General features: G+C 34.7%; 4 protein-coding genes and 3 pseudogenes across 6 annotated transcripts; 6 read left to right on the forward strand and 1 right to left on the reverse strand.

Moving 5' to 3' along the window:
* Positions 1-14,310: 14,310 nt before the first annotated feature.
* Positions 14,311-18,292, forward strand: LOC149561284 (cytochrome P450 716B1-like; annotated as a pseudogene).
* A 4,659-nt stretch (positions 18,293-22,951) lies between these two features.
* LOC149561285 (cytochrome P450 716B1-like) lies at positions 22,952-23,685 on the forward strand (annotated as a pseudogene).
* A 4,313-nt stretch (positions 23,686-27,998) lies between these two features.
* On the forward strand, positions 27,999-28,876 carry LOC149561286 (cytochrome P450 716B2-like; annotated as a pseudogene).
* Positions 28,877-31,765: 2,889 nt separating this feature from the next.
* On the forward strand, positions 31,766-33,750 carry LOC149561287 (beta-amyrin 28-monooxygenase-like). The gene is made up of 3 exons (XM_089825052.1): positions 31,766-32,925; positions 33,013-33,200; positions 33,279-33,750. The coding sequence occupies exons 1-3, from the start codon at positions 31,929-31,931 to the stop codon at positions 33,570-33,572; spliced, it is 1,479 nt and encodes a 492-aa protein (XP_089681178.1). The 5' UTR covers positions 31,766-31,928; the 3' UTR covers positions 33,573-33,750.
* Positions 33,751-69,123: 35,373 nt separating this feature from the next.
* Positions 69,124-154,525, reverse strand: LOC149561288 (GDSL esterase/lipase At5g62930-like). Of its 3 annotated transcripts, XM_089825056.1 has the most exons (7): positions 154,385-154,525; positions 154,230-154,307; positions 133,390-133,530; positions 70,117-70,193; positions 69,635-69,799; positions 69,472-69,545; positions 69,124-69,263 (listed from the first exon to the last, which is right to left on the reverse strand). In XM_089825056.1, exons 1-7 carry the CDS (start codon positions 154,481-154,483, stop codon positions 69,235-69,237), a joined length of 663 nt encoding a protein of 220 aa, XP_089681182.1. In that variant the 5' UTR covers positions 154,484-154,525; the 3' UTR covers positions 69,124-69,234. The 3 variants fall into 3 exon arrangements, with proteins under 3 accessions (XP_089681182.1, XP_089681181.1, XP_089681180.1); XM_089825055.1 differs by having other exon boundaries at positions 69,124-69,545; positions 133,423-133,530; XM_089825054.1 differs by having other exon boundaries at positions 69,124-69,545.
* A 101,655-nt stretch (positions 154,526-256,180) lies between these two features.
* On the forward strand, positions 256,181-259,835 carry LOC149561289 (GDSL esterase/lipase LIP-4-like). Its single transcript, XM_089825057.1, has 5 exons — positions 256,181-256,576; positions 256,671-256,856; positions 257,002-257,174; positions 258,723-258,993; positions 259,230-259,835. The coding sequence occupies exons 1-5, from the start codon at positions 256,333-256,335 to the stop codon at positions 259,487-259,489; spliced, it is 1,134 nt and encodes a 377-aa protein (XP_089681183.1). The 5' UTR covers positions 256,181-256,332; the 3' UTR covers positions 259,490-259,835.
* A 7,313-nt stretch (positions 259,836-267,148) lies between these two features.
* On the forward strand, positions 267,149-270,887 carry LOC149561290 (GDSL esterase/lipase At1g09390-like). The gene is made up of 5 exons (XM_089825058.1): positions 267,149-267,775; positions 267,870-268,055; positions 268,201-268,373; positions 269,938-270,058; positions 270,295-270,887. The coding sequence occupies exons 1-4, from the start codon at positions 267,532-267,534 to the stop codon at positions 270,040-270,042; spliced, it is 708 nt and encodes a 235-aa protein (XP_089681184.1). The 5' UTR covers positions 267,149-267,531; the 3' UTR covers positions 270,043-270,058; positions 270,295-270,887.
* Positions 270,888-288,358: the final 17,471 nt, after the last annotated feature.

The following is a 288,358-nucleotide window of genomic DNA, read 5'->3' on the forward strand; positions in this document are numbered from 1 at the left end:
GCATGTGCCTACACCATCGTGCTCTCCCTTTCTATGACTGGCCTCTATGAAATTCCACATATATTGAATTCTACACAACTTGTGCATCATGCTCAACCAATAGAACATCTATACATTCTTGAATTGAGATGTGCAATTGTCTGATCAAATAATTTGTTGACAATATGTTATGCCCCAATTAGCCAAATCTCTATAAAATAGTTGAAAACAACCATGTACAAACTCCATAGAATGTGATCGATCATTGTTGATGTAAAAATGGTACTCCGTCAAAATCTTCCTGTCATTCTCTGTACTTGTAGGTGAATGCATGAATGTTATGTGAAAAAATATGGTTCAACCTGTTGAGAAGTATAATACTTTTCTTGCACCTCATTTTATGGTTGTAGTGTGTAGTTCTCTAGGAAGTCTACAACCAAAACAATGGTATCCAGTGGAAATGTATCCTTGCACAACTTGAATTGCAAATCTAGCCATTGAGACCTATGTATATGCCTTGCATACTCATAAATAATCATTTTAGAAAAAAAATCTTCATGAACTCATACATTGGAATCTTTTCAATTACTAAATCACATCTTTTACCCTATTTTCCATCATTTAGAGCATATGTCATTGTCTTGATTTTTTCATAATCTACTATTTCATTTCCAATTGCATGTGTACTATCCATATGTTCACAAGTTGATAAAAGTTGCAAAGAACCACAAAATAAGCATGTACCATCCAAGCATGATGTCTTATAAAATTGTTGGTCATCCTCTATTTCACATAAAATGTTGGCTATGAATTCCCTTGAAGATCTTGGTGGCTCATTCATGTCACAATCTTACAAAAAAAACTTAGAATGCAAAAACACACATATATGACTAAAAAAATCAAAATGGTTAGAAAATTCAATATGTATCCTATAACAACAAGTTTTGCATATGTAATTTATCTTCACATAAAAAGGTTTACCCATCTCAAAAAATCTTTGACTTATTTGAATTTGAGGATACATACCAATAAATTTTGCAAAAAATTGTGTCTGAGTTGAGTCCAAAAAATGTTTCACATGTGAGTCGTAATTTTGGCTACCAATCCTCCTTCTTACAACATCTCTTCGATTAGGGGAAACATGTGTGTTAATTTTTCAAACCTCTTCGATCAATGATTTCAAAGCTTCACTAATTTTTTTATCCTTTCGCGATAGTCTACCACTAAATGTCCATAACTCATTTTTTGTTGGATCTTCTAATATCTCATGCCTTAGCATGGCTCTCCTTAGAGTACCTCTACCAATTTTTTATTTTTTTTATTGTCTTTCTCATGAGTCAATCTTTCTTCATTTGGGTACTTACTATTGTTGATGTAAGTACTCATCTTGTGATATTACTATCTTTGGTGCATGATTTAGAACCCAATTTGTCATAAGCACTCATTAGATTCTTTACAATGTTTTTCTCATTTGAATCATCCATCATTCTTAGCCCAAGAATTTTTATGATAGGCCTAAATTTCAAATTCCTCATCATTTCAAAAAATAATTGGCATTGACCTATAATATTTAATTCTTCAAAGAATAATCTCCACATACGATTATCTTTTCTTTGAAAAGTATGCTTACTAATCTTGTAAGGCATTGATTTCAAAATGTTAGTATTAATATAAATCAATTATTTTTGTCTTCTAAAAAAAATTCTAAAAGGTGTTATAATCTCTTTCATTCCCTCAAAATTTTGAACATCAACATAAGGTTCAGTGTTTTGCATACCTTGAACCGAAGATGATGTGCCTTGGCAATAAAATGCAAAAGATAGAATATCACCTACTTGATATTTTGATGTTGTGCCTTCAACATGACATGATGGATTGTGTACATCATCGGATCTACAAGTTAGTGTCTCTTCAACATGAGAGGATGATATGACTCCAATATTGGAAGATGGTGTAGCTTCACAATTCAATTGTCTTCTTGAGCATAATAGTCTCATTCATTCTCTTTGTCATTCCAATTCTTCCTCTTTGTTTCTTTGTATTAGTGGTTCTTGTTCCTCTTTGAAAGTCAATTCTTCATTATTGCTTTGCAATTTTCTTTGTTCAAGTAGTAGTTTCATTTTATCTCTTTAGATTGCCAAATTTGCCTCCCTCTCTTCCTTTGTTTGAGTTTTTGGTTTCTTCCTTGGCATGATGATGATTTCTATATGTCAAATTATTCAAACATCTAAATTACCTAAAATTTTTACATTAAAAATCATTCAAATACATATAAAAATTACAATTATTTCAATGAATACACTATATATATCAAACAACTTGCCAAATTTCTAACCATTTGCAAATAACAATTCATTCAAAACATACAAATTTTAATGAATTTATTATATATTAAACATGTCAAATTATAATCAAATTTGTCTCTATATGTCAACAAACAATATTTAAGGACTGCAAGTTAACCTTTTCTATAGAAAGAATATTCAAAAAGCCTTCAAATAGTGTATCCAATGATTGAATTTGGTGTTTGTTAGCTTCAAAAAGTCTTTAAATAGTGTTTGCTAACTTCCAACAACTTCAAACCCGTGTTTTCTATTAGAGCAACAGAATGCACAATAGACAAAAAGTAGAATATGGATCAAAAGGGACCCAAACTTGCCTTATGACCATTTTTTGGTGATTTCACATAGTTCGTACACACTATAAAGCATATATGCGCTATAGTACATATGCAATATGTGAAAATAAATCTCTCCCTATCCCACCATCCCCCATCCCCTACTCTCTCTCTCTCCTTACTCTCTCTCTCCTCTCCCATCCCTTACTCTCTCTCTCACTCTCCCTCTCCTACTCCCTCTCCCATTGCCTACTCTCTCTCTCACTCTCTCTCTCTCTCATCCCCTACTCTGTCACTCTCTATTCTCTCCCCCCCTACTCTCTCTCGCTCTCTCTCTCCTCTCCCATCCCATACTCTCTCTCTCTCTCACTCTCTCTCCTCTCCCATCCCCTACTCTCTCTCTCCCCTCTCCCATCCTCTACTCTCTCACTCTCCCTCTCCCATTGACTACTCTCTCTCCCATCACCTACTCTCTCTCACCCTCTCTCCTCTCCCATACCCTACTCTCTCTTTCTCACACTCCCATCCCCCCTCTCTCTCCCTCTCCCACTACCTACTCTCTCTCTCATCCCCTACTCTCTCTCTCTCTCCCTCTCCTACTCCCTCTCCCACTGCCTGCTCACTCTCTCTTGCATTCCCTACTCTCTCTTAGGTCTCCCATCCCCTACTCTCTCTCACTCTCTCTCTCCTCTCCCATCCCCTACTCTCTCTCTTGCTCTCTCTCTCCTCTTGCATCCCTTACTCTCTCTCTCTCTCGCTCTCTCTCTCCTACTCCCTCTCTCACCACCTACTCTCTCTCCCATCCCCTACTCTCTCTCCCTCAAGCTACTCTCTCTCCCCCCCTTCTCCCATCCCCTACTCTATCTCTCACTTACACACTCTCATCCTCCTCTGTGTCTCTCTCTTGCTCTCCCTCTCCCACTACCTAATCTCTCTCTCTCCCATCCCCTACTCTTACTCTCTCTCATCCCATTCTCTGTCTCTACCACCCCCTACTCTCTCTCTTACACACACTCCCATCTCCCTTTCTCTCTCTTTCTCTCCCACTCCCTCTCCCACCACCTACTCTCTCTCTCTCTCTTACTACTCTCTCTCTCCCCTCTCCCATCCCCTAGTCTCTCTCTTTCACAAACACACACTCCCATCTCCCCTCTCTCTCTCCTCTCCCATCCCCTACTCTCTAGATCTCTCACACACACTCCCACCCCCCTCTCTCTCTCCCTCTCCCACTCCCTCTCCCATTGCCTTCTCTCCCTCTCTCTCTCTCGCCCATCCTATTCTCTCTCTTCCAGCCCCTACTCTCTCTCACACTCTCACACTCTCTCTCATCCCCTACTCTCTCTCTTACACACACTCCCACCTCCCTCTCTCCCTCTCCCACTCCCTCTCCCACCACCTACTCTCTCTCTCCCATCTGCTACTCTCTCTCTCTCTCTCTCTCTCTCTCTCTCTCTCTCTCTCTCTCTCTCTCTCTCTCTCTCTCTCTCGCGGGATACTCTCCTCTCCCATCCCCTACACTCTCTCTTTCACAGACACACTCCCATCCCCCCTCTCTCTCTCCTCTCCCATCCCCTACTCTCTAGATATATCACACGCACTCTCATCCCCCTCTCTCTCCCTCTCCCACTCCCTCTTCCACTACCTCCTATCTCACTCTCTCTTTCCCTCTCTACGCTTTCTCTCCCATCCCCTACTCTCACTCTCTCTCTCCCATCTCGTAGTCTCTCTCTACCACACCCTACTCTCTCTCACTCTCACACTCTCTCCCATCCCCTACTCTCTCTCTCTCCCACTCCCTCTCTCATCGCCTACTCTCTCTCCCATCCCCTACTCTCTCTCTCTCTCTCTCTCTCTCTCTCTCTCTCTCTCTCTCTCTCTCTCTCTCTCTCCCTCTCTACTCTCTCTCTCCCATCCCCTACTCTCACTCTCTTTCTCCCATCCCCTACTCTCTCTGCCACCCCTACCCTCTCTCACACTCTCACACTCTATCCCATCCCTTACTCTCTCTCTTACACACACTCCCATCCCCCCTCTCTCTCCCTCTCACACTCCATCTCCCACCACCTACTCTCTCTCTCCCCTATCCCCTACTCTCTCTATCTCTATCTCCCCTCTCCCATTCCCTACTCTCTCTATTTCACACACACACCTATTCCCCCCCACTCTCTCTCTATCTCTCTTTCTCTCCCCTCTCTCATCCCCTACTCTATCTCTCAGTCCCTCTCCCTCTCCCACTCCCTCTCCCACCACCTACTCTTTCTCACTCTCACTCTCTCCCTCTCTACCCTCTCTCTGCCACCCCCTACTCCCTCTCACATTTTCACACTCTCTCTCATCCCCTACTCTCTCTCTCTTACACACATTTCCATCCCCCTCTCTCTCCCTCTCCCACTCCATTTCCTAGTACTTACTCTCTCTCTGATCCTCGACTCTCTCTCTAGCTACTCTCTCTCTCTCCCCCCTCTCCCATCCTCTAATCTCTCTCTTTCACACACACACTCCCATCCCCCCTCTCTCTCCTCTCCCATCTCCTACTCTATCTCCCCTCTCCCATCCCTTACTCTCTCTCGCTGTCTCACTTGCACACTCTCATCCTCCTCTCTCTCTCTCTCTCCTTCCACCTACTCTCTCCCCCATCCCCTACTATCTCTTTGGCACCCCCTACTCTCTCTCACTCTCACACTCTCTCCCATCCCCTACTCTCTCTCTTACACACACTCCCATCCCCCCTCTCTCTCCCTCTCCCACTCCCTCTCCCACCACCTACTCTCTCTCTCGCTATCCCTCTCCCATCCATTACTCTCTCTTTCATAGGAACACACTCCTATCCCCCCTCTCTCTAGATCTCTCACGCACACTCCCATCGCCCCCTCTCTCCCTCTCCCACTCTCTCACACCACCTACTCTCTCTCTCCCTCTTTACTCTCTCTCTCTCTCTCTTTGTGCCACCCCTATTCTCTCTCACACACACTCTCATGCCCTACTCTCTCTCCCTCTCTACTCTCTCTCTCTCTCTTTGTGCCACCCCTATTCTCTCTCACACACACTCTCATGCCCTACTCTCTCTCTTACACACAATCCCATCTCCTCTCTCTCCCTCTCCCACTCCCTCTCCTACTGCCTACTCTTTCTCTCTCAAGATACTCTCTCTCTCCCCTCTCCCATCCCCTACTCTCTCTCTTTCACACACATACTCACATCCCCCCCTCTCTCTCCCCTCTCCCATACCCTACTCTCTCTCACACACATGCACTCCCATCCTCCTCTCTCTCTCGCTCTCCCTCCCACTCTGTCTCCCACTGCCTACTCTCTCTCTCCCCCATCCCATACTCTCAATCTCTCTCTCCCATCTTGTACTCTCTCTACCACCCCTACTCTCTCTCTCACTTCCTCTCTCTCCCATCCCATAATCTCTCTCCCCTGTCTCATCCCCTACTTTCTCTCTATCACCCCTACTCTCTCTCACACTCTCTCCCATGCCCTACTCTCTCTCTCTCTCTCTCTCTCTCTCTCTCTCTCTCTCTCTCTCTCTCTCTCTCTCTCTCTCTCTCTCTCACACACACACACACACTCCCATCCTCCTCTCTCTCTCCCTCTCTCGCTCCCTCTTCCACTGGCTACTCTCTCTCTCTCTCTCTCTCTCTCTCTCTCTCTCTCTCTCTCTCTCTCACACACACACACACACACACCCATCCCCCCTCTCTCGCTCTTGCTTTGCCTCTCTTCTTCCCTCTTTATGCACTATTTAGGTCTCAATAGTGCATGTGTACTAAAGTGCACATGTGCTATTAAGATTCAAATTTAAAAAGCTCTAAATAGCATGTGCATGCTATAGGGCACATGCACTGTTCAAACCTTTGTATTCTACCAAGCCTAAGGCTTGGTTTTGCCTTGGGGATCCAAACCAAAGGTTTGTGGTCTGTAAACTAGTTTGAGACATGTTTTACTGCAAACATACAAAAAATGATTGATTTTTCTTGTGTGATCTCCTTCAAGATTCCTCATGGTTGAGCATCAATAAGATCAGGTTACATGACATTATAGGTCTCTTTGTTAGCTATATAACCATATAATTTTTATTTTTATATGAACTATTTCAAGCCTTTCATTTATAATTTCTTTTGAACGTATGTCTATTTTTTGTCAAAAACCAACATGTACTAATTAGGTTGTAGATTTTAGCTCATTCATCAAATTTTGCAACAACTTAGTTTTTAAGAAACTAGACTCCATTCTACACACTTTGAAAAAAGGAAGTCTTGATTTTATATTAGTTTTCAATCATTTCTAGGGGGAGCACACAGATATTTCACATTTTTGGGATGTGTTTAGTTAAAAAAATCATATTAAAAAAAGTAAACATTATAAAATTACCTGAAAAATCTGGGATAAACTACATAGTCTTAAGTAACTTTTGACCAAAGCGATTAAAGAATTTCAAAAAAAAAATTAAAATTTTAGGGGGGCCACACTTTGTACTATGTTCTTTTTTTTGGAATAAACTGTACCACTTTTTGTGGTCCCCTTTTTTGAGGACCTAAAACTAAACCATTTTGAAAAAAAATAGTTTAGAAACTAGATTCAAAGGACTACTACTTTTGCTTTTGTCATATCTTAAAATTTTGAACATAACTATCTTCAAATTCTTGTTGAAGTTTAGAAATTGTTGGTTTCAGAAAAAAGGTGTCCACTTATACCCCCCTTTTAGCACCACAACTTGGTGCACTTACCCATATATATTGTCAACATGAAGTAATATAATCTAATTACAAGATTTCTACTGCAATCTTACATATATAGAGCACAACTTCTTTACATAGCTTGCACGAAAATAATGTTTTCTTTCTTTCTTAGACTTTAAATCATATATAAAATCACTTCCTATTTTTCTCAAACTCACAAACTTAGAAATATTTTTTAAGGAATAAAAAAAATATGTTGTTAAATATCCAACTTAATTTTTTTTAAAGCATCTCCACCTTCCAAGTTACATAAATACCAAAAATCAACACTTCATCTTAGAGGGGAAGGTGTTCTGCACAACACCCAACTTATTCTCTAAAGAATACATATTTATTCAACACTAAAATATTATCAATATATTTGCTATTTTGTTTGTCAATAGAAAAGTGTTGTAGTTTCGCTATCCAATTTGCCACTCAATCTCTAATAACGAAAACCTATAACTACACCTTCTATCTAACTTCATGAGCAATACCATATTATAAGATTGCTACAGTAGTCATACATAAATAACTTGAGCTTCACAATCCTCTCTCTACTAAGAAAATCATTGAAGGTGCACACCATATGTCATGGAACTTTCTTGCTCTCAATTATTTCTAAGAAAACTCTGCCTTCCTCTTTATATCTCAAGGAAATCTCTTCCTTCAAACATATCTAGGAAATCTCTTCCTTTTGACATATCTAGGAAATATCTTCCTCTCAATATATATAGGAAATGTCTTCCTCTTGATATATCAAGCAACTCTCTTCCTCTAGGAAATGACTTCTTCAATGTCTCTAGGGAATCTCTTCCACTCAATATTTGTAAATACATCAAGGAAATTTCTTAGTGTCTCAACAAAACCCATCCTTTCTCCTTGGATCTGGATCATGCAAAACCTATGCTAGGATGATCGACATATCCACCCCACAACCTATCTTTACTCAATCACTAATTGACATAGGCATAAAAGAAATTAGAGATAAAAAAATTCTTCTAAAATCTGGGTCACAAATCTTGGGTTTGTATTAAGAGCTTAGAACTCTGATACCATGTTAAATTTCTCATAACCCAACTAAGTTGATTAATTACACAATAAATTCATAGATAGAAACTCCATTTGGTTTATAATAATTGAATTAAAATAATAAAAGCCAAAGACACAAAAGAAATAGCATGAATATACCCAAAAACCCCATTCTAGAAAAAACCTGGAACTATTGGATCTTCAATTCACCCTAACATTATACTTTCTATCAAAGTCTAATGGAATACAATTACAAGTTTTCTACCTCTATCTTACACATAAAGAGCACACCTTTTTGGAAGAATAAAATGTCTTCCTTCTTTCTTAGGCTTTAAATCATATATAAAATTACTTCCCATTTTTCTCAAACTCCCAAATTTATAAATGTTATTTTAAAAATATCAAACTTAAGTTGCTTTAAAGCAACTCTATGGAAAATAAAATTCAACAGCAATGAAGGTCAACAAGGACAAGAAAGATCCTTGCAATAAACATTATTTTTATTTAAGGTTCTACACAATAATATAGTGGAAAATGAGTCTATTGAAAGTTGGAACAAAATTATAATTTTTTCTACCATCTCCCTTCATATTTAGATAGTTGTGTTGCTCTCAAAAATTGACAACCAATGAAAATAAAATACGATTCATTTTTTTATAATAAATGTTTAAAGTTTATTTTACATGTAACTCTTAGGATGTTGGCTAAGTTTCAACAAAAGAAAAACAAAAAGTCAAATTTATTTATTCCAAATTTAGCAAAACATAATCTCAAAAAAAAAAATTGTTGTACTTTTACTAAGATACATTTTAATTGTTTTCATAATCAAAAAAATATTTTAATATGTATTAATAATATATATATATATATAAATTTATATTCCATTAAAGATCTTATAAATTTATATATCATAATAACAAATCATAATAAAAATACTATAGTTTATTATAGTAAAAGGAAGAAAATATAATAGGCAAGAGCCTACAACATAATGGTCAATTATGAGCCTCTTAATTTGGGAGGTCTTGGGTTTGAACCTACTTAAGATTAATTAATAAGTGAAATAATCAATCATAATAAATAATAATGACTAGCCTTGGCTTTGGTCTCTTACCAACACACACACACACACACACACACACACACACACACACACACACACACACACACATTTTTATTTTTTTTATGAATAACACACACACACACATTTTTTTATTTTTTTTATGAATAGGTTATAATTCTGGCTTTGGCCGTGTGAACTCTCATGGGGTGATCTTATATCCCTAGCCCTTTCTTGTGAATTGTAATCTTAGTATATTAATTATTAATAGAAAAGGACTATTCATCAAAAAAAAAATCTAATATTTCTCAAAAAAATGTTGTTCTTCATTTTAATTGTTTTCATAATTAAAAAATACTTTAATATGTATTAATAATAATATAGAATTCAATTTTCATTAAAGATATTATAAATTTATATATCATAATAACAAATCATAACAAAAATATTATAGTTTATTATAGTAAATAGATTAATGCAACTTTTTTAATTCATGATTTTGACCACAGTAAAAATATTTTCAAATATACTTAGTCTTTGAATAATCCATTACAATATGAAGAATTCAAATCTAAAAATATTAAATAAAAAATAATTTTCTTATAAATTATAAAATATTATTTCTAATATAACACATAAATTCTATTCAAAATCATATTTTATTTGTACTATCGGATGTTCACTAGTTTTAAAACATTTCATATTCAAGAGCATAAAGACTATTATTCTATTAAAAATGTGCTTGTTGATGTTTAAGCCCTAAAAAAAACCTAACATTGGCCTAAAATAAAATGTTTGTTTTCTCACACCAAGAAAGATATTGCTATAGTATATCAAATTCGTTCTAAAATGTCAGATAGCTTGTGACTCATGACAGCAATAATCATGTTCCAATTATTGATGTTTATTAATTAGATTCAAAAACTAGAAAACAATGATTCATTAATTCTCAATTTAATTAATAATTAGGTAAAAAATGGAAGTTACACAATACCAAATCGACGGAAAGTGGGTTTTTATTCTTATTTAAGTGATGGAAAGTGGGTTTTTATTCTTATTTATTTATTTTTTATTTTATTTGTGGAGAAGAAGATAAGAGTTCTTATCACTTTGTGATATAAAACTTATCACTTGCAGGTTCATTACTCTATCAGACAAACATGCAACAGAGGGGATTACTTTGACAGCCCAAAGAAGTTTGCTCCAGATCGCTTCAGTGATTGTAATAAGTCATTTTATAACATCCCTTTTGGACAAGGAAATCAGATATGCCTAGGCAATAAATTTGCAAAGATATTAATGGAAGTATTTATCTACCATTTAGGGCCTGTTTGGTTCATAGAATTTTAAAAACTTGGATTTCTACAAACCTTGGTTTAGCCAAATCAAGGTTTTGTATATCTTCAACTGATTTTTGGGATTTTATTGTAATCGTTTATTTCACTTGGAAGATGCGTGTGAAGACACATTTTTATGCATAAGCTTGGAGTTGAAGGAAATTTTCAAAAAGTAGTCCAATCTATTGTTTTTACACTCCTTAAAAAACAAAACCAGGTTTTGATTTTCAATTCCTACTTTTAGTAGGAAGTTGGAAAACCTGGTTTTGAGGCAAAATTGGAAGTCTCGTATGCTAATTCTATTTTGCAAAATTTGAAACAAACGCACAAATTTTTTAATTTGGGTTTTGAAAAAGCTAATTCCTATCATCTTCCAAGAACCAAACAGACCCTTAGTGTTGAGATATAATTGGGATTTGATGGAAGCCGATGAACCCATTACCATCTTCTTAAATCCTCAAACAAAACTTGGTTTGTCTTTGATGCTTAAACCAGTAGCCTAGACAAGTAGATGTCTATGGGAGTACATAAAATAGCCATTATTATTTTATTGTTTTATGAATAGCCTAAACAAGTTGACATGTACAAGACAAAATAATATTGTCATCAACATATTGTTTTATGGTGCCCATTTCACTTTATTGATTATCCTCATATATTATTATTATGATTAAGAATTGTCTTTTTCCAACATAGAAACAATAGTTAGGTTTTGTGTTATTTCTTGTTTTCAAATGTTGATGCTATGTACTATTTCCAAAATAAGAGACTTCAAAGGGGGAAAGTTAGGACTTCTGATATAAGAGATAAAGATAGTGAAGAATACATAGATAGAGGGAAGATAAAAGTCATACTTAGTCAATTAATTGGTTGATCAAAGAAGGATAATTATATAATTTTATACTACAAATGTAATTAAAATAGTGATGAATAATGATTTACTACATAATTTAGTCAAATATTGTTAATTGTCATTTTATAGTAAATTGTAAAATGTTAAATGAATATTACTTGTGAGAGGTTCTATATTGTTTGATATCTTTATTGGTCTTTATGTCATGATCATTCTATTTGAGTTAGAAATTAGAAACATGATTTAGATACATCTTAGGTTAACAAGTTTCTCAATATAATAGAATATATATTAAAATCATGTATAACTAATAATAAGTAATATAAAACAAAATATATATAAAATATAAATAAATTATCTTCTATAGTAATAATAAATATAAATGTCATTTATTAAAATTATAATTCTTATATTGAAACATGTAAATAAAATAAGTTTTAAAAAAGAACAATTTATATTTGTCATTTTTATAATTATAAAAATTTATATAATAATTAATAATAAAATATATATTACGCAAGAGCTTACAACACAATAGTAAATGGTGAGCTTCTTAATTGGGAGGTTTTGGGTTCAAATTTACTTGAGATTAATTAATAATTGAGATAATTAATCACAATATATAATAATAATGATTAACCTTGGCTTCGGCTTCTATTATATTTATATTTATAACATTTATATTATTTATTTTAATGATTTATAAATATGATATAATTATTAGAATAAAAATTATTAAATAAACTTAACTTTAAAGTAAAAATAAAACTATCAAATAAATATCTAAACAAATATTAATTATAACTTTTTGTGATTAAAAATAGGTTTAAAAATATTTTGAATGTAATATATAGGACTTTCTCTTTTATGAATTATAAAACAAATGCTATTATATTAAAATAAATGTCATTATATTATAAACAATATTATATATATATATATATAAAATTAAAAATCAAATCAAATTATAAAAATTCATCTTAAAATTTTATTTTTTTAATTGGATGCATTTATTTGACTGCATAGACATTGTCGAGTATGTCATATCTGCTCTAGTTGGCACTGCCACAATTTGTACGATTGTTAAGTGATGCCGACAGGGGTGAAGTACCGAGACTTCCTAGGAGGTAACCCATCCCAGTACTATTCTAGCCTGAGTGCACTTAAGTACAAAGTTTCCTCCGTGATTAAACCCAAAGCTTACAACCCCATTTGCAAATCTTTCACCAAGTTTTGTGCCTTATGAACCATTCATTAGAAAGCCCCTTAAGCTCATCAATTGATAATTATCTCCTAATTATCAATTGTATGACTGTGTTTTTTATTTATATAAAAATATCAGGTTTAGATATTATTTGGTTTAGATATTATTTGTGATAATAATTAATTTTTAGTGTTTAAAAATGCAACGGAGGCACCTAATCATTTCTCATACATAATTAAGTCATTTGAACCCTTGTTTTTTCTTTTAATCAAAACATTCAGCCATTGCATTAAAGGAAATGTTTCTTTTCGTAGTGGTTGATTTTTTTTATGGGTTCAAAGGTTGGGGAAGAGTTAGAGAGCTTTGGATGAAATTTTCATGATTTTGGTGTGAGGCTTATTTCTCATCGCCTCTTAGTGGTTCTGCCCCTAGTTGGCCATCTGCTGCTAGTGTTTCTTCTGCTCCAATTACTTCAAGATGGCCAGGTTCTACCACAGATTCCAGTTGGCCTTCTTGTTTCAAATGGTTATTTCTACCCATTTCTCTAATTAGAAAGCAAAATGAGGAAGAAGAAGAAACAATTGATAATTGGTCCTTTGTGAACTCTAATTCTGATCCTACTAGTGATGTATAGGGGAAAAGGATGACCTTGATGCACCCCCATTTGATACTACACATTAGTAATATAGTGTTTTTGTCTTGAGATTTTGCCCATATTTTCAATTGTTTTAATTTCTTGGTATCTCTATGTCATCTTTGGAACATGTGTAGAGCTTGATCACCATGATTAAGGGAACGAGTGATTAGTGGGTATAAATGTTATTTTTATTTCATAGTAAAATATGATATAAAAATATGACTCTCAATGTTGATCTTAAGATTGGCAAATGGACAAAGAATGCTATATTGAAAATAAAAATAACATTTATTATTTTATTAATTGTACTACTATTGAAATAAAGACACAAAATAAAATTCAATAATACAATTTATTTTATTAAAAAAATAGAATATAATATTTTTAAAATAAAATTTAAATACTTTTCAATTGTAAAATTATTGAAATCATATTTTGAAATTAATCTCTTTTACTTACAAAAGTTTATTCTAAAAACATTTCTTCTTTATTAATAACATTTACAATTCAAAATTTGAAATTTGAAATATAAAATATAAAATAATTTTTCTTTTATAAACTGCAGAGTGCTTGAGGTAGCAAACTTTATCAACTAATAATATATCGCTCATTAACAAGGGACAAAAATCATTCCTATGTATTATGCTACGATTTGAGGATTTGGCACGCCTGACATGCCCGTCCTATCACTGTGAACTTTGAAAGTTGGCACGACTATGGACGGTGCATAGCCGGTGCCGATGCGGGACTATTATTTCGAACCTTTCCGTAATTATGTTTGATCTTTCTTGAGAAAAGAACGAAAATGTCATTTCAATTTTCTTTTCTGCATGTGCAAAACAATAACCCATAACGGACGACCCACTGACAGGCGTGATAATTGGAGTTAAATCCTAACACGTATCATCGCCGTCTTCGTTGAGTGCCCTCCACTCATCCACGCAAAGTGTAGGGTTGAACACGGCTGATATCTCTTGCAGACTGTAAAATTCCCCCAACCAAAGCTAGCCGTATTTCTCTAACGTTTCAGCTAAAAATTGAGCATAGCGTTGTGGAAGATGTCTGTGCTGTGGGATCCAATATACAACTGCAGCTGGATCTCCATGGGAGCAGCTGCATTAGTTTCCTGTATCGTTGTTGGCATAGCATATCCATGTGCCATTTAGGATGCTCCAATTATCTGGGCGGCCATAAGACTGAAGGCTACAAGAAATATGCCCCCCTTACCTCCAGGAAGGACTGGTATTCCTTACTTGGGAGAATCCCTCGATTATCTGAGGTCATGGGGTAACCTGCTCGATCTGGACGCGTGGTACGACACACGGTATGCTAAACACGGGTGGATTTTCACGACACGTATCCTGGGTAGCCCTACTGCTGTCGTGTTGGGAGCGCAGGCGAACAAGTTCGCCCTGATCAACGAAAACAAGCTGTTCAGAAAGAGCTGGTCCAAATCTATGAGCGTTCTCATCGGAGACAACTCCATGCTTACTTCCCAGGGCGCCGACCACAAAAGGATGCGACGCATCATACACTCCATGCTCTGGATCGAAACACTAAATGTCATGCCCAAAAATGCGAGGCAAAAACACATACAAATTTATTTTTATTTTTTTTAAGTTAATAATTAAAATTTATTAAGTGTTTGTGATCACAGCTAAAGTAAAGGTTGTCTACATTTCATCTTAAGTTTATAATCTTGTGGAGGAATACATTGTTAAGATTTGAACTCTCGTTATAAATCTGATATCGATATTTGTTTCGTTATTTCATTACTAATATACATTATATTTAAAGAAGTATAGAAAAATCAATACAAATGAATACTGTTCTAAACACTAAAACTAACTATTAATAACACTAAATAATAATTTAAACTTTCTTAAATTTTTAAGGAAACTTTACATTAATAAAACATATTAAACTTAATAGTTACAAACATCTAAATGACAAACATCAAATATCTGAAAATAACATCACACAGCATGAAATAATATAATATGTTCAAAGCATCAGATAATGTCTCAGCATCTCGAGTCGTGAGTATCAAAATGATAATAAGGTATCACTATGCTACGATGAGTCGGGGCAAGGCATTACATCCTCCCCCACTTAGGCATGAACTTCCTCATGGAGTTCATCAAAAGATAAGGGTATTGAGATCGTGTCCGAGCTGCATCCTCCCAAGAAATCGTGACCTCATCGTAACATTCCTACTAGACCCTAACTTGGTCCAGCTCTTGACCTCGAGGAGCTAGGGTCTGTCGAGCAATAATATGGATAGGCTCTAGCACTAACTGGCCGACCAACTCCACCCGTAGCCTCAATAACTATAGACTGATGCTCAGTCTGGCGGTTGTCAACCGCTGTGAAAACTTTGTGGGACCTGCCTATGTCTCCAACTATCGGCTCTGAAAAAGCCCCTCTCTGACCATTGGATGTCTGTCCCTATGGACATTCTCTAGCTATGTGACACATGCCACCACAAGTGTAGCATGGTCCTCGGGTATAAGATCGTGCATCCTGTGATCCAAACTATTGTGGGCCTCCTGACCTGCTAGACCCACTGTATCCACCCCTGGAAGACTGCTAAGTCTGCACTAACTGTGACTGTGGGGTATGTACTTTCTGATCCTGCTGTGACTGCCACTACCTGGGCTTAGAGCCCTGATAACCCTGTGAGGGTTCCTGTTATTTTTGCTCAGACTGTTGGCCCTTAAAGGACCCTAGTGTATAGTTCTGATTCCCTTTCCAAGGGGGTTTCTATCGGGTAGAGTTTCGGTTCTAAGACCGATGCCATGATTCCTGTCTACCTCGAGTATCCTCTACCACCAGTGCTATCTCCACTACCTGTCTGAAGGTGGTAGGGAAGGCCATTCGAACTGGACCGTGAAGTGAGAAATTCAAACCCATGATAAAGCGATGTACCCGTAGTTTCTCATCCTTCATGTATTCCACATAAGGAAGGAGCTCGAGAAACCTGCTCTCGTACTAAGCCACTATAAGACCTCTCTGATAAAGAGAATGAAACTCCTCTATCTATTTCTGTCAAAAATGCTCTGACAAGTACCTCTCTTAAAATCTTTCTAGAAAAGACTCCCATGTGAGGGTATCCATCCTCACTCCACCTATGATCTCCTCCTGATGCCACCAATTGGAGGCATCTCCTCTCAACTGATGAACTACTAAGCGTGCCTTTAGATTACTCCCATAAGGGCACAACCCAAAGCACTATTGTAGGCTCTGTAACCATGCCTCTGTTACTGTTCCCTCAATGAAATCGGTAAATAATGGTGGCCCAAGTCGAATCAATTCCCTGATATCATCTCCTACATGTCTAGGAGGTCTGTCAAGTGGGGGTCATCTCTAGTGTATTGACTCTTCCTCGTGCTCACCCTGACCCTCTATCTGTCTTGGTGGGGGACTCCTAGTCCTCTCTCTGACTCCGGGTCTGCCTCCTCCGAGTCCCTCTACTTCCACTACTGGAAACTGTTGAACTGGCTGAACTACAGGTACTACTCTCTGCTGAACTACACCAATCAAAATTTGAAGTGCATCTATAATGTCCTGGTTCGGGTTTGGTGGTGGTGGAGGTGGAGATGGTGGTGGAGGTGGTCTATCCTCCTGTCCCGCTCTACCACCTCTTGCCCTACGACCTCTGCCTCGGCGGTTGGTTCGAGTAACAGGAGGCATCCTACACAATTTAATGTTTAGTTTTAAGTTTCAGAAGCATAATGGTCTAAGGTTCCTAGTGTTGAAACACGGGCTCTGATACCAAAATGTCATGCCCAAACTATGAGGGCTAAAACACACAATTTTTTTTTTTAATTAATAATTAGAATGCTCAAGTTCGATATGTTTGCGATCACAGTTTCAGTAAAATTTTTCCTAAATTACATATAAAGTTTATAAATTCTTGTGGAGGAATACATTGTTAAGATTTGAACTCTCGTTATAAATCTGATATCGATATTTGTTTTGTTATTTCATTACTAATATACATTATATTTAAAGAAGTATAGAAAAATCAATACAAATGAATACGGTTCTAAACACTAGAACTAACTATTAATAACACTAAATAATAATTTAAACTTTCTTAATTTTTTAAGGAAACTTTACATTAATAAAACATGTTAAACTTAATAGTTACAAACATCTAAATGACAAACATCAAATATCTGAAAATAACATCACACAGCATGAAATAATATAATATGTTCAAAGCATTAGATAATGTCTCAGCATCTCGAGTCATGAGTATCAAAATGATAATAAGGTATCACTATGCTACGATGGGTCGGGGCGAGGCCTCACATTAAAAAAGTCCGTTGGGAGGTTTGAAAGGCTTGTGCTGCACCATCACTCATGGCCAAGTCATTCACGCCCATTGCAAATTGAGCGAAATGACTTTGTGTATGTCGGCAGAGTATTTTATGGGGTTGAAAGCTGGGGAAGAAGAGTTGGAGATCTTTAGGTGTCACTTTCATGATTTCAACGCTAGCCTTCTTTCTTACCCTCTCGATCTTCTCTAGACTGCCTTTGGCAAGGCTAAGCACGTTCGCGCGGCCCTCGTTGCTCAGATTGCTCAGTTGATTTGTTTGCGCAAAACCAGTTTGAGAAAGACTGAAGAAAATGAAGAAAACATTCTAGACATGGTTTTGAGGATGCAAGAGGCTGCGGGGAGCGAGTGTTGCTTGAGCGACGAGGAGTTTGCAACAACTTGATGGGTTTTTCCACTAGCAATTATGATAACACTGCCTTTGCTTTGGCCACCATTCTCAAGAAAATCTCCCTCTGCCCACACGTCTTACAACGCCTTTGCAAAGGTACTTGTATGCATGAAAAATAATTCTATAGTGTAAAGAAAGATTTTACATTCTTATGTTTCCAATAAAATTATTAAATATAATTCTATTGAAAAAATCTATGTAATATGCAAGTCTATTTTTAAAAATTCATGTAAGATGCAGATATATTTGTAATCTTGAAGTGTGAAGTGTAAATGAAGTTGCACAGTTACTATGCATTGATGTAAACTAGAAGTATAAAGAAGACAACCTAAATAGGTTAAAAAATATTTTGAATGTAATATATAGACTGTTTGTCCCTTATGAATTGTAAAAAAAATGCTATTATATTATAAATGTATAATCATTAAAATTAAAAATCAAATCAGATTATAAAAATTCATTCTAAAACTTTTAATTTTTTAATCAAGTGCATTTATTCAACTACATAGATGTTGTTGAAGTTGTTGAATGTATCCCTCCTAATCAATATTTCCCACTGCATCTTATATTCCTAGAAATGGACAAAATGTCAGGAGGCATGGATGTGAAATTATTTGCTCTCGTTGGCTTACCATGGAGAAAAAACATATTTATAATTACATTCATTGTATTCAACTTAAATTCAAAAAGCACTGCCACAACTTCTATGACTATGTTTTTTATTTATATAAAAATATTGGGATTTGATATTATTCATGATAATAATTGATTTTTAATGTTTAAAAATGCAATGGACCCAATCATTTCTCATACATAATTAATATTTGACCAGTTAATTATTTGACTAAGCAACTCTGTCAACACACTTTACTAAGCAATTATGTCTCCACACTTTATTAGTCATTAACTCAAATGTAAATCTTACCAAAGGGAAAGGGAGTTTTAAATAATAATAATAATAAAATAAGTGTCTCCCTTGGTAAGATTTTCTAGTTTTGCAAGGTGGGTGTAATGGTATTATTTTACTCTCTTTACTTGTATCATATTTATCACTTATTAGTCCTTGCCTTTATAGCCAGGAGACTATAGTTTTCACTGCTCTTTTTTGTATTAAGTGGAATGTTGCAAAATTGATAAATTGGTGAAAACCTATAGTTATTCAATATTTTACATTTTCACACATTTCTTAAATTGAAATTTTAATTTTCTGATTGGCTTAATAGTATTCTATAAGCAATCTTTTCTTTTTTTTCATGCAAATTTTACAAAAATTAAAAAAACTACATTTGGCATCTGGCATGGGCAAAGTGTCTCACATGCATTACATGCAAATGTAATACCTATTGATTTTGAAAGAGAAGAAGAAATTTGATGCATGGAAATGTGTGCTTATTTCCTAAATTTACACAGTACACTATTAATGGTCAGCCCTATGTTCTATGTAGGACATTCTCTCCTGGAGACAGTGTGTTGGGAGTTCCAATAGCTGAGAGAGATTGGTGCCAAATTTTGTGACTAAAGATATATTTTTTCCCTTCCTAAACTATTACGATCCTTTGCAATTTAGGGGATTTTTTCTTTCATAATTTTTATTTATCTCAGGTGGTAGCAGAAAAATCTAAGCCAAAGAGGAGGGGAAAACAAGTACATCTTGTGAAGCATCTATTATACTCATGCCATCAATTTGAGGTGAGATTTTTATCATTCCCTCTCTTCACTAAACTAGGGTAAATTAGAGGCCTCTATGAGTGATGCCACTTAGATTCTAAACTAAAAAAAACTTAATTGTTCAAATAAGATCATTTTGATCCAACTTTGCCTGTTTGTTGCACACACTAAGTTTATTTCTCTATATACTACAATGAAATAGGGTGTTTGGCTTACAATTAAAAGAAATTGAAATAAATATGCAAAGCAATTAATTGCTAAATAGTGAGAAACTCCCTCATTTGGCTAAAATGACTACAAGGGTTGAGACGTGTACTAATTGTTTTTGATGACATAGATAATACTGTGCAAGTTATAAAAAAAAATTGTTTTTGAAATGGAGATAGTAGTATAATTTTGGTGACATCTACCACTATTTTTTTATCAATTGTGATATAGAATTATGCAATATTAAATTATCTTCTTTTATATTTGCTACATAGACTATCTATCTCTGATCAAGGGGCATGCTCAATGGCCCACGAAGGGTCATGTGGAGATTTCTATATACCATTTATGGTATAAAGATAGGGTCCATGTAGGTAGAGCATGGAAAATTAGGGCTCTCTAAGGAAACTACAGGGCTACCGATTACTATAGTCGGCCATAAATCAAATTTACATAATATTGATTAGACTAGATAGTGGACAAAAGCTAAACAAATTGATAGCTTGATAAAAGAGGGCATACTTGCATCCATATGAAGTGAATGGGGTAAATATTTTACCTTAAATACCTGGAATGGCTATTGATAGCCAAGCTTATTTTTATTTTCCATTCAATCATCATCTAGCAGTTGATCTACATCTATGGTTGCATGTCCCTTACTAGAAAATTCATCTAACAAATTTTTCTCTTCTCCCATAAAATAATAATTTTGGATGCCTAACTTCTTGAATTGAGACAATAACATCTGGTATTCTAACCAAGCTACAAAGGAATATTCTCTTTTTCTCATGAAAAAATGATTAAAATGTTTCTAATTCATCAAGCCTTTTCACAAGTCCACGTACAAGCACTATCTAAAAGCATAAATCATACCACTTGATAAATAGGTGAATATACAAGATATTGCTTGAATTAATTTATTGAGAATCAAGCCAAACCATCTTAGCATAGTTCACACAAGCCCAAGAATCCACCAATGCTAATACTATAACATTATGGAGCACACCTCTCTCCTACTATAGAAGCCAATCTCTCCAATTTTTGGCAAATTGTGGGTCTTCTGGTGCATGCAGCTCTTCTTCTTCAAGAATTCACTTTGCATAGAAGACTCTACACATATACATGATTCACGATAGATTAATGATATATAGATCTATGATGTGTGTCTATTCTTGAATTATTTCTCTACAAATTCTAATGTATTTTGTGCTCACATTTGCTTGTAGAGATCTGCAGTTTTGTTGCAAGACAATTCTTTTTTTTCTTCTTAAGGCTAGTTTGGCTACTTGAAAGTTCAGCAGCAGTGTTAAAGAGTTTCATGTCAATTGGTTCTAACCTTTTTTTAGCTTTTAATAAATGTTTGCCTCAACCCCCAAAAAACTCCCAAAATGAGATGAAAGTGCTAAACACCAAATCTTGCTGAGTGTTTTTAAATTGGATAGAAAAACACTTTATTCTATGACAAAATAGTTTTATGGTTTACAAAGTTGTCTGTAGATGGAGTGTTCTCTATACCGATTGTGCAATCTCAACGTTGACTTTGATAAATTCATTTATTTCCATTTGTAGTGGACATTCTATGTTGATTGAGTTTGAAAATCTCTACTTTTACTCTTTGATAACTATCAATACTGTGTTACAAATCTCGCATTTGGGCACAAGCAAAAAGGGTAGACTTTGACTCTATAGATGGTAGTTGTATTTGCTTAAAATTTTGTGAGACTTTTGAGAAGTGCATTTTGTGGATATTTTACAGTGCATGACGACATTCTAGGTCACATCTCTTTGAGACATACTATTAAATAGTTCTCTGCAACTAATATATGAAACACACACATACTTCATTTTGTATAGATGTTGAACCAATAGAAGATAAAAATATTGTTAGTGATGTTGGCTGGGGATGTATGCTTTTGAGTGGGTAGATGCTAGTAGCTTAGGTGCATCTCATTAATGTCTGAAATATAGTGCTCTTAAATTTTTTAAGCTTGATCACACAGCTAGTTAAGGCTAAAGAATTGATGACTTTCACCGCATTTGAGAAGTTTCAAAACATTGTAAAATCTGCAACATTATAGATATTTCTAGTTTATCATGAAGTTGATAGTTTTTTTAAGTTCTTTTTATATATTTATAAGGCTTGAAAAAAAATTGTTATTATATTTTAGAGATAAAAACCATTGTTTGGTCTCTAAGTTAGCTCCAAAATTGGCCTAGCTTGTTTGGATGTGAATCGACATATGCTCATTTCCCTTTGTTTTCAAAGTTATCAATTTGTGTGTGGGGAATGAGGATGGTGATGCAATGAGGATGGGTGATGCAATGAGGATGGTGATGCAATTTGCTGTAAATTATGGTTATGATTTCAATACTCAGTACTTTATTCTTGATGATTTTTAAAAATTAATTTTCTGATTGCGTTCTTTCTATTCCAAATTTCTTATGGAAAAGAATGCTGCTAGTTGTTGTGACTATAGGTTTTCCTTCTAACAATTGACTTAGTGATTAACAATTAATAGTGTACTTCTAAACTAAGAATTTAATAGATTTAAAATCACTTTATTTCTAGTTGATCAAATGAATTCTTAAAATGTTTTCCCATTATTCAAATGAATTAAAGAAATATTATAAGATTACAACATATGATACTTATCTAATGTAGAATCACTCATTAAAATCTTGGTTAATTTTTTTACAACATTAACAATAATAACTTGTATCTAAATATTGAGTTCATACCAATGTTAAAACATCATTACCATGTAAATATTGAGTTCATACCAACATCAAAACATCATTACCACTGGTCACTAAAAGTAGGGATTGATGCTCGCACAGAGCTCTTGTTTTTCATATAAGTCAGTCGAGCCCTTGTTTATTTCTTTTAATCAAAACATTCAACCATGGTGTTGTGAGAGATGTCTATTGTAACTATAGCATCTACATGTGCTATTTTCTATGTTCCATATGATGGAAACTTGATTTGTATGGAATTAGCTTTCATTTCCTGTGTTGTGGCAGGCATAGCATCTGCATCTACTATCTTTTATAGTCCTCTTGTCTGGGAAGCTAAAGGAAATATGCTCACTTGATTATCTGAGTAGAATCATGTACTAGGGAGAATCACTTGATTATCTGAGCTCATGGAATGATAAGCTCAACCTCGACATCTGGTATGACATGTGAAAGGCTAAGCATAGTGAAAATTTTAAGACCCATATTCTAGGTAACCCTATAGTGGTCATGTTGGGTGCACAGGCAAACAAGTTCATTCTTACTAATAAAAATAGGTTGTTCAGGAATAGCTAGCCAAAGTCCTTGAATGTTCTTATTGGGAAGCATGCTTTGATTAATGCCCAGGATGAAGCAGATAACACATTCAGGTTTGGGGATGGAAACCCTAAAGAAATCAGTCATAAGGTTTGAAATGTTTGTGCTGCACCACCTCGACTCGAACTAGTGTTCTAGAAAAGTTGTGCTCACCCACCACAAGTTGAAGGAAATGTTTCTTACTATAGCTATTGATTTTTTTATGGGTTAAAAGGCTAGGGAAGAGTTAGAGAGCTTTAGATGAAATTTTCATGATTTCAGTGAGGGGAAGAGTCACAATAGGTTGTTTCTTGGATGTCCAAGATAATGCACCTATTCCAAAATGAAATACATAACCTAATGTACTTTTTCTATCATCAATGCTACTTGCACAATCACTATCAGTGTACACTATGAGTTTGAAATCATCCAAACGTGAATAGTGAATTCCATAATTTCTTGTTCCATTCACATATCTCAAAATTATTTTCCCCGCTTGCCAATGAGAGTCTTTTGGAGACTCCATGAACCTTGAAATGAGACTCACATTATATATTATATTTGGCCCCGTGGAAGTTAGATAGATTAGACTACCAACAAGTCTTTTGTGCAATGTTGGATCTATATTGGATCCCTTATCATCCTTGCTTAGCTTCAGACCTGTCATAATTGGTGTTGGTGTTGATTTGCTACTGATCATATTGAACCTTTTCAATATATCACTAACATATTTGGCTTGTGAGATGAATATACCATTCTCATCTTGCTTCACCTCAATGCCAAGAAAGTACTTCGTAAGACCTAGATTAGTCATTTCAAATTCCTTCTTCATAGCTTCTTTGAACATGTCAACGAATAGGTCACTTGTAAATATCAAATCATCAACATACAAACATACAATAATAATTTTACCTTATCCATTCATCTTTGTGTATAACATAGGCTCATTGTTGCACATACTGAATCCAACCTATATGAGATCAGAATTAGTTTTGCTATACCATGCTCTAGGAGCTTGTTTGAGGCCATAAAGTGCTTTCTTGAGTCTATAGACCTTACTACATGCCCTATAACTTCATATACTTATGGTTTCTTCACATATACCTCTTCTTCTAGAAAACCATTTAAAAATATAGATTTGACATCCATTTTATATACTAACCACTTGTTTTGAGCTGCAATTGCCAATATTGACCACACTTGTCTAGACAAGCCACTAGAGAAAATGTTTCATTGTAGTCAACTCTAGGTTGTTGTGAGTATCCTTTTACCACAAGTCTTGCCTTATGCCTTTTTATATCCCCATCTACATTTACCTTAGTCTTATAAACTCACTTTACTTCTATCACATCTTTTCATAAAAGAATATTTACTAAGTCCAATGTATGATTCTTTTCAATAGCGTAAATTTCCTCATCCATAGCATGTTTCCATTTTTCATCATTGATTACATCCTCAAAATAAATTGGATCTTCTACTTGAGAAAATAATGCAAAAGGAGAAAGCATATCAGCATTATTCTCACCTTCATTTTGATCATAGATGTCCCTTAAGCTTCTTGTTCTTGGGCTCCTTGGGACTGATAATTTCTCACTAGGAGTAGATCCTGAATGATGTAGGCTTGATGGTCCTCAACCAAGAGTTCTTATTGGATGTGCACCACTTTGCTAAGTTTGAGTGGGTACAAAAGGAGTTTCTATGGGAGAACTTATTAGAATTGTAACTCCACTATCCTCTTGCAAAAAATATACTAAAACATTAACAATTTTCTCCATGCTTCCTTCCCAAGCTTCTTCTTCTATGAATTGTACATTTCTACTTATTTGTCACTTTTCTAGTTATAGGATTATACAACTTATGAGCTTTTGTATCCTAGCTATAACCAACAAATATGCATTTTTCTCCCTTATTATCCAATTTATTTCTTAACTCATTTGGGACATGAGCATATCCTACACATCCAAATACTTTGAAATGAGAAACATTAGACTTTCTTCCATTCCATGCTTCCTCTAGAGCCATATTCATAACAATTTTGGTCGGGCATCTATCATTATTTAGATTGCACATGCTACAACTTTTTCCCAATACTCATTTGACATATTCTTAGCCTTCAACACACTCCTGGCCATGTCCATAATAATTCTATTCTTTGTATCTGTAACAACATTTTGTTGTGGAGTGTACTTGGCAATAAATTTCTTTTGTATTGCATGATCCTTACAAAATTTGAGAAACACATTTGAGATGTATCGACCACCTCAGTCAGTTCTTAAAACTTTGATATAATATCCACTTTTCTTCTCAACTAAAGACTTGAATTGACAAAATATATCAAAAAAACTAGACTTATTCTTTAAGAAATAAACCCATGTCTTTCTAGAGTAGTCATCAATAAATGTCAAGAAATAAACACTTCCACTAATTGAGGGTGTCTACATTGCTCCACACAAATCAAAGTGAACTATCTCTTAGGGTGCCTTTGCTCTAACTAACTTGCTAATGGGAAATGTCTCTCTATGTTGCTCTCCCAAAATAAAACCCTCATATACTTTATCTAGTTTTTCTATCAATGGAAAACCTTTTACCATATTCTTTTTATGTAACAAACTTAGGCCACTAAAATTGAAGTGTCCAAATCTTAAATGTCAAAGCCGGTTCTCATCTTTTATTTCTAATTGAAAAGCTACTTGTGATAAATCTCAAGTGATTTCTTGTGCAAATTTAACCCTTACATCTAGTGTTATTGTTAAGGGAAACATTAGATATTATTCATCATTTGAACTTTTGCTATTAACTGATTTTGGGAGTTGATCCAAGATTATACATTCATTTTTTTTGAAAGAAACTCTATATCCCTTTTGAATAAGTTGTCCAATTCTCATCAAATTATGTTTTAATCCAGGAATAAACTAAACATCAAAATAATCTTTTTTCTACCCCTGTTTAGTTAGAATGTTGACATTTCCTTTTCTCATTATTGACACTTTATTATCATTTCCCAGAGTTACATCTGATTTTATAGACTTATCCAAACTTGAAAACATTTTTGAATTCCCTATCGTATGATTACTACGACCTAAATTTAGAAACCAGACATCTTTTAGACTTTCTTGTGCAACATTACATGCTAGAAACATATAGCCTTGATTTTGATTTTCTCTAGAAAAAATTGCACTTTTTTTATTAGAATCAAATTGTCTTTTTCTGCATTCACTTGCATAATGACCATATTTTTTATAATAGTGACATTAAACTTGAGATTTTTCCTACCTTTGACTTTGAAATTGATTTTGACTCAAATTTTGATTGTTGCCTCTTCCACTTGGATTGGTTGGGATGGTTCTTCCACTTCTATATGAATTTCTTCATTTGCCTCTGAAGCTAGATCTTCCTCTACTACCACAAGAAATTGTGACTTGTGACTTAAAAGCATGCTTCAAGGAAGAGTTAGAAGAATGACTAATTCCATGCTCACAAGAAATTAGAGAGACATGAAGCTTATCAATGGAGTATTGAGAAAGATTTATTGTTTCTTCTATAGTCACAACAATAGATTCAAACTTTGTAGGTAAACTTCTTAAAATATTTTCAACTATTGAAGATTCAAATTCTTTCATATAAATTGTTTCAAAATCTCTTCTTAACATTTGTAGTTTTGCAAATTTCACTTTATCCATACCTTGGTATGTAGTTTGAAGAATATCTCATGCTTGTTTTGATTTTGTTTCTACTACAACTCTAGGAAAAATGCTCTCATGTATTGCCTGGAAAATGTAAAAAAGAGCTTTAGAATCCTTCTTTCTATTATCCTCCAAAAAATTTGTAGCTTCCTAGGGCAATGCTCCATATGTTGTTTCATCTGCAAGTTCAACATATCCATTCTCTACAACACTCCAAATATCTTGAGAGCTAAACAAAACTCTCATTATAATTGACCAATATTCATAATTATTTCCATTAAACTAGGAATCTAGGGATTTGACAGGCTTGTACTAGAAGAGATGACATTAACATGGCTCTAATACTAGATGAAGGAAATAGGAGTGAAATGAATATAGCAAATATAAAATATCAACCACATAGATCCATACTATGTTGATTAATATGGAGACTTAGCTCTTTTCATTCTATGAGACACATAGATCAATCAAGACACATAGATCAATCAATTCAAACAAGTATGTTTAGAAAGAACATCTTAACTCATTCTATCACATAAGAAAATTACTCAACCATAAGCTTCAATATTTATTAATAATGTAGAACTCTTTCTCTTACAAGTCAAACTACATTTCTAGATATTTGAATTGCTACTCATACAATAGATAGAAAAATAAAATAAACTCTAACTTGTTAAAACTAGAAAATGAGTTGCTACTCTCACATTAAGGCAAAGTTGTTGTTTGCTTCTTCAATATGATTTCTACATTGCCCAAGGCTTATATTTATAATAAATGTTCTTATCTAAACATTTAGGAACTTCTCTATTATTTCACATGCATTCTTGACATTATAATAACTCTTATTTTGCAGTCCAATAAATATTTAACATGATAAGCCTTGAAGAAATCAAATAAGGATAAGGACCATTAAATATTTGTTGAAGTTTTCAATTCTATAAATTGTAGATCTCTGACAATGCATGTATGTGTCTCGGTTATTGTGATTACAACTTCCAATAAAGTAGAAGACAACTTTATTAGTATGGTGTTAAGGGTGAAGGAGGAAGGGAGTGGCATTAGGCTGAGCAATGGGGAGATTGCAGAAAATTTGATGGGTTTTTTCACTAGTGAATATGATACCATTGCCTCCACTTTGGCCACCATTCTTAAGCACCTCTCCCTTTCACCAGACATTTTACACGAACTTGCTAAAGGTACCATTTTACCCTCATTGTTCAAGAAGAGGATGATATGTTTTTTATTTTAATTGTTTGTTCTAGATAAAATAGTGATCTTGTGACAATTTAGATTACCAAACAATCAAAGATAAGGTGAGAGAAAAGTACCCCACTTGGAATGAGATTAAATGTATGGATTATTTACATAATGCATCATGGCCTCTATTAACAGAGTATTTAAGAAAGCAAAAGAAAATGTAGTATAAGGAGGCTATTCCCAAGGGGTGGAAGGTAAATATCTAAACATTTTCTATACTTTTTATAAAGATGGTATTTGTTATAATATTCCTCATTCGAATGTGACAATATATATTAATTGTAGCTTCATTTCTCCATTAGACAAGCAAATAAAAAAGAGGAATACTTTAAAAGTCTAGAGATACTAGATCCAAATTGCTTCAATGAGAAATATGATCCATTTTCTTATACTCCTTTTGGGCAAGGTAATCAAATGTACCCTGAAAATGAATTTGTAGAGATAGAGATGAAAGTGTTTCTCTATCATTTAGTGTTGAGATGTGATTTGAAATTGATGGACATAGATGAACCTAAAAACATGTACTTCATGCCTCATCCCATGCATAGATTACCTATATTGCTTAAGCCAGTTGCTTGAGAAGATTCATGTTTATGACATGACAATAAATGATGTAACTAGTCCTTAATTTACATACTTTCTAGATTCTATTATGATTCCTAATATAAGTCTTCAATCCCTTGGATTTCACTGGTCAATCATTAGCTTCATCACCTATTAGTGGTTCTGACCCCAATTGGTCATCTATTGGTGGTGTTTCTTCTACTCCAATTACTTCAGGATGGCATGGTTCTAGCAAAGATTCCGGTTGGCCTTCCTATTTCAAATGGTTCTTTCTACCCATTTCTCTAGTTAGAAAGCAAAATGAGGAAGAAGAAGAAACAATTGATGATTGGTCCTTTGTGAACTCTAATTCCAATCCTACTAGTAATGTATAGGGAAAAAGGATGATCTTGATGCACCCCCATCTGATAATACACATTAGTAACATAGTGTTTTTTTCTTGAGATTCTACCCATATTTTCAATTGTTTTAATTTCTTAGTGTCTATCTGAAATTCTGGAAGTAATTTAATATCTTCTAAACTTTAATTTTTATTTATTTTTAATTATATAGTAAATCCTTTTATTAATGGTGTTGGTTAATTTCTAGACAAAAAAAAGTCAAACATGATTCTTTTTCATCATGAAAATAAGTGAAATTCTTTCAAAATTTTGTTATTTTTTATCACAAAATATACAGATCATGAAGATCAAATGCTGAAATTTTCAAAAAAGATTATTATATTTTTCGTAATTTTGAAATTTAGTCAATGGAGGGGGGGAAAAAAAAATTCCTATCAAATTTCAGGGTAGCTATAATTTTCTTTTGATCGATAGTGATAGATTTTTATTGATAAAATAAAGTTGATACATATTAAATGATATGCCAAAGGATAAAATTTACCATTATTTGGAACAATGTCTCCACAATACGCTCTACATTAGAAGAGAAATTGTCCACAGAAGCCTTGTTTAATGTAGTCAGCAAAAAACAATTTTAAATCTAAGTTGGACATTGACCATATTAGTGATTGGAAGTGTATCACAATTACAACTTCAAATATGATTGCAGCAACCAACTTTTTCAGAAAATAAAGCTTTACAAAATGAACACAATGTAATTATTGATGAGGAAGTTGCTTGAGAATATTATTTCAAATTAGTAAACATTCTTAATAATAAGTGTCTGGTATCATACACTAAGACGTGATTTATTTTTAATTATATAGTAAATCCTTTTATTAATGGTGTTGGTTAATTTCTAGACAAAAAAAAGTCAAACATGATTCTTTTTCATCATGAAAATAAGTGAAATTCTTTCAAAATTTTGTTATTTTTTATCACAAAATATACAGATCATGAAGATCAAATGCTGAAATTTTCAAAAAAGATTATTATATTTTTCGTAATTTTGAAATTTAGTCAATGGAGGGGGGAAAAAAAAAATTCCTATCAAATTTCAGGATAGCTATAATTTTCTTTTGATCGATAGTGATAGATTTTTATTGATAAAATAAAGTTGATACATATTAAATGATATGCCAAAGGATAAAATTTACCATTATTTGGAACAATGTCTCCACAATACGCTCTACATTAGAAGAGAAATTGTCCACAGAAGCCTTTTTTAATGTAGTCAGCAAAAAACAATTTTAAATCTAAGTTGGACATTGACCATATTAGTGATTGGAAGTGTATCACAATTACAACTTCAAATATGATTGCAGCAACCAACTTTTTCAGAAAATAAAGCTTTACAAAATGAACACAATGTAATTATTGATGAGGAAGTTGCTTGAGAATATTATTTCAAATTAGTAAACATTCTTAATAATAAGTGTCTGGTATCATACACTAAGACGTGATTTCTAAACTAAAAGTGTTAAATAATATAAAATTTTTGATTACTTTATAAGACGGATGACCTTTAATTTCTATTTGGAAAAATCAAAGAAATGACATTTCAATTTTCCCTCCTGCAAGCGATTGGTTTAGTTAGGCTCTAACATGTATCTTCATTGCAAAGTATAGGGATCCAACAACCCTCATTGTAATTCTCATCTTTTTATTCTTTTACCTTCGACAACCCTCATTGTCGCGACCGAAAAAGGAGGAGGTCTCTACATCTATCTGATAAGCTAGCAACACAGATGGGTCGCATTAGAATTCTTTCAAATAAAAACTTACTTCTTTGTCAAGAGAGATGGTGCTATGATGTTGGTTACTTGTTGCTTTCATGGTCAATTTTCTCAGAGATTGTTTTTTCCAATGGCTGATTTCCTCTTATGAATGATAATGAAAGGGATGTCAAGGAGAAAGGAAGGAAGCAGGACGGCGACAACGACAGGGCGGCGTCCTTGACAAGCATGGATTTTGACATTTATTTCCAAGATGACAAATAAGGTTGACGGGTCTAGGTAAAAATGAAAATGCTGACACACAATCCACCAGTTTTTCACTGCAACATCACTATCAGTTGTGCGGCACAGCTAGCCTGAATATTACACTAAATTTGAATTTCACTATCAACCGTGTTTTTTTAGAGAGTTTCAATCCATATCGTAAGCGATAGGTTTGCCAAAGAGATTTAACATAATTTGAATTTGTATGAGATGTTTTAATCTTATCTTTGAGAAACCGACCAAAACATCATTTCAGCCAACATTTTTCTTCAATAGTTATCCCATTTTTTAGTTGAAGCAATCGAATGACACTTGGAAAAGTTAATCCTAATACAGCTCATTATATTCTCGGTTCATATGAGTTGTCTTCCATCTATTCAGGATAATTTTTTAAAATAAAGCTTGTAAACTATCAGTCTCGATGATGGGACAAATTCAATGATAATTTTTTGTAAACGGCCATCACATCCGTAATCAGAAATTATGAGCCACTAAGTCATCCGATCGAAACTGGATAAATTCAGAGAACCAAATTTAGAAACATCAACCTCAACGACTTCATGACCATCTAATTTAACTATGAAGGTACCATACAAACACCCTTAAGAAAGTTAAAATTCAAAAAACTATAGCTCAATAGTTATCATCATGTTCCCAAGAGAAATCTGCATCGTAGTATTGTGAAAGATGTCTGTGCCTGCATGGATCTCCATCATCGCAGCTGCAGTAGCCTATATTGCAGTTGGGATAGCAACTGCATCTGCCCTTTTTTATGCCCAAATTATCTGGACTTCCATAAGACTGAAAATCAGAGGAAATATGCCACCTTTACCTCCAGGAAGGATTGGAATCCCCTATTTGGGAGAATCCCTGGACTATATGAGGAATTGGAGTGACTTACACAAGCTTGACTTGTGGTATGATAGACGAAAAGCTAAGCACGGGGATATTTTCAAGACCCATATTTTGGGCAAACCCACAGTGGTGATGTTGGGCGCGGAGGCCAACAAATTCATCCTCACCAACGAAGACACGTTGTTCAGAAACCTGTGGCCCAAATCACTGAGAGCCCTTATCGGGAAGCATTCCATGACTAGTTACCAGGGTGCCCAACACAAAAGGGTTAGGCGGATAATACATTCTTTTCTGGGGACAGAAACATTGAAGAAATCAGTTGGGAGGTTTGAAAGGCTTGTGGTTCGGTATCTGGATTCTGACTGGCTTTATGGCCACGTCATCCACGCCCATGCCAAAGTGAAGGAGATGGCGTTGTGTGTGGCGGCAGAGTATTTTATGGGGTTAAAAGCTGAAGAACAAGAGTTGGAGATCTTTAGGCGGCGCTATTATGATTTGAACAAGGGTATTCTTTCTCACCCGCTTGATCTTCCGTGGACGGTCTTCGGCAAGGCCATGCGCGCTCGTGAAGCCGTTGTTGCCCAAATTGCTAAGCAGAGCGAGCTTCGTAAAAAATGTTTGAGAAAAAGTGGGGAGGAGGAAGAGAACTTTTTGGACATGGTGTTGAGGGCCCAAAAGGAAGGGGGCGAGTTTTGCTTGAGCGACGAGGAGATTATAGACAACTTGTTGGGGTTTTTAATTGGAGGGTTCGATACTACTGCTTCCGCTTTGGCCACAATTCTTAAGCATCTCAGTCTCTCGCCACACGTCTTACAACGCCTTCGTAAAGGTACTTGAATCATGCAATTTCACTCATCCAAAATTTTACGTTCCATTTTTGTAAAGGCGTGTACATTTTTATGTTGAGTTAATGCAGCTTGCGAAGAGCTAAGAGACAGCAAGGAGGTAGGAGAACCTCTAACCTGGAACGAAATTAAAAGTGTGAAATACTTGAGAAATGTAATAGCAGAAGGGCTGCGCATTGTGCCACCGATATATGGAGGATTTAAAGAAGCAAAAATTGATATTCCGTATGGCGGTTATACCATTCCAAAGGGATGGAAGGTGGGTATTTGTGTTAATTTGTAGGAGTAGAGTTTTAAGTTTTTATGCTCTAAATTTGAGAATGGATATAAGTTGCAGGTTCATTTTTCTATGAGAGAAACTAGCAACAAAGAGGAGTACTTTGCAAGTCCAGAGAAGTTTTTCCCAGATCGCTTCAATGAGCAGCAAGAGCCATTTTGCTACATTCCTTTTGGACAAGGAAATCGAATGTGCCCTGGTTATGAATATGCGAAGTTAGAAATGGAAATATTTCTCTATCATCTAGTGCTAAGATACGATTGGGAGTTGATGGAGATCGATGAACCCATTAGTATCTCCTTTACTACTCAACCCACACATGGTTTACCTTTGAGGGTTAGATCAGTAGCATGAACAAATTGGTGAGTACAGGAGAAAATGATATGGCTATCAGTATATTATTATATGCCTCCCATTTCACATCTTATAATGTTCAGGTCTTCATATTAGATTTTTATATAAGAACTTTGTTGTATAACATAGCGGAACTTCAACTAGCTATAGTGAAATCGGTGGGCCATTAAAAAGGCAATGTTTTGGTGCATGATCATGGTTTACTTTTAGTCTTTTATATTTTCAGGCGGTTAAATATTAGGAAGTATTTTATCTTATATTTTTTATTGTCGTATAAGATATATTTCTTTATAAATTATGTAATAAGATGGAAAGAATACTAGATATAAATTAATTGTGAAAAAAAACTAAAGTTAATAATACAAATTCATGATTTTACTTGACTGCATATTGTGTGGTTTGTTATTGTAGTTCCAAAAATGTATGCAATTTTGTCTTTAACTTATTTGTAGATATTCATTTTTTCTCTGTTATATACATCCTTAATTATTTACTTCATTGATTTGTTTATTTACTTCATTGATTTGTTGAAGTATACTATCTCTACGCATTTAAAACCTTTTTCAAATTTAGTATTTATAAAAATTTAGAATAATTAATAATGCTAGCTATTTTTAACAAAATAATTATATTGGTAAAAGTTGACATTTATAGAGCAATGAGCAGGAGAGCGAGTGACAAAGGGGCTAGGGTTTCTAGCTCGAATGCTTCCGATGGTGAGGGCGAGGAGTCTGAAGTAGACGAGGATGATGGATGGGGAGTCTCCCCTTTGTGTCGGTTCCCTCTAGCTTTGTTGGGTGTTGTCATGTTTTGTGAGTGGATCTCATTGGTGCACAGTGGAGTGCTTTTTTGCTATTCAATGGGTGTTTGTTGCTGAAGGATGATTTTCTTCCAATGGCTCTTCTCCACACTCCAAAGGGGTTTGGCACTTATGGGTGGTGTTTGGAGATGTAAGGTCCCACGTTGGTGCTTGGGGTGTTGTTGGGTTGTGCACTAGTTGGACCGCTATAAGGGGTTCGAGTTTGTGGGTGGAGGTGTGTTTTGTTGGAACCCTCTTCCCCACTTTGGGTTTTGGATGTATGGGGTCTTTTGCCCCAAGAGCGTTGTTTGTCTTTGTCTTCGGTGGGTTCTCTTCTATTTGTAGTTTCTTGGAGATGAGGATATAGATGGGTTTGGTTTGGAGGGCTATGTTCAGTGGATTCATCCGTAGTTCTTTCCCTTGGGACCTCCTGTTATGGCTCGTGGGGCCCATGTGAACCCTAGGGTTTGTAGGGGCTTGGACATTGATGGTCTAGTTTACAGGGGAAATGTGGTCCATGTCCTTGGTGCTAGTTCTATTGACGGGGGTGTTTTCCCTAGATGGGTTTTCATTTTCAGGGGTTTTACTATTGATAGCTCCCCTTGGTTGGGAATTTGTGTCCATCATTTGGGGACTCTCTTGCCCCTTCGTGTTTGTTGCTTTGGGGATTCCTTTAGATGCTCATGCTCTGAGGTGAATGCTTCCTCTATTTGGGACTCGGATCTGGTTAAGGTCATCATTTCAAAGCCTTGGATGTATGTGTGGTGGAGGTTTCTTCTATCCTGTTCTTTCACTTTCCTACTTCCTATTGAGGTGGACTCTATTGAGGTGGAGGCAAAGCTTATGGAGGTAGCAGGTTGCTGGAGGAAAGTGGTTGTGAATGTGTTCAACGGGTACTCTCCCATTGTTTGTATCTCTTTCCTATTGGTAGAGATTTGGTTGGTGAGAGCATGTATGGACGATGTACTTCAAGTGGTGAACAAAGGATGACTCCATAGATAAACACTTTGGTGCGAAGATGTGTGTTACATCCTATAGAGATGGCCTCGGTCTTACTCTTAGCTTCTAAGTTTGTTGCTCCTATCGAGGTGGATCAATCTCTTATTGAGGTGGAGATCATAATTGGGTGTTGGGAAGAAGAGGAGACTCCTATTGAGATACTAAATACTTGTGCTACTTTTAGTAGTGTTGTTACTGGAGGAAGGGGGAGTTGCTCTTACCTCTCGGGCTTGGTCTTCCTCCTCTCTGCTCCTCTTAGTGTGGTGTTTTGGGAGTTTGTGAGGGATTAGAAGACTTTTGACTACGTTTGCCAAGGTTGGAACTTTGCCTAGACATATGGTTGGATGATATGCATTATTTTTGCCAACGCTAGAGGTGTAGTCTTATTTAGTCCTATTTGTTTGCTTACTATTCTGACTAACGTTGATGGCCTAAGTTTGTTCACTTGTTTCTTATGGTTATTTATTGTCTTAGTTTCTCTTGTGATCGAGTGATTGTTGGAAGTTTTAAAGGGCACACTTTGGTCCTTTGTTGTTGTTTTTGGTTTAAGTCTGTAGCTATTATGGGGGCTTATCCCAAGTCTTTCATTGACTTCATTGACCATGGTTTGCATATCAGTCACTTGTGGACCTTTGTCTTTGACAGAGGGAGATCTAGCTTGTATGGATCTTTCTAGTGTTCTATTTGTACTTCAGGTCAGCACCCGTTAATTGTTTATTTTCTTAATTAAAAAGAAAAATAATTATATTCCTATATTATACTTAAATATTTTTCTTTTGTGACATATATTTCAAAGAACATCATGGTTAGTTATGACTTGTATATTTTAAATTATCTATAGAGAAAAATTATCTTCAATGATTCATATTTAGTATACATCCAAATAATGACACAAAATTTCATTAAAGAGATGTAACATAATTAAAATCTATTAGATATATGATAATAACCAATGTATACAATGCTAAGGTTCATAAATGTGCATTTTATTTTGATATATAAAATTCCTAAGTTTCAACTAATCTAGATACTCATAAAACTATTTAGCTCAATGTCTTAGTGTAAGTTCACATATTATGTTATAGGTTTTTTGTTTATCATGCTATGTGAGTATATAGTTCAAATAATATTATTTGTAGCTATTATTTAAACATGCTAAAGAAGATTGCTAGCAAGAGAACATGCAATGATAGGGAAAGCATACCAAACCAATGAGAGTATGTTGTAGATTGAGAAGGAACCCACAATGGATTTAATATGAAAACTATGATGAATCTATTTGTGGATGTAATCTCAAGTGCTACACAATGTGTGGAAGTAGGTAGGAATAGATCTGTGATTTATTTTTATTAATAACACATTTCGGGTTCCATGTTCTTGTTTATCAAACCCCAAATAAAATATATTGTAGATTTAATATTTTTTTTGAATTGAGCTTGGTATCTTCTGATAAAGTGGACTCCAACTTAAGTGCACTTCTTAGTTTGTACTAGTGCTTGCACCTTTAAAGGGTTCAAGGGTTAAGCTGATAGTGGTGTATACTTTTTATGATGTTCATGAATAGTTATTAGTAAACTCTCCCTATCTAACTCCCTAACTCCATCTTTATATTTTCTTATTCACACACATGGATGCTCTTTTATCCCTTATTTTCCCTATCTTATTGTACCCTTATTTTCCTTTTGCTCCTTTATATCTATATCCTAATTCCTTCGTTTCTCTTTGATCTACTCTATCTATCTATCCATCCACTATCTATCTATCACCTCATATAACTTTATTATTCTCTCTCTTTACCTCCCTTATCTCCTCTTCTTATTTCTTGATGCAGGGGTGTCCTTGCTCTATAGGAAATCTTGCATCACCCAAAAAATATATTAGTTACTTTATGTTTTATAGATCCATGTCTGAAAATTTATATTGGCAAACACGTGTTTATTATTTCCAAATTAAACGAGCTTGACTTCATAGTTTGCAAATATCATGGATCGTCACCCTAAGTATGCATAATCATATGTTACATCTGGTGGAAGTTATGATTCATTTTCTTGTGTTTTATTTTCCTATGTTATTTATATTAAAAAGTAGCCAAAATGGGAGCTGACCCAAGTACAAAAAAATAAGATTGAATATCAGTCAAAAGTCATTACCCTATGATTAACCAACCCTCTTTCTAAATGTTAGAAACCCCTAAACTAACATATTTCTATAATTAAATCTATTACGATTGGGTAAGTGCACAAAGATGAGTCTCAATTTTGTGGAAGTCCATTTCGCAAAATGAGACTTCTTCAGAATTAGACACCCAAATTTAAAGAATCGGGTACCCATTGTAGTTTGGAAGCCTGATCCATTTTCAAAAATAGGGTGCCCTATTTTTTAATATGAATCGGCCTCCCGAACCATAATGTGCACGTGATTTTAAAATTTGGGTGCCTGATTTTAAACAAATCAAGTGCCCCATTTGTAAAAACTTAAATCCTATTTTTTTGGGTTTTTTTTGTCATTTGCATTGGTGATAGTGACTTTTGAATCTACAGGAGCCTGATTTTAGATATCCTATTCACTCTTCCAAGTATTTTAATTTTTTAATACTTTTATTTTATTGTTTTTAGTTTTTTGCTTTAAAATTTTGTCAATTTATTATTTTTATGTTTACGATTAATAGTTTTATATCTATAATTCTATATTTGTATTGTATTTACTTTAAATATTGTTTTCTTTGAAAAATTGGTATATAAAACGTAGAATAGATAAACTATAAACAAAAACTTAAATCATAGTTTGAACTGATACTAAAAACATAAACTATAGGTTCAATTTCAATTTAAAAACATAAAATTTAAGTAGAAAACATAAATATTAGTGTTAGGTAAAGTGTAATAAAAATATAACACTATTAAAAAATTAGACAAATAAATTTTTAAAAAACTTCATCACACAAAAGAATTCTAAATTTGAAAAATCATAAACTTAGAAAATTAAAAAAACATAAAAATTTGTGTTCATATCCTATTGTCCTCGAGCTCCTTGGCATTAGTTTAAACCCTCAAGACTTTAAGTTGATGTAAACCTATGCCCTAAACTTAACCCTACTCCATTTAAACCCCAACTAAATAAAATATCATTCCAAAATAGTAAAGAATGATTGTAAATGTAAACAATTGATCCTAACTCTAAATGTCAAACCATAGTTGTCAACAACAAACATAATCCTATCCCTAATTACAAATGCTCAAATTATATTTTAAATGTTGAACCATAACCCCAATACTAAATTCTAGATCATAATATTAAATGTAAGCCTAACCCTTATCCTAAATACTAAATTGTAACCTTAATTCTAAGTGGCAAAACTTTAATCAAAAATATTAAATCCTAAATCTTAACCAACATATATTAATGCTCAATCTAGTAAAACCTAATTTTATAAATGTTAAGTTCCATAATTTTAAAGCTTAACCCTAAAATTAAATTCCAACCCTAAATTATAATCCTAATTTTAAAAAATTAATCTTAAATGTTAATCCACCATCTTAATCGTAATCTTAAATACTGGCCCTAATTATCATTTAATGGTTTAGGATTAAGGTTTAGTGTTTAACATTTAGGATTAGGGTTTAACATTTAGTATCATGGATTGTATTCAATTTTATATTATAATTACCTAGGCTTGGGATTTAGGGATAGGGTTAGGATTAGGATTTTAAAAGATCGAGATTAGAGTTTAACATTTAGTATTAAAGGGTTAGGGTTTTGCATGTAAGATTATAAGGGTTTAACATTTATGATTAAGGTTACAATTATGATTTAGCATTTACAATCAGAGTTCATGTTTAACATTTCTAATTAGGGTTCATCATTTAGGATTTTTTACTCGATAAGATTTAGTGTTTACTAGATTCAGATTTAGTATTTAGGACTATTGGTTAGAAAATTGGGATTCAACATTTAGGATTGAGATATTTCATTTAAACCCTAACTAAAAATCTAATCCATATATGAAGTATAACTATAACCCAAAATATAACATAAACCCTAACACTTAAGAGCCAAAAGTCTAAGCACAGCCATAACACTATGTTGCTAACTCAAATCATAAACTTAACTGTTATCCTAATCATAACCTAAACCTTGACCCTAGCACTAAACATAAGTATTTATATGAGCTAAGACAGAATTTGAATTTGATACAATGGTTTACTACAATATTTTTAAGGGGTTTTAAGTGATGTACTTGAGTTATTTATATTTCTAGCGTTAGATAATTTTGTGTTCACTTTGTTGATTTAGAGTTATCATTCAAATTTTTTAGTTTATTTGGAGTTTTGGATATCCTTATAAAACTTATTTTTACCTTAATCCAAAAAATAATGTCTATTATTAATTATTTATAGTCATTGTCATCATCAAATGCTATAATACATATTGTAAGCTTTAAGGTTGACATCAATGGAAACACATAACAGTAACCAAAATATCATATCACGGTTTGTTTCTATAGCCATATGCATGCATATCCAAAACCTCAATGGTCAAAAGTTCACATCCATGAGCTTATCAAAAGTCATAATATGTACTATTTGTGGTGAATCTCTCATCCATTGTGGATGATATACCCACAATATTAGGTTTAACTAAACATATAAAATTTACAAGGTTGATAGAATCTTGATCGTAATTTGAATTGTGTAAATGCAATTTTGACATGCTAATTATTAATGTTTATTTAAATATCAATTAATTTATTTTATTAATTAAATATCTCCTAAACCACTAGTGCAATCATTTTGATATTTTTAAAAATTCAATACTTTATGAAACATTTACATAAAGAATGTTGAGATAATGGGTGTTGCACACATTGCATAATATTGTTATATTTTATTTTGTTATGTAATGTTGTGCCTAGATGGACGTGCAACATGTAAAGATTCCCATGGAATATTCTTAATGAGTTGTATTGTAACATTGTGATAATATTTCATGTAATTATTTAATATTGGGGAAAAAAGAATTAAATGCCCAATATTAAATGTGGGGTCAGTGGGTTAGGTAGCACATGGTTTATGTAATACCACTTGGTGGTTTTGTGGGAATTGCTACTATATAAGCAGCCACAAGGGTAGTTGTTGTAGAGAGAGTGACAAGGAGAAGACAAAAGGCAAGAGTCAAGCGGGACAAGGCTTGACAGGTTAGCCAAGGGAGCATTTGTGAAGGTTGAAAACATGGCATGGGATGTGTGGATTCATGCTTGTTCACATAGTTTTCTCAGTTGTGGATATGGCCATGAAGGCTTCCATGGTTGTATGGCAATGGTATTTTTGCTGAATAATACATGATAATGGATGCTTTTGGAGGCTGGGTTTTTCCCTCAATGAGGGTTTCCTAGGGTATATCTTGTGTCACAATTTTGTGGGTATGTTTTCTATTCTCTTGCATGTGGATTTTAATTCCGTGTTTATTTCAGATGTATTATGGGTTATGTGGAAACGGTTATATTCTTTGTTGCCAAGTTTCCTTACAAAGAAAAGAAGAATTTGTGCAAATAAAGTGAAAACATAATATAAACACATAAAATTAAAATATAATATATAGACCCTAACACTTTAGAACCAAAATTCTAAGCATAATCATAACACCAACTATAATGCTAACTTGAATCATAAATTTAACTGTTAAACCCTAATCATAACCTAAACCCTAACCCTAGCACTAAGAATTAGTACCAACCTAGATAAAAAGAATAGGTTTCCATTACATAATCGCAAACCCTTACCCTAACTATGACATGTATTTTAATATGTTTGAATAGTCTTAAAGATATGTAATTAGATTTATATGTTTTAGATTTTTTAATAAAATAGTAATTTTGTGAATTTTAATGTTGTATACATATATGTAGATTATATTTCATGGACGACATATTTGGTGAGGACCCACCCCCACACCACCCCCACCCCCTCCATCTCTACCTCCACCCCCACCCCCACCTCCACGACCACCTAGTTCTCCTCCACCACCTACCCCAGAGGAGTTGTGAAAGAGCATGAGGTGCAACCTCCATGACCTCATGTGAGACATATAGACTCTTAGGTGTGAGACCCATCCCCCCTAGCTACTTCAGCTTGCAAATAGAATGCAAAGCTTCATACAATCTACAGAGCACTTAGACTATGGCATAGATAACTTTAGAACATAGAGGCAAAACATGCATGCCTTATATTCTAATGGCTTGTCTTATAGATAGGTCCATGAACTAAAAACAAATAAAGGACATTTACAAAGATATTTTAAGAAATCAAAGATGAGTGAAGAGATAAGATACAAGAAGTCTCATGTCTCTATTCGATGGTGTGCACACCCCTGCATATCAAAGCATTTTTGGGAGCGGTGGTGGATGGTATTTGACCATCCACCACATGCTAATCATGAGGTGCCCATGTACTTTCTTATAAAATTATGGGTAAAGTTTGAATTGGCTTTAAAACCTAATTATTTGATATAAAACAATTTTAGGGGGTCAGTGGAGGGATGCTTCGAGATAGGCCCAGGACAAAGCTCAATGATAATAGAAGGAGTCACTAACATCCTCAGCCTCTTGTTCCTCTTCCTACACTAGTTGTTCTAGTGTCTCTATATCATCGAGAAGTGTCATCTACCCTTAGTTCATTGAGTGCTCTTTCGAGTAATTTAGTACAATAGTGGATGCAGGCGAGGGATATTCATCCCCTCGGACACATTTGTACTAGTTGTGGGGATATGGATATATGCAGAGGCCCCTAGAGTGATGTAGATATAGCACAGGATGCCCATGATGTCGAGGGTGGTGATTTTGATGACGAGGCATATGTTGCTCATGGTGGTGCTAGTGATGATATTGATGTGTCATCATTTGTTGACCTTCTTTATGGGGAGGGAGATAATCATGAGAAATAGGTAAAAATTTAATTAGAATTTATAAATTACATTATTATTTACTTTCTACATATGCATAATTGTATTAACCATATTAATGTATGTTGATTTTCAATTAACAAAGGATGGATGATTGATGCAAGTTCCCAAGGAGAAATAGGGATGAATCCCTATTTTTGATTTTCTAAACTCTCCAAGTAGAGTTTTCCTTGAGTTCTTACAACTTCAATGATGTGTCTCCAATCCTTTATTCATCCTTCTAACTAGAAGTGGTTGAATTTGTTATCTTAATGGGTCAACCCTTAAGGACAATACATGTGGTGTAGGAGCATCTAACCCTTCTCTCACCAAGGCATCTACATGATCAACTCTTAATGAGTTATCTCAAGGACATTCATGCCCAAGAGACATGTATAGGGTAGTCAAAGTCATCTTTAGATGCAATAAGCCAATTTTGTAAGGCCAAGTCCCTATTTGGTGATTTATAAACCATGGGTTTTGACTTTGGTCAAAGCGTATATTTGGGTCTTAGCATAGTATAGGAGTTATTTATGCATTCCTAGTATTTTTTAGGCCTCTAGGGGACTTACCTAAGGTATTAGTTTAATCAGATTGCAAATATTGCATGAAATGCAAAAGGTTGCACTTTTGCATAAAAAGTTGCTTGACAACTTTTGCAAATAGTTATCAACTTATGTAATTTGACTTCCCAATGGTCCTAACCCTCCAAAATTGGTTGGATCCATTGAAAATTGTCTTCATATAGCCCTTACAGGTGGGTGGAAGACAGAGAGCATGTAATATTGTTTTAAATCAATAGAAGACCTTAATTTCCTTGTAATTTGGCTACAAATCCACGGTGTACGGCTTGGTACAGATTGGTGAACGGAGATGAATGATTGATATAGATTCCTAATTGGGTCTCATGAAAGATCTAAGTGGTTTGAAATTTTGAAGTGACAGGAGCTGTGAGAAATCATCAAACCCTTATCAGGTGCATCAAACCCTTGTTTTCAATGGTAGTTTTTAGGAAAAATGTCCTAACTTGTAAACCCACCATAGGAATTCCTATTTTCTCTAAGGAATTCAAGTTAGGACCATGTATTATATGTTTCCAAAATCTTGGGACATGGGGAGTTTCCCTAGGTCAAACATTTCTATGTGTTTGATAGTGCTAAGAGAAATTTGAAGTGACACAACACTTTGAGGGTGGATAAACCCAAACCAATTGGTGGTCCTAGTATTAAATTGATCCTTTTTCATGTTCCATTAAGTTTGCAAGTATAATCAACCCTTTGGTTAAGATATCCTTCTTTAAACCTACTAATTAGGCCTAATTAGGTCTATTGCAACATTGGTCTTGCAAAGAAAACCCTAAGGCTTCAAAACCTAAAACTTAGGAATTAGTGGAGTTATGACAAGGCACAAATTATTCTATAATTATATTGGTAGGTCATTTGAGAAATTCTTTGTTAAGTCCAAATTCCTTGTTTTTTGGGCTACTAGGACGTCTAGGCCTAAAAACCAGGATTGTGCAAACAACCTCTAAAACCTATTGGATCAAGTTTATCAGCATTATATGAGACTAGTGAGTTGTAAGGGACCTTCCCAACCCCTCTATAAATGTGTAGCCTCCCAATAAGGGAAAATCCTTATTTTGATGTTTTGGGCAAATACACCTAGTAAAGCAACTTTGGGTGCCTAGGATATTTTGTCAAGTTACCTTATTACAAAGGTTTAGAGACCTCTTTTAACTCTACATTAGGGTCCTAGGAAGTTATTCAAGGCCACACCACAAGAAGTTGCTTATTTAAGGGACAACTATGCATCACCTTGGTTCTTAGACCCCTTACTAGGCAATTTTGGTTCATCACCCAACCAAGGCCCTAAGGCTTGAATCATAATCAACCTTGATTATATTGGGTGTTTTTAGGATCATATGTGACCCAAGAACTCACTTTCACAAACTGGTTACACATATGGAGGGTACTTCCCATGTAAAGCAAAAACTATGCTAGTAGCCTTTTGAAAACTAAAAAGTGGCCTTACATTTTGAAAACCCTTAATGACCAATCAAACCAATTTTTAATTTTATTACCCTTTTATGGGGTACACATTAGCCTCAGAGGGTTTGGACTAACTCCAAAACCTAATCACAAAACTCTAGGTTTTTGCTCTAGGCTAGAGGGCTAATTAGGCCTCCATTTACAAAGGAAGTTCCCAATCAAGATTAGTTCCCTTCCCCAAACCACTTGGAACATCTAGGGGATCATGAGAAATTGTTAAATTTAGGATGTCATCCTTAGTGGATTGATCAATGAAAATTTATGCACTTGGTTGCATAAAGATAAATGGTGCATACATAGAGATATACACCTAGGGCTCATTGATTCTCCTATCACCCTATAAGTACATGAAAATTAAGAACATAATATGGAAGGTAATATATGAATCTAGCATTCCACCAATGGTATGTTAAGAGGGAGATTGTTGAAAAAAGATTGATACAAGTATGACAAATTTGTTTCAATCATTGTTTTGTCACTAATGTCAAACTTACTATTTTGTTGGTAAGACAACTGCTTATATGATTTAAGTACTGTCACTTATTTGATTGATGAAGAGGATTTGATCAAATGATGTAATAATAGAACTTAGAGGAAAGGTTGAGTTATAATATGAAAAGAAGTACAAGAATCAGCTAAGATAGTGATATCACAGTGCATTGATAATCTACTTAAGGTTGCAAAGGTTTCTTACACTAAGTAAGTCCAGAAGAACAAGTTAAACAATTTTTTTCTGCCAAGCTTGACCGAATGGGTAGTGGGTGCCAAGAAAAGTCAGTGTAAGCCAAGCAGAAAATCAGTTGGAGCTGAGTAAAAGTTTATTCTAGTGTATGTCGAGTAAAACAGTTGATGCCAAGTAAAGCATAGTTGATGCCAAGCACCAATAAACTTTAGTTTGTGCCGAGTGATTTTTTAGAGGATGTCAAGCAATGCAATTGATGTCAAGCATCAAAAGCAAGTTAATTTTGAGTGTCAAAATTATTAGAAAGATCGTGAATTCAATGGATCTGAGTTGACAAGTTTGTTTTCTTGGATTGTATGAACTAGGTGGAAGATAAGATTGATGAGCTAGTGGCACAAAATTCATGGTAAACCATTTTGAGGCGAATTCAAAGAGGAATGAAGGAGAAGTTTCTAGAAATAAAATGAAATGAGGGGTAGATTCATTGAATCCTACCTAATCTATCCTAACCCTAAATTGGACAATGGAGAATGAGTGACAAAATATCTTAATTCTCTATTTATAGTAATGGGTGGTCAAAAGTAAGGGTTGTCATGTGTGAGAACCTAAGGAAGACAAAGAGTCTAGAGTATTGCTTCATTCAGTGACCTAAGTGAAGAGTTTGCATTGGCAAGTTAAGTAAGAAGGCTTAAGGGTATAGATGCTTGAAGGGTGAACAAGCTATTAGAGCTAAAATGTGTGAAATCCAAGCAGAATGGAGGACTGAAATAAAGATTTGTAATCTGCAAATGGAGTTGTAAGTTTTTATCAGATCAAGCATTACTATTACTCTCTAATAATTGTATCAATCTAGGGTAAATCCTTTGGATTAAGGTTGACTTAACAGCCATTTGTAAATCCTTTAACCAGCTGACATTCCAAGTGAATGGTCTAAAGTCCTCTAACAAGACTCACTGCTAATAGGGTTATTGAAATCCTTTAACAAGGTCACATTTAATAGTGCGCATTGTAACCTTTAATAGTGTTGGCCTTTCATAGGCCATCACTTCATAAGAGTGAGAAAGAGTAACATGTTACTAGTGGTTTTTCCCAAATTGGTTTTCCATTTAAACCATTGTGTTAAGTGTGTTTTGGAATCTGTTATGTTTCATGTTTACATTTCTACAAATTGATTTGACAGTAACCTACAAGTTTTAAGTGATTGCATAATCTTATGGATGCATGCATAATGATAAATGTTTTATGGGTTCACTAAGTTATGAAAAGTTTTATTTGTACATTTGGACCTTGAATAATTGATTCACCACACCTCCCTCCCCCCCCCCCCCCACCCACCCCCCCTTCCCCTTCAATTATTCTAAAGAATTCCAACAATTGGTATCAAAGCCATCTTCTTAAAAGGACTAATTTGAAGGTACTAGAAGCACAAAGATCAAGATGTCAAAAAGGAAAGTACCCAAGCTTAATAGAGATAAATTTTCTACATGGAAAAGTCTGATGAAGCTACACCTTGGAGGACTTGGAGATCATGCACAATCTATCATTACTACTGAGCATGTTGATCCCACTAGAGCCCTAACTGTTGAGGATCTGAAAGAAAAAGAAAAAAAAAAAAAACACAACCAAGCAATGTTGGAGATTGCCTCTTCCCTAAGCTATCCTAATTTTGATGATATCAAAAGTCTTGATAGTGCAAAGAAAATGTGGGATGCTTTACACACCATCTATGGAGGAGACAAGAATTTTATAAGAGCCAAATCTGAGAGTCTCAAAGGTAAGTTTGATGATATGAGAATGCAAGAAGCTGAAAATATTGCTCAATATTGCTCAAGGATAAAAGATGTTATTAATGCAATAAGAGGAGCTACCGATAAAATAGATGATGATATTGTACTAAGAAAAGTTTTAAGAACACTACTACCTATATATGCTATTAGATTTTTTGCAATTCAAGAACTGAGATGCATACCAGGGAATGATCTAACACTTGAAGGTCTTGTTGGTAGATTCACTGCTTTTGAGCTATCTAACTTTGATAATTACAAACCTAAAAATATTGAATTTTCCTTCAAAGCTAAGTTGTCATTGAAAGAACCTAGTGTGAAGAAGAAAAAGACAAAATATGTTTCTAGTGATAGTGATACAAATGAGGAAGATGTAGATCGACTTGAAGCACTACTGGAAAGGAGATTTCACAGAAGTAAAGGCAAGTTTAAAGGTAAACTACCTATCATTTGTTTCAATTGCAATGAGATTGGTCATATTGTTACTAGATGTCCAAAGAAGAAGAACTACAAAGGTGGTGACAAGTATAAAAGTAGAAGAGATGAAGACAACAAATATTACAAAGACAAATGCAAGAAGACTTGCTATATTGTTGAAGAGGAAACAAGAGATGAATCTAATGAATATGATGATGAAGTGGTGTATGTTGCAATGAAGGATGAATATAATGAAGATGAGGCAATTGCACTTGTGTCTTGTCTGAACAAGAATGATAAATGGATCATTGATAGTGGGTGTTCACATCACATGACAAGAGATAAAAGTAAGTTCATTACCTTGAATTTTTATGATGGAAATAGTGTAAGATTTGGTAATGATTCACCATGTTTGATAAAAGGAAAAGGTTCTATCAAACTCATAGAAAATATTTTATGTAAAAATGCTTACTATGTTGAAGAACTTAACTATAATATGTTCAGTGTCTCACAATTGAATAATTCAGAATGTAATCTTGAGTTTGAAAACAAGATTACTAAGATATATGATAATGATGGAAAATTGATTGGAAAGGATGATCAAACTAGGAGTAATCTATTCTACCTTGGTATAGAGGATGCTACTTGTTTAATTGTAAAATTTAATGATGTATGGCTATGGCACAAGAGGTTATGTCATGTTAATTTTGATAACTTGGTCAGTATCAGTAACATGAGAAAAGTTAGAAGTTTTCTTAAGTTGAAGAAGCCTGATAATATAATGTTCAAACAATCTCAGTTAGGCAAAATGAAAAAGTCAAGTTTTAAGAGTAAAACTTGTACCTCTAAAAGAATACTAGAGATTGTTCATACTAACTTGTGTGGACCAACTAAAGTGCAAAGCTACAAAGGAGATAAGTACATTATGCTACTTCTTGATGATTATTCTAGAATGGTGATAATTATGTTTCTAAAATAGAAATTTGATGCTTTTCAAATGTTTAAGTGGTACCTAGCAAGAGTTGAGAAGGAAATAGGTAAAAGTATAAAATGTTTGAGATCTGACAGAGGAGGAGAATTTACATCAAAAGAGTGTAAGATGTTCTATAATGATAGAGGAATCAAAAGACAGACATCTGCTACTAGAACCCCTCCACAAAATGAAATTGTTGAAAAGAGGAATAGGTCTATAATGGACTATACTAAGACACTCATGATAGAGAATAATGTTGCTTTAAAATAGTAGAGATAAGTTGTAAGTACAATTGTCTATACCTTGAACCGTGTACAAGTCAAGAAAGAATGTAAAATATTTTAAGGTATCTGGAAGCAAATGCTTTATTCTCAAAGATTTCAAGAATGGTAAACTAGATGCAAAAAGTGAAGAAGATATATTCCTAGGTTATTCCACAAGAAGTAAAGCCTATAAGTGTTTAAATACTAATACTAGCAAAGTTGTGGAAAGTGAAAATGTGAAATTTGATGAATATATAGAAGTATATGAGGCTAAACCTATGAAGGAACCAGAAGAATATAAATCATTTGTATACTTTTATGAAAGTATGTCTACTGAAGAAGATGTTGTAAATCAAGTTACAAACCAACATCAAGTTTCAGTGACTGTCGAGTCACATACTATGAATGTTGAGTTGCATTCAAGACCCAAGCTACATTTAGGTGTCGAGTTATGGAATAAAGTTTATGCTCATTTTGATTCTAAGATTAGTGTACATGAGAGAGATGTTGAACTACCTAACAAAGATGTACATAACGACTTTGAAGTTGAAAGGCCAAATGAAGAAACTACAGTTGAACAAAGGTTGTCTAAATATGTCAAGAGACATCATCCTACTGCACAAATTATTGGAGATAAAGATGCTAGACCAATGACAAGGAATAATTTGAGAAATGATACATGTTTATTGAGCATGAAAGAACCCAAAATAGTGAAATCTTCCTTAGAAGATGTGGACTAAAGTAAAGCAATGAAAGAAGAGATTGAACAAATTGAGAAAAACAAGACTAGACTCTAGTTCCTAGTCTAGAAGACAAAAATGTGATTGGCACCAAGTGTGTATACAGAAACAAGCTAGATGAAAATGGTGAAGTCACAAAGAACAAGGAAAAATTAGTATGCAAAGGATGTGCACAAGAAGAAGGAATTGAATATGGAGAAACATTTACTCTTGTTGCTAGATTAGAAGTAGTAAGAACTCGGCTTGCTTATTCTACATGCAAAGGTTCCAAAGTTTATCAAATAGATGTTAAATCTGTATTTTTGAATGGCATATTAGAGGAAGAAGTTTATATAGAACAACCAGAAGGATTTGTTGATGTTAATAACAAGAACATGGTATGTAGACTACACAAAGCTTTATATGGTTTAAAACAAGCACCAAGAGCGTAGTATGAGAGACTTCATAATTAACTTGTGAAGATTGGATTTGAGAGGACTGATGATAACAACAATCTATACTTGAAGACAGAGAAAGGCAGAGGTATTTTTTTATCTAAATTTTTTGTTAATAATATTATATTTGGAGGTCAAGATGTTTTATGCAAAGCTTTTTCAAATGAAATGAAGCAAGAATTCGAGATGTCTATGTTTGGAGAAATCAAGTTCTTTGTAGGTTTGCAAGTACACTATATGAAATATGGTATATACATCACTTAGTCAAAGTATGTCAAGGAGATACTAAAAAACAAAGTGTGTCAAGGAGATACTAAAAAATCTTCAATTGGAGGATTCCAAGCCAGTAAGTACACCTATAGTGACAAAACATAAATTGTCAATGAATGATGATTCAGCTAAGGTGAATAAAACATTATATAGGTCTATGATTGGAAAATTACCATATGTAGTACATAAGAGACCTAATATTGCATTATTTGTAGGGATAGTTACAAGATTCTCTATTAGTCCTAGAGAGAATCATTTGATTGTTGTAAAGAGAATAATGAGATATTTAAAAAGAATAGAGGAATATAGTCTATACTACAAGAAAAATGAGAAATTTGAATTAAGAGCCTATATTGATGTTGATTGGGCTGGAAACATTGATGACACAAAGAGCACCAGTGGAGGAGCATTTTTCTTAGGCAAGAGGCTGGTTACATGAACTAGCAAGAAACAAAACTGCACTTCACAATCTACTATTGAAGCTGTATATGTTGTTGCTGTTGTAAATTGTACAAACATTGTATGGATCAAATAGCTACTCAAAGATATGAAAAGATCATTGAACCAGTGATACTTTATTGTGATAATACAAGTGCTATAAATATATCAAAGAATCTTGTGATGCACACAAAGAATGAGCACATTGCAATCAAGTATCATTACTTGAGAGAATTAGTTCAAGATAAAGAGGTGAAGATGAAATATGTTAACACAAAGGAGCAAATTGTTGATATCTTCACAAAAGCATTATCTAAGGATACTCATGAGTATCTAAGAGGTAAACTAAGGGTTATACCCCTATCAAAGGCTATCTAAGAAACAAGAGGAGTGCCCTACATCAAACAAGTTGATTGACATATGTTACATATTGATGCAGTGGATCTTACTTTAGGGGTTGCCTAAAGTAATCAAAGAGTTGAAACCACAAGCAAGGTGACTAAAAGAGAAATTGAAGAAGTTCATATCTGCATATTAAGATGACAAGTCTTTGGCATTGTTGTCAAAGAGGGAGATAGTAATTGATCAGAAGATATATACAGGATAAGGGAGATTGGAGTTGATCAAAAGAGATATTGAAGATAGACATAAAGGAAATAAACAAAGAGGGAGAAATCCTAACACACAGTATGAGGGAGAAAATCTGGCTGTTGAGAAATTATATCTGTTGATTACATTTGCCTAGTAAGAGGAAGATAATATAGAGGGAGATATAAGAAGTAATTCAGAGGGAGTCATAAGGATGAGTTGATTGTTTGTTGATCAAAACATAACAGAATTTTGTAACCTATTCAGAAGATGAAAGTTGATGATAGAGGGAGAGATTTCAATACAAGAAATTATTTTCTTTTTTGTATTGCGTTGATCTTACTGGCCAAGTCAGTTTGGTTGATCAGTTTGGTTTGCCATCAATGCCAAAGAGGGAGATTGTTGAAAATAGATTGATGCAAGTATGATAAATGTATTTCAATAATTCTTTTGTCACTGATGTCAAACCTGTTATTTTGTTGGTAAGAGAACTACTTATATGATTTAAGTACTATCACTTATTTGATTTATGAAGAGGATTTGATCAAATGATGTAACAATAGCACCTAAATGAAAGGTTGAGTTATGATATGAAAAGAAGTACAAGAATAAGCTAAGACAATGATATCATAGTGCATTGATAATCTACTTAAGCTTGCAAAGGTTGGTAACACTAAGCAAGTTCAGAAGAACAAGTTAAATAAAGTTTGTCTACCAAGCTTGACTGAATGGATAGTAGGTGTCGAGCAAAGTTAATGCAAGCCGAGCAAAAAATTAGTTGGAGCCGAGTAAAAGTCTATTCTAGTGTATGTCGAGTAAAATAGCTAATGCCAAGTAAAGTTTAGTTGATGTCGAGCATTGATAAACTTTAGTTCGTGCCGAGTGATTTTTTAGAGGATGTTGAGCAATGCAATTTGTATCGAGCATCAAAAGCAAGTTAATTCTAAGTGTCAACATTATTAGAAAGATCATAAATTCGATGGATCTGAGCTAACAAGTTTTTTTTCTTGGATTATGTGAACCAGGTGGAAGATAAGATTAATAAGCTGGTGGTATAGAATTCATGGTAAATTTTTTTGAGGAGAATTCAAAGAGGGTTGAAGGAGAAGTTTCTAGAAATGAAATGGAATGAGGGGTATATTCATTGAACCCTACCTAATCTTTCCTAACCCTAAACTAGACGATGGAGAATGAGCGGCAAAATATCTTAATTCTCTATTTATAGGGATGGTTGCTCAGAAGCAAGGGTTGTCATGTGCGAGAACCTAAGGAAAACAAAGAGTTTAGGGTATTGCTTCATTTAGTGACCTAAGTGAAGAGTTTGCATTGGCAAGTTAAGTAAGAAGGCTTAAGGGTATGGATTCTTGAAGGGTGAACAAGCTATCAGAACTTAAATGTGTAAAAGCCTAGCAGAATGGAAGACTGAAATAGAGATTTGTAATCTGCAAATGGAGTTGTAACTTGTTATTAGATCAAGCCTTATTTTTATTCTCTAATAATTGTATCAGTCTAGGTAAATCCTTTGGATTAAGGTTGACGTAATAGTCATTTGTAAATCCTTTAACCAGGTGACATTCCAAGTGAATGGTCTAAAGTCCTCTAACAAAGCTCACTCCTAATAGGGTGATTGAAATCCTTTAATAGGTTCACATTTAACAATGTGCATTGTAACCCTTAACACGATTGGCCTTTCACAGGGGCATCACTTCAGAAGAGTGAGAAAGAGTAGTATATTACTCATGGTTTTTCCCAAATTGGGTTTTCACGTAAATCATTATGTTAAGTGTGTTGTTGAATCTATTATGTTTCATGTTTACATTTCTACAAACTAATTTGACAGTAACCCACAAGTTTTAAGTGATTGTATAATCTTATGGATGCATGCATAATGATAAATGTTTTATGGGTTCACTAAGTTGTGAAAAGTTGTATTTGTCCTTCGATCATAGTTGACCAAGTGGCTTATAAATGTCAAATCCTAGCAGTAGGTCTTACAAAGTGGACCAAAAGGTGTTATTTGACCTACTATCCTAAATGACTTAATGATTTGATCCTTTTGATGTTCCCAAAGGTGTTGTAGCTTGAAAATCAAATGGAAGGTGCTCCTGCACCAATGATATTGCTCCTCCTAGGAGATAATGTAGTGCTTTTTGGAAAACTTCAGACATTGGCATCCCTCATATGTATGGAATTTGAATTATAGTTAAAATAATGTACATTGGAACTTGAACTTAATAACATGTTTTCATATATTCTTTTTGTCTGATTTTTTTTGGGATTGTCATCAGTTACATAGATGCTTCTACAGGTCTTGATCCATCCACCAGTGAGGCAAAACCTCAAATTTACATCTACAATATGAACTTTTCATGAAAATAACTTTTTACTATTTTTATGTACACATTGTTATTAACTTATCTTCAACTTTGATTCATGTATAATAATGTATATTGGTTTTATGAATAGGGGATGAATCATATTATTCCATCTAGGCCTCACTATAGTATGTTTTCGAGTCCTTCATCTTTTGGCCATTTCAAACATGTCAATGCTTCTAGTAGGTGAGGCTCAAATATGTATTGTATGTAGTTTTCCAAGATTTTTTTGTTGCATATGTATGCTTACTAACTTTTATCTACAACTTTGATCCATCATTATCTTGTGTAATTGGAGGCCATTGGAGTACATGATCATCATGGTAGAAGAATATCTCTAGACTCAGTGTGACACTGGCTAGTACTCAAGTATGATATGCTTTTATTTCAAAAAATTGTAGCATGAATTGTGTATTTTTTAATTTATGTACTTTCTAATTCATGAATATATAATTTTGACTCAAGGTTTATGTATCCATGATTTTAGGAGGATGTTTCCATGAGTGTTGGTGGGAGTATAGGACTAAGCCAAATGGAGGTAAAAACATCATTGCTTGAGGTCAATATTGTTATTTATACATAGTTCATTATGATCTTTATCAAAAATTTAAAATTTATGTATTATATTACAGGACTTTACCACTGCCACATTTGGTAGCTATGATGGTGCACCTCCTCTTGTTATAGAGGGACACCTATATCACATGGTAAAATTTTAAATAAGTACTAAAATTAAATTTTATTTGTAGACTAGATTTTAAAACCCATTTCAATTAAGAATTTACATATTGTCTTCTCAAAATGCTACATAAAATGTGACACACGATGCCCAATAAGATTAGACATGTCATGTTGCATAGGATGATCCATCTAAGTCCTCTTCACGTGGAGTAAAGAGGACTGTAGATCTAACATACTAGGTCTTTTGGCACCTTTACATTGTATTTTTATGACATATTTTGTTTATTATGATATATTTTGTATTAGGATAGTTATTTATATTATATTTTTTTGACTCTATAGATCATGTTATCACATATTAGATCATGTTATATATTTTTATGATTTTTTATCATGCTAGTGTATGGTATCTTCTTATGTTATCATGTTGTAAGTATTACTAGCTTTGTTTATTGTGACATGTTTTATTCATGTTATGACACATTTTGTTAGTATATGCTATGAACAATAATTTAAATATTTTTTGATTAAACATAGGAACATTAATTTAAACATTTTTGAACATAAAGTTAATGGAAAAAATAGGTCATTCAAATTTGACAAATAATTTAATATCAAGTGCACGACAATAACTTTCAAATAGAAGTGGACTCGTATATTTTACACAACTAAACTCTTTAAAAAAAAAAAAAAACCAAAGTCATATATTTAAAATTGTAAGAATTTGGTATAGCTCTGATACCATTTAAGAATTTGTCTTAGGGCAAAATAACACCAAGATCAAGAGGCTCAAACACTAGCACAAAAATGGACCAAAGTATGATTGTACAATACATACTAGGAGTGCCTATATATAAAGGCCTCTAAGATGCATCTAGAATGTCTCTAGAATGAGCTAGGAGATAAGCATTACAACTAAGCACACGTTCACCAGAAGTGGATTATCCTCTATTATGTATGAGAGGATAAGTATGACAAGGTGTATCTCGTATAGAGATGTTGTAGACACCATGTGCTTAAATTAGATGCTAACTCTTGTGTTGTAGACACCATGTGCATAAAAGAATTGCTAACTCATGTGTTGTCAACAAGACGACCCAGATGAGTACGCATTCTCCTAAGTGACTAACTAATAAATAATAAAATAATGCATTAACCTAAGTAAACTTAAGTAAAGTGTAATAGTGAATACTTATTTACACCAACACCCCCCCTTAAGCGCAACTTAGGGGAATGCACTTAAGGTTACAAAATGTGTGATGGGTCCCAACTACAAGGCCATGTTAGGTACCCATTTACAAAAGCAATCCTCTATATACAATGTGATGCAATGCAATCTCTCAGCGAAGAAAGAGGGAAAACCTCATGGGAAAAACCCTCCTCCAAAAAGAGAGATAAGTACAATAAAGAAGATGAGAGAGAAGAAGGCCTCAGATGAGGAAAAGATCCCTCCCAAAAGAAAGAAGAGAGAAGTCAAGGGACTCCCCTTTCTTAAACATCTCGCACCCCTAAGAGATTTTGCAAATGAATATACTTGACCTCAATGAAGGGTTTGGTGAAGATATCTATGACCTGCTCTACAGTAGGACAACATTGTAATGCAATGATTTGCTCATGGATTAGCTCTTTGATGTAGTGCATATGAACCTCAATGTGTTTGCTCTACTGATGTTGAACTGGATTTTTTGAGATCTCAATAGTACTTTGATTGTCACAATGTATGATTGTGGGTTTAGGTAGATCAAATCCAAACTCCTTTAAGATTTGTTGTAACCAAATAGCCTCTACAGCTGCATTGACGGCTCCTCGATACTCAGCCTCAGTTGAAGAAAAAGCAATATTATTTTTCTTCTTACTCTACCAACGAATGGGGCTAGAACCAAGGTGAAACATGTAACTTGAAGTAGACTTCTAAGAATCAAGATCCCCTGCATAGTCTAAGTTTGTATATCCAACCAATTGAAGTCTTGTACCTGCTGCATAGTGTATCCCATGTGCATGCATACCATGTATGTAGTGCAAGATGCATTTGACAGCCTTCCAATAAAGCTCATGTGGCACTTGCATGAAGCGAGAAACCATGCCAATTGCAAAATCTATGTTAAGACATGTATGTGTCAAGTAGATGAGACTCCCAACCGTCTATACAATGTAGCATCAACAAGTGGAGTGGTAGACTTGGCCTCTAACTTGGCACCTAAAAGAAAGGGAGAAGGTGCAGGCTTGCAGTCATTCATGTGAAATCGAGAAAGCAAGTCAAGAGCATACTTGGGTTGAGAAAGTGTGATCCCTGCTAAAGACTGTGTGATCTCAATACTAAGGAAACAATATAGTAAGCCCAAGTTTGTCATTGCAAATCTATCCTGCAAAGAGGTCTTGACACTAGCAATGATGGATGAAGTACTTCATGTAATGATCAAGTCATCTACATAAAGCAAGAGTATCAAGTGTGAGTCATCCCTCTAAAGAATGTAGACATTTGAATCAAAATGACACCTGGTAAATCTTGTTGAGAGGAAGAAGGAATCCATCTTGGCATACCAAGCTTGAGGAGCCTTCTTAACACCATAGACAGACTTCATCAATCTGCAAACCATAGTAGAATCCTATATGAACCCCTTTGGTTGCTCCATATAAATCTACTCGTGAAGATCACCATTCAAAAATGCACTCTTCACATCCATCTGAGGTACAACCCAACCATGAGCTGCAGCAATAGCTAGTGTCAAATGAATGGAGTTCATCTTAGCGACTAATGCAAAAGTCTCAGTATAGTCAATATCAGGAACTTGTGAGAAACCTTTGGCAAGTAGTCTGACCTTATGCTTATCCACACTTCCATCTGCTACAAATTTGGTTTGATAGATCCACTTACATCAAACCAACTTTCTTCCCTTAGGAAGGGGAACTAAGTCCCAAGTGTTATTTTTCATCAAAGAGTTGTATTCTTCCTCCATGGCCTTGTCCCATTCAGGAATTCCTAATGTTCCTTTAAATGACTCTGAAGAAATGGTAATATAAGCATGTGGAAATGATTTGTGTTGTGACCTTGTCCTCCTAGTATCTGAAGGGATTACCCACTAATGAACCTACTGAATCAAGGGTTTGTTATGCCCAACGAGGTTTAGTGGAAGAAGAAGGAATGTCCTCAACTGTTTGTGGACCCTATGAAGGTAGTGTCCTACGAGCCAAAGTTGAAGGAATTTCATCTTCCAAGTCACTATCATCACTATTATCACTTCCCATGAAGGAGGAAGAAGGAGAGTTGAAGAAGCCAAACTTGGACAAGTTTCTTCAAAGTGAACACTCCTCTCAAAAAAGATTTCATGTGTCTTTGGATCCATGAGTTTGTATGCCTTAAGATGGTCAGGATATCCAACAAATATACAAGGTTTTCTTTGAGGTTCCAATGCCTTTTGTTTTTGTGGAGGTATCCTTGCCCATGTTGGACAACCAAAAGCTTTAAAATTCTTTACACTTGGTTTTCTGCCACACCAAGCCTCAAAAGGTGTAATTCCATCTAAGGCCTTATGGGGACTTCTGTTTTGGATGTAATCGGCACAACACATGGCTTCTACCCGAAACACTTGATCTAGAGACTTATGTTGAAGCATACAAGTGGTCATTATTTTTCCTTTCAGCAACACCATTCTATTGTGGCATGTATGCAACTGAATGTTGAAGATCAATACCCTCATGAGTGCAAAAGTCTATAAGCCTAGAGTTGGCATATTCCCTGCCATTATATGTTCATAGAATCTTGATGGCTTTTCCTGATTGCTTCTCAGCTTGAGCTTTGAAGGTGATACACTTATCAAATACTTCACTCTTATGAGCAAGAAAGAAGACCCAAGTGTAGTGTGAAAAGTCATCAATAAAGGTGAGAACATAATGAGCCTTGCCAAATGATGGTATTGGAAATGGGCCAGCTACATCACTATGAACCAATTCAAGAACAAAAATAGCTTTCCAAGACTTCCCCTTGTCATATTTCTCTTCAGGATGCTTGCCTGCTTCACAACCTAGACATGCACCCTCTGAATACTTGACTTGAAGTAGACCAATGACCACATCCTTGTTGCTAAGTTGTTGAAGGTAGTGATAATTAAGATGTCCAAATCTCTCATGCCATAGTTTACTTTGTGAATTTGAATGAGTCAACAAGGCAAGCGAAGTGGACTTAGTCACAAAATGAGAAAAAGAATAAAGTTTTGTCTCATGATTAGCCTTTCCAATCGCCACCATAGAATCATCTTTGAGATTTTTCACCACAACTATATCAGGAAGGAACTCCACTTTGTTGCCACATCCATAGTGAGTTATTTGGTAGATGGAAAGAAGGTTGGTGCTAAGGTTAGGAACATGAAGAACATCCTTGAAGATGCCATTGTCCAACTCAACATTCCCTTTCCCTTCAATTTCCACTTGAGTGTCATTTCCCAAATAGATGTAAAGTACATTTGATGGTTTCAAAGAGGGAAAATGTTCCCTTGAAGCACCCATATGATGTGTAGCTCCTAAACCAAGAACCCATTCCTCAGCATTGTTTGTACTTGCTACCAGAGCTTGTCCCTTACCTTTTGAAGTGGTTGAAGATCCCTTATCCTTATAGGCATTTGGTACATCAATTTTGTGTTTCCTCATTAGGTTTACCAATTCATCAATCTGCTTATCCTTACACTCATGTTCATCATGACCATTCTTCTTATAATAGGCACAATTTTTCTTTTCCCTTTTGTTGGAGTTGTTCCCCTTCTGATTATTTTTGGAAAAAGACTTGCCTTGTTGTGAGGAAGATTGTTGAGTGGAAGAAGATTGATGCAAGGGAGATTGTTGTTTAGAGGACGATTGTTGTCTGTCATCTTGTGGTTTAGCCTTCCACTACTTTTGCTTCTTGTTGGAATTTTTACCATTAGAATTCCCTTCATTAGCTACCAAGGCTTTGGTCTTGGAAGACTGGAGAATTCCCATATCCACTAACTTTTCATGTTCTAAGACCAACATTCCTGAAAATGACTCGAATGAGGGCTTAGTGAAGGCACTACCCATTGTTAACTTGTGAGTATTATAATTGGAAACAAAACTTGCATATTCAGGTGGAAGATGAGTCATCACATGTTTGATCAACTTCCCATCCTTGATGGGTTCACCACAATCCTTAAGTTGTGCCCTATACATGTCTACTTGGGTAAGATAATCTTTGATGGTGTCAAAATTCCTAGGATCCAACTTGAGAAGTTTGTCCTCAATGGTGTAGGCCATATCTTCATCTATGGTCCCATACAATGCTTCAAGTTTAGCACAAACTTCTACTGGATTGGTGAGTTTCCTAATGTGATATTTGATGGGATCTAAGATATTCTTTAGCAAGGTTCTTAGGGCCATTTCTTTTTTGGATTCCCAATCTTTTTTTCGAGACTCATCAGCATCAACAGAAGGTTTCTTTGCTACACTAGTTACATAACGTAGTAAACCTTTTTCAACCAATGGTTTCTTTATGTTTTCTTTCCAAGTAGCATAATTATGTGGAGTTGACTCTGAAAAAGAACCCATAATACAAGAGCACAATATCAAGGAGACACAAGAACGCGATACATACACCCCCTTTTCACTCAATCAAAAAAACCCCCCAAATGAAAGATTTTGGCACTTTATACTTAGTGAGTTTACAATAAGCCACTTGTCAAAAATGGACAAAGTGGGCTTCTGCTTTTTTTGTTTACAATCTCCTCTTGGAGTTCAAATCTAGAACTCTATACTGTAGCTCAAAAATACAATAATTTTAAAGCAATACAATACAAAATAGGGCCTATTTCTAAAAGTGGTATTTTTGTCCACACAAGCCTATAATATTATTATAGATCTAGAAAGTAGACAAAAAAAATGCACTTCCAAAAAAAATGGAACCTGAAAATGTATCCAAATGAGCCCGTATGGAGCGTTTGAAGTTGTAAAATGTAGGATTGGACAGGTACAGCCGCCAAAAGACACAATTTATGACAAATCTATGCACCAAAACCAAAAAATAATAGCACCACTAAAAAATTTGAGAAATTCTACCCAAAATAAAAAAAAAATTGCACCTGATTTGGAGCCGGATGATTGAGATATGGCCTCTCAAAGGCGAACTGTCAAATCAAAACTGAATCTAGAGAGGAGTCTGATCAGCAAACTATGAGGTTAAATTTGATGTCCAAACGACCATCGCGGCAGTTCAATATGGCCTGTGAATGATGGTCAAACAGTCATCAAATTTAAGATAGTGAAATGCTTACGTCAACAAAAATTGGCACTCCCTGATGATGTGTCAGTGATGTCGGTTGTACGAACACTAACGTCAATAGTACGGACATTGTCAACATGTCAGGGCTGACTGGGAAAGTACAGATCTAACGTGTCTTTTGTATGGTCGAGTTGGTACTGAGGTGTCAAGCGAACATGTATGCGCTGACGATGCTCGCATGTCGCTGAGTGTGCGGTTGTTGATTGGGTTATGTGGCAGGAAAGTAGATGGTCCACGTGTCTTGCTTCCATTGGCATGGACGGCTCATGGTTGGGTCCAATGTGGACAAGCGGCACCAAAAAATGTGGAAGACAGTGCCAGAAGGACTACAAAGTTGCCAACGAGTTTAATATCCAGTGTTGTGTGTTTTTTGTTGCTGGAGAGGATTTGTCAGGCGCCGAAGATGGGTCCACCAGGGACAAAAGGTCGTCAGTGTGGGGATTATTGATCCCACAAGCAAGCGGTGTGAAAAATAATGTATGTTTAAAAGCAATACATTGTCATGATTAAAGAAAACCAAGATGTCTGTCGGAAGTGTAATGTGATTGCCAGAATTTGGAAGCTCGGACTGTGTGTTGAATTTTGATGTGGAATATGCCAAAATTTCCAAGAATATTCCACCTGCAGAGGCTGAGATTTCACCACCCGATTCCTACAAAAAAAATATTCTCTGCAGGCCTAATGGCCTAAAAAAGATTTCAAAAAAATACTTCAAAAATTGCAATAAATGCAAAGAAAATTAAAATGATAGATCTAAAACAATAAAATTACAAATCTAATTAGATCATATTGAATTTGCAAATCAGGCCTTCGGATGCCGATTTGCAAAAAAAATTGCCTGGGTAGGTGTATTTATAGTCATATTTCACCAAATCGACACTTTGGATGCAATGGCGACATCCGCTTTGGCTCTAGGCGCTCCCAATGTCTATGATACTCTGGATCTTTATCGAGTCCCTTCGAGAGGTGAAGCAACAATGTCTCCAACGGTTATGTGAAGAGAATCTCCCTCGGCTATGAGACCATGTAAGAATTTGGTATAGCTCTGATACCATGTAAGAATTTGTCTTAGGGCCAAATAACACCAAGATCAAGAGGCTCAAACACCAGCACAAAAATGGACCAAAGTATGATCAGCATAACAATAATGAGAATGTTCTTTATTGTACAATACACACTAGGAGTGCCTATATATAAAGGCCTCTAAGATGCATCTAGAATGTCTCTAGAATGAGCTAGGAGAAAAGTATTACAACTGAACACACGTCCACCGAAAGTGGATTATCCTCCATTATGTATGAGAGGATAAGTATGACAAAGTGTATCTCATATAGAGATGTAGACACCATGTGCTTAAATTAGATGTTAACTCCTATGTTGTAGACAACATGTGCATAAAAGAGTTGCTAACTCATGTGTTGTCAACAAGACAACTAAGATGAGTATGCATACTCCTAGGCGACTAACTAATAAAAAATAAAATAATGCATTAACCTAAGTAAACATAAGCAAAGTGTAAATAGTGAATACTTATTTACACCAACAAAAACAAGTGAAGTTGTATATATGTAACACAATATAAAGGTCATAAATAGAAGTGAACTCATATTTTTAAAGGTTTACATGTTTCAATTGAAATTTTAAAAAAATCGTTGAACACATTTTTTCAAATGAGGTCCTACAAAAAAAATTTAAAATACACAAATTGAAATATGTCTAATTGCACAAGATGTTGATGTTGGATCCACCTAAAACATTTAAATTTGCATAAGTTGTACTTGAGATCTAAATAAGAGGTATACAAGTTCTCTAATTTGCTATTGACAACACATACATACATTTAAATTATATACGTACATATATAAAAAGAGCACAATAAAGAAAGAACTTGCATGTGTGTATTTTGTAGTCATCCTACTATAAGATCTTCATCCTCTTTCTTTTGTAATGCATCTATGATTGCCTCGTGGTCTTCCACTGAAATTGTTGATAATACCTTATTATTTGATATTTGTTTCCACAACCAAATGAAAATAATGTAAAATCTTATATTCTGATTGGTAGTCTTCAAACGTTGGTAAACCATTTCTTCTTGTTAGGTATGAATGTAGCCAGGCGCCAACTACAACAAAAAACCCAATTGGACACTCAAAAACATCATCATCTACTTGATGACATTTTTTCTTTGGTTCTACACATCTAGATAACCAATAGTCAATTTGTTCATTGTTATCATTAGGTGCAATAACATCATAAATATGTTCTACAAGATAAGATAAAGTACATAAATAAATATGACGTGTGTACATAAATAAATAATATATTACTAACATGTACTTCATTTATATTAATGACATATACATAGATAAATAATATAAATTGAAGCACAATCACAACAAAAATTAATTAAATTGTGCATACCAAGTTGTATGAGGTCTGAAATACAACCATAGTCTTATGATGCAAATGTAACATTTGGGCCTTCATTTACTATATCATCTTCAATATGTGTGTCAAAAGGTACTAGTGATTTTTGTTTCCAATCTTCAACCCATTCTATATTCTTGCATTCTTCCCATTCACCTACAAGACAAAACTGACAAAAACAAGCAAGCTTTGTAGTAATAAGGGAAAGCAATTTTCTCTAAAGCTTATGTATATTCTCCATCAATAGAGACTAGCACATTGACACCAAGAGCTAGAGTAGGTATGGGTCCAATATGACCTAATTGAAGAGACTTAAATGACATATGAGGATGTGATGCCATTGGTAATTCTTTATCCGCATCTTTTTGTAGGCTTTCAAGAGTAAGCATGTTTCCTATGGCTTAAGATGTAATGCCTCTTGTGTTTTTATTGTGATAGCTTGGATTTGTACTTGGATTAACATATCAATACTTTGATTATCTTGATTTGAGTTGTTCTCATCATATCATTTTGTACTGGCACTAGGTTTGTAAGACATCTTATAGGGTACTTATAATATTCTTATGCTCATATTTATGTTCAGACTATTTGTTTACTTATTTCAATAGTATGCCTTGTCTTATTTCAATAATTTACACACTTTTTTAAATTATTATTTTCTTCTATGTTTCATGTTCAAGAATTGTGCTTTGACTATTATATATGTATGTTGCAAGTACACTTGATTTTGATATTGAGTATGGATGCCTAGCAAATTTCTCCTTTGATTTTTCAGTTTAGGTTATTCCCAGTGGTGGTTATATGGTAGCTGACAAACTAGGCCACCCATTTTTGCCATATAGTCAATGTACTCAATATTAGTACAATATATGTTGTGTTTAATCTAAGCTAACCCACACTTAAATCAAGAATAGTTTCATAATCAATTTATAAAAATTCCACTTAATGCACAATTGAAATGTTTACAATTTTTTTGTGTTTTCTGTAAATAGTTTTCATGAGTTGCATATTTGTATAATTTAATCACTATCCTAATTGTGAAATTTGAATGAGATAGAGTGTTCAATTAAATTCTAAACTATCAAAGGGTGCATTTGGGACAAATAGATAAAAGTAAAATTTAAATTGAATTTGAGAATAATAAAGTATTTTAAAAAGGAAAAAGGGCTCAAAAGAGGGAGTAGAATATGGATCATTTTCTAAAGCATTTTGCTCTTTAAACCCCTCTCCAAACTAAATTTGTCAATTTGAATTATGTTCTTAATTTTGAAAGGAAAGGAGTGGGATTGAATTGGATAAACAAACAATAAGGGAATCACTTGTGTTGCATGAATTCTTCTAATCTCCTTGAGTTTTGCAATCTTTGGGTGTTTGTTTGTATCATCAAAATTGAAAAAGTTATCCTTTTCTTCTCATTTATTCATTCTTTTACATATTTAATGTCATCCCATCCTCAAAGAATCATAAGGCATACCTAATGAATTTTAAATCTTGCATTTTAGTGTAGAATTTATTTATTGTTTGCACTTTTCATTTTTTAACATTTTGTGCCCTTACAATGTTAACTTTTTTTTTAAACCTAAAAATTAAATTGATGAAACAAAATGGAAGGTGTCCCAATTAAGAGTGAAATGCCACTTTTTTTTATTTCAATTTTTTTTTTAAAGTAAAAATTTAAGGTATTTATTGGGTTTCATAAAAATTGTTATTTTTTGGTGTTAAAGAAAATTTTACAATTTTTAAATTTGTGAGTCATTATGATGTCTTGGGATAAAGGAAAAAAATATCTCCATGAATTTTTAGGATAATCCAATTGAGATCGTGTTGAATTAAATATCATTGATTTTCACACTATATCTGATTTTGGAGAATGTGATGAGTGTAGGATGTAGGTGTTAGAGGGTAAAACGGAAGCAGCTTCCAACATTTTCCTTGCCCAAAGTGGACCGATAGATATCTCATTTGGAAGTTTTGTAAATAAGTGATAATTAATGAAGCATGTTGATAATTAAAATTTAGGAAAGATAATGTGACCTATGACATGCTTGGAGTGATCCTAAAGGCTTAGTATGGATGTAAAGATATGCCCACTGGGGGAGTGCTAGGTTCTATGATCGGGTATCCTCATCTCAAGTGACAAGCCTTGGTTGTAATTAGCCCATACATTAGGCTATAGTAATGCCACTTCCTATTCACTCTCTTGGATATGACCTTTTTTAGTATTATGTATTGGCTAAGAGATCTTTTAACTCTCATGATGACATTAATTATTCTTTCATGCTTTGTATTCCACATGTCTGACATTAGTGCAAACCTGCACCCCACCTTACTATGTGAATGTGTTTAAGAGGGTGAACCTAAGAGATTCACATTGTTGGGTAGTATAGAAACCACCACTAGGGACTAAAGGACCACAAGTGTTAACTATTCAAGAGATTTACTTAAGACTGCATATTTATTTTTAAAAATTAATGTGGCACTACTAAGAATAATTTTTTTAACTAATTTCATTTATAGTCTTGTTTCACATTTAAGTAATCAAATTTTTTTTTATAAAGACAAAGTTCATATATTTTATGTGTTAATGTTTGTAGTTGTAGGAGATATTATTACCTGCAATGAACCTATTGCCTTGATGTTTATATTGAAGGATTGATTGTATTTGGTTGCTAACATGGTCAGCCACATGTGTTATTTCAATGATTTTGCATTAATGTATGCCAGTTGTAGAGTAGAATCATTGGTTACACTTATGGCATACACCTTTCTGAGTTGATTATTGGCCTTGATGAAGTTGTTTATTCCTCTCCCTCATTAATTCATTTTCTTCTCCTTCAACGGTTCAAGCCTTTATGAGTGTGTCCTTATGTCCTTACCCTCTTGTTGTATTGTATCATGTGTTGCTTATTGGAGATTATTTATGAGTGTGTCCTTACCCTCTTGTTGTATTGTATCATATGTTGCTTATTGGAGATTATTGTAATGAAGAAAAGTCTCATAGTGCATGTTGATCTTTCTTGACAACGTGATTCCTTTCATCTGGTGTGGGTCGTGATGGTCTTATCGTGCTTAGTTGTTAACCATTTATAATGATCACCACAATTGCATTGATCAACATCGTGTGTAATTGTAACAACAGTCTACTTGCGTTACTCAATGAGGATCTTTCAATTTTGGGGAAGTCATACATATGTGTGTGTGTGTGTGTGTGTGTGTGTGTGTGTGTGCGCGCCCGTGTGTGTGTGCCCACAACAAGAAACACCCACTCTGAATAAAAATTGGTATTCAACACTATTATCAAGGGTGGTATCTATGTCCTATCATTTTCTAGTATTTGATATATGTCTAAGGGCCCGTTTGGCTGTAGAAATAGGAATAGGGGAATAGGAATACGTATTCTAGAATAAAAAATGGGGCTACGTATTCCTCTTCGCTGTTTGGTTCAGCGAATATTTGATGGGAATTCACGGACCCCAAAATTTATGTTTTTTAAAATTTAAAAAAGTGGAATAGGAATACGTATTCCAATAACACCTATTTGGGTGGAATTGCAAAACCCCATTTTTGGGCCAAAATTGGAATACGTATTCCTATTTTACTTCGTATTCCAATTCCATTTTGGTGCATCCAAACAAGGAATTCAAAATCTTTGGAATTTACATATGCTTATTCCGCTTGTATTCCGCTCGCCAAACGAGCCCTAAGAGATAATCTAGAGATAAGCTATAAGAGGATTGGAATCCAAATAAGTGATATTGTTGTATAATCCAAATAAGTGATATTGTTGTATACTCAATTTGGGTATATATAAATTGAAGTTTGTTTAAGTGGTTGTATCTATGAGATACTCCCACATCTTTTGCTTATTATGATTGATCAACATGTGTACAATCAGAAGCAAGAGACTATTGTATCGACTTGAAGATCTCAATAAAGGGGTCTATTTTTCGAGTGTTGTTGGGTATTTCCCTCAAGTAGGAGGGTTTTTTCAAAGATAAGTTTGTGTATTCTTTTCCCGTTTTTTGTATAATGCTATTCTGGTTCTTAAAATTTAACATGGTAGCATAGCCAACTCTAAGGAAACGATCTAAACTAGTATACAACATTTGGATTCTAGAAGAATCATTGTCTAATAGCTGTTGAATACGTTGTTTGATGATTTATTGCAAGTGTTTCAATCTCAACTATTGAGGCTTCTCATGCAATGTTTTGTGCTAGGGTTTGAATTTGCATTCTTTGCTTGCACTATAACTGTGTAATAGTGAAAGATCTATTGGTGTATTTTGACGAAGATTAACCTATAAAGAGATAAGAACTTTCTATTGATCATGGATTTTAAATATTTAATTCAGGCAATAATATTGAAGGTATTGAAACATGTATGCTTCTAGCATTAGTCTATTTAATTCTATTACTAAACTCTACAATGCTTCCAAGATGGATTGAGAAGCATCAAGATGATGTGAGATTGCATGTGAAGTCATGAACATGGGGAAAAGTTGCTTATAGTCATTGGGCTGAATTGGTTAACTTATTAAAAAGGAAGAACCTATTCAAATTATCATTAGAGGAAGAAATGTCATTCAAAGGGAGACTATTAAGCTGCAGAAATCAGATTTAGAGGGAGATTAAAGCTCCCTGTTTGGTCAACTTGGAATCAACTATCCTATTGTGATAATCAAAGCAGTGAGAATGTTGCCCCAGCTGAGAGGGAGCCTCCGTTAAGAGAGAGTCCCAATCACTCTTATACATGTTGTTAATGAGTTTTTTTTTATGAGGGAGAAGTATGAGGTGAAATCCCTTGTTCCAGCCTCTGCAAGTATGCATGGTGGGTGTCATGGATGAAATTCCATGATGTAGCACTTTTATTTATTCACCCTTTGGGAGTAGCTATGGTGATGAATATTGTTATGCTAAGATAACAATTTTATATTGAAAAAATATGTGATGAGATTTTTGTTTCTGACATTTTTGTTGCGGCTTCTTATAATCGTCATGTTGAGATGACAAAACCACATTGAGAGAATCCATGATAAAGTTTGTTGATGACTCATATGGATGTAGCCATTGGGTTTATCATGATGACATGAGAGTCCGAAATGACATCTCTGTGACTGAGAGGAAGTGTAATGTTTGTAGCTGCATGAGATATTATTACCTCTGATGGAGTTGCCTTGATGTTTATATCTTAGGATTGATTGTATTCAGTTGCTGACATGGCCAGCCACATGTTATTTTGATGATTTGGCATTCAAGGATATCGGTTACCATTACAGCATTGCACCTTTCTGAGTTTATTATTGGCCTTGATGAAGTCGTTGATTCCTCTCCCTTGTCGTTTATTTTCTTCTCTTTTGATAGCTCAAGCCTTTACAAGGGTGTCGTTACCCTCGCTTTGTATTGTATCATGTGTTGCTTATTGGAGATTATTGTGATGAAGAGAAGTCTCATACTGCATGTTGATCTTTCTCGGCAACATGACTCTTTCATCTGATCTGGATCGTGATGGTCTTGTGCTTAGCTGTCGACCATTTATAATGATCAGTATTGGATGTAATAGTAATGACAAGTCTACTTGCATTACTCAATGGAGATCTTTCAGTTTCAGCGAAGTCTAATAGTTATTGACCACAGCAAGAAACACCCTCTCTGACTAAATATGTGTATTCAGCATTAGCATCTAGGGTGATATCTGCGTCTTATCATTCTCTGATATTTGATGTATGTCTGAGAGATAAGCTATAAGAAGATTGCATTCAAGAGACGTGACATTGTTGTATACTCCATTGTGTGTGTGTGTGTGTGTGTGTGTCCTTCCGAGTGGTTGTATCTATGATGCTCCTGCATCTGTTGTTTAAACTTTATTCTGATTGATCAACTTGTGTTGAGTACAATCAGAAGCAAGAGACTACTGTATTGATTTGAAGAAGTCGGTAAAGGGATCTATTTTTCGGGTGTGGCTGGAATTTTCCCTCAAGTAAGAATGTTTTCCCAGGATACGTTTGTGTGTTCTTTTTCAATATTTTTTAAGAATGCTATTCTGGTTCTTACAATTTAACATTATGAACTAAGTTCTTTATGCTGAAACTACCTAAACTTTATTCTGATTGATCAGCTTGTGTACAATCAGAAGCAACAGACTACTGTATTGATTTGAAGAACTCAATAAAGGGATCTCTTTTTCGGGTGTGGCTGGATTTTTCCCTTAGGTAAACCGTAAGAGGGTTTTCCCAAGATAGGTTCATGTTTTCTTGTTCAATATTTTGTAGAATGTTGTTTCTTAAGATTTTACATTATGAACTAAGTTGTTTATGCTGAAACTACCTAATATAAGTGCACAATGATAAATAGCCTGAAACAATTCAACCAAGGGTTATACAATTCCACCCATCAAATTTCAATGCATAAAGTAAATTTTGACAGACGGCAAAGAATTCTTTCCACAACAATTTTCAAAACTAACAAGTAAGATTGGCCATGAAAAAGTGATAGCAGTTGGGCAATACAAGACAATGTCTATTGCAATCAATAAACTCTTTTTTGCCATTCACCACCTGCACCACAACTTTCAGTTATATAAGTTAATAGATCAGCACTATAAACAACATTAAAAAAAAATACAGCAATTGAACTTATATTTTCCAGACCAGTGTGCAATTAGAATAGCCTATCATTCTATGCTATCGAATGCTTTTTGTGGATCCCTGGCATCAATAATAGAATGATGCGGGAAATCATCGGGAATGTCACTAAAATTCAAACCTCTTGCATTGAGTATTTTGAGAACCTCTTCAAAGACAATAGCATTACCATCTGGGGTAAGGTGTAAACCATCACTGTAGAAAAAAACAGAATAAAAGATGTTAATAACAGGGTACATATTATTGGTCCATGGAAAGACATTAGTTATAGCATGTTTGTGTACCTTAAATATTTTTGTTGCCATCCTGGGGTTTCTTGCATTCTTGACCATAAGTCAACTACAGGAATGCTAGCCTGCCTTGCAACTTCTAGGCAAGATTTTGCATAGGCTCCTGCAACTTCGTTAGTTCGTTCTGGTAAATCAACAGCATTTTCGCCATAAGTAGCTCTGCAAAAGTGAAAGGAATTGTTACGGCATTAATGAATATACAACCATAATATTGCACCAGATATTTACACACGATACCAGGGGCGTGCATATAATCTTTTGTGACTTGTTTCATGAGTCACTAATCAAAGTTTTGTAGACAACTAGCTCTATATAAAAGTCTATCAGCTCTAATTCAAAATTGAGATCAACCTGGCAAGAGATGTTGAATCTATGGTCCTCTTAGGGAGTTATTTCCATCATAGCCAATTTTTTGCTCTAAATTTCGAGAAATCAAACAGACATACAAAAGCCTAGGATGAGCCAAAACAAGTGACCTTGCATACTGCTTGCGCCCCTTTTCGTCAACAGGGGGAGGAGTGATTAGCACTATCAGCACCGAAATTGAACATTTCTGCATCAAGAATAAAATGGAAAATTAGCATATAATATCAAAACAATAGGATGGTAGTTCTAAGTGATAATAGAGCTAATCTCAAAACAATCTAACCATTTAGCCATTTTTCCAAACAATAGGATGGTAGTTTTAAGTGATAATAGAGCTAATATCAAAACAAACTAACCATTTATTTGGTAATTAAGAAGTTAAAGTGAAACTTGAGAATTTATTGAATTACTTTGTATGCTATAAAATAAGAGATGTCCTCTTTAGAGCTTAACATAGATGTTATTTTTAGTCTATAACAACATTCTGTAAATCAAATGGAGATGACCCAAGAAGACACTTTCACAATTATTTTTCCCAAATCTCGTTGATTTTAGTTAACCATTGCAATCACAGTTACAATCACCTTCGCACCTCCACAAGAATTAGGATACACAAAACAATACTAAAATATATTTTTGTTTCAAGTGTATAAAGTTGAAATTAACATATGTAACCCAGAAATGTTTGTAGATATATACCCATGAAAAGATGTAACTATTTAGAGATATTTGTATATACATGGACGTGCATGCTTAAGCATGATTGAAGGATAGAAATGTGTATGGTTAAATTATATGTATACGTAAAAAAGGGTTCTATGCTCTCCATTCCTGAAAAGCCATAAAAAGGGAGTCTCTCCATCATTATTCCATGATATTAGCAAGTCTTTTATTGCAGGCGTTCAGTACTTTTCTCATCAGTCATCCTGATTCTTTCTTCAAAAGAGTATTCTCTATCAAACCTTTTGGCATAAATTGTTTTGCAGCAGAGCATTCACAATCCTGTCACAGAAAATTTGCTCTTCAAAAGGTTCAGGTGAAATCAACATTAAGAGACAGATTTGAAGAGTCTCCAAGCATTGTCATATCAAAACCCTTGTCATCTTTTCAGAAAATTAGAGAGGTTCAGTCATTATCAGCAAGCATTTTCATATACACATAAAGATTGAATAGACTTAAACACAACAATAAACGCTGTGGTAGATCGAATCATACTATACAAACACACTGAGTCACAAATAACTCACAGAATTTTTCTCTGAGAAGGTATTCAATGTTAGTGTTGGAGTAAATATGGATTTATAATTTCCTCCTATTTAACATGCTTAAGATTCACTTAGGCAACCAACATAATATTTTAATAGATAATGAGCTGCATATTATTCAACTAAGTTGCCAGTTCAGGTTTGGGTTCAAAGAAACAGTTCGCTGGTACAGCAATATTTTGAAATGAGGTTTGGGTTCATTAGTACAAATATATATATATATATATATATATATATATATATATATATGCCCTTTAGAAGTATGAATTAAGATTAGAATGCCACATAGTACCATCAAAACAACAAAAACACTAAAAAATAGTAATCAAAACATCATATCTATTATCAACATCAATATAGTAAAATAATAATATTGAGTTCAAGTATTCATTGCTTTGACTTTCAACAATTGGAACTTTATACTAAGTTTCAATCATCTAAATCTTCATTTTCTTCTTCATCAAAGGCATTATTTGATTCACAAACTGTGTCAATGCAAATGGGATCAGCTGCGCCAATAACATTCTCGCTTTCCAAGTCCTCCAATGCTTATTACTTTTTCACTATACAAAGAGCTTGTTTGTCTGTATTTAACATCCTACTTGAAAAATGTTATAAAAGAAACTTGCAACTCCCTTCACCTATTAAACATACCATTTAATGTTAAAAATATGATTTATCACCATAAAGCTTCTAATTAATAGGACAGGGGTCATTATTAGCAATTGGAAATAAAAAATTCACTAGAAGATATCTTGAGGGCTACTTTAGTTTGATGTAATAAATATCTGAACTTCAGCAAATTTTGTTTTGTAATGTTAAAGATCTTATTCAAATTCTGCAATAATTGTTTTCTGCACTAAATTATAGAATGTTTCTTCGTGGAACTATACCTGATTCGCACTTAGTTTGCCTGGGCCTGCCCTGATTTGACCTTGGTTTGACCTAGATTCAGCCTGGATGAACAAGCCTGTTTCGATTCGAACCCTGGTTGAACCCACAGGTGAACCAGGACTAGGACCATGGACTGGTTCAAAATTTGTCTGGTCCAGAGGGCCAGAGGGCAAACTGGGTAACTTAGTAATTTAATAATTGTAGTGCATTTATTTTTAGTTGCTGGCAGTTGCACGGTTATTTCTGCCCTTGGCTTTATAATCAAGGAAAATGTACATTATTTCTGCATCTCAATAGCTATCTCATTCTGGTGCAATATCTTTCACTTCTCTCAAACTGTGAAGGTGTGTTTGCAGGTTGGTGCTCCTAGGAGGTGGTTGACACCAACATGGCATCAGAACCTCCAATCTACGACCTCTGGTTTTGAGAGTTTTCCCGAGCTTTTGAGGTCTGAATCTTCAGATTGGTGAGATAAGTATCATTTTATTTGGCACATCTCTATTCTTCCTAATTTTATTTTTTATTATATCGATTTCCATGGTCTGCAGACAAACAGTTTTTTATCAATTATTGGTTGGCAGTTATATTACTATTCAATTTATTGTCACTATTGGAAGGCACTTTGGATTGATCGTTTTTGGTATTTGCCTCATAGCTTGGGATTTGTCAAGTTGACAGGATTTTCATTGGCCAGAACAAGCTGTGTTTCCCTCTTATACTTTGCATCTGATATCAATACATGATCTTTTCTGCTCAACGTCCTGTATTCACCCAACAGTCTCCTTTCGAGCTCATTGTTTTGACGTTGTCCATTACCAGCAGCAAATTGGAGGCTCGCATTGTGTAAAAAGAAGAAGAGTGTACCTCTGTATATTGCAGGTGTGGGAGTTTGTTTCCTTATCTAGTCATCGCCCACATTGTGATTTTACATATTGGAAGGGATCTATTTGAATTCTAACCAGAAGAATATGTCAAAAATTAAAAACAATTAAAATACACACCACAATCAGGTATCCTGGGAAAAACCCTCAGCAAGGGAAAGAACCTAGCCCACAAAAATTCGATCCTTTATTGAAATTCTCAGAAACTGAATCATATACACAATATCAGCTTTTAACCATAGTAGCTCCAATGTGCTTACAGCAAGAGAATTGTTTATGCCAGTATGGTAGAATAATACCAGCAACATATGCAATGTATAAAGCTCCTGATGTTATTACGACAGTTATCTAAGTAATTGAAATAATGCACAGAATGGTAAAATATATCAATATTGATTGTACCAAGCCAAGTTACATACCCGTACCAAAGATAATTCCCAAGAATTATCATACCATCCTATTCCATGGCATACTACATATAGTGCCGGAAGTTGATTAAAATACCAACCGACGCAACTCTTGGTATAACTTCCTAACTATTACTTTAATTACTCATAATGCAATTTACCTACTACATTTTTCCCCCCTCCAAAAAAAAGAGTTGTTTCCACACGACTAATAAGCTCAGGAAGAGGGGTGCGAAGATGTCCCTAGAGCTGAAGCGGAAACTGCTGCTGTTCCTGGAGCAGTGGAAGAGCTGAGGCGGGCAAACTGCTGCTTGAGGAGGTGAACATATCGTTTTGCCGCCAGCTATTTGGTGCATGCAACATGTAGAAGCCTAAGTGCATTCATTTTGTCCTTATCCCCTACTGCCATCTACTCAGCATGGTTGGTTTGTTCACGGTTTAAGGTGGCTTCAAGTTTCTCCACCTGTCATTAAAATTGCTCGGTCTCCTTCAATTTTTGCCACTTCCCAAGTGGCCTTTTGCAAATCATAAAATAGAGCCCAAAAGGATCCCTCCATTTCAGACAGAACTGGAGCCAAGGGTCCACTAGTCTGGGTCACCCATGTTGCCTGCCACTACTGGGCTGAGCCTCCATATCCTCAACCGGCCATCTTTGGTTTGCTAATGTCTTTTGAAAATCCTCCTAGCACCCTGTCCTCATAAACTGCAAGAGAGACTCCACTTGGGAAACAATAGTAGCCATATTAGCTTGGATAGCCCTCTACCTGATTTCCTAGGTGGCTTTAGTAATGATATCCAACTCAGCCAAAATTTGTTGAGTGTGTTCGTTGTATAATGTGGATATGGCTTCTTCCTCATCCAGTCGGCTTTCTATTGTTGCCCTTGTCACCTGAATCTCCATGTCTTCTGTAGGTGGTTGTTGTTGGAGTAGCTGGGTGCTAGTTCCTTCCAGCAAATGCAAGGATGGTGGTGGTCTATCAGTTATTCCCAACTCATATTGGGCGAGTAGGGAATCTGCCTCTGTATCCTATTGTTCTTCAGTGTCCTGTTGCTCCTCTTTTTGTGGTTGTGCGTCCCTACCCAGCTGTGAAGTTGCAACAAAAGTAGAAGGGGGAGCAAGTGTTGGTGTCGCCATCGGCTGCCTTATCTCAATTCCCTGTGAAGTAAACAAGTGCACAGCGTGGTTGCCAGCCTTGGTGCATCGCAGATCTACTACTTTAGCATTTGGCATTCTGGCCTTTGGGACAAGATAAGCCATTTCAGACAGTTTGGCAGGTGCAAAATTGATCCTCTTGGTAGCCCAATTGGCAAAAGTGGGTCCACTGATGGTACCATCATCACCCTCTGTACCCGAACCTGCTCGCCTGCCTGATCCTCTCTTCTAAGGAGTGGCTGATTGAGATGTACGATTGCCTCCATCCTTGTCCGTATGGGTCTAGCTTGTTAGGCCTGCCTTTGTATGGCTAGCATTTGTACAAGTTGTACGGCTAATGTCTGTATAGCCAGTCTCTGTACGGCAGTACGATCTCAATCTGTATGGGTCATACAACCAATGTCCGTACGGCATGCACAGGCCGCATGACTTGTCTCCGTACAGCTTGTGTTGCCCTCCTATGTGCCTTCTACTGCAGTATGAAGTGGTTCTTGCATCAATTCAATCTCTTATGATGTGTCTATCCTTGCCTGCTGTAAAGTCTAATACTCTTCCCGACTAGATTCTTCTTCGGCAAATGTTTCTTCCTCTTCATCCGGAATACTTTCCATCCCAGAATTTTGGGTGACAGAGTCCTCTTGTCTTTCTTTCTTCCTTCGTGGTTCCATAGACTTGGTGCACCCTTTAACTCCTGGGTTACCCATATGCATCCAGTATAGCATTGTTGGCTTATATGGCTCAACTTGGTTTGCGAGCACAAAGGTCCCAATAATGTTTTGGGGCAACCTAGGTGCGCAGTACATCTAGAAACAGCGCTATAGCGTGATGGGGCATGTAGAAAGTTTTGTGTTTCAATAGAAGGAATTCTTTAAGTCTATATGAAAGTAACTGAGCCCAATTGTAAATCTTACCCTCGTACAAGCCTTTCGCCTGTGGAAGCATGAATAGGGCAACGTCAAATGTGTGGCTTCTTCTAGTCAATTTGGTCTTGATCAATTCTACCATGCATCTCCATTCTGCATTCCTTACAAAAGTTTTCTTTATGCCTCGGCTGCTGCTCCATATGCTATCCCACTACTTCTGTGTCAATTTCTCCTTGCATACTAATTCTGCCAGATGGGTTCTTTCTTCAATTGTCATTTTTGGAGTCTTTCCTGCTTGCAGTCCTTTGCTTGGGACCCCAAATACCTTTGTAAAATTTTGTGGTGTCAATGATATTGTCACATTTTGTTGCAAATATTGAATGCTACACTTGTGGCCCCTCGTCATATCCATGCACTAGGGTTCGCATGACTGGCTCAAACTCCTTAAGATCAAAAATAGGCATGAATATGATCTTATCTACCTCAGCTTTCCTCAATGCGGCCTTCAATGGATGTTGGTCACTTGTGCCTTGCCACCAATTCCTGCATTCCATCCCAACAACTCCTTCAAAGTGGATGTTTGCAGCTGAAACTTCTTCCATTCTTCCTTTGTTCTTGTGACTCCTGCTAGCTATGGCCATGGAGTCAATTATCTTCCTCCTCCCTCCTCTTGCTTGTTCACTTTTGCTATCAAATGGGTCTTTGTTAGGTCTATACATGTGCCTCATAATCGTACCTAGCCCCTTTATAACTGTTGTCATGCTCTCCCGTATCCACATGTTTAATCTGTCATACGCAGGGCCCTCTTGTTAATGTTTTAGCATCAGTAGAAGTAAATGATGCTTATCCGATATACTAATTTGTGTTTATGATTTTCAGATAAATTGTTATTGCTGATTCTTATATATATAATATATATTATATATTATGCATTATATATCTTATATATATAATATATATGATATATGTAATATAATATGTATTATATATATTATGCATTATATAGTATTATATAATAATATAATAATATTATATTATATTACATATATAGTTAATCTATTAATATTATATATATGTGAAAGGTGAGTTATACATATAGTTATTTATAAACTAAATGGTGATTAACTATAGAGACATGTATCCTCTCATATTTATATGAGATCCAAATCTGCATTTGGAAATCATCAATTAGAATGGCAATGAAAATACATTTGCAGAAACGATCTTAGTTACTTTAACATGGTATCAGAGAAGAACTCCAAATGTATTGGTTAAGAATTCAAATTATTTGGTGGCCTATACATGAAGGTGGTTTGTCAGCATTATATTGAATCATTACAGACATGAAGCGTTCTTTCGAGTGGTGCAAAAAGATATCGACTTGGGAGAGAATTATTAAGAATATCTATCAATTAATTCATAAACCGCGTGGAATGTATACATGAGAGAACAAGGGAGGTTATAGAAAAGAATTGGAGTCCATAGCGGACAGTATTATGTGGCTCCTACCAATCTTATTTGATGTCGCACAACATACTCAATGAATTATGTGATAGACATACAATATTTAATAGATACAGATGTTTGAATTTATCAACATCTCTCATCTATGTCATCCAAGTGCAGACACTGCCTATAACATTGTTTGTTTCATTAGCCAATGCTATCATTTACATCTGATCAAATCGATTTGAGCATAGATAAGAAACATTGTAGCCAAAGTTTGATCGACATGCATCTCTGACTTGCTTGAATCTTCTCATAAAATGGGAAGGTGTTCAGCGATACAATGTTTGGGGGGAATAATTCATCAGCAGGATCCGCACATAAGAAAAGGACAAAAAGGAAGTTCATATCAAGCATATACTGTCATGTTGGTATGAACGTACCCGAATTGGCCAAACGAATGCATCAACACACAAAATAAGAATTTGTAAGATATCGGTTTTGAGTAAGGAAGAAGTAAAATTGGCAATCACATGAATTGCACATATAGTCGGCACACCCTTACAGAGTACCAAGTTGAATAAAATTTTGATTTGGGTAAGACGTGCCCACCATCCACGTGTGTCCACGAAGAACGCAAATAGGAAATATCCGATCGTAGCAAGGCACATTTGGAATAGTAAAACAAATACATCATTCAATAATTAATCAGGAGAGTTTGAAATAATAAATTCACTGACCCCTCACATGTCATCTAGATGTAACATACGAAGGACATAGGAGATATTGAAGGTGGTGGTGAAAGACAACATTTGGACGAGTAGACTGGCACACAAGTATATAATTTGACAGTATTATTCACGTGTGTTAAAAACGGATGAAGCCTAAGAATTTGATTCTAAAGTATTCATATTGGTATAGATATAACCAGTAAAAAAGTAATTCATTAAGGGCCCGTTTGGTGAGCGGAATAGGAATACGTAGTCTGGCATACATATTCTGGAATAAATATTCTAGAATAGAACGTATTCCTGTTCTCCATTTGGTTCAGCCAATATTTGATGGGAATTCGCGGACCCGAAAATTTATGTTTTCTGAAATTTAAAAAAATGGAATAGGAATACGTATTCCAATACCACCTATTTTGGTGGAATTGTAAAACCCCATTTTTGGGCCAAAAATGGAATATGTATTCCATTTTTGCTTCGTATTCCAATCTCGTTTTGGTGCATCCAAACAAGGAATTCACAATTTTTGGAATACATATTCCAAAATACGTATTCCTATTCCGCTCACCAAACGGGCCCTAAGGATGAACAGAGGATTTGGGAGTAAATTAGGTGATCGGTATAAGAAGAGAGGAGATAACCTCTCGCCCACGCAATCACTAAGGGAAAATAAAAAGAATAGTAATCATGGTCCCATGCATACACGAAGGAGGACACGGAAGGCGATTGAAAAAGGACCAAATCACAGCATAAATAAACGAAGGATTTATGGACCCCACCAACAAGGGCAAATCATTTGAAGCTTGCAGCCTATTCTTGTATAAGAAGAGTTTTTTTAAGTGAGTGAGGCTTCCAAACTGGTAGGGAATATGACCGTGGAGGTTATTCTCACTGAGGTTGAGAACCCTACGAAATGAGAGATAGACATGAAAAGAGGAGATGGTACCTACCAAACCCATGTTGTAGATATCGAGAGAGACAACTCTTTGCTTGCAATTAGAACATGATACACCTTTCCAGCTGCAAAATGAGACGTTGGAATTCCAAGTTAAGAATGAGTCAAATTGATCATACTCGATTGAGGACCCACTGCGGACCCATTGCAAATCAAGTGAGAAGTAAACAAAGCTGATATAGTGTAACCATTGATGTATACGTGGATGGAGAAAGCTAAAATCAGGTATCGTTATACTTGTTTGGTATATATCATTATATTTAATTTAATAAAATTTAGAAATATAGCATTATCATATTCCCTTATGAATATATATGATGAAGAATTTTATATATGTGTGTGTGTGTGTGTGTAATTAGTTAAAAGGACATAATTGTTATTAGAATAATAACATTAATTTTGATTATTATCATTACTATCATTCATTTTTTTATAGTGTGGTGAGATAATATAAACCTAAAATATGTGATCTCTAGTAATGGATATATATGTCTTTTGATTTCATATGTATTTTGATGAGGAATTATGTATATATGGAAAGAAAGAAAATATGTATTTTGATAAGGAAATATGTATATATGGAAAGAAAGAAAATATATGAAAGTGAATCAAGTATTGTCTGTAAGATATTATCCTTTCATTACAAGAGATGATTATTTTTCAATTATTATTGAGAAATATCTTTCTTATATTTCTATACATATAAGCTATGTCCCTTGATCTTTTCCTTCGAGAATGTTATTTCAGGAAAAAGAGGAAGGTTGATAGTTCAAACAACTTTGAAAAAGAGGGAGCAAATAGATGATATGATTCAGTACATCTTTGGTGATCTCGATCATATTGATTCAGAGGGAGTAAAATATGTTGTGACAGAATCTTCAATGATCGATCAATTGTAACAGTAAAGAGGACTATAATCCAATCAACTATGTGATCTTAATGGACCTACCCCTTATGTAACATGATATGAAAGTGCAAGTTGGAACTTAGAAAGAAGTCGTCAAATTTGATGTGATGTGAAAGTGTTCAATAATATAAGAGTGGTAACTTTTTATTGTGGGGGGAATAATAGGCAATGTTTCATTCCCACTTGAACCATCCTTAGAAAAGGAGATATTCCATGACCCTCATGGGTAGATAAGTACTTGTATCTTTTACATTTATCTATTAATTTATTTGTACATACTACTATAAGGGTCATTTGCTTTGATCTTTTCCTTTATGTTTGAGGATATTCTTACAGAAAAGAAGGTACTTCAAATATGCTACCAAATATTGTGCAGACTAAATCTAATGATAGTAGTTCCAAAGACCCTGATGATCAAGATGGATAGAGTGTGGCTCTTGATGCAAGTATCTTTGATGATTGAGATTATGAGATTCTTCTACATTAAGAGGGAGTATGACACTTCTTCGAAGTTCTTCGAAGGCAATGCCAGAGCTTAGAAGATTGATACTCAGAGGGAATCTAGAAATCCATGTCGGTGATTGCATGATGTTGATGGGCTTACTCCTACATATATCATGAGGGAGTGATGGGTTTGACAGGCATGCATGGGAAAAGAGCATTTCTGAGGAAGTAACAAGAGAACCTAACTTCTCAGGATCGATGTTCAGAGGGAGAAATTTTTGAGATGCAATCCTTTGTGGATGATATCGTCTCTATGAGAAGTTCTAAAGAGAAAAATTTGGTATGATTTGTAATTAAAAAATTTCAATTCATGCGAGTTTATGCTTCTATTGTTGTTTAGTCGCATCATATATGTAATGAAAGGTGACGATCTTTCATGGACATATTTATTCAGAAGGTAATTATTTACATGGTGATAATCTTGTAAATAATAGGCCTGTTATCATGGACATCTCTAGACATTACTTCGGGCAATTAGAGATCATGACTAACAAAGTTACCATGGACATCTCTAGACATTGCTTCGAGCAATTAGAGATCATGAGTAACTAATGTTCATGGACATCTCTAGACATTGCTTCGAGCAATTAGAGATCATGAGCATCAAATTTTCATGGACATCTCTAGACATTGCTTCGAGCAATTAAAGATCATGAAATCTTATGTTATTACTATGGACATCTCTAGACATTGCTTCGGGCAATTAGAGATCATAGGTAACATTTCCATTATGTTTACTCTAGATATTGTTTCAAACAATTAGAGATTATAATATACATTATGATAGTGTTCATAACCTGGTGATTTTTGTTCTGACTTATAACTATTTCATTGTGTGAAGATCAGATGAAGCAATCAAGTATTCTATACTAAAATTCTAATGGTGTATTACTTCTGCCTTGCTAAAGAGGGAGTGTTAATGTTTTAGCATCAGAAGAAGTAAATGATGCTTATCTGATATACTAATCTGTGTTTATGATTTTCAAATAAATTGTTATTGCTGATTCTTATATATATAATATATATTATATGTAATATAATATATATTATATGTAATATAATATGTAATATAATATATATTATATATTATTGATTATATATCTTATATATATAATATATATGATATATGTAATATAATATGTATTATATATATTATGCATTATATAGTATTATATAATAATATAATAGTATTATATTATATTACATATATGGTTAATATATTAATATTATATATATGTTAAAGGTGAGTTATTTATAAACTAAATGGTGATTAACTATAGAGACATGTCTCTTCATGTCTCTTGAAGAGACATGTCTCCTTGTCTCATATTTATATGAGATCCAAATCTGCATTTGGAAATCATCAATTACAATGGCAATGAAAATATATTTGCAGAAATGATCTTAGTTACTTTAACACCTCCTTGTCGTACAAGTACGGACGTACGGAGCACTCCTCTCTCCCCCACTCATACGGCTGCGGCTTCCTTACATGTTGCTTGTACATTCTGTACAAGTACAACCTTGAAACTCTTGTACTGTACGGCCTGTACACAAATGGTCTTCTAGTTGTTTTGTCCGTACACGTACAGCCTCCCTGTTGGACTCCCTTTTTGTATGGCTCTTGCTTGTACGGCTCATACAGCTATTCTCCCAAGGATTGGGTTTCCTCTGTCTCTATGCGGGCATGCAAATGATGATTCTTTTGTTCCTTATTCAACTTATAGCCAGTATGCATAATGTTTTTCTCCTTGGAAATGCTTTTTCTTTTTCTAAGTCGTGAACTTCATCTAGGTGGGGCTTGATCAGCTTTATTGGCTTTTTCTTGTTCCATGTTTTTGAACAAAGTTCCCTTGCCGACCTTATTGTAACTTATTGTTCCTTATGTCGTTGTTCTTTGTGATTTCCTTGAGCCTTCTTGATCATACTCGACCCTTCTTTGTATCCCCTTTTCTTCTTGATCCCACAGTTTCACTTCTGAAGTGTATTTCCATACACAAGAGCTTGGAGGTGTTTGATAACACTTGTTTTGATAACACTTGTTCTAAGTATTAGAGGTCAAATATTTTATCTACCAGGGGAGTTGGCCCTATACCTTTATAACTTCCATCTATGTACCTTAATCCGTACTTATGATACCAAGTGGCCTTCTCCCCATCTACTGTTGGCACCTCCCTTGGGTTGGGAAATACCCTCTAGAGTTTATTTGAGTTCCTGTAGTAAGGTGCTTTGCTTCCAATTTTCTCACAACTGTCTGCCATTTCATTGATGTAGTTGTCCCTTGAACAGATAAATATATCCTCCATCTTCACTATCATTCTTAGAGGTGGCCCACTGGCATCGTCCTCATCGTTCCAATTTGTGTCCTTTCCCTCTTCATCATGACCATCTTCTTTCCCGTCTTCTTTCCTTTTGCATCTTCGTCGATTTCATAGGCTACAAAGCCTTCCCTCTAACCTTCGTAAGGCACCCTTATCTGCCAATAGCCATTGATCCTTACCCATAATGTAGGAGGTCCAAACAATGCATTTGTGAGGTATTTGTGCGCTCTTGGGACTACCACCCCTTCTACATGCTTCCTCACCATTCGTTCCTCTAGGTCTATGAGGGGTTTGTTACAGTCAACATTTGGTCCGAAAGGTTCCTTTGTGATAATCAGATCCTCTTCAATTTCGTTACTACATCCCAGTGTCCATCCTCCTTTAGTGGCATAGCCCAACCTATTGATGCCTTGGGTATGTCACTCCTACTACAATCTTAACTTAGACCCGTTCACTGGTTCCTTGATAGGTCGGCCATCTAAGGTTGATAATTTTACTACTCCATTGTTGCCTACCTCTCTTACTTTGAATGGTCCCAACCATTTTACTTTAAGTTTACCAGGTTTGATTTTGTTGCGACGGTTACATTTCAAAATTGTCCTTGCCAGAAATCCATTTTTCGAAGGTGTTTATCATGCCAATACTTTCTCCGACGTTGTGCCACCTCTGTAGCCCATTGTGTTGTCATTCTTCTTTCTTCCAACTTTGAGTTTTTCAAGTCTCTACGTTAAACTTTCGTCTTCCCTCAATCGACTTTCTACCACCACTCTCAGGCTTGGTATCATGAATTCTGCCGGTACTACTGCTTCATCATTGTACATCATGTGGAAGGGTGTGCTTCCAGTTATTTTATACAAGGTTCAATAAGCCCACAAGGTTTCTAGAAGCCTTTCTTCCCAATCGCCTTCCTCGATCCTGCAAGTCTTGTATAATATGGACACCAATATTTTGTTGGTGGATTTTGCTTGTTCGTTGGCCCATGGGTAATATGGGCTTGACAGATTGTGGAAGATGCAAAACTCCCATGTCATATTCTGTATTAGCTAGTTTACAAAATGTACGCCTCTGTCACTTGTGATAGATGTTGGTATCCCAAACCTTGTAACAATTGGTTCATACAGAAACTTAGTTGTACTGAGTGTTGTATTGACCATAAGGGCCCTTGCCTCTGCCCATTTTGTGAGGTATTATGTGGCAACTATGATGTATCGACATTGTCTAGCTACGCTTGTCTTTAGTGGCCCTAAAGAGTCAAGTCCCCATTTCTCAAACAATTCCAGGGGTTGGGATGGGAATAGTGACATGAAGTCCCTCTTCATTGGTTTTCCAATTCGTTGGCATGTCACATCCTGTCACCCATTGTTTGGCATCTGTGTACAATGTCGGCCACCATAGACTGGCTAGAAGTACATTCCTTGTCATGGAATCCGACACCAAGTGCCCACCTGCCAATCTGTCATGAGACTCCCGTAGAACACTTGGAATTTCCTCCATTACGCGTCTTTGGAGTACTTGGTCAAGACCCATTTTATATAGTAACCCTTTTATCAGTTGAAACGTTCTAATTTTCAAGGCAACCTTCCTTCTTTCGCTCACTGCCATGTCGAGAGGAAAGGATGCCATGGATAGGCAACACCCTACTTGTTCATAGCAACGTGGAAGCACTGCAATCTAGAAGAGGTGTGTGACTAGAAAATCCTCCTACAGTCTCCCCTGACCTTATTCTCGAAAGGTGGTCTGCCACGACATGACTTTTTCCTGGTCATACCACAATCTTAAATGTAAATTCTTGGAGGAGCCATTGGCTTACCCTTCCTTGGATAATTGGTTTGTTGACCAAGTAAAGAAGTGCTTGGTAGTTTATAAAGAATGTGAATGGTGTGGCCAAGAGATAATGGAAAAACTTTTGTACTAAGAACACCATACCCAATATTTCTCGTTCAGTCGTACTGTAATTTCTTTCTACTTTTGAGAGCAATCTTCTTGCAAAGTAGACTAGGTGATGCAGTCCTTCTGTTGCTGGCTTGGGCCAATGTTCCCCCAATAGCAAAGTTTGAGGCATCTACGTGTATGTGGAATGACTTACTCCAATCCAGGTATACTAGTATGGGCGCCCCTACCAGCCTTGCCTTGAGTTCCCTCCATGCCTCATTTTGTTCTTCCCTACTTATGAATGGCTCTCCTTTCCGTGTCAACTTCTCCATTGATGGAGAAATTTCGGTGAACCCTTTAATAAATCTTCTATAATAGCCTAAATGTCCCAAAAAATGATTTTAAGCCAGTCACGTCTTGGGGGTTCTCCATCTCTACAATCACTTTAATTTTATCTAGGTCTAGCTTCAATCCCTCCTTACATACAATGTGTCCTAATGGTTTCCCTTGGGGTAGCATAAAATGACATTTCTTGGGACTTAAGGCTAGTCATGCTCTCCTGCACCATTCCATACATTCCCATAGTATTGCTAGGTGAGTTTTCTTTCCACTAAAGACAGACCAGTCACCTAGAAATGCCTTCAAATTACTTGTTGCCATTCTATCAAATATATGGAGTATAATCCTATGGAATGTCGCAAGGGCATTGCATAGTCCAAATGGCATTCTATTGTATGCATATACTTTGTCTTCTACGATGAAGGTAATCTTTAATTTATCCTCCTCTACTATGCTAATTTGGTTATACCAAGAGAATCCATCCATGAACGAGTATATCTCATGTCCAGTTACTTCTTCCAATATGCTATCTGTAAATGGTATAGGAAAGGGATCTTTTATTGTTACTGTGTTCAAGCAGCGGAAGTCCACGCATATTCTGATCTAATTTGCTTCTTTTTTCAACAAGATGACTATCGAGGATACCCATTCGCTATTTTGTACCTTGAAAATAATCCCGGCATCCAGTATTTTGTCAATCCCCTCTTCTACCTTGGCGACATAATTTTTGTTCCTCTAGCTTGGCCACTTCTGTACCGGTCAGGCATTTGGCAGTAGTGGTATTTTGTGTACGCACAAATCTGGTGGGACCCCCTTAAGATCCCTATACATCCAAGCAAAGATGTCTTTGTATTCTACAAATATTTTTAGCGTTGCTCCCTTGAGAACTGGGTCCTGGTCATCTCCCATCATTATAGGTTTTGGTTTCCCAAGTTAAGTTCCACCAACCTAGGCTCTTCGTATTTTATCTTCTCTTCTAATGGGCTAGTTTACCATCTATCCATCTTGTTCCTTCTTTATATTCTTTGTATTCATTTGGGTACATGGCCTCCTCTTCCTCCATCTGGGCAATTTCCAGCGTATTGCAGCTTGGCTCGAACACCTCATACTCCTCCATTTGCCAATGGAACAATCCACTCAGTAAATCTATTTCATCTTCAGAATGATTCCCCAGTCTCAGAATGCCTTCCTCGTCAGTTTCATTCCTCCTTTTTCCTTTTCTTCAAATTTTGAATCAGAAGCCAATTCTTGACTTACCACCTAGTTTTGCAAGTTGATTATATATTTCTTCCCTTCGCTTTCGACAAAGAGTGTAGTCCGCTTCCAATTGTGATTGGCTTTGGCAAGTATGAGTCATTCCCAACACAATAGGGCATCATAACCTTTCTTTTCTAATATAATGACCACAAAATCTAACAGGAATGGCTAGTGACCCATGATTTCAACTTCTACTACCACAGGGGCTCTTCCCATCCCCACAGCAGAGTGTTGGTTCTGACAATGTTTTTTTCTCTTGATACTTGTTCTGTCTTGCTATCCCCTTCTTGGGGGTTATTCTCTGCTTGTGTGATGTACTCTCCTCCTATCTTGGATAATGCCCCTGTACACTGCGGCAAGGTTTCCAGTAAGTCGGTCACCCTAACAAGCACAATAGTTTGCAACATTTGTCTAATTATATTAGTCTCCGACATAGATCAAATGGAGGGCTTTATCTTTACCTGGTGTTGTTCTTCTAGTGTTATTCATGCCTCCTTGAATCATTCTTTCTCTACTTGGGGATCCGAGTAGGAAGCTCTTTTTGCCTATAGGCGGGTCACTGCCATAACTTGTTCTCTTGTCCCCTTGACTTCCAGCATGTTGACTTTTCTCTTCGAACAATCCCCATCTTCATGGTTCCCTGGCCAAAAACATTGACATAGTTTACTCCCCCCACCATTTTGGTAGTCACGAGCGAAGTGTCCCCACTCATTACATCTTTGGCATTGAATAATTGGATGGCCTTTTTTGTCGTACTGAATAGGATTGCGTGGTGTATTGGTATTGCTATTTTCCCCTCGTCTTGTGTTCTAGTATCCTCCTAGAGAAGCATCGAAATTTGTGTTCCTTGGAGTAGTGGGGGTGTAGATTGTTCTCCTATGAGGAGTACTTGTGCGCTTCGTACCTTTAAGTTGTATGGGCATTCCTTCAGAGAGTGTCTTGTTACTTGACAGATGTCATAGAAAAAGTTCTTTGGGCAAGTGGCCTTTGTATGTCCCTCCCCACGACATTTCGTACACCATACTTGTCGCTTTTGACTTCCTTTTCCCCTCTAATTTCCTTCATCATTTGTATCATGTGCTTGCGAAGAGCTTGTATTGTTTTATATTCCCCATCGCTTTCTTCATTGCTACTCGCATCACTATTTCTCTTCTTAATTCTTGATGTTTTATCCTCACTTCCAATATCCCTAGCCCTGTCTCAAGCCTTTTTATAGGTAGATGGAGGAAGCACTTTCATTTTCTTCTGGATGGATGGACTTAATCCCTCCATGACCCACCTTTTCTTCAGTTCGTCTGTTGCTTTGTTCTCCAGTTTCCCTATTAGTTCCTTTAATCTCCTGTGGTATACCCACACGCTTTCATTCTTTCCTTGGTGAGTGTTGTATATTTTGGCTACCACCTCATCATCGTCCTTTAACAATTTGAATTCTGCCCCAAAGGATTTTTTTTTAGAGGTTTTTTCTATATTTGGCAAATCTGTGTACCAATCAATTGCCACCCCCACAAGGTGGCAAGAAAGGCTTTCAACCAATTGTCTTTGCCATCTTGCCCCCTGCCTCCCAAATAGTGATGCATGTCTTACAATGCCTTATGGGATCTTTCGATCCCTCCACTTGAAACTTAGGAAGTTTTTGTTTATCTATGTGTTCGGCATTTTTCTCTTGTTACTTTGTTGCAGAGGTTCCCCCTCTTGGTCTCCTAATGTTCCTTGCTTGCATTCCTCTTCTCCTCTCGGTGTTTGTAGAATTTCCGCATTCCCATGCTCGTTACTTCCTTCGCTTGGGTGGAAATGGGATTCCCACCTTCCTGGGGTTTTTGTTTCGGTATACCCTATGATGGGTGCTTCCGAAATAGCTAATCTTTCAATTCCTCTTACTGTACTCTCAAACAATTTCGCTACTTCACCATCAAAATTTTGCTCCTCATCCTCATCAAGAGTACGTTTTGGTTCCCATACTTGTTGGGCCTAGTCATGTAGTCTATGCCTCCTCTCTTCTTGTTGGTGTACTAACAATGCCTTCCTTATGTCTTCCTCAATGATTTCCAACGAAATGTCCTTCCTGCGTCTCCTATCCTTGTTGGGAAGGAGGGGCATTAAATGTAGAGGTGGTAGTTTCTTTTGTTGCTCCTAGATGTCTCCACCGAGGGTTTGTTCTATGATTATTGGTATCTTTGGGCTCGTCCTCTCTATGAGTTCTTTGATAAAACCGTTGCAATGTCGTTGCCTTCTTTGTTCTCTCAAGTTTGCCTCTCTTTGTTCTTCCACTGCTACCAACCTCCGTGCGAGCAGGCTTGGAATGCTTCCTAGAATATCATACACAGCCTCGTTTACTGTGAGCTCGGCACGTACCATACCAGTGGGGAGAGCCCTCTGCTCTACCTCCTACCATACGTACTCTTCAACCGCTACTTGGACAAGCTCTTGTGTCAATTGATCCTCTCTTGTCATTTCCTCTTCCTCAATGTCACTTTTTGTAATCATTGTCTGTTGGTCAAAACTTTGAACCATTATACATCCATCCTTTTTTTGTCTGTCATACCCAAGGTTCTACTTAGACAACAGCACTAGAAATGTTTTTTTTTTTTTAAATCGGTAAACGGCCAAAGCCTTTCATTATATTATTAAATAAATAAAAGAAATTACAAATCCTCCATTCAAACAGGCACTGGTAGGAAAGAACGAGGAAAGAAAATCTTCAATCTTGCCCGCGACATAGTCCTTTATTATACAGAATTTAAAGGGGCATTCCCCAATTTATTGCTTACAACTTAGAAACAGTGCTAGAAATGTTTATGCCAATATGGTAGAATAATACCAGCAAAATATGCAATGTATAAATCTCCTAATGCTATTATGACATTTATCTAAGTAACCATGATAATCTTTTTTCTTCTATAGAAAATCGACGCTACTTCAAAAACAGTATATCAATCACCACGCGCAAACCACCTGTGAATAATAAATCAAGAACAATGAATAACTCCAAAACATAAAGATGGGAAAGGATGACAATCAAATGAAACAGCCATTGTAGAATCTTTAGCTTCCACGATCATATACATTCATTATCATAATATTTGACAGTAAGTGGAAAAATAGATGCCCGTTGCACTGTTGTCATATAAAAGACAAGTTGGGTAGACACGCTGACTAGGTTAACAATATGCTAGCTACCATGAAGGGCAAATAATTATGCAAGTAGAATATTGATAAAGTCGTCAATGACGAGAAGAGAAGTATCAAACACGGACTCCCACGATAAAGAATACTAGAGTCAAAAGGTCCATGAAGTCTTCTTTATAAAATAACAACTCAGCTTATAATATTGGACTAAACTAGCATAGAGAACTAGGATCAAACAGCAAGACATAGCATTGCAGAACTAAGGTAAGAATGATATATCTCATAGCTACGTCAAAACTTCAACACTCCCTCTTAGCAAGTGAGAGATCTTCAGAGCATCTTCTTATGACAAGGTTGCAATCAATCAACAATGTTAATACATAAAGCATAATCATGAACAATTTGTTTTCTCATCATAACAATAAACTAATTGTTATTTCATAAAAATCATCATAGTTACTTCTAGAGGGTGAGAAACAATGGAAAGACAAAGAGTCACACACATGAATTCCACCATACCTACACACAGAGGGTAGATTCACCATGCCTACACATAGAGGGTGCAAAAAAATGAGGGCTTGCACCTCAATCTTCTCCCAGAGAAGACTACACTTCCACAGTAACTACTCGCAGAGGGTAGATCCATCATGCTTACCCGCAGCGGGTAGGATGAGGACTTCAACCTCAATCTTCTCCCAAAGAAGGCTGTATTTCCATCATGCCCACTTGCAAAGGGTGGAACAATGAATCTCACCCTGGAATCTCTCGCAAAGAACACATTATGAGATGAATCACTGGCACTGAGAGTCTTTCTCAACAAGAGCATCATTCTCCACAATGCCATGTTTATCCCGAAAGTAGCAGAACATCACCCTAGGAAGAGGTTTGGTGAGAATGTCAACAATCTGTTCTTCAGTAGAAATGTATTTAAGCTCAATGATCTTTATTTGGACATATCCCTTAGAAAATGGTATTTGACTTCAACATGTTTAGATTTGTAATGAAAAACAAGATTGACTGAAAGTTTTATACAACTCTGATTATCACACATAATCATAGTAGGATCAACAAGTTGACCAAATAAACCAGCAAGTAATTTGCGAAGCTACACAACTTTCTTTGCATCCATACACGCAACAACATACTCTGCTTCAGCAGTGCTTTGAGCCATACAAATTTGCTTCCTACTACACTAAGAAATCATAGTTGAACCCAAGCTGAAACAACATCCTGAAGTACTCTTTCTAGAAGGTACACACCTTGGCCAATCTGTATCAAAAAAGCCTATTAAAGGTAGTTCAACATTAGATGAGAATTTCAATTTATTGCCCGTTATATCTCAATATATGGTAGGCTGCAACAAGATGATTTTGCCTTGGTTCACACATAAATTGACTCAATGTATTTACTGCATAACAAATATCAAGCCTTGTGTTAACTGCATACATTAATGAACCAATTAGTTGCCTATACATGTTGGGATCAACCAAATCTAAAACAATTGCATCCTCATGTAATTTTTTCAGATTTGCTTCCATACGAGTGACCATGGATTTACAGTCCATCATACCAAATCTTTTTAGTATGTCTATAGCATGTTTACGTTGACTTAGAATGATTTGTCAAATCTCAAGCCCTAGAAAGTAATAGGATAGTCCAAGATCTTTCATTTCAAATTCTAAGGAAAGTTCACTCTTACATTTAACAATTAGATCATCGTCACCAGTTAGAGATAAATCAGCATAGAGTACAAGAATCAACACTTTGTTACCATCTATTTGAAAATACAAATTTGGATCAGCATCATTCTTTTCAAGCCCAACTTAAGAAGATAGTTATCAATTCTTTCAAACCAAGCTCCACGGCCTTGCTTGAGACCATACAAAGTTTTTTTCAGCTTGCATACATATGATTCTTTATCATGAATTAAAAATCCTTCGGGATGTTCAATGAAAACTTCTTCTTCAATGACTATTTAGAAAGGCTATTTAACATTCTAATAGAAGAATAGCGAGCTACAGGTGTAAAGTTTAAACATTTCCTCATAATCTATACCTTCTTTTCGAGAAAAACCTCTAGCAACAAATCTAGCCTTATGTTTCTCTATACTACCATCAGCAGCATGTTTAATTTTTAAAAACCATTTAGAAGAAACCACAGATTTACCTTTTGGTCTTGGAACAACATCCCAAACATCATTCTTAAGAATAGAATGATACTCTTTCATCATTGCATCCTTCCATACTAATTTATTAGAAGTTTCTTCAACACTAGAGGGTTTTGAAGCAATTATGTGACTCATTAATGCAACATAACCAGCAAATTTTTGAGGGCTCTTATTTTCTCTAAATGTACCACAAGTTGCATAGTTTTCAGCTTCTTCCATAATGTTTCTAGCCCATAAGGGCCCTTTCTTATTGGCTGGAGCAGCACTGGGAGTTGCTGTAACATCAATGACATTAGGAGGATAAGATGGGCTAGCATGAAACTCTGAATCTGTAATCTCCCTCTGAATCTCTACAGGTGATACTGGATTAGCTATAACAAAATCTTGAGAATTTTCAACATTTTCCGAATTAGAGTCTTTGGATAATCTGAAAGCTACAACTTCATCAAATGGGGCATCTCTGCTGATTTCAATTTGTTTTTTTCCTAAAACATTAATTCTATATGCCTTTGAAGAATCACTATAGCCAACAAAAACTCCTTTTCTGATGGTTCCAATTTTGAACTTTTCTCTTTAGGAATGTGAATATAAACGGGCAACCAAAAATTCTAAAATAACTAATATCTGGTTTGACACCTAAGAAGGCTTCTTCAAGAGTCATGTTATCAAGAATCTGATGTGGACAACAATTCTGAATGTGAACTGTCGTCCTGCGAGCTTCTGCCTATAGCAAAGTAGGAAGACCTTGATCATGAATCATTGTTTTTTTCTGCCTCAACAATAGTTCTATTCTTTCTTTCAATCCCAGCTTCTACACAAAAATCATGAAAAATTCTAGACACATGCTCTCCACCACTATCTGATCTTAGAATCTTAATACTTTTGTCAGACAGGTTTTCAACAAAAGCTTTTAACTCTTTCAAACAAGAGAGCACTTCATCAAATTCCTTAGACTTAAGAAGACATATCCAATGCTTACGAGAGAGGTTATCAATAAATGAGATATAATACCAATAATCACTAAGAGATGCAACATAGGACCACATAATCCAAATGACTAACATGTAGAATTATTTTAGCTCTAGATTCACTATTATGAGAAATGCTCTTTATATTCTTACCTAGAGCCCATCCCTTGCACACTTCCTCATGATCCTTATTTAGTTTAGGAAGACCAACACTCAACGACAGCTTTCTCCATAGAGGTGAGAGTTTTGAAATTTAAATGTCCGAACCTCTTGTGCCATAATTCACATGAATCAGATGAGCTTAGAGAAAGAGCGTAAAGAGGAAAGGCTAAAAGTTTGTAGACTGTCATGACGAACTCCAATTTCACGAGCTGATTTAAAATCAGAATTCTTTTTGCATGCCAAAACTTTACCATCAGCAAAAGCTACATGATATCCTTTATCTTCTAAGGCTGATACCGAAATCAGATTTCTTTTCATACCAAGAACAAATAACACATCACTTAAATGAAGAGGAATACCAGAATCCAGTTTAATAGAAGTAGAACCAGCACCTTAAACTAAGTAACTAGCATCATCACCAATGATGACTTACAAGTGAGAATGGTTTTCCTTCAAATCAAAGAGATGTTCTTTGAATCCAGTGATGTGACGAGATGCTCCACTGTCAATTAACCATGTATCGTTTTTTGTAGGAATGTTGCTGGAATCTGCAAAAATAAAAATAAAACTTTCAGAATTGATGCAAGACTCCCTTTTGGGGGAGAAGAATTTTCCACATTTGCTACATAGGCACCATGAGAAGGTTTTGGTTTCACATTACAACATCTTGCAAAGTGACCAAACTTATCACACCTAAAACACTAAATTCGAGAGAAAACTCTTTTTCTTTTTCTTGATATTAGAGGCTGATTCAAAACTCTTTATCTCTAAATCTCTTGAGGCTTTCTTTCATTCTCTTGCCTTTTGAAATTTCAGCTACAAAAACGTGATCATCTTCGTGTAGATTTTTCTGACTGTTGCCTCTTGCTTCCAACCTACATTCTTCTTGAATAGAATCAACCCTTAATCTGTCAAACTTTGGAAGTTCATCTCTTCCACTAATGCCTTGAATGAATGATTCCCAAGAATCAGGAAGACCATTCATTGCCAACATAACAAGATCTTTGTCACCAAAAGTTCCAGGAATAGCAGCAAGTTGATCTTTAAGTTCTGAAATTTTCATACAATAGGAGACCACAGATTCTCCTCTTGACATCCTAATATGCAGCAATGGATGTGTTAGAGCAAGAGCTTTACTGGTGCTATTAAATTCATATAGATCTTTCAGAGTGTGAACATTGCTCTAGCAGATTCAAACTTTGAAATTACTGGTATTAATTGATCTTTGACAGAGTCAATCAGGATCTTTTTGGCCATGATTTTATTCTTCTTCCACTGAGCTTTACCAGCATCATCAGATGGTTCTGCGACATCCACTTTTATGTATTCTATAAGATCGTTTTCTTCAAGAGCAATCAAGACTCTAGGCTTCCAAGAAGAAAATTTAGAAGATCCCTCTAACCTGTCCTCAACTTTCAAACTATTCACCATCTTTACACACTGATAGGGGAGAGAATAAAACAATCAAGAAGAGTTAAGATGGAGCTGTTGGTTCAAGATCGAAATGCTTCAAACCCACTCTAATACCATGTTAGATTTTTAACCAGAAGAACATGTTGAAATTTTAAAACAATTAAAATACACAACACAATTAAGTATCCTAGGAAAAACCCTCCTCAGTGAGGGAAATAACCCAGCCCACAAAAATTCGATCCTTTATTAAAGTTCTCAAAAACTGAATCATATACAGAGCCTCAGCTTTTAAACATAATACTCCAATGTGCTTACAGCAAGAGAATATCTCTGACATATATAGCAAAAAAGACTTATGAATGAACGCACTTACTGCAATAAAAAATTCAGTACAGGGTCATGGGCCATAAAGAGCACACTAATGTATTAATATACAAGTAGATCAAATGTACCATCATTAGAAAATAGATAATCTATGTAGTTAATTAAGAATGAACTATTAAAACAATAATATATAAGACACATTATTAATAATACTAGAAGATATATTAAAAGGAGCATAATAGAAATACGAAGGTGAGAGATATAAGGAATAAAATGTGTGTGTGTGTGTGTGTGTAAAAGTGTTTGATTAAAAAAACAGACTATACGTGGAGAATCATTCATATTTGCAGAGCAAAGCATATACGTTAAAAATGACAAAAAAACAAATCCATGGAGAATAAAACAAAGGTACCCCAATTGGAAAAGTTAAGACATAAAGGTTGTTAGTCCCTGCCTTGAATAAGGCAGGGTGCTAATGTTTTCGGTGGTGGTCACCATCAATTTTTTCAACCAAAGCTAATAAATTCCTAAGGTTGAAAACAAAGTTTATTTTTTTATTAATTTTGAACGAGGAATTCTTGTTTTCTGATTGGCTGGTAGCAATTATACTAGAGGTAAAAATGTTTTTTTTACACCAACAATAGGAGAAAAAGTTTCTGGTAACTTCTTTGAATTCCTTTCAACCGAAATTTCATTTTTACAGTCTAACTTTCACACACAGATCACAGATCCAAGAAGCAGAGGATCAACAACTTAAGGACAACATGATCTGAGATCAACAGCCCTGTCTGCCTGCCTGCTGTGCAGAGCTGTTGTGATTCTACATTTTTTTTAATCAGTGAAAAGAAAACAAGTGTCGTCCAATCTAGAAAAGGTAGGAGCTTGAAAGCACTTTCAGCTGGGACAACGCATTGGAGACATTGTGCGGTCATGCCTTCATTGTTTGATTATGCATTCAAGCCTTTCCAATTGCTCCCCAAATTGGAAACTTCCAGATCAAAAATGTAAGTTGGCAGGTGTAAATGAAGACAATTCACAGAATCAGCCCATGCTTATCCAGATTTAAAGAAAATCTGTGCACAGATAGTATGCATAACCCTTGAAACCACACAAAATCTGGGTAAAAACACCATCAATTATGCCCTAAGAACACCGTAACCCTTGTCGCATTTGAGCAGCACAATTTGTGGCACCAAACCCCTCATAAAAAAATGCATGCCCTAGCCTACAGCTCTCTGTCACTGTCTGTTCTCCACTCCTTTTGATTCCACCTTTTGTTTGCAATGCATTCTGTCACATCTTCAACAACAGTTTGCCAGAATCCTCTTCTGCGATTTTCTTTAATGTCTTGCTCCGTTTATTTTTGGCTAACGTTTTTTGTGCTAGGGTTTTGTGGTCAAGTTCATAGCATAATCGCACTAGCATACGGTAAGCCTAAACTGTTCATACTTAGCCAAGAATAAGAAACATTACAGAAAGGACTTAAAATGGCAAAACATCCCAGACCCACGTTCTTGAGAAACTTAGAAGAAGGCGTAAAAGATGCAGAGCTTTCATGAACATGACTTGGGCTTACAACCACTTACACATCCCTTATGTCAAGACCTTTCCCATCATCAAAACCCCTGCAAAGACCATCAATTTATTGCTGGTACTGGTCAATGCCCCAATTTCTACAGAAGACAATTCAATGTCCATGTGTAAACCTTGCACAGCCAAAATTCCAAATGCCCCTTTTCTCTTTTTCAAACTTATGAACCAAAGATCACAGTGTCCATTTCACCTTGTATCCATTGATATTCATAGCTTCCACAGACCAAACCTAAAAGGGAAAATTTGTGCATTATGGTGAATTGGTACCCTGAACGCTAGTCATCAATCATGCTAAAAAATGCACAATACTGTGTAACCCCACCAAAAGCATATTTCCAAATCAATGCATTCACACAGTGATTCCACTAAGTGGAACTAAGATACTAAGCAATAATGAAAATTTGCAGAGCATTCACATTTAGATATAGGATATGAAAATATCAATGAGAGGCTTCAGCAACAGAACAAGTCCTTATTTACCTCCTCTGTAATGTGCCACGTTCACACAAGTTTACAAAATATTGTACAGGCATATGGATCATAAGCTATCTGGTATTTGAAACAGTGCCACAGATGATTTTTTTTTGTGTGTCCTTGAGTGCGTATAATTTAAATTGACTGGGTCTATAATCTTATGTAAATTTATAGTTATTTTTGAAGTTAAATTACAATCATGTATTAAAGTTGTTAATCATAATTTAGAATTTTATTTGAAACAATAGCTGTAGAATTATTGTTATAATTATATATTTATATATATTTGTATTTAAAATAATATTTAAATTATATTAATATATTTATATTCTATAGTAATAATTATTTAGATAATCTAATTTCTAAACATAAATATTATAACCTTTTAATTCTAGATATATTCAAAATGTAATTTTTATTAAAAAAATTCTGATGAATATTGATTGGTTGATTTAATGTATTGAGTTGTTAGGACCACTATTTTATAATATAGAGAATAATATGTTTTAAGGTGTTATTAAAATATATATGATATTATTTTAGGTGCTAAATTTATATTTTGATATGTAATAAAATATTAATATTTTGAAAAAAGTGAAAGAGTTGTAAAAATGGATTGGGATTAAGATTATATATAAGACGAGAAAATAAATGTTTGAGTTTACAATGTTAAATGATTATTGTTCAATAGTATCTTTCTAGTAAGATTTATATGCAATGGTAAATATAACACAGACTACATATCAATTATTTGACTAAGTAATTTTTTTTTTGTATATATATGCATGTAATATGGAGCATAGAAAGCATTCAAATTGTTTGACAAGATTTCTTAATACAAAGAATGTAATTTGGAAGGACAATATGCCTACAAAGTGTGGATGCATTGAAAAAACATGTGGGCTCAAGTATGATGGATATAATAATTCCATTGCACCTCATTTGGTGAAGCACTAGTATTTAATATGAAAAAAATTATTCTATTATGCTACATTATATTTTGTATAATTTAAATGAACATGCACCAATGTCTTGGCATATTCTAACTTTGTGGACTAATGGGTCAGACTGCTACAACATAAAGCCTCCAATGGAAAACCAACACTCCTCGAATTTGGCAATTTGCCTTCCATGATTTACCTATCTCTTAGACTCTTCTATTTTGTCACACCTTCTGAACTATGCCTTGACAGACACATACCACATCATTTTCTAGAATTTAGATAGAAGTTTCGAGTTCGAGAATCACTACACATGGCGGCGATGGTAGTGGTGAAGGTTCATGTTCCCCCTTTCACATTCAATCACTACGTTGTAACCAAGGAAATGAAAATCAATCTTCTTCTTCTTACAAAAGGCAAGAACTCTAGATCTTTCAGAGCTCTTGTTATATTTATTATTTCAAAATAAATGGAATCCCCATAGTTGCAAAGTTAAGATAAAAAGAGAAATGGGCAGCAACTTGTGAGGTTTTCACATGATCGCCCCAAAAATTTTGGGGACCCCCTTTTTCGGGCAAGCCTTGGCAATTTTCGCAGGTGTTGGGAATTTTTGTTGCCTTGGCAAAATTTGGAGTTGTCCAGAGGTTTTTTAAATTGGCGATTTTACACCTCAGACGCCTTCAGGCCAAGAGGGGATTTGGTTTGTTTTCACCTGGTGCGGAGCTAGATTTTCCGGAACATGTAATTTTATCCTTAAGCCTAGTAGGTTTCAATAGCAACATTTTTTTATAGAAAAAAAATATCTGGCAGGATAAAATTGCAAATTTTGGACTTGGACGGATTTTGAAATTTTGATTTAATTGAACAAGCTTGAACATTTTCAAAATGAATTTTAGATTTAGTCGTTTTGGAAAATCTTGAAATTTTTTCGGTGAAAAGAATTTTGATGGTGAAATTGAATTTAGAATTTGAATTTCGATTGCCAGGAAAAGGATTTATTTTTATAAAAATTGAAATTGTATTGCAAAATTGAAATTGGATTAAATTGCAAAATCTCATTAATTTGGTTGAAATTTTGCCTAGAGGATTTTAGAAGTGTTAAAGGAAATTGGTAATTTGGAATTGAAAATTGATTTTGGCTTTGCTAGATTCGATTTTAATGATATTTTAATTGTCAAAATGTTGTTAAATGAGAATCTTGACATCTCCTAGGCTTATCTTATTTCTATTTTGCAATTCTGGGTCAAACTAGCAATTAAAAGGGTCAATTTCGATATGGGGCTTAGTTATTTTTCATGTTTTATTTAAAATTGGGCCATTTTGAGGGGTCTAACTTAAGTTTTTGTTTCCCTCTAGGTAGGTCGACCCACCCTGGAGGTCAACAAGAGGATATAAGAAGGGGCTTCCCCCCTCTTATTTCATCATTTATTTCCACTCCCTTTACTAGAGGTTGAGCAATTTTCTTCCTAAGGGCGAATTTCTCCTTGGCAGTGGTTTTGGCTTGAGGATTTTCCATCTTTGGGCAGCGATTTTCTTCCTAGAGGATGGGCAATTTCTGCCCTAAGGTGAATTTGGAGGTGAAGATCTGATTTTGCAGAATTGAGCGATTTTTGGAGGTCTGATTTTCCTCCTAGGGCAGTTATTTTTTTCCTTCAACTAGGGCGATTTTATTTGGTGGAGAGATAGGGTGACTTGAGCTCTAATTTTTTTTGCAATTGTGGGTGAATTTAGAAGGGGTAAATTCTGATTTGGAGCAGACTTTTCTGCCCTAGAGCAGCAATTTTCTTTCTAGTTGAGCAATTTTGGCAAGGAGGTCGAAATTTGATGAAAGGAGCCGATTTTTGCAAGTAATCCATTTGCTAGGGCATCACATTTTGTGGGGAAGATTGAAATTTCCGAGATCAGATCCGAATTTGAAGGGGCCCAATTGTTGGTAGAAAGCAAATTTAAGGTAAGATTTTCGTTCATCTTTAGAGGTGAAGATTGGTCTTAAAGAAATATTTTATTCCTTGTTCTTGCTTGGTTCATTTCCCTTATCTTCTTCTTGCACTTTTCATCCACCACTTCATCATCTCCATTGATAGGCTAAAGTTGGGAGATATAAGTGTAGATTCCGAGATAGGACATTTGGAGAGGCAGAAATAAGCGGTAGTCCCACCGCTAGACTAGAGAGGCGATTATAAGTGTAGAGATAGGATTTGGAGAGGCTGAAATAAGCTAGATTCCATCGATACAAAGAAGTTGGGAGATTTATAAGTGTAGTCCATATCATTTAGAATGAAGAGGCAGAAATAAGTGTTTAGGATGGTGGATGTTAGTACAGGCAAAAACCCAAAGGGAACGAATAACAAAAAAGACAAGGAAGACATGATGCCTAATACCACCTTCTTCTCGAAAGTAAGGCGAATAAGTGATACTAATATCGACACGGTGAACATGGTATAGTTGAAGGATAGATTGAAGAAAGGACAATCCCCCATGGCGAAAAAAGAGCTACAAGAGCGGAATTGTACACGCAACGGCTTTCCCTCCTACCTTGCCTTGTCCGAAATTGGTAATGGAGTGTGCATCCCAATTTGATATTGTGACCAAATCCATCGTTTTTGATGAAGGGAAGAGAGTGTTGACTAATGTCAGCAAACAATTGGTCGAAGAAGTATGTGATAATCCCCAGCATAAAGGCATGACAATGGTGATGATGGATCAAACAACCAAGTTCTTTCAAGATAATCAAGATGCCTACTTCATTCATCTAAAGCAGAATTGGTTACACGAAGGCAAGAAAGGAGTTATCAAGTCGGATTTCAAATTAGAGTATGGCAACCTTATTGTGCTTCTCAGCCAAATCATGGGCATAGCTCATGGTATGCAATTCGAGAACTGGATGTACTATTTTATTGATGAAATTGAAAATGAAAAGAGAAAATTTGATTGGGCTAAAATTATAAGTGAAAATTTAGAGTTACAACTAAGGACAATACAAATTCAAAAGCAATTCTACATGGGGTCCTACCTTTTCTATCTGATTGCAAGACTATATGAACATCCTGGACTTAAGGCCTTAGGAGTGATTGGCAATGGGCTAGAGCAATATTTGGTGCATGAGTGCTATCTACAGCTTTATTTGCACAACACCAAAGATTATAAGATGTTTTATGACTCCTTTGTTATGAAGATGGTAAGAATATTACAAGGGACACCTGCTAGGAGGCTCTCATCAAAAGCAGAAGCAAAAGTTAAGAAGTATGGGAGTTGGTTCATCCAATTTCCGCAATTCGCATATATCAGAGTAGCAGAAGTACAGTTTGTCCCAAGAGACTTCCAAGGTATCCATCCGACAGAATAGTTTTGATGGAGTTGGCCAGGCAACTTAAGCATTATGACAAGATGATAAAACTTAAAGGTGAGACAGGGACTACCTTCTCATTTGGAATAGGCAATGATCCTTGCCCCATTCCTGTCACCTTTGCAGTTGTGGAGTTAGAGCGGTATCATCTACAATGGTATAGAGCAAGACAAGGATTCGATCCTAATGGTCTTATTAAGGCATCTCACAAAAACACATTCAAACATATTCCTACTATGGAAGATTTTTGGGCCACTGCACAGGATGACTTTCATGTGAGGAAGCTAGCTTTCTCAAGATTGTCAGTGGGCATGATGAGAGCAATCAGATGGAGAGGCCTTGATATTCCCGATCAGCTAGAAGATGATGAAAATGTGCTAAGAGAAGATTATGATATAGTGAATGGAACAGAAGAGTCCAGTGAATTGGGATGATCATCAAGATCCTTCCTTAGAGGCAGTTACAAAGACAATTGATCTACACACTAAGTCATGATACAATGAGAAGTTAAGCCAATTACAAAGTCGGAAGGTACGCCTTACTAATGAGAGGATGGAACCAGAGAAAGAAGGTCCAGCGGAGTCAGTCAGACAGAAAGGTGGGGGCAATAGCCAGCAAAAAAGAGCATTTAAGAGCAAGAAGAGGAATTTGGAGGTTGAGAAAAGTAAAGAACACCGTCCAAGGAGAGCATAACTGAGGCTAGGAGCCAAGAGGTTAATACAAGTGGACAAAGGATCTCAGTAGAGGTGATCTCTGATTCGGAATCAAGTAGTTACAGTGGCAGTACCGAATACTCTCCTCTCTCGAAAAACTAATATGTAGATGGTATGGCAGTCACTAGTGAAGAAAAGGGTAGGCCAATTGATATTGAGGTAATAAGCCAGGCGCCTGAGGCTGTTGGTGATTCTTCGCTAGTCGAACCAAATCCAGATTTGGGGAGATGCAATGCACCACTATAATTAAGGCAAATGCTTATGCCAAGAGGCGAGGTGGTGACTGTCCGAACAGTTGAAGATATTCAAGGGTTAGTGGAAAAGGAAGATAGTGAGAAATAGAAATAAATTGCAAAAACAGTAGCAAAGGTAATCAGGAGCGATGATGAGGGTCACCGAAAAGTTTAGATCGCTATACCAAAGGTTAGCAAGGTAGTGGATGAGATTGTAGCCCAGAAGTATGAGATAGTAGAGCATAACTTGGGAAGAATCACAGATGACATGGAGTGTGAGGAGATCCAGGAAGGCATGGTTTCAATTAGAGAAAGATTAAGGAAGGCAAATGAGAAGATTCTAAAGTTGGAGGCCGAAAACAAGTATTGCAGAGATTGTCAGCCTATCCAATAGTTGCATCAGGCAGCCCTTCCGCAAGATAGCGGGAGCAACATAAAAGAGATATCAGCTCAACTGCACGAAATCAAAGATTGGATCAGTGATATAATTCAAGATGGGCGAAATTTCTTACCTTCCTTTATCTTAACATTTAGGTCATTGGTGGCTATTAGAGACAAATTCAAAACATTTGAAAGGAAGTGGAAGGATTTCCTTCTAGTCAAAGACTTAGCCATTACCAAGCTACGAGCAATTATTGGGCTACCGGAGAGATATTTGGAGAGAACCAAGTTGGTGGATGAAGAAGGAATGAGTACGGTGGAGTCTTGGTATGTTGCCTTGACCATCAAATTGAGAATACTTGAAGAGATACGGAATGAGATTGCACAACACAGCCCAAGCGTTGACACTTCCATTTCAACCATGATGAGTGATGTTGGGGCTGCACTTGATTTTGAAGATATCAAAGAGGAGAACGTCAATGAGACAGAGTTTGAGTCGAGCTTGGATGAGTTGAGGAAGGTTGTCATCAGGAAGAAGCATTTGGACACCCTTGCGTCCCTCAGTGCCTTTATCGGATATGCGAAAGAATATGAGAAGAATCATTAGAAGACACTGCAAGCAACGAGCAACATGATGAATTCAGCTGAGCTCAAGATGAAGCACACGCCTTGCCCTCCCATGAAGGAAGTCAACGACGGGCTAGCCAAGTTCATTGCCTTGGCTAAGAAGATGAAAGAAAAAGGTAGAATTATATTAGAGGATCAATTGATGTAAGCCCAAGCAGCAAATTCTCCTTTCTTCTTGGGTAGGATAGGTGTCTAATTCTGATTGGTTACCATTTTGGTGCCTTTTCCTTTTTTTCATTGGTCCATTGATGAGGTGGCATCTTCTCATTGGTCGATGGGGTGGAAAACCTAGTTAGGGTTTCTGGGATTTGATCTAGATCGTTGATTTTGCCTCTTAATCTCTACCATTGGTGGTATTTTTGGCCCCTATATAAGGCCATTTGCGCTCATTTATAAAGGGTTGAAGAAAATTGTTGCTTATGTAATATCAAAACTCTTTATCATTGTTGTGTCTTACATGGTGATTAAGAACACTTGGTGTTATTGCATGGTTTCTACTTCCAATAATTAAATTCCATTGAACTTGTTAAAGTAGATTTTATTTCAAGAAAGTTGTTAAGAAAGAGTAGGAATAGATGGATAGTTGTATGGTGATATTAGTGGATGTTTGATAGGGATCCATAAACTAGGCCACTAGCATCCTAGCGGCTTGTTAGGAAGCCTTGCATGGTAATCTAGTATTTTTCCCTTTGAATCATTGCATCTATGGAGGTAGGGTCATTGGTAAGCTTTCATCAAATTTGATCCCCGTCCATCTGCTAATCTTTCCATTCATAGGAGTAGAAGTAAAGCAGCAATTAGTTTAGTAGTTGCAGTTCATTCAAGAAGAAAGTTAGAAAATTTGAGCATTGATAACGCACAGACCCTCTATCATCGCCATCAACATTATTTAGCACTAATATAAGTTGGAAAGCTAGATTTCATCACCATCACAGCAAAAGTGTGATATCCTTGAAAGAACAACATATGCCCACCTACGTGATTAACCAACAAATTACATTAATATAACTGAGTTAGTATCACAGGTGTAAGGAAGCTTGGAGTTTTTTCTCATGTTCTTCATGAGCATTTACTTTTCAAGAGAGGGTTGAGTGTTTGGTATTCTATATCAAGTATTCAATTGCTATATGTTATGTCGTGGTACAAAACTGACATCAACACAACTATACAAGTAAACTTTTTCATATTATTAATTATGCACAAATATTATTGGGAACGAAAATAATTTATATAATTTTGAAAATATGTCTTGTTCATGAAATATATATACGTAAGATATTATAATAAATTTGTGGATGGTAAATTATGAAACAAGTATATAATTTATAGTACATTATTGAGATGATTAATTGTTTACATTGAGAAATAAATATATGTATATTTAGTATATATAATAATTAGAAGAAGAATTTTATATGTTTATTTCATGCATATAAATAATAAATGTGTATGGAAGAAATAAAGGACTCTTATATTATATGTTAACAAAGAAATGAAATAAGGCTTATATAAATGTATGAGAGATAATCAAACGCCAATATAAGATAAATTAGACATTCTCATTGTAGATCAAAGGAATCTATCTCTTATCCCTTACTAAGGCTTCCTAGGTTAGGGAGTTTGTCAAAGGGGAAGGCGGAGAAATTTCGGGCACATGACAGATTATCCCAATACTAGGTTTAGGCCTTGAGTGATGCCGCTTGAAGTTTGTTTCACACTACCTTTGCACACTACTTCTACCATCTTAGGAATAACCTTAGTAGTGGGGAATGCGATGGAATTTCATGAAAGCAATATAATAAAGATCTCTTGAAACATTACAAATACAATCCCTAAGTATGACTCAAACCCTAAAAGGGGAATTTTTGAATAAATCAAACAAGGTCCTAGAAGGGATCATTACATACAGAATGAATGCAAGTTTCTGCAATCACAATTTTCTTTATAATCTGTAGACTAATAGAATGAATACGCTGCAATCATAATTTCCTTTAAAATCTGAAGGCATGTAAAATCAATGCACAGCAACCACAATGATCTGTTTGCTTCTGTAGAAAATAGACGCTGCTTCAAAAATGGTAAGTCAATCACCACATGTGAACCACCCATGAATAATAAATCAAGAACAATGAACAACAAAACATAAAGACAGGAAAGGATGACAATCGAATGAAACTGCCACAGTGGACTCTTTAGCTTCCACGATAGAACGAGGACACTCATTATAATTAAAATTGACGGTAAAAGGGAAATAGATGCCCAGCTGCATTGTTGTATAAGACAAGTTGAGTAGACGCACTGACTAGGTTAATAGCGTGCTGGCTTCCACAAAGGATAAATAATAATGCAAACAGAATATTAATAAAGCTGCCAATGAAAAAGATAAGTATCAAAGACGAACTGCCACAATACAGAAACTGAAGTCAAAAGGTCCACAAAGTCTTCTTTGGAAAATACCAAGTCAGCTTATAATATTGGACTGAACTAGCACAGAGAACTAGGATCGAACAACAAGACATAGGATTGCAGAACTCAGGTAAGAATGATCTATCTCACAGCTACATCAAAACTTCAATAGGTTCAACATGATTGGCCAGTTCAAACTTTGTGCTTATCCACCCATGGTTTTCACATTTGTACAAGGCACTTTATCAGATCTTAGTAAGCTTGCTTTATTCTCAATGCAGGTAGTATCGTGTTTGGTTGTCACATGCCAGACATTCATTGCTTTGCAATCAAGCATATTTTGTGGAGTTGACCACATCTGTTCTGTTCAAACTCTTATCTGCCTGTGTTTCAACCTTGACAGCTATCACTATTTGAATGAGATTATACTTATAGCAGGCAGCTGATTGGGCTTCCCATCTGTGGGTCATTCAACTATTGTCTTGACAGGCCGAAATATTTTAATGGAAGCAGACTCTTATGTTCCTCTAAAGTCTTGATTCAATATTGCATACATTAGGTTTTTTTGTTTTGTCATGAAGAGTTTGGAGGTGGGCCTTGAGATCATTGGGTTTGAGCACTTAGCTTTGGCATATATCCCACATTGGCAGCATAGAACTTTTATTTCTTTATATAGCATAGTGCTCATGGTACAACGGGAGATGTGTGGCTTGGTGCTTGAGGCCATTGGAGAAGTTGGGGTGGTGAGGGTTACTTACGAACTAATCAAACAATCAAGGATTTATTGGCCCCTAGGGCCCCACATTGTTTTTTGCCCAGTGCTCAGACACAGTTGCATGGAGCAAGCAGATGCTGAAAAATCAAGCCCCTTGAGACTCAAGTGCCTAGACCTGGCCTTTTTTTCATTTTTACATAACTTCTACAAACAGAAGCCATTTTCTTCAAACCAAATATCATTGGAAAGGTCTTTTCGTCAAATTCACAGTGGTTGATGTAATTTTCACATATTTTGTTGTTTGACAAAGCTTTTAATCCAATGAAGTTCAATATTGATTTGCTTCACTCTTGTGAACAAAGAGGTTGATTTGTTACATTGCGAAGGAAAATTTTCTGCATTCTCCTGTTTCATCATGGATTTGCCTAAAGTAAAGCTTCTAATACAATACAATTATCATAAAAGGAAATCTGATATGGAGAATCCGTTGTTCAGAGGAAATGGTTTGATAAAAGAAGAGTTCTTGAACTCACCTAGACTCACCCAAATTCAATGAGTTCTAGGTCAGGTGATTGGGCAAGTCCCAAGCAGCTGGACTAGGACTCGGACGAGTGTGGGGGCTGAGTTGGCCAAACTTGTCAGTCAAAGAATTCCAAGGCGACCCAGTGAGCCCCTCTGATGAGACTCAGTTGGCGCAGCAAGGAGCATATGCAATAAAAAAAGAAAATTGTCACTTTTAAGTCATTTTTCTTATTTATTCGGTCTTATTACCCTTTTCCTAATCATGATCACTTCAATTCCCCATCAGGTTTACTTCTAGCAATTTGGAAATATACATGACATTTTATACATACTTTCTATATTATATCATTACATCATCAATACACCTATTATTGTGAAATGAAGAGATTATGAATTTCAAACTTAATCATTGACATATATATATATATATGATTACTTATTGTAATTTAGATACCTATAATACACAATGTCCAAATAATGATTACATAATTACTGTAAAGGTCTACAATTTTCAATGAATTTATAAGTTTGCTGATTTTCACTTGTGTTTTTTTTTTTTTAGTTTGTGGGCGGGGGTGTGTGTAATTGTTTGGATGGGTTTGAGAATGATGAATAACAAACACAAATAAAGCCAAGAATACTACCATTATATTTTCTATTCCCTTATCAGCAAAATTTAATTCAATACAAACATTAAAAATTTCAAATTCGTATTAAAAGAACTGAGAAAAATAAACAGAGTATGAGATTTAATTCACCTCAATCGATCAATACAAGGCATTATTTTGCATACTCAGGTTGCTGCTTTCTGAATGGTAATTGGTAATAGCAGTTCTTGCTTACACGTCCAGCCTTATATCAAAGTTCCAGCTTGGCACAATGGCCAGCAGCTAACTTCAGACTCAAAAAGGCACCCTTTTGACACTCTAGACCTAGCAAGAGCTCTTCCTAGGATTGGTTGGGCCTGGTACGACACTCCTGCCCCTGATACGGCTCAAACACAGTAGAATGGTGGCTGTAAATACATCCAAGTAATCTGCAGGTCAAATTTAGTCTATTCCGCTAATGAAAACCCTGATACGTAACCTGCAAGTGTGGTTCATGATTGATACTCTATTTCTGTTGCAGTTCTAAACCCCCTCCCCCGCCCCCCCCCCACCCCCCCCCCCCCCGGGCTCTTGTAGTAGTTTCCCGTATCTATAAACTCCCAAAACTTGGTGCAGTTCAGTAGCAATGCTTCCAGCTAATAGAGGGAACTAAGAATAGTTAAAATCAATCCTTCCAGCTCTCCAAATCCTCCCCTAGTTAACTGAAACTCTTCCCAAATGAATGAATAGCACAATAACCTTTACCTCAATACTAACACCAAATGTCTTGAAGTTGTATTGTTCAATCCTAGCTGTATCTTTTTGATGCAGGAGCATCTTGGGCTCAAAGCAATCTTGCATCTAACCAAAATACTTATGTTTCTAATTTGTTATTCTCTATCAATTTACACAATCCGGGAGATCGATCGGGCAAGCAATCATCAACTGGTACCAGAGCAATGTGGAATTGTGTTTGCAAATCTGAAGTTGAGATAGCCCTAGTTGATTTGTTGTAGGGTGGCAGAATTAAGACCTAACCTACAATTGCAGAGGGTCGTAGGATGGTTCGTGGAAGAATACATGCAGATCTAGCAGTAATGGATATGTTGAGACAAGCTGCAGCTAGACTTGAAGCTGTGGAAACTGCCCAGAGAAGAGGAAGACATATTGAGGATGTTAGTGATGATGAAGCTGAAGAAGATGTTGGTGAGGGTGAAGAGCTTGTACTTGAGCAAGGAAATAGAAGATTTCTTAGAGCCCTAACCAGTATGAATGTGAAACCTCATTTCAACCCTCCTAAGTATGATGGCAAATTGGATTCCGATGAATTACTTGATTGGATCACTAAGATGGAGAAATATTTCAAATATGAAAGCATCAATGCTGACAAGAAGGTGAAGTATACTAGTAACAAGTTGAAAGAACATGCATCTTGGGAACACTTGCAATTAAAGAGGCAAAATTGGGGGAAGGACAAGATCAAATTGTGGGACAAGATGGTGAATAAATTGAAAGCCAAGTTCTTATCGGGAGATTACCAAGTTGATTTGATGAGAGAATTGCAGAACCTGAAGCAGAAGGAATTTACTATGACGATATATACCAAAGAATTCTATATGTTGGATATCAAATCTAGACATAAGGATGATGAGGTTGAAGGATTACAAGGTACCCAAATGGTTTTAGGATATCTATTCAAGATGAGATTAGTTTAGTAAAAATAGAAAGCATTGAGGAACCATATCAGTTTTCCCTAAAAGCAAAAGAAAAGTTGAACAAGAGGCAGATCATAGATAAAGAGGAGGTGGTGGCAGATTTCGAAGAGGAAGATCGTTTGCTGGTGGAGGAAGGTCCTTTGCAAGAGGAGATAGATCTTATTTATAAAAAAAAAAAGATAAATCAGAATGGAAAGAAGAAAATTCATACTGAAGAAGAGGAGGTGGATATTCATACGAGTAGTAATTGTTGAGAATGTTAGCCTCATAGTAAATTGAAGCAAATATATGATAATATACATAATTGATAATAAATCTAATTATGAAGGTCTGATTGTAATATATATATAAAACTATCATAAGCTTATATTATCAAAATGCTAAAGTGACCGATCATTTGTATCACTCGTAATCTGTTTAACAAGCACTATGTACCAATTACATTTAATATGTATAGGGTGAGTTTATCACCGATTACTTTTAATATGTATTGAGTGTGTTTATTTCCAATTGTATTTGTTATAAAGCGTTGCTATTGTATCAAGCACTATAGATATGTATTGAGGCATGACCATGTAGGGTCATACCCCTACGTGATCATGTCTCAATGCATATATATGTGCATTCTTTACAAACTGCAGAGATATATCAATAACAATGCATATAAATCTCAGTCTGTAAATTCAGAACAATATATATATTTAAATAAAATGAAGTCTGCATCAGTACTGTAGAAGGAAGGTCTGCACACATCAATTAAGAGTTATTATTATCAGTACAAAGATATATATATAAGAAGTAAGTAAACTCATAGTCAGAATAAGAATTGAAGATTGGTTAAGATCTTTACATCAAATTGAAAATACAGTTTACTTAGTCTCCACCAATAATGACCAAATAAAATCTACATGGTATCAAAGCCAAATTAGTAGACTAAATTCTTAAAATAAAAGTGACATCATGACAAACAATGTTGAAGTCGAGAATAGACTTGAAGGATCAACAAACTTCTTCTCATGGAAAATTTGAATTATAAAAAATCCTTGAAGAATTGGAATTAGAATCATTCATTGAATCAGACATTTCAATACCTGAACACGAGGCAGAAAAGGCCACTTGGAAAAGACGAAATAACAAAGCCAGGAAGATCATTGTTGATTCAATAAAAGATCATATTCTTCCTTCCATATCAAACCTCAAGAAAGCATTTGAAGTATTTAAAATAATTTGGGATACATTTGAGATCAACAACTCAAGTAGATTGCTTACTATTGGTGTAAATACATATTTACTATTTACACTTACATAAGTTTACTTAGGTTAATGCATATTTTTTATTATTTATTTATTAGCCACCTAGGAGTATGCGTACTCTTGTGTGTTGTCATATTGACAACACAAGAGTCCGCACTTCTTTTACGCACATGGTGTCTACAATACAGGAGTTAGCACACTAATTAAGCACACGGTGTCTACAACCTTGTCATTCTTATCCACTCATCTAGAATGATGGATAAGGCATGTGCTTAGTTGTCATGATGCTTATCTTATCTCTTGGTTCCTTCTAGAGACATTCTAGGTGCTTCCTGACAGGCCTTTATATACAGGCACTCTTAGTGTGTTTGCATATACTGAACAGAGCAATGTATTAGGACACACTCTGATTAATTGATCATATCCATTTTTGGTCTACAGTTGTGCTTGTGTTTGAGTTCTTAGTTCCTGGGTGAATTTTGTCGTAAGGCAAATTCTTACACTTATATTAAAAAATCAACTTATGAATATAAAAATGAATAAAGGAGAGTCAATCTCATCCTACTTTGGAAGAATTTCCGATATAAAAAATCAGCTATCTTCTATTGGAAACAAAGCAGAAGATCAAGAATTATCCATAATAGCACTTAGACAATTACCTATATCTTGGGAAGCATTCATCCAAGTCATCAGTCGACTGTCAATACCAGTTTTTGATCAACTTAAAAATGATTGCACATCTAAAGAATCAAGACTAATTTCTAGAGAGATCATTTCAAATCAAGGAGAGAATCAAACTCTTTTATTAGTCTATAATAACATAGGGAAGAGGAGAAAATTCAAAGGAAAGAAAAATGATAAACGAAAAGGAAACAATAATTACAAAAGAAATGACTTCTCCAAAGTTCAATGTTACAAGTATGAGAAATTCGGACATACCTTCAGACTTTGTCCAGAAAGGGGAAAAAATTCTAGCCTCCTTAGCCGAAACAAAAAAGGAAGAAAATCTATTATTCTACTCAGCTCTATCAAGTGAGATAAAATCTAACGAAAATGTGTGGATAATAGGCAGTGGTGCATCCCGTCATATAACAGGATTCAGCGATAAGTTTGAAACTTTTGAAAGTTATACCACGGAAGGAGTCACCATTGGAGATAACTCCAACTATCTAGTAAAAGGAATTGGGACCTGTTCTATACAACTAAAACCTAAGGTTACTCTAAACTTGAAAGATGTTTTTTTTGTACCTGGCATAAAAAGGAATCTAGTATCCATCTCTGGACTTGCTGATAAAGGGTATCAAGTTACCTTTAATGAAGATAAAGTTTTGTACCAGTCTAAAAATACTAACCTCAATAATGCTATCACCATAGGGACTAGAGATGGAACCCTATATAAACTGCGTAACATTCAAAAGCAAGCCCTAAGCCACGAAGTAATGAATCCTAATGAAATATGGCATAGAAGGCTCGGACATATTGGATTCAGTACACTACCAAATATAGAAAAAATCACCACTAGAACACCTACCTTAAATTCAAACCATATAGGCATTTGTAAAGGATGGCATCTAGAAAAGAATGTAAAAAGACATTTTCCTCCTAGCGAACACAAGTCTAAATCAGTTATGGAACTAGTCCACACTGATTTATGTGGACCTATGCCAACACTTTCTCTAGGAGGATTCTCATACTACATAATCTTTATTGATGATTTTTCTAGGAAAACCTAGATCTATTTTCTAAAAATCAAAAAATCAAATCAGGTTCTATTAAAGTTTGAAGAGCTCAAAGCAATTGTGGAAAATCAAACGTCAAAAAGAATAAAAACTCTAAAATCAAACAATGGGGGTGAATACCTCTGAAAATTTCAAAGACATCTGCACGTCTGTTGGGATTAAGAGGGAGTATATTGTACCTTATAATCCTCAACAGAATGGTGTGGCAAAAAAGAAAAACAAAACCATTGTTGAAGCAGCAAAAGCCATGCTGCATGATCAAAATTTACATTTCTCATTCTAGGCGGAGGCCACTAATATTGTTGTATATATTCAAAACAAATGCCCACACTCAATACTAGAAAACAGAACTCCTGAAGAAGCCTTTACAGGAATTAAACCTGACCTAAGTTATCTCAAAATATTTGGTTGCCTCGTTTACATTCACATACCTAAAGGAAAAAGAACCAAGTTAGAACCATCCGGGAAGAAAGGAATATTTGTTGGCTACAGTGAAAACACCAAAGGGTATAGAGTCTATATACCTGGGCAGAGATAAGTGAAATTAGTAGAGATGTCAAATTTGAAGAAAATGCCTTAAAACTATCCACTAGTATAGAAGATGAGCCTATCACAGAATTCGATGAAACTTTGCAAACTGATAATAAGAGGGAGAACATATATCAGAAAAGAATGAACTATTACCGAACACTGGAAATAGAGACATCTCTAATATCAAGAAAAGGTCATTATGGGCAAGGAAAATGATTGAAGAAAATAATGTTGAACAAAATGAAATCTCCAGAGAGAGAAAGAATACTAGAAATAAATCGTGTTACACTGCACTAGTAACTGGGCTTACAAAATCTAAACCATCAATTGTTGAAGAAGCCTTATCTTGTCAAGCGTAGAAAGATGCTATGGTCAAAGAATATCAATCCATATTACAAAACGATGTTTGGGATATTATACCTAGGCCAAAAGACAAATCAGTTGTTTCATCAAAGTGGTTATACAAAATCAAGTATGCTTCAGATGGTAGCATTGAAAAACATAAAGCAAGATGTGTTGCTCGAGGCTTCTCTCAAAAGATAGGTATTGATTATGAGAAGACATTTGCTTGGGTTGCTTGATACACTTCAATAAGGACAATTATTGCAATTGCAGCATCCAAAGGATGGAAGATACATCAAATGGATATCAAAACTGCATTCCTGAATGGTGTCATTAATGAAGAAGTATAACATCGAACAACCTGAAGGTTTTGTTATAAAAGATAAGAATCTAAATGTATGTAAAGTAAAGAAAGCTCTTTATGGCCTCAAACAAGCACCACGAGCTTGGTACGAAAGGATAGATAGCTACCTCTCCAAACTAGGATACTCCAAAAATGAAGTTGATCCTAACATATATTTCAAAATATTTAATAGTGACATGTTAATACTTGTTTTATATGTTGATGATCTATTGATAACTGGTGAAGACCACTTAATTGAAAGATGCAAACAAGATCACTGAATTTGAAATGAAGGATCTAGCCCTACTACACTATTTTTTGGGTCTAGAAGTATGTCAAAAAAAAGATCATATTTTTCTAAATCAAGGGAAGTACACGCTTGACATCTTGAATAGATTTGGAATGATGGACAGCAAACCTCTAGCAACTCTAATAGAAACAAATCTACACAAGCTAAAAGAAGAAGTTGTGAATTCAAAGTCTATTGATCCCACTCTCTACAAACAGATAATTGGATCACTTATGTATCTAGTAAATACTAGGCTTGATATCTACTATGCCGCCAATGTTTTAAGCCATTTCATGTGTGAACCAAAGAAGATCCATTTGATGGCTGCTAAACATATCTTGAGATATTTACATGGCACTATTTGTCTTGGTTTAAAGTACAAAAATGCTAAGATTAAACTTGAAGGATATACGGATTCTGATTGGGCTGGTTGTTCTATAAACCGCAAGAGTACTACAGGGTGTTGCTTCAGTCTTGGATCAGCAATGATATCTTGGTTCAATAGAAAACAACCAACAATTGCCTTGAGTTCCGCCGAAGCTGAATATATGGCAGCCTGCATGGGAGCTCGCAAAGCAGTATGGTTGAGAAAACTATTATTTGGACTTTTTGGAAAGCAACTAAGTCCTACGGTGATTCATTGTGATACCAAAGCTGCATCAAATTTTTTGCTAATCCTATCTTCCACAATCGATCAAAGCACACTGAGACTGCATACCATTACATAAGAGACATGGTTGACAGAAATGTTATCAAGCTAATTTATATCAGCACTAATGAGGAAAATGCTAACATTTTTATCAAGCCTCTTGAAAGGTTGAAAATAGAGTACTTCAGAGATAAACTTGGTATGAAAAAATTGTAAATACATTTGTAATTTAATATATTCAAGAATAATTGAAAATTAGATTGTTTGCAAACTTGTGTTATGAAAGGTGACAATCTTTCATATGTGTGAGATCACTATTGTAGGGTGACAACCTTATCAATAGTTGATCTATCTCCTAACACCAAAATGTGTTGGAGCAAGTGTTATCATGGTGCTTCGGGCCGGATTTTGCCAAACACCGTGAAATTAAATTGTTATGGTTCTTCAAGCCAGATCTTGTCAGACACCATAACATAAATCTATCTTAGACCACACTTGGGGTGGTTTTTAATCTTGTATTATATTTGCTTCAATTCCCTAATTGCTAAAGAGAGTGTTGAGAATGTTAGCCTTATAGTAAATTGAAACAAATATAATATATGATAATATACATGATAATAAATCTGATTGTAATACATACATATATATATAAACTATCATAAACATATATTATCAAAATGCCAAGGTGATTGATCATTTGTATCGGGTGCGTTTATCACCGATTACATTTAATATGTATCGGGTGTGTTTATTACTGATTGTATTTGTTATGAAGCGTTGCTATTGTATCGAGCACTATAGATATGTATTGAGGACGTAGGGTCATGCCCCTACGTGATCATGTCTCAATGCACATATATGTGCATTGTTTACAAACTACAAAGATATATCAATAACAAGGCATATAAATTTCAGTCTGTAAATTCAGAACAGTATATATATTTGAATAAAATTAAATATGCATCAGTATTGTAGAAAGAAAGTCTGCACACATCAATTAAGAGTTATTATTATCAGTAAAAAGATATATATATATATATATATATATATATATATATATATATATGAAGTAAGTAAACTCATATTCAGAATAAGAATTGAAGATTGCTCAAGATTTTTACATCAAATTGAAAATACAGTTTAGTTAGTCTCCACCAATAATGATCAAATGAAATCCATAGTAATTACAGAAGAGAGGATAGGAATTGGTTTAAAAGAACTTGTTTCAAGTGTGGAGGTCATAAAGCATTTGAATTTACTCAAGGAAATTCAAGCAAGAAGACGGGTAGCAGTGGTAGAAATGCATTTATAAAGGAAGAGTTACCTAGATCTTTGAATCAACCTGAGAATGGAGAAGCCATAATGGTCAAAAAGCCTTATCTAATGAAGAACTGGATCAAGAACTAGTGATGAGGAAATGTTTGTTTAAAACCAGATGTAAAGTTGCAGGAAAGTTTTGTGGGAGTTTGGGTAACCTAGCATCAGAGGAGTTGGTCACCAAATTACAATTCCCAAGGATGAAGCACCGTAAACTGTATCAAATTGCATGGATCAGGGATGATCATAAAGTTCTAGTAACTAAACAATGTCTTGTGAAATTAAAGATTGGGTCTTATCATGATGAAGTCCTCTGTGATATTGTGTTGATGGATTGTTGTCATTTCTAGTTGGATAGACCATGGCAGTATAATAGACAAGCAATGCATGATGGCACATTGAATAGGTATATACTATAGTACCAAATGGGATGAAGCAAATTCTGTTACCTTTGGTAGAAGATTTTAAGGAAGAGATTTGGTTGAAGGTAGGAAAAACTTGGATAGTTTGAAGGAGAGTATGTGTTATGCTTCGATTCCTAAGAAACCAAATATAGGAACAATGGACGAGAACCTAAGGAAATAAGGGAGTTCCTGATAGAACTTGAGGAAATCATTTCAGATAATGTACCTGATGGAATACACCCTATTAGGAGTATCATTCATTGTATGAATTTAATTCCTAGAGCAAGTTTACCAAATAAGGTACCACATAGAATGACACATGCATAGATTGAAGAACTGAACATGCAAGTGCGCGAATTATTACAGAAGGGTTTGGTCGGAGAGAATTTGAGTCCATGTGTAGTACCTACAGTATTGGCACCTAGGAATAATGGAGAACGGCAAATGTGTACAAATTCCAGAGCTAGTAACAAGATCACAGTAAGTTATAGATTTCTTTCGTCTAGGAGGGATGACATAATGGATTGTTTGAGTGGAGCTAACTACTTTACCAAGATTTATTTGAAGAGTGCCTATCATAAGATCAGAGAAGGGGATGAATGGAAGACTGCTTTCAAGACTAATGAAGAATTGTATGAGAGGTTGGTCATGCCTTTTGGTCTAACTAATGCACCTAGTACTTTCATGAACTAATGAATGAGGTACAAAAGAAATTCTTGGGTGAGGTTGTGATTGTTTTACCTGGACAATATTTTGATTTTCAGTAAAGGATGAGCATTTGATGAACCTAAGACAACTATTGAAGAAGTTAAAGGAAGACAATTTTTGGTTAGCACCAAAAAGTGTACATTCATGCAGGAGGAGATAGTGCATCTTAGATTTGTGCTTTCAGTTGAAGGGCTGAAGATAAACCCCAAGAAAGTTAAAGCAATTGTTTAAAGGTAATTTATCAGGAATTTCAACTCAATTTGTAACCCTATGTATCAAATAAAATGATGCCTCTATATAAACATTTGTCAACCAATGGGAATGAAACACAAATTATTATTCCCCCCCACAATGTAAAATTCCCACTCATTCTATCAACATTGTTAGTGATACTTAGTTCTCATGAGAGATAATTTCGTTCTATGCAATTCATATCTTGAGGAATGTATTTAAGTTCCACTTTCATGAATGATCCATCATTGCTATTTTTCCTCATCATCATCTCCTTGGTGTGAGTATGTAAAGTTCCCTCTATATGGTTGCTTTGATTCTATCTGATTTTCCAATTTCAAGAGGGTCCTCGTAGTTTCCTTGTAGAATATATTCTTTTTTAATAAACAAATTGCATTTCTTGTTCACTGATGGTAATACCCATGTATATTGGATGACAAGTGTACTTCCCTCTTCTCTTGTATGCGTTCACACCTTGATCTTCCACGTAAATTGTGGAACACACATCAAAGGAATTTTTCAAGCATCATATAATAAAGGGTCACGAGTCTTTCCCGATGAATATTGACACTTCTATCCTCGTCGGTCGGCTGTGTGAGTTTTAAGTATTCCTATTTGCATGGTCGACACCATCTTTTATTTCTTTCCACCTTGGCTTTAATCAAATCTGGACTTGCAGATGGAGTGGCATATGTTATACTTTACTTCCAAATTTTCTACTGTAATGTATGACAACATTTGTTGGAGCTGGATTGTCAACAGAGTCACACGCAGGACCATAACCATTCAATGTATCTTTTATGTCGATTATATCTCTCTCCAACAATGTCCACATGGGATGGTTGTGGTCCGATGAATTTGATCATTCTTTGTCTTATCTCTCCCGATGTTATCCACATAGATACATTTTGAAAGGGAATGTGATTTGTTTCAAGGTCAACATATGACTGTATTCCTTTTATAATTGCTTCCAAGTTTTTTCATTAAATCTTGGCAGCCTGTCTCTGACGTTGACCAATTCATACACTAGGAAAACTGTCACATTCTTTTCTCTTCATTGGCAATTTCTATTCTATGCAATCAACATACCTTTCATTCCAGGGGTTGAGTTGGTAGGTGTCACTCCTTTATATGTTTATCTGCCTGTAACAATTCAGGTCTTCTGCTCCATGAATCAAAAAGTATCTTATCCGTGCCTCTAAATATACATTATCTTTGTTGTTTTATGTGTGACTGTGTGACTTCCTTCTGTATGATGACTTAAACTCGGGCAATTTAATAATTACCAAACTGCTAATTGATATTTATCAAAACTTCATGTTTCATCTATCAACACTTGACATGTTATGGAAGGTATACTCTCCTCTCAAAAAATCTCCCTTACTGACAATACAAATTGTATCTTCCTTCCCATGATGTCTCTGACCATAAACGTTGATAACCATTCATCAACAATATAGTTCCTTCTGTGAGATTGCTTGGTCGCTGTATTCCATCCACGTAGTTAGCACTGCTAAACTTTTATCCTAGGCAGGTTTCTTTATTGCCAATACTCTCACCACCAACTATTATCATAGTTACATCAAGTGATATAAACTATGATGATTTCTCTAAACATAGAAGGCCTCTATTTCAGAAAAATCATTTGTGTCAGATTCATATATGTCAGAGAGTACATGACTATGATGATTTCTCTAAACATAGAAGGCCTCTATTTCAGAAAAATCATTTGTGTCAGATTCATATATGTCAAAGAGTACATGAAAATTGTATCATGCATTACTAATAAGTGTGGAATATCATAATTTTCGTTATCTTCTACAGTCTGCATTTGTGGTTTTGTCCACCTTCTTTATGCAATACGGTGAAGTTATCATTGTAATATCTGATCCCTTGACTTACACAACCTTACCACAGTGGAGGTGGTACATTTCATGGATATAATTTGTGTAGTACACACAGGTGGTTCAAAATCGCCTTTCCTAAGTATGCTTGGTGTCTTATTTTCCTTCACAATTTTGATTTGTTCATCTGTCAACCTTTTATTCTCGGTATACATATATAACTTCCTCCATGCACCCAAAAATAGGACTTTGAAATAGGTTGCAGAGATCCATGGATGACACATTGTGTGAATTATCCAATGGATATAATGGGAGATACATTGATGTTCATTCTCTCTAAATTTATTAAAGTGCAAGGAAACTCGAATGACGAATGATTAATGATGTTCATTCCAAGATTGAATTTCAATCAATGTATGACCGCGTAGGATTGAGCATTAAACAATTTTTTTATTGAGGCTTTGTCAAGTCTCCTCAATCATGAACAAAAACAAAAGAGGCATCGATGAAACAAGTCGTCGACTTTATGAGTGGATGCTTATCAATAAAGCTGTAATGTTTTAGTGTCCCATTGAAAAGAAGACCTCTAATGATGAGGTTGATATAAATATATTTTCCTCTTGTCTTATTTATAATAATTATCAGTGAGAACTTAGAAATCCAAGTAATTCATTAGGTGTTGTCTTTGGCTTTGATTAATTCTTATATTTCAAAAATGACGATGAATCACATATTACATATGGTTGCCACATTCCTTAATATAAAATAACAGTGAGCAAAAGCAGATCATGTCCCTAATAATGTAGCAAGAAAGAGAGAAGAAAGTTCTATTGTAAGATATTATTATAAATTGCACTCTTGATAATTCCATTTTTCGATGTGGAAGAAAGGAGCACTTCCTTTCCTAGAAGATAGACAGGGTCATCTCTACAAGAGGAATAACCATATCGAAGCACGCAACGTCATACATAGTGCACCGACTTATACCCCTACACACCCACCATGGACCACGATGATGAAACTCCCTCATTCGATCACAATGAAAACAATTCTAGGGACAACGAGTGGAGTGACGACATGGGAGATCTCTTGAGAGTGATAGAGAACGAAGTTGATTTATACCATTCCTCTTCCGACCACCAAACAGATAATAAGCCCCAAAGTACGCCATACGAGAAGAACCAGAAGTAGCAATACAATCATATAGAAGGAAGACAATTCGGGGATGGCAAAATAACTTTTTTCTTGTCAAATCTCCTGCAGATGCTCATCACAACCAACTCTCCACACATTTATTGTTCAATCCTGATTTATCGTCATTTGCAATTGGCTCTGATACCATGTTAATTTGTAGAGTCGTTGCAAATGTACTAACAACTGTCATTGTATTAATTGTGTTCCAACTGCAAATGAAGGCTTATAAATAATAGAGGAGACATGTCTCATGAAGAGACATGTCTCTACAGTTGGTCATCACTAGTTAACATATTAATATATTAGTAATATAAATAACCAAATATATAATATATTATTATATAATATGTATAAAAATATATATTATATATATATATGTATTATATACAATAATATATATTATTTAACATGGATAAGTATATATAGGAAATAATGATTTACCAATAATTATAAGATATATCAGATCGAATCAATCCGACTGAAGCTATAGCTTTAACAAAGTTAAGCATCATTTAGAAGATATGAATCAAAAGGATAAAGAGAAGGCTAATAAGACTAGGAGACATGAGAATTATCAAGTGGGAGATGAGAGTATGGTTCTTCAAAAGAAAGAGAGATTTCTAGTTGGTACTTATAGCAAATTGAAGATAAGGAAATTCGGATGTTGTAAAATCTTGAAGAAATTTGGTTTTGGAAATGCTTACAAAGTTGAATTACTTCAAGACATGGACATATCACCCATATTCAATGTTGCATAATTGCATGAGAATCATGAAACTGATTTGAGTTTAGAGGATGGTTCAGATATTATCCTAAGAAGCAGTTGGAAAGGATAGAAAGAATCTTGGACAATAGAGTTGGAAGAAGTACTGACGGAAGGGAGTATATGGAGTATTTTGTAAAATGGAAGGATAGACCAATTGAGGATCTTTCGTGGATTTCTCAAGTTGAGTTGGATCGTTTTGATTCTTCTCAAGCATCAAAGTGAGAGAGTCACTTTCTTAACAAACTCGAGAATTTGATATAGGAGCATCTTGGGTTAAGAGCAATCTTGCATCAACGAAAAATAATTTTGTTTCTAGCTTATTCTTGTTTATCAATTTTCACAGTCTGGGAGATCAATCAAGCAAGCAATCATTTGTTCTAGTTAGCATCTACGAACTTGGGATTATTATCAAGACCTAGTCATGGACACCTTCCTAGGATTGCATCTCATTTAGTTCATGGTTTCTCGAGTTATGTTCAATTTATTTTCAGGTATCGTGATTATTCCAGTTCTTGGTCTTGTTCATGGAATTTGAATTTGCGATGGAAATCTTCGATCGGCGATCATCGATGACTCATATCTCTATGTTCTAGTATCATGTGCGGACCTAAATCTCAGACCACAAGTTCTCAAATGGTTTATGTAATTTGGTCCTTATGATTTAGGACCTGCCCTGTCTATTGCAATAGGTTTCTTGTTCTTGGGGAATGTAATTCTTTCTTAGGCTGACCTGTGTGTCGCAATGCTTATATAAACTATGTAATTGATCTCTAGGAGCAGATTCTAATAATTAAAAGCAAGATAGCGGATTCAAGCTGTCTAACCGAAGGTTCCCAAGTAATCAGGTTTGTTTTGACCAGCATGTTTCAAGGCAAGTTGCCAATTGATTGTAATTGACATCCAGTTAATAAAGGGGCGATCTTGCATTGTTCTCCAATTCCTTGCTTTCATTGTGTTTACTCTTGTTGCACGCTTGGACAAATCTCCAAGGTCCCTTCATCCATGACTGCGTCACTTTCAACAGCAAGAAGAATGCCAGCATAGGGAGATTTTCACCTCTAAGCCCTTGAGAGAAAATCTCCAAATAATTCATCAAATTCATATATTTTCATGCATGCCTATAAGATAGTTATTGAATTCCTTTTATAATGCTCTCACAAGAGCTCATATACTCATTTTGCCAATGTGGGATAAATAACATAACACCCTATTTCATCATATGTCTTTGATATGTTATAAAATGATAGGGACCATTTAATTTAGATATTTCCCACAAACTATAGACTATGCATAAATAAAGTTAAATATTTGAAATAAACTTTATGAAATAACTTTATTAATGAACAATAAATTATAATAATGATAGATGAATCCTCCTTTCGGTATTAAACATTTACCACTAACATGTCACTACCACTAGAGGTCCAATCATGCTCGTAATGACTTGCTATAACTAGTAAGCGTTCTCAAAACTGTCTTAAAACACCTCAAAATGATCTACAATTGAAACTCTCTAGGCCAACTAGCCTCTACATCTCTTTAATGTCCTAGTTAGCCTATGGGATCATGGGAAATAGTCTAATCACAACATCATACAATGAATGCTAGAAAGGGGAAATTACAATTACTTCCTATCCAATATTCATATCAAACAACTCCTAGAAATCAATAGATTGAATTTACTCTCTTTCTTGTTTCCTGATTTTCCACATTAACAATGCCCTGTTGAAGGAGTTTGATCTGACTCCTATATCTCTCAAGTTGAAAACATGACAACCTTTGATTTTGATGAATCATGTTGCTGCACCTCTTCATAACAATTGCTAAGCCTTTTATTATGATCGGTGTTTATCTAATTTGTATTATTCGCCATGTTTAGTAAATGATCCATGTGTATCAATTTATTATTAGCACCTCTATTCATTAATGGAACCCTTGGTTTGTTTTACTATCTATTAACAATGCTACATATTATCTTAAGGCAAATATTTTTTGTTGCCTAAGCCAAGATGGGTTTGGATTATAGTCGGCAATATTGTACTTCCACATATCTGCTTCTTACTGGTTACAAATGTTGATCTTACTCAAGGTGTTTGTAAGAAAACTTGCAACAAAGAATATAATTATTTTCACATAACCCATAATAGATCTTAAATAAATATGAAATTAAAATCCATATGCAAGAGAATAGACAACATATCCACAAAAATGTGACACAAGATATACTGTGGGAAACCCTCATTGAGGGAAAAACCCAGCCTCCAAAAGCATCCATCACTATATATTATTCAGCAAAAATACCATTGCAATACAACCATGGAGGCCTTCAAAGCTATAGCCACAACCAAACAATCCATGTGAACAAGCATGAATCCACACATCCCGTGCCATGCTTCTAACCTTCACAAATGCTCCCTTTGCTAACCTGTCAAGCCTTGTCCCACTCGACTCTTGCATTTTTTTTCTTCTATCTTCTCACACAACAACGCTTATATAGTAGCAAGTCTCACAAAGCCACCAAGTGGTATTACATAAACCATGTGCTAAAACCATGTGCTACCTAACCCATTGACCCTACATTTAATATTGAAACTTTAATTATTTTCTCCAATATTAAATAATTACATGAAATATTATCACAATGTTACAATACAACTCATCAAGTATATCTCATAAAAATCTTTACATATTGGACATCCATCTGGATGCTCCTAGATACAACATTACATAATTAAATAATACAATATAACAATATTATGCAATGTGTGCAACATCCATTATCTCAACAATCTCCCACTTGTTGGACATATTGCATTGGGTCAATCTATAGCCACATAAATGAACAAGGGAACAATCTCTCCTAGCACATCCACCATTATGGATCAAAGTACACGAAGTGCTCCATTCTGGTATCCGCAACAAAATCAAAGTATCCAGCATCTCAAAATGAATGATCTCACCTCCTATTATGCTACTGTCACTGAATATACATATAAGCCATCCAAAGAGAAAGCCACCCAACTTGTCGCATTAGAAGATCATAAAATCCTGTACTAACTGAAATGTCAAGCACAAAAACCTGATCTAAAGGTAATCACATGTATTCGTAGTGGTCAAAATATCCATAGCTGAAATAGCACCCACACCAAGTACCAAATCCATCCAATTATCTTTACCTCCAAAAAGTATAGCAAGTGAATCTCACATCATCAATATATCCAATCTGTAACCTGCAATCACAAGCCTCAAGAGCAAAACTTGCCACATATATACCAAGAAGCTCCGACTGCAAAAGATAATGTCAAATCTATAACCAATCCACTCACAACATCTCAAAGAAGTGAATCCATGTAGTCTCAAGGACATCCACAACACATAACCAATAACCCGCAACTCTCATAACAAATCTCCAATAGTCTCCCATGTTCTCCACAACAGACAAAGAAAAGAGATAAAGGAATAACCACTCACATGGCATACATGAGCACGGACCAATGATCAAAATCTCTAACCAATCTCAAATCCAATGTAAGTGAAACTGAACATCTAGGAAGGTAACCAAGACCAAAGAGAAACCATGCAAATCATAACCTGTATCATGTCCTTCTACACACACCTCTATATGTAAACTGTGCAAGTATAATCTCCATAATACCCCAACCAAGAAGCCATAACAACACCCAAATCATATGACCAATCATGGATGTAAGCTTCTCACAAGAAGATCAAACTCATAAACCATTCTTAATCCAAGGGATATGCCCAATATAAAACCATCTCCCAAACTCAACCAGCATAACAACATATGCAAATGGAGATAACCAATGCTAAACCATCTCTCAAATGAACCCTCTAGAACTAACTCATGTACCGTAGCTCAAGAGCCCTATCCATGAAAGATAAACATAAACATAATGCACCTAAGAGAAACAATGGGCTATACCTCTCAAGTAGAAAACCGCCAAGTAGACCAAGAGTGGGGAATGAGAACGCTTATCAAGATATTCAGGTCTCCAACCAAGACTCGTCTAAGAACAACCTCCTCTCAAGTCCATATCAAGTGAATGCCCCTCAGACTTCCTACGGAAATCATCAACTGTCTCAACAAATAATTCTCTAATCCATAAGAAATCAGCATCACCACTGTTTCTAAGTATCCATGAGCACCTATAAATAATCAATCCATGCCAACTCCAAATGCAACATAGTAATATCATAAAGTATCCAACTTATGATCAATGTCCTCAATACCAAGAAACTAAACCAAGATCAATGTCAAAGTTCCAACCATAGCCTCAGGAATATAAACATGACAACATGATCTAAACATCTCAACCAAAGAGATAACATGCTCCATATGAACATATTATAACATGTCACAACTCTAAACGTGTATCAAGAGTATACCATGACATAATAATAAAACCATCCTCGCACCAACTATACCATGTCAAATGAAAGCATAACCCACACCTTTACCAAGAACCCCATAAGTTCTCAATATGCAACCATCTCCACACACCATGAAAAATACCATCTCCACATACTATGAAGAACCATCTCCACACACCATGAAGACAACAAGTGCACCATGCAAATGTCAAAGGCGCTTCTGTAGCAACAGGATCTAAGACAAACCTCCAACATCTGCAAACACTTAATAAGTATATCAATGCCAACAACTCCCACTCAAGCGTGGTATCGAGTCACCTATGGCATCATAAAATCCATCTCCTACATGAAGATCCTCTAAGTCTACATTCACACAACCAAAGTGTCAGCACCAAGTGAAACCAAGATCTCCAAACCAAGAAAATAAAAACCAAACCAGGAACTAATCATGCACTATCACAAGCTCTCACTAAACCGTGTATCCAAGATATCCATGACCTCGTGATGAAAAACTATCCTCTAACCATGAGAATCAACCAAGGCATCAAATCATTAAGGAATTCAAAGTGCACATCATGAGCTCTTCAAAAGAAACCAAATAACCATGATCTTCAATCAAGAAGGTGTACCACCATAACCAAATCAGGAATCCAAACCAATGAACATCAAGGATGTACCAGTATATTCAATTATGTCATGCCAAAATTCATGGCACTATGATCACATCCATGAACCAAGCATCTGGCTCTCAATATGTCCAACCTGTCAGCATAAAATAATCAACCACAATCCTCCACCATGACTATACCTAGTAACATCATCTCATCCTTCTACATGAAGAAAAATCAGCAAATCATGTGACTTAGGGCATAGAAAACTCAAATCCAAGCCACCAATCCGAATATGCATCAGTAATGAAAGATCACTGGGCAAAAACAACCCATAACCAAGAGATAAATGCAACCTATAAACATAGACCGCTTAGAACACTGCACAACTTGTAGACCCAACAAGTAATCATACATATCCAAACCAAAAAAACTGATAACCATATCATCATGAGACCAATCTAAAATATGAACTGAGTATACAATGACATCAAATCTTAAATCTCCAAATATACAATGTCATAAACTCATAATGTTACCATAGTCAATATATACTATAAACTGTTCAGATTAATATATCACCAAATTAACCATGTCAAACCTACACCAAATCTAGACCATGTAGAGTTTTCCGTTGACTACTCGAAGTCCAAAATCAGAATTTGTATGCCCAAGTTATGCCCTAATTTGTGCTCAAAATAAATAACATCTAACTTTTGGGCTATTAAAACATATCCAAACCAAAAAAACTGATAACCATATCATCATGAGACCAATCTAAAATATGAACTGAGTATACAATGACATCAAATCTTAAATCTCCAAACATACAATGTCATAAACTCATAATGTTACCATAGTCAATATATACCATAAACTGTTCAGATTAATATATCACCAAATTAACCATGTCAAACCTACACCAAATCTAGACCATGTAGAGTTTTCCGTTGACTACTGGAAGTCCAAAATCAGAATTTGTATGCCCAAGTTATGCCCTAATTTGTGCTCAAAATAAATAACATCTAACTTTTGGGCTATTAAAACTTGACAAAATGTCAAAATCATAGAACCAAACCTACACCAAGTTGTGGTGCTCTAAATTAGCTTTCCAACACCTGCAAGAAGTTTGAAATCCGATATCCTGAGAGAAAGTTATGGCCGTTTTACTAAGACAGTATTTTTACCATTTTCACTGCGATTTTTTTTTTGTGACGAAAAATTCCGACGGAATTAAATTTGACAGCCATCATGGGCTGAAATTGAAAAATGCTTTTATTTCCTCTGAAAATGGCCAAACTAGGGCATTATATATCAAAATTTATGGAAACATCGACCCAGATCCAATGGTGAGGTTTGTTTTTACCCAAGAGATCATTTCTGCAAGCTCTCCCTAAAACCCTCATTTAAATAAAACATCTGAAAAACCCTTTTGTCCAACAATTTCACATCCCCAAAATCTACCAACATCCCATCATAACAGCAAACCCAAAACCCTCAGATCTGCAATAAACAACTAATATATCTTACCCTTTCTTTTATCCTCTCATGCATTCCCATGGATTCAATCTAGGGTTACAACAATAGAACTAAGCACTGATACCACTTGTAAGGAAACTTGCAACAAAGAATATAACCGTTTCTACATAACTCATAATAGATCTGAAATAAATATGAAATTAAAATCCATATGCAAGAGAATAGACAACATACCCCACAAAAATGTGACACAAGATATACCCTAGGAAACCCTCGTTGAGAGAAAAATCTAGCCTCCAAAAGCATCCATCACCATGTATTATTTAGCAAAAATACCATTGCAATACAACCATGGAAGCCTTCAAAGCCATAGCCACAACTAAGCAATCCATGTGAACAAGCACAAATCCACACATCCCATGCCATGCTTCTAACCTTCACAAATGTTCCCTTGGCTAACTTGTCAAGCCTTGTCCCCCTCGACTCTTGCCTTTTTTTGCCTTTTGTCTTTTCACACAACAACTACCCTTGTGGCTGCTTATATAGTAGCAAATCCCACAAAGCCATCAAGTGGTATTACATAAACCATATGCTAAAACCATGTACTACCTAACCCATTGACCCCACATTTAATATTAGAATTTTAATTATTCCCCAATATTAAATAATTACATGAAATATTATCACAATGTTACAATACAACAAATCAAGTATATCTCGTGAGAATCTTTACATATTGCACATCCATCTAGGTGCTCTTAGATACAACATTACATAATAAATAATACAATATAACAATATTGTGCAATTTGTGCAACACTCATTATCTCAACAGTATTAATTATTTTATTTGTCTTTCTTCAAAATGTAGCTAAGTTTTATGCAGCCATTGCACTCCACGGGTATGCAAATCTTTTCTTGAGTTTCCTTAGAGGACCATGTTAGTGTAAATAGTCTCTACCTCTGCATAACCAATTTCTTTCCAACGTGAATCCTTTTTGTTGTTTTTTTGTTTGAATAACCCAATAGTTCAACTTCCTTATTGGTTGTCTATTGGTGGTGTCACTTTTTGGTGATGTTTCACAATCCATATATATAAAGAATGTGTATGAGAGTATTTTTGTTAATATACATTTACAACTTTGTCTTTTCCAGAGACTTCACAAAATTGTTATGAGAGATAGGAATATCTCAATCAGGATTTTTAAATGGGGAACATGACAACAAGAACATGGTTGCTAGGCAACTTGTGGAGGTTCAAGTGTTCTTTGTGTCAAGAAGAACTCTAGAGAAGCATAAGGCTTCATGGATGGGCAGAAAATCATGTCAACCATGTTCTCATCTCTCAATTGTGGAGGACCCTTGAGGGTTAAAAATGATTGAAGACTTCATATTTATCAATTTTATGTATCATTGCTGAATGATTAACTTTAAGCATATATGTGTTCACATGGCATAATAGCTAGATATACCATTGTATTATGAATATGTGTTTGTACTTGGACCTAGCACAGTGACAATGTAAATGTAATTTTATTATTTATATTATCATGAAAACTACTTCATTTTGTAGATGGTGTATATTTAAGCATTTATTTATTGTGGAAATTGTTTGGTTATTGGGAGACCCTTACATTTCAACACAGTGGGTTCCCCAATTCATATTTTGGTCAACATATACAACTTCAATGAATGGTTGCTAGGAGAGAATGTCTGCGAGAAGTGATTATCCCACATGCATAAAGTTAATAAGCCATTAAGAGAATCCTTTTCCACCCTCCGAGGGAAAAGGCATAGAAGAACAAAAGAATCATATTTTAATTTTCACCAGCAATTTCCAACTTTAAAATTTTCATTTTCAGATTTCTAGTTTGCAGCAGTTTCCAATTTCCAAACTTGCATGGTACTTTCAAGATTTTCAAGTTCAGATTTGAGTTTCAGATCTGGGCTTTAAAGCAGACAAAATTCATAAGGTTTCAGAACATTCATATTTATTATTTTATAGGTTTTAGACCTAAAGTTTCTACTAAGAGTTCGGACCAGCACAGCCAGCTACAGCAACGCTTGTAACATCCACCTACAGCAATTCTGAAAATTTGAGGGCTATGGAGAAATTTCTGTAAACTATCCTAATATTGTCAAGTTCCATTAAAAGTAGAATCAGCTTCTCATCTTTTACATCAAGATATGTGACATGCATTTCTTTCAATACAAAATGAGTTCCGTTGAATCCTGTGATGCCACACATTCATGTACCTAATTCGATTAAGAACTTCATTTATGACATTAGAAATAGAGTCAATTGAATTTTGGCTTCCTTCAAATAATTGCAATTCTACCATAAGCTAAACATTATTCTAACAAGTGTTGCAAATTTGCTGGGAGTCCGGCGAGTCCACGAGCAGAATCAACTTTGCCGAGTTTTGACAGCTCGGTTCGCTGGGTTTTCCCCACCACTCGCCCAACTCGTCAAGTCACATGACTCAAAACTCGGCCGACGGCTGGGAAGGTTTGCAAGCTAAAAACAAAACAAAAAACACAACTATTTTTGTTGTTTTTTTTAAACATTTCTTTTTCTTATAACCTTAAAAGGTCTTCTAATTGCTTGGTATGGGAAGAAGAGAGGAAAAGTGAGAGAGGAACCAAAAAGAGAAGCCATAGGTTTGCAACAAGCAAAGAAGAAGAGCATCAAAGAGACCACAAATCAATTTGGAGAGGCCAAAAGCAACACTTCTCAACTCATTTGCTAAAGGTAAGTGTAAAACTTTGTAGATTTTGTTGATTTTATTTTGTATGTTAATGTATTTTTCAGTGTTTGTTATATTTCTTTGTTTTAATTTCTAAGTCTTGAATGATTTTTATTAAATTGCATAAAAGAAGTAGAATAATAGCAAAGTGCAAAGTGCAAACCCTAAAATTTATTTAGACCAAATTTGCAAGTGTGTATTTACAATTTTTATTCAAGAAAATGTAGGGTTTGCTGCTTTTTTTATTAGTTAATAACTTTGTAAAATTTTGAATTTTCTTATTACAGCAACCTTAATATTCATTTTTTACAATGCCTAAAAAGGATGAGGCTTGGAAATATACAAAGGAATTTCCTGGCAGAAAAAACAATCAAACAAAATATTTTGTTTGTAAAGACATAAATTACAGTGGTATCAATAGATTCCAATGCCATGTTGCTAGCATAATTGGCCATCATATTTGTTAAAATAATCTAACCTTGGATTTAACAGACCTGAAAATGGTTACTGAATATGCTTTTAGTATTTGTGAAAAATCTGAATATATTAACCTGAAATGGCTAGCTTCTTTGAATGTTATAATGGTAATCAACTAGATGCCCTTTGTTATCCATCTGTATCATTGGCAGCCATCGGTCTTGGAATAAATACATGCTTGAGGGTCATGGCCATGAAAGGTCGTGACTTCCCCCGTGGCAAAGGTCACGGGCTTTACTATAATACATGGTGAACTTTGTTTAGTTTATTTTAACTTGGCCGATACATGGATTATATGTGACTAACATGATTATATATATATATATATATATATATATATATATATATATATATATATATATATATATATATATATGTATGTATGTATGTATGTATTATCACAACTTTTAATATAAGCTTCAATATACTAAATCCATATCAATTATGAGGATGCTTCAATCCGAATGAAGCTATATCCTTAACAATATTGTTGTGCGCGATAAACAAATTGTTGAGGCAAAACATCATTGCTATGTCCTCTTAGAAAAACATGAACAAGAAAAGATAAACGGGAAGAGGCAATTGGAAGAATTGAGTCTTATTGGCTCCTATGCTCCCACATCTACATCTGGTTCCGCATATGCAAGTTGTGTTCAAAAGGGTTCTACTAGGTTTCCCTTTCATTCTAGTTCTAGTGCTAGTGCTTCTACTTCTGATAGTGGCACTATTACATTTTGTCCTACAGTGCGGAAATCGAGATTAGATAGTTATTTTGTGTCGCATGCAACCCTAGCATGAGAACATGGGTTGGAACAAGGAAATTCATGATGCAGCCAAAAAAAAAATTTGCAAATTTTAATACTTTTACAATATTTCATTTATTGTCGCCAAGTAATTCTTTTTTATTTGTTTTCTTTAAGTTTAAAATTAAATTTTTTAATTTATAATTTAAATTTGAGACTTTGAAGTTGAAGTCTTCTTTGTCTAATCATAATGATTTATCATCTAATCATAATTTATTTGTGACAAGTCTCCTTATTAGTAAGGTGTGATAGATGTCATAACTATTTGTGGTTTGGGCTTTGAAGCCCCTACTGATGTTGAGTCGAGTGCCCCCTCTTATTAGAAATGGTTGAGGATATGAAACTTGAGCTAAACGACCACCAATAGTTATGGAGACAAAAGGGTTGCACCATCACGACTAATGGTTGGACGAATAGGAGAACTAGAACACTTCTAAATTTTCTTGTTTCCTACGGAGGTGATTGATCGTTCTAATTTCTACTTCCCTACATGCATTGAATAATTTAAATTTTGATTTGATGATTGATCCACGATAATAATTATTTTGCTCTTTTCAAATTTTGTAAGATCCACCATGTTCCTAAAATCTATTGATGCTTCCTTACACGTTAAAAATACCACATACTTATGCAAGGCTATTGAGGAAGTCATACAAGAGGTGGAGAAAGATAATGCGGTGCGGATGGTGACAAATAATGTAGCAAGTTATATTGCTGCAAATATACTTTTCAAGTTCTGAAAATTTGATGGAGAGACATCTATAAATTTATTTGAATTTTTTTTAACATATCTAAATTTCTAATTAATTTAAATTGTTGCAGGTAAACTTTTGATGGAGAGGCACCCCAAAAAAATTCGATTTCCATGTGCAGCCCATTGTCGTGACCTCATGTTAGAGGGAATTGGCAAGCTTGAATGGGTCAAATCATGTGTAGAAAAGGCCAAGAATATCTGCAAGTTTATCTACAATCATGCATTGATCCTTAGCATAATAAGGCAATACACGAAGCAAAAGGAGCTGGCTCGTCCTCAAATTACGAGGTTTGCCTCAAATTTTCTCATACTAAAATCCTTGTTGACGACAAGGTGAGACTCAAAGGGCATGTTTGTTAGGCCGGAATGGACTTCCTCATCCTATGCTATGACCACTGCATGGATAGATGTGGCAAATTGCATTTATGACAAAACAAGGTTTTGGACCCCTTCTCAAAAAAATTTGGAGGCAAATTGATTATAATTTAACATTTAGTATTCACTTGTTTAATAATTTAGTTTAACTTTTAATTTTTTTGCATATTTTTATTTGTTTTACAACTTTACGATTTTTCTTATTTTAAATTAATTTGTGACTTATCTATTGGTTTTTAACATTATATGCAGGTCTAGAGCCCCTCATAGTTTTCCTATGAGTTGTTGGTGGGGAGAAGCCCCCTATGGGTTACATATATGAGGACATGGATAGAGCCAAGAAGGCCATTAGATCTAGGCATGCAAGAGTAGGAGGTATGTATGGCCCCATTTAGGAAATCATTGATAGGAGATGGAAAAACCAGCCTCACAAGCTGATCCATGCAGCAACTTATTACCTCAATCCGGTAATTTGTTTCCATCCTGATTTCACTAAGTGACCTATTTACAATAGTGCAGAAGATGTGTAGTGAGGGCACAACCTCAACTACAACCATTTAGTTGGATAAATATTTAATGAAGGGGTGATTTTCTCAAGCAAGATGTGCACAAATACTGAGACAGAAGTACAGTCAAGTAAAAATATATTCTTAAGTATATGGCTTATACATTTTAATTTTGAGATTTAGCCTTAAAGTTGTACTTGTAAATGACACAAAAAAAATTCTCATATTTCAAATAGATGGTGGCAAATGTTTGGGCCCTCAACCCCAAATCTTCAAAAAATTGTCATTCGTATTTTGAGTTAGTCGGGCAAAGCTTCTAGATGTAAGTGCAATTGGTCCATATTGGAGCACATCCACTCAAAGAGGCGTAATAGGTTGTCTGTGGAGAGGTTGAATGACCTTGTCTTTTCTCTTTACAACCTCTATCTTGGGACCAAACAAATTTTGGACACTGAATCCTCTTTGATCACTCTAGAGGAGATCGACCCAAAGCCTGAGTGGCTCACTGTGGCTATCGATCCAATCTTCATTGAGGAGGACCATGAGTGGGTTGACCAGGCACACATAGAGGTTGATGTTGTGGTTATGGTAGGGAGGAGGATAGAGAACGCTCCGACATATGCGCACACACACACACACACACACACACATGCACTATTGTTGATCATGAGTCCACCTCACAAGCAAAGGTTATAGCTTCTCTGTCCTCCAGGGACTACCTTAGACACCTTTGTAGAAGGCAAACATGATACTCTTAGGTTGAGGCAAAGGTTGAGGCCAAGCTGAGGATGAGGATTAAGCTACAGCCTGAACAAATAGACTTGTTTTTTTTATTTATAGTATTACTATTTACACTTTACAATTACACATATGTGTTTCATCAAACATTTGATGTCATGGGTCCATGGATTTTAGTTTTACATACATTTGACAAAATTTATAATTATATATATCTATGTCATATGATTCTATGTATTATATTTCCTTCAGCTACAATTTAGAGAATTTACATTTTATGTATGTGATGAATTTATCATTTATGTTACTTGTTTATGTATGTGATGAAAAATTAGCTTCTATTTGATGATGTTATGGTGTTTTTTAGTTATATTCAATAAAAGGGTGCATGAAACAAGTTTTAAATTGTTAAAAATCTCTAAATTTCAAGGGTTTTTTCATTTTGTTGAGTCGTTGGTGAGTCCGATCCGAGTCACAAGTTGAGTCGGCCTTGCCGAGTCTAAGCCAAGTCCGGGTCTAGGAACTATGGTTCTAACATATTCATTCAATTAGCTAAATAGTTGAGCAGTAACTCCAGCCATCATGCATTTACACACTTTAGATAAAATTGAAATCTGAAAGAGATGAGGATCACCAATGGTCCTTTTAAACTTAGACTTTAAGACATTCTGCTAAAATCTCCTTCAACCTTCAAATGGGTTATGATTTGGTGAAGATTTGCCTTGTACTCTGTAAGAGGCACATGTTGCCGCTCATTGCTCCTCCCCAGGAGAGCTGCATCATTAGCTCCAAAAAAAACTGTTACCACAGATGGTTGCTTCAAAGACTCCTGCACAAAAGGAAAACACATTACATTACCAAAATGCACCAGAAAATAAAACATAATCATATTCTTCATTTTCTTACTTAAAAGAATCAATATGAATTCCTTTCAAGTTATTACCATGGTGAACATAAATTTTAAAATTTAAGATGCAGCCATGCTCTGATTCCACCAAAATTCCCACATTTCCAAGTTGTACATGTTCAAGATGCTAAAATATGAGAAATAAGGCAGGGAAGTTGGATGTTTGGTGGAGCTGGGTAAGTGAGTCATACTAAGGTCATTTTTACAATGTCAACCAGGATAAAGCATCCAATCTCATACGAGGGAAACAAGAACACACATTATCAAACAACCGATACATGCATACAACCTTTGCCACAAATCAAGGACATCACAAGATCACACTACAACAAATAACATTTTATCATAAACATTGCAAGAAATGGCAATTGAGGCAATTGTAATATGAAAACCTCCCCTGTTATAAATTATAACAGAATAAACATGATAATGACAAGAAATCTCTCGCACTGTTTCCATCAGAATTTGATGACTTGTGGATTCATGCTCTGGTAAGATAAATTCTATTGTGAACAAAGTACACATGAGCTAAATTCACAACCAAATATGCACACAGCACAGATGCATTTGCATTTGTGTGTAAACCAGAAAATTAGGTTCTCATGCTTCTTGGATATTTTTTTGTTCACAATTCATACATACAACAGTGATACACATAGAAATTTGTGTGACACACTAGCAACCTCGGCCAAGACTCTCAAATTTCAATCACAAGTTCCTCAACATCTACATCTTTTGTCTCTGTAGTTAAAAAGCCATTTTTATTTTTCTACTTGTATCTATTTTCGCCACTATATCTCTTTTAAGTGCCTTTACCTATTTCTAATATCTCGTTTACAAAAATAGCATAGTTTTATAGACACTAAATGTATTGGATGATGTGAACTCTCAAGGAAGATTTCATTTGTTGTAATGTCCCCTTTCTGGACGACTCTATATGTTGCCCTAAATTCAGAAAATGAAAAAAACAAAGCATATAATGTAGTAAGGGATACAGTCTTAATTTAGGAATAAGATGTGCTAGGCCTGTTCTGAAACCTGCAGTCAAATTAGGAAATAATGCAGATGCAATTCATGAAATAAATCTATTATTCGAATAGGTAAATCATATATTCATCAATAAGCAGCAATCTGATTGTATGTGAATTTCAGTCATATAAGATATGGAATAAGGAAGCATGGTAGGGTGTCTCAAAGCAGTAATTCCCCCTCCATTCCAACATGGTTAGAGATCTTTGGGTTTGCCAAGAATCGCTCAATTTAGGGGTTGGGAAGGAAATTGCAATTGGGTTCTCTTAGCCATTCTCTCCCTTTCACAGTGCTATAGGGTACCCTAATAGTTGTTCTCCCTACTTGCTAATGTAGCAACTACCCTATTGCTGTTCTCCCTTGGTGTGAATTCCTTCTTTACCCTATTGACGGACTATAACAGAGCTGTGCATATATCTATATGTATGTAGGTATGTATGTATAAAAACTAAGCAATAATCTCTATTTTACCACTACAAATTGGATATTAATAGATGACAGTTTGATCTGATTACTTTCTAAATGTTCAGTATTCTATATTTTCAGTGATTGATGTACTGTTGTGTGTTTCTTTGCTAGATGCAATATCACAGTCGTATCGGTAATCCGATTAAATGCATCTCTCAGATCCCTGTATCTTCAGCTATTTGATCAATGTTATTGCTGAGTAAAAATTTTCTACTACTGAAGATGATGCCTTGGAGTCGATTCCTCAAATGTTTTTATCTCTCCCCTTCTAAGTGGAGAGACATCTTCTCCTACAGTTATGTCTCTTTGGAGAGGGGTGCCTTCTCATTATCATTTTACTTCTTAACTAAATAGATTGTTGGTTGTAAGCATGTAACCAATGGTTGCTTAATGAAATCACCCCTTAACAAATGACTATCTTTATGAGATTGTTCCTTATTGATATCGTTTATATTCCATCTTCAAACACATTGCTGTGGTCTGTTCTCATCGTTGCTTTATTTCTGAGTTTAGTGGGCATTCCATCTATGGGGAACGACTAATTCTTTTAGTTCGATATTGCAGAAAGTTGTTAAGTCTTATTTAATAATACAATTTTCTGGTATATTTTAATATCTTATTCGTCTATTATAGTGGGGACATGACAGGTCACCCTTCCCAAGATTGCTTTTCCTCAAGCAATTTCAGGTTTGGATGATTGAACCATTGAAGATCTCTCTGTTGACGTGAGTTTTGTGACCACCTCAACATGCAGGACGAAACACTAGTTATGAAACACCAAATATCTAATCTTCTCTTGAACAAGGACACTTAAGTGTTAAACAATGTATATGATTGTGTGATCATGTAAAGAAACCTCAAGGTTTCTAGTGCACACATACGACTTTTAATGTTGGATGTAACTCAGTTTTTTAAGACGTTCATTGTTAACCACATGGGGACTCAAGTTATTCACTCAATGGGATATCAACTTTTCTTTCCGAATGATCTAGCAATGCAAGTGTTTGATCCTAATTCTAGCAAGGCTTACAAATAAATTTAAAAGGAGTAAGGGTTTAAAGACCCTATTCTAATCCTAGAATGCAAGAGATAGTGAATGTCTTTATGAACTCTCCTAGACTAGGCTTTTTCACCAACCTTCACTAAGCTAGTGCAAAATCTTCTAAGGTAAGCAATGGATGTTCATATCATTACCCACCACACCAACACCATCAATATGATGCATATCAATGAGCAAGCAATGATTGAAGTTAAGCTTATATTAAAAATTTAAAATTCCAATTGACCACGCAAAGGAATTTGCAATCAGCAAACTACAAGTATTATGAGCGAGTTTCACAAAAGTTCATCCATTAATTCCTTTATCTAACTAAATTACTTAAAGACAATTCTAAACTATGTTTGAAAAATCAAAGAACCACACAAATGCTACAAAATATTAACAATGTCAACCAGCTTCAATGATTGATTTCAATTTTGGCAGCATCAAAATGACAATTCTCCAAAGACTGCCTTTACGAATGAGAAGGGAAGGGTTTATATGGGAGTCTTAAATAGAATGAATGATCCATATTGATTTATAAGCAATGGCAAAGATCATCCCAAGGAAACCTTATGCAATGTTCCCTTTCTAGCCAATGTCTAAGGACGAGTTGTTAGCCCATCATTGCAACCCTCGTTTGCTAATGTTATGGATTTGGGGGCGGGGGGGTTGTGTCTCAGTTGGTTGACTGGTTGACTCAATGGCCAGTTCCTACTCCATTGTTCAGGTATGTTCTGGTTTGAGCTCCATTTGAGTCAGATCGACACACTTACTATTTATATTGTCTATTTTGAGTAAATCAGAGTTTCTATCTTTAGCAGGGCAACTGGACAATTTGCTAGCAGTATGGAGTTGTGGTGACATTGGAGCTTCCAGTTGTGGTCAGAGCTTTGTTTGGCAGAGATAACTGACTCATGGTATACACAGTGATTATCTCATTTGTCAGTTGGCTCAGTTTCAGGAACTTACTATTTATAACAAATTAGTGGATGTTAAGAGAAGCCCTTACTATATTTAGTAAGGCAATTGGATATAATGGTCAACTCCAAGGTTCAGTCAGTAATGAAAAATAATGATTAATGATGAAGCTATAAAATCATAATTATATTAAAGTTATACTTTAATTATTATTGATTGTTAAGAGCATATCAATTATAAGTTAAGTGCATTTTGTTTAAAAAGGGATATAAGTGTTTAATAAAGTATACTTTATAGTGGGCACCAAAAGGAGGGGGGGTATTATAATTGAATTGCAACAAAAGAAAATGGTATCAAAAGCTAAGTAATTTTTAAGTAATATGAAAAGTATTTGGGAAGATATCTCTTGGAGAATTATAAAGAACCCAAAGCAAGAGAAAAGGAATTCATTCATGACTTGGTTTTCTTTTCAGATGTGAAGATAAATTTAGAACAAGGATTTTAAATTTTGAGCTTGAAGAATTGTTAATTCTTCTAAGTGTTTTTGCACTCTGAGCTAGTGAAACTATCCAATGATATTGTGCAATCAGACTGGCTTCATCTAGAGGTCAACTTTAATTATAGTCCCAAAAAGGGACATTACAAGTGGTATGAGAACAATGCTCCTGGCAGCCTGACGAAACATTACATGTTGAAAGATTAATGTTGAAGTTGGATTTCTGCAAATCACATGGAGACAGATAATTTAATGTAATGCAAGTTACAGTGGAAAGTTGCGACATTTTTTTGAGCAATTTTATTGAAGAAGGAAAGAGTGATTGCTAAATTGGGAGACCGAATATTTAAGATTGACCATTCAAGGATTTCAATAATCATATTTTGTCCTGCAGTAAAGTATAGCATGGTAATACTTCATATGATAGGGCCCTAGGGGATTATTCTTCAGCAAATTGTGTGTCCTAGAGAGTATAGTTGGTGCAAATAATAGTGCAGACTATTCTTATCTACTTCCGGAAAATACAGAATTCAGGCATCCTCGGTCGCTGTCCTTGGGTGAAAGAAGTTGAGAGAAGACTGCCTCCGTATCAAAGCTTGCAAAAGAGAAGTATTGAATCAGAGGCCATGTATTATATCTACTAAGTTAATAGGAATGGAAAACATTACGGAGCCACTCTGATGAGTGTGGGAGTATCAATAGAAACATACTGAATGTGAACTTCATGAATGGGCCAGCAGTTTGTTCTTATTTCACTGCCACAACTCTCTTCAGATTTTTGTAAGTTCTTCACTTGCCTGTCATAAGTCAGTGACATTTATTGTGGACAATGTTGCGAGCTATTGCAGAGAAAAGGTTTATGTTGGCATTGTGGGCTTGACCCTTTAAGTTTTGTGGAGTCAAGACTAAAGCTGATGGTGAAGTCAAGACCTGTAAATAATCAATGTGCCAATATTCAAAGGTTATGGTTATGCATACATAATAAAGTATGAATGCACCAAAATCTTATGATAAATGTTTGTCATTAAGGGACCACATTATCATTGGTGATTTATTATTGTGGGAGACGATTCAAGAAGATCAAAGGACCTTGCAAAAGAATATTGATTCGATGAATATGTCAATTAGATGAGGTATTGTGGAGCCTATTGCAACACAAGCAGAAATAAGGACCATTGAAGATTGAAGGTTTATTTGGTTTGAAAAAAACAACTGACAGATTGGTAGTAGTGCTGATACTCTATATTGTGAGATTCAATTCCAAGCAATGTATCTGGTGTAGCTTATATCGTTAGTATTCCTTTGTGGCATGAAAAGAGCACTAATGTGCAGCATGATTTAGAGAAAGACCTGTTTTGCCAGGATCCTCCAATATATTAAGAAGGTTCAAAACTATACATATGGGAGGTTCAAAGCCTAAAGGAAAACATACTGTCTGACAAAATCCCAAGAGAGAAAGATACTATTGGCTCCAATTCCTATGGAACATAAGATCTAAGGTGATGCATATGAAGAGTCTGTCACAGAAATACTATTATAGTATTTCTTATGATGCATATGCTTAAGTCCCTGATTAACATTATAGTATTTCTTATGCATCAGAAACAAAGAACTTACATCAGGTCCATGGCACCAACAGTAGCAATCAACCAAAGGAAATAGTAATAAATCAAAGTTAGCTTTGAAATGAACTTGTTGGATACAAGGAACCCTGTGAATATTCATGTCTTCTATAGACATACCTGCATCCAAGAGACCCCTGGGGTGTTTGTTATTGATTCTGTTAAATATTTGTGACTTGGCTTATTTGAGCCATATTACCATTGGGACGTGCAATGATTTCTCAAAGCGTATAGTATGTGATAAGGGAGGTTGGAACATGAGCTAGGAGGTATACATTTGGCTCAAAGAAAAGGAGAACCGTTAGGCATCTGACCATGAAATAAGTTTTCAAGATTACAAGTAAAAACTATATATTGCTTTTGCATATTGTCCAAGTACTTTGAATCTAAATCAAGATTAAATAAGGAGGAATTACTCATAACATATTTGACAAGAAGACATAAGATATTCTCATTACTGGCATTCACTATTCAGACTTGGTGATAAGGCGTAGCTGCTAGTCGTAACACAATTCATAATAAGGTGGCAGAAAAGAGTGCCACCATAGACCAGTAAAAACTACGGGGAAGGTTCGACTCGGCATTTGAAATATAAGGGAAAAACCGATAAGTTCAGCACTGAGAAAGTGAACTCAAGGTGTCATTCAGAGACCCATAAACGTTGTATAATATATACAGAAAAGGAATACAATCTCGGGTTTACATGTCAAGGCATTACAGCCTATTGAAGACGTCCAATCGGTATGTTCAACCGGCATATCTGAGACAATGGGATTATAATAACTAATGCTATGGAAGGAGCCATGAAAATGATTCTATACAATATGGTGGTTGACTTTAGGCATTAATACTCCATACCAGACAATATGCTATGGAAGGCCTTTGCGGAGAGTACAAAAATTAGAATATCAATACATAATCAAGCAATTATCTTTGAGAAGAACATCCACAGATCCCAAGATATACAGACATATACAGTAGTCATCTGAATCACAGAAAGGATCATTTTCATTGTTAAAGAATTATTCTGCACTGGTCACACAGTTCGACAGATATCAAGAAGCATGAATTAATATTTAAAAGGGAATGAAATGCATTGTTCAGGAAAAAGTGTAATTCATTAGGAATTAGTCGCAAATCTGCATCATTCAAATCATTATTTTAAGGATTGTAAAAGGAAATTGTGCTATGAATCAAGAGACATCCGAATACAAAGAGTAGACAGTCCGTGATTGGAAAATGACAGATTTATATAATGATGTAATACCTAATGAAATACCAAGGGGATCAAATACAAAGAAAAAATAAAGGTGCATGCTTCAATCATATGATAACCAATGAGATCTGTTGATATATGGACGGAATTCTATGTGTATTTTTACTGCATTAGATCATTACCTCACAAGATAAAAAATGGCCTGCGGTGGAATGGATTGTGTTACATCATACATAGGCACTAGGAATGACCTATGGTGGAATGGGCGTGGACTACATCATACAAAGGCACTAGGAATAGCCTGCGGTGGAATGGGCACAGATTACATCATACAAAAGCACTATCTTGCGAGTAATGATTGGAGATAGGTAACAACAATAAGAGGCAATGGTGAGGCCCACTAGGTACACCACTCCATAATATATGGGGCTGAGGAGGATAGAGTATCTGCCCTTGGGCCTAGGGTCAGGTAACAAGGCACCCTATTGTAGTCCTTCCTCCAATCCTAGAAGAAATCTAAGTAGACTGCCTTGGTGGACACCTAACACCTGCCAACAAGGCCAAGAGGGTCAAAGTTACGCTCTTGGGCTTAGATTGAACAATTAAATAGTAAGATTACCATCTAAGTAGACCACCTTGGTGGATGCATAATACCGTCCACCAAGGCCAAGGGGGCCAAAGTTCTGCTCTTGGGGTTAAATTGGGATGAGACAAAGCAAGCATCCTGCTAAGTAAGCCACCTCATATGGATGCCTAACACCTACCACCGAGGCCAAGGGGGTCAAAATTCCGCTCTTGGGCTTAGTATGGAATTAGCTTGGACTAATTTATCATGACACATTTTCTTGGAAACTTACATATACATGTATATAGTAATGATCACTTGTGGCTATAGGATTCGTAATCAAAAGCATATTGAATAAGCAAATTTTGTAAATCATTTCTTGACCCTAGTTCATTGCAAATTGTAAATTATACAACATTAATCAAGAATGCATGTATTATGTGCCTACATCGTGCATGCTTTGTGTCTTTATGCATTCATGTGTCTACTCTGTCTGCTTCATGTCTCCACACATCAATATGTATGCTTTGTGTCTTCCTACATCCAATTGTATGCTTAAATTTTTCATTGTATTTGTTGTTCTACACAAACTGCCATTACTTGAGGATGAGCAATTTTGGGGAAGGGTGGACTGTAATGTCCCTGTTTGAGAATAGGTTTTAGTAATAAATAAGAATTGAAGAATCTAAATCTTGATTATATTATGATAAGGGTAAGTGTGTAGCTGAGTTGGTGTGCAGGCGAGTCGTGAGGCATATTGTTAGGTCAATGATCTCAATGTTATGTATCAACTCCAGTTCAAATCTCACCAAGTTCACCAAAAACCATTTTATACGATAGCACTTAAATTGAGAAAAATGGAGTCGTTGAGAGAAATTACAGCAATACTAGGGCTTTTGAACACCACTATCGGCACTTCTATATAGAGCCAAAGGGAGATTGCCTATGAGGGGAAGGTGGAACTAGAGCAATACGCATCAAAGGGTAAAGGACGGATAATGTTGTCTGTTACAGGAAGAGGGGTCCGATTTGTATGCAAGAAAAAACATCCTCGCTAAGGGATGATAAGGTGTGTACAAGGTTTGCGGCTGGAGTGGCGGCTTCCTCTTCTAGGTCACGTAAGGCTTCTCATAAGGTCTTTGTGAACAAGGTACTAACGATGGGTTTTGGAGAACAGGTAGTTGCTTTAGGTTTTAAAAATGATGCCCCCACTCGTAAGTATTATCGAGCAATGGAATTTTGATCAAGGTAAGTGTGGACAATCAAGGGGTGAATGAGATTTAAATTTGTGATGATCAAGGCAAGAACATGGAATTGTAAAATTCAGATGAAGACTAGATTTGAGCCTTTATATAGTCATTTTGAGAATGTTCAAGATCAAAGTACAAACAAAATCTGAGTTTCTGTCATACCTTCATGGAGTAAGCCTTATTTGGGTCTAGTTTCTACCAAGCATTCATGGAGTGCACTTAATTTGGGTCTGATTTCCACCATCTCTCCTTAGTACATACACTTTATCTACATCTCATTTCCACTCCAAAGCATGGCGATTGCACCCTATTTGCCTGTGATTCCAACTTCCACCAAGTGTTTGCACCTATTTGCCTCTGGCTTCCAACTTGCACCAAGTGCTTGTGCTTGTTTGCCTCTGGTTTCCAACTTGCAACAAATTTTTGGAACCTATTTGGGTGCCATTCCCGCCCTAAGTGTCTGAGATGTAATAACATGACCAAGGCATGAGAATAGAGATTTTCAAGCTTTATAATCAGACTTGAGATAAGTCTAGTATGATTGAGACTTAAGGAATGAGGTTGAAAGTCTTAGGAAATTTGATTTGGAGATGATAAGCTTGGAATGAATGACTTGGACAAACATGAAATTCTAACCTTCAGACTATGACATGAGAAAATCAAGATGGTGGATAAAGTAGAGGAGTGAAGGAGTTTTTAAATTTCAGATCTGGGTTAAACATGATCAATAATTCAACAAAATCTGATCAGAATGCACTGATTTGAGATGAAGAAATGAAATGAAAACACAAGTTCCAAATTGTAACTACAAGGCAAAGCGCAAGTGCCTCATTTGTAGTGTAACACCGGCATGGGGGTACGTCGGGACGAGTTTCCAGGCTAGGAAAAAAGCGCCTCAAATTGGGGACAATGGGACGGATGGGAGAACAAGTGGGGTGATGGGGAGGCTAAGGGTGCATACTATATACATAGAACTTGAAATGCTAGTTATGAAATTATGCTTCAGTATAACATATTAACATACCAAACTGATTCTTGAAATAAGTGAACATAGCAAAATTGCAACACGAACTAGAACCATTGAACATTCAACAGTAACATAGTACATAGTAACATACCCAATACTATAGTAACATTCAAATTATCAGAAAATAGGATTTTCATTTATAATAGTTCTATCAAAGATTCAAATATCAAAAAGATGATTACAATGAGTGGCATGATATGTATCATGATCGGTGCTTGGGAGTCCCCTAGGAGTCTGGGGATGATTGGGAGTCCCCCATCCATCTCGGGACATCTTTGAGTCCCCAGGAACCCAACCGGTGTGGCAAGGCTATAGATGAGAAACGATGGAGCTCAAACGAGGGCAGAGATACTTAGGCACTGGGTGCGCGTCCCCGGATTTCATTACTCATTTGTATGACATTTCCACCCAGCAAGTACCTTATTTGCATCAAATCTCTGCCCTATGTTGTATGCATGTGCTTTATTTGTGTCCTATTTCTGCACTAGGGTGTGATGGTGCCTTATTCGTATGTGATTTCCACTCAAGGCCATAAGAACCTAAGAAAAACGTATAATCTCTAAGTTGGAATGACAATGAAGAGCGCTCAATTAAAGGTTGATTCAAGACTTGACAAAGCAAGGCGAATGCAATGACATGGTGCTGCACCTTATTTACCCCTGATTTCCGCACAATGTAACTGCATTGTGCCTTATTTGCCTTCAAGTTTCGCCATGCCCATTGTAAATTCACATTATTTGCAAGCAATTTTCCCCAATTCTCATGTGCAGTCTGCCTTATTTTACCTCTGATTGCTGCCAACACCTACAAGCTCTCAATTTAAATCGATAATAAGCCAATACGGTTAGCTCTGTGCAGATTGAGCCATTTGAAGATGATGTATAATCACTAATTTGACTCCGAAACATTGTTTTATACAGTTGGCCTGATTATAGACATGAAAGGGTGAGAATTGTATTAATTTAATCTAACTAAGGACAAGTTGGCCTACCTAAGGAGGCACCACCTTCCTTAAACCCAACGCATTTATAAGTTGGGCATTCAAATTATTTCAACAGCCAACTCCAACTTGATCATACAAATATAAGTACATATCAAATTCATTCAACTACTATTGCGGATTGAACTACTTCAGCAAGGCAGAGAATTGGATTGAAACAAATAAGGTTTTGTATGGAACAGCAAAACATTTCAGACTTGGACAACGTTGAAAGTCTAGGCTAATCATTAGCACAAAATCAGATTTCATCATAAGAAATTGGGCCTGCTTAAATTCGCATAACTTCCAAATCTGAGTTTTAGGCTCAGAAATTTATACACTCAGTTTTAGAATTGCTCTTCATTTTTAGGATTGCTCTTCATTTGGTTCAGTTTGGTATGCTTACTATTTATAGTAAGTCAGTGTTTGATAAAAGGAATCCTTACAATTTATAGTAAGGCAGTTGGGTGCAGTTTGGACATAATGGTTAACTCCCAAGCTTAGACAATATAAAGGAATAATGATTATTTGTGGAATTATGTTATTTTAGTTATTAATAAAGTGATTATTTTATTAATTTTTATTTATAAAGTGTAATTATAATGTTCTAATTTCACTTTATGCACAATGAGGCCATGAGCTCAATTAAAATCACTTTAAGTACACTTTATAATTACATGAGTCGAGTGACCATGTTGCAGACATATTAGACAATGTTATTAAAATTCCAAAGTGGATTTCAAATACAAGCTATATACACCATAGGGGTTGACCTCCTTTGTGAGTCAATAAAAGTTTTCAAAAAGAAAATCAAACTCATTCTTGGTGATAAATTGCTTATGATTTTTTGGACTTTGTCACACCCCTTTTATTTGATAGTTTTGTGCTCGTGTCTTTACAATTTGATGCCCTAGATGAATTTTGCTATTTCAATAATGGTTTTGTAAATGTCCCCTAAGCGGGAAAAGATCTAATCTAAACAATGGTTTTGTTGCCCAAAATGGTATTGATTATTACGATACAGTGGTATAATATTTTGTGCCCTAAGCAATATATGCGGACTAATTGTGGTTTTGCAGATTTTGCCCTAGGCGGATTCCAATTTCGGAATTTAAGGTATTGCAAACTTAAAATTCTCAATTTAGTTTTATTCGATTATGCCTTAATTGTAATCAATAATTTTGATTATTAAATGGATTGAACTAAATTTCAATAGCAATATGTTTATATACATGGTAATGTAATTACATGATGAAGAACTTGTTTACTTAAATTGATTATCAAGGTTTAACCACTTGTTTTGATTGGATGCAAGAAGAACACGAATCAAACCGGACGGGGGGAAAAGGTATCACCAGGAAAGGGGATGTTGGATGGTCAAGTTCTAGACAACCTAGAAGGGTAAGATCTAACTAGTTGTACCTAGGTGGCCAAGTGATTTAAGCTCTAGGATTGGTCGACTCTTCCTTCGCAAATTCCATCGATCATTCATCACCAACGACATTCTTCTTGTTGAACTAGACACATGAAGTGCGGATACTAATCTAGTTGATTTTTATTATCTTCAATCCCTCCAAACTTCTTTTAACCTAATGTTGAGTCAAAACCAACTTATGATACTAGAGCAATTTAATATAATAAAAATCAAATCAAACTTAAACTTGGTCTTAGAAGTTACATAACCCTATCTAGAACCACACAGCACCTATATAAGTTGTCATTATAACGATGATCTTCCTTGATAAGTAAGCCTTTATATATCTTGGATAACGGAGAGCCTTATTAATATTAAATTTCGGACTTGATTTTTCATAACTGATCCCTTGAAGGAAATATCACCCCCTCAATCACACACTTTGGCAACTCTCTACAAAATTTATGCAGCGGATTCCTATGTCTGGAAAGGAACTGTGAGTGCGATGCACAATAGGAGAAGGGGGCATTTGGAGGACAACCTTTTCCATCCAATGGTGGAGGATTATATCTACTCTGCCATCAAGGGAAGTGAGGGGAGTTCAGTTGCAGGAGCAATTTAAAACAAAGAACAACTTGTATTCAAAAAAAACCCTCACTGAATAGGAAGAAGCGTAGCAACAAAGAGCCAGCTTCTTGAATCTTAGGAACAGAGTATACCATTCCAAGGGAGCAGCTCAGAGGAAACAAGGAAAGATATAGGGGACGACAGCAAGTAGATTTCAGAATTCTCTGTCAACTAGAAGAACAAGTTAACCTCCAAGCACGTTAAACTCTGAGATCCATCAATCGCTTGAAAGATTAGAATAAACAAAGTCTTTATTTTTCTTGAATGAAGGTTTGCAAGACAAGTTAAGCTTAGCGAACATAATTGTATTGTTACCTCAGTAATTACACGCTGATTCTTTAGTCTAACTATTCATAAAGAACAATATCTTGTCAGACCAGTAGCGTCAGGTTTCTTAAAATGTGTAAGAGGTTTAGTAAACAGAATTAATCCTTTTTCCAGATTTCTTAATACCCAATTATCATTGTAATAAGAAATGCATATTTGTAACCAAGGCAACTTATCATCATGCATTCAGAAACGGTGTATTGAACTTCTCTATGTAGAAGGACTAATTCTGAAGTCTATATACTGCCTGAAAGTTGGCAACGTATAACAGAGATTAAGACAGAGTAGTAAATTTGATTCAATACAGAAGACCTTTCAATCTAAGCTTAGAATACTGACAGTAGCATATAAGCATAGAGTAAATATATTGAAAAGTTATAGTTAGGACAAACTGGCAGATGCTAGACAATAGAAATATGCTCGTTGAGCCAGAATATCGGTCATGCTTTAGCTGCAATAACAACTACTAAATCTGCATCAGCAGATGATGAATATTCCTTCAAGATGATAGACTCTGTAAGGGATGATAGAATTTTTTAAATTACCTCCTGGATGCATTCAGAAACGGTGTACTGAACTTCTCTATGTAGAAGGACTAATTCTGAAGTCTATATACTGCCTGAAAGTTGGCTACGTATAACAGAGATTAAGACAGAGTAGTAAATTTGATTCAATACAGAAGACCTTTCAATCTAAGCTTAGACTACTGACAGTAATGTATAAGCATAGAGTAAATATATTGAAAAGTTATAGTTAGGACAAACTGGCAGATGCTAGACAATAGAAATATGCTTGTTGAGTCAGAATATCGGTCATGCTTTAGTTGCAATAAAAACTACTAAATCTGCATCAGCAGATGATGAATATTCCTTCAAGATGATAGACTCTATAAGGGATAATAGAGTTTTTTAAACTACCTTCTGGATGTTAATTAGCAGAGAACATCAGGAGACCAGTCTAAGCGAACATGTCTGTAAATTCTTATGCATCCTGACAGCTTACAAAGACATTAAATTATTCTTCTTTTGATCATTTAGATGATAGCAATATCCATCCCTAAGAAACACAAGAGGAAAAATAACATATTAGATGAATAAAACATTTGGCATCTTTAAGTGTATTCTGGAATAGAATGAGAAATGCTAAAACCAAATGTGGAAATAGATAGTCTCTAGTGAGACGAAAGCTCAAAAAGATTATGCTGATATAACCCCCTTATAGATGAATCTTAATCTTAAGGGAAATATTGTCATTGATTCACTGTCAAAAATGCAGAATAACATGAAGTTGACACGTCCAGTGAGAATCCAATTGATAAACTTAGAACTTATCAGTAGTTGACTAATGCCTCATATGATTAACCTCATTCAATATTAAATGAACCACCAGGGAGCTGAGATCATATCTGCACCCTCACTATATATGCCTTAGAGAATAACCCTACTCAGAGTCAAGCAAGAAGGTGAGATGTTGACACCAAACAAAAAGAAAATCCTTGGCCAAGGTAAGAGTTATTGGAAGTCAGAATGGGGTCACTGGATAAAATCATGAAAGGTTTCGAACCAAAGTAGCAGAAGGCTACAGGATTTGACCAATCATGCTATAGGTGACTCTAAATCGGATTCCCAGGAGTCTTGACTTCAATGGGAGTGACATATATGTAAGAAGCATTGTTTTGGGAGCTACACAAGAGTGTATTGTCATCTTTTATGGATAGGTGGGCAAGGGGTGAAAGGTTGCAAAAAAATTAAAGCTAAAGAAAAACTTGAGGGCAGTAGGTTGCATGTAGAGGGGGAGTTATTGAAAGCAAGGGGTCCAATAGGTACCACACCCACACCCACATTCGCTCCGACTAGCACTACTAGTGAAGGGAAGGGAAAGGCCAAGAGAGATACCAATGTGGCTAAGTTATTTAACATACAAGCAAAAGAGAGAGCTGAAGAGTCCATTGGCAGATTTCTTTTTGCTCATGGTATACCATTCTATGTCTCTCGTTCCTCATTCTATAAACAACTATGCAAAGATATATATGCTGCTGGTCCCTCATTTGTACCACCAGGAAAGACTAAATTATGCACCACTATCCTTGATAAAAAGTACTCAAAAGTAAACATTTTGATGGAGGATATGAGACAAACATGGATGAATGATGGATGTTCTATCATCATGGATTGGTGGATCAATATCAAAAATCGGCCACTCATTAAATATTGTCACTAGTACAACAAGGGCCTATTTTCTTAGAGCCATTGATTGTTTAGGAATAAGTACGGATGCATCCTTCCAATTTCAGATTTTGAAGGATATTATAGAAGAGGTAGGGGGTTCAAATGTTGTGCAAATAGTGACTAATTCAACCCGGGTGTGTAAATCAGTTGGATTGATAGTAGACTGCACCTATGGACACAGTTTTTGGACCCCATGTTGTGCACATGCATTGAATAACTCCTTGAAGGACTCTAGGAAAATTGATTGGATCAAAAGTTATGGTGTCCGAGGCTAAAGATGTGCAAATGTTTATTTGCAATCATCACACATCTCTTGCACTATTTAGGATTTTCCGAAAAAAGAATTCCTCAAGCCCATGGACACTAGATATGCTAGCTACCTCATTTTGTTGGAGAGGATGCTTGAGGTCCAAGAGACCTTACAATCCATGGTGGTCAATGCAGAGTGGAATAGATGGCATGAATCAAGCACCACAGATGGAAGACTTGTGAAACAAAGAATCTTGAATGAGAACTAGGGGACCACAATAAGGTAAGAAACTTAAATAGTTGACATTATAATTGTTAATTGACATTATAATTGTTATTGCTGATTCAATAAAAATATTTCTGATTTAAGCACTTGCTGATTTTTTAAAATTATGATGTTTCTCACTTAAAATTTTCTTTCATTTGCACATGCATTTGCTCCTTCATTGACCATATTGTCCAGGTCATTACTTATGATGATACTAACTCTCCTAGCCTTGAAGAGATTTATGAGACCTTCGATAGCATGCTTAGGCAGATCAAGCAAGCTATTAAAGATAAAGAACCTACTTTGGAGTTCTATGAGGAGCATCTTGAGCTCTTTGTGATGAAAAGGTGGAACACTCTGAACACCCCACTTCATATGACAGCCTATGCAGTCTATGCAGTCAATCCGAAATGGTATGCCACAAGGCCTAGGAGAGTGCCCCCATCTGTTGATGAGGAGGTGAGTTTAATTTACGTTTATGTTTTAAGTTTCTAAGTTTATAATATGTTTGTAAAATTTTGATTTTATTTGTAAAGTTTCTAAATTTTTGTTTGTTCAATATAGGTGAAGGAGGGCTTCTTCAAGGCCCTTTCAAGAATGTAAAATGCAGAGGATGCTGCAAAAATTCAAGGGCAGTGGCTTGACTTTGCCAATCTTCGTGGTACAACTTTTGGTAGACTAGAGGCGAGAACTGATAGAGCTACATTAGCTCAAAGGGACCCAATTGGATGGTGGACATGGCATGGTAGAGATGCACCTGAGCTGAAAGGTCATGCCATCCGTCTTCTTTCACAGGTTGGCAGTTCCTCTACTACATAGAGGAATTGGTACATATAGCTTTATCCAATCAGTCAAGAGGAACAACCTTACCTCTAGACGATTGAAAAGGCTTGTGGTTGTTCACAGTGTATTTCAACTACAGGAGCAGCAAAGTCTTGAGTATCGACAAACTCCAACACTATGTTGGGATGTTAATCCCGAGGATGAATTATAGATTGATGAGGATGACACACCTACAGGGCTGCTTGGTGTTCCATTGGATAAGGACCCTCTGCCTACCCCTGCTAGTGATTCAGAGGGAGGTTGGCGTTGATTATGATTTAGATATAGATTTAGATTTCTAGAGAACAGCCATATATTTGGCTTTCCACTTTGAGATACTCAGATACATTATTGATTTTGATTATTATGGAGTTTGGACATCTCATTTACACTTCTAGTATTTACTTTGTCATTCTGATTTCATGCATGATAAAGATACATTGACACTTGGAGCCTTTGGATACTAGTGAGAAACTTAAATAATTGACATTATAATTGTTATTGCTGATTTAATAAAAAATATTTTTGATTTAAGCACTTGCTGATTTTTTTAAAATTATGATGTTTCTCACTTAAAATTTTCTTTCATTTGCACATAGATTTGCTCCTTCATTGACCCTATTGTCCAGGTAATTAGATATGTTGATACTAACTCTCCTAGCCTTGGATAGATTTATGAGACCTTCAATAGCATACTTGGGCAGATCAAGCAAACTACTAAAGACAAGGAACCTACTTTAAAGTTCTATGAGGAGCATCTTGAGCTCATTGTAATGAAAAGGTGGAACATTCTAAACACCCCACTTCATATGGCAGCCGATGCAGTCTATGCAGTAAATCCGAAATGTTATGCCCCAAGGCTTGAGAGAGAGCCCCCATCTATTGATGAGGAGGTGAGTTTAATTTACGTTTAAGTTTTAAGTTTTTAAGTTTTTAATATGTTTTTAAAATTTTGATTTTATTTGTAAAGTTTCTAAACTTTTGTTTGTTCAATATAGGTGAAGGAAGGCTTCTTCAAGGCCCTTTCAAAAATGTGAAATGCAGAGGATGCTGCAAAAATTCAGGGGCAATGGCTTGACTTTGCCAATCTTCATGGTCCAACTTTTGGTAGACCAGAGGCAAGAACTGATAGAGCTACATTAGCTCAAAGGGATCCGATTGGATGGTGGACATGGCATGGTAGAGATGCACCTGAGCTGAAAGGTCATATCATCCATCTTCTTTCACAGGTTGGTAGTTCCTCTACTACAGAGAGGAATTGGTTTACATGTAGCTTTATCCAATCAGTCAAGAGGAACAACCTTGCCTCTAGATGATTGGAGAGGCTTGTGGTTGTTCATAGTGTATTTCAACTACAGAAGCAGCATCAGCAGACTCCAACAATACGTTGGGATACTAATCTCGAGGATAATTTGTAGATTGATGAGGATGACACACCTCCAGGGTTGCTTGGTGTTCCATTGGATAAGGACCCTCTGCCTACCCCTGCCAGTGATTCAGAGGAAGAGGTTGGCGCTGATTATGATTTAGATATAGATTTAGATTTCTAGAGGACAGCCAAATATTTGGCTATCTGCTTTGAGATACTCAGAAACATTATTGATTTTGATTATTATGGAGTTTGGACATCTCATTTACACTTCTAGTATTTACTTTGTCATTTTGATTTGATGCATGATAATGATACATTGATACTTGGAGCCTTTGGACATTTTTGCTATATATACGCGATAATTGGATATTCATATATCATATTGTCATTTGAATCTTGATGGTTTCAATTTTAATTTATTGATATTCTAAAATGTCTATGACTCTATGGTGAATGATTTATCAATGTTATGATATGCATATTTGAATTTTGTCTCTAATACTCTATATATGAAAATATCCCCTATGTTTTTAATTGGTGTCCCCTGAGGCCTCGTCCCCTATATTTTGGCTTCGACCCGTACCCGTATCGAAAACACGTCCACGTCCCCTAAAACATTATTGTCCCAAAAACTTCATGAAGACAATAGCATTCAAGCTATCAACCCGAAAATTCAAATTGAAATCAAGAGGTAATTTAGGAAAGCACAGAAGATGCAACTACATGAGGACATATTCAAGGAGACTCAAGAAAGATCAAGTTCACAGGTTCATGAAGATGCAAGTGATTCAAGTCAATTCCATGAGGAAATTTCAAAGTGGGGAGAAAATCTCAAATGTTGAGAGATTTTTGCAATTTTAACAAACATCTTCTCAAGCCAAGACTCCAAGCAGAAGATAAGGATGATAAGGTGGCATTTGTTTGTCTCCGCCAATTAAAAAATTTCAATTTCAAAAAAGTCATCACAACATGCAAAGTGTCCTATTTTCTCGTTGGTTGAAAAAATCATTCTAGTACTGTTTTCTTATTGACCCATGAATTGGTGCCTTCATTTAATTGGTTGTAAATTTGGCAACTCCAATTAAGGTTTGTGGGAAGAGATCTCGGCCCTTGATCTTGAATCAATCTTGGCCCTTCATTGTAATGGGACTACTATAAAAGGCCAAGGCCTTCTCATTTGTAATTAATTAGTTTAGGAGGTGAGATTAGAGAGCCAGAGTAGGGTAGGATAGCTAAGGGAGAGACTTGATCAAATTGTTGCTATGATGCTTTCAAAGTAATGGATAGTTCATTGTTGGTTCTTCATAGTGAATTACTTGTTATTGCTTTCGAGTGTTGCATGGTTTCCTCAATCTTTCACTTGGAGTAGATTTATTTTCTCGTTGAATAAGATTAGTTGAATGGAAGTTGTTGTGGAAGTTTACTTGTTCGACTCGAACAAATCTGGGCCACAAGCCTCTTGTTGATGGTAAGGGTGCCTTGTGTGATAAGCCAATGATTGAATGCACTTAACTTCAATTGATATTAAATCTTTAGTTTGCATCCATTTGATGGGATTGGAGAGGAGGTATTGATTTGAAAATCATTTGAGTATTCCTTACAAGCTTGCACTAGGTGTGTGGAGCAATTGGTGAGATTACATTTTGTAGAGTCCAAGTCATCTATGATTCCTTGCATTTACAGTTACGAGTAGATGTTAGCCAATTCAAGTTTGGGTTGAAGTAGAAAGGTTTGAAGATCAATACTACAATTTCTTTGCACATCGTGAAGCGAAATCTTTAGGAGTGCAACAGTTGATATCCATTGAATGAATAGTGTAAGTCACTTTGTGGTAACCAGCATATCACATCATAAAACTGAATGAAGTCCACAATTAATAAGGAACCTTGAAGTCATTTCATGATCTCTTTGCAAGCTTAGCATGAGAGATGACCTTATATCGAAAGAGGATTGGGTGTTTGGCGTCTCTCTTCGAAACATCAAGTGTTTGATTCTGCATGTCTTAGTCAATTTTATCTAACAAGACGTGACTACAGAAAATGAAAATAAAACTTTGTGATCCTCATCCAAGAAACCTAACTTCATGTCAGATGAGAGAATTCAGAGAAGAAAATGGAACAGCAAAGCTTTCAACTCACTATAGTGAAACAACATCGATTTTTATTTACCGTTAAAACCTCTGACATCCTTTAATTTCAGAGTTTTTCTCGATTCACCTCTTGACTAGGGTCACTTGCTACTCCGACAACTGTGGATATTTCAAGAATATCTACAAGGATACTTATACAATTGACGAACGCTTCTCTTATTTGTTTTCAATACTTTGAATCTTCTTTGAGGCCCCTAATTGTAGGAACCTTGCATCATTAAGGAAAAACTAAGGAGATCATTTAGACACACGGGTATGGATTTCATCTATTTCACGAAAATCCTCTGAGCATTTTCCCTAAATTTCAGCTGAAAGGGAATGATGATATGTCGATCCACAATGACCCTTTCTCCATCCTAGCCCGGATCTTCAAGTAAGTAAAACAGTGAATTTCTTTACGATTTGAAAATACAGAAAGAGACCACCCAATCAACCCCTGTAAAACAATTCCGTTAACAGAAAAGACCTCGAGCTTGGTTGCGTGTCTAATTTAGTGAATTTTGATATGTAAAATGTGGCAGCAGTATAACTACAAAAAGGAAGCGATTCTTACTGGAGAAAAGATGTGAGGGAGCAGGAACAAGGCCCATCGTGTGTTGTAACCACCATAACCGCGCAGAACAACATTAGCCTGTGAATCAAATATCATAAATACCATGGTCTTAATTCATTCATTCAAATGCAATTTGATGGAGAAGTTTACATTACCTTGCGAGAGTATCGTTGGACAAGGGATGCACCCCATCCTCCGGCTTCAAATGAGCGCTCTGTAATTGAATCCCCAAATAATACAAACTGGGGCCTCATAGTCTCTAGCTATTCCTCCGTGTTGTCAAAGACTAATTTGGCAGCGGTCAGTTGGAATTCGTTTGACGTTATATTGCCATTTCATAGGAGAAGAGGTCTGCCTAGTTTAGTTCTTGCAGCAAAATTATAGCGCTTTTTAAATTCAAATAGTTTTCCTTGCAATTTTTTCAGAGGGTCATTGTGTAAGGTGGTTATTTTACTATAGACGTTTATTTAGGGTAAACAAGAGCTCGGAGTCTCTACTTTTGCGCTTAGAATGAAAAAATATTGGAAAATTTTTTTGAGATTGGATGATAGTTGACGGGATTCATACAGAATGGTTTGTTGGTCCAAACCCTAGCTCGTTAACCAATCAGAAATCTACAGTCGAAAATCTAGACACCTCTTATCTCTTGGTCGTGGCTAAGGATAACGGCGAATCGATGCGCCTCAAGGCGGAGGCTAGAAAAACTATTGGAGATCCTTCTGAAGGTGGGGCTTTCTCATCAGTTCAGGGGGACAATGTAAACGCCATCAACAATAACAAGGAAAGTAATGGTACGGGTAACCGGGAGATCTCTGTTATTACAGCAAGTAAAGAGGAAAATGAGCAGGGTAAAGACACCAGCAAGTTGGAAGATCTGATGGAAGCAGGTAAAACCCACCAAGCCAAAGGCGACAAAACTATGGAGGAGCCGACAAATGAAGGTAAAACCCTAGAATATGTACTTCCTAATGATGTGCTCGAATCTATTGAAGATTGCCAGTATAGATCTGTGATTCTATTCTTTTTGAAGGGCATTCCTGCTGAAAGTGATTTCTTTAAATGGGCAAAGTTAAACTAGGAAAGCAAAGGGTGGGAAATTGAAGCCATGACAGGGCTGGGTAAGGGTTACATTTCTTGCAAATTCAAATCTGTTGATGCTGCTCAGGCAGTTCTTCAATATGGGACATGGGTAATATGTGGACAGATTTGTTATTTATAGGCTTGGACATTAGATTTTCATCCCGAAGGCCATTCTAGATCAAAATACCCAATGTGGATTGAGTTACCATTCCTTAATCTAGCCTTCATAGCTTTTTTGAAAAATATAGTGGCACAGCTTGGGAGAGTTATCTGGTGCAAAAATAATGTTGATAAGTTTCCTAGCCTACGAGTACATCCAAGGGCTTGTGTTGAGATAGATTTGAATAACCAGTTGCCAGAAACTATCAAGCTAGTTGGGCCAGGCTTTGAGTTTTCTCAGCCAGTAGTCTACCTTAATAAACCCAATGCCTTTTTTTTTTGTAGACAGGAGGGACACTTGATAAGAGACTGCCTAGCCCGTAAAAGTAGAGTTAGTCTCTCCAAGGCCATAGCTCCAACCTCAAACCCTGAGTTACAATCTTCTCAACCTTTGGTAAGGCCAAATATAACTGCCCAATTAAATCAATCCAATCAGTCTGCTAGTGAACCGGAGAGCCTAAATGACAATGTTACATCACCTACCTATAAAGAGGCCATAATGACAGATAGTTGGAGGATGATTAGGAAAAGAAAAGACCATCTTGGGTCTGCTGCTACACCTAATACAAGGTCTTCACCTTTTCATAATCATTCTTCATCGTCAACCAGAGCCAATGTCAAGAATAAGGAAACAACCCTATCTAGTCCTTCCACAAGGTATAGATCTCCTTCTCCTTCAAAGATAACCAATTCTACTCAATCTGGGAGACATCGATCAAGGTCACCTAGTCCTAAGATTAAGGATCAAGAGTATCCTGAGAAGTCTATTGTGCATGCAAACCATTTTGATGTGTTGCCACAGGAGGATGACTCTTCTACCTCAGTCTAACTATGAATTTTAAAACTGTGTCTTGGAATGTTAGAGGTTTATCCCTCCCGCACCGCAAATTTGAGGTTAAGAAAATCATTGTTAAATGGAAGCTTGATGTTGTATTCTTGCAAGAGGTCAAGTTAAGTGGCCCTCGTCTTGCAGCTTCATTACTCAATGTTTGGAGAGAGGGAATTTTCTTCTATGCATCACATAGTGAAGGTAGGGGGGGGGGGGGGGCGGTGGTCAGTCTTGGGGCTAGCTTCTTCGATCAATAGGTTTGTCATTGATAGAGGGGAGGACCCTGCACATAACTGTGTGTGGGTCCTCTCTTTTATCAATGGCCAACCTATTGGTTTTTGTTCGATTTATGCCCCTAATAGTGCTAAAGAAAGATGTGACTTATGGGATTGGTTGTCTAATAATTTACCTTAGGCTGATTGGGTTTTTGGAGGTGATTTTAATATGGTTGAACATCACTCAGATCGCAGTTGGTTCAACTGTGTAAAACTCAACAATGATGAGTTTGATAAATGGCTTTTTTATCACAACATTGTTGGGGTCATAGATCCAATCAGTAAAAAATACTCCAGTCATCATCAAAATTGGTTTACTTGGACTAACTGCAAGATTGGAGCTAAACGGAAATTTAGCAGATTAGATAGATTTTACATCTTCCCAAACTTGCAACTCGTTGAAGGTCACATGGGTAACTTGGTTACTGTAGATTATTCTACCACACTTTTAGATCACTTTCCTATTGTTTCCATCATTACTAAGGGGAATTTGAAAGTGGCTGAATCACAACTGCCATTTAAACTTAACACCTCCCATCTAAAGATTTCATCCTATGTTGATGCCTTGGTTGGACTGTGGAACTCTTTTCCCAAGCCGAAAGAAGGAGAGTCTTATAGAGTGTGGTGGCATTTAGCTATCTCTAAATGTGTTGAGTTTTTGCGTGCATTTGGCAGAAGATTAGCATGGCAGCGGAAAAGGAAAGAGAAATCTCTACAGGGAAAACTTGAACTACAACGAAAATTGTTGAATTCTAATCCAAGCAATATAGTTATCCAATCTTCCATAACTTCCATTGAAACTCAACTTCGTAAGCTTGACTATTATAGAGGGCAAGGAGCCAAAATCAGAGCTAGATTACATTGGTTTAAAGAAGGCAATACAGGTTCTAAATACTTCTTTCAGTATTTAAATTATAAGCATAAAAAGGAATTCATTGGGCCTATATTCGATGAGGACGGTCAAGTGCATTCTCATCCAACAGACATCCAAAAAGTATTTCAGAGTTTTTATGAAAAACTTTTCAAGGAAGAGAAACATATGCGGGATGTGCATTTAGTTTTAGAAGATATCCTTGAAGATGTTATCCCGAGGAAGGTGGACCCAGATTATGGTCATTATATTGATTGCAACCTTTCTATTGAGGACTTAGAACATGTTGTTTTTTCAATGGCCCGTAACAAGAGTCCTGGGATTGATGGATTATCAATTGAGTTCTATCAAACCTTATGGGAGCATATTAAGGAAGACTTCTATTATGTGTACCTTGAAGATATCAAAGAAGGATCCTTGGGTCTAGAGATTAATAGAGGTTTGATTAAGCTTTTGCCTAAAGGGAAAAATATAGACTTCATATCCGGTTGGCACCCCATCACATTGTTGAACACATCTTACAAAATTATTGCAAAAGCTCTAGCAACTAGGATTAAACCAGTGACCCAAATGATAGTTCGACCTAAACAAACAAGGTTTCTTCGTGGCAGATTCATTTTGGATAATCTTATGTTAGCATGGGAGGCATGTGAATGGGCTTAACAATCAGGACAAAATGCGTTGTTAGTTAAGTTGGACTTTGATAAAGCTTATGACAGAATGCGGTGGGCCTTTATTATAAGGATGTTACAGCTGTTGGGGTTTGGGCCCAATATTTGTAGGCATGTTAAGATGTTAACTAGCGATGCTAATGCTCAGTTAAGGGTCAATAATTCATTGTCTGAGCCATTTCCTTTACAACACTCTATAAGGCAAGGATGTCCATTGTCTCTGTTCTTGTATGTTTTAGCTGTCAATGCTCTTGGATATCTTTTGCATAAATACAACCAAATGGGTCTTATTAAGGGGATATCTATTCCCAATAATTTAGTGGTAATCAATTCTCATTTTGTTGATGACGGCCTATTGTTTATTCAGAACTCTAAATCTGAAATTGAACATGTGATGGAGGTGTTGGACCTGTATTGTTCTGTGTCAGGCTCTCAACTTGCACAACACAAAACAAAGTTCTTGATGATTCAGTCTGATCCTGCACCTCCTTGGATTCCTAATCAATGGAAGATTATTAAACATGGACAAATTACCCGTTATCTTGGTATTCCCTTTGGTTTGGGGGTCACTCTTTATGACATGTGGAGTTGGTTCCTTACTAAATTGAAGAACAAACTCTTTAATTGGGGCAACAAATATCTTTCCTTAGCGGGGAAAATACAGGTGATTAATCGAATCTTTTTAGCTTCACACTGTATTATTCTTCTTGTTGGATGCCATCTAACAAATGTTATGACGATCTTACTAAGCTTATCTGCCAATTCTTGTGGGCTAAGTGGGATGGCAAGGAAGGCTTTAGGGCTACCTCATGGCTTTACTGTATTCAACCTAAACAAAGGTGGATTGGGACTACTAGATCCTAAGACGCAGGAGGTTTGTTTATCTACCAAATGGATAGTTAGAGTTGTTTCAGGTGATGAACCATGGAAGATCCTGGTATGTAATAAAATTGCTCTTTCTAATATGAATAAGAGGTGGCATTCTGTGGGCTGGTTGGATAAAATTCTACTTGCTCCTTTTTTCCGTATCAGAGGTTCTCCGCCTTTGCAATCCATTTGGCAGGCCTGGCAGCTAGTCTGTAGTTGTTTGGAATGGAGAAAAAGCTCCTTACAACATGGTTTTAGCTTTGTTGGTTCCTCAATTTGATGGAATAGGCTTGTTCAATACCATGGACAACCCTTAGCGGTATGTTTTCCTAAGCAAGCTCGATATCTTTTTAGCAAAGGTATTAAACATTTTAGTGATATTTGGGACTTTAATACTCTTGGCTGGGCGGATTGGACAGATATCAAGGTCTACTATGGTTTACTTAACAGGTTTGGAGGATTTTTAATTTTCATCAGGTCGCTAGTGCCCCAAGATCTCTTATAAAGATGTGTACTCCCTTGCAATGTAACGTTCTCAAGGATTGGTGGTGGCTAGAGAAATTTTCGTTTTGCAGCTTCCCCTTAAAAGAACTCTACCTTCAAATTCTCCTAGCCTTAAATTTGAACCCTCGACTCAACAATAAGTGGAGCTGTAAGTTTTCAGAGAAGACATGGATCAACTTAAGTTCACAAATTTGGAAATCCAAAGCAGAGGCAAATGCTCAGATTTTGTCGTGGAAAGTTTTACATCAGAAATTACCAGTTGGTGACAAATTAAGATTCTTGTCCGTGAAAGCCAATTCTTGCCCTTTTTGTCATCAACCTGAAAATTTGAAACATATCTTTTGGACCTGTCCTAGAGTAAGAAAGAAATGGAATGTTATATTTCAGGGTTTTCCTATTATTTTTTATCATACTTTGAAATGGAAGGAGGCAATCTTCGAGATTGGTTTTCATAAGAACATAGTTGCAAATTCTATGCGGCAATGCATTTTGTTACATATATGGAAAAGTAGATGTCGAGCACTTTTTACTAATCATTGTTTGCATCAGGAAATATATATTCTAGTGTTTTACGCAGACATGTTGTTTGAACTAGTTTATCTATGTTCGTAGCTGAAGATTAAGCGTAAAGATGGAGCATGATATCAAAGACAGCTGGATGAGATTAAATATCAGTTTTTGCAGCTACAGGAAGGTGAAATAAAATGTTCCAGGCAGCTTCAACAATTTCTTAGTTTCAGAGTCTAATTGTTCCTTTATGGGACAATTTGGCTGATTATTTGTCTTAGTGAGTCCGTTGTTCTAAGCCTTGTGGCTGGTTAAAATTATGTTGGTTCAACATGTTTTGTCCCAGAGATTCATAACTATAACTATTTATTGTAATTCTTTCAACTTTTTTCAATTAAAAAAAAAAGAATGAAAAAATATTATAGCTTTTTGAAAAGGTATTTAGCAATTAGAGTGTAAATTGTAACTCAACAACATTTTAATACAAGGGGCGCATGCGCCAAAGTTCATGTCTTCATATTTTTATGGTTCACTGAAGTAGTATTGCTTGAAGGGGAAATTAAATTAGTTACAATTTTTAGCAAAAACTTGGTGACGATAAACTTTTTCAGCTACTTTGAGCTTAAAAGCAGAGAGTTGTCAAACAAACACTTGAATCATATAATTAGAGAAGAAGGAAAATATAGATTTATAGATAGAAAGGAAGGAAGATATAGATTTATAGATAAAAAGGAAGTATATGAAGAGAGATAAAAGAGAGAATGATATGTTATTATAAGAACAAGTAAAGGTAGAATAATAGAGAGAGTTGAAAAGAATTTTAAAAATATTAATAATTATATTATTTTAAAAAATATATAAATAACAACAAAAATTATATTGTATGAATAAACTACTTATTTCTATCAATTCAATTATAAGTTGAAATATTTAATTTATAAAAAAAAATTGTTGATTGCTTAAATTAAAGTACCAAAATATATAGTAAGTTTGAGAGGTAGTATTAATGGTATTAAAAAAATTGAGCAAAATTGTAAAATAGTAGTAATAAAACATAGTGTAAACTTTTAAAAAATAACATTTTACAATTGTCAAAAATAAACATCAATGCAAAATTAATAAGAAATATATATAAAATAAGATATAAAAAATATTTAACTCTATATTTGAACTTGGTAAGATAGCTAATAAAATATAGTGTAAACTTAAAGAAATAACATTTTACAAATTAAAAAATGAACATCAAAGCAAAACTAAAAAATTATATTTTTGACGAAAAATTTGTAAGAGAAAATTGAAAATCCTTCCCGTTAATTATTTACCAACCAGTTTTTATCTCCCTCCACTTTTAACACTTATTTTGATATTTATTATTTGTTATCTCCACTTTTAACTATTGTTTTTCTTTTTCGATTTATTAGTTGTGATTTCCACATTAGCTCATGTTGTGATCTATTCAGTTAACTTTTTATTTTTAAAATTGATTTAGATTTTAGTTTTTAAATTATTTAAATTTTATTTTTTATATTAGTTTAATTTTTTTTTAAATATTATTTTTTAGTTTTTATAATTTATTTAGTCAATAGAATATTTACTAGACTTTTTTTTTGTATTTCTCTTATTAATTTTTCATAATAGAATTTTTTTTTTTTTTTTAAATGATTATTTTTTCATATTTTATATATTTTATTTTAAATAAATAATATTTATTAATCTATTTAAAAGATTTTAGTAAATATTATGCTATTTAAATTAAAAATTATTAATAATCTAATTTGTTCACATAAGATTATAATTTAAATATCCACTTTTAACTATTATATTTTTTTTCTTATTTATTTAAAAAATAATTACTTGTGATCTCCACATTAGATTATGTTGTGATCTCCATTTATTAAACTTTTGATTTTTTAAATTGATTTAAGTTTTAGTTTTTAAATTACTTTTAAAAAAAATTATTAGTTTATTTTTTTATTTAAATATTATTTTTTCAGTTTCTATCATTTATTTAGTCAATAAAATATTTGTTTTTTTTTTTTTTTACTCTTTTAATGTGCCGGGTAAATTTTTTAACGTAACTAGAAACGCTAGCGCGACATGCCCACCGGTACCACGGGGACGGGGGAGACTAGAACCCATGACCAACCCCTGCAACAGGGAAGATTTAGCCAACCGAGCTAAGGCGCCCACCCAATCAAATATTTGTTAGAGATGTCTCTATTTTTCTTTTCTTTTTTTGTATTTCTCTTATTAATTTTTCATAATAAATTTTTTGATTTTTTTTTTTTTTAAAAAATCATATTTGATAAATTTAATTTAATTGTAAAATATTGAAATTATTGAACACATTTCTTAAGCAATATTCAAATTTTCTAAGTATTGTAAATTTTATATCTATGTTTTAATCTTCAACTTTTTTATTTTTGTATTTTCATTTTAAAAGAACTTATATTTACATTATTTAATATTCATTCTACATTTTTCTCTTAAATCTCATCTCCTATCGACACACTCATTGCATGTACAAAAGCATGCAGTTGCTAGTAATAAATATATTTAAAATAAGAAATATAAAACATTTAACTCTATATTTGATTAAAATATCTAAATTATACAACTTAAAAAATATTTAACTCTATAAATTCATATGACTTCTTCTTCATAAACTATCTTAAATAATAAATGTATTTAAAATAAGAAATGTAAAACATTTAACTCTATATTTGATTAAAATATCCATATTTGAACTTGGTAAGAAAAATAGATAGTTATAATTAATATTGATTAGACATTCATTTGTGAGGTGGAAGATTTTTTTTAAAAAAATTAAAAAGTTAATCCACTTGTCACAAATGTGGAAAAGATGAAGTTGTAATTAATGCATTCATTAATACATGATAGAGTTGTTAGAAAATATTTGCATTTTTGTTGGAGAAAATTGAATTTTTCATTGCCAAAAATAGAATGGTCCAATAGAATGAATGAAAAATGTGATTTATTAAATAATAAAAAATTAGAAAAAGATATAAACATTTAAAGTTTCTTTTAATCTTTTAGATCATATGAATTGATTGGTCAGTTAAATTAAAAAATTGAATTGAATGAAAACAATAGTATCCTTCAAAGGTAGGAATTAATAATAAAACTAGTGCCACATAGTGGCTAAGTTCTTGCCCTTGTAGCTTTGTAGTAGTAATAGTGATAAAAATTAATATTGTAATATTTTAAATAGGTCATTACAAGAATGTTGGATATTTTACTTTGCAAGATATTAGAAATAGCCCCAATCTTAGAAAACACTAAAAAATGAAAGAAAAAAATACCAAACAATTCAAATGGAAAGATAAGAACCAACCACCAAAGCATTATATACATACAACAAATGAAAAAATCAAATAAGAATAATAATAAATCAATTAATGGCGAAAAAAGTGAAGTTTCGATCGATCACTAAATGCCCCAACTCGAGATTAATTGCATACCAGCAACAGACGAAATTGCTTCCTCCTCTGACGACTACTAACAAATTTGAAGCCCTTTCACTGTGAAATAATGATCAAGGAGGCATCCATAATACAAACAAAAGCAAATTCGAAACATTTGTCAAGCAACACTCCAAACGAAATAAGAAAATCCATGAGAAACAGATTCATAAAAAAGAAGATGGATGGTAGACTGTGCACAAAAGGAGAAAGCAAACTCAAATCCAACAAGATTAAGATAGAATTGAAGCAAAAATTCAAAAACAAAAAGATTTTTACAGCAAAACCAAATATGCGCCGGAACCCAAGTTTAACCCTAGCCCCAAAATGTGCAAAAATTCCTATCAAAAGAAACCAACAAAAAGGCCACGATTCATTTCAGAGGCTAACTCCATCCCTCTAGGGTGGGCTCAGGGAAGAATACCTAATTTCAAATGCACATCTATCCCTCCAAAGCAGAATTGTGACTGCAACCCGCAAATTAAAACCCCATACAAGGAAAAGCAGTCTATATCCCACTGCACCGAAAGACCGATCAAATAGCTACTAAGCAAAAAGTGGCAGGAAACCCTAAGCGAAGTTTCTATGGCAAGATCATAAAATATGAAGAAATAATCATTAGTAATTCACATAGCGAAGGAAAATGGAAGGACTGTGAAGATAAGCGCATCTACATGTATTGGAATGGTCCGTCAAGAAAAAGATCTAGGCTAGTACACATTATCTCTAAGAAATGGGGTGACAAGGTAAGTAACATTAACTCTTTTGCAAAAAAAAATTGGTTTATTCTATACCAAAATACAAAGAGTAAAGAGGATATTCTGAAATCAGATTTCTATTTCTACAAAGGTCATCATATCAAGTTCCTAGCTTGGAAACCAAACTTTAACAAAAACTATATTAAAAATATAGAATCTATCAAATGGATGGAGAGCTTAGAAATTCCATTTGAATTAATGGAGGAAACCACCATTAAGAAAATTGGTAACTCATTAGGAACAGTAATAGGTTTTGAAGATAACTTAAATAAAACAAATAAAATTAGGGTTTTGGTCAAAATTGATCAAAATCATCAATCAACAGAAAGATCATTACGAACAAATCTATCTATTATTTAACTTTTAAGGAATATTCAGGAGAAATCAACAAAATTATAGATCTAAACTTATCAAAATCACATATCAAAAATAACATCAAAGACTACATAACCTTAAAAAGGAGTACAGGCAAAAAGTCAGCAAGGAAGGATGAGGCAATCACAAAATCAAAAGATAACAGTGAAAGTTTGTATTCAGGAAAAGTAGCAAACAATCTTGAAATAAGGATAATAGAAAGCAGTGAAGAACCATTGCATAATGAAAAGGATATGGACAGATCGACGAGAATAGATTGGAAGGACAACATAAGCTATTAGCACTCACTAAACAAATTCAAGAAGTGTATAGATTGCCAGTTGGAGAAAAAGGCCATTGAAGAAATGTATTTGAACATTCTCAAATTAAATAAGCTTCGAAACCCTCTTGATTCAAAATGATCTAATATATCAGAGTTTACTAGGGGAAGAAATTCACAAGGAACATAAAGGGAAAAGGATTAAAGTTATAGAAACAAGGGAGACATTAGGAAATTGCGACATTCAGAATGAAGATCAAAGGTAGGAAAAAGTAAATGATCTTATCGAACCAATAGAAATAAGGCAAATGGATCAAAGGTTTGAAAAAGGAGATGAAGAAAACATAGAAAGTTCATAAGAAGTAGCTACTCAAAAGAAAAAGCCAGAGTAAGAGGTTATCATCCCACCAATAGATTTAGCCCAGTGGAGCAACATAACTATTAGGAAAAAAGGGAAAAAGAAAAGTTACAAGTTCTGGCAAACTCCTAGTAATGGTAAGGATATGTTTGCATCAGATCCAGAGAATATTGAATCAACCCCAAGAGAGCTACTTCACTCCTTAAATATGGAACAAAACTGGTGGAATGAAACAAAGATTAGCCCTAACAAAAAAGATAGCAACAAAGAAGCCGAAGACTCAAGACCTAGCCAATCCATAAGAAGCAAGGATCATCAAATTAATAAACTATTGATCGAAGAAATTATTTTAGAAGAAATCTAGGAAGGTGAGGGGTCAGTAATTGCAAAAAAGGTAATAAAAGAACAAAATCTTGAAAAAATAGGTATAGCAGTGAATCAGGAGGGAATGAAGACACCAATATGTGGGAAATCAAAGCAGAAACATGGCATGCAATCATTAAAAGAACTCAGAGAGGTAGCAAGATAGGTCAAGGAACAAACCAAGATTCTCGATATACTACACAGTGGGAAGGGGAAGCTCCTTCCCATGGAGCAATGAAAATCACAATCTGGAATGCTAGGGGCCTTAATGCCCCTAGTAAAAAATGCTTGTTAAAGTGTAACCTCACCTTATTTGATTCTGATATATCATTATTACAAGAAACTAAATTAAATAAAGAAGAGGGAATAAAGTTGAGTTAGAAATTTGGAAAATGGAAATCAGAATTTTAGCAATCATAGGGAGCATCAGGAGGACTTGGAATAATTTGGAATCCTCAACAAATTAATATTGAATTACTCTCCTCCCAAACCAATTGGATGGGAGTAAGAGTAGTCAACACAAAAACAAATCTGTAGATAATTATAAAAAATGTTTATCGGCCTACACAAATAGTAGACAAACTAGCGGTCTGGAGTGAAATCAACACATTTATTAACTCAAAGTCCCAAGAAATAGTCATAATTGGAGGAGATTTTAATGTGGTTTTAAGCAAGGATGAAAAATAGGGAAGGACCAATCTAGCATGCAAAGCCATGAAAGATTTTATAAATTGGATTTAGAAAGACTCTCTTATGGATATCAAGACAAAGAACAACATTTATACTTGGAAAAATTGAAGGAAAGGATTCTTTTATATAGTAGAATGGCTGGATAGATTTCTTCTAAAAGGAGAACTCGGTATGGACAAACTAGTTAATGTAGAAATATTACCAATGGCCGGATCAGATCACTTCCTAGTGAAATTGGAAATCAAAAAACGGATCAAACCTAGCAGGAATCCCTTCAAATGTGAGAAAATGTGGTTTATGGATAAATCATTCATGGATCAGATCAAAGAATGGTGGCAAGAGGAACAATTTAAGGGCTCGAAGATGTTTTGCTTTGTCTCCAAACTGAAAAGTATAAAAGAAAAAATCTTAAAATGGAACAACTTACATTTAAAAAATATTTTCAAAGAAAAACTAGATATTGAAGAAAAAATGAGTAAATTAAATAATGAAATCATCATGAAAGGAATGAATAATGAAACTTTCCAACTAGAAAAAGAATACCTTCTAAAACATGAAGATATATTAGCTAAAGAAGAGATATTATGGAGACAAAAAACTAGAGAAAAATGGCTCGTAGAAGGTGACCAAAATACCAATTTTTTTCATAACAGCACTATATGTAATAGAAACTATATTAACATTTCAAAAATTAAGAATCCAAAGGGAGAGAAAACTGAAAACCCGGTAGAAATAGCTGACATTTTCATCAAGTACTTCAGCGACACGCTTGATAATTATGACTCATCAAATAGAATTGCCCAAGAGGAGATGCTTAATCACATCCCAAAGCTGATTTCAGAGGAGGATAACAAATTTCTTAATGAACCCTTCACCCTTCTAGAGGTCAAAACAACACTCTTTATTATCAACCTAGATAACTCACTAGGTCCAGATGGCTTTCAAGCTTTCTTCTTCCAACAATGTTGGGACATACTAGGAGAAGAATTATGGAAAGCCTTGGAAGCTTCTTGAAACAGAGGTTCAATATTAATTGAAATTAATCACACCTTTCTTACTCTTATCCCCCAAAAAAATGAAAGTGTAATGCCTTGGGACTTTAGACCTATCACCTTGTGTAATACTATTTACAAGGTGTTTTCAAAATCTTAGCTAACCGTCTTAAGAGATTTCTTCCAAAGCTTATTTCAGAAGAACAAACTGGCTTTGTCCCTAGTAGATCCATTTTAGATGGCATCTCCATTATACAAGAAACTATTCATTTGGCAATTAAAAATAACGAAGCATGTATGCTACTTGAACTAGATATATAAAAAGCATACGACAAAGTAGATTGGAGATTCCTCTACAAAACCTTAAAGGCCTTCGGCTTCTCTAAACAAGGGATCAACATTATTTTTCATTGCATTTCAACCCCCAAAATTTCCATTCTCATTAATGGCACCTCAGAAGGTTTCTTTAATATCACTAGGGATATCAGACAAGGAGACCCGATCTCTCCATCTCTATTCATTAGAATGCAAAATCAAAGGGGTGACAGTCACAAATGGAGTAGAAAACACCACCCATCAACAATTTTTTGATGACACAATACTTGTAGGATTTAGCACCTTACAAGAGGCAGACCAAATGCAACATATCTTAGATACATACACAAAAGTGTCAGGGCAAATGATTAATGCCGAGAAATTAGAAATCTTCTTTTTAAATACTGTCGAAGAAATTGAAGACCAAATCTGTAATAAACTAGGATTCAAAAAAAGCAACTTATCATTCAAATATCTAGGTATATATCTCAATAAGAGTAATCATACCAACCCAAGTTGGGAGCATATTCTCATGAAAATTGATAACCAAACAGAATCATGGAAAGGAAGATGGTTAACAAAGGCTGGGAGAACGATGAAGATCAAAGTAGTCTTATCGGCAATCCCAACCTATCAACTTTCTTATTCACATCTACCCAAAAACATTAATTCTAAATTTGAAAACAAACTGCACAACTTCTTATGGAATAGACTAGCAGATAAGAAAAAAGCAACCTTAATCAGTTGGAGTAAAATCTACAAACCTAAAGAATTTGGGGGTCTAGGAATAAAAAATCTAGAATGGTAGAACGAAGCTCTAGGCATGAAACAAGTATGGAGACTACATCAAGAAAGGGATAGGAAATGGGCCAAAATCCTATTCAATAAATATCTCAACCCCTTAGATAGAACTTCATTATTTAGAATTAAAAACCCACCCAAAGGTTCTGCGCATTGGAATTTCCTTATTAAAAGTTGAAATTTGATCTCAAAGTACCTTACATGGGACATAGGGAAGGGTGATGAAGCTTTGTTCTGGGAAGACTCTGGGAATGGATATCCCCCTCTGATTAGTTTAGATTTTTCTCCAGAATTAATTTCTCACCTCAAAATTACACAGGGGACAAAGGTGATAGATTATTTAGAGGAAACAAACTCAGACATGGGTAAGTTATGGAAATGGAAATCATTATTTGAATGTGGATTTAATTAACCAGATAAGGAGAAATTGGAAAACATTCTGAAGAACCAAACTATTACAATTAAAGACAAGAAGGACAAGTTAATTTGGTTAGCATCAAAAGATGGGATGTATAAAGTTAAAGAAGGATATATAATGATTACAAATTCGCGGAGATAGGAAGCTGACACCCTTCCTATTAATTTATGTTGGGATACAACAAGTCTTCCTAAAGTAGGTATGTTCCTTTGGGCAACCATGCAAATGAGAATTTTAACTGCAAATAGAATCAGGAAAATGGGATTTGAAGCACCTTCAAGATGTATATTATGCAAAGAACATGAGGAAAACGCAAAACACCTCCTATATGCATGTAACTTTTCTCAAGAATGTTGGAGGTGGCTTGAAAACAAATTAAATTGGATTGCCCTACTAGCAAGCAAATGGATAGATCACCTACTAGGCTGGCCTAAAGATACCTCTAAGAGAGTATATGGTAAACTATGGAATATCTCCCCAACAATCGTAATATGGGAAATCTAAAAGGAATGAAATTGTCGTATTTTCCTAAATCAAAGTCTATCTGAGCAAGCCCTCTTTGCAAAAATAGAAGTGGCGATTTCAGAAGTCATGAATAGTGATCTTAGGAAGAGACCAAGAGAAGAAGGATGTTTCTCAAAATGGGATGTAGATGTCAAAAAATTATGGCCATTGTTGATCAACCCTCCCCTCTATTACAAAAAGAAAAATGATATAGCTAGACAAACATGCAAATGGGAACCCCCACCACTGAGATGGAAGAAACTGAATTTCGATGGGGCATCAAGAGGAAATCTAGGTAAAGCTAGAATTGGATGTATCATAAGGGATGAATCAAGTAATTGGCTAGTAAAGAGATCTAAACCTTTGGATATGGCATCAAATAATATTGCAGAACTTGAAGCAGTAGAAGAAGGAATCAAACTCTATATAAAACTAAAAATTAAAAAAATTATGATTGAAGGGGATTCCCAAATTATTATAAACGCTCTCAGGAAGGGAGTAACCCCAAACTGGACATTAAATTCTAAATTAGAAACTATCATCAAATCTCTTTCAGAATTCAAAGAAGTAAGATTCTCGCATATTTATAGAGAAGGCAACAAGGAGACCGACAAACTAGCTAATTTAAGTATTGACAATTTTAATACCTTAACGTTTAATCATAACCTTTAATCCTTTATTGAAATCGATATAATCATTGTCACATTATTTCATTGCATGTGAACTGATTTAACACGAATTGGGCATAGTACCCAAAATCTCACTCTCGAGTGATTTAATCTTTTGTATGATGTTTTCGAGAGGTACCTCAACACTCATTAGGACAACTTCACCATTATTATGCATCTAGAGCCTTCTCCCTTTCCTATTTATTAGTTCATTTTGAGCCCCATTTTCATTTTAACTTTGTTAACAGGTGGTATCAATAAAGCTTTAGGCAGTAGTCTAATTTAGGTTTCCATGGATTCCAATATCTACCTTTTCCATGCTTTTAAAAACCAAACAATGGCCTTTTGTGGGTTGATAAAACAAGAAAGGTGGAACAGGCTTCTTAGGCCAATTGATGAAATGAACCTAGTTGCAGTGAGTCGAGCATTAGGAGAAGGGATTTTTAACTATGAATATTCTTGGACAACCAATAATGATATTATAGGGCTAAGGCTTTTGTTCAATTATTTTTTTGATCAAGAGTACTGCCCTATGCATTTAAGTACCAATATTTCTCTCAAATGAATGAATGAGGGTAGGTTTCTTAGCTAGGGATGGAGTGGAAAAATGGGATATCATCAGGCTGACTCATAATATCTTCGACCCCTATTGGTTGATCGAGCTGGAAACCGTAGTTACCAATATAGATGCAAGGCTCCGAATTCCTCTCCCCGAGGCTTACATGAAGTATGAAGTGAATAGTCCAAAACTTGATAGAAGCTCAAGGTGACCATGTTTGGTAATCAAGGATAATGTTTAGTTTTTCAGAGAGTGGCTGAGAATGGAGTCTAGCATCAACTTCCTATTAAGATGGAGGGGAATCATTGAAGACCCAGATAGGGACTGGCTCACTAATTATCTAAGGGCTTATGACGCGTACATTCACCCGGATGTAGGTTTCTCCAACTTAGAGGAAATGGAATTCTACCTGCCCAATTACAACAAATCTAGTAGGGGAAGATCGACATACGAGTTTCCCCCAGGCTCAAAGGCCACAACTTTGCATGAAGCCTCAAAAATTATTATGGTTTTTAAGAAAACTTAAAAAATGTTTGTAAACATTTGGGTCATTTTGGTGCAATGCAATACAACCACACAACAAAAACACAAGAACAAGAAGAAACAACACAAGATCTGATACCAAATCACAATAATATATTCATAAAATATAATTGATTACATACAATGTGCCGGGCTGTAAGGCCTTCCTAGTTAGGGCCAAATACAAATAGCAAATTACAGAATCAGTTCTACAAGATCCAACATGATCCAACTTACAACCAATCTCAGCTAGTCCAGATACACAACTAGATAAGAACCCCAAAAAGAATCCACACTTGTACCCGTAGGTCCACCAAGAGATCCTCTAGTTCCTAAGCCACAGCTCTAGCTCTTCTCCAAATTTGCTCTTCCAAGATCCTCTACTTCTCCATGATGGATGAATAATTCAAGTATAGACTGCCTCTCATTTAGGGCTCTATCCACACATTCACAACCTCATCACAATCTTGCTATAAATTGCCTCACATTCGGCGCTTTGCTTACAGACTCAGGAAAACTCGCTCTTCCGCTACTTCCCACACCCACTCCTCTTCTGAGTGAATGAATAATGACTGAAGACTTCCCCAAAACCCCTACTTATACCAATCTAAGCCAAAATTTGGCCCAAAACACAAATTAAATACAAATACATAAATTAAATGCCAAAGTCGGCCTCCTACAACAATTAAATTCCCAAAATTGATGTCTTAGTAAAATTGCGATATCTCCTAGCTCCAAATGAATTAGAACTCGAGCTTTGAACTGTAGTTAGAAATCTAGGCCCTCTTCCATTCCTGAAATTTTCATCCTCTAACTCATTATAAAAAATTAGATACACGGCCTAAAACAGACACCAAATTCCCAAACCATGCCAAGTAACCAAAGACCATGCCGAGTGACCAAAGACCATGCCGACTCTCAAAGACCATGCCAAGCAACCATAGACCATGTCGAGAAACCAAGACCATGTCAAGCTGCATAGACCATGTTGAGCTCCCTAGACCATGTCAAGCTCCATAGACCATGCTGAGCTCCCTGGACCATGCCGAGCTCCATAGACCATGCCGAGCTCTCAAGACCATGTCGAGCTCCCAGACCATGCCGAGCTCCATAGACTATGTCGATCTCCCAAGACCATGCCGAGCTCCCAGTGTATGCTGAGCACCAGTCCAAACACCCTCCAAATCAACTACTGAGCCTCCTTCCATGAACTCCAAAGTAGTCACCAAGTAAATCCAAGATACTCCTATATCACGTTTTATATGATATATCGACCCAGTATTATGGTTCTTAGCATTCTGTTATAGGCACGGGTATTCACTTATAGATAGCTCACCTGCCCTATATCTTCGGTCAAATAGTAACATACAGGACACATTTTAAATTTTTTCCTTTTTAATGATAAATAGTATTATATTTTGTTACTGTATATTCTGACCACAATAGTAATGAAAATAGTTTTATAGCTAATCTCAAGCTTCAATATCTGGTTTTGGTTACAGTTTCTAGATTTCGTTATCTTTTCATATTTTTGTTGAGCTAAAGTAAAGTACTGAGTTTTCTGGATTAGTAAAGTACTGAGCTAAAGTAGTTAGAACTTGTAGCTCACCCCAAATTTATCCGGGTATCATGTGATCTGTACATTTATTTTTAGTCACTCACACAAAATAGTGATTATGGAACATGTTTACAGTATGGCTTACCCAACGCTCTAGTTTAATTATTACTTTGACTACATTTAAGACTTTTGTTTACTTCTCTCATTTACCTCTACTATGTCTTGGTTTTCTCTCACCAGATCCCCTTTAGAGTTTTTTTATTAATTCTCTTATTGTTAGCTCATATTATTGACAACTACAATTAAAACTTTATTAACTATCATAAATAATTAAGACTAGAATTTATTTAAAATCCTTATCAATAAATATAAGAAATTAATAGTAATATAACAAACTTTATTAAAACAATTAATATTAAATTATCATAAAATAATATTAATAATATTAACATTCATAAATACATTAATCGTTCAATTCATTAACATCTCTTTATTATATGAAATTATTTGGAATTGGCTACCCCCGGATTCTCGACAAAGATATGATGGATTTATCATTGTCTTCTAACCCTTAACATATTTGTTGGTTGTTTGAGTTTCTCTATGATCAGGGACTCTATAGCCAATTTTTTAAAACATTCCAAGTTGCACCTGAAGGCTATAGACATTGTATTCTGAATTTCATTATGATGTAATAAACTGGGGTATGCCCCTTTTATCAATGTATAATATAAGACTTCGGTCCTACGCAAGACTGGAGGTTTTCTTTACTCGTTCTTTCCTACTAGTGCGCATCAGAACGGTGGACTGCTTGTACTTTTAATTTTAATTAATAAAATTAATCAAGGCTACAACCATTTACCGATAAAAAAAAAAATCAATTAAACTTTATCTATTTATGAAAAATGATTAAAATTATTTAAATAGACTATTACAAGCATGTTGGATATTTTACTTTAAACTTTACTAATGTGAGGCCACATAAATTTTGATATAATCAATTCTCCATATTACATGCCACTTTACTTGAATTTTAATTTTGTTGTGAGGTCTTTTTACCAATACATCATCATTTTTAAGATTTAGTTGTATAATATATTTTTTTATTATATATTCTATGTTTAGAATTTTTATTCTTTTGAATAATAAGAGACATAAAAAATTAATTTTTTTTTATTTAATAAGATTAATTTTTACATAAATAAATTTAAACAAAAAAGTCAAAAAAAAAGAGAATAAAACAAGTTTAAAAATCATTAATAATTAAATATTCTATAATTTTTTTAAATAGATATATTCTTATAGCTAATTTATTTAAAAAGAAAAATTAATATTTTAAATAGTGATAAGGTGAAGATTAATGTTCATCAAATTTAAAAACTAAAAACAAAATATTAGAATTTCATGGGAATATACAACGATTTTGAGATTTCCAATTCTTCTTAGTTGAACATTGAAATCTCATTTAGTTGTTAGGTGCCTAAAATTATGCCACATAGCTGAAAAAACTCCTAGAAAAAAGTTACAAAGATTCACTATATAACAGTCTAACAAATTTATCCAATCAGATGATAAATAAATTGTTTAGAGAAATTACAAACTTAAAAATATTGCATTTAACTTTAGAAAATATAAACTGATTAACAAAATTAACAAGTTGGTATATTCTCATTAGTCTGCATACTTCAATTTAATCACTAGTTAATCTAGTAATTCCAAAATGTGATGCAATAGTACTTAGCCTACTAATAAGTACTAATAAAAGTTATCATGCATATTAGTGAATCATTATAATTACAAGATTTTAGGGGCAGTATAATATTTGTATGAGAATTTGAGAATGCATCTACAATGAGTGCATAATTGTATGAGATAACATTTTATTTCAATAAATTGGTGAATGAAGAATCAATAGATTCATGGTAATTTATTATTGAGAAATTTATGTCAAAGCTTGGATCCATTTTAATCCACTTTTTAGTCTAATTAAATTCGTATTGAATAACTTAGTCAAATAGTTTTTAAATTTCAAATTTTAAGGATCTTTCAAAATAATATAATTAATTTTAAGATCATTCAATTTAGTCATTAAGTTCATATTTTTAAGTTATAATATAATAAATGATAAAGAATTTAAAAATTAAAATATATCATTTTTAAATATAATAGATTTAGCCAATTTCTGAATAATTTGAAATCAATAAAATAATATCTTGACAAATATAAATTATTATAAATTGAAAACTTTGAAAACTTATAATATAACAAGTATTTAGTTTGAAAAGTCTTTAGTCATATAATAGGAACTCTATAAGGAACAAAGACTTAGCATATATTGTAATAGCAAAAATAATGATTATTAATATGTCAATTTCATTATCAAGTTTTAAATAAATTTAATTATTATTTATCTTATAACACACTATTTAAATACAATAATTTCATTCGACTTAAAATTTTAATTGAAAAAATGATTAATAACAATCTTCTATTATTTTTTCCTTATTAATTAAGTTTTATTTAAATAAAATAGACATATACAAACTTTATAAGAAACAAAGATTTAACCATTTTTATATTATAGTAGAGAAAAATAATTATTAATGTCATTTCATCATAAGTTGTAATAAATAAATAAAATTATTAATGAATGATAACAATATGTTGTTTAGTGTTAAAATTCTCCATCTAGAGAAGAAAAACAAGAAATTTCATTTTATATATATATATATATATATATATATATATATATATATATATATATATATATATATATATATATATATATATATATATATATATATATATATATATATATATATATATATATATATATATATATATATATATATATATATATATATATATATATATATTTTATGAACCACGGTGGGCTAATCATTATATACATTGAAATTCCACTAATTTTTCACCATACAAAGATGGGAGGGAGAAAAGTGGTGGCCAAAGCGGAGAGCATAGGCCTTTGGACAACAATGCTCTTCCCTTCCGAATTTTCTAGTTTCTTCTACTTGGGATTTGTTAGTGGTTCCCCACGACCATATCAATCACCTTTCTGCCACTGGCTTCCCCCAAGCTTGATGTAAAATAAATGCATTTATATCATGTTCTATAGTTCTTATTTTTCTTAATATTTATTTTTAAGAAATCAATAAATCCCTAGGAAAAACTATTTCAACCAATCAAAAATTCAAATTTGGCATTGGATAATTATACTTTTTTAATCTAACTTTACAAACTTTAGAATATGATGCTGGCTTAACAAGAAAAAGAAATAAGGAAGGGGGCAAAAGAAAACATTAGTTTCCTGCCTTATACAAGGACTAATAAATTGTAGATTGTCTAGTTATTATTATTGTTCTACCTTCAATTGTCCATATAATAACATATCATTCTCTTTTTTAGCTCTCTTCATATCCTTCCTTTCTACCTATAAATCTCCATTTTCCTTCTTTTCCAATTATGACAGGAACTTTGATGCATTGTGTCTCTTGTTATTATTAGTATTCATTTTTAATAATAAAAAAAGTTATGATTATTCTTATTTTTCATTAGTTGGGATAATAGAAAAAATAAATTCAAATAAAAATACAAAAATATTAACATCATAACAATATAAATATCTAATAGGTTTATAAACAAGTGTCACTTATTGCTATGTATACTATAAAGTTTTTTTTTTTAATAGGTATAAGAAACTAATTAAGCCATTTGATTAATATTTTAATATTATTAAATAGAATTTTTACATAAAAAAATAATTTTCAATTTAAAAAGTTAAGAAAAATAATCATTTAGTTTTTAAAAAAGGAAACAAATATTTAAATATTAGAAAAATGATATTTGTTATTAAAAAGAATTTCAAATTATAATATAAGTATAATATTAGTATAATAAGTTAGTTGTAATATTATATTTTAATTACATTTTTAGACAAATATACATATAATCATTTCAAATAATGATCTTCCTTAAGAATCATTAAATGAATGACTCTACTAGTAAAGGTTTTGATATATAGTTAGTACCATTACTAATTTTAATGATTAATTAATAATTAACTTTTTCTATATAAATTATTATCATAAATGAGTCATGCGTATGACTATTATGAGAAGAACAATTTGAAATATTATTCATTAACCAATGATTTAATTTTTAAACACTATTAAATAAATTTTATGTATTTCACATATAATTTTATATATAAGTCATATGTAAATATAGCCTAACAATCACTGAAAATCCATTCCTATAAGACCCAAAATATACCAGCGTCAAGTTAGAGGAAAATAGTTTTAATCAATTTACAAATTAAAAATGTCACAAATAAACATTTCAAAAATTAAAAGTTAAAATTAGAAACAAAAATACTTAAATCTAATTGTTGATATAGAAAAGATTAATCGTCACTTTAGTTCAAGTGATTACAATAATATTAGCCTGCAACAAATACAATAAGATCTTATAAATTTCCAATTCTCTTGGGGAAGTTCCACACTTCTTTTTGCGAAGGTAATCCCTAACAAGAAACACAAAGCATCAAAGTTCCTTCCATAGTGTGTAATGCATTTAGAATTGAGTTCAGGTGAAATTAGTATATTAGTGTCTAGCTAATTAATGGATTTTATTTCAAACTTAAATAATAGTGCTAAAATTCTATATTTTAGAATTTCATGTATTTGTTAATTGTATAGATCTCTTTGTTAATTGTATAGGTCTCTACAAAACATAAAGTATTAAAAACATTTATTAATATAGATGTCATGTCAGATAGAAGAGCAATGAAATAGTAGTTGCGCTTGCAATAGTAGAACGTTAGTCACCTAGTAGTCTCTAGCAGGCCACCAAATTATATTTTAGGTTAGTATAATTAAATGAAAATAAAGCAAAATATCTAGCATCTAAATATGAAAAAGTAATAGAGGATAAGAATGTTGAAAGAAAATAAATAAAATAAAATAAGGGAGATATATTTTTTTATGAGACAAAAAGATCACAACATTATTCATATGAAATAAATGATTTTAGAATTCTAACTATTTAATAAATTAAATTCATTACAAAAATTCATATTTATTTAAATTTTTTTGCTTTGATTATTTTTTATTTTATTTTCAATAATTTGTGTCCTTTATATAATTAAGTTATTAAAAATATTATCAACCAAAAAATGTGACTCTGCTTATTTTCTAAGGTAGAGCAAATTTTGCCATAGTTTTTGGATTTTGTTATGCCAGATGATGGATTGTGAGGGGTTTTACTGTTTGCGAATAAATTATGTTGTTTCTGTTTTTTAGTTCTGAAATAGCCTTGGCCCTGCTTCAATTGAGGATTGTCTGAAGCAAGATTCATGTCAGAGTTCCATTTTCTACAATTTTGCTTCGTGTTCTTTGATCTTCTACTCGCCACCTTCATGCTTGTCTAATCTTTGAATCCCTTCTACTAGAGCTTCATTGCAATCTTATTTTACATCAAATTGTTTAACAGAATAATAAAGTCACTGATTACACCAGAAATGTAAGAAATAGCTCTGTAATTGGTTATAAATTAAATGCTCAATTACAAGATACTTCAAATTAGTATCCGGGTGAAAGACTCTTTGAATCATAGTTTGCAAACTCTCTGAGTTGCTAAGTAATCTATTCTTTTTCTATGCCATGAGCAAAAATAACGAACACAATAGATTGGGAAAAAAATAAATAAAGAGGCATATCAAAGAAACCAAAGATGACAGCCAAAGAAATTAGGGTTTACAAAAAATTCTAAAGAACCTCCTATTCGAATAGCCAGAAAACCTAGCGACGGACTGGGTAGCGAAAGGAAGGACTCTGATCTCTACCCAGCCTCTACTAAAAATATAGCAAAAATAAACTTTGTTGTTAAAATGTCAAGTCCATTTGCTATCCTAGACGAATCATGCAGATTGGAACATCTAGACAAGCAACAAAACAATCACAGAGCAAAGTCAATCTCAGGAGTAAATCTAATAAACAATGAAGAAAGAGTAGGGCATCAAACATTGAAGACACCAAACGAAAATGCTAGCAATCGATCCAAATGGTGCCCTATCAAGTTCCTTTGGCTCCTTCTTCCCATGTGAAGATTTATTCTATTAAACATTTTCCTACAATTCAAATTACAAATAGAGATCCCCGCTCGATTATCTTCTTAACACTTAGTCTAGATAGACAAATTCATTTTTTCAGCTTCACCAAATCCCCTTGTAGATCCCTATTCCCTTCTCAAGAGTAACCCCTAGAAGATTGAGAACTCTAGCATAAATCCTCCCCCCTCCACCCCTAAATCATATATTTCACCACATAGAAGGATTGTGGACTCCAATCCCCAGCCCCATTCTGCTTTTCTGCCCCTTTCTCCTTTTACCCCTATCCTAGCCAAACTCGAAGAAAAGATCATCATTATCAGCAACTCAGGATAGCGAAAAATGATGGTAGAAGTGCTCAAATGCCGGTGTATTTGCATTCTAGAATGGGTCTAGATCAGAAATGCTCAATCTTATTACTTGGCTTGAAGTTTTCTACAAAGATCAGGTAAGTATTTCTCACCATTCTGACAAATTTCTATACATTCACTATAGGGATGAGTTTTTTTAAAAATATTTCCTCTATGTATCTGATTGCTTCTTCAAAGGATATGTGGTTAGATTCTTTGAGTGGTTTCCATATTATGAGGAAGATAATTTAGATTTCATGATTCTCGCCTAGATCACCCTTCGATCACTCCATCAGAATTAATGCATATAGAAATTATTAGGAAAATAGGTTTTTCAATTGGAGACTTGATTGGTTTAAGTGACTCTTTTAATTTCTGTAATAACATAAAAAAATTAATTAAATGCAAAGTAAACACCTTGGAGATCAATCCCATTAAAGTAATTACCAACAGATCTCTTTATAAACTAAATTTTCAGAGATGGGAAGGCAAAATGTTAGAAATTATCAGAGTAGATGATGAGAGGAAAATAACATTCAAAAAACTTCAATCTACTACAGATCTCACTTCTACCTTCTCCATGATGAATATTAGAAATCAAAGATTACAACAAAAGAAATCCATTATGGAGATTAATAAGATGGAGGTTCATCAGAACACAACAGAGAAAGTAATTTTAGAAAAAGAGTTGGGAGAAGTAAGAGGAGGCAAGCCAACGAAACCAATCCCAGTTTCAAAGGATACCAATTGCCTTCTACACATTGCCAAGAGAGTTTGAGGATTAGATCTTAAGCATTATCAAGAGTACATAAAGGGAAAAACTCAAAATACAGAGGTGGAGAATCCCCCTTTATCAGTTAAGAATATAGGTTCCAGTGATATGGCAGTCTTGAGGGAATCAAAGGACACCAAGCCTAATAAGGAATTTCAACCTAAGCAAGATGAGATAAACTGCAAAGAACCTAGTGGAGGATTCATTGAAACCAACCAAGCTATGGCCAACATAAGAAGATAGTATTCATTAATCAACAGTAAAAAGTGTAAAACTAAATCAAAGTATGCAAAGAAGGATAAAATTCCAAAAGGCCTCAGAAAACAAAAGACATTTTCAGATGCTGAGCTTAGGAGCCATAATACAAAATCCTTCGGCAACAAAACTAATAGCATAGAAGAGATTGAAAATAGTCTATTACTCTTTGCTGGAACCCAGAATAATGAAAAGACCAAATTTATGGAAGGAAACATGAAGACCCAACAAAAGTAGCTAGAAGAATCTATGAAGGACCACAGAATCTTTGATATCAAGGCAATAAAAATGTTTACTAAATTTTGGAAAACTCCTTTTGCAAGGATAGATTCTCCATATCATAACCTATGTGAACGTAAGGTAGAGGATAATGGATAGAGTGAGGCAAAAGGATTATTAACTCAAGATTTTTAGAAATTTTTAAATAAGGATATGGAAAAGATAGAAGATCGGGAAATGGTAGTGTGAAATGAGACAGAGAAGGAATATTTGGAACTTTTATCTAAAGAATCGATCCAGGTATTTAATTTTGAGAATCTAGATAAGAGCAACAAATCATAGAAAGAGAATCTTATGTAGCGAGTGTTAAATCTAGGTGGAGACAACTATACTTTTGAAGATCTAAAAAAGGACTTGAGGTTAATCGAGGGAGAAGGAAAGAATAGTATAACCCTCAAAAGGGAAGAACATATATTACTAACAGAATAGGGAGATGACCCTAATGAGTATAGTCCTACAAAAGTAGAAAACTACGAAATGGATAACCATTTAATCAAGGAAATCTTAGCAGAGGACAATCAGGTAATAGTAGTATCTAAAATTGTAGAAAGAGTAAATAATAATAAAAATTTTGGAAAATTTGGGTTTATCTATGAACCAGGAAGGATTAAAGACTCCAAATTGTGGTAAACTAAAACAAAAATGAGGATGAAAATCATTAAAAGACTTAAGGGAGGTAGCAAGACAAGCAGAGGAACAAACTAAGATCATAGATATTCTACAAGGTGGGAAGGGGAAGAACCTTCCCAAGGAACAATGAAAATCACTACATGGAATGTTAGGGGCCTAAATGCCCCTAGCAAACAATGCTTATTAAAGCGTAATCTAACACTACTTGATACAAAGATTCTATTAATTAAAGAAACTAAATTAAGCAAAGAAGAAGGGCTAAAGTTAGGCCAGAGATTAGGAAATTGGAAATTAGAATTCAAACCATCACAAGGAGCCTTAGGAGGACTGGGTATTATCTAGAACTCATGAAAAGTCAATATAGAAGACATAACCTCCTACACAAACTGGATGTGAAGTAGAGTTTCCAGTACTAAAACCAATCTATAGATGATAATTATTGATGTTTATGGGCCAACACAGATAACAAAAAAAAATCCGGTTTGGAGAGAGATCAACACTTTCCTCAATACACTACAAAATGAGAACACCATTATTGGGGGAGACTTTAATGAAATATTAAATAGAGAGGAAAAAGATAGAGGGATAACAACAATATCTAGAGGTACATACAATGTTTAGAGAATGGACAGAAAGGAATTCTCTCATTGACATTCCAACAAAAAATGAACTATAAAAGATTCCAGTTACATAGCAGAAAAATTGGACAAAATTTTCTTTAAGTGAGATTTAAGAAAACTGAATAGAGAAATCAAGGCAGAAATTCTATCTATTGCAGGATTTGATCACTTCCCAGTTAAAATGGAGATCATGGAATAGACTAAGTCAAGTGGGAATCCTTTCAAATGCAAAAAATGTGGTTTATGGACAAAAACTTTATGAACAATATTCAAAAATGGTGGCAAGAAGAACAATTCAGGGATCCAAGATGTTTTGCTTTGTATCCAAACTAAAAAGCATAAAAGAAAAGATACTAAAATGGAATAATACACAATTAAAAAATATATTTAAAGAAAAGTTAGACATAGAAGAGAAACTGGAAAAATTAAACAAAGAAGTTATCAAAAAAGGAATGAATAATGAAACCTATCAACTAGAAAAAGAATATCTACTAAAATAAGAAGAAATACTAGCTAAAGAAGAGGTATATTGGAGACAAAAATCTAGAGAAAAATGGCTAGCAAAAGGAGATCGCAACACAATTTTTTTCACAATAGCACCCTCCTTCATAGAAATCATAACAACATTTCAAAAATTAAAAATATGCAAGGTAAATCAACAGAAAATCTAGACAATATAACAAAAATCTTCGTGGAATACTTTTAAAATATCCTTAATAATTATGATTCTTCTAATAGATTAGAACAAGAAGAAATGTTGAAAACTATACCTAAGGTAATTTCACCTAATGACAACATAATCCTCAATAAACCATTTATCTTGCAAGAAATTAAAACAACTCTTTTTAATATTAATCGTGATAAATCACCTGGACCAAATAGATTTCAATCTTTCTTCTTCCAAAAATGTTGAGAGATAATAGGAGAAGATTTATGGAAAGCATTGGAAGCATCAAGGAATGAAGGAACTCTATTAGCAAAAATCAACCACACCTTCTTGACTCTCATACCCAAGAAAAACAAGTGTGATGAACCAGGAGATTTCAGACCTATTGCTCTATGCAATGTAATCTATAAAATCTTCTCAAAAACTCTAGGAAATCGTCTAAAAAAACTCCCACCTAAATTAATATCAAAAGAACAAACATGATTTGTTCTTAGGAGATATATCCTAGATGGTATTTCAATCATCCAAGAAACGATTCATTCAACAATAAAAAAACAATGAAGCATGTATGCTACTAAAATTAGATATTCAAAAAGCTTATGACAAAGTAGACTGGAGATTCCTTTGCAAAACTCTCAAAGCTTTCAGTTTTTCAAAACTATGGATTAACATCATCTTTCAATGCATCTCTACCCCAAAAATCTCACTTCTCATCAATGGTACCCCAGAACGTTTCTTTAGTATATCTAGGGGACTCAAACAAGGTGGTCCTATTTCACCAAGTTCCTCTTTATCATCTTGGCAGAATCCTTTGGAAGAGCAATCAAATCTGTGCAACTTCAAGATAAAATTAAAAGAGTAAAGGTCACCAAAAAAGTGGAAAATACCATGCACCAGCAATTCGTTGATGATACGATTTTAGCCAGAGCAAGCACTAAGAAAGAGGCAGATCATTTTGAAACAATCCTAAATAATTATACAAAAGCCTTTGGACAAATAATCAATGCAAAAAAATCAAAAATATTTTTCTTAAATACTCCAGTAGATAGAGAAGACTTTAAATGCAATAAACCAGGATTTAAAAAGGGTATCTTCCCTTTCAAATACTTAGGAATTTATTTAGATTTATGGTAACAAAAACAATCAAGGATGGGAACAAACCTTGGAAAAAATAGATAACCAAAAAAAAGCATGGAAAGGGAAATGGCTAATTAAGGCTGGGAAAATAATAAAAATCAAGGCTGTATTATCAGCTCTACCTATTCATCAACTCTCATTCTTACAACTACCTAAGAACATAAATCTTAAAATCAAAAAGAAATTAAGAGACTTCTTTTAGAATGGCCTAGAAGATAAAAAGAAGGTAGCATTGACTAGTTGAGAAAAAATATGAAGGCCTCAAGAAGTAGGAGGATTAGGCATTAAAAACCTAGAATAGAAAAATGAAGCGTTAGGAGCAAAACAGTTAATGTATCAAGATAGAAATAACAAATGAGCCAGAATTCTATATAATAAATATCTCAATGCAACAGACAACACTTCATTATTTAGAACTAGGAATCCTCTCAAAGGTTTGGCAACATGGAATTTCATAATGAAGTGTCATCCCATCATAACTAAATATACGACATGGGATTTTGGGAAAGGTGATAAAGCATTATTTTGGGAAGATTCTTGGAATGGATACCTGCCCTCGAGTCTGCTATAAACCTTAACACCAAAATTCACTTAAAAACTTTATGGGGCAACAAAGTTAAACATTATATCAAAGAAATCCAAAACATCACGAGAACCTCATGGGAGTGGAAACCCCTAGTCAATTGTGGCCTAAACCAAAAAGATCAAGAATCCCTTGAAAACATTCTAAAAGATCGACCAATCATAGTTAAAAATAGGGAAGATAGGCTCATTTGGGTAGCATCTAAAGATGGAAATTATAAATTAAAAGAAGGATATCAACAAATTACAAACTCACAAAGATGGGAATCATTAAACGTCCTGATGAATCTTTGTTGGGATCCAGCAGGGCTTCCCCAAGCTGGCATCTTCCTATGGGTAGTTACCCAAAATAGAATCCTTACAGTTGACAGAATTAGAAAAATGGGAACTGAAGGCCCATCAAGATGTATTCTCTGCAAGGAAGATTTCGAAACAACAGAGCATCTACTATATCAATGCAAATTTGTGAAGGAATGTTGGATATGGCTCAAATCTAAACTCAATTGGACAACCTCTCTTCCAGAAAAATGGCATGATCACTTAACAGGATGGCCAAAGACCTTAAACAAGAAAGTATATGGAAAACTCTAGAATATCACCCGAACAATACTAGTCTGGGAGATATGGAAAGAGAGAAATGGGTGATTCTTCCAAGATAAAGAACTAAACTTTCTATCGCTCTGCAACAAAACCGAGGCTACTGTAGTGGAGGTAATAAATAGTGACATAAGGAAAAAGATGATAGAAGAAGGATCATTTTTTAGAATGGGATGTAGAAATTAAAAAACACTAGAAACTCCCAAGCAATCCACCCCTCATATATAAGAAGAACAACAATGCAACTAGAAAAGAATACAAATGGGAACCACCACCAAAAGACTAGAAGAAATTGGATTTCAATGGGGCTTCTAGAGGCAACCCTGGCAAGGCAGGAATAGGGTGTATAATTGGGGAAGAATCAGGGAATTGGCTGGCAAAAGTAGCCAAACCTCTATGAATTGTTTCAAATAACATGGCATAACTTGAAGCAATAGAAGAAGGTCTAAAAATTTGTATCAATCTAAAAATCAAGAAAATTATAATCGAAGGTGACTTCTAAATTGTCCTAAATGCACTCAGAAAAGGGGCAATTCCAAACTGGATATTAAACTCCCGATTGGAAGCAACATTAACACTTTTGGAAGAATTGAAGAAATTAGATTCTCTCATATATTTAGAGAAGGCAATGTTGAAGCTGATAATTTAGCCAATAGGAGCACAAATGAAGAGCACTTATTAATTTTCAATCATAACTAATTCATAATTTTATATTAAAGTTTAAATCTCCTTATGTCGTTCCAATCGACACTTGGTTTCATGATTTTCAAAATCTACGCAAATCTTGGATTACAAATTTGCATAATCATAATATCAGCTTCACAATAATAACAGAATTAAAGTACCCCTTTAATTATATTTTTGAGAACCCCTCACCTCGTAATTGTCAATATTTAAAAGTAAAACTACAAAGGGTTGTTGAGGCATATTTGGATCTCTCCATATCTATCACCCAAAATAACTATTAATAGCAAATCAAGTAATAAAATTAAACATCAAAAAAATAAAGAAAAACAGGCACTACTTCACCATATTAAATCATAAGTAGGACAAATACTTAAAGTTTAGCTCGGAGTCAATGCTATAACATTTTAGAGCATTTAGCTAATCCATTGGTAGTTGGGACTTCTCATTTTTTCCTTAGGTTTTGATAGCAACTTTTTCTCTTTTAAATTAATCCTAATTAGTCATTAGCTTTTATCATTCTAATTTTATTTATGCTTAACCCTCTGGGTTGTTAGTTGTTGTTGTTTGTTTACCTTATCAACAGGTTTCTGGTTTTCTCTACATGGTTGGTGCTTTCTCTAGCACACTTGGACCCTCTCTTGATAAGGTTTCCCACTGCTCTGAGCATTATATTAAGATGTACTTCTCTCACTAGGGAATGCCCCTTTTATTATATGTATGATAAAGGACTTTGGTCTCGGGCTAGACTAGAGGTTTTCTTTCTCCGTTCTTTCCTACAAGTGCCCATCAGAATGGAGAATTCTTGTAATTTTTGTAATTTTTTGCTTATCTAATATAATATAAGGCTCCGGTCATTTACTGATAATAAAAAAAGTTATTAAAAATATCATGCTTATTAATATATTTATAAATAAATATACATAAATTATTTTATAAATCTACCTACACATTTTTAATTTTTTATTATTATTGGTAAATGGCCAAGGCCTTGATAATTTTTATTAATAAAAAAAAGAATTTAATTACAATAGCGTACCACCGTTCAAATGGGCACTGGTAGGAAAGACCGGGGAAGAAAACCTCCAGTCTAGCCTGGGACCATGGTCCTTTATTATTAAATCATAAAAGGGGCATACCCCAGTTAGATCATCATTATTGCTATTATTACAATAGGCAGATATTATTACATATGAGTACATATGATCTAGTAATTCGTAATTACAACTAAAACTTATAGAAAACCATTTCGTCCACTTCTCTTGCATCCTTCCATTGCTAAAAGATATGCTCATCCTTGCCTAGATCTAGACAATTGATTGGTTAATATAATTCTGAAAAATCTTTAAAACATAAAGATTGCCTTGATCTGAATAAGTTGTTATACCTCTTGGATATACATTACAATTACCAATTTATCAGTATGGTTGTAATCCTTACTAAAATCATAAAAGATAGATCAATAAAACTATTAGAATTGAATCCCTATTAGAGAATTATATTAATAATAGTAATAGAGAAAGCACTATCTAGAATCAAATCTAATATTCTAGGCAATAATGAAATATTAAGATTCGATACCAATACCTAAAGAAACCAAAAGCAAAAACTAAATCTCAATTAACACAAATGATACTTATGTTGATGGGCCAAGATTGGTATTATATCCTCACAAAACTTAGACATTATATGAGACTATTCTTAACTTTAAGCCTCAAAAAAACAAAAAAGTAATCCTCAAGTTGTGTATATCTCTACAGATAGCCAAAGGAAGAGTTATAGCCAATAATAATATCGAAACAATTAAATGCTCAAAACCACCCATGCTACCAAAAGGACGACAATAAAACCTTTAAAAAAATCAACAAACAAATGAACCAAACTGCCAACCCGAGCATACAATGACAAGTTCTGGTAGCAGGAAAATAGAGTATAACTTTCAAATATAATCTTAAAGAACACCAAGCACTGAGATTAATTTGTAAATTGCACCATTCACACTATGGAGATTACCATTCCTTATATTCTGTATATATGAATCACTTAACTTGCATACTCTCAACAAAAGGAACCACATTTCAAGCATTATTGGAACAAATTTCCTACCTGAAACCAATCATGTATACTGAGAAAGATGAGTCAAGATTGTTGAGAAAATTTTAATAAATTTTTTTTAGATACTAAATGATACTCTTAAGTTATCATAGCAAAAACATCTTCCAATGCTGAGTTAAGGTTAGAAAATTGGTAATCCTTAAAAATTAATTATTGGTAAATTACTCAACTATTTTAGTCGATGCTTTGAAATAACAATCTCCTACCGCTGGTTTATTCCATATGAATAATTAGCCCACCTTCTTTGAAAGAAAAGTTAATACTCAATCCTAACCCAACTAACCTCTGAAAAACCTACAGATATTACATAGATCAACTAAAAACAAGAAGGTGCAAACCAGGAATCAAGACAAACAAAAACAAAATATGTTATGGCTGCATACTAAATAAACAGATCAGATAACCATATATCAAAACAGAGGTTATAAAGAAACTGAAACAATAAAACAATTATACAGATAAGAAAAGGCTAACCATCCTAAATACTTTTCAAAAGATAGTAGGATCCTCATGAGGGTAAAGAAGCCCTGAACCAATTATCATTTTGAAAAGATAAAGAAACTAATTAAATCTAGATATCAGAGATTTAAACGGATAACCATGATAATACCATATCAAGATATTAGGCAAGAAATGCTGAATACAAACAAAATTACCATAAAATAAGAGATACAACTAGAAATCTAAAGTATAAAACAAAAATGCCTAAGAATCATGCGAATGTGAAATTCCTTCCCATCCAAAGCAGGATGCCAATACTAAGCCTACCAAAGTTAGTATACATCCACCCACAAACCAGGTCTAGATAGATATATTAGATCTAATAATAGCAAAATAAATTTAAACCACATAGACCTCTAAATCTAGAGTACCCATAAGAAAAATATCATAACAAAGTTTGATGCCATTAACTTTATTAATGGAGCGAGGCATATACAAAATAGAGGATGTGTCCAAAAAACCTCCATGCTCCTATATCTTATAAGGGTCATGAAAAAGGAACCCTGAACACATCATTACTACCAAAGAGTGTCGAAAAACCATAAACAAAATGATCATTACATAGACCCATAACAAAGAGCATGAAACTACCATACTGATAAACATATCCCTAATACATAAAGCCGCCTAACCACCTTCCCAAGAACACAAGAAAACTACCCAATAGAACCCCAGAGAGCACCTTACTTCCAAAAAAACATAATGACTTCAGGAAGATCATTAGGGTTTTCCACATGAAAGTTTGGAGGGAATTCAAAATCAAACTTAACCCTATTGGTTTTCTCCAAATTTGGAGTGCAGAAGTTTAGGGCTTCAAGATTGTTGAAGACCACCCTCAACTATATATATGCTTTAAACACATTGAGATAATTGGTTAACCATTATCTATTCTCCTCCTCAACAATTCCCCTCCACCGGAGGAGGAATTGAATACTAGCCTCCATCTTGGGCCATTCCCAGTAAAAGGCTAGATCTTCATGGATGACTAATGAGGGTTGGCAATAGGCTACCTCTAGATCTGGAGACCTCAGAGGGAGATCCATGTACTTCTTTGATAGAGGAATGCGCAACTTGTCATCTATTCTTTTGACAACTTGTTCGAGACCCTTCCTTCAAATTGGGTCAAAGATGTTGCAACAGAGTCTAATAATTGCCTACGGCTCCACCCTAACTCTTGCCATATAACCAATGAATGTACCTTATATATCATTATTCATCCTCCATGTATACTTATAGTAAAAAAACCCCTTCTCCAATAGCTCTACAGACAAAAATCCTTGTCATGTCATCCACCAGTTTAAGGATTCTGCTCCATCTCTCTGGTTTGACATTACCGAGGAATGCCATGGTGCAAGTTTTTGGAGCGTGGAATACACTGATATTGGAATCCATTTCCAGAGTAAGAAAGAGCCAAATGATAGGGAAAGAAAACAACGCCAAAGAATAAAAGACAAGTGCAATCGAAGGACCTAGATGCACTATCTGACGTGACGTCATATAATGATGACACCAACATTAACCAAAACATAGGCAGGACTTGAAGGAGAAATGATGAAAAAACTAGAGAAGTAAATAGCCAAGACCAAAAAGGACAATCAAGAGCAAAAAAAGGGAATGATGCCACCCAACTCTATGATACAAAGGAAACAAAGGGAAATCAATGAAAATCGAACAAATAAAATGGATGATGATAAAACAAAAATAATGAAAAGGCAAACACCAAGGGAGGAGACATCTATACGAGTAATAGAAGATCATAAACTAACTATATGACATAAGGTTAGATAGAGATACCCCATACTATGCATAATAATTAATAATAAAAGTTATTAAGTACTAATAGGATAACCTAAGTATTAAGTTATAATTATGAACAAAGTATATCATTTTTAAAAACCAAAGAATTAACACCATTAGCTCCCTTTTTTGCTAAACAATCCACCTCCTAGTTACCTTCTCGAAAAATGTGACAAATCTGACTATTTGCAAACTGATCTAGCAGTTCAAGAACTTCTTCTAGCTTGGAATTAAGGACCCAATTAGGCATTGCACATTTCCTAACCATGTTTAAAATGATCTGTGAATCACCTTCTGTGATAACTCTTGATAGACCTAAATTATGACATAGTGTCAAACCTTTATTCAGGGCTTCTAATTCTACCAGGTTGTTGGAAGTAGGCTGAATGGGCATGGCTTTTTTGGCTATCTAATTGCCCATATCATCATTAATGATATGACCAATTCCTGTTGTACCTGGGTTGCCTCTTGCTGCACCATCAAAATTGAATTAGCCCATCCTTTTGGAGGGGGAGACCATTTGCATCTTTCCCTAGCTTCCTTACTTTTCTTAAAATAGAGAAGAGGAGGATTAATTAGGTTTATCAAATTCTTTTTATTTGACCATCCCAAATAGAGAAAGAGCCTTCTTCTTTCCTAGAGTTTCTGAGATGAGAATTAGTTGTTTCAACTATGCAAGCTTCGATTTTTAATATCAACTCTTCTGGCTTCATTTCTAAGTCTTGAAAAATACATTTGTTCCTTTCTTTCCAGATTTCCCAAACCAAGATGAAAGGATAGATGTTCCAGAGTTTATCATAAATGCCCTTAATCAGATTGGTGGGCCATCCTTTGAGGAGGTCAATAAATGATTTTAGCAAAGGTGTTGACCACCCTAACATATGTCTGAGTCATTCCCAACATACTTGGGCAAATGGATAGCTATATAATAGATGATCTAAATCCTCACTATTTTTTTTACATAACACACACATAGATGGACCTTGAAAGCCAAGTTTGCGTAACCTATCCACCGTCAAGATTCTATTTTGGAATGCCAGCCATAAAAAAGATCTTGCCTTTGGTAGACAAGAAGAGTCCCAATAGAGTTTGAGTGGAATTTCCACTTTGTCCCATTTTTGTGAGTGTAACAGAACTTTGTATCTATTTTTCACACTATACTTCTCGTCATTCAATGCTGCCCAGATAAGATCATCTTTTCTCTTGGATTGCTTAATTTCCCTATCTAGCATTATCTTTTCATAAGCCTTAATAGCAATTGAATCCACTTCCATACCCTCTAGAGGTTTCCAAATCCACTTAGATATACCTTCCGAAGTAATCTTTGTCTTGTAGTTGCAAACTTCGCTTCCCCAAATATTGACTACTTTTTCTCTAAGATCCTTAGGGATGGACCTAGAATCTATTGGAGGGTGCCCATCCCAAGAATCCTCCCAAAATAAGGCCTCATCACCCTTACCGACATCCTAGGTTAAATACTTGCAAACCAGATGACAACACTTTATCATAAAATTCTAGCTCTTAGACCCTCTAGGGAGGGTCTTCATTCTAAAGATTGAAAAGGGATCATCCGCATTAAGAATATATTCATTATATTCAACATTTTAATTAATGAATATATTCATTATAAAAATATACTTATATTTCTAACCTATTAGTACATTTAAATTTTATTTATAAATATATTTATTAACATTAAACTACATAAGATTACAAAAGAAAAATATATTATAATTACATTAAAATCTTATATTTTTTATTTTTTATTTATTATACATATAATTAAAACATAAGAAAAAGATTAAGAAAAATAAATCAATAAATAATCAAGAACAAAACAAATAGAACAAAATTAATAAAAACAAGGGGCACAAGCACCAAAGTTCCTGCCTATAGTCTGTAGGATTTTGGGATAAGTTTTGAGCAAAACTTTCATGGTGTACTTAACAATAGATAAAATACCATTTTTACTACATAGAAGAGTGTTCCTATTTAGCTAGGTTTAGTAGCACAAACAATGAAAAGGTCTTGTTGCAATATTATATTTTATAACGTTATAGTAAAGACAAATAGAAATATAAGGGCTAATAATTGTGAAATAATTCTCACAAAGGTTAAAATGTCATTACTTGATAAGATGGTAAGATTTTGGGCTACTACATGGATAAAGGACTACAATATTGAATCAAATTATTGAAATGATATATTTGAAAATAGAACATATGTCCTCTAATAATTCTTAATAATATTTGATGCAGGAGCATCTTGGGTGTAAGAGCAATCTTGCATCACCCAAAAATATTTTCCTTTTCAGTCTTTTCTATTTTAATAAGGACTAGTAGATAGGGGTGTTGCTATTTGTGGGAGCTTACTATTTTTTGTAAGTTTGTCATACGAGCTCAAAATGTTCTCATTTTCTACATGAAGATTCATTTTAGAATTATAAACCTACCATAAAAATCTCATTGGGCTCACCGTTGGAGGCCTTAGAGTGCCTGGATGAGGTCCAAAAATTTGACAAAAGGGCATTTGTGTAATGTCCTGCCAAGGGATCCAAAAGAACTAACCTAAAGTTTTACTAAGATTCCCAATCTTTTTTTTTAAAGAATAACATATACAACAATTATAAAATAGCAGAAGCAATAACACACAATCATATGTAAGAAAACATAACAAATTACATTCTTTAAGGATCCCAAGATGTTGCATCACATTTAAATTTAAATAATACTAAGTCAAATAAATAACACATCCACATGAAAGAATAATTACAAGTCCAATCCATTTAAATAATATGCATTTGTTCAGAATGCCACTTGGCATTAATTTAGAATGCGCAATCATCCATTGTACATGTCATAGGTATGAAAGGCTGAAAGAATATACATTTATAAAATAAAATACATCATCCCTTTCAGATCCATGAAATTAAATATAGTACAATAAGTAAATCCATCCATCATAATTATACAAAGATAGAATGAAAGAAAAATCAGAACAAGGAACTCCAATCACAGTATCAATGGACGGATCTCATGGTAAAAGTAAAAAGCACTGCCACCCGACCTCGTAATAACCCAAAAAGGTCCACTCCCACCATGCTAAGTAGATAGTCTGAAGTCCCAAACAGGATGTCAATCCCAAAAATCAAAGTAATAACTAGGTCAAGGAAAACCCTAAAAGTAATCTAACTCAAAGGTTCCAAGATAAAACGACATCTAAACCCAGAAGCAAACAAAGATGCATAGGAAATCTATATTGCTAGTGGGCAAGTGGCATCGCACGAACCAACTCTAGGGTTACTTGACTAGTCTTTTAATCCTCTACCCCCCTAGTGACTCTATGTGACACTAATATTCTTTCCTATTGAGAAGGTATACTAACGATGTATGATCACAACCAAGTGTCCTTTCTACTCCCATCCTAGTTTGTACTGGCACTCGAGGCATGGGTGAGGAAAGACAAGACTCTTATTAGGTTCATTTTACTCTCATTTAATGTAGTGTTTTCACTTATTAACTACTTACAATGAGTTACCCGTTAGCCTCTTTAGGGCCTCGACCTCCATTGCAAGCCACTTCCCAACTTAACATACAAATTACCTACCTAGGCTCATAAAAGTACAAATCAAAGAATCACAATTTTCACCTCAGCCCTATACAAGTGACTGGAAAGCATCAAATGACAATTCGCAATAACACCTTAGTCCTTTACAAGCAATTGGAAAGCATCCAAAAATAATTGATCGAAGACTCAAAGGCTAAGTCACTTATGTCATACCATTCATTTTGTTATCACACAAGAACACTAAAATCAATAACGAACAATAGATCCAAACTCCTCATAGAGCATACTAAACACATTACCATGGTTGAGCAAAAAGATCGAGATCAAAACACCATCATAATATCAAAAAAATAGAACTCCCAAGCCTCTAGTAAAACAACCTGATTGGTCAAAGCTAAGTAAACCTGACATCCAATAGTAAAGTCACACATCATAAAAAGAGTACATACAAAAGTCATTTCCCAATTCATTACATTTTGAAAACACATGATTTAATTTTCATTAAAGGTTTCAAGTTTTCATTTTCATTTTTAGAAACAAGATTTGATGTTCAAAATTAGGGTTTCAGTTTCCATTTCCCAACTATCATAAATATTAAAGCTTTTGAATTAATTCAAGTTCTTTGGAGAAAGGAATTTGTTCTAAGTATAACACTAAACCAACTAGACCAAAAGAATTATGAGTTTAATTAAAATTATTGATTTCCCCTAATAAGGTTAGAATCATCAAATTACTTTATTTAAAATATTACCAATAAAGTATTTGATAAAATGTTTATTAAATAAACAAGTACTTATCCCGATATTATCAATTTTTAATAATTATTATTAATTATCGATTATAATATTTATTATCTTATTAATAAAAAAAAACTTAATATTAAATCACTAATAATAACAAATATTAAATTTCATAATATAATAACTACATATTAAAACTAATAATAATAATCTTATTAAATTAATCATTATTAGTTTAAACTAATTATAAAACTTAATTTTAATAACATTTAATAATAACAATTTAAAAAAACTATATTTAACAGTTCATTAAATTAAAATTACAAAAAAAAAAAACCATAACATGCATTTAGGGATCGCACAGCTGGCAGAGTACTGCCATCTACTGTTGTTGCTGTAGTATTTACTGCGAGCAGCCACAACTAACATTGCCACCAGGTGGGGAGGTGGGGTGTGGAACTTGCCTCCCACCCTTTTGTTTAAAAAAAAAAAATAAAAAATTTGTTTTTAAAATAACCACCCCCCCCATTATATATATTTTATAAACATTGCAAATTCAGTCTGATAGGGAAGCCCAAATAAACCAATCAATTTTTTGTTCTTAATTTTGATTTCATTTCAAAACTATTCACAATTAAGTTATCAACTTTTGATGTACAAGACAAGGGTTTTCTACTGTCTCAATTCTCATAATACAGACAGAATTCGATATTAGTATCAGTAAATCACAATGAAAGATTCATCACAGATGAATTTTTGAAAATAGGTTTAACAACCACAATGTAGACAGAAATATTGAAAAACATAATTCATTGTGCGAATAAAACACAAGATTCTACTTGAATTTGATGCTAATACACAACCACGCGAAGATTGTGAGAGAATTCTCTTTTCTCTCAAAACCTTCTCTCTAAAAAATCCCTTCTCCAAAAATCCTCGGTCCCTGTGAAAAGAACTCTCAATCTCTAATATGGAGTTCTCTCCTAAATTTGAGGTATTGATTGTGCGATCACGCGAGGGAACTCGTTGATCACAATATTTCAACTATTTATTTACTTTTTGGATATTCATGCACACTTTTTGAAATTTAAAATATCTTTAATAAATTAATTTCTCTTTCCCTCTTAATTTAATTTTTAAAGCTTTTTTTGATAAAATATTTATTAACTTAAGTAATAATAATATTTAGCATTTATTTAAAAATGATTTCCTAAATATATTATTATTAAATTAAATAAATATTATTACGCTCTAAAATCAGACTGTAATTTTCTCTTTAAATTAAATTGTTTTTATTTAATTAATTTCCCAATTAATTAAATATAATTAAATATTGAAATTATCTTAATAATTTTCCATTAAATTAAATTATTAATTGATATTTCAATTTGGCTTAATTAACAGAAAAATCACCAAAGACCTACAAGACGAAATATGAAAACCCATCATAAAACACCGCATATAAGATCAAACTCAAGGGTTATAATCATGAATTTGCATCATATGACGAATTCAAAAGGGTAATCATCTCATATACTTGTCCTAATTTTCTAGTACAATTGGTTTTAAAGGTTAGGATTTGGACTCAATAATTTATCTCCCTTCTCTTACCATTGAGATATTGCGATAGGGTACGCTCATCCTGGTAATTCAGGGAAGTCGATACCTGGTACCTGTAATCTTCATAAAATCCACGCATGTCCAAGCACATATATTCTAAACTAAATAGGCAATGACAAGAAGTGGTGCATCTTGTAGATCCTGACTAGCAAGGGACTATGACTCCCTTCCTTAACCACATTAGAAACGTCACACATAAAGAAAACGTACACACACAACATACACATGCAGTATGGGGTAAGTATCCATAGAAAACACATATAAATAATCCATCTAACTAACATCATCAAATAATTGAAATCACTATAAATAATCATCATCAAGGTATAATCATGCATACATGAAGTAACTAGTACTAAAATGGTCTTATCATATAATCAACTGCATATGAAAACAATATCCAATAATCTAGAAAATAATGCAACTAATCATCAAGCATCAACATAAACTGGCCTAAAAGAGTTTGGCAATAATAATTGAATGTGAATTAGGGGTAGACACTATAGCTTGTGTAGTTTCAAGCTTGTAGGTTAGGAGCTGATATTTCCAAAAAGTGGTTATAATAGCCAATTGGAGCAACGGTTCAAGAGTATGGCCTTCTAAAGTTGGGCTACCCAAAATTTCTAAAATAATTTGTCAAAGATGTAGTTAGCCGACTCTATATATATTGTTAAGGTCTATCAACCCTAGGTATTCAATTTGAGCATCTAGAACCTTCTCAGGTGGCATAAAATTGTTTATTTAAGAAAGACTCCAACATTGTCTAAAACAACTCTGGGTGGTAGTTTGCAATTTAGTCTTGTAGATTACTAAAATGAAGGCACCCTTGTGGGTTAGCATATTCTACTTGTTAATTATCTAATTCCACATTTGCGGTGCAAATAAGAAGTCCATATTTTGTTCCCTCATTTGTTGTCGTTTCTTTATTTTTGTTATGAGTTTATGGTTTTAAGGGGAGCACCCTTTATCAATATTTAGGAAGAAAAATATTTTGCCTCTATGTTCATAAACATAAATATTATTCTTTAACTAATTTTTTTAATTTGAATAAATTTTTGAGTAAGCATATATTAGAACATTTGGATGGGTTAGAAGTTATTTAGATGAACTAAATTGTGTCATATGATGAATTCTATGGTCATATATTAGTTAAATTTGTATTAGTTCTTGCATTTTTTAAAATAAACCTTTTGAGAAGAGATATGAAAGAAATATCATTATAGACTTATAACTTAATGTCTTTGAAAATAGTTGATATTTAATTAAAATACATAAATAAATTAAAGATGATAGTAATTAGAGTGTGGTTCAATGATAGCCATTTTGTTGACTTTTGGTTAATTGACAAGGAGTTAACATAATATTTTGTTACAAATATTTTAGAGTTTTGAAAGTTAAGATGTGAATATATAAAACTATCATAAAGGAATGTGAAAGATTGAAACATATAAGACTGGACAAAAATATTTTAGAAACACTCATAAAGAAATGAAATACACGATTTAGACAAGTTAATGACTTGCAAAGAGAATTCATGGTTTCAAATTTATATTTTAGAATAATTTATTTGAAATTAAACAATAATTTAAATATATGGTTTAATTTCATATTATATATTGTTTTCAAATATAATAGATAATTTGTCTTAGATTAATTTAAATAATAATAAATATTTATATTTATAATATATAATATATAAAACCTATGATAAAGGTAATTATAATTTAAAACTATATACCAATAAATAATGATAAATATCATCTCAATTTAAAATACTTGATATTTTTAATATACGAAATAATATTGAGTATAATTTTATAGATTAAATATATAATTTCTAATAAGTAATTTGATTAAATATAAGAGATTCTATGTTTAAAATATATATATATATATATATATATATATATATATATATATATATATATATATAAAGTTCAAACTATAAATTTCTATTTACAAAAGTAATATATACATTAATTATTAATTTAATATTTAAATTATTTGTAAAAATATATAATCATTAAATATATTATGTTATTAGGCATGAGCCTAACACACAATGGTAAATTGTGAGCCTCTAATTTGGGAGGTCTTGGGTTCGAGTCTACTCAAGATTAATAAATTAAAACTATAAATTTCTATTTACAAAAGTAATATATACATTAATTATTAATTTAATATTTAAATTATTTGTAAAAATATATAATCATTAAATATATTATGTTATTAGGCATGAGCTTACAACACAACGGTAAATTGTGAGCCTCTTATTTGGGAGGTCTTGGGTTCGAGTCTACTCAAGATTAATAAATACTAATAATAATTAATCAATATACATATCAATAATAGTTAATCTTGGCTTTGGCCTTTTACCAATCAATAATTAATCTTAGCTTTAGCCTCTTACAAATATATATATTATTAGTTTTAATATATTTATATATCAAATTTATATTATACAAATTAAAAATATATACATTAAATAAAACATATTATGAAATCATAAATTATAAATATTAAATATTTGGTATAATAAAAGTCAGTTTAAATTGCTAGTTTTATCAGATATTTCTCAACATTACATTGCACAACTTTGAAAATGGAAAAATGTAACAGTTAGCATATTATGAATGGTAATTCTTGAGTTTTCTAATACTAATATGCAAGTACCATTATTAGATTATAATTTATTTTCATTAATATCTAATATGTACAATTCCATCTTTTCATTAATGTCTGACATGTTTATTTTGTAAAAGAAAATATATGTTCTTGACAAGTCTAGAAAAAATCCATATTTTTTTATTGAAAAATAATTTTACTCATTACTAAAATTGGGATTATCCAATAGTATTAAAGAAACAAGAAATTTATATAATTATGTAAAATTAAATATAGATATAAACAATAGAATTTGTTCTTACCATTTTAAATTCTAGAATGTGATTGGTTGAATTAATTAAAAAATAGATTGAATGAATCCATTAGTATCCTGCCTTTGACAGGAACTAAAAATTAAAAAAATTTACATATAAAAGGAAATAGTTTGACTCATACGAACTTTAGTGTTTTTCTATATAAAAAAAAAATCGAACTAGAAGATAGTTGATATTAGGAAATATCATAAATGAAGACATTGTTGATGGGATGAAGAGATGACATTTAGGCATGTGGAATGATTGGGGGATTTTATTGGATGTAGAGCCACCCTTTGTGCACCAATAAATTTATGGCTTATAGAGTGGTGAAGCTCCATATACAAGACACGATTAATTAATGTGCTCTAAATGTGTACAAACTTTTTATTGGAATTGACCAAAAAAAATGGCTTGAGAAATTATTTTTCTTCTTTCTTTTTTTGTTAAGTGCTAATAGCATTTTAAACAAGGGGCGCAAGTGCCAAAGTTCCTACCATATGTGTATTTGTTGAAGTATTGTGGGTTAGGGAAATGAAGAATTGAGATGAAGGTTGCAAATAGATGGTTTGGTGTTGTGAGAATGTAGTTAAATAAATATTGATCATAGTTGTGAATGCATTGGAGGAACAATTGAAATAAATGAGAATTATTGATGAAGATTTACAAACTAAAAATCCACCTTCTTTAAAGTTGTACTTTATACAAAAGAAAGAGATTACTACTTGTTCTTCACTCCAACTTTAACAACTCCACCTTTGAAAAAAAAGTTTTACTTTTATACTATATTAAACTGCATATACCACTATAGAATAGTGGAATAATCAATGATGAAAAAAAATACACGAATACATGTTGCATAGTTCAGTAAATTACTTTAACAAGTTACAAGTAGAAGAAAAGTTGCAAGTAGTTACTAATTTTTTACTCTTGTTTACATAATGAATCATACTATGTTAATGTTGACTACCTAGAAATTTGAACAATAACTATCATCGTGACAACCCAGAAGCTGGAACAATATTTATAGTTATGACTTTTTGACCCTTGTATGCATAATGAATCAAACTGCATTGGCTGTGAAAACTAGAATAATGACCAATAGTAGTTGAGTTGCATACAAAGACACTAAAGTATAGTCATGTGAATTCTACATAATGTTTAAAAGCCTAGAGAGTGTGAAGTTACCTATAATAATTTTTGGTAATTACTTTGAAAAATTCTTGGTTACCTAGAGTTGATACATAATAGCAAATGTAACAAGAAATAGAAAAAACAATTTCTTGTGCTTCAATAGTTGGCACAAGTGTTTTTCGCTTACTGTTGCTTTGCTTTGCTTTCATATTGACTTCACCTTCTTGAACTCCTTTCTATCCTATTTGACAAAAGGCCCACAAATGCATCACAAAATTGCTTATAACTTCAATACATTTTTAACAAGTACATATTTTAAAAAATAATTCTAGATCAAATCGCTATAGAATGAAGAACTAGTGAAGGACTTTTATGTATGAAACTACTTAGTTAACTATACTGAATTAAATAGAATAATCAATGTATCTACTCACTATTTGAAAATAATATGTTTTACACTTATTAGCTACACAATTTACTTCCATAGTTGATAAGGTACATTTAACTAAGTCTATGACTTCAATAACATAATTACACAATTGCATAATCCATAACATAAGGAAGAAAAATATTTAAAGTACAAATATTGAAAAAAATCAACTTTTACACTAACAATTAAAAAATCAAAATATTCAAAATGTTTCTTATAAATAATAATAGTCAAGTTTCCTATTAAATAAATTGAAATTAATTAAATAAAAAAATAGAGCCTATTTTGATCATTCATTAGACAACTAATAATATTGTTAGGCAACTAAATACTCTACATAATTTATAAATTATAAAGTAGGCAACCTTTATCATTAATAAATACAAACCTCTAGCTTTATTAAATCCATTCAAAAATTTCGTCGGCACAAACTTGGAAGTTTTGAAATTTTGATGAATTAGTTTTAAATCTAAAATATGAAACTACTAACGAGTATGGATGTGTTCAATGCATTTAAAGAAAAAAAGTATACGCATCCTTAAAAAGTCCACGAAATCTATGTTTTTATATTGTAAGAGGTTATTTTGACGTCCCATTAAGTAGAATGATTAATGAGATAGGAGGACACTTGTTTCAGATTTCTTAATAACAACATTAATGATATTGTCACCTTTTTGTACTTTTGAAACAGTTGTGTTCATTTTTATTGATTTAAAAAAAATGAAATTTAATGTTTTCATTGTCTTTTTTACTCATAGCTAATAAGATTCTTAATAAATGGTATTATTTAAACTAAAAAAAATGAAATTATAAAATTTTGTTGAACATAAGTTAATTTAAAAAATTTATAATTGGTACTCTAAACATATATTGGCATCTCATGATTCCAATAGTTACTTGTTTTTCGCAAGAACTAATAAGTAGCTAATTTTATAAATATGAATAAAATGATGAACTATATAACAGACCTAAGCACTCAAAAAAATCCTAAATCTTATTGATTGGATAAACATTTTGTATTGCATCTAATGGATGCAATAGTATTCTTGCCTATGGAAGAAACTAATGAGCTCCCATCCACTTACATATCACAAGAGATACAACCAAATAGTTGTTTTTCTCTATTTTTCTAAGATTATTACATCTACTGGATCAAAAAAATAAATTGATTCCAATGTGATTGCTTCTAATGCATTGTGTTAAACTATGATATGCTTTTATAGTAGAAGGAAAGGTGTCAGAATCTAGAAGCATAGGGGAAGGGAAGATTATAGCTTTTCCCCTTGATAAATTATTTGCACAAAGCAACAAGCAACAAGGTTTGAAAAGCAAAGGTCCCTAGAGAATCTCAAGTAATTGTCAATTCAAGGCATGACATTGAGGGCTAGCAAAATGGCTCCGTCAAAAGATCAATTGAGCATTTGAATATAAATTGTTGAGAAAAAATATCTATCAAAAACATTTTGTTTTCTCTTCTTGTGCATGCTTAGTTACCTTTTTTTGTGTTTATTTTTATTGTAAAAATACATTTTTCCACGAATCAAGAAGGTATGAATGGTACCCACCTCAACAATACTCTATGTCAAAAGGTATATATATACACATTTACGTACTTGTCATGACAAGCATGACAAAATAGTGTCTTGCTTCAATTCAAATGTTAATGGGGAATGGTACAATAACTAATGCAATGGTTTGTACTTCTACACCCTTAGATGTGGAACTCCATGCGCCTCCAAAAGAAGTCAATATGAAAATATGTGAATGACACCAAAGAAAAAGAATTATTTTCTTACCATGAAAGGTGCCAAACTATGCAAGAGACTTCAAAAATTACCAAAAAATGTTGACAGGTTTCTACAAGTATTAATAAAATCTTCTCATTTTTGTTAGTGCTTTGTTTCTAGTAGATCTATAGAATTAGGAGAGAACTTTGCTTAAAATTCTTCTCATTTAGCATTTGTAGAATCACTTTCTTGGTAGCTAGCTTTCAAGTTCTAGGACAAAGTTGTAATAGAAAGCCTATGAAGGATTTGTGTTCACATGTTATGGAAAATTATGTTTGATTTTTTGTGTCTGTTTAATTAGGCTTATGAGAAAACATTTTATGCTAATTGGTGTGGTGTTATATAGTTCATGCATCAAAGCTTCATTTATAACCATTTGTTAGTTCCTGTCGAATTTCACTATACTATGAAAATATGTTTGTGGCATTTTTTTGAACTCTTGTATCCTAGTTTATTGTTCATTTACATTAAATAAACCTAACATATCATCTCCATTTAGCAATTCCTCTATAAGACTATTATTGCTACTCTCTATAGTTAGTAATGGATTTATACATGATGCCTCTTTTATCATGTATATTGTTTTGAGAATAGATATGATGTCTTCTATATTGTCATTTGTGTTATATTGGGAATAAAAAGACCAACTATTAGCAATGGTTATTAATGTGGAAATCCATGCCAATGTTTCTCTGAGTTCTCAGGACATGGGACAAGTTTTGGGACATATATTACATATGTCTGTATGTGTGTATGTGTTGTAGATATAGTTGAAGACAACTCCTTTATTGTCATGTATTTTATAGAGTTGGTATTAGGCCTGTGATATACTTTAGATGGATAAATCCCTAAGGCTAAAGGAAATTTTGTATTTAAATCAATTGTAAGAATTTATATATATATGAAATATCTTGTAAGTTTGATATAAATTCTACAAAACCTTATATAGTAAAGGAAATGTCTTCAATTATATAAACAATTTTACTTCAATGGTTGTAATGCTCCAATACACCAATAATATAACCTCCAATATATGGTGTATTATTTACTTAAAGTGGTGGTTGCATATGAAGGTGCTCGAATATATCAAAGGGTTTTCTGATTTATATGCTTTTTGTATTTAATTAAGATATGTATTGAATGTAAGGTATGTTTGTTTTCCAAAGACATGGGAAAATAAGTCAAATATGTAATTTTATTAGAGAAAATCTAGTTTTGTAACTTCTATAGGAAGGTGTGGATATAGGCCTTTTTATGACATCTTTATCTGTTCATCTTAGTGACTTCTATCTAGATGATCATGAACCTTGCTTCTAAATTGAACTCATCTCTCTACGTACTTGTTAGATCTGTCTGTAGACACCTAAATTTGATTACACTGCTTTGGTAATCTAATTTAGCCATCTCTAAAGGCATCATTAATTAAATTCTTATTTAATTAATCCTTTGCCATCCCTAGTTGATTAATTTAATTAATCATCTATAGTCCTAATTGATAAATCAAATAATCTATTATTTATCAATTAAATCCTATTCTTCTATCTAATTCCAAAAATCCCCATTTATTAAATAAATCTATTTGATAAATGAAATCCTCAAATTCAAAAACCCCTAACCTATCTCTAATCCTCCATTTAGCCTAATCCACCCCATCCACCCATACTAACCAAGCTTAGCCACTAACTCACCCACCCTCATTAATGCCATCCACTTGCACATCTCTAACATCTCTAATCTAATCCTAAACCCAAGCCTAATCCACCCCCTAATGTTGTCACATTCTTTAAAAAAGTTTAAGACTTTCCTAATCCAAACCAAAGTCTCCCCTCAAAAAGCCCAACCACTAAGTCATGAGTGCTCTTACAAACCATAAAAGACTCTTACAAGCCCACTCATGACTCTTACACCCATCTTCCACACTCTTCCCTCTTCCACACTCATTCCTCTTACATCCCTCTTACATACTCAACCCCACTCATCATGCCTTTAACCAACCCTTTACCCTACCCTCACACTCATCCTCCTTGTGACAAGTGTCACCTTCCCATTGGTGCTAAACAAGCACAATCCATGTGCTCTCCTTTGAGTGCATCCTAGCCCTCCTTAAGCCTTCATCCATCCTTGCATCTAAGCCCTCCATCCCTTTACCCCTTGGCCTATAAATTGAATCCCATCCCAAGCCATATCATCAAAAATCTTTGAGCTAAAGTTATCATGCCCTTTTAAGAGCCAAAAGTCATACTCATACCCTTATAATGCCAAATTGAGAGCTCACAAAGCTACCAATTTGCTATTATCCATCTCCACCATTGAAGCAACTTTGAGCATTTGAGCATACATCCACATCAAAGGACACATCTACAAAATCAAGGAAGCATGGAGTGTTTCCTTTTTTGGGTTTGCATTCTTTAATTGTTTCTTTTGTCTAATCTCATATGTGAATATAGTTTTAGTTTGTGAATGTTTGTTTTAATATTAATGTTCTTTGCACACTAAGATTCTTGTTCTACATTTTGGCACGCCCGGTGGGACCCCACTATGGGTCATTTAATCATCCATTTTCATCTATATGTCATTTTTTCTAACCATCTAATGTTTGTTGTTGTTTGAGTGTGTTGTAGGGTTTTTTGCTTGTTTTTGCAGGTTAAAGAACGCACTTAGGAAGAAGAAATACCATCTAAAAATCCAAAAATACCAAAATTTTTTTAAAAATTCTGAAAAAAATTCGCGTTTTTCAACTTTTTTCACGCAGTGTCGTCTCCGCAGTTTTGGCGTCTGCGCTTGCAAACTGTCGTCTTCGCCGGCTACTTTGTCGTCTGCGCAACCAAATCGACGTCTTTGCATTTTGGCGTCTCCGCCTGGTTTTCTGTTGTCGGTGCTGCCACTAGACTGTCGTCTGCGCATCCTCAACCGTCGTCTCCGCAGATCCGCGTCTCCGCCAGCTACACTGTCGTCTCCGCAACCTGTTCTGTCGTCTCCGCCGCCGCCAACCCAAATCGTCGTCTGCGAAAATCAGCATCTGCGCAAATCAACGTCTCCGCTTGTCACATATTTTCTATGCCGCAAAATTTGACCTGTCGTCTCCGAATACTGGCGTCTCCGCATTTTAGCGTGTATGTATTTTGGCGTCTCCGCTTGATAGACTATCATCTCTGCCTGCTTATGTTGCATTTCTGTTTTAAAATCTTTATTTCTACACTTTGTAGCTAAAAATAAAAAATAAAAAATAAAAAAGAGTATAAATCAAAATTTGACTTTTAGTGGTTCCGTAGGATTTAGACCATTTTAAGCATTTTTACGCATAGGAAAAACAACAAAAAAAGTTAAATTTTTTTTTCCCATAGTTAAGCTCTTATTTTTGAAGATTTTGGCTAACTAACTAAATTGCTTTTTTTTTTTTTGTCTCATTGCAGGTTGGAGCACATATGGAACCACTAACCATGTTTCTTGCAGGTTTTCATGTTGCTAAAAAAAAAATGAACTTGAATGTTTAACCATTTGTCTTTGAATGCATGTTGCTAAAAAATGAACTTGAATGGTTAAAAACATTTTCCATTGAATGAATGTTGCTCAAAACACACTCTTGAATGCCATGGATTAAAATCAACTTTCCTTGGAATGCATGCTTAAAACAACAAATCCAATCTTGAATGCCAAGGATCAATTAACCATTGCAATATCAAACACTTCATTTGGAGCTTCTAAAATTGAACAAAACAAATCTCTTTTCCACATGCAATCTAGGTAAAGTTTGATTTTTGGACATTTAAGAAACTTTGTTAAGTTAAAATACAAATTTACAAAAATCAATTTGAGTAGTTCCTTGGACTCACCTCTTTTCTAATCACCCATCAAATATTAACCATTGGTTGCAATCTCAGCGCCATTTATGGGGATGGGTCTACTTGAAAAAGGTGTTAAATGTTCCACAATCTAACTCACTCACTTGGTCTTTGAACGTTTGCTTTAACTTTATCAAAATTCTTAAATGGCCAAAACTCTAGATTAAATCGATCACACTTCAAGTTTGGGCACTAAAATTGAACAACAACTGACGTGGAGAGCCTCCGAGCGCGCGCTTGAAATCGAATCTCACACACTTTTGTTTTGGGCTTAAAACAAACTCACACTCAATCTTGAATGCCTTAAAGAAAATTAATCGATACTTGACGTGGAGGGCCTCCGGGCGCATGAGTTTGCTTTTGTTGACCCTAACTCTTCTTATTGTTTGCATTCTTCGATCGATTTACTTTTGTTGGTGCTTCAAGTTGGAATTGAACATTGTCTCTTAAACATGAGTGCTTGCAAAGTTTAGATTAACACACATAAGAGTCAGTTGGTAAAAGAACAAGCGTGTTTTTTAGCCCAAGGTCATCCAAGTCTTCTCTCCCCTTGTCGTCTTTCGAGGCCATCTTGGGTGCATAAGATTAGGATCCAAAGCCTTGTTTCTTTTTAGGAGGCCTGCTTGGGGATTTCATCACCCCTTGGATGACCTCAACTCCAACGTTCCGACGGAATATAAGAATCAGGAGGTGAATCGAAAGACACCTCTCTTGGGATCAAGATTTTGTCATTCGGGCTAAGCCTCAAGGAACTTTATACCCTTGAGAAGTGAAAGAGGAGAAGTGGGTTACCGCTCCTCTCGGCTGTGTGACATCCTTTTGGTCTCATCTCTATGGATTTGGGCCTCACGTACCTTGCGTATATCGAGGACTCCCTAGCTAAACCAACTGTCAGCCTTGCAGAAAACCATCTAGGATGTTAATGTGTTTGGAGTGACTGATCGAAACATTTGTAGAACATACACACTCCTCGGCACAAGTATCACATTCTGAGAACCACAAACTTCTATCTGGGTGTTCCTATCTATTGCTTGTTTTTATTTTACTTGTTGAATGAATGTTTGCCAAACTTGGTCAATCCTAGCTTAGGGCACACTTAGCGTAGTCACTGCCTATTTTAGAAGTTGAACAAGTTGAAGCAAAACAACTGAGATTTTTTCCAAAGCCAAGCAAATTCAAGAATTTATGTTGGAACAACCCAAACCCAAACAGAAGTTTCACAAGGTCAAACTCAAGCCATCTCTAGCATACCAAGAACTTTCAGCCAAGAGAAAAGAAATAACACCAAGCCCACGAATTGCCAAACTCCACAAAGCAGAGGACAAAGCTACCGACGAAGCACTTCAAGAGGCCTAGTTAGAGCGCACCATCAAATTTAGCCAACATCCAGGAGTTAATCCTGCTTATGCCTTACCAACTAGGCATGATTTCTATGATTAGACACCCTTGTTTCTCCACATCTTCTTGGATAAGCTTCACTTTAGAGTCATCTTTGTAGAAAAGCCAGCCATCTTAGGTTATCCCCTTAAGCATTATTAGCTCATCCATCTCATTTAGAATCAAACCATCTAGCCAGCAATCCAAAATCTGCACATCTAAGCTTTCAAAATTGTTGTCACCTTGCTAAAAGTTTGCCATTCCTAAAATCTTCCAAATCCACCAATCTCACCAAGGTTATCCCTTTAACAGAGCTTTGTCACTTTTTATCCCTCATCACCTTGAGCTAAAGGTTGGGATCCACAAGTGGTCAATCTCGTGTTCTTCCTAAAGGATCACCAGTCTATCCTTAAGTTGACACAATCACCACCAAGCTTGCACATAGGAAAGCAGACCTTTTGTGCTTTGACAACATATCTTTGAAGTTAGAATCCCCAACCCAATCCTCCTTAGGTTGTGTCATATAGCTTTATAAGCCTTCCCCCTTTTGCATCCATCAGCATTATTGCATCTCATCCCTAAGAGCATTTTTCATGCCACCCATCACTTGCTTAGCCAAGAAGAAAGAAACAATGGAGCCCTATCATTTGGATCGAACAGCCTCACCCCCCTTGAGCACTCAGCCATCCTTCAGCCCAGAGCAAGCTATGCCATCACCTACTGGCATTGAAGCTTTCATGAACCAACCAGGAAATGCAGTATTGGTAAACGCCATTATAGACAAAAACAAAGAGACAATCATGGCTAATTTTCGAAGGGACAATGTAGGAACCTTTGACTTTGGAAGACCCCCTCCATTATCAGATCCATCTCACCCGTTGTTTGGGCAGCTGCCACCACCCATAGGCTCTTATGATCCAAATTATCCTCAATATATTCTAAAAGAAGAGCCTCCAGCCAATCCATATGACCCAACAGACCCAAACATACCATCATCCACCCAAGTTGAAATCTCCATGCCGCAAGCCAACCCAGCCACCACCACTCCATCCTTGGTTCATACCTCTCCGCTCCAAACCCCCTTTACCCAAAACACCTCACCGTTCACCCCCTTCACTATTGCTGCTGCTCCCCAACCCAACCTTCCAAATCCACCCATTTCCCAAATCAGTGCTAGCATCTTTGGCCAACCTCAGCAACATACAACAGGGATGCCACCTATGGGGCCAAGTAATCTACCTTTCATCACCCCCAGCTTGTTCACCACAGCCCAAAGCACAATCCCATCATTTCCATTAGGTCTTGGGAGCTCAATACTACCAGCCACAAATCCACAAGCTACTACCTTCACTCCACAAAGCTATCAAATCCCACAAGCTACTGCCAATCTTCTACCAAGCTCCCAAGTGACCCCAGCTCCCGCCACCACTCTACCAAGCTTCCAAATCCAGCCACCAAGCTATCAAACCCCATCAATTCCATTCCCAAGCTTTCAATTCCCACCACCTCCACCACCAACTAATCCATTACCTCCTATTACCAACTACTTTTCAATGCCACTTCTAAGAGGTAATCCACCACCCCAGCCAACCACCAATTATTTGCAAATACCATCCCAAATGGGGGCACAACCCACATATATTGGTCAAACCCCACAAGCCCCCCGATCTTTTCCCCAAGCCTCACAACCATCTTATACCTTACCTCCACAAAGCAATCCATTTATCCCACAGCCAGCTTATGTTCCTCAATCCCAACCTCAAATCCCATATCAACAGCAAGCCTCACAGCACATGCAGCAATATGCGCCACCTCCCCCTCAACAACCTGTCATCCACCATGCAGCTGCCCAAACAATGTACCATCCCTATCAGCAAATCCCTCACAGCCATCCATATTTAGTGGCCCCATCCGGCACATACCTACCTCAAGGCACTCCTACATTGGGGGCACCCCAACCATCACCTATCAATTCAGAATGGGAGCAAATGAAGACAGCTCTGAAAGCCATCCAAGAAGGGAATGATCCAAAGACATTCAAGTTTGAGAATGTTTGTCCTTACCCATTTGACAGAGCCATTACCACGACACCATTTTCCAAACACTTTGAGGTACCTAAATTTGACAAATTCAGAGGAAAGGGAGACCCTGTCACACATATCAAATAATTTTACATGCATTGCCAGGACGTGGCATACAATGATGTCTTCCTCTTGCGCCTTTTTCCCAAAAGCTTGGCTGGACCAACTCTTGAATGGTTTTATAGAATCCCCTATGGCACAATTAAAAACTTTGCTGAATTATCTGAGGCATTTGTAGCCCAATATGCCCATCTTGTTGAAACAGAGCTATCAATAGTTGATCTTGTCCACACCAAGCAAAAAGGTGGAGAAAGCCTTGCCGAATACCTGCAAAGATGGCAAACCCTTACCACTTGCATATCCTACACCTTGCCAGAAGGCCATGTGGTGAAAACGTTTATTGATAATGCACATCCCAACTTGGCTCACCACATGACCATGAACTGTTTGCAGACCTATAAGGATATCAAAGAGAAAGGAATGATCCTTAAGCAAGGACTCATCAAAGATGGTGTGGTAAAGATTTACAAAGAGGCCAACCAAAATCAATCACATTCCAATGACAAGTCTAGGTATTGGAACAAAAACAAGCATGTTGCAACAGATGGGGTTACTGACACCAGACATGTGAATATTGTTGGTCCTTCTCAAAACCAGTCTAACCCACCATATCAAACAAACAACCAACAAGCTATCAATTACCAACAACGAAATAACCAAAGCTATCAAAACCACAATACAAGACCCAACTTTCAAGGGTCTAACAATCAAGCTAATGCCATCAATGTAGCTGCAGGGCAAAAGCCTAGATTCCAACCTGCACCTAGAAACTATACACCCCTTGGTGAGCCATTGGATGTTATTTTTGAGAAATTGGCTAAGGAAAACCTCATCAAATTTCCTCCTATCCAGTAAATTGATCCAAGCCAATCCAAAGCTGCATGGTACAAGGACAATGAGTATTGCAAGTTCCATAGGGTAAACGGTCACACCACCCTCAGATGCATGAAACTGAAAGACTATGTGCAGGACCTCATTGATCAGAAGGAAATCACTGTTGGTGCCCAAACCTCTCCCAATGTAGGCTTACAGATTTATCAAAATGCTTTTCCTCCACACAACAACCAAAATCCTGGAAAAGCACCTATCCAAAACGACACCAACAACCGCCAGCCAAGCCAACAGCATGGGAAGAACAATGACCACACTTCATCCTATATAGACTATGGTAGCCTTATAGGTTGTATATCTGAGAAAGAGCCTTCTGTCAATGTTATCAATATTCGAGGACCAGACAATGAGTGTGCGGTCACCACTCGAAGAGCGCGATTTAACATCGCAGGCCCACCAGTTTCATCAGCACCATCAACTCCATCAAAAAGCCGGTACAATATCTTGGAACACCTTGGGAACATGCCAGCCCAAATCTCCATTTTAGACCTTCTCCGCACTAGTCCTATGTACAAAGACATCCTTGACAGTGCTCTCATAGAATCCCGTGTCCCTTCTGATATCAATGCTACTGATTTTCGTAATCTTGTTGGACACCTTTCATCCTCATGTGCCCTATCTTTCAAACCCACCGACATACCCGCGGTTGAGCCAGATCACACCCTTCCGCTTCGCATAGCCATCATGGTATCCAATTTTTCCGTGAAAAGAGTAATGATAGATAATGGATCAGCCTTGAACATTTGCACCCTAAAATTCATAAAACAAGCTGGGTATACTGAGGCAGATATGATCAGTGAAGTTATCACCATCAAAGCTTATGACAACTTGGAAAGAACCACAGAAGGGACTATTTTGCTACCAATCAAGGTTGGGCCAGTCATCCAAGAGAGAGTTTGCCATGTTGTTGATCTAAACCTACCATTTAACATCCTCCTCGATCGCCCATGGATTCATGCTATGAAGGCCATTCCATCCACCTACCATCAGTGCATCAAATTTCCGCATCAGGGCACTGAGGTAACCATCCATGCCGATCCAGAACCCTTTGCTTACTGTAATGCGGTTGAAGCTTCATATACAAACCATTGCCCTGGAATAGACATCGGCACATCCATCGACAGCTCATCCCACACTTGTAATGACGCAGAAACCATCCTCGCCTCCACCCTATCTACCGTAAAGATCAACAACAAAGGTTGTGAAGAATATAGTCTGTCAGATGCATTTGCTGTCGGAGCAATCCCACTTGATCTACATACCCATGGACGATCGACATATCACAAAGCTAGGGAGATTCCACCTACTCGATACAAACAGTTTGGCCCAACCACCTTTGTGTCCTCAAAAACCCCTCTTCATGAGGAGCTCACTCCAGATATCAACAATTGGTTACATAAGGATGCACCTCCAAGAAATCAAGCACACATTGATCACTTCAGCCAGAAGTATCCCCAACAACATAAGCTCATCACTGAAAAATGGAACTATCAAGGAGGTGGACTAGGACTAGAAGAAAGGGGCATGCAATGTCCCATCGAAGCACATAATTGGGAAACGAAGTCAGGACTTGGCTTTGGCATACCCACAACTGGGAGCAGCAACGAGAACGGTCACACTTTTTCAAACATCCACCGCGACCTTGTCGAAATCAAAGACATTCCTGAGGAAGTTGAAAAGAGAGCCTACGACGATATCCCAGACCAAATCTTCCTAAGAGACTCTGTTCTCCGAGAACTATCCATCCATCTCATTGACCTACCACTCGCTCATCCACAACTCATAGATTGGGACCAACCAAGTGTCATACATATTGATGAGTTTGCATCAGAGGAAGCGCTTCTAAGATTCATGGGAGCTGAAACTCCTCATAAGAAGACAAAGCCAGATTCTGCCTACATCTACAAGCTAGATCCCAAGGGGTATTTTGGAGAAAATCCCCAACCTAGTTTCGATACACCCAAAACTGGAACTAAGGTAAATCTGGGACTAGCTAAGGCAGCAAAGAGAACCCCTCAACAAGAAAATCCAGAGCCACAAGCAGAACATGAGGATTTAGTATTGCCTCCTCAAGATAATCGACCAGAGGTGTCTTCTATTCTAATAGAGGATACTAGAGAAGTCAACATTGGTTCTTCAGAGATCCCTAGAATTGTTCACATTGCTACATCCCTATCACAAGACCAAGCTGACCTCCTCTTTGAGGTTTTACGAGAGAACATTGGCCGATTTGCATGGTCATATCAGGACATGCCAGGACTTGATCCAAAGCTTGTAGTTCATCATCTTGCAGTCGATCCAAAGATCAAACCCGTCAAACAAAAGCTTAGAAAAATGCACCCCAAGGTGGCATTACTAGTCAAAGCTGAACTAGAAAGAATGTTAGCTGCTAAGGTTATCCGACCTATCGACTACTCAGAGTGGATCTCCAACATGGTCCCTGTCACTAAGCCTTCCGGTGACATCAGAATCTGCACTGATTTTAGAGATCTAAAAAAAGCTTGTCCAAAGGATGATTTTCCCTTGCCCAACATAGATATGATTGTAGATCTTACAGCTGGACATGAAATCCTATCCCTTATGGATGGATTTTCTGGGTATAATCAGATCAAGATTGCAGAAGAGGATTAGCATAAGACAACATTCACTACCCCATGGGGAACCTTTTGCTACACCATGATGCCTTTTGGCCTAAAGAATGCTGGGGCTACCTATCAAAGAGCTATGACAGCCATTTTCCATGATCTTATCCATAGCATTTTGGAAGATTATGTGGACGATATTCTAGTCAAATCTCACACCTTCATGGATCATCTTGCTGACCTGGAAAAAGTCTTTGATAGGTTGGCCCAATATCATCTCATGCTAAATCCCAAGAAGTGTGTCTTTGGGGTCACATCTGGCAAGCTTCTAGGCTTCATAGTTTCTAAACGAGGTATAGAGATCGACCCCAAAAAGGTCAAGGCTATCTTAGACATGCCTCCTCCCCAGACACTGTGACAGCTTCGCTCTCTTCAGGGAAAACTTCAATCTATCCGGCGCTTCATCTCCCAACTTGCAGATAAGTGTACACCATTTTCACACTTACTAAAGAAGAATGAGAACTTCAAGTGGGATCTTTTATGTCAGCGCAGCTTCGATCAGCTCAAGCAGTATCTCACCAATCCCCCTATCTTGGTTCCACCAGTTCCTGGTCGTCCCTTGATCTTGTATATATCAGCAACACCTATTGCTCTAGGGGCACTTCTAGCACAACATGATGATTATAGCAGAGAGAGAGCCATCTACTATATCAGTAGAACCCTAGTTGGTTATGAACTCAGTTACACTCCTATGGAAAAAGCTTGTTTGGCAGTTGTTTTCTCAACTCAAAAGCTTCGCCACTACATGCTAAGTCATACCATCCAACTAGTCTCCAAGATTGACCCTCTCAAGTATATGCTCTCTAGAACAACACTTACAGGCCGTTTAGCCAAATGGGTTATGCTACTAAGTGAGTTTGACATCCAGTATGTGGACAGAAAGGTAATCAAAGGGCAAGCTATAGCAGATCACCTAGCTGATGCACCTCTAATAGATGCATATCCTTTGCTCACATAATTTCCAGATGAGCATATCTGCCTAATTGAAGAACAGCCCCCATGGAAGCTTTATTTTGATGGCTCATACACCTCTCATGGATCAGGGGCAGGAATATTATTAGTTACACCTCAAGGAGATTACATTCCAAAAGCCTTCAAGCTACAATTCCTTAGCACCAACAATATAGCAGAATATGAAGCTCTTGTAGTAGGATTAAAGATAGTTGCAGAATGGAATATCACTGAGTTACAAGTCTTTGGTGATTCCCAGCTCATCATCAAACAAGTCTTAAATGAATATCAAACCAAAGATGAAAAGCTATTACCCTACAAAGAGCTAATTGATCAGATGACCTAGCATTTTACAAAGCTTCAGTTTACACAAGTGCCACGAATGCAAAATAAAGCAGCAGACGCCATGGCCACTATCGGCTCGCTCTTGGAAATTCCCCAAGAAGCTACGCAGTATGAATTTTTAGTTGAGCAGCTCCTCACACCCGCTTATGCGGATGAAGATTCAAACCGTGTTTGTATCTTGGTTGGTCCCCAATCCCCTTGGTACCATGAAATTCACGCTTACCTCAATGATGGTATCATATCCCCTCACCTCACACGTACCCAACGCCAGAACCTCATCCGAAAATCATCCCGCTATGTTATCATAGCCAATACCCTATATCGTCAGGGTTATCATGATACCCTCTCTCGATGTTTAGATGAAAATGAGGCCGCGATGGCATTAAAAGAAGTACATTCCAGACTTTGCGGTGCCCACACGAGTGGTATTGTCCTAGCACGACAAATCCTTAGAGAAGGCTACTATTGGCCTACCATTGAAGAAGACTCTTGTGACTTTGTCAGAAAGTGTCTCCCATGTCAGCAGCATGCAAATCTTGTGCACACTCCAGCACAGGATCTATAGCCGATTGCACCACCTTGGCCTTTTGCTTGTTGGGGCCTTGATCTAGTTGGAACTATCACACCTCTCTCATCTGATGGACATAAATGGATAATAACAGCTACAGACTATTTCACTAAGTGGGTGGAAGCAGTCCCCCTAGTCTCAGCTACAGGAGTTCAAGTCTCCAAGTTCATCTTGTACCATTGTTTGCCGCTTCGGCATCCCATCCACCATTTTCACTGACCACGGAGGTAACTTTGAAAATCTCAACATGGAAGAATTATGCACTTCCCTCCGCATCCATCACCGCTTTTCTAGCACATATTTCCCACAAGGTAACGGCCAGGTAGAGGCAACTAATAAAACCCTCCTCAAAATCCTAAAGAAAGTTGTCAATGATTCCGGCCATGATTGGCACCTTCAAATAAATCCAACTCTATGGGCCTATCGAACTTCCTTCCGTACTTCCACAGGCACAACTCCATACTCCCTAGTCTATGGTGCCGAAGCGGTATTACCTATAGAACTTGAACTTTCCTCACTACGCATATCTTTGCGAGGGCAAATCTCAGATGAAGAATACAAAGTAGCTCGACTCACCCAGCTAGATCTCTTAGACGAGAAGAGACAACAAGCCTATGACCATCTCACAATCTATCAAACTCGTCTCAAAAGGAATTTCAACAAGAAGGTGCTCCCATGACACTTTCAGCCAGGTGACATGGTCCTCAAAGAAAATATGAAAGTCCAAGCAGATCGAGAAAAGAAAGGCAAGTTTGAACCTACATGGCTTGGTCCCTATGTGGTTACTACCTCCTTTGGCTCCGGAGCCTATCAATTATCTACACCAGAAGGAAAACTCTTGAATGATCCCACTAACATCATTCATCTCAAGAAGTTCTATGCTTGAAGATCTTTGGTATACCCAGCTTTTGAAAAATACAAAAAAAATAGTAAAGAGAAATAAGCATCCAATGGTGAAAACTTGGCAATTCAAGCACCTTGGACAGGTACCTTGGTGAAAACCTGGTAATTCAGGCGCCTTGTGTATTAAAGACTAATCCATTATCTATCACTATCCTATCCCTCATCCATCCACCCACCATGTCATAAAACACCTGCTTGTTCCCTGTCATGTCCCCTATTCAAATAATTAAAAAAAATAAACTTTGTTAAGGCAGGCAGGCTCCAAAAAGGTGAAATTTCGGAAAAAAGGGTTAATCTTTGGAAACCAATGGACTAATAAATAAAAATTATTATTAAATCATATTTTATTAACCCCTCTTGGACGTGAGTTAGGGTTATGCCCTCTTTAAAAGGGGTTTGGAGGCATTTTGGGCTCATTCTACATCTTGATTCTTGCTAATTTTCTTGTTGTTCTTCAGAGGCTGCCAAACCTGTGGAGAAGGAGACCCAAGAACGGGAGTTTGCAGGTTTCTAGGAAGGCTAAGGACGGGAGTTTGAAGCCATTCCATGTGCATGCTCATACAGAGTTTGCCCTTGTGCTGAATAGTGCCGATTTGGGTGTTTTCGGGGTTGTTTTTGGTTTGAATTTGGGTTTTCAGTTGAGTGTTTCATATCAGTTTGGTTTGCTGTTGTATTTCAGACTTTATGATGTTAAAATAGAGCTGAATATATGTATTGGGTCGTGATTAAACTTATAAGATAATTTATGAGTGTTTTGTGGTGTTTCCGGGCATGTTTGTGTTAATTTCGGGAGCCCGATTGAGCATAGTTTTGCCCTACATTTGTGATCTGTTGTGTAAGGGCTATACAAATCTGGAAATGTCATTTTTTAGGCTTTTATGCTGCTGAAATTTCTATAAAAATGTCCATTTTCAGATTTATTAATAATTTGTGAAGTTGTGAAGTTTTTGGCACTAATTTGGACATACCCGACTTGGGTTTTATTGGAAAATTGGCAGATCTTTGTAATATTGGTTGTTTGATTTTAAAGTTCTGATTTGAGGCTAGAAATATCATAAAAAATCAGTAAAGGGACATTTCAGTGGTATCAGAGCCGTGATCTTGCCAGCCTGAGGGTTTGTAGAAGTTGCATGTCAGTTTTAACAACTACCCAGATCTTGCATGTCATATTTTATGATTGCATGCAACTAAGTGAAAGAGAAAAAAGATATTTGCAGCGAGAAAAGAATAAAGAAATTTTGATCAAACCCCCAGTTGAAAGAAAAAGTACAAAATCCAAGGAAGAAAAAGGTATGGCTGATCCAGATGAGATGGCAAAGAAATTCTTCCAAGACATCCAAAATACTCAGAAGCAAACAGTGGATGGTTTGGCGGAAACTAGAGAGGCTTTGCAAATATTGACAGAAAAATTACAAGGAATTGCATCTATTAATGAAAAAGGGAGCACTTCAGAGGAGCCGAGAAATGGGAGATCCACACCATCTAAATCAACCAAATCTATTTTCTTGCCTGCAGATGAGCCACCAGTACCAAATCCAGCCATTAATCCAGTGGAAGAGGTTACAGGTAATTTGATTACATTAAGAGCTACTTACAATGGTTTAGATGATGACTTTCGTAGTTCAGTTCCTTTTAGAGAATATGTGGATATGATGAACGCTTTGATGCCCAAGAAAGAGAATAGGAGGGAGCATGACACAAGTGGAAGAGAGCTCAAAAATAAAATAAGCAAGTTTACAGCGCCTACTTTTGATGGAACAAATAAAATTTCAGCTAGAGCATGGCTACAAAAATTACAAACTTTCTTCACACTTAACCCCATGAAAGAGAGTGATGCTATTCAATTTGCAAGTCTACACTTGGAAGATGCAGCCTATGATTGGTGGTATCATGGAATGATTACTCAAGGTCACGATCAGGTAACTACATTTGAAAATTTCAGTCAAAGGGTGATAGATAGATTTGACCTCAAGGATGATGAAGAGTACTTTAAAGAATTGTCAAAGTTGAAGCAAACCAAATCAGTTAATGAGTATATAGAAGAATTTCAAAAAGTGGCTATTATGGTACCTGATATGAGTGAAAAGAGGATTGTTTATCTTTTTCTTGATGGTTTAGAAGATTCTGTTAAGGGTTTGGTTAAGGCTTTCTCACCCTCAACCTTACAGGAAGCTATCAAAAGAAGTTTGCAACTTGAAACTTGCGTGCCTATGAAATCAATCACTAATCAAAAACCCCCAAATCTTTGGCAACATAAGGAAAATTTTCAGAAAAAGACTTTCCCAACACTACCACCAAAAGATGTGACAAATGTGGCAAAAAAGAAGGTAGATGAAGAGACTAGGAGTGAATTACGAAGGAAAAAGCTTTGTTTTACTTGTAGAGAACCATGGGTTTCAGGACACAGATGTTTGGGGAAAGGTCAAGTGCACTATATTGAAGTTGCTTCAGAATCTGATTCAGATGAGCATGAGGAATTTCATGATACTAAGGAGGAGGTAGAAGAAGAGAAAGTAAAAGAAATTAGCAAGGATGACACTTTAGCAGCATTATCAGGAGTCCCAAGATACCATCCCTTCTGAATTCGAGGGGTACTAGCAGGGCAAAGGTTGACTGTTCTTCTTGATAGTGGGGCAACTCACAATTTTATTGATGAGGGATTTGTCATGAAAAGAGGGCTTAAAGCAGAAGATTTTGAGGAATTCAATGTTACTGTAGCTGATGGATTCACTATGCCTTGCACACGGGTGGTGAAACAACTCAAGATGACCTTAGGAGATTATGAGTTATGTGATGACTTCTATGTGGTTGGTATTGGGGAGACAGATCTTGTATTGGGTGTTCAATGGTTGCACTCTATCGGAGGCTATTACATGAACCATCAAACTATGGAGTTTAAATTTCATTCCAATGGGAAAGAAGTCATATTGAGAGGGTTATCGAATGGAGCACCTAAGGCGGTCTCTGCAAAGAGGATGGAGAGGACTTTTCGAAGAGGACAAGTAACATGGGCAGCAGGAGTCATAATCCAACCAACAAGCTCTCCCAAGAATCAAGGTAATTTCCATTTTGAAATTCAAAATATTCTTGATAAGCATAGTATAGTTTTCAATGACTTGCCTCCAGGATTACCACCAGATAGAGGTTTTGAGCATGTTATAGAGTTAGAACAGGGTGCCAAACCAGTTATAACAACCCCATACCGCCATCCAAGAGGTTATAAGGAAGAAATTGAAAAAACTATTAAAGAACTCCTGGACATGGGATTCATAAGGCCTAGCTCTAGTCCATTTGCATCATCTGTGGTACTTGTCAAGAAAAAGGATGGTACAATGAGAATGTGTATAGACTACAGGGCTCTAAACAAGAAGACCATAAAAAATAGGTATCCCATACCACGCATAGCTGAACTCATTGATGAGTTACATGGTGTTGTATACTTCTCAAAAATTGACTTAAGATCAGGCTACCATCAAATCCGAATGAGGGGTGAAGATGTGGAAAAGACTACTTTCAGATGTCACTATGGGCACTTTGAATTTCTTGTTATGCCATTTGGACTCACTAATGCACCAGCAACATTCCAATCTTGTATGAATAAGGTATTCAGTCAGCATCTTCGAAAATTTGTTTTGGTATTTTTTGATGATATCTTGATATACAGTAAAACATGGGAAGAGCATCTAAAGCACATAGACACTGTTTTGGGAATCTTGGAGCAGCAATCCTTCTATGCTAAGCTATCTAAATGTGAGTTTGGTTTGACAGAGATCCTATATTTGGGACATATTATAAGCTCTAAAGGAGTACAGGTTGATCAACAAAAAATCCAGGCAATTTTGGATTGGCCTCCACCCACTAATCTTACACAGTTGAGAGGTTTCTTCGGGTTGTGTAGCTACTATAGGAGATTTGCCAAGGGATTTTCTCAGCTTGCTGCCCCCTTGACTGATTTGACAAAGAAAGGAGCTTTTTTTTGGACAGAAGAGGCACAAAAAATATTTGATAAGCTTAAGGAGGTAATGAGTTCATGCCCTATGCTTGCAATTCCAGATTTCTCTTTACCTTTTGTTGTTGAATGTGATGCTTCGGGAGAAGGTATAGGGGCTGTCCTAACTCAAAGGGGACATTCAATAGCATTTGAGAGTCAAAAATTAAATCAATCAGAGAAAGGGTACTCCATCTATGATAAGGAAATGTTGGCAATCATGCATGCACTTCATAAGTTTAGACAATATTTGGTATGTGGGAGATTCATTGTAAAGACAGACCATAATAGCCTCAGGTTCTTCTTGAACCAAAGGGATTTGAATGATCGTCAACAAAAATGGGTAAGCAAATTGCAAGCTTATGATTTTGATATTGAATACATGAAAGGAAAGAATAATGTGGTTGCTGATGCTCTCTCAAGAAAGCCCACTTTGTGTTCCTTATCATCTATCTCTGCTGATTGGAAAGTCTCCATAATTTTAGAGTATGCTAAAGATTCATTTGCCACCAAGATTTTGGATAAGTTAGTGGATGATAACAGGTACAAGGTTGTTGATGAATTGATTTATTACAAGAACAGGATCTTCTTAGTGCTAGGGTCAAAAACTAAGGAGAGGATATTGAGGGCCTTTCATGACACACCTTTGGCTGGTCACCAGGGATACTTCAAGACATACAGGCAAATTCGAGAGCGATTTTCATGGAAGGGTATGAAGGAGGATGTCCTTAAACACATTAAGGAATGTATGGTATGCCAACAAAGCAAGAGTGAGCAAAATTTTCCTGCAGGGTTGTTGCAGCCACTTCCTATTCATGAACAAAAATAGGAAAGTATTTCCATGGATTTCATCACTGGGTTGCCCAAGGTTCAAGGTAAGGATTGCATATATGTGGTGGTAGATAGACTAACTAAGTACGCACATTTCTTTCCTATCACATCTGATTTCAAGGCATCACAAGTGGCCGAATTGTTCTTCAAGGAAATTTTTAGATTACATGGTTTGCCTAGAAACATTGTTAGTGACCGGGATAGTAGATTCCTCAGCTCTTTTTGGAAGGAGCTCTTTCATTTGGCAGGAACTGAACTCACTCCTAGTACTAGCTATCACCCTCAAACAGATGGACAAACAGAGATAGTTAATAAATGGATAGAAGGATATTTGAGGAACTATGTTTCAAATCAACAACATGCTTGGGTGAAATGGTTACACCTAGGGGAGTATTGTTACAATACATCTCATCACATGTCTATTGGTATGCCTCCTTTTCGTGCTCTTTATGGTTACGATGCCCTTTCCTTTGTTGATCTAATACTTTCCGATAGCAGAGTACCCGCAGCAAGTGATTTCATCAAGCAAAGCCAAGACATAATAAGGTCCCTCAAGGATAATCTACAACATGCACAAAACCAACAAAAGATATATGCTGACAGGAAAAGGATTGAAAGATCTTTTGAGGTGGGAGATTTGGTATTTGTTAGGTTGCAGCCATATAAGCAAAGCACCTTGAAGAGAAGTGGGGCAGAGAAACTCAAGCCAAGGTTCTATGGGCCTTATAAAATCATCAAGAAGGTAGGAGAGGTAGCTTATGAATTAGAGCTCCCACCAAACAGCAAAATACATAATATTTTTCATGTATCTTGCTTAAAGAAGGTTCTAGGCCAGCAAACCATAGTATCTACAGAATTACCACCTCTTGATGATGAAGGGAAATTAGTTTTGATACCAGAAGAGATTTTGGATACAAGAGAGAAAAGGTTGAGAAATAGGAGCATCACAGAGCATTTGGTCAAATGGAAAGGATTACCACTAGAGGATGCAACTTGGGAAGGAGAACATATTCTTAAGAATTCCAACCTTCATTGCTTGAGGACAAGAAATATTTGGGAGGGGAGGACTTGTCATGTCCCCTATTCAAATAATTAAAAAAAATAAACTTTGTTAAGGCAGGCAGGCTCCAAAAAGGTGAAATTTCAGAAAAAAGGGTTAATCTTTGGAAACCAATGGACTAATAAATAAAAATTATTATTAAATTATATTTTATTAACCCCTCTTGGACGTGATTTAGGGTTATGCCCTCTTTAAAAGGGGTTTGGAGGCATTTTGGGCTCATTCTACATCTTGATTCTTGCTAATTTTCTTGTTGTTCTTCAGAGGCTGCCAAACCTGTGGAGAAGTAGACCCAAGAACGGGAGTTTGCAGGTTTTCAGGAAGGCTAAGGATGGGAGTTTGAAGCCATTCCATGTGCATGCTCATACAGAGTTTGCCCTTGTGCTGAATAGTGTCGATTTGGGTGTTTTCGGGGTTGTTTTTGGTTTGAATTTGGGTTTTCAGTTGAGTGTTTCATATCAGTTTGGTTTGCTGTTGTATTTCAGACTTTATGATGTTAAAATAGAGCTAAATATATGTATTGGGTCGTGATTAAACTTCTGAGATAATTTATGAGTGTTTTGTGGTGTTTCCGGGCATGTTTGTGTTAATTTCGGGAGCCCGATTGAGCATAGTTTTGCCCTACATTTGTGATCTGTTGTGTAAGAGATATACAAATATGGAAATGTCATTTTTTAGGCTGTTATGCTGCTGAAATTTCTATAAAAATGTCCATTTTCAGATTTATTAATAATTTGTGAAGTTGTGAAGTTTTTGGCACTAATTTGGACATACCCGACTTGGGTTTTATTGGAAAATTGGCAGATCTTTGTAATATTGGTTGTTTGATTTTAAAGTTCTAATTTGAGGCTGGAAATATCATAAAAAATCAGTAAAGGGACATTTCATTCCCTTGGTGTTCCAATCAAATATCCAAAATCTGATGGAGCTTGTCAATACCTCCTGTACAGCTTGTAAATCTTGTACCAAAGCTTGTATTATACCTTGTAAATCTTGTACCATACCTTGTATATCCAAATCTTGTCCAAAGCTTGTACCATACTCCAGCTTGTAAATAATCTTGTATCTTAGCCTATATCCTATCACATGCACACACAGAATCCCATTTTCCTTAAGCTTTTCACAAACCATCTACCTATCCACCTATCAACTATTATAGACATCCCATCCTTCACAAACATTTCCATCTCACAAAAAAACAAAACATGAACAAACTTGTACATTTGTAACATATCTTGGTCTGTCAGCTTGTACATCCTCTTTAGCTTAGTATCATTGTATCTATCCAGCGTTCGTGTCAGTTTGTCCTTGATCAACATCTTGCACACATCGCACACCTTGGTTAGCTATTCCAATACATCCTTTAGCTAGATCTCCTGTCACCAAAGTGTTATCCTTCTTAGTTCAGCTTGCCAGACGCATCACTCATCCTGATCCATCATCTTAGGTGCTCTCCGATAGGTCCTTGCAGGATATAGCTTTCCTCATGTCTGATCTTGGTCCGTTAGTACCTTGTCCTACCCATCTCGTTGGCAAACAGTTCTCTTTTGGATTTTCAGTTTCTTTTGATTTGGAATCTTCCCTTTTGGGTCTTGAAGTATCTTTTCCAAGCAATCTCCTTGTTCCCTCATCAAGGTTGCCACGATCTTCCATATCATGGTATGCTGCGAATGGGGCAATCAGAGCGTAAGGTCTTGATCAGGTCTTTTGCTTGTTTTCTTTTTCTGCTTGTGGGTTACCTAGTGTTGTTTCCACGCTGCTTCCTCTGGGATTCATGTGTGATACTGGGGCAATCCTTGTGTGTTTGTTTCGAGTCAAGTTTGTCAGTCCTCTGGACGGTTGGTAAAAAGGCCTTGATGTTCTTGGTAACCTTGGCAATTAACCAATAGTCCTATAGCAAATCTAGTACTCAACTACATGGTGGTATTTCTCTTTGAAGTATCCCCCCGCTCAAAAAGCTTCAATGGATTCCCTTCATCTCCATTATCCCCCATCCATATCCTACATTTGTCGCTCCTACCCCATCTTATGCACCAGTATCTCTTTGAATCACTCCTCATGCTTAGCTTTAGGGATCCACAATCCTAGTCTTAGGGATCCACCAATCAAATCAATCCACCAAGCCTCATCTTTCGAGATCCACAATCCTAGTCCTAGGGATCTCCGAAACCCATCTTCTGCCAATCTGACTCTTTGAAATCTTGTTGCATCAGCTTTATCATTCTATCATCCATCTCTCCATCCTGGATTCCTTTTATAGCGCTCTGCTCCTTCATCCCCCCCCCAATCCTGGAAAGTCTTAAGCTTGCTTTACTATTGTGCCTATGATTTCCCTTTATCATTCTCCTGTAGTGAGAGTTTGAGCTAATTCAGCCCCTTCTCTTTGCCAACCTGTGTCTTAGCTCATCTCAATTTCTTGTACTTTTCAAGAAGTCGTCGAGCCTCATTTCTCTCCCCGCCGCCTTCTTGAGGGGACATCATCTAAGTCTAGTCTCTCCTCTTCTTATCCGAGACTGAGGCAACCTTGTTGCTAAAACATCTTCCTCGTGTCGTCTTCATTCAAACTTCTTTGAAATAGTGTTGTCTCAACACTATGTCAAAGAGGGGAAAAATGTAGACACCTAAATTTGATTACACTGCTTTGGTAATCTAATTTAGCCATCTCTAAAGACATCATTAATTAAATTCTTATTTAATTAATCCTTTGCCATCCCTAGTTGATTAATTTAATTAATCATCTATAGTCCTAATTGATAAATCAAATAATCTATTATTTATCAATTAAATCCTATTCTTCTATCTAATTCCAAAAATCCCCATTTATTAAATAAATCTATTTGATAAATGAAATCCTCAAATTCAAAAACCCCTAACCTATCTCTAATCCTCCATTTAGCCTAATCCACCCCATCCACCCATACTAACCAAGCTTAGCCACTAACTCACCCACCCTCATTAATGCCATCCACTTGCACATCTCTAACATCTCTAATCTAATCCTAAACCCAAGCCTAATCCACCCCCTAATGTTGTCACATTCTTTAAAAAAGTTTAAGACTTTCCTAATCCAAACCAAAGTCTCCCCTCAAAAAGCCCAACCACTAAGTCATGAGTGCTCTTACAAACCATAAAAGACTCTTACAAGCCCACTCATGACTCTTACACCCATCTTCCACACTCTTTCCTCTTCCACACTCATTCCTCTTACATCCCTCTTACATACTCAACCCCACTCATCATGCCTTTAACCAACCCTTTACCCTACCCTCTCACACTCATCCTCCTTGTGACAAGTGTCACCTTCCCATTGGTGCTAAACAACCACAATCCATGTGCTCTCCTTTGAGTGCATCCTAGCCCTCCTTAAGCCTTCATCCATCCTTGCATCTAAGCCCTCCATCCCTCTACCCCTTGGCCTATAAATTGAATCCCATCCCAAGCCATATCATCAAAAATCGTTGAGCTAAAGTTATCATGCCCTTTTAAGAGCCAAAAGTCATACTCATACCCTTATAATGCCAAATTGAGAGTTCACAAAGCTACCAATTTGCTATTATCCATCTCCACCATTGAAGCAACTTTGAGCATTTGAGCATACATCCACATCAAAGGACACATCTACAAAATCAAGGAAGCATGGAGTGTTTCCTTTTTTGGGTTTGCATTCTTTAATTATTTCTTTTGTCTAATCTCATATGTGAATATAGTTTTAGTTTGTGAATTTTTGCTTTAATATTAATGTTCTTTGCACACTAAGATTCTTGTTCTACACTGTCAACCTTTGAAATTTTTGTAGTTCCTTTTCTCCACCAATACTAGATACCCTTCCTTCCAAGTATGTTTCATCTTCTTACCAAATATGTTATTTTCCTTCCCTTTAACATTTTTATTAATATGTGCATTATGTTCTAAATAAACATAGTGATATGAATGTAGCAAGGGTGAAGCCACAAACTCTATGGTTGAAGGCTTCATAATCTAACAAATTGGCTGCTTAGTATAAGAAAAAAATCAATGACTAACAAAAATCTCAAAACCATTTGTGTAAGTAAAATACAATTATCCTAAAATATTCCTTCATATAGGACTAATTAGACGTTTTAGTGAGTAGTTGCAAGTTCTAGACTCTCTAGTGTACTGTGAATATTATGACTTTGGCCATTAAACAGTGAAATAAGTTGTTGAATTTGAACTCTTAAATAAAAATATTCCTGTATTTTTAAATATCCATTTATAGTTCTTAAATTTCCTACATATGTTGATAATGTGCATAAATTAGAGCCTTTCATGATCTTAGTATTAATGGTTCCTAGTAACTTTAGAAACGAATCTCTTATTCCCAAGATCTTAAAAAAAAAAATTTCTTTATATAATCACTTGATATTATCTATTTAAATTTTAGGTTAAATATATGTAGTTAAATTATTCATGCTCTTAAATAGTATATAGAGGAATTGAATAATAAACATAGATTTTTCAAATCCTTGATGGACTAAACTTGTGATAGTTTACATGGATGCAATATTTACATATTGGTTAGTTAAATTAAGACAAATTTGCACTGCAAATAGTGAGTCTACGAGTTTTTTTGGTGAAATTATGTGCTAAGTCTATTATATGGTTTCTTGTCCATTTTAGTCTTATGTTGATGTGTTTAGCCTCTACTAGTAATGGTGTTATGCGTCTATGAATAATTTGGTTTGGGGTATATGTTTATTTGTAGTGTCTCTCATGTTTGCAGTATGTACCTTGTTATATTTTGATTTGAGAGATGCTTGTTACTCGTGTTATTTTTAAATTTGAGATGACTTGATGGTCCGATGTCTACTTTGATTTCCAATATCATGGATGTTAGATTTATATGTTGTCTAGTTGATCATATCTGCATGATGATGTCTTTTTGATAGGACAACTGTAATGCTTGCCCCTAGTTTACATTTTTGCTTTTATTGTTGAACTCTTTTAGGCTAGTTATATGCTTATGATTAGTAGCATTATTTTGAGATTATCATATATTGTTTCAAATTTAGTTGATTTATGATGATATTACTTGGTACTCTATACTTCATGTATGCATGATGATTATCAAAGTGTTTTTAGTTATTGATGATGATTAGTTAGATGGTTTATCATATGTGTTTTCTTATGGATACTTACCCGATACTACATGTGTATGGTGTGCGTGTATGTTTTTTCATGTATGGTATTTTTTATGTGGTTAAGGAAGGGAGTCGTAGTCACTTGCTAGTCGGGATCTACATGATGCACCATTTCCTGCCATTATTGATTTAACTTAGTATATATGTGTTTGTACATGCATGGATTTTAGGCAGATTACAGGTACCAAGTATCGACTTCCCTGAATTGCCGGGATGAGTGTACCCTATCACATTATCTCAATGGTAAGAGAGGGGAGATACAATTTTAAGTCCAAATCCTAAACCTTTAACCCATTTGTCCTAGAAAATTAGGACAAGTATCTGAGTTAATTACCTTATGAATGCATTGAATGACATTAATTCGTGATTATAACCCTTTAGTATGATCTTGTATGTGTTTTTCTATGATGGGTTTTCATATTTTGCTTTATGAGTCCTTGATGATTTTTCTATTCATTAAGTCTAATTAAAAGATTAAATTAATGATTTAATTTAATGGAGAATTATTATGGTATTTTAATATTTAATTATATTTAATTAATTGGGAAATTAATTAAATAAAAAAAATTTAAAATTTAAAGATAAAAGTTATAAGTTTGATTTTAGAATGTGATAATATTTATTTAATCAGCCTTTGCGCATTTAAGGGGTTGTAGAGGACCTAGATTTCTACCTATGGTTCAAAGCATGAGTTCTAATTCAATTATAGCTAGGAGATATCATGATTTTACTCAGATATAAATTTCTAGACATTCAATTGCTGTTGTAGGCCGACTTGTGGCATTTAATTTATGTATTTGTATTTAATTTGTGTTCTAGGCTGACTTGTGGTTTAGATTGGTATAAGTAGGGGTCTTGTGGAGTCTTTTAGTCATTGTGAAGTGTAGATGGAATGAAGGCATATGCAAATTTGAAGAGCAGAGCTAGGGCTGAGGCTAGAAAACAAGGAGATTGCTTGGTAGGCTTGCGAGCACAAGTTTAGATTTCTTTGGTGGCTTCCAAATTGTTGTTATGTTACAAATCTAGACTAGTAGAGATTGGTTGTAAGTTGGATCTTTTTGGATCTTGCAGAACTGATTTTGTGATTTCTATTTGTACTGGCCCTAACTTGGAAGGCCTTACAACTAGACATATTGCATGTAATCAGTTATGTTTTATGAATGAATTAATGTAATTTGGTATCAGATCTTGCATTATTGCTTCTTGTTGTTGTGTTTCCACTATGTGGTTGTATTGATGGGGGCTAGGACATCTCCTTTGGGGATTCTCATGCCGTGCACTACGTCAGGTGGTATTAGAGCTCAATTGCTCTTGAGTGTGTAGACAGATTGCCAAAGTTGTGGCAGTTTGCACCAAGAATTGGGTTGGAGAAGTGGACCTGAATTGATCTTGATCTGATGGTGGATTTTCTTTTTGGAGTCCTAGATTTCTTGGTTGTGAGGTGACAGATCATGGTTCTGACTTGCAAATATAGAGGGCTTACAAATGGATTAATGGATGCGAAGATGGAAGACCAATCTTGTTGAGTCATGATCGTAGAGTGTTTGTGGATTTCAGATTCATGGTCCTAGACTTGTGATGTGGTTCTTAATTGTTCATGTGAGGTGGCAGGTTGTGATCTAACTTACAAACAATTTGGATTTGTCACAAGGAGCGTGGGAAGGATTTGTTGCAGAGGGTTTAAGAAGATCTTGGGAGATAGCTCTAAGAGGATTGGACCCTGAGATGATTATGAATCTCTGTGATGTGGTGGAGAGGAGGTTTTTGGAGATGCCTACTAGGTTTGAAACTAGTTTGGTTGATCAAGTTAAGGATGGGGTAAGAAAGGAATTTCAAAGATATTTTTGGATTTGGAGTCTACTGATCTAGAAGAGAATTGCTTGGCTGGTTAAGAGACTTGTTCGTGAGAGAAGATGACATAGCAACGTCATGGTGGAAGAGGTTGGTTTTGCTGATCAATTTGTGGAGTCTGATACAGAACCTATAGAGAAACTAGAGGTTTTTGTTGAGTATATTCCTAACTTTGTTGATGGTGGTACAAACATTTATTTTCATGATCCATTAGTTGGGTTTGACATGGAAATTGCAGAGCACTTGGTCATGGATGATCTGATTGCTGTTGGTGATGAGTTGTGTGTTGTAGAGCATCTTGTTGTGAGCAATGAGATGGATGGTGTTGTGAGTTTGGTATCTATTGATGGAGATCTTCATATTGCTATTGATGTGAATTTTGTTGCTACTGTTATGGAGTTTGTTGTTGTTTATGTGGATGAGGATTTGCTAATGAAGCATTATGTTTAGTTTGTTCTTGGGTGTGAGCATGTTGATTGGGTTGCTGATATGTATTTGATTATGATGTTTTAGTGGATGGAGCATAGATGGTTGATTTTGAGATTTTTTCTATTGACTTTGATGAAGTGGAAGCCTTTTGTAAAGATGAAGTTGGTTGCAGATCTTTCTTTGGGCATTAAAGTATGGGACATACTTATTTACCTAGGGAGTCTGATGCAGGAGCATTGAGTTTGGATTTCAATGGAGCTATGATTTTCATGGTTAGGGATGTGTTGGATACACATTGGAGAACCTTTCCTCATGATTTCATAGAGATTGGATGGATTGAGTTGAAATTTGAACAGTTTTACCTTGTTGCTAGAACTGCATTTTTCTATTTTTTGGGTTCCTGTTGTAGAGTGTGTAAATAATTATCCTTAATGAATGAAAGGCTATGAACTTCAGGGATTGAAGAGGGCCTAGATTAATTCCTTTTTTAAAGTGCATAAGTTCTTACTCTTTATAGATTGGGAGATATGCCAATTCTCCTACAACAACAATTTTTGGCAGACTGCGTGACAGTTTTCAGTGCTTGACTTTCAGAGTGGAGCGTAGTTATTCTTAAGGAATCAACCTTTGTGCATTTAAGGGATTGTAGAGGACTAAGATTTATACCTATGGTTCAAATCATGAGTTCTAATTCAATTAGAGCTAGGAGATATCATGATTTTACTCGGATACCAATTTCTGGACATTCAATTGCTATTGCAGGCCGACTTGTGGCATTTAATTTATGTATTTGTATTTAATTTGTGTTTTGGGCCAACTTGTGGCTTAGATTGGTATAATTAGGGGTCTTGTGGATTCTTTTAGTCATTATGAAGTGTAGATGGAATGAAGGCAGATGCAAATTTGAAGAGTAGAGCTAGGGTTGTAGCTAGAAAACAAGGAGATTGCTTGGTAGGCTTGTGAGCACAAGTTTAGATTTCCTTGGTAGTTTTCTTCCAGATTGTTGTTATGTTACAGATTTAGACTAGTTGAGATTGGTTGTAAGTTGGATCTTGTTGGATCTTGTAGAACTGATTTTGTAATTGCTATTTGTATTGGCCCTAACTTGGAAGGCCTTACAACCAGGCATATTGCATGTAATCAATTATGTTTTATGAATGAATTATTGTAATTTGGTATCAAATCTTTCATTATTGCTTCTTGTTGTTGTGTTTCTGCCATGTGGTTGTATTGTTGGGGGCTAGGATATCTCCTTTGGGGGTACTTTTTCCCTACACTGCATCATTGTATGCCCAAGATATGATCAAAAAATCAAAGGTAGGTTTAAACAAAGCCAGAAGGGCTAATAGGTGTGATAATGCTAGGGCTGATGTCAATAAGTGACGAGCCCAAATTTAATGGGCAAATGGTTGTTGAGGCAAAAATGCTAGAAAAAATCACCAGGTGCTAGAAAAAAATCCAGTCTATTGGAAAAGATACTCCATGCTAGGAAAAAAGGACTAGCATTGGATGAATTTATGTGGCCATGAAAAAGTAACCCAGGAAACCATTGAAAAAATTCAATTCCACCTTAGGAGGGACGAAATTGCCCATAAAAGAATAAAAATGCCTAAGTAGTCATTACTAACATGGGCAAAGTCCTTTAAAGATCACATGTAAAAGATTTTTTTGAAATAAACTGCATGCAAAAATCTTGGTGGTAAAAAATTTGCTTGAGCCTGCTTGGGTTGGTGTACCTACACAAGGGCTCAGGATTGGTGAGTCACCGATGTAAGGTGACTGGGTCTAGCACCAAATTTAAGGGCTTGGTTGTATGATAAACAATGCACAGTGGGGAGTAATCCCAAATGGATTCTTAGCCGGGGCCCGTGTGGAGCCGGTGGGTATAGGCTATTGACATGTGAGTAGGGACCATCAAGAGTTGGCTCACATGGTAGGTATAAGAACCATCCCAAGTGTAAGGACCACCAAGAATCAAAGGGCCCACTATACCTCAAAAGTGCCCTCCTAAAATAAAGTGCTTCTCTTAATTTTCTTTTTCAAAAAAGTCACATGCATGCACTTTTATCCACACAAATTTTAGATTAAAAAATAATAATTAAAATTCATCGCCTCAATTCTCATGCCCAAGGAAGTATGACCTTGGGCCAAAATTTATTTTCCTTTGATTTCAAATGTGTCCAAACTGGACAAGTTTTATATGAAAAAGGGGGGGTTTTGGGCGCTCTAAGCTCAACGATGATGTTAGTTTGGGCTCAAAGTGACCTAAATTGAAGGCACCCCCATACACAATACAAAAAACCTTTGAAAAATAAAACCCTCAAAAGCTCCATAATTCTTCAAGATCATGAAAAAGCTGCAATAGATCCGTACTAATACCATTTAAGATTGGAGCAATAAAAGAAATGTGCATGCAAAAACTTGCCACAAGAAAAGAATGAAGACTAGATGAATTGCTCTTAAAGAATAAAATACATAAAGAGAGAATATATAGATTTACAATTACCATCCTTATAAAAGGAGAAAGGTAAAACCATAGAGGGAAATATCCTTGGTTCCATGATAGTAATTAATAAAAGAATTAATTATTATATGCCTAAAGTTTAGCTTAAGTAATTTAGAGATAATAAGTCACTTAATAATTAAATCAAAATGATTTAATTAATAAAAAAATAAAATAATATCCTATTACTCTAATGACTTATAACTAATTTTTAGGGTCATTCTATCAAATATGATATCACATGAGCAGTTTTTGCCAAGGTGTCCAAAAGGACCCACAAAAAAAAAGTAAGACCATACTTTTGCACCAAGTCATCTTTTGTTGGTGTAATGATTTAGAATTACATGATTGGTTATTTTTAAAATCTAAGGAAAATGTTTCATCTAATCATGGGTAGCTATTATCAGCACTAACAACTTTAATGTCACAACTATTGGTGGAATATTTTAAAAGACATTAGGCATTAAACCGGAAAATACTATAATAATTATTGGAATAGCTTGAGTAGTCATTTCCCCTAGAAAATAAATCATGAGGCAATAACCACTCATTTTTTGGAAAAAGAGTCAGTACTTAGATCAATTATGCAAGTTTTTTTTGGTACCAATAGAGCACAATTATTGAGGCATTTATGCAAAATATTGGATCAATTATGAAAAAAATGGTTATGAAAAAAAGAAGAAATGTATAGGGAATATGTTTTGAACAACACTTTAAAATGACCACTTTTTTATTGTTGCACACATAACATGTCCCACAAATTTTTCTTTACTACCCAAAAGCCAAAATGCTAGTTGTAAGCATTTAAGTTGCATATGAAGACAACAAAGAAAATCATTGAAATCTAATGTATTGTTTGGAACCTGTGGGTGTGTAAAGTTATCTATAATAGATACTAGTACACATCCCCACTAAGAGGTGGTTATATTTATTATAAGGAGTTTCTTTGCATTTGAAGCATTGTTTGTTGTCTTATCTAATTAGTACAATTTATTATTAAAAATACAATTTTATGTGGTACTATTTGGCTCTATTTATTTCTTCCTTATATGGGTTCCTCCTAATTTGAATATCAATAAAGGAAGAATTTGTGTCCTAATATAGAGTTTTATAGTTTCTTGTTTAGCTTACCAAGTCATTTAACCAATAGAGATTCTCAATATCATCATTGCCATCTATCCTCTATTGTTACAACAAATCTAAATTAACTTAAAAAAATTCACTAGTCATGGTCTTGCTCGTGTTTAGGGGGAAAATAGAATCAATACAAACTAGATAAGAAAAGTAAAACACTTTCACCCTAAGCCATTCAATACAAAAGAAATAGGAGCTTCCAAAAATAACTCTCAATGCAATACAAGTTAGATTAGAAAAACCAAAATATGATCAAGGGAAATCAATACTAAACTTGAATCTCATTAAGGAAGTACATAAGAAAGGACTCTTTCATGCAATGTTCATTAACCTTAATATTCAAAGTGTACTATGATTGAATTGAATCGACCAAATTGCTTAGGAAAATATGATCTAATGCACATGTATAGTCCAAAAGAGATATAAAATCAGATCTAAAATATCCAAGGAAAAGGAAAGAGTTGACTTATATTGAAATGTAATGAGGAAATTCACCTTTTTAAATCTAAAAAGCAAATGTTCTATAATTATGACTATAATTTTGACAGTAGACCTACAATTAGGACATAAAACCCATAAAACTTTATTTTTTCCTAGATATTCAGAAATACGTCGACCTGGAAAAGTATCTAGATGCTTTATGAGATTATGGACATGTTTTTGGGATACCATAGAAAAATTGAGCTAGAATCTTTGAAAATATCTCAGCTAAGGTTTCCAATATGTGGTTGCAATTCTAATAATCTATAAATCTATTACAAAATTGGTGTGTGTGGGTTTCTATGTAGGGGTTTTCCTTAGTCAATCCCTCAATTTGATAATTTCCACCTCAATGAATGGTCGTTAGGAAAACAATTGTGTGTGTATGTTGTGCTTGTGAATCCTAGATTGTAGATCTAGAATGTAAGCAACTAGAAAATGCTAAGAATCTACTCTACAAGTAAAATCCTAGCATGTAATGTGCATATAAGTGTAAATGTGTGCAAGATATGAATAGAAAAAGATTAGATTTGAAACTAACATAGAAAACATACCAATCCTCCAAGGCTAAAGTTCTCTACCCATCTTTATGATCCCCTTGCATCTTCATGATGTCATGTAGTGTTTGAATGCTTGAATTGGAAAATGTAGATGAAAACCTTCACTTGGGCATGAATGAATGATATCCATCCCTTAGTTTCCATCTTACAATTACTCTATGTTAGATTGGGGTGCCTGTGCATGCTTGTACATTGCCTTTCTTCATGCCAAATAATTCCATTGGTGTCTTTATATAGAAAATTTCTAAGAGTACCCCCGTAGGAGCCAACTATAGTGAGCAAAAAACTCTTTGAATTTGAAATAGGACCAAGGAAAAAAACTTAAAACCTCTAAAAAATAAGCCGACTCAGGTTGACCTATTCCTAGAAGTCTATATTCTTGAGGTTATAACCCACAATTCCACAACTAAAGAAGGTCTAGGTGTAATGTGCATCAGGGGTTGATAAATCATGATTACAATTGAGAAATGAGACAAAAAAGAGGAGGATGCCTATAAATTAGATCCTAAATTAGTCCTAGAGTGAGAGAAAAGAGGAAAATCAAGGAGGATTTGTTAAGTCCTAACTCAATTTCACCTAAGAGAGAGAAAGATAGAATAAAAGTGTGTGTTCTAAGTACAAGTGTATAATGCAAATACACTAAAGAGGAGCTAAAAGGTCATAACTTAAAGTGATTCCAATTTAATATGGTACATTTAGCCCCAAATTTAATGGTATATGACAGTATATGCACATTTAAGCTAAAGTAAGAAACACATATATAAATAAAAAAATGATATGGCTAAGTCCACATGCATAGCTCTTGCAACAAAACATTAGTAACCACATCTTGCAAACCACATGTCAGTGATAATAAAAATTGCCTAGGACTATCTAGAGAAAGATGATAAAGTTTTTAGGTAGCTATATGGTCCCCATTTTGTCTTCATTATTCAGAAAAGTGAAATTTGGAATCATGTTTACCATAGTGAGCAGATTTGGGATGTGTTGACAAGTAGCCTTCAAAATCAGCCAGTATGAATCCTAAATTCCTTTGAAGGTACTTGGATAGAAAGGTAACTAAATCATGATTCTAACCCCTATAATGAAATCTAAATCATAGATAACAAACTAAAGATATGATCATTGAAAGAGGGTATTAATATAAAACAAAAGTTAATTTTTTGAAAAGAAATCCAAAAAGTAACTTAATTAAGAACATCTATAAATAAAAGTTACCTATGCTATTTAAAGAACTTACTTGAAGGAAAAAGAGAAGGAGGAGGAAGATTCCAAGGAAGCAAGGAATATCATTGACATTGATAGAGGTGCTTTGGCAAGTAGTGACAGATGGCATAGAGTTGGATGAGGTAGGCCTCAATGTTAGTGCCCATTTCCTTTTGTTTCCATGCTTTGTATAGATTGAAAAAAGTTGTTATAGAGGTTTTTGGGACCTTTTTTATATGTTCAAATCAAGAAGTTGACATGTTCTCAAGAAGTCATACTTTCCCTAGGAAGTCAACCTATACCCTAGGGTGAAAGTTGACCTATACTTGAATAGTTTAATTTTTAGAATTTGATGTTGAGGTGTTTCTATTTGTTGTGATATACCAAGTTGGATCCATCATGTCACCATTGCATGAGCTTCTGGTGATGAGAGAGCACTACATGTCACATGTCATGATCTACATACACAACCACATAATGGATCTAGGAGAAGAGGACATACAAATCATGAGAGATACAAGTTTGTATTGGGTAGGCCGACTACCACCTATGCATTTTTATATGGCCATATGTTTGGCATTAATGAAGAGATGGGATGAGGACACATGATCATTCCATATACTAGTGGGAGAGTTTATAGTCACCTTAGAGGATGTATATCAAATCTTACATCTACTAGTACAAGGGCTAATGGTTAGACCATAGGTCAATCATCCTCTAGGAGAGATTAGTGAAGATTTTTAGTATTACATGATGATTCCATAGAAGGATAGAGAGAGGCCCAATCAAGCTGATTTGAAGGGAATCTTATTTGGATAGGATCCTTTACTCAGGTGTCTCATGATTTACATTATTATAACAATGGTGCCTGATACAAAGGGCATTGTCTTTTGTACTCCTCTGACTCATGTTGTTCGACACATGGAGAGAGTCTATAATGAATGGGGTTGGATCATGCTTGCATGCTTATATTATGAGCTCAAGAAGTTTGTGAGATACCAACAACATAACTTGATGATATCTACATTCTTATAGGTGTGCTTTTTTGAGAACATTATGTGCACCAATCTCATTAGATGCCTAATGCATATACCAACCAAGTCACTAAGGGCATTTGAATAATCATTGAGCCATCCATGGAAGTTTGGAGATGTACTCTATTGGAGGGTTAAACTAGACCATCTACCAATGACAGAGGTGGTATGGAGATGTTATCATCACATAATAGCATGACCAGACTCAACAGTTCAGTTAAGATGGATATATACATAGATGGAGATTATTAGAGGAAGAAATGATTACATTATAGGGGTAAAGATACACAAAGACCTAGGACCATACTTCAAGTGACTATTGATGACATTGATTTGGTAGATATAAAGAATCTATATGATGTCATAGTTCCTCTAATAGTAAGATGCACAAGTGTCAAGGGATTATCTGTGATATGTGATAATGTAGAGCATGAGACCCATGTTCCTATATGACCACCCTACTGGAGATCTAGGTCCACACTTTAGATATCAACATAGAAAGGAGGGAGAGGAGGATGAGGAGGATCTAACACTAGGCTAGGAGGTTATAAATAGAGGGAATTAAGGATGTGTCATTGGTAGGTGGGTAGCAAAGAAGGTACCACCATCCCCTATAGAGGTTAGGAACCTATAATCTTGGATAACATGAGGTTACACATAGATACCTTCACCCTAGATGAGACAAGTGAAGTGGGGAAAGGCCAACTAACCAACTCTCACAACACATCTTCAAGAGAAAAACCATGGCTTTCGTGAGAGAGATCTAGGCATGAGAAACAATTGATGCAAGTTTGACTAATGCAAAATTTACAAATATATGGTAAATGGTAAATATACATATGTGATATGCATCTAATACTAAGGAGTGGAGATATTTCATGAGAGATGTCCTAAGAGACATGGTTCTCGATTCAATGATTTTGTCAACAGTGGAAATATTTCATGAGAGATGTCCTAAGAGACATGGTTCTCGATTCAATGATTCGATTAAATGATTTTTAGGCATGCTATGAGGGGATGCAAGAAATTGGTAGACATCGGGACGTCTTCACACTGATAGAACTATATTTATAGTTGAGGACAAAGAGGGAGGAGCGAAAAGACCATGAGCTATAGGAGCTATGAAGTAGAATACAAAGACAATCAAAGTGGAGCTCGTCCATGTGCCATACCTACAACTTTACTACACACATGCCCCCTACAACATCACACCATGGATCTGAGAGATCTAGAACTTACCATCCTATAGGTGAGATATGATACATTATTTTGATACAGGGCACATTTTGTATAGTGCCTACTTTGCATACCAAGACAATTTGAAGATATATATATATATATATATATATATATATATATATATATATATATATGTATATATATATATATATACATACATATATATATATACATACATATATATATATATATACATATATATATATATATACATATATATATATATATACATATATATATATATATATATATATATACACACACATATATATATATATACATATATATATATATACACACATATATATATATACATATATATATACATATATGTATATACATATATATACATATATGTATATACATGTATATACATATATGTATACATATATGTATATACATATATGTATACATATATGTATATACATATATACATACATATATACATATATATGTATATATATATATGTATATACATATATTATATGTATATATGTATACATATATACATATATACATATAATATATGTATATACATATATATATATACATATATATGTATATATGTATGTATATATGTATATACATATATATATATATACATATATACATATATATATATGTATATATGTATATATGTATGTATATATACATATATACATATATACATACATATATACATATATACATATATACATACATATATACATATATACATATATACATATATACATACATATATACATATATACATATATACATATATATGTATATATGTCTATACATATATATATATAAATATATATATAAATATATGTATATATGTATATATAAATATATGTATATATGTATATATAAATATATGTATATATATAAATATATGTATATATGTATATATATATATATGTATATACATATATATATATATAGATATATATGTATATACATATATATATATATAGATATATATGTATATACATATATATCTATATATATATATATACATATATATATATATATATATATATATAGATATATATATATATATATACATATATGTATATATGTATAGATATATATATAGATATATATATATACATATATACATATACATATATGTATACATATATGTGTATATATATACATATACATATATGTGTATATATATACATATACATAAATGTGTATATATATACATATACATATATGTGTATATATATACATATACATATATACATACATCTATATATATATACATGTATATATATATACATATACATATATGTATATATATATATATATATATATATACATATACATATATGTATATATATATATATATATACATATACATATATATATATATATATATATATATATATATATATATATATATATATATATATGTATATATATGTATATATATATATGGACTTATATGGACTTACATGTTTATTTTCTCTTTCACCATTTCTATGATTAATCTATTGTATAATTAATAGCATACAATTGAATAAACATGAAATGATGACAAAATATAAGCACTTAATATTTTTGAAGTACAATATCTAATGAACATGTTATACATCACATTGTAAGAAATAGTGCTCAAAACAAAAATGCAAGCAAATAATAATAAAGAAGATGAAAGGATTAGAAATTAAGCATGATAATGATGCAAATTTATAATGTTGATAGGTTCCTTAAGAGGTACACCATTTATAACAAGAATTTTATGTGCATCAGAGCCAAACAATTCTATGACAATGTAAGAACTTATCATATTAGGACTAAACTTACCTTTTTCATTAGGGAATGCATTCATGTTTTAATGTTGTTCATAGATAACTAATTCACCAACTGAAAAGGAATGCTTAATCACTTTTAGTATCTCTTGTTAGAAAATTTATGATAGGCCATAATATGTTCTAAAGCATTAATACATTTCTCATCTAAAATTGTAAGCTCTTGTAATCATTTCTCTCTAAACGTATCCTTATTAATTATACCCTTGAACAAAACCCGTAAAGAAGAAATATCGATCTCTAAAGGCATCATCACATATACTTCATAAACAAGATTATAAAGCGATGTTCCAGTCACAGTGCAAACACTTTTTCTATAAGCCCACAAAATGTAGGTTTCTTGCACATATGTCAATTCCTAGTGTGTTTATCAACCATCTTCCTAAGGATTTGCTCAATAACCTTATTAGAAGCTTCAACCTGAACATTTGATTGAGGAAAATAAGTAGTAGAAAAGTGTTGTTGAATATGATATTTCTCCAAGAAACTCTTCACTTTTTTGTTCTTAAATGGGTTTCCATTATAAAAATGATTTCCACAGGAATATCAAATTGAGTGATCATGTTCTGAAGAATAAAATCACAAATAACATCAGTCATAGTTGAACAAAGGGGGACAACTTCAAACCACTTCATAAATTAGTCAGTGGCCATAAGGATATATGTATGTCCTTGCAAAGAAGGGGGGATATCTCATTGATGAGATATAAATATCGTATATTAAAGGGCCAAAGATGAACTTGCGAATGTAATGCACACACAGAAGCGTGAATCAAATTGTTATGATGTTGACACTATAAACACTTTTTGACAAAATTGAATGAATCTTGTTCCATAGTTTGCTAATAGTATCCCATGCGAAGAATACACCAAATTAGAGGAAAAGTGTTCAAATACTTTACAAGGTGATGATCATGTTCCCTAGGCACTATAGAACAATCAACCTAGGATCTTTGAAAAGATCTCGCCTAATGGTTTTCAAATCTGTGATCACAATTCTGATAACCAGGTAGGCACACCAAGATGGTAAACAAAAAGGGGGATATAGGAAGATGTATTTTTTTTTCTAAAATTAGGTAAAATTGAACTTAGATGAGACATTTGAGGGTCAACCACTCAAAATGACAAGATGTGTAAAAAACTAAAAATTCTAGTACTATGAATGTAGTTTCTAAATTACTTATAAAGTTTTTAAATAATGGATAAAATTAAGTGGGTCAAACCTTGTGCACATAAAAAATTGTTCCAATTTTTTAAAGAAAAAATAACATAGTTGTTTCGGCATGGTGCACAAAAGACAAAGTTATATTTAGTATTTTGCAAATCCCTTTGGTAGGATGATAGTTAAGAGTGATATTAAAAAATTGTGTATTTTTTTGTAATTTTCTTATAACTATTTTTAAAAATATTTTTTTGAAGTGATTGCATCCTAACATTCTAGTAGCTATTCATGTGTTGAGCATAACTCACATCAAAATATTTGAAAATGAAAACTTTTTTTTCAAAAGTATATAGAATCAAGTGGAGAAGAATAATATATAATTTATTTTGAATTTGTTTAAGTATATCAAAAGTCATTAACAAAAAGGTAGAAAAATTTTTGTGAGGTCTGTCAACTAGTAAAAATAATTAAATTTTACAATGCTAATGTCCAAAAATAAAAAAAATTGATATAGTTAGAAAGATAAGAACTGAGAGATTATTGTGGTGATTTTAGAGATATCTACTTGACCATTTGCAAACATGATGAATGCAAAGACAAGAATTCATCTAATAAGATGAAAAAATGTCTAAAGGAACAAAAATGGAGGGAAAACAAGCTACAAAGCCTTTGGATTGTTTCCCTAAGTTGTTACCAAGCCATAACCTGGCCTAGTTTGTAAAATTCACATAATCTGATCAGGTTATGAAGTAGAGCCTACTTTTATTTCTTCATAACCCAATTGGGTTTCTAGGATTTTTTTAGGTCCATTATGTTGTAGAGCTTTCCAGTTATTTTTGAATGACATGAATCAAGCTTTGGATGTGAAAGTTATGGGCTCTAGAGCAGAGCCTATTTTTATTTCTCTATAACCCAATCGAGTTCTTAAGAACTCTTTGCTCCTTAGAACTTGATCGAGTTTAAAAAATTGATTGTGATCTTAACACAATTATTTTTTTAATATTGTCTTCTAGGCTTGGTTACTAAGCCTAGCCCCATTTTGAATTATTTCATAACTTGATTAGGTTATTGAAAATTTTGATTTTTTTTTACCTGTCCACTTCTCTATCCACCATCTTGGTGTGCATACCCAACTTGTAAATTTGTGTGTATGGGTGGCTCTATAGGGGTTTCCCTTAGTAAACCCCTCGTTTTGGTGATTTCCACCTCCACAAATAGTCATTAGAAAAATTATTGTGTGTGTATGTTATTTTCTTGAATCCTAGATTCTAGATCTAGAATGTAAGGAGCTAGAAAATGCTAAGAATTGACTATATGAGTGAAACCCTAACATTTAAATGTGTGCAAGATATGAAGAGACAAAGATCGGATCTAAACATAACATAGAAATGATATCAAGCCCTTAAAGCTAAAGCGATCTACCCATCTTCATGATCCCCTTGCATCTCCATGATGCCATGCAATATTTGAATCCTTGAATTGGAAAACATAGATGAAAATCTTCACTTGGAAATGAATGAATAAGATCCAACCCTTACCTTTCATCTAACAATTGCTCTATATTGGATTGGGGTGAATTTATGAGATTACTCCTACAGGAGTTGACTATAATGAGGGGGGAACTATTGAAGTTTAAAATAGGACCTAGGAAATTCATAACCTCCAGAGAATAGGTCAGCCTAGTTTGACCTATTCCCTAGAAGGTTATAGTCTCAGGGCTTTAACCTAGTAAACCAAAACCACAAAAGGTCTAGGTGTAATGTGCATTGAGGATTAATAAGTCATGATTACACTCATGAAATGGGATGTAGATAGAGGAGGATGACTAAACATTAGATCCTACCTTGATCGTAGAGTGAGGGAAAAGAGGGAAATCAATGGGGTTGTGTTAGGTCCTACCTCAATTTTGGTTAGGACATAGAAAGAGAAAAGAAAAGTGCGTGCTCCAAGTGAAAGGACATTGAAGATGAGCTAAAATACCATAAATTGAAGTGCTTCCAATTTAAGATGATACAACTTATTATTTAATACAAAGTCCAAATAAATCATATTTTTGAAGTTGCAAATTTTGATAGAAGCTAAGTAATTGACATTATGTGGGAGGTATTAAAAGGAGTCAAATAAAAAAAAATCCCATTTGTAAACTATTAGTTCATTTCATTGAAAATTTACTCAAACAATTATGGATGATATATTTCAAGTATGTATGTGCTCGAAGAATAATCACAAAATTCTCAGTTCCTTTTCACTACACTAATTAAAGAATTTCCCTCGCTTAGCGAGAATAATATGTTAATGATTCTTCTAAGCAAATGAGATGCATGAAATAAATGCAATTGGATGCCATTTAGTATTAGCACATACAATGAAATCATGCCAATAAATTCTTGGACAAATCAAGATTTAAAAAAAAAATCATTTGAAAAAAACAACCAACATTTGAATTTAACTTCAAATATCCAATTATCAAGCTACACCCATAGAAATGACCTTGGTTAGGCACACTATCAAATCCAGATAGATAACATGTATGTTAACGTTGATGTATGAATAAATGTAATAAATACAAACCTTGACAAACTATATTATAGTGCATGTATAAGAATAAGATAGGAGCCACATAGACATGTCTAAATGTACTTCAAATTGTGTTGTTTCTCTACATGGGTGTGACCAATATCACAAGGTGCTAACAAGTGGTGGTGTGGGAAAAAATACATTTTCTACCTTGCCAAACACACCAAAATTTGCTTTGACTTTGTAATGTGCCAGACTGAGTTTGGAATTGGTTTATTAATACCAAAAAAAATGAATGTCAATTGTTAGTAATGAATATTTATTTATCATGGATATCCATGTCATAACATCATTCATGTGGCATCATCTTTTACAAAGTGGATATCCTCTTTGTTTCTAAAACAAATATTTGTTTCCTCTAGGCTAAAAAGCATACTTCAGTGAAATGAGCACAACTTTTGTGTTTCTTATTGAAATTTTGTTTTTTTACAAGCATTGTAAAGGTAATTCAAAGACCTACACCGATGATAAGGTAATTGTAATCATTTGGAGTTGATCCTTAATTTAAATTTTTTAAATACTCACAAGTTCTACATACAAAATCACTCCTTTTTAATTAAAGTTTACTCCTAAAAAAATTGAAATAGTTAAAAAGTAGTAATCAATGAAAAATACATATTCTATGTACTAACAAGACTATAAAATATTCACAAATCATTATAGAACATTGCCTTGCTTCCTTTCAAGATCCTTTACACACATTTTTCCTAACCGACATGAGAAAATTGTTAAAGTAATTAGATAATTTCTAATTAACTCTAGTTTACTTAAGCTAAACTTTAGGCATCTAATAATTAATTTTTTTATTAATTATTATGATGCAACCTAGGTTAGACCTTTTTAGGATTTTGATCTCCTTTATAAGGTTGATCTCTCTTTGTAACTATTTAACCAATACACTTTTGATAATAGTAATCTCTCTTTTTTCTCATAAAAAAAAAGAAAAAAATGTGAGTTTGATGTGCCCCTTTGTTTTGGACCACACGAGTTTGTGATGACCAGGTGACCACCCTTCACACACATGGTTTGTGTAAAGCATGGGCTGATCAACATCTTTAATTTTTTAAAAGACTCATATTTTATGATTGTTTGTGGCCCCCACTAGCATTTTTTTTTGGTCTATGATTTTGGTTGCCACCACACTCACCTTCGATGAATTCAACATTAGTTTTTTGTGCCCGTGCATGAGTGGTTTTATTTTACAACTAATCCCATTTTGACACGTGGCAATCATTATTGGCCACCAATTTTTTAATCCGGCACTGACCCTTGGTTTTTTGGCTTGTTTCTAGCAGTTGGATATTTTTTCTCAGCAGGGGTCATTTTATAACTTTTTTTGCCTCGATGACCATTTGACCGTCAAATTTATGTTCGACATCTTTGACATCAGCATTGAATAAGCTATCCTATCATCTCTTCATGCTTTGTTTTGACCTACCTTCACATTTTTGCTCATATCTCAGCACACAAACTCCAATTTTTGCAAACGAGATATCATCAAAAAGCTGGTTTTGAGCTCGTCAAAGTGGCATAGTTAGTTTTTCAGTCTTGATGTTTTTTTGATGGCTTTTTTTGCTATCAAAGTTAGGGGTACAACTTTGCACTTCGAGAGACATATCTTGAGCATCCATCTCCGATTTGGGAATTCTTTATATCATTGGAAAGCTCTTTCTGAGCTCTTTCTAGTGATGTTGGTTGTTTTTCCAAATTTTGCTCCAGGCACATTCTATTCAATCTTTTGCATTTTTATATTCTGATGGATTTCTTGGTTGTTTTAGGTTTGAGGATTGATTTCATTACTTCAGATGATTCATCATGACTTGTATTATCTATTGTATTACTCTCATGTCTCTTATAGTCAATTTAAACATCATTTGTATGCATTCTTGCAAACACACTGAGATAAAGTGCCATATTACATCTTTAATTTCATTTCAATAGTTTTGCCTTGTTTTGCATTCTTATTTGAGTAGTTTCATTTAATGACACTCATATAGATTATTATATTCTTGGGATTCACTATATCTTGTGCCTTATTGTACATGCACTACTCATGATTAAAGTACCATGGGGGGTTGATGTTTTACCTTTGTTTGCCATCTTCCTTTGTCTAGTGAGTGTCCCTTCCATGAAATTACCCTCATGACGTGTCTAAGATTGATCACCTCAATACACACATACGTACTCTTTTGTGCATCTTGATCATGGTTCCTTGACTTGTAGTTCTTTTGGCCCACTTTTCCAGTTGCCTATCACCTCACCCTTATTTGCATTAGGGGGGTTCTTTTCTTATTTCTCATGCTTCCTTGGTTCAACTAATAAGCTCTTCAAGTTTTCATGTTTCATGTCATCTATATCTTCGAGTTCAGTTGGTTTCTTTTGTGTGCTTCTTGATTTGATGCAGATTACAATCTTCTCTGCCTAGTCAGGTTCTATTTCAATGGAGGTTCTTTAGATCAATAGTTAATTTTGATAGAGCTTTGCAACTTCTACATGCTTTAGTGATGTTCTTCATGATCATCTTTTGTTCCTATCTTCTGGGACATTCCCTATTTTAGAGGCTTCTTTAGTCTTTCACTAGTTTCTTTTAACATGTTTTCCATCTCTTTTTGGAGTAGGGTTTTTCTGATGTGGTTTTCTCTATTTCTCCTCTTTTTAGAGATTTGGTTGTATTGCTTGGGTCCCTCATTAGACTTTGTTGTCAGGACTCAAATTTTCTTTCAGTAAGTAGTTTCTAGGTATTAAGCTACTCCCTAAGTTTAATTGAGGGGGGGGGGGAGGGTGGTATTGGAGTAATTAGATATTTCTTAACTAACTCTAGTCTACTTAAGCTAGACTTTAGGCATCTAATAACTAATTCTTTTACTAATTATTATGATGCAACCTAGGTTAAACCTTTTTCAAGTTTAGATCTCATTTAGAAGGATGATATCTCTTTGTAATTAACCAATTAATTCATTTTGATTATAACAATCTCTTTTTTTCTCATGAAGAATATCTCATCTACGGATTGACAATTCCAACCTCCATAGTTTTTTGTTTCTCTTTTGTTGTGACAGGTGTTTGCATGCAGGTGATTCTTGGGAGCTGTGGGGTTAATCTTTCTTCAACAAAAATATCTCGATATGCCTCTCTTCTCCTCTCTCAATTCACTCAGTTATATCTTGCTCTCTTCCCCTCTCCTTTTAGCATTAAATCAACACATCTCTCTCCCTTTACCTTGATCTATTTCTTTCTATATATCTACTCTCTCTCTCTCTCCCTCTCTCTCTCTCTCTCTCTCAAGTTAAAAGGATAGAAGTAGAGAAATATAGAAAGAGGGAATGCTAGGAAGAGAAGGAGATAGAGTGAGAGATGTTTGAATATGGTGTGATGAAAATAGGAAGGGAGAAAATAAGGTCTTTGTGTCATTGATTCTGAGAGATAAAAATAAAGAGATACAAAGGGATAAATCTATGGTTAAAAAAATGGATAGGGACAAAGATAAGTAGAGACACAAATCCCTCCCTCTTGATTAATAGAATATCTATTTTGGTTCTTGATCAGTAGAATATCTCCCTCTTTGTTATGACTTGACTCTTGATATCTTTCTCTGATATACTTGGTCAGTAAATCTCTCTATCTATTTTGATTCTGATATCTCCCTTATAGCTCTTGATCAATAAATCTCTCCCTCTTTAACAACAATGCCAAAGATATATACCAATAACTTGTCATTTTAAAAATATGTAGATATAAGCTTTTGCAGTTTCTTCAGTTTCTCCCTCTATCACCTTGCTTGTGACTGATTTGAAGTTTCAATTCTATGATGACTTTAGGCAACTCCTAAAGTAAGATCCATTGCATCAATTTGTAACATATGAACATCAGCTTGTTTGGTGCAGGGTACTTCTTCTGTTGCTTAAATAGCTTTTGATAGGGGTATCACCCCTAGTTTACCTCTTAAATGTTCGTGAGCATCTTTAGGTAATGGTTTTGTGAAGATATCAACAATTTGCTCCTTTGAGTTAACATATTCCATCTTCACCTCTTTATCTTGAACTAACTCTCTCAAGTAATGATATTTGATTGCAATGTGCTTTGTCTTTATGTGCATCACTAGATTCTTTGATATATTGATAGAACTTGTATTATCACAATAAAGTATCACTAGTTCTGTGATTTCTTCTTTAATTCCTTTGAGTAGTTGTTTGGTCCATACAATGTTTGTGCAATTGATAGCTGCAACAATATACTTAGCTTCAATAGTAGATTGTGAGTTGCAATTTTGTTTCTTGCTAGTCCATGTTACTAGTCTTCTACCTAAGAATAATGCTCCTCCATTGGTGCTCTTTCTGTCATCAATGTTTCCAGCCCAGTCTGCATTAGTGTAGGCTTTCAATTCAAATCTCATTCTTCTTGTAATATAGACCAAACTCTTCTGTTCCTTTTAGATATCTCATTACTTTTTTCACAACCATCAAATGGTTTTTGCTGGAACTGGCAGAGAATCTTGCAACTATCCCTACATATAATGCAATGTCAAGTCTACTATATACTACATATTGAAATTTTCCAATCATAGACCAGTATAATGTTTGATTCACCTTAGTTGAATCATCATTCTTTGATAGTTTGAGTCCTATCACCATAGGTGTACTTACCGATTTTGAATCTTCCAATCCAAATGTCTTCAATTTTTCCTTTATGCACTTTAACTAAGTGATGTATATACCATATTTCATCTGATATATTTGCAAACCCACAAACAACTTGATCTCTCCAAACATAGACATTTCAAATTCTAGCTTCATCTAATTTGCAAAATCTTTACATAAAGCATCTTGACTTCCAAATATGATATCGTCAACACAAATTTTAGATAACAAAATACCTTTGCCTTTCTCTGCCTTTATGTACAAATTGTTGTTATCATCAGTCCTTTCAAATCCAATCTTCACAAGATACTTATGAAGTCTCTCATACCATGCTCTTGGTGCTTGTTTCAATCCATATAGAGCTTAATGTAGTCTACATACTGTATTCTTATTGTTAATATCAAAAAATCCTTCTAGCTATTCTATGTAAATTTCTTCCTCTAATATACAATTCAGAAATGAAGATTTAACATCCATATGATAAACTTTACATCCTTTGTATGCACCATAAGAAAGTAGAGTTCTTACTCCTTCTAATCTTGTACCAGGGGCAAATGTCTCTCCATAATTAATTCCTTCTTCTTGTGCATATTCCTTGAAAACTAATCTTGCTTTGTTCCTGGTGACTTCACCATTTTCATCTAGCTTGTTTCTAAATACCCACTTGGTGCCAATCACATTTTTGTCTTCTGGTATAGGAACTAAACTCCATGTTTTGTTCTTATCAATTTGTTCAATCTCTTCTTCCATGGTTTTGTACTAGTCGACATGATCTTCTAATGCATCTTTTATTGATTTGGACTCCTTCATGCTAAGTAAACACAATTCACTTCTCAATCTATTTTTTGTCATTGGTCTAGCATCTTTATCTCCAATAATACGAGTAGCAGGACGATGTCTTTTGATACATTTGGACAATCTTGACTCGGGTCTTGTTTCTTAATTTTGTCTTTCAGCTTCAGAATTACTATGTGCATCTCTCTCAGGTATCTTAATATCTCTTTCATGTACACTAACTTCAAAATTAGAATGTGCAATTTCTTCATTCTGTAACTTGACATTTGAATGCAGCTCGATTCTTGAATGCAACTCGGTATTCAAAGGGTGTGACTCGATAGCCACTAAAACTTGTTGTTGATTTAGAACTTGATTTGTAGCATCTTCTTCAACAGACATTCCTTCATAAAAGTATACAAATTATTTGTATTCTTCTAGTTTTTTTACAGTTTCATCCTCATGTACTTCTTTCTTGACTTGCACACTGTTCAAGGTATAGAAAACTGTACTTATAGCTTCTCTCCAGTATTTCAAAACAATATTATTTTCCATCATGAGTGTTCTGGAACAGTCCATTATTGACTTGTTTCTTCTTTCAACAATTCCATTTTGTGGAGGGGTTCTAGGTGTAGATGTCTGTCTTTTGATTCCTCTATCATTACAGAACATCTCAAACTCATTTGATGAGAATTCTCCTCCTCTATCTGATCTCAAACATTTTAGACTTTTACCTGTTTCCTTCTCAACTCTTGCTAAGTACCACTTAAACATTTGAAAAGCATCAGATTTCTATTTTAGAAACATGGCTGTCATCAATCTTGAATAATCATCAACAAATAGCATTATGTACTTGTCTCCTTTGTAGCTTTTCACTTCAATTGGTCCACACAAGTCATTATGAACAATCTCTAGTATTTCTTTAGAGGTATAAGTTTTACTCTTAAAATTTAACTTTGTCTTTTTGCCTAGCTGACATTGTTTGCTTATCATATTATCAAGCTTTTTCAACTTAGGAAAACCTCTAACTTTCTTCATGTTACTGATACTAACCAACTTATCAAAATTAACATGACATAACCTCTTGTGCCAAAGCCATACATCATCAAATTTTACAAAGACAAGCAACATCCTCTATATCAAGATAGAACATATTACTTCTAGTTTGATCACCTTTTCTAATCTGATTCTCGTTTGTGTCATATATCTTAGCAATCTTGTTTTCAAATTCAACCTTGCATCCTAAGTTATTCAGTTGTGACACATTCAACATATTATAGTTTAGTCCTTCACCATAGTAAGCATTGTCACATGAAATCTTGTTTGTGAGTTTGATGGAACCTTTTCCTTTTATCAAACATTGTGCATCATTACCAAATCTTACACTATTTCCATCATAACAATTTAAGGTAATGAACTTACTTTTGTTTCCAATCATTTGATGTGAGAATCCATTGTCAATGATCCATCTATCATTCTTGTTCACACAAGTCACAAGTGTAATTGCCTCATCTTCATCAAATTCATCCTTCATTGTAACATAAACTGCTTCATCATCATGTTCATTAGAATTATCCTTTTTAGCAATGTAGAATTTCTTGCCTTTGTCTTTGAAATCCTTGTTGTCTTCATTTCTTCTACCTTTGTGTTTATTACTTCTTATGTAGTTCTTCTTCTTTGGACATCTAGTAGCAATATGAATTACCTTTGAAATTGCCTTTACCTCTATGGAATCCTCTTGCCAGTAGTGCTTTTAGTTATTTAACATCTTTTTCATCTATATCATTGTCACTAGACACATGTTTTATCTTTCTTTTCTTCTTCTACTTTTCTCATAAGAATCCTTCAATAGCAACTTAGCCTTGAAAGAAAATTCAAGACTCTTTGATTTGTAATTGTCATAGTTAGATAGTTCAAAAGCAGTGAGTCTACCTACCAGACCTTCAAGAGTTAGAATATTTTTCGGAATACATCTCAATTCGTGGATTGCAGAAACTCTAATAGCATAAATAGATTGTAGTGATCTCAAGACTTTGTTTAGAATAGTATCATCATCTATCTAACCAGTAGCTCCTTTTATTCCACTAACAACTTCTTTTCTCCTAGCAACATATTGAGCAATATTCTCACCTTCTTCTATTCTCATATCATCAAACTTACCTCTGAGACTCTTAGATTTGGCTCTTTGAACATTTTTTTCTCCTCCATAGATGGTGTGTAGGGAATCTTGCATTTTCTTTGTAGTGTCACATCCTTTGATATCATCAAATTCGGCATAGCTTAGGGTAGAGGCAACCTCCAACATTTCCTGGTTGTGTTCCTTCTTCTTCTTCATATCTTCAGCAGTTGGAACACCAACAAGATCAACATGCTCAGTGGTGATGGTAGATTATGCATGATCTCTAAGTCCTCCAAGGTGTAACTTCATCAAACTTTGCCATGTAGGAAAATTATCTCTGTTAAGCTTGGGTACATCTATTTTTGACATCTTGATCTTCATGCTTCTAGTACCTTCAAACTAGTCCTCTTAAGTAGATGGCTCTGATACCAATTGTTGGAATTCTTTAGAATAACTAAGAGGGGGGGTGAATCAGTTATTCAAGGTCCAGATGTATAAATAAACTTTTCTTCTCAGCTTAGTGAACCCATAAAACATTCATACACATGCATGCATCCATAGGATAATGTAGTCACTAAAAACTTGTAGCTTACTGTCAAATCAAGTTATAAAGCATGAAACATAACAGAATCATCAACACACTTTGACACAATGACTTACATGGAAACTCAATTTGGAAAAAACCACCAGTAACATGCTACTCTTTTCACTCTTTTGAAGTGATGCCCTATGAAAGGCCAACCCTGCTAAAGGTTACAACATACACTATTAAATGTGACCTGGTTAAAGGATTTCAATCACCCTATTACGAGTGAGCCTTGTTAGAGGACTTTAGGCCATTCACTTGAATGTCGCCCGATTAAAGGATTTACAAATGACTGTTAGGTCAACCTTAATCCAAAGGATTTAACCTAGACTGATAACATTGTTAGGGAGTAACAATAGAGCTTTGATCTAATACAACTTACAACTTCTCTTGTAGATTATAGATATCTGTTTAGTCCTCCATTCTGCTTGGCTTTCATACTTTGCAGCTCTGATAGCTTGTTCAACCTTCAAACATTCATCTCCTTAAAACTTCTTGCTTAACATGCCATCACAAATTCTTCTCTTAGGTCACTTGATGAAACAAAACATTTTCTTCCTTAGGTTTTTGCATCCAACTCTCTACTCTCCTTTGCTTCATGGCCAGACATTCCTATAAATAGAAAATTAAGATACTTTGCTGCTCATTTTCCATCGTCTAATTTAGGGTTTGGATGGATTTGGTAGGATACAATGTATCTAACCCATATCTTATATCTCTTCTAAAAACTTCTCGTAGAATCCATTTGAATTTGCCTAAAAATGGTTTACATCAATTTATGTGCCACCGGCTCATCAAACTTATCTTCCTCTTGGTTCACAAACTTCAAGAAAACAAACTTGTTGTCTTAGATTCGGCAAATCTTCGATCTTTATCATAATGCAACAACTCGACATTATCATCCTTCTGATGCTTGACACATACTGCGTTGCTCGACATCAACTATAAAATCACTTGGCATCAACTAAAGTTTATTGATGCTGGACATCAACTAAACTTTACTCGACATCAACTGTCTTCCTCAACGTTCACTAGAATTTTCTTTTGCTAAGCTCCAATTGACTTTCTACTCATCTTGTACTAACTTTTCTCAGCACCTATTGTCGACTTGGTCAAGCTTGGTAGACAAACTTTGTGTAACTTGTTCTAAACTTTCTAAGTGTTGCCAGCATTTGTAACCTTAAGTAGATTATTAATTCATCATGTCATCACTGTCTTAACTGATCCTTGTACTTCCTTACATAATCATAACTCAACCATTCCTCTAGGTGTTATTGTAACATCTTATTGATCAAATCCTCTTCATCAATCGATTAAGTGATAGTACTTGAATCTTATAAGCAATTATCTTACTAGCAAATAGCATGTTTGACATCAGTGACAAAACAATGGTTGAAATACATATTCTGCTTCAACAATCTCCCTCTTTCAATAATCTCTTTCAGCAATGATCTTTTCGATCAGATTTCAACATCCCTAAGCTAGAGACACCACCATACTCGAGTTGTTTAATTGCAACAGTATATCAATCAAAGCTAGAGACACCACCATACTTGAGTTGTTTCATTGTTACATCTTATTGATCAAATCCTCTTCATCAATCAACTAAGTGATAGTACTTGAATCTTATAAGCAATTATCTTACCAACAAATAGCATGTTTGACATCAGTGACAAAACAATGATTGAAACACATATTCTGCTTCAACAATCTCCCTCTTTCAATAATCTCTTTCAACAATGATCTTTTCGATCAAATTTCAACATCCCTAAGCTAGAGACACCACCATACCTGATCTGTTTCATTGCAATAGTATATCAATCAAAGCATATTTGACATCCAACCATGAAATCCTAAACATTAGTTTTGATCAACACGTGGACATCAAAACATCATATTTGATCAATAGATTTGACATTCAATGATGAACTTCAAAGCATCACATTTGACATCCAACCATGAACATTCAAACATGCAAACACAACTTGATATCAATGGTAACACACTTTCACACACCAATCCATATATAATGAGTTGACACCAATGACAACACTATGCTCCATATATACAACACTCAACCTCTTTGTCATACATTTATAACATACGTTGACATCAACAAGAACATATTGGTCTACATCCACAATAATCTCCCCCTTTGTCAAATAAATATATCATAAGTTGACATCAATGATAACATACTACTCAATATCTACAAAAACTATTCCTCATTTGGCCTAATCATGTAGAACTTGTGCTTTTGAAAAATAGTCACAAATTCAAATTTCATACGAGTCTGAAATGTATGGAGATAATGTATAACTTGAATCAACCTTGAAATGAAGAACTTATAACCATTAGGGGGTCCAATAAGTCTACGCTTTTGTCATCTTGACCACCTAATTACTAAAATTAAAGGCTCCAAAATGATAGCACACATACCAATAGTTGATCAGATGTGTACTAAGAGTTAATCATATGTGGACCGATAATTGATCACTTATTATCTTTTTTTGTTTGATGATTGGCCCATTTGTGCACCACTATAAGAACATTTTATAAAGAATAATGAGACTTTGGCTACAAGTATTGCCATTTTTTAGTGAATGACTATTGATACAAGCCATCACTTTGAAGATACCATTTTTTGATCATTTGATATTTGACAATCTCTACAGAATGTGAATACCAAAAAGTCAAACTGTAGCTTTAAATTATTAAATCACATAAAGGTACATAAAAAATAGCGTAGATCCAACTTATGATTTAAGAATCCTAAAAACTACACAAACTAGTTTGAACGACTATTGGATGATCTCTACTAGGGGAGAGGACCCAATAGTTGAGTGCGGTCCAATAGTCGATCACCCTATTGTGAACATAGAGTCCAATCTTCCAACATATTTTTACTATATATTGTAATTAATTGATCTATTTGTAAATATAAAAAATTCTAAATGTTGATAAAAAATATACCTCTATTTGAACACATGAAAACTTATAAATGTTATAGAAAAAATAAATAAATGAATTTATTAATGAGTGAAATAAATAACTTTTTGTTTCAAACAAAATATCATAGCTATCTAATATGTGTGTGTCACTTAAAACATAATATGCTCACTTAAATAAATATTGATATCTTAGTGTAGACATACTATTCTTATGTGTACAACTATTGGGGTAGCAATGCATATGCATAAAGTAAACCATATCAATAATATGTATCATCACAAATATAAAAGGTGAATACCAATAAATGTCTTGTATTTTCTTATGAAATGTGTGAGATTGTGAGAAAAAATTAGTGTTCAACTAATGGTCCATTTGTGTTGGATATATGTTGTATTTTATATAATAATGTGTTATTTTTATAACAACAAATAATTTTTTTGTGTTAAAGTATATGTCTTTTTGTGTTATTTATAAAAGTTATATATAACAAATATTTATGATTAATAATAACTATTTGGTCCATTTAAGTTGCATATATGTTACATTTCATATAGTTATACAATATTCTATTAACAACAAGTGATAATTTTAAATTCAATTAGTAGAGATTTTTAGATTAAGCTTTGGTCGAATGTTCAAAAAGTCATTTTTTAGACACATTTCACTAGGTCCACTATTTTAACGAGTTGCGTGATGAGTCACACCTTCAAACCTTAGTTGTAGGTAGTTCAATGTCCATTTTACATATATAAAAAAAACGAAGGTCTTACGACATCCCATGTAGCAGCTACATCTTGACGAAGTTAGCTATCGCGACTACTGGTTCCTCTCCCCTAGTCCAAGTGCAACTAGTCCAAGTGCAAGATATAGGAGTGTTGACGAGGGTGGGAAACAGGGCCAGGTCTAGGGGAGAGGACCCAATAGTTGAGTGGGGTCCAATAGTTGATCACCCTATTGTGAACATAGAGTCCAATCTTCCAACATATTTTTACTATATATTGTAATTAATTAATCTATTTGTAAATATAAAAAATTCTAAATGTTGATAAAAAATATACCAATATTTGAACACATGAAAACTTATAAATGTTATAGAAAAAATAAATAAATGAATTCATTAATGAGTGAAATAAATAACTTTTTGTTTTAAACAAAATATCATAGCTATCTAATATGTGTGTGTCACTTAAAACATAATATGCTCACTTAAATAAACATTGATATCTTAGTGTAGACATACTATTCTTATGTGTACAACTATTGGGGTAGCAATGTATATGCATAAAGTAAACCATATCAATAATATGTATCATCACAAATATAAAAGGTGAATACCATCAACGGGCCCTTGGTCTATTGGTGAAGTTGAATGGCTCACAAAGAGCCCACCAGGGATCAAGTCTTGCTGAGTGCAAGGCCCATAGACATCATAAGGGATGAGGCCGGGATCATGCCCCGGGCGAATTTGGCAGCGTGGATGCTCCTCAGTCCTTGGCTCTTAGCCGAAGAGGTGTTCAGTATTCAGGCACGTGTGGGCCCGTATCGGGTACCTAAAAGTTAATGGTGGCCTTCGCTGGTTGGTAACTCGCAGGATTCGTGCCTCGCTGGGCTGCCTCGCAGGTCTGAACCCTCCATAAAAAAAAAACAAAAAGGTGAATACCAATAAATGCCTTGTATTTTCTTATGAAATGTGTGAGATTGTGAGAAAAAATCAGTGTTCAACTAATGGTCCCTTTGTGTTGCATATATGTTGTATTTTATATAATAATGTGTTATTTTTATAACAACAAATAATTTTTTTGTGTTAAAGTATATGTTTTTTTGTGTTATTTATAAAAGTTATATATAACAAATATTTATGATTAATAATAACTATTTGGTCCATTTAAGTTGCATTTATGTTACATTTCATATAGTTATACAATATTCTATTAACAACAAGTGATAATTTTAAATTCAATTAGTAGAGATTTTTAGATTAAGCTTTGGTCGAATGTTGAAAAAGTCATTTTTTAACACATTTCACTAGGTACACTATTTTAACGAGTTGTGTGATGAGTCACACCTTCAAACTTTAGTTGTAGGTAGTTCAATGTCCATTTTACATATAAAAAAAAAACGAAGGTCTTACGACATCCCATGTAGCAGCTACATGATGACAAAGTTAGCTACCAGTTGCGTGATGAGTCACACCTTCAAACTTTAGTTGTAGGTAGTTCAATGTCCATTTTACATATAAAAAAAAAACGAAGATCTTACGACATCCCATGAGCAGCTACATGATGACGAAGTTAGCTATCACGACTACTGATTCCTCTCCCCTAGATTCGTTCAAAACAGTGGAGCAAGGTAAGAACCTACGCAACGGACAAACTTAATATAGACAATGTGACGTAAATCTCGATTAAGCTTTTCATCCAGGCGAATGTTGTGACCCACTCAGCCCGCCATGTTTTCTGCTTTCTCTGCGCTTGCAGCAACTCATAAACAGTGGAATACATGGTGACGCATTAGCTTAGCGAAGCTTATATTTCAAATATAAACTTCCCCCCCCTACGGCTTCAAATGGCTTCGGAAAAAGAGAAAACGAAGCGGATTGTATTTCTTCGGCCCTGCTGCTAATCAGAAAGAAGGAGATTTGGGCAATTTTTATCTCTCTGCAAAATGATGGTTCCATGGGAGGCTTTGATTTCAGCTCTGTTGTTTGTGATCTTGGTGAGAAATATTTGTGTAGCGGATTCTGAAGGCTGCCATTTTAGTGCCATTTTCAACTTCGGAGATTCGAACTCGGACACAGGGGGACAGGTGGCCGGCCTGGGCTTGGTTTCTCAGCCGCCCAATGGAGAGACTTTTTTCAAAAGGCCCACTGGAAGAGTCTGCGATGGCCGCCTCATCATTGATTTTTTATGTACGTTTTGCATCCTTTTGTAGCGATCTTCGGATCGGTTCATTTGTTCAATGTTTTTATTGATTGATTTAAAAAAAATGATGTGCATCGACAGGCGAGGGTATGCATTTGCCGTTTTTGAGTCCGTATTTGGAGTCCGTGGGCTCAAATTTCAGTCACGGCGCGAATTTTGCAATCGTAGGGGCCACTGTAAATCGCACTGCAACTACTTTTCCTCTACCCGTGCAAATCGACCAGTTTAAGCGATTTAAAGCACGCGTTTTGGACAATATTTCTCGAGGTATTTATGTATATATTCTCTGTATTTATGTATATATGTTCTTGTTTATGTATATATTCTCTGTATTTATGTATATATGCTGCGTGTATGTGTATATGTGCATTTTATTGGCAAATTCAAAAGACTCAGAATATGTTTATGGTAGGTGAGAATCAAGGCAACCTCCTTCCAACGCGGGAGGCTTTCGAGAAGGGGCTGTATACAATTGACATTGGTCAAAATGACATTTTTCACGCCTTCACTGCCAATCTCACGCTGCATCAAATTAACAATGTCGTGATTCCTCAGACTGTAGACAACATTACATCTCAGTTGAAGGTAATTTTATCTGCTTGCTTCCTTTTTTGTACTTCTTGCACATTATGAAATTAGGTTTTCGAGCAAATTTTCTATTTGGAACAGGTGAAAAAGCACACGATCTTCAGGAAGCTTGTATCAGAATATTATAATTTCAAGGCTGCTTTAATCCATCATTACCCCTAAAAAATCTCACTAAATTTTGGGACTATCTGTTTCTTATCACACATTAGCTATTTCTAGGGTTCATCGAACACATGAGATCAAATTGGGGCTGCTGTTGTAGATTTTTGTGGGGGCTAATAAATAAGAAGGGTGCGCAGATTGATCGTATAAATTCAGGTTTAATAAATAATAAATAAAATCTCCCCTTTCTAGGGGATTCATTTTAAGATGGATCATATTCCATGATCCGAAACGATGATAGGATAAATTATTGACGCGATCAAATTGAGAAAATATATATTAATTGATCATAAATTATGAAAATTCACGCATTTAAAATCTCCCCTGTTTAGGAAGTGATATAGGCTTTGTAAAGCAGTCGAATTTGGCACATTTTTGGTTTTTCTCTCCCAATATTTAAAAATGAATGTGTCAGTTCTTTCTGCTTTGATGTAATTTTGATTGAATTGATTAGGGCATCATGTCCTTTTCACAGATAGCTTCTTGTAATAATGTACGTTGTTAATAATTTCCCTTTTTTCTTTCCAGAATGAACTGTGTAAATGTAGTATTGCACGTTGCTAATATTCTCTTCCCTTTTAACAAAGTGAACTGTGTTCCTGTGTATTGATAATATAAATTGTTCCTTCTTACAGAGTAAACTGTTTTAGTGTACATTGCGAATAGTTATCTGTTCTTTTGCAGAAAGTGAGCTCTGACATTGTGCATTGTCATTAGTTTTTGAGTTCTTAAATTACTTTTATTATTGCTGTTAAAAGATTATGTTTTCTATTGAGCTCTGGAATTACTACTGGATGAAGTAATGAGTTTTTGAATTAATGTTTTTTAGTTGAGAATGGATGAGCTTTCTGACTTATTTATTTGGACTCTGAATTGAACTACTAAATTAGATTAATTTGTTAAAAGTTAGACTCAAATAAATTATTTTTAATTCATATGAACTTCTCCCCATTTTTACTGTATATCCACAAAATAAAGAATATAACAATTTACTTTTTAAGTTTACAAACTCATTGAGCACCCCAAAAGAAACTCATTAAACCTCAAACAAAAAAAAAGGTTGAAATACAGAATTGATGATACCATCTGTGCCATAGAATCTTTAACCTCTGAAAAATAAAAATGATTTCTTCTAAAAGATTTCTATTATTTTCTTCAACTAAGATAAAAGAATTTATTAGTAAAATTAAACAAAGTGAGCACAAGGTGGATACCAATCTTGTTTTCAAATGACATAAACTGAGACAAAGCCTGTAGATTATATTTTATCATAGTGATCTCCTGCGTTGGGCGCCCGTGAATGCTTTTGTCTCTACTCCCTAAATCTATCAGTTTTGGAGTTTGTGCTTGTTTTGATGAAAACACTGTTGTTTGATAGTGCAGGATTTGTACAGTGAAGGCGGTCGAAACTTCGAAGTTCACAACACTGGACCGTTGGGCTGTTTACCTCGAACTCTTGCAGGCATTCGCAGTGATCTGTCTGAATTGGATGAGAACGGGTGCGGTGTAGCCTACAACAACGCCTCTCAGACCTTCAACGCCCTGCTTAAATCTGCCTGCACTCACCTCTCATCAGACCTTCCAGAAGCTACCATTGTTTATGTAGATATTTACTCCATCAAGTATTCTCTCATTGCAAATGCATCACAATATGGTACATTCATCTTTCTCATCTTGTACAGTCTCTAAAAATTCAATTTTTACTTTTTAGAACAGGAAAAACCAAACCTATTATAGCTTTCCAGTGTAGAATCTGTTTGCCGCCCCATGAAATTTACAAATTCAACTTTTGGGTATTGCTCATTATTCTTTTATGACCTTTTAAAAAAAATCAACTTTTGGGTTGTCTTCTCTGGTAATAATGTATAGTTTTGGTTTTCGAATGCACAGGGTTTGAGCATCCGCTGGCAGCATGTTGTGGGTACGGAGGTTTGCCATATAATTTTAATGATAAAGTGCGGTGCGCACAGACGGGCAATATTAATGGCAGTGTGGTGACAGGTGGATCTTGCAAAGATCCATCGAAATCAGTGAATTGGGATGGAACTCATTATACAGAGCGAGCAAATTTTCATGTCTGGTCACAAATCGTGTCCGCCAAAAGTTCAAACTCCCCCCTCTCTCCTTACCAAGCATGCTATCATTTTTAGATCTCGTCTAAATTATACTATATCTCACAGACCTCGAGTCCTGACTGCTTTTTTTGAACTTGGCGAAGTGTTCAGATCTAGAAGTTTGAGAGATTCTCCCTAAACCCAGATATTCAAACTCTTTTGAATTAGAGTGGTTGGGATTTCATTTTGTAATGTGATCTCAAAATGATTTGATACCAATGGGTCTTTGTCGCTGTCTACAATTTAGACCAAATAATTTTGGAATTCCTTTCAGAGATCCAAGATTTAAATGGGCTTGATTAAATTAAGGTTGGAATATTGTAAATCAAAGATAATTATATTTTTGAAGATACAATATGAGAATCTTATTGTCTCGCTCCAATTCCATTGACCAATCAAAGAGCATTTTTAAATTAGATGTACATTATTTTTTAAAGAAATTTTTAGAAACAAAGAACAAGGTATAAGTCTTATGTAACAAGATAACAGTCAATTTCTTTTTTCTAAATATTCTTTAAAATGGTTAAAAACTTTTCAGTAATGGTGTAGAAAAATAAAATAATTTATTAGTAATTTTAGTTTAATGTGTAATAAATATGTTGATGGTCATGTGTAATTGAGCGTAATTTTCTTATTGTGTAAAATAGCTTGATAGGCTTTACGATAGTTATTTAGAAATAGGTTTTATTGTATATATATTTTTATAGTACATCTTGAATACAAACGTTAATATTTGTTTTATGCTAAAGAGGCAAAGTGTTTCAATTTGATTAAGTGGATTTGTGTAATGAAGATTGATATGGTAGGCATCTACTCTTTTTTGTGGTGCTAGATTTGCACTATCTTTTAAGAGCACATCAACTTCATATGTCAAGGCAGAGCATGATTCATGCCATTTTAAGGAGAAAATTATTGACATCCACCTTGAATTATCAAAATAATTAGCAAAATTTAAATTACAACTCTGTATTCACTTAAAATAATAATTATCTTTTACCCAGGTCTTACATACCTTTTATTTTTTGGAAATTCACTTATATTTACTACTTTTCACAAACCCATAGGTGTCTTATCCCTATGGATGGTTGTGAGAGAATTCAAGGAAGTTCACATGAAAGGATGGTTGTGAGTGGGCCATGGAAGGATATGAAAAGAATAGTAAGGCAAGTATCATCTTGTATAATAGGAGGCTAGTGCAGGGGTACCTAGATCAATAAGATAGGATTTTGATGTTCTAACATCCTCAATATTGTAATAAGGTCTTATGATGACCAATTCTCTATTTTATGAATTGTATTTAGGCTAGAGCACCAATTTTATGATTCTAACCTATTTGGTCAAAGTATGGTCAATGGTTAGTCCAATTTGTGGAAAGGGTGCCAATTGTGCTTTTTCTTTTATTTTTGCCACATATGGCCTACTTGCAACGTTCATAGCTTTCCAACTGATGGAATACCTTGGATATAAGGGTTTAGAGAAGTGCACAATTCTAGTGTACAACACCCTAGGTTTACATGACCATATGACAATCCAGGAAAGATAGAAAAAGGCATTATAAAGGAATAAAGAGGGGTTTTGGGTTTGATCCAAGGATGGATTTGATTTCTTGGTGGATGTACACAAACTTTCCAATAGGTAATTTTCTTGAGGAATCAGATTGGTGAAGAGATCCTTTGAGTTCATCAAACCTAATTACTAATTAGGTTTAGTTTTGGCTATATGTAGTTGACTAAGTCAAATATGAACCACATTTTCCACTTTGTAGTATATCCTAGAGGCCTAAAAAGGGTACCCAAAAGTTCCATTTAAATGGACCCTTGTTCAGGAAGTTTGGAAGTTAAAGTTAGAAACATATATTAGGAGAGCTAATTCCTACTAGGTCTCCTACTAGGCTTGATCTAATGATGGGGATGTATCAAATATATCAAAGGGAGAATGAATAGACACTCACAATCCTTCTTTGCAATGTGTGGTACACAATCCAATATTTCCATGGTTTAAGGTGCAAGGATAAGTTCTAAGGAAAGAAGTAGTCTGATGTGAGAGGTTGTATCTCACATGTGTTACGATTGTCTAAAGTTAGCAAGGACACAAGAAGGGGTGGTCTAGGTCAATTCCTAGGAGATTTGGGTATCTTGAAGAAGACCTAAGTGTGGCAAATAAGGTTTTTTCCCAAGGTGACTCAAAGGGAACTACCTTGTTGCATTAAATAACGCTTTGCATCATATTGGTATCAAAGCCAATTTGTGGTGCTCAAGTGTAGTGTATGTTAGCATAAGAAAGTGAAGGTGAGGCTAACATAATATCTCCAAAGAAGGTAGATATTTTAAAAGAAATCCTAGAGATGAAGTAGAGAATGAGAGAATAGTAGAACACTGCAATGGATGAAGAAATCAAGAAGTTCAAGGGCAAAGATAAAAAGGAGTGTGAGTAAGAGGAGAGAAAACATGGAGATTTAGGAGAAATGAGAACTAACATCCAATAATTGGCCCTAGATCAAAAGATGTTTATTGATGCCTTTAAAGAAATACAAACAAAACCTAAGGTAGAGGTCTTTGTCTTTAGTGGAAAATTGGATGGTGATGAAGTTGCATAATGAATTGATCACATGGAGAATTTCTTTGATTATAGTGAAATTAAAGAACCCAAAAGGTTAAATTTTCTAAGAAAGGTTGAAGGGGTCCGCAATAGTATGGTGAAACTATATCCAAAATGAAATGATAAGCATGTGAAAAAATGTGATTAATTCATGTAGTAGAATGGTGTTTATGATCAAGATAAAGTTCATGCTTGTAGATTATGAGGTCCACGTCATAATCTAAAACAAAAAAGATATGGATCTAGATACCTATGTAGAGGAGTTTCACAAGCTAAGTTTGAATTTGACTCTTTACGAAGACAGAATAAGATAGTTTCAAGATACATGAATGATCTTAGATTCAAAATTCATTATGAAATGAGCATGGTGATTCCTAGAACTTTATATGAATATTTTTAGTTGGCTTTGAGGGTATTACTCATTATTCCCCTATGATCTTTTAAAAAATTTCAATTTTTAGGTATTGCTCATTCGTCTTGGATTATCTTTTAGAAAAAATCAACTTTTGGGTTGTCTTCTAGGCACTAATGTATTGTTTTGGGTTTGGAGGGCACACGATCTGAGCATCTGTTGGAAGCATGTTGTGGATTTGGAGGTTTGCCATATAATTTTAAATATAAAGTGTGCTGCAAAGAGACATAAAATGTTAATGGGAGTATGGTGACATGTTGGTCTTGCAAAGATCCATCGAAATTAGTGAATTGGGATAGAAATCATTATATAGAGCGAGCAAACTTTCATGTCTTGTCACAAATTGTGTCCACCAAATATTCAAACCCTCCTCTTTCTCCTTACCAAGCATGCTATCATTTTAGAGCCCTTCCTCAATAATGTTAAATCTCATAGACATCGAGTCTTCACTAACTTCTTGAACTTATTGTAGGTGTTTAACTCTAGAAAGTTTGAGAGATTCTTAATAAAGCCCAAAGATTCTCAGTTCTTAACTAATTTAGAGTTTTTGGGACCTTTTTATTTTGTAATTTCATCTAATAATTAATTTAAGGTTGCTATTTTTAGTTTTTTTAAGGATTGTTTAGTCTTGTAGATGTCTTATTTATTTATTTAAAGTATGTTATAACTTGCTTCAGAATCTTAGTTTTTGAATCTTAAATAAGTATTTTTAATAGTGAATATAATAAATTATGCAAGTTGACAATACAATGATCTTGCACATCAACTTGTTCTATTTTTTGTTTTGCTTTTACTTCAAATTTTTAATTTAACGATCTTGAACATTGTTGGCCTATGCTACCTACAAGAAGTTCAAAATATATCAAATCGATGTCAAATTTACATTTCTGAATGGATACTTGAAGAGAAAGTCTACATTGAACAATCAAAAGGATACATAGAACCTGATCATAGGAACATGGTCTGCAAATAAAAACCAAGGCATTGTATGGACTAAAGAAAACACCAAGAGCATGGTATGAAATGTTACATTCATATCTAATTAAGATTGGATTTGCTAGAACAAGTGAAAACAATAATATGTATCTGAAATGTGAAACTTAAAAATATGATGTTGATTTCTGAAATCTTTGTGGATGACATAATATTTGGTGGAAATGGCATGTTGTGTAAGACATTTGCTGATCAAATGAGTAAGAAATTTGAGATGTCTATGTTTGGTGAGATCGATTTTTTTATTGGCCTACAAGTTCATCAAACAAAGAATGGTATGTATGTGACTCAATCTAAATATGTTAAAGAAATTTTGAAGACATTTGGAATGGATGAGTCAAGACTAATTGGCACACCTATGGTGACTAGAGTGAAACTATCAAAGGAAGATACTACCAGAGATGTAAATGAAACACAATATACATCAATAATTGAAAGTTACAGTATGTTGTGGATAATAGACCAAACAATGCACAAGTTGTTGGAATTGTTTCTAGATTTTCATCTAATCCAAAGGAAGCACACATGACTGTTGTGAAGAGGATACTTCAATATCTTTAGGGAACTAAAGATTTTGGATTGGGGTATAAACAAGATGACGAATTTACACTTACAATCTATAATGATGTTAATTGGGCTAGTAATGTGGATGATAGAAAAAGCGCAAGTGGTGGATCTTTCTTCTTAGGAGAAAGATTAATAATATGGATAAGCAAGAAATAAAGTTGTATCTCACAATCTACTACTGAGGTTGAATATGTTGTTGCTGTAATCAATTGTTCTAACATTGTATGGATTAAGAAACTATTGGAAGGTATGCAAGAAGAGATAACCAAGCCTATTACTATTTATTTTGATAACATTAAAGCAATAAATACATCAAAAAACCTAATGATGCATGAAAAAACAAAGAATATATCAATCAAGTGTCACTACTTAAGGGAAAAAGTACACGTGAAATAAGTGAGGCTTGAACATGTGAAGTCTAAGGAGAAAATTGTAGGTATTTTTACCAAGCCACAACCTAAAGATTCTTTTGAGTATCTAAGAGGTCAACTGGGGGTCCTTCTCCTATCCAAATGATCTAAACTACCATTGACAATGATTACCTTACAACATTTTCCTTCGATCTTACATATTTTTTTGAAAAATATTTTCTTAAAAATGATTTATTTAGTTTTTCATTCCACAAAGTGTTTCTAATCACCAGGTTCTCTATATTTTCTAGTTCATTAGGTGTAGCAATAACTTCTTCTTAAATTAATGAATTCCTATTGGGTAAGTGCACAAAGTTGTGGTACCAAAAAGATGCCACATTTTTTTTCTAATCTCAACAATAGTGTGATTGCATTATTGTTTGGGTGGGACACGCTTGTGGCTCGTGAAATAAATTAAGTAGCTTGATTGCACTATTTGAAAAATCAATTAATTAAGTAGCATGATCGCGTTGTTGAAAAAGTCTTATAACAAAAAACTTGAGAGTCATTTGTCATTCTCTTTGTTTTCTATTGGCGTCCTCTTATCTTCCAAGGAGCAAGAACAAAATGCAGTGTTTGTAGTGGATTTTGACCATAATTTTCTTTAAAAATGGCCCCACGTCATCAGAAATCCCAAACCGGTCAAATATGTATGAATTTTAACTCTTGTTTTTGTTAAATTTTATGTTTTTAAATGGGTTTTTTATGAATTTTGATTTGGGTTTGTTTAGTTTTTAAAAATAATATTGTTTACTTACTAGGTAATGTAGAAAATCCACCCCATAATCCTCCTGTGAGCAATCCACAACAAAATTCACTATTTCCACAAAATCCACCACCAAATCCTCCAGAAGATTAACTCGAAAACCCTCAAAATGAAGAACAACCACTTCCATGACCTCCACCAATTCAAAGACCTCCTCCAAGGAACAAAGAAAATTTATTGAATGAAATTGAAAGAGGGAAAACCAAGTTAGAAATAATTATTAGGGCTAAAGAGTTCACTTCAAAATAATCTTGGTAGGGCACAATTGGCACAATCCCTTGAGACCATTATGGGTCAGGTAGCATCTGTTCCTTGTACTTCCTTGGTTCCTTGTACTTCCTTACATAATCATAACTCAACCTTTCCTCTAGGTGTTATTGTAACATCTTATGGATCAAATCCTCTTCATCAATCAACTAAGTGATAGTACTTGAATCTTATAAGCAATTATCTTACTAGAAAATAGCATGTTTGACATCAGTGACAAAACAATGGTTGAAATACATATTCTGCTTCAACAATCTCCCTCTTTCAATAATCTCTTTTAGCAATGATCTTTTCGATCAGATTTCAACATCCCTAAGCTAGAGACACCACCATACTCGAGCTGTTTAATTGCAACAGTATATCAATCAAAGCTAGAGACACCACCATACCTGAGTTGTTTCATTGTTACATCTTATTGATCAAATCCTCTTCATCAATCAACTAAGTGATAATACTTGAATCTTATAAGCAATTATCTTACCAACAAATAGCATGTTTGACATCAGTGACAAAACAATGATTGAAACACATATTGTGCTTCAACAATCTCCCTCTTTCAATAATCTCTTTCAGCAATGATCTTTTCGATCAGATTTCAACATCCCTAAGCTAGAGACACCACCATACTTGAGCTGTTTCATTGCAACAGTATATCAATCAAAGCATATTTGACATCCAACCATGAAATCCTAAACATTAGTTTTGATCAACACGTGGACATCAAAACATCATATTTGATCAATAGATTTGACATTCAATGAACTTCAAAGCATCACATTTGACATCCAACCATGAACATTCAAACATGCAAACACAACTTGATATCAATGGTAACACACTTTCACACAACAATCCATATATAATGAGTTGACACCAATGACAACACTATGCTCCATATATACAACACTCAACCTCTTTGTCATACATTTATAACATACGTTGACATCAACAAGAACATATTGGTCTACATCCACAATAATCTCCCCCTTTGTCAAATAAATATATCATAAGTTGACTTCAATGATAACATACTACTCAATATCTACAAAAACTATTCCTCATTTGGCCTAATCGTGTAGAACTTGTGCTTTTGAAAAATAGTCACAAATTCAAATTTCATACGAGTCTGAAATGTATGGAGATAATGTATAACTTGAATCAACCTTGAAATGAAGAACTTATAACCATTAGGGGGTCCAATAAGTCTACGCTTTTGTCATCTTGACCACCTAATTACTAAAATTAAAGGCTCCAAAATGATAGCACACATACCAATAGTTGATCAGATGTGTACTAAGAGTTAATCATATGTGGACCAATAATTGATCACTTATTATCTTTTTTTGTTTGATGATTGGCCCATTTGTGCACCACTATAAGAACATTTTATAAAGAATAATAAGACTTTGGCTACAAGTACTGCCATTTTTTAGTAAATGACTATTGATACAAGCCATCACTTTGAAGATACCATTTTTTGATCATTTGATATTTGACGATCTCTACAGAATGTGAATACCAAAAAGTCAAACCGTAGCTTTAAATTATTAAATCACATAAAGGTACATAAAAAATAGCGTAGATCCAACTTATGATTTAAGAATCCTAAAAACTACACAAACTAGTTTGAACGACTATTGGATGATCTCTACTAGTCCAAGTGCAACTAGTCCAAGTGCAAAGATATAGTAGTGTTGACGAGGGTCGGAAACGGGGCCAGGTCTAGATTCGTTCAAAACGGTGGAGCAAGGTAAGAACCGACGCAACGGACAAACTTAATATAGACAATGTGACGTAAATCTCGATTAAGCTTTTCATCCAGGCGAATGTTGTGACCTACTCAGCCCGCCATGTTTTCTGCTTTCTCTGCGCTTGCAGCAACTCATAAACAGTGGAATACATGGTGACGCATTAGCTTAGCGAAGCTTAAATTTCAAATATAAACTTCCCCCCCCTACGGCTTCAAATGGCTTCGGAAAAAGAGAAAACGAAGCGGATTGTATTTCTTCGGCCCTGCTGCTAATCAGAAAGAAAGAGATTTGGGCAATTTTTATCTCTCTGCAAAATGATGGTTCCATGGGAGGCTTTGATTTCAGCTCTGTTGTTTGTGATCTTGGGGAGAAATATTTGTGTAGCGGATTCTGAAGGCTGCCATTTTAGTGCCATTTTCAACTTCGGAGATTCGAACTCGGACACAGGGGGACAGGTGGCCGGCCTGGGCTTGGTTTCTCAGCCGCCCAATGGAGAGACTTTTTTCAAAAGGCCCACTGGAAGAGTCTGCGATGGCCGCCTCATCGTTGATTTTTTATGTACGTTTTGCATCCTTTTGTAGCGATCTTCGGATCGGTTCATTTGTTCAATGTTTTTATTGATTGATTTAAAAAAAATGATGTGCATCGACAGGCGAGGGTATGCATTTGCCGTTTTTGAGTCCGTATTTGGAGTCCGTGGGCTCAAATTTCAGTCACGGCGCGAATTTTGCAATCGTAGGGGCCACTGTAAATCGCACTGCAACTACTTTTCCTCTACCCGTGCAAATCGACCAGTTTAAGCGATTTAAAGCACGCGTTTTGGACAATATTTCTCGAGGTATTTATGTATATATTCTCTGTATTTATGTATATATGTTCTTGTTTATGTATATATTCTCTGTATTTATGTATATATGCTGCGTGTATGTGTATATGTGCATTTTATTGGCAAATTCAAAAGACTCAGAATATGTTTATGGTAGGTGAGAATCAAGGCAACCTCCTTCCAACGCGGGAGGCTTTCGAGAAGGGGCTGTATACAATTGACATTGGTCAAAATGACATTTTTCACGCCTTCACTGCCAATCTCACGCTGCATCAAATTAACAATGTCGTGATTCCTCAGACTGTAGACAACATTACATCTCAGTTGAAGGTAATTTTATCTGCTTGCTTCCTTTTTTGTACTTCTTGCACATTATGAAATTAGGTTTTCGAGCAAATTTTCTATTTGGAACAGGTGAAAAAGCACACGATCTTCAGGAAGCTTGTATCAGAATATTATAATTTCAAGGATGCTTTAATCCATCATTACCCCTAAAAAATCTCACTAAATTTTGGGACTATCTGTTTCTTATCACACATTAGCTATTTCTAGGGTTCATCGAACACATGAGATCAAATTGGGGCTGCTGTTGTAGATTTTTGTGGGGGCTAATAAATAAGAAGGGTGCGCAGATTGATCGTATAAATTCAGGTTTAATAAATAATAAATAAAATCTCCCCTTTCTAGGGGATTCATTTTAAGATGGATCATATTCCATGATCCGAAACGATGATAGGATAAATTATTGACGCGATCAAATTGAGAAAATATATATTAATTGATCATAAATTATGAAAATTCACGCATTTAAAATCTCCCCTGTTTAGGAAGTGATATAGGCTTTGTAAAGCAGGCGAATTTGGCACATTTTTGGTTTTTCTCTCCCAATATTTAAAAATGAATGTGTCAGTTCTTTCTGCTTTGATGTAATTTTGATTGAATTGATTAGGGCATCATGTCCTTTTCACAGATAGCTTCTTGTAATAATGTACGTTGTTAATAATTTCCCTTTTTTCTTTCCAGAATGAACTGTGTAAATGTAGTATTGCACGTTGCTAATATTCTCTTCCCTTTTAACAAAGTGAACTGTGTTCCTGTGTATTGATAATATAAATTGTTCCTTCTTACAGAGTAAACTGTTTTAGTGTACATTGCGAATAGTTATCTGTTCTTTTGCAGAAAGTGAGCTCTGACATTGTGCATTGTCATTAGTTTTTGAGTTCTTAAATTACTTTTATTATTGCTGTTAAAAGATTATGTTTTCTATTGAGCTCTGGAATTACTACTGGATGAAGTAATGAGTTTTTGAATTAATGTTTTTTAGTTGAGAATGGATGAGCTTTCTGACTTATTTATTTGGACTCTTAAATCAATTTAAGTAGAATTGAACTACTAAATTAGATTAATTTGTTAAAAGTTAGACTCAAATAAATTATTTTTAATTCATATGAACTTCTCCCCATTTTTACTGTATATCCACAAAATAAAGAATATAACAATTTACTTTTTAAGTTTACAAACTCATTGAGCACCCCAAAAGAAACTCATTAAACCTCAAACAAAAAAAAAGGTTGAAATACAGAATTGATGATACCATCTGTGCCATAGAATCTTTAACCTCTGAAAAATAAAAATGATTTCTTCTAAAAGATTTCTATTATTTTCTTCAACTAAGATAAAAGAATTTATTAATAAAATTAAACAAAGTGAGCACAAGGTGGATACCAATCTTGTTTTCAAATGACATAAACTGAGACAAAGCCTGTAGATTATATTTTATCATAGTGATCTCCTGCGTTGGGCGCCCGTGAATGCTTTTGTCTCTACTCCCTAAATCTATCAGTTTTGGAGTTTGTGCTTGTTTTGATGAAAACACTGTTGTTTGATAGTGCAGGATTTGTACAGTGAAGGCGGTCGAAACTTCGTAGTTCACAACACTGGACCGTTGGGCTGTTTACCTCGAACTCTTGCAGGCATAGAATCTAAAAGTTCGAGGTAAACAGATTCACAATATGGTACATTCATCTTTCTCATCTTGTACAGTCTCTAAAAATTCAATTTTTACTTTTTAGAACAGGAAAAACCAAACCTATTATAGCTTTCCAGTGTAGAATCTGTTTGCCGCCCCATGAAATTTACAAATTCAACTTTTGGGTATTGCTCATTATTCTTTTATGACCTTTTAAAAAAAATCAACTTTTGGGTTGTCTTCTCTGGTAATAATGTATAGTTTTGGTTTTCGAATGCACAGGGTTTGAGCATCCGCTGGCAGCATGTTGTGGCTACAGAGGTTTGCCATATAATTTTAATGATAAAGTGCGGTGCGCACAGACGGGCAATATTAATGGCAGTGTGGTGACAGGCGGGTCTTGCAAAGATCCATCGAAATCAGTGAATTGGGATGGAACTCATTATACAGAGCAAGCAAATTTTCATGTCTGGTCACAAATTGTGTCCGCCAAAAGTTCAAACCCTCCCCTCTCTCCTTACCAAGTATGCTATCATTTTTAGGTCTCTTGTCTAAATTATACTAGATCTCACAGACCTCGAGTCTTGACTGATTTTTTTGAACTTGGCGGAGTGTTCAAATCTAGAAGTTTGAGAGATTCTCCCTAAACCCAGAGATTCAAGCTCTTTTGAAATAGACTGGCTGGGATTTCATTTTGTAATTTGATCTCAAAATGATTTGATACCGATGGGTCTTTGTCGCTGTCTACAATTTAGGTCAAATAATTTTGGAATTCTTTTGAGGATTTTAATTTAGATCCAAGATTTTAAATGGGCTTTGATTAAATGCAAGGTTGGAATGGTGTGAATCAAAGATAATTATTTTTTATTTTTAAATTTTTTTCATGTTGAACCAGTAAAAAATTTGTAGTACTCTCTTCTTTTCTTTAAAACGGATCTTTTTAACTTTGTAATTATCGTGATTTTTTAATCCTTTTCTAGTTGAATGTACATTGTTTATATATTTTTGAAGAGATGTGATTTTAAAATAGATATCCTAACATGAGAATCTTATTGTCTTGCTTCAACTCCATTGACCAATTAAAGAGCATTTTAAAATTAGATGTACATTATTTTTCAAAACAATTTTTTGAAAACATAAGCAAGGTAAGTCTTATGTAACAAGACAACATTCACTTTTTTTTACAAATATTTTTAAAAATAGTTAAAAGCTTTTCACTATAATGATGTAGAAAAATAAAATAATTTATTAGTAATTTTAATTTAATGTGTTATAAATATGTTGATTGTCATGTGCAATTGAGTGTAGTTTTCTTATTGTATAAAATGGCTTGATAGGCTTTAGGATAGTTATTTAGAAATAGGTTTTATTGTATATTGTTAGTGAACAGATTGTCTTTTCAACTATTTAACAAATTCACTCTATGCCCAAGGTATTGGAAAACACAAAATGTTCACAACAGTTGAAAAAACTTCATATTATTTGGTTTTCTCTCTGCATTTTAAAAGTATAGCTTCCTTGTAGAATTTTCAATGAATTCAAAGATTATATTTGCACTTTTACCAGAAAGTACATAAGGTTCTCTCACATACTCCTAGGTAGTGAGGTAAGAATTCATTCAAACAATAAAGAGGAAATTCATCAAACTCTGCTTCCATAGAACATCTATTCAAAGAAATGAATAATACCACAATTGATATTAATCACTCAAAAATCTAAATTAAAACAAACTTACAGTAGAAACAACAACATATATCTTGAATCAATAAATCAGAGCTCATAAAGTAACAATGATTTAAACACTTTGAACGCCAAGTTTCCAAGCCAAATCCAAGATTATATATATATATATATATATATATATATATATATATATATATATATAACTTCCTTCATGCACACAGTCATTCAAAAAGCAAAAACATATATATGTTATCTTTCGATCATTGTTTAAAGTATCTATTTATCAAAATTTCTAGCTATCTATTTTCTAACCCTTAATTAGTTCAATGCCCCAACATTTATAGTTTCATTACATATCCGAAAGGCCTCCATCAAAACCCAACCGTTTCGGTTTAAACAAGGAACAATTATGAACAAGAAAATAGTTATAAAAACAACTGTCAAAATGTAACTGAAACTAACTATCTTGCTCAAACCTTGTTGCCAATTTTCTCTTCTTCGCCCATGGTCTGTTGCACCAACTTCCAGCTTTTGAAAGTGTTCGTGAACTCTTGCATTGCATGGGAATGCAAATTCTTCAAACTCAGCAGCTTGGCCCTACACGCATCCTTTTTCCATTTGAACTCCTTGACCTTCAGGCTTTGACGTGGCATGAGGTTCTTGTTAAGACATAGCATGGATTCAATATTTGCCAGCATAGTGAAATCACTAGCAGTGGGCAATTCATTATCCCTGATTTTCTCAATGGCTTTATTGAAACTTTTAGTTAATGCTTCAGAATACATGTTCCCATCATCAAATTGCAGAATCCCTGTAGGGTTTACTATATTTATGTCTTTAAAGAGTTCCTCATGCATCCTAGTAATTTTGTTCTTGATGGCCTGAAGTTCTTTAATTGCTTCCTTATAAACTGATTCTTTCCAACTAATGTTGTTTTTCATGATGAATAACATGCAAGGATCTACATTCTTCATTGGATTTTCATTCAGAAACTTAAGTACTCCAAATTTCTCAACTTCAGCTACCTGGAATACAATCGCCTGGCACTAGCTCTGTTTAGTTTCCCATCCTGGTATCAAAGTTTGAATTTCTCCCAATAACATTTCTCCTTTGGCATACACATTGGTGAATTCTAAAATGAACTTATTACCTTCCTTGGTAATAACATCTACCCAATCTTTCATTGCATCTGATAGTAGTTTCCCCCTTTGCATTTGTTTCACTAGTTGCTGGCTATTTGCAAAGTTTGGGTCGAAGGATTGGGGGGCTTGAAGAACCGATAGAGCTCCACGATTCATCAAAGAATCAATATAGGTGGCCATAGTCATCACCATACCCTTAAGTTCCTTTTTCTCCTTGCTATTTTTTTCAAATTGAGTTAACATATGGTTGGCAGAAAACTTGAAAAAGTGATTGCCCATGCTCCTATTTATGGTTCCCAGTTTGACTGAAGTGACTTTGAAATCTTCACTGTCAATCACTCTAGACTTTTTTTTTCGCTTATACGTGGCTACTTCAACCGTTATCTTTCTAGTGACTGGATCCTTAGTTAGATGGGCATCAATTTTCAATTTCTTAACTTTTGAACCTCGAGCAATGTACTTGGTTACAATGTCCTTTACAGGTGTTGAAATTGGTTGCAGATTTCTTTTCTTACTAATTGTATTAGATAACCAGGATGAGACAACAGGGTTTACGGTGATTGCTTGAGCATTTTTGGTGGGAGTCATGAACCTTGGTTGATCCACTTTAGGGGCTTCGATGAACTGCACATCACCATCGACACCATCCGAGAAGTTGAGACTATCATTTGAATCTTGTCCCTGAATTGACATCCTTTCTTTTTGAACCTCGTGCTACTTAAGGGCCTCAGATTTAGCTTTAGACCTAGTTCTAGGAGCCATATTTTGTATATAGATTGGTGTCCCCTTCTGCTTACCTTGAGCCAACACACTACCTGCAACAAGAGACAAAAGTTGGGTGTCAGATGTTGATGGTTCATAAAAAGAAACCACTCTTGAAGAGGGTTCATTGGCAATTTGCTTGCTCTATTTCTTTAGCCAATCATCTATGTAAGTGAGTATAAATCTTGCCCTTAGATTTATATCCTTTTCTTAGTCCTGATTCCAGTCTACTTCTAGTGATTTCGATTCATTGGATTCTTCCCAGCTTGGTTCAATCATGTTTGAGCCATCCTCAATTATCCCTTCTGTTAGAAATTTCAGTTTTAGGGAATTGATTTGTTACAATGTCAATCTTGAATGGTCTCTTCTCAATACTTCTTCCTTATCTTTACAGTCCCACCATAAATCTTCTAATTGTGGAGTTGTTGATGGGTGACCTTTAAGACCAAGAATTTGAACTACAAAGCCCTTACTGTCAAAATTTCTTTAGCCTTGGAAAGAACCAAAACTAAATCCAAGCATATTACTTCATATAATAGAGACATTGGTCATACTAATGCAAACCAAGGAACCAAGTTTGATAGGGAAAAATGTCTCCCAATTCTCCTGTGGTATGTTATCTTTAATAATAGAGAATAATTATCTGCAAATTTCAGCTAAAATAAAACAATCCAATGCATATCGTGGAAGTTTTATTGGTTCATCTTCGAATCCACCTATTCTCAAATAGGTGAACTTGGGGAATTGTATGAAATAGCTTCCGTATTGTTGAACCAACCTCTGAGCTTCAGAAGACAATCTAGGCATGGGTGCTTTCTTTAAAGATACATGCACATTTTCAATCAATACATCATGAACCTTTCTAAAATTCTCCAACACTCTGTCCTTTTGTAGCAGGGGGCAATATTGATAAACTGTTATCTCTTCATTCTAGACTTCATGAGGGAGAGTAGAGAGATCACTAATGTAGGCAATGTAGTATGTCAAGTATGAGTCCATGTGGAAACTTTCCTTAGATTCTTTGGCATGTCTTAGTTGCATTCTCAATGAATTAGTGATAATTTCAGCCTAGTCCATCCATTGCTCTCCTTTCAAAATTATTTCTATATAACAATACATCTAGTCCTCGAAGTGGTAAAAACTAGCTGAACCCTTGACTCGATGTAACACCACTACAAGGTCATGAATATGAGGCTTAAGATGATCCTTGGTGACTATATTAGGCAACCTAGAGCCTCCACCATAGTTAGTTTCAGTCCATTTTTTAGCTAGAATATTGTGGAATTGGTTTGGAGTTTCTCTGTATTCAGCTAGGGCTTGGATGGGGAAAAATGTGGCAAATGTATTTTTTGGTAGACGCAGGACAGAGGCAATGGTTTCTCTTGAAATTGATAACACTGGTTCACCATCCTTGTTTACAATACTTTTGCTCCTTACATCATAATGATCAATACAAATTTGAAGCAATTCAGGACTGAGAAGGGCTGGGGGAAAAGCTGCAGCTTCAACTAGACCACTGGTCAGAATTTCCATACACCCATTTGATTCATCAACATGCTCAAGAAAATTTGTTTGCAACTTCTCCAACTTAACACCCTCTAGGTTGGTATCACATATGATAGGCCTTTTACATTCTAAACTTGAAATGTTACCAAAGAAATGTAGCAAAAATTTCATCTTTAAATCAAATACAACAAGGCTTCAAATTGATTATCTTGGAAAACATAGAGATTAGAGAACAAGAACAAGAATTTCTATGTCACTCACCTGTAATTTTTCGAAAAAAATGGTTTTCCTTTCTTTCCTCCTTAACAACTTCTTCTCCAAATTCTTAATTCTTCGCACGACAAACAAAAAGGGAAAGCAAAGCTCATTTTAAGAAGGAAAGAGTACTTACGTAAAAAAGTATAGCCTCATTATGAGGCATTCGTGACAAATCACTTACATTAAGGTTCACACGTTTGAAGGCCTTTTGACATAACCATCTTATTTAATGACTCCCTTTGTGGCTGTATCAATAATGATTAGCCTCATTATGATATCCAATCCCCTTTTTGGTGAAAGATTTTCCACTTTTAATCATAATGGTGATTCTTCACATTGGGAATTAAAACACCTTTTTAATTATTATTCTCTGACACTACAATCAATTCCTTGTGAGATGACGACTCATTTGTACAACATGATCCACTTTCACCAAGAAGCCTTTATCGTTGAACAAATTTGAACTACTTTGAACTGAGGTTCAAAGTGATTCAAAAGAACATCCCTCTGCTTTGTTGCGCATTTCCTGCAAGAAAATTGTTAGAGCAAAAATCCTTTGATTGACCTACTTTGAACTGCTTTCAACTGAAGTTCAAAGTGGTTCAAAGTAGTTCAAATGAAGAGACAATGACGGGAAGAGTTTGGGAACTTTGTACAACACTTCGAATGGTAACAAATACATGAAGCAACAAAAGAAGGACTTCAACAACTGGGTGGGCAAAAGTTTAAGGAAAGATTTTTAAATATGGCGACTCATTGGATAGCTTATATATATATATATATATATATATATATATATGTATATGTAGTACCATCTTGAATACAATGTTAATATTTATTTTATGTCAAAGAGGCGAAGTGTTTCAATTTGATTAAGTGGATTTGTGTTATGAACATTGATATGGTAGACATCTACTCCTTTTTGTGGTGCTAGATTTGCACATCTTTTAAGAGCACATTAATTTCATATGTCAAGGTGGAGCATGATCCATGCCATTTTAAGGAGAAAATCATTGACACCCACCTTGAATTATCAAAATAATTAGAAAAATTTAAATTACAAGTATGTACTCACTTAAAATATAATATAATTATCTTTTATCCAAGTCTTACATACCTTTTACTTTCTTGAAATTCACTTGTATTTTTACTACTTTTCAAAAACCCATATGTGTCATATTCCCATGGATGGTTGTGAGAGAATTCAAGGAAGTTCACGTGAAAGGATGGTTGCGATGGGCCCATGGAAGGACATGAAAAGAATAGTAAGGCAAGTACCCTCTCGTACAATAGGAGACTAATGTAGGGGTACCTAGATCAATAAGAAGGGATTTTCAATGTTCTAACACCCTCTCAATATTGTAATAACCTAGTCTTATGACGACCACTTCTCATTTTTATGCATTGTATTCAGGCTAGAGTACCAATTTCATCTTTCTAACCTATTTCATCAAAGTGTGGTCAATGGTTAGCCTAGTGTGTGGAAAGGGTGCCAATTGTGCCTTTTATTTTATTTTCACCACATATGGCCCACTTGCAACGTTTATAGCTTAGTTTGATGGGTTAGTGTCAAAGTGCGCAAAAGGTTTCAAATATTATCAAAAAGTTCCTTGCAACTTTGACAACATTTTATCAATATGTAATACAATGGCCAACTAATTTTTATTAGGTGGAGCTAGTTGATTTTGGTGTAGGATGGTGTTATAAGCCTTTTACAGTCAAATTATGATGTAACTTGGAGTTTGAATGAAGACTATAGTAAGATTGATTGGTATAGTTCTGTAAAACAACATTTTCCCTTCTCATTTCACTATTGTAAGATTGAATCTGATATGTGAATGAAAACTATGTTCATTATTCGATAATGTATTGAATCCTCTTTCAAATGCTTTTTGTTTGATCCATCTTAGTGACTTTCGAGGCAAGATAGAAGGAAAACAAAAGTAATAACTTTGAAGTTCTCAATACCCTAGAGTTTTGGATATAAATCTATGGAACCCTGACATCACACAGTAGAAATTTCTCAAACCTTGAGAAATATTAGGTTACCTCATGTATTCTAATATGAAAAATGAATCAGATTGTTCCAATCAATCCTTAAATTTTTGAATGATACCCTAGGTTTACATGACCATATGACAATCTAGGAAAGATAGCAAAAGGCATTATAAAGGAATAAAGTGGGGTTTTGGGTGTGATCCAAGGATAGATTCAATTTCTAGGTGAATGTACATAGATTTTCCAATTGGTAGTTTTCTTGAGGAATCAAATTGGTGAAGAGATCCTTTGAGAATCAAACCTAATTACTAATTAGGCTTAACTTTGGTTAAATGTAGTTGACTAGGTCAAATGCTCATTAGAATACTAAAATGAGATCATTAAGGTATATTATCTATTTATATAATTACATCAGAATGATCACCCAAAGATGATTGTACAACTTGATAAGAAGGGATATACATAAAATCTCGGCATGTGTCCATCTTTGTGACCTAATCTCCAAAGCCATCAAACGTTGTCCATCTGTCATCTGAGATGGGAGTGTGGCCTAGGCACTTTTACCATGCCAACCATAGAGTGTTTACTCCCCCGGGGTTCTTCTTGACATGAAGAATGCCCCAAACCTGACACGAGATTCCTAGCTTCCTGGAACAAGATGGATCAAATGGATTAGGTGCAATCCTAAAATATACTAAATACAACCATGTGCCTAGTAGCCTAGTCATAGAATGTGATAAAGAAAAGAAAAGAACACTACACATCTACGCATATGTAGTGAAAGAAAAGTTGTAAAATATCTACCCACATGTACATTCTTTTAATTAAAGCATATATACTCATATGCAAGATAAAAATAAGCATAGTCACACACATATGCTTCATGCCAGAAACAACATACTTAAATGCAATAGATAAATAGCTTGGCAAAGTAGTCACATAATGTGACATGGAAAAGAAAAGAACACTACACATCTACTCATATGCAGTGAAAGAAAAGTTGTAACATATCTACCCACATGTACATTTATTTTAATTAAAGCATATATACTCATATGCAAGATAAAAATAAGCATAGTCACACACATATGCTTCATGCTAGAAACAATATACTTAAATGCAATAGATAAATAGCTTGGCCAAGCATTAAATTTGCCAACATTAGTGAAAAGAGAGACAAAATGTAATGAATCCTACTCTTCAAAATCTAACAAGTTGAGAGAAGCAAAAATATAATGCATCCATCCCCACCCTCCCTTATGCCACATTACACCCATCTCATAAAGGAATAAGACAACACCACTCAGGACAACATACAATTATATCATATTTCCATATTAACACAATGAATGTTCTCAACTACATTTAGTTGAACCATATATTTTAGGACTATAGTAATATTAGATGTTGAACAAATTTCAATGTGTTATCCCCACATAAACATAACTAAGACATGTTTGCACGAACATATAATGATTCACCTTAACTCAAGGAGTACCTTAGGTTTAGAATTTATCCATTTTTTTAAAATCTTCGCTGAGTCATGGATTTGGCAAAATAAATCATAAAACTACAAAACTTTCTTTAATACATTCATTTCATATCACAATGAATTGTGGATTTCCAATGTTTGTCTAAGTATTTCAAGTGTGATTCCAAAGAAAGTATTCATTTATCAAGTGGACGTATCATTTCATAATAATGAAGGTTAAGTTTGTCATGATACTATACATACTACCAAGAAAGCATGATACAACTATCATTTTGTATCATAAAATGCATCATAATTTAAGGAATCAACACTCATAGGGTGCCCTCAACATATAAAGATAACTTTGTAAGAGAATTTTAAAACCACATTCATAACTAGAGTTTCTTATAATGAATTACATACCAACAACCTGAATAGTTATATTCTAGTGAAAACTCCATATTACACATAAGTACGAGCATACTGAGAGTGTTATAAGGTTATTCAATATTACCTATCAGTTTGAAACTAACAAAATGACATGCATTCAATTCTTCAATGCTCTACTATTTTATTGGAATAATGTGTTCTCAACTCACAACATATAAATATAAGTCTTAGTTTGGTATTTGTAAAAATTTTCCTTAGGGAAAAATTCACCCAAGACCAAGGAACTCAAACACAAGCACAAAATAGACCAGAGTATGATCAAAATAATTGTATAGTATTCAATTCAATGTTCAAGTACACTAGGAGTGCCTATATATAAAGGCATTTGAGATGCATCTAGAATGCCTAGGAATCAACATCATGATAAATCATACAGCCAGACACATGTCCACTAGATATGGGTTATCCTCCATTGAGCACAGAAGTAAGTGTGATGATGAGAGGATAAGCCTACAATGGTGTGACATGCATATTTATTTTTAGACAACATGTGCTAAAAAGAGAGTGCAAATAATTGTTTTGTCTACATGACAACTCAGTGAATGATGCAAACTCCAATGTTGTAGACACCATGTGCTGAATTAGAGTTGCGTACTTCAATGTTGTCAACATGACAACTCATAAAGGTACACAAATTCTTAAGTGTCTCACAAAATAAATAATAAAATAATGCACTAACCTAAGTAAACTTAAGTAAAGTGTAAATAGTAAATACCTATTTACACCAACACCCCCCTTAAGTGCAACTTAGGGGAATGCACTTAAGCTCACAAATGCATGATGGGTCTTGGCTATGAGGCCATGTTAGGTACCCATGTACAAAATTAATGCTCTACATACAAAGATGCAATGCAATCTCTCATAAAGTGAAGAAAGAGGGAAAACCTCATGGGAAAAACCCTCCTCCAAAAAGAGAGATAAGTACAATAAAGAAGATGAGAGAGAAGAAGACCTTGGATGAGGAAAAGATCCCTCCCAGAAGAAGGAGAAGAGAGAAGTCAAGGGACTCCCCTTTCTGCAACATCTCACACCTCGAAGAGATCTCACAAATGAATATACTTGACCTCAATGAAAGGTTTGGTGAAGATATCGGTGACCTGCTCTACTGAAGGACAATACTATAGTGCAATGATCTACTCATGTATCAGCTCTCTGATGTAGTGCATATGAACCTCGATGTGCTTGGTCCGCTGAAGCTGAACTAGATGCTTAGAGATCTCAATAACACTTTGATTGTCATAATGAATGACTTTAGGTTTAGGTAGATCAAATATAAACTCCTTTAGGAAGTGCTGAGCCTCTGTAGTTGCATTGATAGCTCCAGAATACTTGGCCTCAGTTGAAGAAAGAACAACATTATTTTTCTTCTTACGCTACCAACAAATTGAGCTAGAAACAAGGTGAAATATGTAACCTAAAGTAGACTTGAGAGAATCAAGGTCCCATGCATAGTCCGAGTTTGTGTATCCAACTAGCTGAAGTCCTATACTTGCTACATAATGTATCCCATGTGTATGTGTACCCTTTATGTAGTACAAGATGTGCTTGGTAGCCTTCCAATGAAGCTCATGTGGTTCTTGCATAAAGCGTGAAACCATGCCAACTACAAAAGATATATCAGGGCGTGTATGTGTCAAGTAGATAAGGCTCCCAACTAACTATTTGTATAATGTAGCATCAACAAGTGGAGTGGTACACTTGGCCTCTAACTTGAGACTTGATAGAAAGGGAGTAGGAGCAGGTTTATAGTCACTCATGTGAAACCTAGAAAGCAAGTCAAGAGCATACTTGGGTTGAGAAGGTGTGATCCCTGCTAAAGATTGTGTGATCTCAATACCAAGGAAGTAATGTAGCAAACCCAAGTTTTTCATAGAAAATCTGTCCTGTAGAGACGTCTTCACATTGGCAATGATGGATAAAGTGCTCCCTGTAATGATCAAGTCATCTACATAAAGCACGAGTATCAAGTGTGAGTCATCCTTCTAAAGAATTTAGACATTCAAATCAGAATGACACCTGGTGAATACTGCTGAGAGTAGGAAGGAATCCATCTTGGCATACCAAGCCCGAGGAGCCTGCTTAAGACCATAAATAGACTTCTTCAATTTGCAAACAATAGTAGAATCCTGTACGAACCCCTATGGCTGCTCCATATAAATTTCCTTGTGAAGATCACCATTCAAAAAGGCACTCTTTACATCCATCTGGTGTACAACCCAACCATGAGTTGAAACAATAGCTAGTGTCAGGCAAATGGAGTTCATCTTGGCAACTGGTGCAAAAGTCTCTATATAGTCAATACCTGGAACTTGTGAGAAACCTTTGGCAACTAGTCTAGCCTTATGTTTATCCACACTTCCATCCATTGCAAATTTGGTTCAATAGATCCACTTACATCGAACCACCTTTCTTCCCTTAGGAAGGGGAACTAAGTCCCAAGTGTTATTTTTCATCAAAGAGTTATGTTCTTCCTCCATAGCCTTGTTCTGTTATGGAATCTTTGATGCTTCTTTAAATGACTATGGATCTAAAGCAATGACTATATATGCATGTGGAAATGACTTGTGCTGTGACCTTGTCCTCCAAGTGTCTGAAGGACTCCCCAACAATGAATCTGCTACATCAAGGGTTTGCTGTACCCAAGGAGGTTTAGTGGAAGAAGAAGGAATGTCCTTAATTGTTTGTTGACCCTATGAAGGTGGTGTCCTACAAGTCAAAGTTGAAGGAATCTCATCTTCCGAGTCACTATCATCACTATGATCACTATCCATGAAAGAGGAAGAAGGAGGAGTTGAAGAAGCCAAACTTGGACAAGTTTCTTCAAAGTGAACACTCCTCTCGTAAAAGATTTCATGAGTCTCTAGATCCATTAGTTTGTATGCCTTGAGATGGTTAGGATATCCAACAAATATACATGGTTTTCTTTGTGGTTCTAATGCCTTTCACTTTTGTGGAGGTATCCTTGCCCATGCTGGACAACCAAAATTTTTGAAGTGCTTTACACTTGGTTTCTTGCCACACCATGCCTCAAAAGGTGTAATTCCATCTAAGGCCTTACACAGACTTCTATTTTGGATGTAATTTGCACAACACATGGCATCTTCCCAAAACACTTGATCTAGAGACTTATGTTGAAGCATACAAGTGGTCATTTCTTTAAGATTTCTATTCTTTCTTTCAGCGACACTGTTCTAGTGTGGTGTGTATGCAACTGAATGTTGAAGATCAATACCCTCATAAGTGCAAAAGTCTATAAGCTTGGAGTTGACATATTCCCTACCATTATCTATTCATAGGATCTTGATGGCTTTCCCTAATTTTTTCTCAACTTGATCTTTAAAGGTGATGAAGTTATCAAATACTTCACTCTTATGAGCAAGAAAAAAGACCCAAGTGTATCGTGAAAATTCATCTATAAAGGTTAGAACATAGTGGGCCTTACCAAATAATGGTACTAGAAATGGGCTAGCTACATCACTATGAACCAATTCAAGAACAACAGTTTCCTTCCAAGACTTCCCCTTATCATATTTCTCTTCGAGATGCTTGCCTACTTCACAACTTGGACATACACCCTCTGAATACTTGACTTGAGGTAGACCAATGACCATATCCTTGCTGTTGAGTTGTTGAAGGTAGCAATAATTGAGATGTCCAAATCTCTCATGCCATAGTTTACTTTGAGTATTTGAATGAGTCAACAAGGCAAGGGAAGGGACTTAGGCACAAAATGTGAGAAAGAATAAAGTCTTGTCTCATGATTAGCCTTTCTAACCGCCACCATAGAATCATCTTGGAGATTTTTCACCACAACTATATTAGGGAGGAACTCTACTTTATTGCCACATCCATAGAGAGTTATTTGATAGATGGAGAGAAGGTTGGTGCTAAGGTTAGGAACATGAAGAACATCCTTGAAGACACCATTTTCCAACTCAACATTGCCTTTCCCTTCAACTTCCACTTGAGTATCATTTCCCACATAGATGTAAGGTACATTTGATGGTTTTAAAGAGGAAAACTACTCCCTTGAAGCATCCATGTGATGTGTTGCTCCTCAATCAAGAACCCATTCTTCATCATTGTTTGTACTTGCTACCAAAGCTTGTCCCTTACCCTTTGAAGTGGTTGAAGACCCCTTATCCTTATATGCATTTGGTACATCAATTTTGTGTTTCCTCATTATGTTTACTAATTCATCAATCTGCTTATCCTTGCACTCGTGTTCATCATGACCATTCCTCTTACAATAGGAACAAGTTTTCTTCTCCTTTTTGTTGGAATTGTTCCCCTTTTGGTTATTTTTGGAAGAAGACTTTTCTTGTTGTGAAGAAGATTGATTTGAAGAAGATTTCTATTTTGAGGAGGGTTGTTGTGTGCCATCTTGTGGCTTTTCCTTCCATTACTTCTGCTTCTTGTTGGAGTTTTTACTACTTGAATTTCTTTCATTAGCTACTAAGGCTTTGGTCTTGGAAGACTTGAGAATTCCCATATTCACTAGATTGTCATGTTCTAAGATTAACATTTTTGAGAATTTTTTGAATGAAGGCTTAACATAGGCACTACCCATTGCTAATTTGTGTGTATTATAACTAGAAGCAAAAGGAGCATATTCAAGTGGAAGATGAGTCATGATGTGTTTGATCATCTTTCCATCCTTGATGGGTTCACCAAAATCCTTAAGTTGTGCCTATACATGTCTACTTGGGTAAGATAGTCTTTGATGGTATCGAAATTCCTAGGATCCAACTCGAGAAGTTTGTCCTCAATAGTGTAAGCCATGTCTTCATCTACTGTCCCATACACTGCTTCAAGTTTAGCCCAAACCTCTATTAGATCGGTCAGCTTCCTAATGTGAAATTTGATAGGATCAGAGATATTTTTCAATAAGGTTCCTATGGCCATCCCTTGTTTGGATTCCCACTCTTCTTTCCAAGCTTCATCAACATCAGTAGGAGGTTTCTTTACTGCACCAGTTACATAACATAGTAAACCTTTTTCTACGAATGGTTCCTTAATCTTTTATAATTTTGGCACTTTATATATAGTGCGTTTACAATAGGCCACTTGTCAAAATGGATAAAGTGGGCTTTTGATTTTGCTAATTACAACCTTAGTATAGAGTACAAATCTAGAATTTTACAATGTAGCTCAAAAATACAACAATTGTGAAGCAATACAATGCAAAACATGACCTATTTTTGAAAGTGGTATTTTTGTCCACACAAGCCTACAATCTGATTATAGATCTAAAAAGTAGATGAAAAAATATGCACTTTAAAAAAAAATAGAACCTGAAAAGGAGTCCAAATGAGTCCGTACGGGGCGTTTGAAGTTGTAGAATGCAAGATTGGATAGGTATAGTTGCCAAAAAATGCTATTTTTGACAAATCCATGCATCAAAACTAGAAAATAGCTGCACCACTATAAAGTTTAGAAAATTTTACCCAAAATAAAAAAAATTGCACGTAATTTGGAGTCCAAATGACTGAGTTATGGCCTCTCAAAGTTGGGCTGCCAAATCAAAACTACATCTGAAGAGGGATATGGAGAGGAAAACATGATGTTAAATTTGATGGTCAAACAACTATCATAGCAGTTCAAAATTACCTCGAGATGACGGTCAAATGATCATCAATTTTAACACAGTAAACTGTTGACATCAGCAAACACACAGGCCTTGGCTGACATGGTAATGATGTCACATGTACAGCCAATGATGTCAGCTGTATGGACTTTTACAAAATTTATTGACGTGTTTAGGTGAGTTGGTAGTACGGAACCATGCTGGCTTTATGACATGCTGACATGTCTTTGGTGACATGTCCACCTATGTGGACTATCATACGGAGGCTAACTATGCAACCATGTGTCCTTTGGCACTGATGTGGGTCGCTGTCGAGTGCTTGGCTAGTGAAGTCCATGTTGCAGGTGACTGGATGCTGAGTTGGTTGCGGAGGGAGCAGATTTTTCTGCGTGGTGTCTTTACGAGATGCTGCATGTCTACACAATGGACGTACGTGGTAGAGCTGGGTAGACGTGTGGATGAAGCAGCTATTGTTGCGTGTCGTCGAGAAGATAAGACCGGCGGGAGGCCAGAGGGAACTTTTGATGCCAGCGATGCAATGTGGGTTAGTCCCACATGCACTGTGTGGTGTGGAAAAGAATGTATAAATAAATAAGCAGTGAGGGATTATACCAAAGGAAGCTCGCTAGTGTATAGGACTTGGGTGATCCCACAATAATGGGTTCCACTTTTTGACTAATTTTGACACTGAAATCAATATTTTTGCAACAAACGTCACGTTCAAGTGACTATATCTCCAAAACTATAAATAATTTCAAGATGACATAAACTAGTGATTTTGAGTACTTTGTTCCTACTTTGTAACTATATTTTTTAATCTAAAAAAAAAAATTTATTTATGTCAATTTTTTTATCTCCTCTGAAAAGTGATACATAATAAAATTCAATATTTTAAAGAGTGACAGTCTGTTTGACACACATAACTTTTTTTCTATAAATCATAATGAAGTAATTCTTTCAACGTTGGATTTGTAACATCAATATCTAGTGTCTGCATTTGGTTTGATTTATTTTTGTTGAATATTGTATAGTTTATGAAGTTTTGAAGTGACACGAATCGTAATTCAGACATACGTTCTGTTTGACACAGATAATTTGAAGTCAATTTATCATAAACCAAATTTTTTTTGAATAGTAAGGTATCTCAATAAGCTAGTGCCTACATATTTTTCAAAAAAAAATTTGACCTAATTTACTAATTTTCCCGAGGTGTCGAAGTCAGTTGATGTTCAATCGGTAATGAATCAGTAATGAACCTATAATGAGTTAAACTCATATTTGAAAGTCTTAATGACTAAAATATGTATTGAAATTATAGTCGTTGGAAAGCTTGCTCCGAGTAGCACATTTTGACATTTTTTATTTTATAGTAGAAGATCATTCTCCTGCAATTATGGGAGTCAAAATAGAAAAAAAAAAAAAATGAAAAATGGGTTGAAATTTTCTTATTTTTGTGCGTTCACTCGAACATGGTGTTCGTGCGAACATATGTTTAGGCGAACATGCACATTGAAATTTCACGACGACCGAGAAATTAATTGGCCATGTTCGCATGAACATGTCTAATTTTTTGTGTTCGTGCGAACAGTCAAAAAAACCAAAAAATTACTAGACATGGGACAGGAAAACGCAATATAAAGCGCCAAAAATTGGCGCCCCATATGTTCACACGAACATGTACACTGGACATGTCCGTACTAACATGCCTTATTAAGCACGCACATGTTCGCGCGAACATGTCCAGTGTACATGTTCACGCGAACATGTCTCGGTTGTTCGTGCAAACAATTGAAAATTAGAAATCCGAAAATTGAGCAATTTTTCCAAGTTTCTTCGTCCCACTAAAGTGGAACCCATTATTGTGGGTTCACCCACTTCGCGAGTGGAAAGTGAGAGGTGCCCGCCAGTTTGGTTTACGGCTAGAAATATGTGAAGGCCGAAAATGTTGAGGCCAACCATTATGAACAGATACCGGATTACGAAAGCACCGATGACAATAGAATATTCTGTTCAAATATTCTTTGCAGGGCTGGGGTGTGACTGCCCAGTTCTATAAAAAATGCTTTTCTTTACACGCCCAACGGGGCAAAAATTTCAAATTTTTTTCTTCGAAAATGTAGATTTATAGATCTAAAAAATAAATTAGTAGGTCAAATAAAAGACCATACCCAGTTTGCAAATTGGGCCTTCAAGTTCCAGTGTGCAATTTTTTTTTCCTAAGGTAGGCAAATTTATAGTCGATTTTCACCAAATTGTCAGTCCGAACACGATGGCAAGATTCACTTTAGCTCTAGATGCTCTCAATTGTTGCAGATACTCCAAATCTGAATCGGGTCCCTTCGAGAGATGAAGCAACAAAGTCTCTAATGGCTTTGTGACAAGAATCTCCCTCAACTTTGGTACCATGTAAGAATTTTTCTTAGGAAAAAATTCACCCAAGACTAAGGAACTCAAACACATCACAAAACAGAAAAGAGTATGATCAGAATAACTGTATAGTATTCAATTCAATGTTCAAGTACACTAGGAGTGCCTATATATAAAGGCCTTTGAGATGTATCTAGAATGCCTAGGAATCAACATCATGATAATTCATACAACCAGGCACATGTCTACCAGATATGGGTTATCCTCCATTAAGCACGGAAGTAAGTGCGATGATGAGAGGATAAGCCTACAATGGTGTAGCACAAAAAATTATGTTGTAGACAACATGTGCTAAAAAGGGAGTGTGAATAACTGTGTTGTCTACATGAAAACTCAGTGATGATGCAAACTCCAGTGTTGTAGACACCATGTGTTGAATTAGAGTTGCATACTTTTGTGTTGTCAAACTCCTAAGTGTCTCACAAAGTAAATAATAAAATAATCCAAAATAATAAAATCATGCACTAACCTAAGTAAACTTAAGTAAAGTGTAAATATTAAATACCTATTTACACCAATAGTATTGAATCTTCACATGTGTCGTGGTTGCAATGTAAAATCTAAGAGTTCAAAGTTAAAACAGGTCAATATGCAACCTAACCTCTTAATAATTGTTGCAACCATAACAACGTAGATCAACATCATTCTATGTTTAAATTAGGTGTCATATCAATGGATGCTCTCTAATACTAGCTTGTGATTTAACGAGATTTCTAAAAAGAGTATAGATCACCCTTCCTAACAAATTTTAAATTTAACTCTTCTAATTGTATTCAAGCATGGAAATTGAGCATCAATTTCTTTGTAGGGCATAAATCACATTTTTTTGGTCATTGGTTGGCATGAAACTATCCTAATTATAATGAATAGATGCCCAATCTATTTATTAACTAATAATTTTTCCAAGGGTGGACTCAAATGATATAACCAATCTTAAACTTCATTAAGTGGCACCATTCCTACATTTCGTGGTTGTTGCGGTTTGTGACATTATTGTAAGATGAAAGAATGATAAAATTTCTAAACACACCTACAATATCAGGTGGAATCGATTAACAATGA

The sequence above is a fragment of the Cupressus sempervirens genome, chromosome 4, assembly GCF_028749045.1.
Source record: "Cupressus sempervirens isolate cs-2001-9-10 chromosome 4, ASM2874904v1, whole genome shotgun sequence".
Lineage (NCBI taxonomy): Eukaryota > Viridiplantae > Streptophyta > Pinopsida > Cupressales > Cupressaceae > Cupressus > Cupressus sempervirens.

What these genes read in the sequence shown, in the direction of transcription:
- LOC149561287 (XM_089825052.1), top strand. Translation starts at nt 31,929, where the DNA reads ATGTCTGTGCCTGCATGGATCTCCATCATCGCAGCTGCAGTAGCCTAT. An exon ending in CTTACAACGCCTTCGTAAAG is followed by an intron (nt 32,926 to 33,012) that starts GTACTTGAATCA and finishes GAGTTAATGCAG; the next exon opens with CTTGCGAAGAGCTAAGAGAC. An exon ending in CCATTCCAAAGGGATGGAAG is followed by an intron (nt 33,201 to 33,278) that starts GTGGGTATTTGT and finishes TATAAGTTGCAG; the next exon opens with GTTCATTTTTCTATGAGAGA.
- LOC149561288 (XM_089825054.1), bottom strand. Translation starts at nt 154,483, where the DNA reads ATGAGGCCCCAGTTTGTATTATTTGGGGATTCAATTACAGAGCGCTCA. An exon ending in TCCCTCACATCTTTTCTCCA is followed by an intron (nt 133,531 to 154,229) that starts GTAAGAATCGCT and finishes CCTTTTGTGCAG; the next exon opens with GAGTCTTTGAAGCAACCATC. An exon ending in AAATCATAACCCATTTGAAG is followed by an intron (nt 70,194 to 133,389) that starts GTTGAAGGAGAT and finishes TTCTTGATGCAG; the next exon opens with AAATGTTCAATTTCGGTGCT.
- LOC149561289 (XM_089825057.1), top strand. Translation starts at nt 256,333, where the DNA reads ATGATGGTTCCATGGGAGGCTTTGATTTCAGCTCTGTTGTTTGTGATC. An exon ending in TTTGGACAATATTTCTCGAG is followed by an intron (nt 256,857 to 257,001) that starts GTATTTATGTAT and finishes TGTTTATGGTAG; the next exon opens with GTGAGAATCAAGGCAACCTC. An exon ending in TGCAAATGCATCACAATATG is followed by an intron (nt 258,994 to 259,229) that starts GTACATTCATCT and finishes TCGAATGCACAG; the next exon opens with GGTTTGAGCATCCGCTGGCA.
- LOC149561290 (XM_089825058.1), top strand. Translation starts at nt 267,532, where the DNA reads ATGATGGTTCCATGGGAGGCTTTGATTTCAGCTCTGTTGTTTGTGATC. An exon ending in CCTCATCGTTGATTTTTTAT is followed by an intron (nt 267,776 to 267,869) that starts GTACGTTTTGCA and finishes GTGCATCGACAG; the next exon opens with GCGAGGGTATGCATTTGCCG. An exon ending in ACATTACATCTCAGTTGAAG is followed by an intron (nt 268,374 to 269,937) that starts GTAATTTTATCT and finishes TTGATAGTGCAG; the next exon opens with GATTTGTACAGTGAAGGCGG.